Source organism: Centropristis striata, chromosome 15 (genome assembly GCF_030273125.1).
Source record: "Centropristis striata isolate RG_2023a ecotype Rhode Island chromosome 15, C.striata_1.0, whole genome shotgun sequence".
NCBI classification, from domain to species: Eukaryota; Metazoa; Chordata; class Actinopteri; order Perciformes; family Serranidae; genus Centropristis; species Centropristis striata.
The window spans coordinates 9,842,539-10,060,890 of NC_081531.1; the positions used below are offsets into that span (position 1 = coordinate 9,842,539).

A 218,352-nucleotide genomic window follows, 5' to 3' on the forward strand; every position below is an offset into this window, starting at 1 on the left:
TCTGCATGTATCAATGTTCCAGATGTTTATAATGAGCTACGTGTACATGGCTGCTGGAGTGATGCTGCACACACAAAACCGTGCTTGCCAAATTCATACACACACCTCAGGCACTCCATTTCTCATTTTTGACCCGTGAAGTTCAGTGAGCTTATCTTGAGAACATGTGACTGTGTTCATGGCTTGTATTACAGGGTTTCGGATGCACTGAATGTTATCGACTGTGAATTACACCCCACTGAGTTCTCACTCATTTATTCAGGAGGACTCGTTATGTATTCTAGTGAGAGAGCTGTGCAATTTTCCAGCAGGATTTATTGTGATGATCAAGCAAGGAATCTGTATATTTTCCATTGTTTCATAAGGCATCAAGTTATATTTCTATGCTGTGTCATTGTACACATGTATTTATGTACTGAATGTGTATATTGGTATGAGACGCACAGTTATTGTTATTTATGTATTGCAAAGTTTATATAGTACTGAATGCAAACCCATAGATGAAGTATCAAGTTGTACATGACCAATCGAGTTTACGTTAAGTGTATGAGATTGTCTGTTTGTAATGCTTGAAAGTGTCATAAATAATATGGAGAATGTGTTCCAACTGAACAAAAGAATAAACTACTTACATGCCTTTTTAATGACAGTCTCTTCTGCTTGCATGGGCACAATTCAAGCCATTTGAACCAGTGATCAAAACAGTGTTTAACCTTAGTGTCAGCCCTGCCCCCGCATCACTGCGCTGTGAAAACTGATATCAGAAAACACTCTGTTGGCTCTGTTGTTTGTCTGCTAGCTCAGACACACAGACAAGCTTCTCACTTTCCTGTCCGATTCCCCTTCGGTCAGTCAGGAGAGTCTGAGGTCTCAATCCCTTAATCCTTTTCTAATTGACTTGTCCTTGATGTTATAGGGGCTGTTTTTGGCCAGAGTTCACACACACATAGCTGAGTAGGAGATTGTTGTATTACACAGCTCACTATGGAAGACACAAAAGCGTTTTCAGAGAACATAATAAAGCAGAACATAATTTTAAGAACAATCAATTTTGTTGTTGTTCCTGCACCACAACAACTAGGAATGATCATAGTTCTTATAACACCATTTTTAGAGATGTGCTAAAGTATGACTATTTTTGAGGGGGTCATTTTTCAAAATCTCATAATATGGTGGGTTTTTTTTTGCTATTTTCGGACAAACTTTTTTACCACATGTATCAACAGACTATAATTGACCCCTTTTAAGAATTTTTAGGCATTTTCAAAATTTGACAATTTTTGACAAAAATCGACATACTATAGTATGACTTTTTTGAGGGGGTCATTTTTGGACATCACATAATATGGTGTTTTCTTACTATATATTATCTTTTTTAAACACATAAGCCGTTTTAACTGCTAACTACTAGCCAGCTGCTAAATAAGGAACATTTAACAACTTTGTCTCATCCACACCCATGTGTGTGCTGGTGTGCTAGCTGGTAGGCATGAACACCTTAAGTAATTTCCATATTCCATATTCCATATTATTCAACTGGCTGACGTGGCAAAAACAATGTTTAACTTCATGTAGTGAGGCCGAGTATAACATTTTAACAGAAGCTCTGAAGTTGGAACCAAGATGGCAAACTCTTTATAGGCAGTGCATCACATCTTCACTCCTACCTTTTACAATAAAAACCCTAAATATATTCACTGCATTACTTCTTACCAGAGGGAACTTCAATTTAATCAGAACATTAGGATAAGAGGCACAAAAAAAGCCATACTAACTTACCATTAGCCTCACACGGGTCAACTAACATTTATAGAAAATGCCCATCCCTACTAGCTAGCTAAGTCTTGTCTTGTTTTTGGCATATGGAGGTGCATTGTTTCATCTGGGTTGGGAAAACATGACACACAAACCAAACAACTTAAGTCACTTCAACATTCCTATAGACCAATTTCCTGTTGCCCAACAATGATGACATATTTTGTGGGTGGAGCCTAACTGTTGGCAGAAAGTGACAGTTCCCAGCAGTGGTAGCGGCACAGTTGGTAAATAATATGAATCATCCAGATGTTTTTCCTTATTTTTTTTCAAGGTTGAATATCAACTGACAGATTATTTTACATGAGTAAGCTAACCCTAAACAAAACTGTGAGATTTCCTGACCTGTGTTCACTGTCAGGATGAGCTAAAAAAGCACTGAATGGTTGAACATCAAGATTTATGGCTAATATGTATGTAAATGTTGCTTTAGTCGGCAGAAAGTCAAAGGGAAACATCTACTATTAACAACCGATCTATGAAAACAATAATGAAATAGAGGGAAACAGAAGAGTTTCAGGGGTAACGATGTCTTGCTGTATTCAGTATATATATATATATATATATATATATATATGTGTCCGCTGCAGCAAGCACACGGCCATGTGGTAAGCGATCTACCAGTGTGAGCCACCGGGACGCCCCTATATATATATACTTATATATATACTTATATATATATACTTTAGGCATTTTAAAATTTGACCATTTTTGACAAAAATCGATATACTACAGTATGACTTTTTTCCTGGATGATTTCAGCGGTCCAGTCCATCTGTTTAATGGCTTTCAACCATAAACGTCTCTGTCTAGCTTCAAAGGGTGTCTTTGACGAAAGTAATCGATATAAATGAACGGCAGTTTTTAAAAAAAAAATCTCTGTTCTGACATCCAACGGCACAGCCAGACATCGTTACCCCTGAAACTCGTCTGTTTTCCTGTTTACTTATCATCTTTATAGATTGCAACTGTTTTCCTCTTAGTTTTTTGCCACCAGTCTTTGCATGCAACTGCAAGTGACATAGCCGTGACGTTGACTCCCAATTGGTCTTTTGGCCACCCCAGTGACCTGTTCTCCTCAGGTATTCATCAGAGTACACACAAAAATCCAGGACACAACACATATCTTTCTTTTTCTTTCCAGCCTCATGGACAGGTGCTTTTTAAAACTTCATCTCCTTTCAAGTTACTTCATGTCCTCCTCCCCCCTTTCTTTAGCTTTCTTCCCCTTCAGTCATTAAGGAATCAAAAGGCTTTTTGTGATGGACAGGCTTAGGAAGACAGCAGCACCTCACAGAGATATGCACGGAGACCGAGAGAGAGTACCGACAAAAGCTTGAATGAAAGCCTCCCGTTCATTCCCCTGCTCAGGCCTCTATTGCTTCTTCAGTTAAGCATCAGGAGGGACTGCGGATCAAAGGGTGGATCCTTAATATCTGGCAGGGCTACCTTGGTCTTCAAGTCAGGCTTCTAGGATAGCACCCATACAGCCTCACTAACTCCTAAATCTCCCCTCAAATGCCCCATGTCCCTGGGGTTTCTGGGACAAAGGGCACCATTCTCCCTGGGAGAAACCAGAGGCATCCTCATATTGAAAGTGACCCTTCCTGAAACACACACAGCAGCCCATCAGATATCCAGCTGCAGTTAAAGTTCACTGGGCCGCTCTTTGTCCATGTGGTGTAGAGAAAAACAAACAGTGTCACCTTCACTGCCTCTCAGTGCATCTCACGCAGCCTGTTGATCGATGCTGCAACGTGTGTGTCTCTTCACAAAGCTGTCACCAACCAAGAGATATCTATGGCCCAATCAACTTTACTCTAATCCAATTGATACACCTGCTAACCTACTTATCGTGTTGCCAGTCATATATCTCACAGAGGTGTCTGCCAGCTAGGCAATCATGATGTAACGTTAGCCAGCGGTGGAGAATGATCCTGTCAGGTAATGAAGCAGCAGCTAGCCAGCAACAACAGCCCCAGCTGAAGGAAGCCATCAAAAAGAGCCATTTCCTCTTAAATTGAACTCAGGAGAGATAGACTATGAGCAGAATGTTCTTTGTACTTTAGCACACAATGACTTTCATTCAAGGAAAAGTGCAACAAAAAACAGCAAGGGGTCCATTAACTGCTAATATCTTTTTAGTAGCCAACTTATCACGGCACAGACACTGTTACAGCCATTAGCATACATTTCCCATCATTGGGGATAATATCCTGTCATTTATACACAGTGGCTGACATCAGTTTGCATCCAGTGCCGTGATGAATGCTGAGAAAGAATGTAAAGTGACTTAAAGCCTTTTGATCTCTACATCTCTAGAGCATGGCAAGTAAATCACTGGTTTAAATAGCCTTTTCTTTTTAGCCTCTTCTTTATAACAACAAGTTTCAATTGCAGGTCAGAGGTCGTCGTGGTCAAAACCAACACAACAGTCCCATAGCCAGCTTTAAAAGAGCCTTGCTAAGGGCTGATCAGCACGCTGTTCCTTTGAGGTGTTTGAGGAGCACAATGGCATCTGATTAAGAGGCGATGAGATCAGCTGCTGCAGAGGCAGATCACTGCTCCCGGTGTCGGCCAGATGAAAGTGGAGTCAGTAAAGCAGACAGACCTGGCTCTGAGGCCGGCCTGTGAGAGTCAGCTAAAGCGATAGGTTAACCACTGTAATCCCTTTTAGGAGCAGCAGCTTTTGGAAAGTGATCTGGATTAGTCTGGAATACTGTAGACAGGGATTCATGAAGGGATAAGAGAGGTCGATGCACAGATATGTAAGAAAGCCCCGTCACACTAATAGAAGAAAATCACTAGATCTAAAAAAAAAAAAATCACCTCTACAGTCAGGACGATTTCTATCAGTAATTGTGAGCACAATCGGCTCACATATGTACATTGAAAGATTTAGCAGTCGCTGTAAGATCGGTCTCAAAAGAGGTCCCTTCCTAACATAATTCCAGTGGACGTGATGGGAACAAAACTAACTGAAGCAAATATGAGTCTTCATAAGTCAATTCAAGTTGACATATAAACACACACAAACAATTTATACCTTTTGACTGTAACTTTGTAAAAATAACCTCTTGAAGCTGTCATCATGCTTGTAGCTACCAGTGGATGCATTGTCTGGTTTAGAACCAGTGTTTGCTTCAGATTTAGACAGGAAAAAGTCTTAGACACAACTTCTCATGCATGATGATATTAACGATTTATCCACCGATTTTTGTTGCAATTAACAGCCGTTTCATTTGGCACTTCTTTTCCTCAACCGTAGAACTTCCATAAGAGGCACAGACAGGATGTTTTGGTCTAAATCAAACAGAACCAAGTCCAGTCATGGCAGCATTAGTTCTCCTGGTCTTTAGGGTTTAAACTTTACATACCAGTACAACCAGTCAGCTTGAGCTCTTGAGCTTCATCTTGGGGTCGAGTTTCTATGAAAGTTTCCCCCCTCTCTCTCTTTCAACCCGTTCAGTGTCCATCTGCAAAAGTTCTTCTTCTGTATATTCCGGTTCATAAAGATATCCTCCCATATTGAACGGCATTTCATTGTCGCTGTCACAATTTCTCAATTTTATTGTCTTGTATATGTTGTCTCTTACAAAAACAAGCAACTGGATTCTGGACTGGCCAGAACAGCTGATCTGTGGCAGTGCGCGAAGCATATTAGTGTACTTATGGAAGTTCTACGGTTGAGAAAAAGTAGTAGTCGTTGGACATAAGGTTATTAAAGCGCACACATAAATGGGTATAACATTTTTAAGGTGGGCCTTTGTTCAGGTGGTTACAGTCCCCGTCTGCAGTCTGTTTCCTGCCTGGAGCCTGCATCAGGTTCTCCAAACTGGGAACGTGCAGACCATCATCTCCTGCAGGTTAAACAGTGATTGTGGGTAAGTACCTCATACAACCCCACTTAAAAAATCGGAACTATCCTCTTTAGGTTGACATTAACTTAATGATTCCCTCAACTTCATAAATATGGAAATAAACTGGATGGAACAGCATTTTTGTCAGTAGTGACACTGAAGTTCTTTTCATGAAAAGGCATTTTATTCTATTCACTCCTGACATGTTTCATGCCTTACAGTAAAAATAGTGACGCGGGAGTGTGATGTACGTGTCTCTTTTGCTCTGAGGCTAGTTTATGTGTACATATTGATAAGATGGTACCACACAGTAGAAATGAGATTAGGTTTCTTACACGCTGCCCATAGAACTATGACATACAGTGCTGGTCAAAGATATGATAAGTTTACCTCCAGTAAATTTGCTCCTTAGGCCAAACAATGTAGAATAAACAGGAGAAGCTGTTGAATATCTGTCCTCAGGGAGTTTTAATGAAAAGAAAAGGTCAAGAGTGAGGAAGCTGATATCCTTGCACTTTTGTTGTGAAAGTGACTACCTTTCGTGACCTGAGTGCAGACTTGGACAGAGGTGGCGTCAGTCAACAGGAAGAAGGCTCAGGCTGGGGTTAAAGACGGTCCCCTCTTAACAGAAACAAAGGTATCTTAAGTACCAGCGCTCACAGAAAGCTGGAGGCAAACATGGTGAAGTTGCTCTATTTTTGACAACAATGTTATTTGACTGCATTGTTCTTGGGGCACAGGGCAAGGCGCTGGGTGAGGGTTCTTGTAAAAAAGAAAATAATGTTGTGAAGCTTTAGGTTGACCTTACATTCTCGACTGAGCCAGATTTATGGCAGGCTTTCCTGAAGGACAGCTGAGGAATCAGAATTGTGATCATCAGTGTTAATACTATCAATAATCATATTGTCTAACATTTCTCTGTGAATTCTTGCAGAGATTTGAATAGAACAAAAGAATGTGTCAGAGGCCACACATATTTTGCCAACTTTGGGTCAGCTAGACACAGTACGTGCTCAAACATCCTGTCTAAACACGACACTTACCAATAGTTGGAATAGTCAAATTCCCGAATCCTCACGAGGATGTGATGATGCACATGTTCTATTATGCACCTATGACTCTAATTACAATCCATCCACCCCTCTACTGGAGCCACAAGTTTTTCTTCTGGCTGGCGGCACACCCTGTCCACCCGCACGCCTTGAGGAAGCAGCGAGCATTTTCATTTTCCATTTGCTGAATTAAATTTTATGACTCATTCTGACCAGTCACAATGACAGGGAAAGGCTGCTACCTGTTGGTACATCACAACAATCCCCTACCACCCGCCAGCCACCTCCCACCCTCGCCTGGAACTCAGCCTCATACCCACCTCCCTCTCTCCCTCCCTCCCTCCCCCGTCACACAGCCTGGCTGCTGTTTGAATGCAAATACAGCAACACTGGAAATAAAAAGGCTAAAAAGAGCTGTGCTTTGGTCCACCTTCAAACAAATGTTTGATAAAGAGGCAAAAAGAACACAGTTTGTTCTTTTCAAGAAGTAATATTTATATTTTTGAAGGAAGGAGACACAGCCAGCCAACTGCAAGCGACAGGAGACGGAAATGTCCTTGACTTAAGCTGTGTACAGCTCCCTCCACTTGGGCTCAGTACAATGAATGTAATGTGAATATACAGAACTTCAGCAATAACCTCCACAATGCTTTTTGAGTAATTTGTTTAATTCCAGGCTTACACCATTGTCAATAATGCAACATGTTTGCTATGGGACATATTACAGATTAATTATGAAGAATGCTGATGTCATTTACTGTTACAGATTTGGTTTTCTGGGATTTTTAAAGCCACTTTTAATGTGACTGAAGTAGTTGAACAGTCTCCGAGCCACCTCCAGTTTCTATCAGCCAGTACATGGAAGGTTTAGCAGTAACACATACATTAGTATGTTGAAATAATATGAAATAAATAAATGGTGTAACAGCCTACACAGGGTCTGTGAGCTGCTGTGTGCTTTGTTTTCTCTGCTCCTACGCTTTGATACTTTGTACACATGGCTCACCGCACATGGCTCTTAACATGCATTTATTTCTGTTAATATATTTTGTAAACTCATTTTGTACTGAAGCATCTATTAATGTAGCTCGCAAAATCAGGTTTTAAAAAAGCTGACAGATTACACACTTGCTTATCTGGACACACAACTACAGCCGACATTTAAGTTTATTCATCACTCTGACAAAAACACTTTAGCATTTGGAAATGTAAACTAAATATTAGTACTCATTCATATCTATGTCTGTGCATTTACATATCTGAATGGTTTACCTATAAATCAAACTATTCAGTAACTGACAATGCTTCCAAGCCAATGCCAAGCTATTTTCTACATGCTTTGTATCTACAGTACCAGCTGTTGCAATTAGTTATTAGGACATAAAGGCCATTTTTTTGCCTCCCAGAGCCTATAAAATAAAATCTTGTTTCACAAATAAGATGATTCATATAATACAGATAGACTTTTTAAAAAGTTTTTTCAGTGTGCCATCATGGAATTACCGCTGGATGTTGCTTCATTCCTCTCTTTTTTAAGTCATCATACTGTTGGGTAGTTACCCTAAGAAACTGTTCTTGTAGCTTTCACCCAGGACATTTTAAAACAGTACTCCGCAAACCATTCAGTCATGGTAAATACATATAATTGATATTACTGAAAAAATGCCAGTAATGAAAGTTAACATTTGGGTCATATGAGTGCTTAGAATCCTAGTTGAAGATATGAAGAGTAGCTATAGAGCAGAGGCAGGAGTTGTTAATTTCCTTACCAGCTAATGTGTTTTTCTGCTTGTGCACAGTGACTCAGATATTTTGAAGCAGTGCTGCCAATGTAATGAAAAGCCTGCTGCAGGTCAATGGGACACTTGTGTCACCTCTCCTCTCTGTGATAAAGTGCTCCGACCTTCCGAGAAGCTGGTGAAATTTCTTCCATATATTGTTACACCACCTCACCACCTTTCCCAGGGGGAGTCATGGCAGGATTAGAGGCTCGGTGGAGACAGGGCAAACCCTCACCTCTGACTCTTTAACAGCAGAGGAAGGAACAAGGAAATATCAAGGACTTCCCTGTCTTTTTCTTCCTGTTAGTTGGCTTTCAGCAGCTTGTCATTAGTGCCGCAGTGAGCCATTAAGACAGGGGAGAGTTTCCTCATCAGGCCTTCGTTTCACAGCTGAATGAGGTTCAGGGGCTTCTGTGTGCTGCGGCCCAGAGGTGCAGATCATATTCAACTTCTTCAATTTTATGCTGAATTAGACAAGCACTCTCGAGTTTCAAAGGGAATGCATCAGTAGGATTTGCATTGCTGAGTGTTTTTGAGGCCAAGTCAATCATCCACACACACACGCAGCAACACAGCAAGTGCACTGCATGTAGAAACGTGGCCTCACAACACAGTTGTATAGGGCTGAAATATGAGACAACAGGGCACACATGCTCTTTTATTGTTACCTATCAAATGACTTTATCACCACATATCTGTCTCTCACACTCAGACCTGCTGTCCGTCCAGCAGGCTGTTGGCAGGTGATTCCTCTGCTGTGCAGTTCAGGACACAGCGAGCCTCTCAGATATCTGCTTTAAGTTCATTCAGCCTTTTTCCTGCTGGCCCTGAAGGGGACAAGGGGCTTCTCTTTCCCTCGCTTCTGCTGACATTGTGCCGTTTTAGAATGAGAAGCAGAGAACTTTTCAAAGGCGGGCACCCCACAGGGCGAAGCTCCTCTCTCCGTGTTTCCGCACACCCCCAGCTGCATTTGTTTGTTTGTGTGTGTGATCAGCTGCAAGTGAGTGTCCTCATTCTGCCTTGAGTGATGCTGTGCGGATGACAACTTTCGTCAGCATTAGACGGCTGCGTGGCTGTTGATCAGGGGATTTCTCGCAAAATCACAAAAACGTAATAAGACATCGAGCCCTGGAGCATATCTTCCTGGTGTAAAACTGAGTGTATGTTATGCATGTGCGCTGTGGTAAGAGGAGGAAAAGTTCCTGCAGGAAGCCTTTAAAACAGTTTGTGACAAGACTCTCAGAGCAGAGAGAAGCTTTGCTTGAAATGAAGTGAGCTTGTTAGCTACCGAGCTTGTTCCATCCTGACGTATACCAGTTTCACAGTTCACATTGGAAATAAGACAAAAATAGGATACTGAGAGGATATATATGTATTTTACCATGACTTATTCAGATGATGAACCTTTCTAAAGGGACACCTTCGCTCTATCCATCCAGAAGTGGAGCTCCTTTGCACTTTCTACTGTATACTGTACATATAAACATGGATGAATGCACAGAGATACGTGCACACACAGGGCCAGACCAGGACAAACAGAGGCAAACTTACATGTAAAATTTATAAATAACTGCCATTCACCTTTTAACTGGGTAAAATTCCATTTATGGTACAATTACATAACAGGAGATTTTAAAAAATGAATGTGAATGAGACAGCTGATCTGCAGCTTTCAGTCGTTTGTCAACAGTTGTTTCCAACCTATGAACCAAAATGTCATAAATAATATAAAAGACAAAAATATGCACTTCTGCATCATGTGTAAGGATGGATCTAATAATGCATGCAATATAATTGGTATAATAAAGAAAGTGCAGTTTTCATCCTCAATGTTTTTACTTTCAGTTTTGTTTAGGTGCTGAAATTACTGTTTACTGAAAGTTAAAAAAAAGTACATTTCACACCCAAATAATTGGATGCAAGCTGGTAATGCTTTTCATTGTCATTTAATACAAACATACTTTTTCTAGTGTACATATTTCAACTGACCATTCAGTGGTTGTCCATAGAAAAGCATTTAATTTTTTCCTGAATCTGTCATATCTAATATTTTCCCACGGCTATGTTGGCATTTGTTGAAGCATGTTTGGGTTTCTCTGGTCCTGAATCAGCGGCTCTCAAAACATGAGGCCCCTATATTATTAATATTTATTATTCACACATCCTGCCGTGAATTATTCTCCTGAATGGAATGAGATTTTGTCACTAGCTGAAAATATTGGAAGTTGTTTATTTATAAAAACAGGGGCGCCACTGTGGGGACATTATTCATGTCTGATCCGCCTTGGTCCTGACCTTTAACTCAGATGATATCATCAATTGTATGATAAGCAAACAGGTCCTGTGTCAGTAGTGGAGCAGCAAACTGCGCAGCAGCCCTCTGCATCACTATCTCTGAAGAGATAACTTTGCTGACAGTGATGTAAAACAGGTCACATAGCTAGACCTGAGGCATCTTAAGCAGCTCATTAAATTTCATTTTCACTGTAGATGAAATTCCTAATTAGATGAGCTTAATTGCCTGTGAGAGGAGGGACATTTGTGTTTTCCCAATATCCCTGTTTAGATCCATTCCCACAGCAGAGGGGCGGCCAACCTGCCCTCCAGCTTCCATTTAATTTCCTTATGAGCTTCATTACACACACGCAGATTTGTGCACTTCACTGAGAAAAACACCTCCACAGTGTTAGTAGTGTTAGCAGAGCGCTCTCTGACATCAGCTGATGAAACATGGAATAATGCTGTTTGCCACCAGCTGCTAACATCCTGCAGTAACATCATCAGTAACTCCTCACTTACAAATTTCGTTTTTCCCCACTGAATTTAAGCAAGCACGGGTAACTCCACTGCTAAAAAAAACCTACACTTAACCCGACCCAAGTGGAAAACTACAGACCAGATTCACTCCTACCCTTCCTATCGGAAATACTGTAGCAAGGGTCTCCAAATTATTTTCTGAGAGCAATCTTAATGATGCCAATAAGTTTGGTTTCAACCGGAATCGCTCTACTGAGACTGCACTTCTGTCTGTAATAGAATCATTGTCACCATGATGCCGATTCTACACAGCTGTTCCTGTCCTTCCCATCAAACGACCTCGTCGTCTCAGCTCGTATCGCTGCTTGCCTGGCTGATATCTCTACATGGATGACAGAACGCCACCTCCAACTCAACCTCTCGAAGGCTACGTTTACATGATGACGGTCTGAACAGAAGAACCAAAAGTGGTGCAGCGTCTTCACTTTTTATTTAGCGTTTAGACGAGCGTTTTCAGGAGGAAATCTGCGTGCATACGGTGACGCAAAAGTGTGTGGAATTCAATTGGGTATGCATGCCAGGCGGCTAGGTGGCGCTGTGATAAACTATCACACAATGGCGCCATGTCCGCGCGCATGCGTAGAATCTTCCTTCTTCTGTTATCATCTTTGTTTATTTCCCTGTACTGGCACATGTATGTGACGTAAACGCATACGCGACATGAGCAGATCTGAGCAGAGTTTCACGCTACGGCGGAGCGTATTTAACTTTTCCACTTTGGAGGGTGGTTTCAGATTTTTGCGTTTTTAAGCCCAAAAAACGCTGTCACCTTCTAAACGAAAGGCACTTCCGATAAAATATTTGGTTGTTTTTACCCGCAAGCGTCCTCGTGTAAACGGGGCATAAGACTGAGCTTCTTGTCATCCTGTCCTGTCCCGCTATATATCAACCAATTAATATTCAGCTTGGAGCCACACAACCTGTACCCACAACTTAAGTGTCATGATTGGTGACCAACTGACCTTTAAGGTTCATATGGCGTCAATTGCCTGATCGCGACAATTTTCCCTGTACAACATCAGGAGGATTAGACCCTACCTGGCAGAGCATGCAACACAACTCCACACCATGGTAAAGTTATTTTTTTATGCTTTATAAAGCACTAATAAGGATTTCTTTATTCGATTTTCTTTTGCCCAGTTCCAGTTTGATTTGATGAAATGAAACACACTGTGAAAGGGTCAAAGTTCAAAGACGAAAACAAACAGTGCAACGTGGTAGGAAGACTTAAACTAATGAGACCATTATGAGCATGTTTAGTGAGGAAATAAATCAAGTGAGTGGTAGGGTCATTCTTTTACTGACTTACATACAAACTGACTTCTTTTTGCAACTGATGGAGTCACCACCTGCTGGCCGGAAGACAGAATGTAAAGCACTTAAGCTTTGGTCTCACTGCGATTCGAAGTTTTGGTGGCTTAACGTAACCATTGTACAGCATGAAAATGTGTTTAAAACAGCGATTGCGACGTAGAGTAAAACAATGGTCATCACATGTCAACAATGTGTTATTGCATTCTGGGTTTAGCACCGCAAAGACGATTGTGATTAGTTTAAAGAATTACAAACAATCAAGATCGTTTTTCCCCAATACCAGAATGATAATGGGCGCAGGACTCAGACCTTTTTCCAGTGCTGACACAGCACTTTAAAGATAGGTCTGGCTTTGCAAACTAATCCTCCTCTAATTTCAAAGAAACAAGTCAATTTCACACTTATCACCTCTGCATTGAATTATTTAAAAAGAGTTGACGTTTCACTCTCCCAGATCATTCTGTTCCGGACCAAAACAAAGATGCTTTTTTAAATAAATCAATTCAGAGGTGATAAATGTCTGCGGGAATTGACTTTCTTTGTTTGAAATCTTTGGGGGAACTGAATCCTCACGCCACAAAGGAGGAGTGTGTGTATTGCATGGTGTGTATCCTCCTCCAGCATGACTTGCTTTGCTTTTTTATGTAGCTCTTTAATTAATTATACAGAATGCCCCAATGGACATGCCATCCTGACCAATATCTATTCATAAAATACCTTGTAACAAATCAGATATGATGAATTATTGTAGTGGAAGAAGCCTTTGTTAGTACGGTAGTAACATTTATAACTTCAGGCTGGCATATTAAGTGAGAAGTTAACTTTCATGAATGGACTAATTACTTTCTAATAAGTCATCAAGTTATAAATATCAGTAAATGATCAATAAGGATTTGTGTATTTTCTTATAAGCCCTCAAAACTTCAGCTGTAAATGAAGGATTTATATAGTGATAAAACATTTAACTTTTAAAGTTTGCCATTTGTACTTTCCTTTGGGTAAATTAATATTTCCACCACTGCATGTTTAACACTCTATAACAGGGATGGGCAACTTAAATTCTGCAGTGGACCACAATTTTCCATGGACACTACCACAGGGCCACATATAGGACTGTGCACTTAACCAGATATGATGAAACTGCAATTTTAAATATGTTTACAGTGCAGTAACTTCACATATTTCACGCTCAAATGCATGTATAACACTATAAATAGGAATACAAAAGGTTTGAAGCAAATAAAAAATAACCACTTACTGTGATTTCTTATTTTTTTAGTGCAAGAACAGCAGACCAACATTAATTGCAAGAAGTCATTTTGTGCAGTTTTACACTGCACTTTTAAGATGTCATGCTCAAATGCATGTAGTTGTACTTCAAGTGAGGGTGGGGGCCGTATGCGGCCCCCGGGCCGCCAGTTGCCCATCCCCGCTCTATAAGTACCAAGGATCTCATGTAGCAGCTATAGGAAAATGTTCAGAATGAACCGTTAGCATTGACCTCTGACTCAGCATGACCTGCCCACATAACACCATTGTAGCCACGATCCTCAAACTATGGAGTTTGACAACATGTGAGATTTTCCATTTTCACGCTCACCCACACTTTGCCTTATTCTCATAGTGTTTGTTTGGTTGCAGACGTATGGGTGCAGGCCTGAACTCTTGACCTAAACCTCCAGGTCCCAGACGCATTGTGTGGGGAGGGACCAGGGCATGACCTGAGCTGACACAGGATGACACAGGTGATGACTCTCTATAGGAGTGCAGGGTGAGGGACAGTGACATCACAACACACCCAGCCCAGAGGGAGGATGTGAGATAGACACCCACAATCTTGTTTGTTTTCAGTTGGGGGGAAGTGGATGGGCTCAAGAACTGGAGATAAGGAAAACAATACGTCATCTACTGATCTCATATTCTTCAATTAGGTCATTTTATGTATGGGAAAGTGACACCTGACAACCAGTATCGTTTAATTAAAATTATACTAGTATGTCATTTTTTTTTACATCTGAGTAAGAGCAGGGTCAAATCTGATTAGATTTTTCAAGACTGTTTTACTTGTGGCTTAATACAACTTTGCTGATGTTACAGGCAGTTCCAGATGTTTCATCCTGGTTTGTTTATTGTGGGGGGTCCGTGCACAAGGCCACCACTTTCTCATGATAACTGCCTTTTCTCACCACTGACACTACATATTTAATGTAGACCTCCAACCTTAAACCCCATGTTGGCCTGACCACATTAAACATCCTTATGTCAGTCTACACATATAGAGCAGGTGGGAGATGTGAGTATGTGCTCCAAACATCAGCCCATAGAGTGACCTATATTGTTGCTAACATGATGTATACATGTTGTTGAGGTGAAGATAAGCGGTGACCAGCACGTTGTCTTGTCAGATAAAAACATTGTTGATTAATGTTTATCAGGCTGGGGCAGAAAAGCATGTTCAGTACTTGGCAGTAGGTTGTATTGTTTAGACTGAAATCTGTGTCAAGGACTTTTCTATGTTTTTCATATGTTTTGTCGGGATTGTACATGATCTATGATTAGCAGGATTTTTTCCTGTATGTTGGTGACATACAGTAATGTATATCCTGCTTTAAGCCAGGTTTCCATTCACATGCATCACAAGTTTAGAGATAATTTAGAGAAAATGTCAGACCTCAGGTGGCGAATCAAGAGCAGGACCGAATACTTGCATTGATTGTTTTTTATTCAGTGACAGCAAAAACAGAGTCCAGGTCCAGGCAGGCAGACACAGGCAGATAATCCAGACACGACAGGCAGATAACTTCAAAAGCCAGGCAGGATTCAAAACACAACAAAAACTTTCTTAAATATCTTCATTATAAACTTAAACTAAATTCTAGTCTCACTCACGTAGACTTCAGGCAACATAGGGAACACACTGTGACGATCTGACATACTCAACTGAAAAGACAGCGTTTAAATACTCAACTGATTGGCACAAATGAGAGACAGGTGAACAGAGAAAAAGGCGGGAAAAGAACAAAGGCAGGCCCCCAGACACATGACTAAAACACATGGCTGTTTAAACAAAAACAGAGTTCAGAACGGTCGTACTAAAAACTACACTAGTGGGAATCCTAACAGAAAATCAGCAAAAGACGACTACTGTTATGCAATTATTAGGAGTTGTTAAATTGGGATAAACAGTAGGTAGCATCAATTCTCCAGTTAGAAAACCATTACCATTGAAGAAGAAGAGTGCACAACAAGATGACGTAATCAAAAATATACATAAAAACATGTGAAATGGGCGGGCCCCACATTACGAAAATTACAACAGAGCATTATGAAAAGGGCTTTGTTGCCGGTTGTGCAAGAGTTCTGCTAACACTTAATTATCCCTGATTTGTCCATCTGAAAAATGCCATTTCAGTGTTAAAATGTTCGGAAGATATGTGGCTTGTGAAAAATGTGTTCGAAATTTTCTTTGGTGACTTGAAAGGGGCAAAAGAATTCGTCATAATCAGCTCATGCTTCCCATTGGAATGAATAGACCCAAGACCTGCTGCTAGTCTTTGTCCTCTAATGAGACAAGAATTAGCTAGCTAGCATGCCCTGCAGCCCCTAGCCCTCACTCCCTGCTAGGAGACATGCCGGGAGGAGAGTGAAGGCCATCTCCAAAGAGGCCTCTTCAGATAACGGCTGTAGCAACTCTCCTCATCTTGATTTTTTCAGCGAAGCATAAAAACCTTTATGAAATATTTTAAGACACACACAGCTATTGTTTCTGCTGAGTAATAACTTTGTGAAAGTGGTCCATTGAATTGTCTAACATTAACATACTTTGACTGCAACACGTACCAAAATATGAAAGTCAATACTTCACAATCTAGTTTTGATCATTTTGAAATAAAAATGTTTTTTTTTCTTTCATCCCAATGTTTAATCTGTGTTTTCTGAACAGTGTCACAGTTTGCCTTCGTTTCCTTCCAGTGTTTCAGATTTTTTTTATTCTTCCTGTACCGCTGTATAACCTTTGGCCAAATTTTTTACTGATTCAGACTTCTTTTGAGGTGCTGACTTGGCAAAGAAGCATTTTCTAAAAAAAACATCACTTTAACGTCTCTTTAAATATCTGTCAGGGTGTGTCGATGAGTTGGAAACCTTGACGGGGAATGCACCACTGCACACTCTGGGGGGCAGGGTGACGTCACGAAATCTGAGCATAATGAGAAATGCTCCTTGTTATTTTCCCAGAGTCAACAACTAAAGCTGTAGTGAATCCATGGCTACGTGCTTTATATTCCATCAACAGACTTGATGTGGGGACTGCATGCTGCCTGATTATAAAGCACAGGAAAATGTAGAGTTATACTTCGTGTGACAAGGCCTCACAAAGTCCCCAGTGGGAAAAGGTAGAGACACCTTGTCCACCCTGGGACAATAGGGAACAAGACTGTGGCACGTCATGGCACACAACCATTCTTAGCACACCAGGATAGGGAGGAAGAATAAGGCTGATGAGTCAGGTAGTCAGAACGTTGATCGGTGACACGTCACTTGTCACGACTCACCATTCTACAAAGCCTCTCAGCCTGCTGCAAGCTGGAGCTGACTGGTGTCCCCTGCAGGGTGCTGGCACCAACTTCTAAAAAGCAACCCCTCTGTGTTGATATGATGATAAACACTGATTAAGTCACTTGTCGTAAGCACAAGGAAAGAGCTGGGAAATCGTTTGTTGCATTGAGGCCAGGAACAATAAATGCGTGGGCTGAAGTACAGGAAGCCAACATCTGCGGAGGTGTATGAGAAAATAGGACTGCACTGAAAGTCAACTACATTATTCCAAATATAGGCATCCATAGTTTTTTTCATTGTTTATCCCTACTGTTATGTTGCGGGTCAACGTGACCCACTTCAAGATTAAAAAAATATTTTTTAAAAATACTTAAAATAATTATTTTTGGGATGAAACTTCTTCTACTTGGCTTAATTAGTGTAATCAACATATAAAATGTGCTGTGTAGATGCACACACATGCACCTTGTTCATTTTCACCTATTAACTTTTTCTGTATTTCTGATTCTAAACATTGCATAGTGTTTACTGTCACAGTGTGATGAGATGTCACTTGTGTGCTGTGGAGACTCTCTCTCTCTCTCTCACACACACACACACACACACACACCGTGTTCATATTGCTAATCTCTTATTTTGTTGTTTTGTTATTTTGTCCATTTCTGGTTCAGAAACACTGCTTTACTTTCAATACAAATCCTCTTGACTTATTTGTCTTGATTTTAAGTCAGCGGGTCAATTTGACCCGTAACAGAAGCAGTGTGTTTTGTTAATTTATCAACATCACTCCATAAAAAGAAAAAAATTCAAAATGTAAAGGTCTTTCCAATGTACATATAACGTTTTAACATGTATTTTTAAGGAAAAACTGCCGAATCATCCTAAATGATTGACAATGTAATGTACAATGTACAATGTAATGACAATGATCTGTGAGAGGTAAAGAATAATATTGCACTAAATGTGGATTCAAATGGTTAGTAATTAACTACATAATGAAATACAAACAATGTTTATTGGGATTTTTTGGTTTCTGACACTTTTGGATAATTAAACTTGCGCCAGGTCAAAGTGACCCAGGAACATTACTGCAAACATAAAAGGGTTAAGCTTAATATAATCTTAAAGAAAATGTTAGGAAATTATTTCATTTGTTATTGAAAGTTAGCCTATATAATATGATACCTCTGTATGTTAATTATGTAGCTAGAGCTAGAGCCAGGAGATGATTAGCTTAGTGTAGCATAATAACTGGTTAAGTGTGAAGCAGCTGCTCTAGCTCTGTCTAAAATTAAAATAAAATCCACCCACCAACACCTCTAAAGTCACTAACTCTTTGTATCTACTGTTTAATTTACACACAAACAGAAATGTAACAAGACTAAGAGTATACAGCCATGCTAGCAGCTTTGAGCTAAATGCTAAAGTAGACATGCCCACACTAGCAATGCTAACGGGGTGAAATATGGCATGTATAATGTTAAACACATTTATCATGTTAGTTTTGCATCATTACCATTTAGTTTTGCATTATAAACTGTCTATACTACTACTAATGCTAGCCAATAAGCACTGATGGGATTGCCATTAGTTTTGCAGGTTTCAACAAAAGTATTGGACAAATCAAATGTTTTACTTGATATTGGTACTAAATGGAAAGTCAAAGGATTACTATAGATTGTATAAAATATGGATAGTCTTTGTGACATCACCCATAGGTTTCTTTCTTTATTCCAATAATAATAGAGATATTGAAGAATTTATCCCATCAGGAAAAAAACATGGGGTACCCACTCAATTTTATTTTTTAAACCCAGATTCCAAAAGGTTGAGACATCTTAAACATAGAGACAACAGATTGCAGTCATTTCCTAATCCTTTATTACATGTATTCAAATAAAACTGTACAATGGCAGTATATTTAATGTTCAAACTGATAAACATACAACAACTTTTTGGAATTGGTTTGGAGTTGTTTATCTTCTTATTTACACTTTATAAAGCCAGAAAGATCCCATTGAGATACAAGATATCTTTTTCCAGGGAGACCAGGTATGAGCTGTATCATAAACATCACTATAAGAGGGTCATTCCCAGCATCTTAATGTGCTGACAGATGTGTCCTCTTATCTAAGGGAGAGATCTCAGTAAACACCTGCTGTCACGTGATCTCCTCAGTACTGAGACCTCATGTCTGTGGCATGCACTTGTGCGTGTGGTTTTATGTGAAATGGTCCCCCAGACATCCTCTTCTGTCTGTCTCTGTAAACGCACTCCTGCAGTGCCTGCCTCTTATTCAATATCCTCAGAAGCAGGAAGAGGAAGCTGAGTGTTCGATTGTGTTCGGGAGTCAAACACTGATCAGAACTTACCATTCCGCTGATAACAAATCATGATGTAATGAACATAAAAATAATACATGTGACAAATGGCACAACTATGATAAGTATCACTAATTTGTCTGATGTTTTTTTTTCCTTCTCAGGTCATGTTAAGGAATGTGACTAGAGAGCTTTTGATGATTAAAGACAAGGAGAGAGGGAACACTGACTTATTTGTTCAGCTGAAGACCCCACGAGACTGATCCACTCTGGAGAGCGCTGACCCACACCAGAGGCTTGGACCTCTGAACCGATCAGTACAGGCTACAAACGCACGGGAAAACAACGCAGATACTACAGCTTTTAGCCATGGCTTTAAATCTGTAAATATTCCATCAATATTTTCAAGTGAACAAACAGACAGAGAGCATTTACAGATCATGGAGAAAGCAATTCATAGTTTCTTATTAACTTGTATTGCACACAGGAGCCTCCTTGTCAATTCCGCCTGCTAGCAAACAACAGAAAAATGCCTAAAAGCTGCTGTGTGGTGGGAGGCACTGCAGGGTAATGAACCCATAACTTTTGGTTTTTATAAGCTGCCAAACTCAAAAAATGAGCTTTAAAGAACACAAACAGGATACAGACAATAAGATGTGAGGCATGAGCAGTGAGAATGGGAAAACCATGGGATCCAACATTAAACATTTTGTCCCTGTATCCAAAACCCAATGTCAGTTTTAGACTGAAGCTATGCAGTATTATGTTTGCAAATGCCCTTCAAAGCCCTCTTTAACACACATAACTGATTTTGTTAATATTTTATTTTGATTGACTGTATTTTCTTAAAACTACTTTTATGATCCGTGGTTGAGGATTTTTTTTACTGTTAAAGCCTTACAATCTTATGGCCCTGCTAATTGGCTCACCTTACCGAAACATTAATTAAATTTTTCCATTCCACTGAACTGGAGAGCGTCCTCCTCACTGCAGATGAATCGGGGGGGGGGGGGGGTCCAGTGTGGTGAGGATATAGTCTTCACTTTCTGCAGTTATTTTCACACAATTACTTGACCTTTATTTCACACCTGCAAGCTTTTACACTATCATATCCCGTCATTATGTGTGTGTTGTCAGTATGAATGCTTCCTGCAGCGCCTGCTGAATGGACACCCAGCTGCTCAGTGTCATTAAAATAAGGAAATCCTCAGAGCTGCCTTAAATAAGCACAGATCAATTGACTCCATAGCCTGATGAGTTGCATCATACACCCTGTGCTTTGTCATAACACATGCTGCTTTACACATTCACATACAAGGTTTAGTCTTAACAGAGCACATCACTCCGCAGCCACTGCTCCCTGGTGTTTTGCCACCACTCCAATGAAACTGTTGGGTTATAACCTCCACCACATGCACATCCCTCCTACAGCGCTTTAATAAGTAAAAATGCAGCATGCTCTTTTGTCTTGCCTGGGGGTGTGTTGCTTCTTCACATACATGTGAGGTGTATATTTAGAATAGTGCGTAACAGCGGGTGTTGCATGGGTGGATGTGAGTTACTTTTAACACTGGAGCCAATGAACCATGTTCAGCAAAAACAACCACACATGCATGGGCTCAGATGTGTCAGCACAGAAACACGCACAACTTCACAGAGAATAATTTACTAGCACAAACACACACTGAAACAGAGAGTGTGTTAGGGCGAAAGAGACAAACCCCCTACTCCCACCTCTCCCTGCAGAGGAAACCCCAGCGTGCAGACAAAGCTCTGCGTGATGCTGCAGCGATGTATTATTCACCATCTTAAACATGGATTCTCCTTTTCACTCCATTTACACAGTTTCACCACGTTCAGAAAGCTTCAGCGTGAACAAATGCATCAAGCAGAGCACGTGGATGTGCGTTATGTTGTGGTTGCGAGCGGGAAAATCCAGCTCACAGTGCAGGTTGAACACTTTGTACTCGATGAAATGTGTGAGCTATTTTAGCTCCTCTGCATTCGGTGAAGCAGGTGAGAGATCACTCAGCGGGGGAAGCCCTCCTCTCTTTCTCTCTTGCTCATCAGCATGCATCCTTTAATCGCTCCCACATATTCATTATTCACCTCCCACAGGCTATGAATTATTCAACGCTTGTATTTCCACATGAGAACAGTGAGAGAAGACACGAGGAATGCCCGTTCCCTGTCTTTACTCTTCTTCACCCTCCTCCCTCCAGCTCAGTCTACATCTCTGGTGCACCATTGTCACTCTGGCACTGCGAGGACAAAGACCCTCTGATTAGTGTGCATGTTCTACCCCTCAAGGCGTAATGTAATGAGTGTAAGCTGGGTTTATGATGTTTTAGAAAGCAGTAAGAAAGTAAGTAAGTAAGTAACAGTATCACATTTTAGCAGGTTGGTTCATTACGCTGTTCTCATTCTGAGTTCTTAACAATATAGAAAAGACAAATGTACTCAAATTCATAGATAACCCAAAAAATTTTCAGTCTACCTGTTTCAAATGTTACCAGCTCATTAAATGGCCCTAATCAGTTGTCTCAGCCTTGTACATATGGGTTAGAAGGTGCCTGCTCCACCTACCATTTGTTCAGAAGGTCGTTATCACAAAACATTTAAAGGCCAGTTGCAGTTTCTTTACGTTTCACTTTCAGTTTCATTATGTTTAGGCGACAAAACTATTACGTACGTTCATGTAGAAAATGTGATACTGTTAGGTTTAGGGTGTAGTAAAAAAAACATCATAGTTTGGATTAAATGCCTCACATAACTGAACCTGATATATGTCAAGATACATGAAATAAAACTGACTCATGAAGTCATTTGGTCTTGGTCCTGGGTCAAAGTCCTGTGCTTAGGTAAGCAAAGAATAATAATAATGTAATGTAATTGAGACATTTGAATACTCAATAATCAGGTTTTGGTAAAACTCAGATGAAGAATCATTTACAAAAAGAGTTCTTTCAAAGGAGCCGTACTTCTTAAGGAAGTCAAGAACTTCTTCATCCTGATCTGCAACCTGGGTTACCCCGCTAACTATTAATGCATTTGGAATCTTAATAGCAGACTTCTGTATGAAATCCATGTTGTACATTATTTCAATATTGATATTCAATATCTCCAACTCCTGGCTGGCTTACCAACTCTGTAGCCATTTTCTCAGGTATGTAATAGTCTACAGTAACAGAGTACGGTCAAATAAGTCGTCAACAATATGAGTGTGGGCCAATATCAGTAGAAACTAGATAGTTAAGAGCCATAGAATTGAATATAAATAGAGAACTTCCACACAAGGATGAATGTGTAAACAAGTGTATTTAATACACAGAATTATAGCTCACACATTCATGAAAAACAGATGTGAATAATAACAAACTAAAATAATAAAGTGCGCATATAAAAAAAATTATATACTTTTCAGTGGGTTCAGTTTTTGTTTAACCCGAAGGCCCTTGTGAATGTGTCAGTGTTTGTCCTACCACATGATGAGTGACGAAGTTGAAATCAGTCCAAAGTCAAGGTCATCACGATCTGGCTCACCCCCAGCCAACTGGACTGGGAATCTTTGAAATCTGGGATCAGTGGACGTCTGGAAATCATCCCCATTCCTCAGTGAAGTGGATATCAGCTTGCTGAAGCTTTCCACCCCTTTACCAAATCCTGACCTATAAACAAGGCCAGATCATTCTTCTCAATTACCATTTTATAATCAAATTAATTGCCACAGGCTACCATGGAAATAAAATGAGTGTGATATCCCAGTAAACCCATAATGCAATTCAAGTCTCAATTTAGTCATACAACAGTTCTTGAATTTCTTCTCCCATTTTTTTAGAACGTTGGTAACTTTGTAATCATAAATAAAATAACAAATTGCATAAAGTGCAAGTAAAGCATCAACACATTGTGTTATATTTTCACAGGAATTTAACTACAGTATTGTAACTCTGAAGCATTAAGACACTTGTGCTCGAATATTTCTCCCTGCACCGGTAACAGTGGAGAAATTGCACTAAAAATTGGCTTCCTTAGTCACCATACAACATAGTAAAATATATTTAAATTCACAGTTATACCATTTTAACAAACTCAACAACTGTATGGAAAAGAAACATTTCCGTTTATAAGAAATAGACAAACTCATCAGCTTTTGTAAAGTAAGTAGACAGTATCATGCTAGCGCTGTTGTGGCTAATGACCATATTAGCATTTGAATACAACCCTCTCACATTAGCTCTGCACAATTAGCACCTTAGCTTAGCCATATTTATTAGCGCCAGTTATCTTGAATGCTAGCCACTTGACCGCTAGCCTAGCAGGCTACGTAACCGTCGTCATGGTAACCTTACTCTCCTACATATGTCACAACAAAGTATAAATCAATATAAGCAATATCAGTTTAGGATTTGTTTGAATTATATATCATTTCTCTTACCAAGTGGATAAATGCGACCTCCAGTGCTTATGTTATGGCAGCAAAAGAACGAGGAAAAACAGGAGTTGGGATCGGTTGGGATCACTGTATTGGGGTGCATAACCGTGGAGGCTAACTGATAGCTGATTGGCCAACTCGCAGACTCATTATGATTTCCTATTGGCTCACCTGCACGTCAATTAAACCACTACAAGACAACCTACCCTTAGTTGTGACATGCATGTTCTTTCAAAATAAAAGGAATGTTTAACATAAAATATTGTAAAGTGTGTCATCTTTATACCGAAGCATATTGCATTAAATTGAAAAAAAAAAACTTTTCGGGGTGATTATTACTGTTTTAATTAGACATTTTACTAACTGAATTTCCCCTCGGGGATAAATAAAGTAATTTTTTTATTTTTATTTTGATTGATTGATTTTCAATTTTTCTGACAATTTTTTTCTGTTTTTCAGAGCTGTTTTTTCTACCTTACCGGGCCAATGAAGATGAGGCATGTAATTAGCTACACACAGAATATGAAACGCTTTGCTTGGTAGGTGGGGAAAAATTACCACGAAAAACAGAAAAATTAGTCAGAAAAACGGGGGCAAATTACTCATTAAACTAGAAAAAAATTACCCCGAGAAACAAACCTTTTTTTTTTCTTTTTTCAAATGAATGCAAACGCTTCGTTGAGCCTGGGCTACAATAATCAACAATTTAAATGTATGGTCATTCACTTCAATAGGTGCCAAACTTTTATTTTTCCCATGGGTGGCAGAAAGATCTGAATAAAGTACCCCAATGCCAATTAATTTGGGAAATTGGGAAACCAGACTATTCTCAAATGAGGTCTAGTCTGGCAACGAGCAATGGATTTCTCCGTAGAGGAGGCGTGGTTTACGATCCTCCAGAGCCGTTTATTGGACGCTATGATGTCTATCAAAGCGTCTGTTGGTAGCTCTTAGACAATCAGATCAGTTATACCAGATGACGTAGTAGAGCAACAGAGATGGATGTTTGTTGTGTGCGTGTCTGTGAGAGAGTGTTGCTTGCTGCTTTGCTTCTCCAGTTCTCACTTTCTGCAAGATTATTTATTTTCACGCTTTATTCCCCCTCATGTCATTCAGCCACACACATCCACTGATTTTATGGGCAATAAACAAGCTGCTGCGGGTCTCTCGGCGGCTGCGCTGTCCCCCGGCTCGGAGCCAGATCACCGGCGGTGACCGGCGGTCTCGGCAGTGCATCGCTAATCACCGGCGCTACCGGTGATCTCGCTCCGAGCCGGGGGGGACAGCGGTGCCGCCGAGAGACCTTTCGCCTTTCAACTTTCGCTCTTAACTGTTTAAAACACCGTCTACAGCTAAAGAGAGTTTCGCGTCTGCAGCAGCCATGTTGGATCCGGAAAACTACAAGCTTCCAAATGCCGAGTAGTACGCGTCATTGTCTTGCCGTCCCTCCCCGCTCTGTGATTGGATCCCTAAATCAGGGCTAGGAATCCTTCCTGGATTCCAGACTCCGCCGCAGTTCGAAATTAAATTAGAGCGCGCAAGGCAGTCTGGGTATACCCAGGCTAGCACTTAGCAACAATTTGGTCAACTTTTGTGGCATATATTCAATTGAAAAGTGGCCTAAGATAATATATCTTGTTTTCAAACTGTTGTTTTTGTAAATATACACTCTGAAGTCTGACTTTGATGCAATCCACTTTTATTTACATTTTTTGGAATTGGAGTTGTAATAGTATCACACAATGAAATGAAACACAACTGAGTTTGTTGTATTTCCAATAATTATATCCATATATTTTACCATAAAAAATACAATGCATTTGTAATTTTTGTAACTAATTATCTGATATTATTATTAAATTGGTCAAAATTCATCCCCAATTGACCGTTAATGTTAAATGGTTAATAAATAACATCCCTAACATAAACCTATCATATAGTAATGTAATACTAGGTTGATTAGTTTGTGGGTCAAACAACCCCTTATTCACATTACAGTTGTCCTGATAGTATCACAGAAACTAACTGCTACTAGCTGGAATAAGGCCAATCATACTTAATGCAGATCCTGCTGTACTGTAGTGTGTCTGCTTCAGCCTGCTTGTGTTGTAGTGCTGCCCTCTTTAAGGACAGCCAGGCTCTACAGTGTGGCTCTGCATATGCAAGTGGAAATTAGACTCTGTGAATGTACAAGATTACTTGCAAGCACCAGGCAGTGACTGAGTTAGATGTTAGATTAGAGTTAGTATTTCCTTCAAACCAAACCCTGATCTTTTGTCCTAACTTTAACTAAGTAGTTTTGATGTCACACTGTCAACCACGTGGGAGGTTTTAACCGGGACTCGAGTTATCCACAGAAATCTCTTTCTTTGCCAAACAACCACTTCAGGTGTTTCAAACTTGTAAAAACACGTAATGTAGTAGTTTCATGTTATAAATCTGTGTTTCTCCTATGACGTTTGGCTCACTAGGGGAGCTAACGTTTGCTCAGCTTTCACCCCAAATCTTTCATCCTGTTTAAATATACTGTTAAAATATTCTAAATAAAGTATCATAAAAATGTGGCTTGAATCTGAGCTAAAATTTAAATTCCTGACCATTACTGGTAGACAATCACACTGCTGACACATGGGCAAAGGGGATATGATGCCATTAATGAAGTGTGTCCTTGATAGCTTCCTCTAGCTTTAAAAACTTTGTAATGTAGTCACTTCAACTAAATATACAACATAGGTCTTTTTAATGTTCTAGAAATGTTCTATAGTATGCTTTTAATCAAACAATCATATTTTATAAGATATCATACAAAATGTCCATGCAGAATACAGTCATGGAAAAAATGATTAGACCATTGTTTTCTTCAATTTCTTGCTCATTTGAATGCCTGGTACAACTAAAGGTATATTTGTTTGGACAAATATAATGATAACAGCAAAAGTAGCTCATAAGAGCTAAATTAAAGAGCTGATATCTAGCCATTTTCCATGTTTGTCTTCATAATAACCAAAATCATTATCGTGAAAACCATGAAAAATGGCTAGATATTAGCTCTTAAATTAAACTCTTATGAGCTATTTTTGTTGTTATCATTATATTTGTCCAAACAAATGTACCTTTAGTTGTACCAGGCATTAAAATGAACAAGATATTAGAGAAAACAAGGGTGGTCTTATCATTTTTCCATGACTGTATGTTGGCATGTGATATGGTTCTTTAAGAAATCAGCAGTTTCCAGTCGTTTCCAATACAAACAATTCCTCATGTAGTCATCTTATTAATTATTAATGAGCTAAGTATAGCACAAAAATGTAAGCAGCAAATAGCAGAACACCTGCTTCCTGTCGCTAAAAGTGATGAGGCATCCAAATCCACAGTAAAGGTGGCTAACCTCTGCTCGGCCCCGCTCCCATGACAGCTATTACGTTTCCCTCCAGAGCTCCAGCCTCATGACCTGTGATGGCCATTAACAGGTTGCAGTGAAACAGTTAATCTTTAGCTGCTTTTGTCCCTCACCTATTCAAGTGGCGGCAAAAACAAGATTGGGAACAAACAGGATATTGGCTGGAATTGTGCTGAGATATTGGAAAAACATCGTCATCCATAACTATTCTCTGTGAAAATGAGCCTGTATCTCAGGGCCAGCTGCGATATATATACAGCCATTATATCTTCTTCACCCTGTTTGGACAGGGAGGCGATTGCGACTTGGAATTAAAATCGATCGACCGTGTGTGTGTGTGTGTGTGTGTGTGTGTGTGCCTGTGCAGCTGCGGCTCTCACACCTCACACAACATAATGGTGTCACACAGAAGCTGCTGTCATGCACCTGCAGCAATCTGCTGTTATATCATCTGCAGGATTTTTTTTTTTAATTCACAACAGAGCAATTATAGCATATAAATCCTGGGTTCTAATATAGCTATAAGGGCTGACACACTCTGACAGATGGCAACCCTGAAACCGTGTTTTGCTGCATTAGAAATCCCCAGCATCACCTCCTCAAACTCGGCATTACTGCAGAAAAGCAGCCGTGAATAGAACGTGGAGGAGAGAGCAGATCTGTGCTGAGATGGTTCTGCAGGCTCCTGATCACAGCCGGAGCTTTGGCAGTGTGAAACCTTGGCACAGAGGGAGGCGCAGCAGGACTTAAGGGATGGCTTCCTACTCTGTCATGCATGCGCCCACACAGCCAATCTGCCACTACTGTTCTCTGACTGAGCTTCCCAGGACCCTCAGTGCAGCTACACCCTTATTTGGGCTTCCTCACTTCGCCCCACACTCACAGTCTCGAAATGAGACCATGCTGCAGTTTTAGAAAGTCTTCAAAATACACGATAAACCCTCTTTCCTGGAAGAGTTATTAAAAATTCAGGATGGAAAACATGAGGGTAAGCCAGTAATTAATGAAGAGAGAATCCTAGCTTCAATGACAAAACTACGACGTAAAATGAAGCGGGACAGAGAGCTAAAAGAGAAAATAAGGGAGAAAGTCTGGCTAAAGATCTGTGCTCAGGCCTCTGCAGTCACTAATGCCAATTCGTGGAGGGAATTTCAATGGGAGATAATTAACAGATTTTTCAGAACACTGCAAATTGTGTTAGAGATTAATTCAAACCAGAGGAGTAGATGTTGGAGGGGATGTGAAGAGACCACGGCTACCCATTTGCATATATTTTGGCAATTCCCATCATTAGATAACTTTTGGAAATCAATTTTTAGCACTCTGAATAAAAGTTTTAGAAGTTAAGTTGGTAAGTGATCCCCTGATAGCTATTCTTGGGATGAAACCAGATTTAATTAGTGGAAGGAAAAGGTTGTATCTCTTAAAATATTACAATTAAGTTGGTTTAATAAATCCCCCCACCCTTGCTGAGTGGCTGACAATTCTAGGTATTAATACAAATATGTATCTTTTCAATGGGAAGATAGACTCACTAATGGAGCTAAAAAGATCTTAATAGATTAAATAAAAGATCATATACTTAGAAAGGGACTGGACCCTAATGTAGTGAGTTCTCTAAAGTGACACAACATAAATAGGAAATTTTACTTCCTAAAAAAATGAAATAATTCAGATAAATCAGTAGGCCTCTAAATTATATATATTATATTTTTCTAATAATTGACTGGATATATCAATATAATTTGAATTTTAAAAAATATATAGAACAAAAATATATTATTATTATTATTATTATTACCATTATTATTACTATCAATAATAATAATAATAATAATAATTATAATAAATATTATTAAAAGACCATGACACTTGACTATTGATACTATAAGATGCAAAATAAAAAAATAAAAAAATGTAATAATTTTAATCTGTAATGTGACTGGATGCTAGCCTCTGTCCTGCTAAATGTCTGCCATTAAAATCTTTGAAGGTCACATATTTACACACCCATTTATAATGTTCAATCGACTTAATGATCTACTTGTGATTAATATTAGAGGCAGTGCCTCATTTTATGGTCTGCCAAACAGTTATTGCATTGATATGTGCTCTGATTTATTACATGATGAGAACTTTATTCTCTCATTTGCTTTTATCGTGTATTTATTGCAGTAATTAGGTGTTGCTGAAAGTATTTCAGGTGTTGTGACACGACATGTTTGTGTTGAACTAAGGACTTTACAGCCCAGACAGAGGATGTGGAGAAAGGAAGATATCACGCAGGGAGCTGTCACCGGTTTCACCTTGTAACACATGCTCACTGGCACTACTTGTGGTTCCTCTAGCAGCAAAAAGCCCAGAGTATACTGCAATACTGCAATACTGCTCTGGGTTATAGTAGTCAGTATGGTTGGGGAAAAAGGGAATGCAAATAACAGGACTACACATTTAAAAAATAAAATGTATTCCATTCAATCACAGTTTCAGTTGGTGGATTATATTCTGCATACAGTTACTGTTTTTAAGTAGTTACTTAAGGGATTTTTTTTTTTTACTTCTGCCAAGGAGGCTGTGTTGTCAGTTCCAGTCCGGTCTTTACATCCAACCACATTAGGCCTATATTAGGCCTTCTGTATGTTTTCCCCTATATTATATATGTCATATATCACTTATGCTGTACTGTGTATATCTCTTCATATATTTAAATATATTTAGTCATTGATGTTCATACTACTTTTACATGCAACAACTTATTTAAGCTATTTAAAATGCTAAAATATATTTTTTCCAATGTGCAATATCTGTAAAATGCAAAATGCTTTCAGGAAAACAAACACAAAATATATATATTAATAATAAATGCCAAATAGCAGAAATATATGTATAGAATGTGTATAGAATGTATATATATATATTTATTTATGTATGTCTTATTTTTTATATTCTTATTCTGTCTTCTATGTGTCTGCTGTGACAACTAAATTTCCCCACTGCGGGATAAATTAAGTCATATCTTATCTTATCTTATCTTATCTTATCTCCACTCCAAAACGTCAATATAAAGATTTGTAATAAAAATTTGTAAAAAAAAATAAAAATTTGTAAATGCAGAAAATACGTCTCACATTTAAATGTTTAAACGGCACAGGCGGACGGAACGGTGGACTTTCACCCAGGAGAACGGGGTTTGTGTCCCATGTAAAAACAAAAGTAAAATTACTTTTTATGTAATTTAGGTTTTTTCACACGGTTTGTGATTCATGTTTTTTTTTTATACATAACTTCCTTGGCTCACGTCACACTCGTAACTACTTCACTTCTGGCATTTATGTACATTTATTTACTGTTTAAACTCTCTTTTATAATGCCTAACCAGTGGTTTTGTCGCCTAAATTCACCAAAACTGCAGCCAACCGCAAACCATACATGCAGGTATAATGATGTGTGTGCTATTTTTAGAACATTCCGCGATACCGTGAGCCAGGAAATGTCATTTGTCATTTGTCATTTTGACAAATGGCCCTATATGTCTATTCTGTCATTTATGATCGGTTGGTAAGTTCAGTATGTTTGTTTGTTTGTTTGTTTGTTTGTTTGTCGAGAGGGCTACAGAAAAACTACTGGCACAATTTTTTTCCTGAAACTTGATTAAAGGGTGTTGCATGAGCCAAGGAAGCACAATTCTTTTTCACTTTAATTAAGATTGTGTGATAGGGAATGGACACTCCGAGTGCTCTTCTAGTTTTTTTTTTTGTTTAATTTACTCTTCTGGTAACACTTTATTTAAAGGGGTTTGCATAAGACTGACATGACATCTTTCATTAAGATGAAGGAGGCTTTATGCATGCTTATAAATGTTGTCATTAACTGTCATTCAGCCAATTAGTTAACATTGTTTGGGATGTCATTGACAAGAACACAGGATTACTTCCTCAAACAAAGGGCCCCAACATATTCACATACATGTACATTTTGTACTTTCTGGGGGAAAAAACAAAAACAAAAGAGGATCACTTGTTCTTTAAAAAAATAATAATAATAATAATAAAAATGTTTCTTTTAACGTTTGTGGTCATGTATGTTCAAACAGGTAGTTAGGGAGTAGACAGATTATAATACTGATATATAAATACCTTAGTCAAACAATTTAAGTGTACTTATACATTATTGGGAGAAGTTTTCCCACTTTTTTATTTGTAATAATAATAATCTAATAATAATAATTATAATAAACATTATCAATACAAATTATCAAAAGACCATGACACTTACCTATTGTCACTCAAGCTGTGAAATGAAATAAAAAGATAATAGTAATAACTTTAATTTGTAATGTAATTGGATGCTAGCCTCTGTCCAGCTAAATCTTTGCCATATAAATCTTTGAAGTTACATATTTACACACCCATTTATAATGTTCAACTGACTTCAAAATCTACTTGTGACTAATATAATAATATCCTCATTTGATGGTCTGCCAAACATTTATTGCATTAATATGTGCTCTGATTTATTACATGAGAACTTTATTCTCTCATTTGCTTTTATCATATTGCAGTAGTTAGGTATTGCTGAAAGTATTTGCACCTGTAACTACTTGTGAAAAAAGTTTCTTTTAACATTTGTGATCATATATGTTCAAACAGGAAGTTAGTAAAAGTGCAACAATTTATGTGAGCAGTGCGCCTGCCAGACAATTTTGAAGGATCCCAAAACCAATCCAGCGTTTAGAATACATAACATGATTTAAGTATGTTACAAATGACATTTTAGGATATGTATTCAGTAATATCTGGTGGAATATGTTTTAAAAGTAACCCTCCCAACACTGGTGGTGTGTAAGACATAAATACATTAATTCACAATGCTATTTCCCTTCTCTCCTTTGTCTTTTTATTTCCTAAAAAGCTCACATAAACCCCCCAAACTAAATTAAAGGGATATCCTGTCTTTGAGGGAATTTATAGTAATACAAGCTCATTTGTTCAGAATCGTGCCTAGAGAATTCAGGAGCAAAGCCACATAATTCAGAGCCCTTTGCCATCAAGCAGTTAATGTTTATCCAAGCAGAGTGGACACAAAAAGAGACAGGATGCAGAGAGAACTATAGGAAACACACAAGTACATCCGCACTGCTCTGGAACCAGTTCATTAGGAGCAGACTGTCAATAACTGTGCATCACTATTATTAGACAGAAACAGACAAGACAAACACCTTAAACCACTGAGTGCCCCTAACAGAGTGTTAAGATACGATATGACTTTATTTATCCTGCAGTGGGGAAATGTAGGTGTCACAGCAGCTCAAGATGCAGACACATAGATATAAGAACAGAATAAGAATAAGAATATAAAAAATAAGACATATACATACATTCTATACACATTTTATGCATTCATATCTGCTCTTTGGCATTTATCATTAACATATATATATTATGTTGTTCGTTTTCCTGAGATTACTTTCCATTTTACAGATATTGCACATCGGAGAAAATGTACTTTAGCATGTTAAATAGGTTAAATAAGTTGTAGTATGAACATCAATGAATACATTTATTTAAATATATGCAGAGATATACACAGTATAAAAAAACCAACTGCAGTAACTACGCAAAGAGTAAAACTGCTTTAAAGTTTAATGTTTTTTAACTGGCCAGCCAAATGGGTTATAGGAAGGTAAGTGATATGACACTTATTTCTGCATGTATTGATGATGTAATTTTTATGCTAAAAAATCATGACGATTTATTTGACCTTTGAGCCCAAAAATGTAGTTACTGCACTCTGGTTTTGCTGTAAATGGATCTAATAATAATGGAAATAATGGTGTATATTTTAGACTTAATATCATAAAGTAATGTTATATTTTTGTCTTAATATATTTTTTTCTCACTTTTTTACTTGATCACTATCTAGATATTAATTTCCCTATCAAATAAACGTATAACTTCTATTATTCTTGTCTTCACTATTCAACACAATGAAGAAATGCAAGGCTACATTGTATCACAGTCAAAGTGAACTTACTGCGGTCTGCTTGGTTTTGAGTTGGAATTTGTAGTAACTGCAATTGTTATGTCATTATTATGTCATTATTTATCTGAAATAGAGCAAATTTTAAATCTAAAACTTTGTCACAAGATAAAACAGACATCAAGGAGTTCATTTTTAGTGGCAACTCAATTTTGCCCCAAAATGTAGTTACTGCAGTTAGGCTTTGTAGGGCAGTATAGTATAAGTGGTATATGACAAATATGATACAGGAAAAAACATATAGGCGTAATGTGGTTGGATGCAAACAGAGATTTAATAAATAAATGCATAAATAAATAAAGCAGTAAAGGGACCTGGTGGTACAAACAGTGCTGCATTGTGTGGTGCTGCTGTTAAACTGTTTGTAGATGGATCATGAGCTTTGTGTGGGCAGACTGATCAATGATTATGATGTTCTGCTTCACTTCATTCACAAAACTGAATAAAGGCCCCAGTGAGAACTGATATCTAATCTTGTGGATGTTATCAGAGGATATAATGTGGTTATTAACTACGTCTGCACGAAATACAGATTGCGATAAGGATTTTAGAATATCATAATATCATTGACACTGAATGTGCAGACTGCTGCACTCTGTACTTTAATCTGTACTTAACAATGGAGTCAGCAGCTAATCTTGTTGTTGAGTTTTTGGTTGAAGGCAACTTATTTTACTGACAACATTGAATGTAACTATACATTTACTCAAGTACTTTACTTCAGTATCTGAGTTGGAACAAAACGGTGCCAGTACCCAAATACTGCAGTTGCATGACATGATTATGGCATGTGTCCAGTGGTGGAAAAGGTATTCAGATGAAAGTACTGAAAACACTGTGAAATTACTCCACTACAAGTAAAAGTCCTGCATTCAAAACTTACTGAAGTAAAAGTACAAAAGTATCAGCATCAAAATGTACTAAAGTATTAAAAGTAAAAGTACTCGTTATGCAGAATGGACCCACTCAGATTGTTTTATATATTCTAAATATAATATTTATATATAATATTTGTATTGATGCTTTTATGTAAGCAGTGTTTTTTTGTTTTCCTTTTAGCCCTGTAAAGACAGGGCTCATATAATTACTAAATATAGTGTTATAAGATTTCTTTTTGAAAAGAATGTCTAATCACTTTAAAAAAAAAAAAAAAAAAGTTAAATCTCGACCTGTAAAGTAACTAAAGCTGTCAGCTAAATGTAGTGGAGTAAAAAAAATACAATATTTGCCTCATAATGTAGTGGAATAGAAGTATAAAGTTTCATTAAATGGAAATACTCAAGTAAAGTACAAGTATAGTTTACTTGAGTATTTCCGTTTTATGCCTTTTATGCCTTTTATGCCTTTCGTAGCTGGTACAACTAAAGGTACATTTATTTGGACAAATATAATGATAACAACAAAAATAGCTAATAAGAGTTTAATTTAAGAGCTGATCTCTAGACATTTTCAATGGTTTTCTTGATGATGATTTTGGTTATTATCAAGAAAACCATGGAAAATGTCTAGATATGAGCTATTTCAAAGATGAAAAGTTAACAAAAAAGCAGGAGAAAACAATGGTCTTATTTTTTTTTTTCATGACTGTATAAAATAGTAAAACATGGGCTCCATATTAATCAAGTATAACAGGAGAATCCTGCTTTTAAATGAATGCATATATTAATCTATAATAGTATAATAGTCTTAGGGGACATTTGTCTGCATTGAATACTTACTTGAATTATAATATTACCCAGAATAATAAGTAATATTTTTCTAGGCAGGAGATTTACCTGTAATTGAGTATTTTTACAGTGTGATTTTGGTGGTTTTACCTAAACAAAGGATCTGAGTCCTTCTCTAAATGTCTGTTCTTCCCCCGCTCATGTCATGATAAAATGCCTCTCTGCAAAGATTCTGGCTTTGGGGAATCGTGTCCCCCTTTATTCTCTCTGTCTCGCCCTTTATAGTTCCCCCTCCTGCTTTTCTTACTTATCAATAATGCATGGAAGAACCCCTCATTTCAAAACTGCTTTCACTGCAGACTGCTTTTTATTTTTTGCATACTAACAAATGTTTTCATTAAAAATACAGTAAGAACAGCAGGTCGACCATAAAGATAACTACTGCTCAAAAAATGACAGCATGAGATGGGATGAATGAGGCAATGTCAGGTGTAATTAGCTGTCACAGAACCTAAATGTACTAAAATAACATCATAAAGATGATAACTACAGAGTTCATCTTCGATTAACACCGTTTCCTCATAGACACCTGGAGTAGCTTTCAAATTTGACTTTTAACCAGTTGAACACATTCTTAATAAGACCGGAACAACTTTTATTCTTGTTAAACTGTTAATGTTCTGATGTTGGAGTGATACACTGCATTTTTTTAGGAGTACACTGAAGATAGTGATATCATATGAAACTAGAAGATCTAAGGAATAGTGCCAAGCACAGAGCCCAAGCATGTTAAATTACCATGTTGGGAAGTTGTTGAAAAAACGCTGCAAAGTTAGGATATTTTGGCGATTTTTTAAAGTGGTCATGTGACCTCTGACGTCATGCTATCTGATTGATGCTCTCTGTGTTCTAACAAGTCTCCTCTATACTGATAACATGCAGTTTAAGGCAAAATCCACATAGTTTTTCTCATGTAGCACTAATTTGCCATTTCTGTCTACTGTATTTGAATATTTGTGCATACTGAGGTCCCTAAACAGGTTTTGAATGACATAAACTGTGTATCAGTGGAAAGCTGAGACTGTTGTGGCTCAATGAGTCCAGTTTTCTTCATGTGTGATGATGTTAGTCATCAGTAGTAGCCAGTTCATTGCAGTGAGGGCATTTCTTGAGTCTCGACCTCAGTGTATAAAATGAGCTGCTGTGACCTCTAGGATAATCACAGCCTCATGAAACTTTACAGCCACAAACTAGAGACCTGGAGCATTCAGAGGATGTGCAGCTTTCCTAGGTTTATTGACAATAAGAGGATTTCTCAGCAGTTTGTAGAACAGAAGTGCTCATCATCCAATCGCTGAAATACAAAAATCTCCAAAATGACCAAAGTTTTTGAACCCAAATCAGAGCATGGATTCTTCTATGTTGTTCCAAAGGTCTTTATATATTAATGTTATATTCTGGAGGTTATTTCTGACCATTTTTATCCATTCTCGATATATGAATAAAATTGCATTATTGTGTGCAAATGTGTGGTATCAACTCAAATAATACTGCAAAAACTTATGGGACATAGTTGAAAATGGACTGGACTTTAGAAAGCGTACCCTTATGACCCTTTTATTCACCACAATAGGCTTCAATAAATAATTAATGAATTCATTAAGTCATTATAATTAGATGTTTTTGACCAGAACAAATTGACACACAGTGCTAATCTTCATCTTCAAAGCTTTCAGATGATGTCACCACCTCTATGATGCATGTATTGTTGACCTGCTATCTCCCCCTAAACATCCACTGCCCACAACCACCAAAAAGGTCTTTGAACAATAAGAAGTTAATAATAGAAAATAATAACAAAAGCAACTAAGTATAGATCAAATCTCTTTTTATCCCACAAACACAAAAATCCAAGTGACAGTAACTAAAATCCACATACTGTAAAGGACAGAGAGGATATTTAGACAACAAAGCGGCCTGTCTGATGGATTGACGTGTTTGCCGAAAGCTAACCCCTCCTTGCCTCGCTGCGGTCTGATGCGGGTCCGACCTCTGCCAGATTTTTATCTCAGTCAAGGTTATGACTTCTTTTGTAACCAACAGCTCCTCTGAGTTTTTTTTAGCTGCATGGCTTTGTATCAGAGAGGATGCAGAGATGGAAAATGAGAGGAACACCATCATGACTGTGATGAGTGAACACAACACTTGATTTTTCCTGTTTTTGAAAAGGTCGTTGAGGTTTTGGTTCGAGGTGGTGATTTGTTGAGAAAATCTGATAAATTCTGCTAAACTATCAGCTTCAACAGTTGATAGTTTCTCCTTATTGGGTGATGCTGTCTTTCAAATGTTGAAAAATGATTCTTATTGGAAAATAATGTGCTTTTGTATAGCAGTTTTGACAACTTTTTTGGTAAGGATCCCAAAACCAATCCACCATTTAGAATACATAACATAATTTAAGTATCTTACAAATGACATTTTAGGAAATGTATTCAGTAATATCTAGTGGAATATGTTACCTAGTAACCCTCCCAACACTGGTGGCGTGTAAGACATAAATACATTCATTCACAATGCTATTTCCCTTCTCTCCTTTGTCTTTTTATTTCCTAAAAGGCTCACACACACACACACACACCCACACACACACACACACAAACACAAACAAACAGAAGATCTGTAAAGTTCTGTAAAGGAGTGTTAAGCTGTGTTAAACCGCCAAATGTTTACTAGCTGGTTGCAGAGAACAGCTTCCCTGAAGTCATGTGGCCAGTGTGTAGCGTGATGCACCAGGGTCATGTGCAACTATTGCATCAAAGGGTTAATGCTACAACTGCATTATTAAAAATATTGTTTAACCGTTCACAGCTAAAGACAACAGTCTGATAAGCTTGAATGCTTTTTGAAGTGTACAGGTGCATCTCTATAAACTAGAATATCATAGAAAAGTTTATCTCAGTAATTCAATTCAAAAAGTGGAAATAACACATTATATAGATCCATTACACAGAATGAAACATTACAATATTACAAAAGACCTATTTTAAAATGTTTAATATGGAAATGTTGGCCTCTGAACAGTATGTCCATCTATATGACTCGATACTTGGTTGGGGCTGTTTGACTTGAACTACTGGAAATAGACTTTTACATCATATTCTAATGTATTGAGATGCACCTGTATATTTGATTTTTGCTGCAGGAATCTGTCGTACATAAGAATTTAACCTGATACGATGATTTATTTGTGAACTATTTTGCGATATGGTGAGTATTGCGATACAATATATTGCGATTTAACTGTTTAACTGCATTTTGTGTCGACAAAATTAAATTAAATCAAGAAATGTTTTGTCAAATAAGAGAAAATTCTCAGTCTGTTCATCTCACTTCAGTCTTTTTATTTCTCCACAATGAGAATCAAACCCAAAGACTGACCAACAAAGTATTCAGTCAAACTGAACTGAACTGATATCAAACATGTATGGATGACAACAACTGCAGCATTTTATCAAACTTTCAAAAACTTTAAGCTTCACTGCTCTGACTTTTTTTTTTGGAAGAATGAAACATAAAATAGCTTTGTAGCGTTATTTCGACAACTTCCCAACATGATATCCTGACTAGTCTTCTAGTTTCATATACCAGTATCTCCAATATATTCCCTAAAAGTGAGCCCTCTATGGCCTCTGAAAAAAAGGGTGAAAATACTGTTGGAACACTAAATATTAATACTTGGCGGCCATGAATCGATTACATTTTGCCACACAAAATATCGTGATACTATGCTGTATTGATTTTTCCCCACCTCTAAAAAGGTATGTTGAAGGAACATCACTGACATGGGAACCAAATGAACGGCTCCAAAAATAGATTATAAGTTCATTTATTTTTGAAACATCCCAAATGAATCGGTGGGAAAAGGACTTGAGACAGACTTCACACAGGAAATTAACACTGAACTCACCATTAACCTTCCATTAATTCCAGGCAGATGGCAGCGCTATGGGTTGTTTGGATGAGTGCGTCACTCTGTGAAGCACTTTATTACAAACCTGCCTTGTTTGTGCTTTAGAGGCACAGTATTTTTTGTACCAGATGAAAAAAAAATCTGACATTATATTCAGTTGATTTGATTGTCTCTTGGGAATAAGTTTTTCCGGCTCCAGTATGTCACTTGGTCAATGTGAAATACTTTGATTTAATAAGATAGCATGCTGCCCTACAATTAATCAGAAGAAAACTTTTTGGAGAGGAACCAGGGGGTCCTGGGGTTACAGAACATGGCCGGCATTAATCAGAAGTAAAAAGGAAGAAATACAGAGAAAGTACTGTGCCTTTCAGTCTGTAGAGTCACTCCATCTGGGGTTAAGAATTATGTGGGAAAATCAAATGTTTTGGCAAAATTTTTGGCAATCAGGGATGAGAAAGATACCTGGATAGGGAATAAACCAATGTCCCATGCAATGTAAACAAAACTGACTGTATGCATCAATCAGTGAGATCTACAGGTGCACCTCAATACATTAGAATATGATGGAAAAGTCCATTTCCAGTAGTTCAAGTCAAATAACCCCAACCAAGTGTTGACGAACATACTTTACACAGGTCAGAGTTGCACAGTCTGTTGAGCACTATTTAAAAACCTATTTATTCTCCTTGGCCTTTAGTCCCAGCTAGGCAAGAATCCTTGGCTTTTTACTTTTTAATTCTTTTATTTCCTTTTTAACTCTGTTTTTAAACTGAGTTTTTATTACTATTTTATCATTTTATTGCTTTTATTTTATTGTTGTCATTGTTTTTATTTATTACTATATTTGTGTATACTTTTTTATTGTATTTTAATAACTGTAGAGCACTTTGGTGGTTGTTTTTAAACCTGAATATGTAAATAAACTGACTTGACTTGACTTTTCGAAATTGTTTATTGTAATATTAAATGTTTTTTGAGACACTGAATTTTAGGTCTTCATTAAATGTAAACCATAATCATTATAATTAGAAGAAATTAAATAAATTAAGACGTGAAATGTTTCATTCTGTGTGTAATGGATCTATATAATGTGTTATTTCCACTTTTTGAATTGAATTACTGACATAAATATACTTTTCTATGATATTCTAATTTATTGAGATGCACCTGTATTTCATACTGTCTATGAGTGAGACTCAAGTTTTAAGTGTAAAGTTCAACAAAAATGGTCAAAAACTGATCATTTTAAACACTTCAACATAAAACCTTCAAAATTGAAAAGTTTTTGAGTACTTCCTTTGCAGTTTTTTTAATGCATTTAGCAGCTTTTTAATCATGAGAAAAGTTGTAATAATTTTGTCACATAGTTCTGACGCAAATCCCAACTGAATCATGTGGCACCTTACACTTCAAATAAACTGACAATGCAATTTACAGCGTGTAGTGCCAGTAACTCTTTATGATTCAACCATATCAGGTGACTAAGAAAACAGAAAATACTGTTAAAACAATATGCCTTTATTAACAGTTTGACAATAGAGAAATGAGGGACGTGACAAAATGTCCCAAAATTTCCTCCCAGAGGAGAGGGCAGGATATTTGAGGATGTGGTGGCGCCATTGGACACTTTTACTAAATGAATTGAAGTGATACTGTTCTGTGGCCCTCTGCAGTTTACTTTGATGTACGAGTCTCTGGCGCCATCTAGTGGCATTTACTCAAAGTTGCATCCGTGAATGATTGATTTATATCCTGTCTCGAGAAAGTACAGGTACATCTAAAAAATTTGAATATTGTGAAAAAGTTCAATATTTTTTGTCAATTATTTCAGAAAGTGAAACTCGTATATTCTATAGATTCATTACACATAGAGTGAAATATTCAAGCCTGTTTTTCTTGTAATTTTGATGATTATGGCTTAGAGATAATGAAAACACAAAACTCAGTGCCTCAGAAAATTTGAATATTAAATAAGATCAATTAAAAAAGGATATTTTAAACACAAATGTCAGGCCTCTGAAAAGTATCTTCATTTCTATACACTCAATACTTGGTTGGGCTCCTTTTGCATGAATTACTGCATTAATACTTGGTGGCATGGAGGAGATCAGCCTACAGCACCATGTTGCTTTTATAGCAGCCTTCAGCTCATCTGGTGTCTCTCACCTTCCTCTTGACAACAGCCCATAGACTCCTATGGGGTTGAGGTCAGCCCAGTTTGCTGGCCACTCCAGCCCAGTAACACCATGGTCATTGAAGCAGCTTTTGGTACCTTTGCCAGTGTGGGCAGGTGCCAAGTCCTGCTGGAAAATGAAACCAGCATCTCCAAAGAGCTTGTGGAAGCATGAAGACTCTAAAATGTCCTGCTAGATGGCTGCTATGTTGACTGTGGACTTCAGAAAACACAGTGGACCAACATCAGCAGAGGACATGGACCCAAACCACCACTGACCCAGGACTCATATTGAACTTCTTCACAATATTCTAATTTTCTGAGACACTGAGTTTTGTGTTTTCATTATCAAAATAAGCCAGAATCATCAAAATTACAAGAAAAAAAACAGGCTTGAAATATTTCACTCTATGTGTAATGAATCTATATAATGTATGAGTTTCACTTTCTGAAATAATTGACAAAAAATACTGAAGTTTTTCATGATATATATATATATATATATATATATATATATTTAGATGTACCTGTAATGTGGATTTAGAAGTAAGTAGGAGTGCATTTGCTCGCGTTATTTTTTCTGTTTGTGTCTTTTCTTTGGACGGCATTGACATTTGAGAGCTCGGACAGGGCTTTTATTTTGGTGGGGTTGGAAAAAGAGGATGCTACATTCATGATGCTTAAATTGTTATTAAACAACTTCGAGACATTAACATCAGATAAATAAATGATGAACACATGAACTCATAATATATTCATATTTGGGTCGGGCATAATAATAATAAACATTTTTACATTTAATTGGTCTTGGGCGTCCTTGTATGATATGATACGGATGGTAGAAAAAAAAACACCAATAGCGTATTCTGAATTAATGAGATAATTACCTCAGAATTCCAAATATATGTATAAATATATTTAATATAGCCTACATAAATAATGTAACTGATTGTCCATAGTAAAATGGACGCAAATTATAGAACATTTTTTATCTGTTCTTTACCTTAACGGGATATTTTTCAAGTTTTTAATACTCTATCAGCACAGGAGTGGACACATAAGAATTTCTAATACATATTATTTAAAATCATAATAATTTCCAAATTATCATTACAGGGTATAAACAGAAATACTTAAGTTTAATTTAATACCTTTTTTAAAATCAACACGACATCGATCAGTAACTAACTGTAGCTGCAAACTTTTTAACTTCAGTGTTGGCGGTAACTAATTTTAAAAGCTGTAACTGATAACTGTTTCTTTTTTTCTTTTTTTTTTTAAATACTTTTTTCAAAGTCAAATAAAGTACCTATATCACAGTTACTTGATACTTTTTGCTTTAATAGCAGCACTGATTATACACAATTATTTGCTATTTAACCCTAACTGAAGACAAAATGTTATTTCATTGTGTGTGTGTGTGTGTGTGTAATATAACTAGGGCTGTCGATTAAAATATTTAATCGCAATTAATCGCATGATTGTCCATAGTTAACTCTTGATTAACCGCAAATTATAGCACATTTGATCTGTTCTTAATGTACCTTAACAGGATCTTTTTCAAGTTTTTAATACTCTTATCAGCAACAATCCAAAAGAATGACAAATACTGTTCAGGATAACCTCAAAGGTACTGCATGCTCAAAAATGATGCTGAAAGCCAAACATGGCAAACTGAGGCCCAACAAGAAGCAGATGACTGTAATATTATTTAGTAATGCTAACACCATCCCAGCTAGCAATTTTTAGTTCTAAAAACGTTCTGAAAATATTACCAAGAATGTTTTAGTAATGTTTTCTGCGGGAAGTTTTCTTTAAGTTCCAGGATAACGTTCTCTCAAAGCATTCTTAGTAGTTTGTACTGTGTTTAGAATTAATTAAATCAAATGAACATGAACATTACCAGTGCCTATACCTCTGGATGGACTAGCTGACATTATTGATATGATCAAACCTCCATGTGGGGGGCAAGGCAGTTACACCAGCCTGATGCTTTGCTCAAAGCGGGGAACTCTAGAAAACATTTAAGCTGCTGCACCAAGGCACTTGGAGAGGGGTGGTACAGATGGAGACATGACCAGGTCTTAAAGGCAATTTCAAAATCCATTAGTACTGGAGTCGAGCAGGCTAAGAAGATCCAACCCTCAAAGTGAAACATCGCCTTTGTCCGAGTGGGAGAGCAGATTGTCTGCCACAGTAGTAGTGCCACAGTTGAGAGTACTTTGGGGGGACGGCTTGGAAGAGGAAGGAAGAGGAAGATCACAAAGTATGACGGCTTGATGGGAGTTCCTGCAAGGCGGCTAGAGAGCAAGATGCCTGCCAATAGAGTTGGGATGCAGGGGCTTTGCAGCCCAGTCTGTTCAGAGCCTTCAGCTTGCTAGGCATACAGGGAGAGAGGAGGAGAAGAGCCATCCACATGCAGCCGATGTGGCAGAGAGAGCCTCAAGATGGCTGTGGCTCAACAGGAGAGAACCATGGGGGGTATGATCCCCAATGATTTCAGGAACATCACTGAGGATGTGTCCAGAAGAATTAGCAAATATAATTACATAGTTTGGCCATGTCTTGGCTTACATTAGGCTTGTTTCCACTGAATACTTTCTGAGTACTTTTTGGAAAGCGGGTGTGTTTTGTGTTTTGGCTCCGCCCACTAGTGAGTTCTCCTCGGCCTTTGTTCCCATACAGGTACTTTTGTAGCGGCTAACCAACAGAGTTCCAATGTGACAGACTGAGGCGTCAAGCAGTGTTTGCAAACTTACTGACTTTGTTGCTATATTTAGCGACTATTCAGAGCCCTCTAGCGACTCTTTTTCAAAAAAGCGACTAGCAACAAATCTAGCGACTTTTTCTAGTGTTATTGGAGACTGTTACTCTTCTTAACGAGTAGCAGGCGTTGTCATAAAGCACTCACAAGCAGCACAGTCCTCCAGCTGGAGCTGGTAACCCCTCAGTGTCCAGTTTGCACCAGTCTGCCAATGAATCACGCATGCGCAAAATTGCCGCTCAGTAGCAGCTCAGAAAGTACCTACCCCAGGCAGGTACTTTCTGAGCCGCTACCTGAGCTGCTAACCGGTGGAGTTGGGCGGATCTTGTGCAGATCCTCTCTCGTAAGCCACGCCCATAACGGCTCACTAGAGGGAAAAATACCTAATGGAAACACGCCTATTGGCTTTGGGGAGGTAACTTAGCCAGCTTTCCTGGAGCTGGCGTAGGTTGAGGCATTTTATTAAGAATATGTATTGAAAATGTCTGACATATGTCATTTTAGCCCTTAATATGTACACTATTCTGTATTCTGAGGCCTTAAAAACATTCCAAAATAATTTTCCAAATTTTGCTTTGAGAATTTTCTTCCTCTGTTGCCATGTAACTTTGTAGGAATGTTTTATCAAACACATCCTGTATTCTGAGGACTTATTAACATCCATAAAACATTTTCAAAATGTTGCTATAAGAGTGTTCTTCACTTGTTACCAGTTAACATTGTAGGAATGTTGAATAGAACATTCTCTAATCTACATCATTTCACCAATAAAAAATAAATTAATAAATAATTAAAAAAAAAGAACATTCTCTAATCTGTTACAGACAAAATGTTTTACCTTTGTTAACGTATCACATCACAGGAACGTTCTGGACAAAACATTCTGTATTCTGAGGACTTATTAACACCCGGATAACATTTTAAAATATTGCTACGTGGGTTAATGTCTAATATCCATCCATAAAACATGTAACAAGTTCTTCACTTGTTACCAGTTAACATGGTAGGAATGATGTATAATAGAACATTCTATTTTCCGTTTCCTACAAAATGTCCCAAAAACATCCCCAGAATGTTAGACAAAGTGTTTTACTTTTGTTCACGTATCACAGAAACGTTCTGGAAAAAAAAAAAATCTGTATTCTGTTTCCTACAAAATGTCCCAAAACATTTTGAAAATGTACCTTCTTTTTTTTTTTTTACCATTTATACACACAAAAACAGCAGAAAAAATAAATAAATAATAAAACTACAAAACAGTCTATTTGCATGTAAATTAAAATAGTAATTGTTTTCATTGTAGAAAGAAAATTCACATTTTAAAAATGGTCTAGAAACATAAATGGCACACTGTGAAAGCTCCTATGATTGCACTTACATTCTTAAAATGTTCTTTGAACATTACATGAAAACGTTTTCTTCAAACCATTAACAGAACTTTTAAAGGAACATTTGCTAATATTGTGGGAACGTTCCCTGCTAGCTGGGACATGTGAAAAGGTTAATGAAACATCCTGTTTAAAACAGCTCAACACAAAATGATTGACCTCATGAATCACAACAACAGACACATTGTACAACAGGTACATTGGTCAGTTAAATAAGATGTGTGTCTAACCTCACATGGGGATAATAAATATACAGTGGCCCTGAGAGCTCACGCACTGCAACTTAGGGAAACACATGCAAATACAAAAAACACAAACAAATTGAGAAAACATCTTCATCAATTTGACAACTCAAGCACAGCATTCAGAAAATGCACTGCAAACAAGAAAAAGTGATGCAAATAGACCACAACACAACACATAAAGAACGATGCAAAGACCACAACACAACAGAAGTGTTTCCAGAGGACACTTAAAACTGATGCACATGTCTGGACACACATGTGATATTATCACTTTATTACAAGATAATGATCATTTCAATGTTATAACCTGATAATTTCACATTATAACAGGTATAAGTCTGGAAACACTTCTGTTGTGGTGTATTTGCATTGCTTTTTCTTGTATTGTGTCATGGTCTTTGGAGCGTGTTTCCTAAATACTGCGCTTGAGTTGTCAAATTGATGAAGATGTTTTCTCAATTTGCTTGTGTTTTGTACATTTGCATGTGTTTTCTTAAGTTGCAGCGCTGTGAGCTCTCAGGGCCACTGTGTTTGTTTAGCTCGTCTATTAAACCTCTGAAGTCCAGAAGATTTTGGTTCAAATTTGTCAACTTCCTACGCATTCATTTCTGTCTCTCTTTAGCATCTTTCAGTCTGTCCTTACATCACATGCATGGCTCCTTTTTCTCGACTCAAAATTTTTCATTTTATTTTAATTAACAAAGTGTAAAGCTGCCAGGAACCGAAAATACAAATAAAAGTTACAGGTGCCTATGGAAATGTAAAAAAAAAAAAACAGCAGAAAAAATAATAAATAATAAAATTACAAAACAGTCTATTTGCATGTAAATTAAAAATAGTAATAGTTTTAATTGTAGAAAGAAAATTCACATTTTAAAAATGGTCTAGAAACATAAATGGCACACTGTGAAAGCTCCTGTGATTGCACTTTCAATTGGCTTTCTCAGCTTGTCTACATATAATATATAAATAAAGTTATTACTGTAAATAAAACAAGTGTATTTTCAATAAATAGGTGGACTCCAGAGGGTTACTAGAAATCTCCGACAGGCACTGAAAGCAGCACGGGAAAGTAGCTCTGCGGTCACGTGACTCCAGACTAAGTCATGTGACTGAAGCAGTAAATGAAAACCGCGGAGCTGCTTCTGGAGTGACCACTGAACATCAGACATCATCCAGGATGGTGCTACCTGGGAGGCCCGGGCTGCTCCAGCTCTTCTGCCTGCTCGCCGTGTTTGGGTCGGTGTGTCCGCTGGACTCCGGCATGCTCTTCCCCCGGGAGTCCTCCTCCAGGGAGCGGAAGGAGCTCAACGGGCTGTGGAGCTTCAGGGCGGACCAGTCCCCAGACAGGAACCAGGGCTTCGAGAGGCAATGGTACAAAAGTCGCCTGGCAGAGGTGAGCAGGGCGGCAGATAACAAAGCAAAGCAGCTCACTATGTTTACTGACAGTGCAAGTCTTTGTTTAGTCACTTTTACCCACTGACAGTATTTTAACATACTGACAGTGAACACATCAAACTGCTTCATGGTGAAATTAGCTTCAACAGGGTACAATACAAAACATTTTAAATTTAAAAACATCATAAAAGGAACCTTTTTAACCGGTTTCTTGTCTGAATGTTGCATGTAGGAAACAGTGTACCATTGAACCAACGACCCATTGAAATGAAGGTCTTGAACAGTCTAAGTTCAGCTGAATGTTAACCAGTATCCATTTGATTAGCAAATAAATTGCATGAAACTTTCAAAAATGAAGGTTTACTCCCCTATTAGTAGGACTATACTTTTTTCCTAAAGGAAAAGGGCCAGGAAATTACTTTTTGAGTGTTTTAAGGGGCAAAATGGCAAAGCTGTTTCCTTTGGAAAAGTCTGCAAAAAAGGATTTCAATTTGACCCCTTGGAGTCGTGTGACAAATTAAAGCATTGCTATTGTTTTCCCTTTTTTTCTAAAGTATTGCATTACTCAAAAAGATGCATTGTAGAAATTTGACAGGCCAAAAATGGGTACGTTGCCTGGGCAACACCGTACCATAGAGGGTTAACTATGACTGGACTCTTTCATATACTTCTGGCTACGTTGCAGTTGGTTTTGCAATAACCCTGTTTTTCAGACCTGCTTATCATTTAGTTAACATTTCGAAATACTGTATGTGTATTGAGCTGAGGAACTAAGATGACTATTTTGTCCAAAACAAGATGAATCATCCAGACTGCGACAAACCAATGTGTAATGATAACGATCAGTTTTGCATACACGCACTGAAACAGCAAGCAGTGAATATGTCCCTTGCATTTAACCCACCCTTTACAAAACCAGTGAACACACCATACAAGCTGTAACTTGCAAATGAAACCTGAACCCGATGAAAAACCTTCAAGTCTTCAAGTATACCTTGATTGTTTGCTTTTATTCTTCCTGTAAGTCGCTTTGGATAAAAGCGTCTGTTAAATGTAAATGTAAGTCAACCGTCTATGAATCTACATATGCAATAAAACCACTGGATGCAAACGTACAGCCCCTGCAACGAAAGAAAGGAAAAAAAGCTATTTTCAAAGAAATACTGTAAGATGAGTGTTGCGTCCCCTCTTTAAAAGGATGAGGAGAGCAACACAACAACCAAAAGATATGCAGGAGTCAAAGTGGAGTGCCCTCTGGCTTTGCTTGGCATGTAACATGGAGTAATATCATCAACATCTTTAAAAAGAAAATGATATATCTGCATATATATACATATATATTTTTTTATTTTTAGCATATCATGTCCGACATAAGAACAGTTTAATTCATCTAGTAGTCTATTATTTAAAAAAAAAAAAACATAATTATCCAAGAACCCCGCCCAAGAACAGTCCAAAATAATATTTTTATATTTATTTATTTATTTATTTTCTTATTGATTTAATAATTTTATGACCCCTCATTAATCGAGTGGGGTCCTGGCTCCAAGTCTGGGTGGTTTTACTAGTGTAAATCATTGGTGTAATGATAAACAGATCCATGGTTAGAGATAAAATATTATCTTTTCATTGAAGTTTTTTTTTTTTCCGTAGACCGGCCCAGTGATTGACATGCCAGTCCCTGCCAGCTACAATGACATCACGCAGGACACCACTCTGAGAGATTTCATTGGCTGGGTGTGGTATGAGCGTGAGGTGGTGGTGCCCGCCCGCTGGATCGACGATAAAGGAACGAGAGTGGTTATCAGAGTGGGAAGTGCTCACTATAATTCCATAATGGTGAGTATCACACGGTCCTTCCACTTCCTTAGTATAATGTGCATATTAGGGAAGTTATGTTGTAATTGTCTGTTTTTTGCAGTGGGTGAACGGGGTGAAAGTGACGGAGCATGAAGGTGGCCATCTTCCTTTTGAGGCTGAGATTGGCAGTTTAATCCGCCAGGGCCCACCTCAGCCCTGCAGGATAACTATCGCCGTCAACAACACTCTGACCCCGCACACTCTTCCTCCAGGAGTCATCAGGCACATGGACGACACCACCATGTAACCTCAGTCTTTTTATGTTCACTTAAAAACCTCGAGAGCCAAATGAGAAAGGTTCCTTCTGGCAAAATGTTTTTCCCATCTGGATGAAAAAAGGGTTCAACCTTTATTTTCTTTTAAGTCGGCCACCTCGAGACTTGTGAGTCTCGAGGTGGCTGACTTAAAAGAAAATAAAGGTTGAACCATTGAGGCTGACTCGAGACTTCTTTTTTTTTACATTTTTTATTTGTATTTTGTGAGAGCATTATAATACAGTGCTTACTTAAAGACAATATACAATAGTATTTCTGCCACTCACAATCAAGGTTGACCTTTTCAAATTTCTGATTCAAATTTCTGACCAATCAAACAATAGTTCTTGGACGCCACACAGGAACAAAGTTCTGCCCAGATGATGTCTCAAGAACAGAGAAATGTGTTCTCTCTCCCAGAGCTGCAAGAGAAGCCTTTAGTCTGAGAATCTAGTTCTTCTAGTTTGATGTCGTATTTGGACATTGTGCACCTGTCAACAAGTTTTCAGATAATGAAGAAAATGTAATTGCTCAACAGGTATCCTCCAGGTTATTTTGTGCAAAGCATCTACTTTGACTTCTTCAACTATGCTGGCTTACATCGCTCCGTGCTGCTGTACACGACTCCCAAAGCTTATGTGGATGACATCACTGTGGTGACCGACTTCTTGGACAGCACTGGTAAAAAAAAAAAAAAAAAAAATCCACTAAATTACAATAAACATATTAATTTTTTAATTTTAAATCACCTTCAGCACCGAGCGATTTTCTCAGAGAGGGTTTCCCTTCATTTCAGGTATCGTCAACTACAAAATATCAGTCAAAGGTGCTGCGACAGCCAACCTGAAGGTCACTTTGATAGACAAAGATGGAAGCTGTGTGGCCTCCAACAGCTCGCCATCTGGAGTGCTCAAAGTAGCAGACGTGAAGCTGTGGTGGCCGTACCTGATGCATGAGAATCCTGCTTACCTTTACTCTTTGGAGGTAAGAAAACCTGGTTATATACATGTCTCTTTTCAGCGTCCATTATCAAAACAAGCTATTTCGTGTGTGTGTGTGTGTGTGTGTGTGTGTGTGTGTGTGTGTGTGTGTGTGTGTGTGTGTGTGTGTGTGTGTGTGTGTGTGTGTGTGTGTGTGTGTGTGTGTGTGTGTGTGTGTGTGTGTGTGTGTGTGTGTGTGTGTGTGTGTGTGTGTGTGTGTGTGTGTGTGTGTGTGTGTGGCCTGGGACGATAACAAATTTTGCTGGACGATATATTGTCCCACAAATTATTGCCGATAAACGATATTATTGTCAACATGATAATATATCATAATAATGCACACCCTTTCAAATACAATACACTTTTATTTCTCTGTTTTTTTACCATTGTAATTTTAAGAACGTTTAAATATCCTAAATAAATAAAACAAACTTTTTTTTTTTTAAAAAGGGCAGCATTTATTTTGCGATGTAGCAAACTCCACTTTCTGTGAGCGCACAGCGCTTATATTTACTTTGTCGACCAGTGTTGACTGTCGGGACGAAGGCTCTGCATCTCCAGGTGCAGTTTTTTTCCCCAGCTGGGAAAACTGGGTCGGGTGGTTCTGCTTTAGATGGGCATGCAAGTTTGTTGTGGTGGCTTTTTTTGTTGCCACCACTTTTGAACAAATTCGGCATACAGGCTCGTCCGTGTGTTGATGGGCTCACCGTTTTCATTCGGTTGGAAACCGACATATTCCCACACCGGGGCTGTGGCATTTGGCTTTGCAATCATCTTTTTTCCTCGCGTTGCTCCGCACGAGGCTCACCTGCTGCACTCTGTGTGTAGCCAATGCTAGCGGCCCAGCCTTCCCCACAGAGACAAAGAGACTGGATGACTGACAGGAGGGTTCACTCCGCTCATTCTGCTATGGAACAAAAGCCCCCAGGTGCTGAGATCGAGCACAGAGTGAATCCTCTTGTCATCCAGCCTGCTTGGAGGCAACAGACGAGGCAAACAAACACGCATGCGCATGGCGATATAGCGAGGCCGGCAAAATTATTGAGTTCATTTAATTTATCGTGCGATTAATTGATTTATTGATTATTGGCCCAGGCCTTGTGTGTGTGTGTGTGTGTGTGTGTGTGTGTGTGTGTGTGTGTGTGTTATTTTGCCTATGTATGCTAGCGATTAATTGATCATCAGTGTTATAAATAATGGAGTTTGCATTCTTCCAAACGCTAGTGGACTCTCTGCAGTGGTTTGAGATTCAGCACAGACTCTTCTATTTCCACTGTCTGTTGAAAGCAATGTTGCTGACATTTGCATTTTTAACATTTAGGTTCGCTTAACGGCAGCGGATCACAAATCTACGTATGAAGATGTGTATACTCTACCAGTCGGCATCCGAACAGTCAACGTTAGCGGCACACAGTTCCTCATCAACAACAAGCCCTTCTACTTCCATGGAGTCAATAAACACGAGGACTCTGACGTGAGTACCAGCAGAGGGAGCAAAAGCTTCACCAAAACAACACGAGCAACAGACTGCCACAGCTCAGTCACATGGATGTTTAATATCTGAAAACAAACTTGGTAGAAACTGTCCTGTTTACTTTGTGCTGTAGATTCGAGGTAAAGGCTTCGACTGGCCCCTGGTCGTCAAGGACTTTAACTTAATGAAGTGGATGGGGGCCAACTCGTTCCGCACCAGCCACTACCCCTATGCTGAGGAGATCCTGGACATGTGCGACCGCCACGGCATCGTGGTGATAGATGAGAGCCCGGGGGTGGGCATCAAAGAAATGTAAGTGTCACTGCTCACATCACTGTGACCTTTAGGAGTGTTGAGCATTCAGAGAGGAAGCAGCATGAACATCTCCTGTTAGTCACAGTGTAAGAGGACGGAGACAGGAGAGCCCATCACATAGGTCCCATGTTGTAAAAAGTGAGAGCTCCAGGTCTTTTTTTTTTGTTGATAATGAACAGGCCTAGGTGAATACTATGAAAGTATGCTCAAGAAATCACCCTGGATAAGTAAGTTATTATTCTTGCAAGTAGTGTTGAAAGTTCCTGGCTCAGTTTTAGGTCTGACACAGACTGCACTCAGTCTGCAAAACAACAACCAAAAGTGGACTGCATCAGAATAAAAGATGCATATTCCCAAAGTGTATTTCCTAATAACTGATGGTTAAGGGTAAAGTAAAAAGAGGCAATAAATTACATGACAAAACAGGTCAAAATTACAATTTGACCACTGTTTTTTTCATACAGATGATGATGACTATTAGCTTTGTCTTTTGGGCTGCTTTGAGACCTGGTAACGTGAAATGATGAGCGGAACTGGAGGCCTTTCTCGGTTAGCCTGACTTATTTTTAGTTGCTTCAGTTTCATAAAGCAAATTACCGTAAACATAGTAAAATCTAGTTTCCTAGCACAAGTTGGCATAGTAAGTTGCTTTATGGAAAAAAAAATACTGAAAATGATTTAGACTCACCAAATAAACCTGGCTTGGACGGTAAACTCACTTTCAGGAACAGGCCCCTGATGTGTTGGTCTAGTTCAGGGGTCTGCAACCTTTACAGGCAAAAGAGCCATTGTTGGCCAAAAAAAAAAAAAGTAAAAATGTTGGAACGGAGCCGTAAAACCTTATTTGGAGCCTTAAAATGAAGATAAAACAGCCTACTCAGTCTAAATTAGCCTACCAACATTACTAATAGTTCATAATGAGCATTTATTAAGATGTTTTTGTCAGAACGCAACGAGGACCCAGTTGGAAATTTGTAATCGAAAGCTAGCCTCACTAGGGAGAACTCAAAACTTGACTTGAAGTTGGCAAAATGTAGAGGTTAAGGCACCGGGTCGTGAGCTTTTGTAAGCTATGATGCATATTTTAGGTGACTAATAATGTCCTTTATAGGCTACATGTTTTTATAATTGAAGAACACAAATTGCTTTCAGCCAACACCATTAATAACTGAAAATGCAAAGAAATAACTTTCATTCTGTACAATTTTTTGTAGTCTACAGAGAGCCACTGTAAATGGCTTAAAGAGCCACATGTGGCTCCAGAGCTGCAGGTTGGCGAGCCCTGCTCTAGTTTTTTCTCTCAAGATATCAACCCGGCGTTTGCTGTATCTGTTATGTCTTGTTGATTGCAGTCAGAGTTTTGGAAACGAATCCCTGACCCATCACCTGGCTGTCATGGACGAGCTTGTACGTCGGGACAAGAACCACGCCTCTGTGGTCATGTGGTCCGTAGCCAACGAGCCGGCTTCAGAGCTGCCCCCCGCTGGAATGTATTTCAAGTGAGTACGGGTGTTTTTGTTTAAATGTGAAGCACCGAAACAAAGCCATGAGCTTTGAAATTCTGAGGTTTTTGGGGGTATTTTCAGCTTAATTTGATAGAGATATAGACAAAGGATGTTTTTCAAAGTCCCAAAACTTTTAAAGAAGTTTAAAGCCTTAAACTGTGTGTCTGTAGTACAGATACTGATTTGTTATCAAGTCACAGTCTGTCCTTTTTCTCTGATATGTAGAATGCAGTAAGAGCAGTAATAAACCTGCTCCAAACATTAAACAGCTGGAGCTCATGAGTAGCCTGAGGCAAACAGGGAAGGCAAACACTCGACATGCCCAACTACTGTACTCAGGTGGAGCTGTACGGGCTGTGTGTATGTGTGTGGGAACAAAGTGTGCACATAACTCTACTGCACGGACATGCTGTGTTGTAGGGACTACACGTAACACTGTAATCATATAGAAAGAACTTAAAAATGTAAACCTCTAAAGATGTTTTCTGTTTTTGTTTCAGGACCCTGATACAACACACCAAATCTCTGGATCCAACGCGGCCCGTCACTTTTGTTACAAACAGTAACTTTGCCAGGGACAGAGGGGTGAGTTTTAACTTGCTTCTGATCAACATCATGCCAAAGTGAAAACCTGCACAGGCACAAACGCATTATAAGTAATTTGGTTTATTCATGCATAAGTTTTGATTGTGTGGCTGTGGCTCAGTTGGTAGAACGTGGAAGGTTGGTGGTTCGATCCCTGACCAGGGCAGCCTACATGCGAAAGATACTGAACTCTAAATTGCTTCAGATGCTGCGTTCATCGATGTATGAAGTTCCTGATGGTTTGGGATAGCCTCGGCCACTAGAAAAGCTCTATATAAGTTTAGTCCATTTGTAAAAGAGTAACTTAAAACCCCCTGAAAATCTTGTTGTTTCAGGATAGGCTAATTTAAAAAAAACCCTGAAATATAGACATTCTTGGTAGATTTAGCGACTTTTCAGACCCTCTTAACGATTTATTTACTAAAGCAACTAGCGAAATTAACGACTATTCATTCAGACTATCAAGGAAAAGGCAACAAATGTATTAATGTAATATATGCGGATGCGATAAAATGCTATTGAACGCTGGCCTTATGGAACATAAGATATTAAAAATCAGCATTATAGTATCCCTCCATGTGTCTGAACATCGATGTCACCGTGGTGAGGAGGAAGTCTGTTTAATAACCAGTGCTGACACAGAGTCAGTTCATTAGATTAGTTTTAATCTTCAAGGAAGTATTTGAAAGAGCAGTGTGTTTATTGACACATTAATCTCCAGCTGTGCAACAGTTATTGAATGGCTATTACAGCTGGATCCAACTCAGAAAAGCATAGTTGAAAAAAAAAACTCCAGAGGCTGGTTTTGTTGGTTTTGTCATGACAAGTTGGAGATTTTTAGAAAACGACAACGTCTTGTACCTAGATATACTGCTAACGTAGCTACTGATGCAGGATTGCGTCATCAATGTGCGTATGATGTAATCTGGCAATTTTTGGAGCTACTTTCATTGTAATAGTGTTGGAAACACTGTCTGCAGTGACACAGCAAGTTAAACATTTTCAGAGTTCCCCTTTCAGGTCTATAACATAATGAATATTTCAGCGAAGGACCTGCTGCAGATACAGACACATCTGTGGGCAGAACGGAGAGGATGTGCAGGTGATGGTGGCGGCAGACACAACGCTTTTTCCTATTGGCCGGCTCACTTTTCTCAAAATACTCCCAAATAGGGGCAGAGGCATTTTTCTTTTTTTATTAGTCCTGTAATGATAACCCCACCACTCTCAGTCACTATCTTTCTCAGCTCGGCCTGTTCTATCAGTAGAGACTGCCCTCTGGTGGCACGTGCTGGAAGATGAAACAGACTTGAACATTTCGTCCAAGAGAGAACAGTAAAACACGTCTTTGGAGGCCGGTGTTTTAACACCAAAAAGCTGAGCTACCCTAGCTCTACCCTGTTCTCTAGCAGAACACGAGACACAACCTACGTTTCAGGGTCAGATACTGAAACTTTTTCAAATTTGTTTTTATGAGCAAATGTCAAATTTTCTTTCCTCAACAGCACTGGCATTGTTCTGGCTGACTTGTGCATCAAGAGATACAACAGTAGTATTTCAAAGCCCTTAAACATTTAATTAGAATCATGATTATTTTTCTGTAACGTTAAACAGGTATGACTAAATAGGCACCAGTCAAAGCTAAACTTTCACGAAAAGAAATGTATTTGTTTTTATTAATTCACTCAAACTGAAATACTCTACCTAATCGGGGCTGTGCTGGTGTGGTTTGTTCTGATTTGATTTACACATAATACCACAACTGTTATTAGATTTTGATTTAAATATTTCTGAAACCTGATTGGGACGTTATCTCACCTTTTGCCGATTTGGTCAAACCAGTGAGAAGAGAAAGACGGAGATGGAAATTGTAAAATACCTTTTTAGCAAGGTTATTTGTGGTGTATTTGTAATATATAACTTGTCTGCATATTCTCTAGGTGTTTTACAATGTTGTGATGCTTTTATTTTGAAAAGGTACAACCCAGTGTGAAACGGGTGCTTTTATTTTGAAAGATAGTGACAGGACATAAAAGGTAGAACGATAAAGTAAAAAAACGAATGGTAAATTAAAAAGTAGTGCTTCGTAATTCAAAAGTTGATATAAATTAACAAAAAGGCTTCTATAGTGCCTGGCTGACAGGGGCACAAAGTTTGTTAAAGTTTATTTTCTTGTGTCATGTTTATTTGTGGCCATTTAAAAAAATATATTATTATAAAAAGAGTTTATTTGTTAATGCTAATGTTTGCTATTTTCCCATCTCGTAGCTCTTACGGTGAATTCACAAGGTGGAGCTACGGTTTAAATAAATCTTGTGTCTCTCATGTGATATATCCAGAACTGTTCGGCATAAAATAGGATGTTCAGGTTGGATCAGTCATAGTTAGAAGTTGACAGAACAAATTTGTTTCACAGCTTAAAGGGCAGATACAGATGATATAATCATACAAATGATCCTGAAATAGTGTTCTACAGTTTACATAGGTTAAAGAATACTCGTGTATGCAGAAAAGAGAGTTTGCTTATACAGGCCTGAGGAGAATAAGAGTCAGAATGTGAAGGGATCATGCTGAGCTTCAGATATTGTTGACTCAGTATCAGAGTTGTTGACATGCCTCACATTCCTGTGCCCTGAGGAATATCTCAGGACATACCTCGAAGCTTACAGGTACTGATTACTTTGCAGTCCCAGACTACCTGCAGCCTCTACTCGGCCAGAGTTATTTGCCTTTAGGGTGAGGGATGTGTAGGCACTTTCTGCTGCTGCACGCTAAAAGCCGTTCCATAGTTCCTAATATTGATAAAGATGGGTCACTCTTGTGTTGACCTACAAAACACCTCGCTCCTCCTTATCGGTTCCATCTCCTCCACATTGCCACCTCCTCCCGCTCCCTCAGATCTTCCTCCTCCATCCTCCTCTCTGTACCTTCAGCCCGCCTCACCACTATGGGGAGCAGAGCCTTCAGCCGCTCTGCTCCCCAACTCTCTCACTCCCACTGGACATCAGAAATACAGACTCTCTCCCTTTATTTAAATCCAGAATAAAAACTCATCTGTTCCAATTAGCTTACTCTGTTTGATTACACTGCACTTCTTTTTTTTTTTTTTTTCTTTGGTTGAATATTTTCTGTAACCGCACCACTCTTTCTTTGTTTTGATTCCCTGTATTGTCTTGTTTAAACTACTAGTGCAGTGCCCGTAGGAAGTATGTATTTGTACATTACATGCCACACTACAACGTCTGCAACTCCATAAAACACTTACTTTTCTTACTTTTTAGACTTACAGATGAGATGAGTCAGGGTGGAAATCCAGAGTGAATTGTGTTACTGACCAGGTGTAGGCCTATCACACAATGGGGCGGAGCTCCCCTAAAAGGCGTCCGATCAGAAACACAACATGTCCTACGTAAATAATGATATTTTAAAAAATGAACTCAAAAATCTTCAAAATCGAGGATGCACACCTTCATGCCATGCACAAGCTACATATGAAATCTTAGGTCAGTCTGACTAACGGTCAGCGAGATATGCCCTAGACACACACACACACACACACACAGACGCTTCTTGCTTTCATAGATTGATTGTACAGTGTCCTTGAGTGTTGGAAAGACGCTTATAAATCCAATTTATTATTATAAATGACTGATCAAACTCAAACAAAGTTATATCTACTCTTCTGTCTCCTCTCTAGGCTCCCTATGTGGATGTAATCTGCATCAACACTTACTTTTCCTGGTACCATGATGCAGGCCACCTGGAGGTCATCCCCATCCAGCTTAACACAGAGTTTGAGAACTGGTATGGAAAGTACAAGAAACCCATCATCCAGAGCGAATATGGAGCTGACACAGTGCCAGGGCTCCACAGCGTGAGTATTCATACCAATACACACACACACACAATCTTTGAAAGGCACTAGTGTCCTCACTAGTGATGGGAATAATTAATCAATGATCGATTAATGGTTGTTACGAATTTGGTCGTTCATGTGGAATTTTTAATCAATCTGTGTGTTGTTTAATTTTAATTTTATCTATAACTGTGTATCACTGAACTGACACACGCCGATCATTCAGTTCTGCAGCCGTACGTGAATAAGACAATGAGCTGAGAATGAAGTTGGATAAAGCTACAGTTTGCAAACTGAAAGTTGCAATAACAATTATAAATCAGAGAAATACAAAAGTGTTATTTGAGCAAAACTAGCTTACTGTATCAAACCTTGCTAGCATGAATTACTAGGTTTAATTTGATCAAAAAACGTTTTTATTAAATATGCAATATGCATTACTGTGAAAACTAACCTCATGCCTTTTTCGGGGGCTAAAACATAAAACATTGAACTCCTTCACGTTATCCCGTTACAGTATGATCTCACTTGATTTAATTTTACGATCGACCGTAAGTCTCTATTCGTCCTTTCAAAATAAAAGCGCCCGTTATCAAAACAGGCTTTTGACGCTGTTTTCTCACTCTGCAGGATCCACCCATGATGTTTAGTGAGGAGTACCAGAAGGAAGTCCTGCGGGGTTACCACCAAGTGTTCGACAAGAAGGAATATGTCATTGGAGAACTCATCTGGAACTTTGCCGACTTCATGACTGAACAAGGTAACAACAACCTGTAGAACCTGAACTGCTGCTATTTCTCCCAGTTTACACACTGCCCCTGTTAGTATGCTGAGTAAATACTGCAGTTTATTTCCCTCCATGACGAGAATAATATGAGGGTTTTGTTAATGCTGTAGACAGGGTCTATAGGGGATCAAAGAAGAGGAAATCACGCTATAAAAGTGTCTTATGCTACCTATACATCAGAAGACTTTGAAAAGATTTGGAGTTTTTAGTCTCAGACTGAGATTTTAGACAGACTGTGAATCTTGCAGGGTTACTATTTACAAAACTACAACTACATTCTTTTAGCATTTTTTTCCCTACCATGCAATTTTTTTCCTCATCATGCTTTTAGTAAAAACGTACAACATGGAGGAGAAGCAGCTTTTCGCTCCAGCCGCTCTAGTGTGTGCAGTGGTTTGTGTTGAAAAAAAAAACAACAACAAAAAGAAGAGAAGAAGACGCCACAAAATGCCCCCTCACAAAGCTGAAAAAGGGATTTTGGAAATGTTCCAAATCAGACACTTTCCATGGGAATTATTGACATTTATGGGAATTACCCAGTTAATTCCCATAAATGTCAATAATAATTGGGGGTGATTTAAATTAACTGTATCACATCCAAACATAAATATAAACATTTTGTTTTGTCATAAGAAGACAGCCATGTTAAATAATACAATTAAAAAAACATGACATTTCAGCAGATTTATTTGTAAGTAGAAACTTATCAAGTTTTAATTATTTTATTGAACAATCAATTATTTCATTGAACAACAAAAACATGACCCCACCCATTCAAAAATTGAGTAAAATTACCCCAAATCCCCCAAAAGTTCCATTCAACATGTAAATCAGTTGAACATGTGAAGGAGGAATGCACAGTAAATGCAGGGGGCGTGGCCTCGATAGGGGCGTGGCTTCAGAATGGGGAGTGGACTCCAAGGGGGCGTGGTCTCAGCAGTAGCTCTGCAGTAAGCAGTGTGCTGTGTGCATGTAATTGAGGAATAGCAGATATTCAGTTGTACTTGTATGAAATCTGGTTGTTTTAGTCCAGATTATACTAAAATATATTTTCCCCCACTATATTTAAGTTCCCTGAGTGCCAACCATGAATTTAGTAAATTCACGGTTTATTTTCATAGATTCCTGTTAATGAAAATTCCTGGAATTTTGCATCCCTAATGATGAGTAGAGCTGCCATGGTTAAGTAGATTAGAAAATTAAATAATTTTACCTGATGCTGTGCAATCAGTGAAATTGTCAAACAAACCTAAAAACAACGTTTTAATATAAAGCTCCATCTCTCACATGATATTTCATGTTCACCTTCGTATTACTTGCAGCTATCTCCGCTAAAACCGCGTGTGCACCCGGTCTGAAGAATGCATCAAGTGCACACATTAAGTTATTATTATGCTATTAATATACATTTCTGGGCTCTGGTGTTCCTGTATATGAATGTATAAAAACAGCAGTTTGAGTTTGTATATGACAGAGGGCAGCAGTGATGCAAGCAGAGCAGTCCTTTTTGTTTCTGTTTCAGTGATGTTTTTCAGGTGAACCACATTGTTAAGCTTTGGTATTTTGTCAATGCTGAGGTTGAAGAGACGACTTAAATCATCTCTACAACAGTTTCACATTTCCCCCTCTTTACAGGTACATCTCTATACATTAGAATATCATAGAAAAGTCAATTTCCAGTAGTTAGTCGAATAACCCCAACCAAGTATTGAGTCATAAAGATGGAGATACTTTTCAGTGGCCAACATAAAATTGGTCTTTTGTAATATTAACATGTTTTGAGACACTGAATTTTAGGTCTTCATTAAATTTAAGCCATAATCATTATAATTAGAAGAAATTAAATACATTAAGACATGAAATGTCTTATTCTGTGTGTAATGAATCTATATAATGCGTTATTTCCACTTTTTAATTGAATTACTGACATAAACTTTTCTATGATATAGTCTAATTTATTGAGATGCACCTGTAGATATGAAAATATACATGTACAGGTTAAACATAAACAAGTCAAAGACACAGATGATCAGTAACCTGATTATATTAAAATCATACATGGATATTAATAACCAGGTTTCTTACATTCCCAAACATGTAAGAAAGTTCCTGTGTTTTCCGTCCTGCGCATGACAAGGTGCTTGTTGCTCCCTCTCGTGTCTGCAGGGATCGTACGTGTGATGGGGAACAAGAAGGGCGTTTTCACCAGGCAAAGGCAGCCCAAAGCTGGAGCATTCATCCTGAAGGAGAGGTACTGGAGACTAGCAAATGGAACAGGCAGACTACCTCCGTGGACCAAGTACCCCTGCTCGTTGTGACACCCAGTCCACAGGACCGGCTCGATCCCATGTAAACACTGTGGCTCATGGAAACATTGCTGGTCAGTTTCTTGAGACAAAGTTTAGTTAAGCACATACAGTCATAGAAAAAAATATTTATTAGACCACCCTTGTTTTCTTCAATTTCTTGTTCATTTTAATGCCTGGTAAAACTAAAGGTACATTTGTTTGGACAAATATTAAAATAAGATTAGAATTAGAATAGATTAGATTAGAATAAGGGATGATATCTAGCCATTTTCCATTGTTTTATTGATAATGATTTTGGTTATCAAGAAAACCATGGAAAATGTCTAGATATCAGCTCTTAAATTAAACTCTTAGCTAGTTTTGTTGTTATCATTATAATTGCCCAAACAAATGTACCTTTAGTTGTACCAGGCATTAAAATGAACAACATATTGAAGAAAACAAGGGTGGTCTAATCATTTTATCCATGACTGTACATTCACACTTTGAAACCATTTCAGTGTGTGCACATGATCAAACCACCATGAAATTTTGTTGTCCTATGGTCTGCAATTTCTAATATTTTTAAAGCATAAAATTTGTGATAGTGCAATCACATTTTATAATAGTAGCAATAATAATAATTATACCTCTGATATGAAGGAAGTGAAGGTGTAAAACTTTCAGTTGTTACCGGAAATGATGACACACATAAGCAAGGCAGTGACTTCCTCTGTTACCATAAAAAGATAGAGGTCAAAACCAGATCATAATCCTTCATCGGTGATCAGCTCTGACCTTTGATATGTCAGGTGATTATGAGGACACCAGTCAGAGGACGCACATCACATTACAAAGACACTGTAAAGAAAGAGAGTTTGCACACTATCTCCGCTTAATTTCATTTCCTTCATGTGTTTGGAGACATATTTTCTTAAATGAACGCATAAAATAGTTAAATAGTTTCATATAACAACAGTTTTGGAAGCTGCTGTTATTTCAGAGCATTTAGCATCAGCATAATTTGCCTTTTCTCAAGGTAAAAAGTACTTAATATGTGTACTGTTCATGTGAAATGCAATGCTGAATCTAACCACAAGTGTTTTATTTTTATATGTATATATAAATCAAGTGCAAAAAAATAAATTTTGCTATAATTAAGGCCAATAAAGACAAAACTATTGTACTCAATATGCAAATTGTATTTTTTTAAATCATTTTAAAAACCTTTGTGGTGGCGTGACTGCAATCAGACAATTATTAGCAATGACTCAGCCACATCAAACTAATAACTCTGTTACAGCTGGACAAATAATGAATATTTAGACTCAGAGTAGCTACCATAGCAGTATATCTACAGTCATGGAAAAAATTATTAGATCACCCTTGTTTTCTTCAGTTTATTTATTTAATGTCTGGTACAACTAAAAGTACATTTGTTTGGGCAAATATAATGATGATAACAAACATAGCTTAAAAAGTTTAATTTAAGATCAGATATCTCGCCATTTCCCATGGTTTTCCTGATAATGATTTTGGTTTTTGTCAAGACAACCATGGGAAATGTCTAGATATCAGCTCTTAAATTAAACTATTATCAGCTTTTTTTGTTATCATTATATTTGTCCAAACAAATGTACCTTTAGTTGTACCAGACATTAAAATTAACAAGAAACTGAAGAAAAAAAAGTGGTCTTATTTTTTCCATGACTGTATGTATTGTTCGTGTGAAATGCAACATGAATCCAACCACAAGTTTTATTTTTATATGTGTATATATAAATGAAGTGCAAGAAAATCAATTTTGCTATAATTAATGCAAATGAAGACAAAACTACTGTACTAAATATGCAAATTGTATTTTTTTAAAAGCATTCCCAACATTATTCTTATAGTTTTGTAGAGCACATTGAAGTGTACTTTACAGTTTTTGTGCTGTTTCTCAAAGTCTCTAACTGAAATCTTTAAAAAGTCAACAAGTGGTGTGTTCATCGTTGGTGGTGGCGTGACTGCAATCAGACTTTTTTTTTATTATCAGTAACTCAGCCACATCAAACAAATGACTAAGAGCTGGACAAATAAATATTTGGACTCAAGTTTAGATTTCTATCAAACACAGTAGCTACCATAGCAGTATATCTATTTACAAGATGTTGCTAAAAATCTCCAACTTGTCATGACAAAACCAGTAAAACCAGCCTCTGGAGTTTTTTTTCAACTATGCTTTTCTGAGTTGGCTCCAGCTGTAATAGCCATTCAATAACTGTTGCACAGCTGGAGATTAATGTGTCAATAAACATGCTGCCCTTTCAAATACTTCCTTGAAAGATTAAAACTAATCTAATAAACTGAATCTGTGTCAGCACTGGTTATTAAACAGACTTCTTCCTCACCATGGCGACATCGATGTTCAGACACATGAAGGGATACTATAATGCTGATTTTTAATATCTTATGTTCCATAAGGCCAGCGTTCAATAGCATTTTATTGCATCAGCATCCAATATTGTTTGCTGTTATTGAATCTGGATCGTTGAATCCCTGATTAAATCTCTAGCCTAGGTTTCATAAAAACGTTAAAATAAGATCTTGTATTTAATTTATTTTAATTATATTGAAAGAACTAGAACACAATTGGCAAATTTAGGGAAATTATTTAAACTAAATTACAACCCATTTTGTACATTGCAAAAAAGAGTAAAAAGATGAAAACAGTGTCACTTTACCAATTTTTCCACATGAAGTTAACTATGTAAATTGAGATCTGTGGCTCTGAGGGATCCATCTAAAGTAAAAATAACTTCTAAAACATCACATGTTGGTTTGGGTAATGCTTTGAAATGTCGCCATCTTGGATTTTGGAGTGGATCTGACTGAGGACACCATGCATGCCCACCTGTACCGGCAACCTGGCTGCAGTGTAGCGAGGCGCCAGGTGCAAAGTCCCTGCTAACAAACTTAGCTTCCATAATTCAGTAAACCAGAAACAATGTCATGGCTATTAAATGTACACATCACCATGGATATGAATTGCTTTAACGATATCCTGGTTAGCAAGCCTGCCTTAACCCTCCTTATGTTGTGGGTAAAATTGACCCATTTCAATGTTTAAAAAAATAAGTTTTTTCACTAAAATAAAAATGTAAAATATATATATTTTTTAAAAGTCAATCATCTAAAATATTGTATTTTATATGTAGGTCTTTCCAATGTATATAAAAAATATTTTAAATGCATTTTTTTAATAAAGGAGCAAATCATTTTCATTGAACCATGATCTGTGAGAGGTAAAGAACACCATTGCACTACATATTGATTGAAATGGTTAGTAAGGGAGCTAATAATGAAATATAAACTATTTTTATTGGGATTTTTCTGACACTTTTGGATAACTAAACATACCTCTGGTTATTGCAAGAACATAGCCTGCTTTATTGATTATTTCACTCTAAATGGGACAACAATTCCCAAAATGCACATCATGCTATATTGAGGACTTGAAAATTGTGATTGAGACCAAAAACTAACTAGGAAAATGTTTACCAACATAATAAATCAAGTAAGAAATAGGGTCATTTTCTCATAGACTTCTATACAATCTGCAATCGTTGGAGTCGCCCCCTGCTGTCCCTTAGAAAGAATGCAGTATAAGACACTTCATTTTATAGGACATAAAGACAAATTGTGCTCCAATCCTTTAATGTCACAGTAACAAAATCATTACACAGCAGCGTTCCCCTTCTACTTTAGTCTCTTACTGTATGTTTAACAGCATTTAATTGTATTCAAATAACTTAAAATGACAGGTAGTTTCAGAGGGAATGTTTTAATGGTAGATCATTTCCACATGACAATGACACAATTAAAAATGTTCTCATGTCAAACGTTTCCACAGTTTTCCCTTAAGGTAAGCTGGATTTAAACAGATTATTTTTTTGCACCCTCCTACCCTTCATGTAACACTTTTCCATGTAAGAAAATACAGCATTTTAAAACATATTTGGCAATACAGAAGCAAACCCAGTAAGTTTTCCTCCACAAAGAAATTTAATAAAACCGTTTATGCTGACACATGGATTCCTAGCCCTCCAACCCCTCAACTTTTTATTTTTTTTACTAAAATAACCCAGAATGTTAACAGTCTATACAGCTAAAGGGCGTACTTAATGATGGAAAAAAAGAACATTACAATCATGTAGAGTGTATTTTTTAGCTAACAAACATGACCTAGCTAGACAAAATAAAGATGAGAAATATATTGTGGAGTTCAGGGAGGAAAAAGGGAACGACCATTGATTTGACAGGGCATTTTGTCCGGCAATTTCTGAATGGATTGTTGCAACGATACTGGATATCAAATCTTTGGGAATTACCAATTTGATCAGATTATATGTTAAGGAAGGCAAGCAGGAGTGCCTGTTAAAGTTACCATTCTTCATTTTACAAGGCTATTACTGTTGCTCGTCTTTGGCTCAAGGCCTAGTGATCAAACAGAAGGCACTTTTGTTGGCATTGGTGATGCAACTAACATGGCAGTTATACCTCAGGGCCTAAATGAATATTCATGAGAATGCAGTAATCGCTTATTTTGACCTTCTTTTTTGACAATAAATCATCACACAACATGTGTTAACAGCCAGAGATTTCAAACTTTTGACTCAATTTCAATACCCATTTCTTTAAAGTAACTGCACACCACTAGTGTAACAGGCTTGCATATGCCTGGACGTAATGATAGGCTACCTACTCTATACTTGTCGGTTCTATGGTCGATACTCACAGGACCCATAGTTGCCACAAAAACTAGCAAGTTATGTCAGTTTGACTTGTGCAAGTGAATCCATAGGAGACTTGTCTTATATGTGAGTACACAGGCTTTCCCAGACAATGGACGAAGACAAAACAGTGTGGTTGTTAATCTTATTCTGAGTTGAGATGAAGCAGAACCTGATGTTCGCCCTACAAAGGCAATACTGTATAAGGAAGATCTTAAAGATGACTTGCTAAGAAATGATGCAAACATTTAAAATCATTCTATGGAGGACAGGATACAGTTTGCTAAAAAGGACCGTGCCATTTTTACTACCAACTCAAGGCAACGTAACAACTGCCAACCATTTTCCAAAGCAAACCACAGTGTTTCAATGAGTTTAAATGTGTTTCAAGCAGAACTCTACAGATTTTACACATCAGATTCTGTTTACAGGTAATGGGGAGATGGTTGTCACCATATGAGTAAGAAAGAAGTAGGTACAATGTTTTGACAAGTAGGAAGAATACATGGAATAAAAAAAAGATGTGCATGCTTTTGCTTGCTGCTTAGTTCTGCAACAGTTTTTAGATTTAATGTGACGTGTGATTGGCCACTGCAGCAGCTACAACTCATACAGGAGTTGACAGTTTAGCGAGAAGAGAAGTGGTAGTAGCATTTAATGCAACTTCCATTCACATGATGGGTATTGAATGAAAAAAAAAAAGGTGTCACAAGTTGTTCTCGCTTGGTGTTGGTATCACTAGGGGTGCTGGCATTGCAGATTTTTTAAACGACACCCAGCCCCACTGGTATGCAGGAAAAACATATATAACATGCATAATGCTTTGGAAAATGGGTAGCAATAACATCACACAGCCTGTGTATGATAAGAAGTTAATGGGTGCATGAACAGACAATTTCACTTTGACATTATCCTGGGGATACAAAGCATCACCTCAATTTCCATTTTCAAAGACAAGCGATGACTTCACATGTTATCACAGGAAGCACGTCTGTGAGATTACTTTCCTGGCAGTTGCTATCATCAATACATTAGCAACCTTCAATGTTTAGTCAGGGAGAACCTGAATTGTATTAAAGTGAAGGGGGCATGGAGACTAGCAGTAATGGAAACTATTAACAAACTGGTTTAACACCACAGATGAATCACATTATTACAGTTATGACGACAACTGTTCTGGATCTTTGACAGTGTGTGTGTAAGATTGTCCGGTGGCCAACATATGCTTAAAGCCAGGAGATAGTGTACCATGCATCTGGATACTTTAATCTTTAAGTTGATTCTGGATGGAAAAGAGACAACGGTCCTACTCCGTTGCCTGGTGCTGAACTGAACTGACAGTAATGTGGATTTCTATAGTAAAACCACTACCAGCTGTAGTTGCTTTTCTCTCTGTACAATGTTAGATCAACAGCTTCAGTGTCTGCAGCCGCTAAGAAAACCGTCGGTGATAGCTTTCCTACGGGAGCAGAAATCACCACAAACTCCACATATGGCTTAACATACTGTTTTGTTTTCTTACACCTTGTTACACTCCTGCCACTCATGTCTACATAAATCATGACATTGTTCCAAGTTTTGTTCACATCCTTGCAAATGAACTGTAACTCAGCTTGGCAAGATCACCGTTACTGTTCAATTGACATCAAATGTATACAGGCTGGACAGTGAACAAAAGCCAGATGAGCATTTAAAACAGCAAGATAAGAGACGCCTCTGCCACCAGGCCACTCTACACCTCAGCAGACAATCACAGTGTAGCCGCCTTTGCTACCTCATGAGACTCTATTAGGGAGGGAGAAACACTTCACTGGTATCTTAATTTACAAAACTGTGATCATAAAAATAAAGCCTTGGACCTGTGACAATAAAACAACGAGCAGAACTGGTGTTAACATGACATTACACCCCCCCACCCACACCCAAAACATAAAAAAGAAAGAAAAGAAAAGGTAATTCACCTTAACACTCCTTTAGGCACATAAGTCTTTATGGATCCCACTTGTGAGGTGGTCAGGAATGCTTTTCACACAATAACCAAAAGAAAAAACAAAAAGAGTGAGGGTGCCTTTATGCAAACTTGGTGAAAAGAACCCATAGTTCTGTTTAAAAGACTTGTGTCGGTGGCTTCAGATGAAACAATAACCACTTACAACAAAGAAATCCACACAACTCTGAACTGCATGCCTGACCAGGATTACAGGACGGAAGATGTCCCGAGCACATCTTCATCCATCAACCTCTGTGACCTTTATCGCTTTTTTGTTCCCAATTTACTGACGTTTTTCTCCTGTTTTATCGGTGGGTATTTGTCCTTAAAGGTTTGTGTCAACACTAAATCACAATCTAGCCTGGAATATTGCTCAGCAGCTATTTACAGAATTGCAAAAAAAAACAAACAATCTGACTGATCTACACACAATATCTCACATTGTCCTGTGTTTATTTTTAGTGGTCCTCTTCATAAAAGAAACGTACTACAAAGTGTAAACATGAAAAGAAACTATTCTGTATAAATGTTAATCGTTTTGCCCCCCACCCGCCCTGCCGTAGAACCTTATCTGCAAACGGTATGATAACCTAACGAGTGTTTTTCGAATTTTGGGACCCATTATTCGGCTCCGAGTATTTAGTGCAGATCTGCTGTGCAGTAATAGGACCTTTCTAACCATTTCAAGTAAACCCCTTTAATGTCCTGTTTTCTTCCACCTTGCGATCCTTTTTGTTCAAAAGAGAGCTGTCCTCCATCGTTCTGTATTGCGGCCTTCTGCCTCTGCTTGCTCGGGTTGACGTGTTTCCCCACACACACTCACACACACAGCCAGCCCCTTCCTTATGTGAGTACAATGTTAAACGAGGAAAAAAAGAAATTAAAAGAAAATCATCTTTCACTTACGAATCCTTCCGTGTTTGCAACATTGAGATGTCAGGCCCAACATTTAAGTTAAATTTCTTCATTTTTTTTGAACACACAGCAGAATAAACATTGTTTGGAAGCAAGGTCTCCTGGTGGCAAGTCAAATGTTCAGAGGTCACATTTCTTTTTTTCTTTTTGTTTGTTTATCGTATTTTTCTTGCCGTTCTCGACAGCTTAGTCCTGCTTGGCCTGCAGCTGCTGCTTCCAGGCCTCATTCAAGTAAACCAGTCGCTTGTAGTTGAGAATAAAGAGAATGAAGTTCAGCGCATATGTGGTGATGCAGATGATGCAGAAGTCCTTTAGGACAAAGTAGAGGATGTAGCCCAGGTAGAGCGAACCCACCACCGACAAGATGGATGTCGTCATGAGAATAAGGGCGGCCATTGCACTGACAGTCATTCCTAAAGCAAGAAACACAAACTAAAGCTTAGGCAAAAAAAAACAAACACAACCTTAGAACACACAAGTAACTTGATGAGTCTGCTCTTCCCCTGGAGGTTTCAGACTCAAACACTTCTCTATTTACGTAACCAGCCCCCTCGTGATGACAGTAAGTTAAACACTGCTCATATTATTCTGTTGTCACATGAGGTGCAGTCATCGTTCTAAGGCTAAGGGCCCTGTCTACACCTATACAGACACCTTTGATAACTGACATTTTCCTCCAAGTTTTGGCCTTTTGACAACATACAAACATAGTTTAAGTTCACAGATTTTTGAAAATGCCTTCTAAAGGTGCAGATTTTTCAAAACTCTGATCTGTGTGGACATGTATTAACTGGGGATGGGAATAATGAATCGATGATCGATTAATGGTCGTTAAGAATTTGGTCGATCACGTGGAATTTTTAATCGATCTGTGTATTTTTTTATTTTATCTATGACTGCGAATCAGTACTCTGAACTGAAACACGGCCGAGTGTTCAGTTCTGCAGTCGTACGTCAATAATATAATGAGATGAGAATTAAGTTGGATAAAGCTACAGTTCACAAGCTGAACGCTGCAATAACAATTATAAAACAGAGAAATACAAGACTTTTAATTTTCAGCAAAACTAGCTTACTGTATCAAACCTTGCTAGCATGAATTACTGAGTTTAATTTTATCTAAAACTTTAATCTTTACAGTTTAATCTCACTTAGTTAGTTTTATGATCGACAGGAAGTCTGTTTTCGTCTTTTCAAAATAAAAGTGTCTGTTAACAAAACAGGCTTTTGCATAGTACTGTATACATATTTTTTATTTTGCCCACATATGCATGCAGCGATTAATTCAGAGTATAAACAGAGAGTACTCTGCAACAGAGTAATTTCTCTTTTGCCTTAGCACCTTGGGCCATGGACGTGAAAGCTTTTAGATAAATATCTATAAATAATAATAAGAAGACTTGCAAGTAGCAATTAAACTACTAAAAAAATACTTAGAAACAAGTAGGCTCATTTTTTCATAGACTGCTATACAATTGGATTTCTTTTTCCTTTTTTCAGGGGAAAATTTTCATTTCACTTTAAAAAATTGTACATATACTTGTAGACAGGGCCTTAGTTTCAACAGTGTTTGTGCTTGTGATAAGTCATGAGGTCCGTAACAATCTGGCTGTTCCATACCTAAACTAATATAGCAGGTTCCTGATTTCTCTGCCTGGCAGAATATTCATCCTAACAGTTTCTGGTAGGTCTGCACATACACAAGTCACACAGACTGACAACTCTAACAGCATGAATAAACTGCATATGTGTGGGCTGGAACGGTTCATTGGGAAACCACAGAGAAGTGTTAATGTGGGTGCTTGGTTTCATATGAATGTTCAACTAGAATAAATGTTTTACATACCATCAGTTTCCAATGAGCATTAATCCTGACACAAATGAAATGCAGTAGTGGAATTAAGAAGTACATTTACTCAAGTACAATTTAAAAAGGTAGTTGTGCTTTAATTGAAATCTAATCTATTCTTATGCTGCTTTTTACTTCTGATCCACTACAATTCAGAGGCATTTAGTGTAATTTTTACTTAATTTCTTTCATTTTAAGGCTTTAATTACTAGCTACTTTGCAGATTCAGATTAGGAAACCAAAATCCCCAACTAAAGTGTGGTATGTTATTATAGATTAAACAAGACAGGAGTACAAAAAGTAATGAACATTAGTCTCACCTTTACCAGCTGCATCATCAAAGTGATACAAACATTAATGCATCTATAATTATAATCCAAAACATACGACTCTGAAATGGACCAGATCTACAGTGTGGTACTGCTACTTTTACTCAAGGGCAGAATAAGTAGGATTTTCCTCAAAACAACGTATAATATTGTACAAAAGTAGTCCCTTTAAGCCATCAAGTGTGTGGTGGCGTCTAGATCTACAGAGACTCTGCCTGTTGCCTGTATTTTCTCTTTTCTTTTTCTTTTTGTTGTGTACAGGACGTTTCTTCTGGCCATCAGCCTTCAAGAAAAAAACGTATCAAACGAGAGTGAATCTGGAGTCGGCTTTCACCTGCTGAAGAGCTTTTCAGTCAGGGGGTGAGCTCTTCTGGTGTTGTTAAGACGGTGAGAAGGGGCCGACTTTGTTGTTTTTACAAACCAGAGGACAAATCCTACTGATTCTGCCTTTAAATAAAACATCTCAGTACTTCTTACCCCTGGTGGGACATTAATACATTAACATTAATAGTGAGAAATAACCAATAACACATTCTGACAATATAAAGCATATAATACAAGCAAACAAGGAGGTGAAATAAACTTGTCAATTCACAAAGATTTTTCCATGACTCGTATGCCCAGTAACTATTAATACCTCTGGGTTTATTACACCATTGTGGGCAATGTCACAAATCAATGAGCTGGACTGCTTTATAGATGTATTTTTATTTCTATGACTTTCTCGTGAATGTGAAGCTGGATAATCCAGCAAGTTAATAATAAAAAAAATGTATATTGGTGGTTATTCTGTTTTTTGGCCATTTGCATTTTCTCAATTGATTTTCCAGAAAATGTACAATATCATGATCTTTTTTCATGTTGTGATACAAAATGACATATATTGGGGGTCTTTTATCCAAGTTGTCCACACCTATTCTCTTCTTAACATTTAATAACAATAATAGGAAAACATTAAATCACAATCATAGAAAAATATAATGGGAATAAACACAACTATGGCTATTATTTGAAGTCTAATTATAAAATCTGAGTATAAAGTTCCTTTTTTTTTTAGTCGTCCCATGCTGTATACCGTCATTAATCAGAGGTTTACCCTTGGAATACACAGATTCCTACTTACAAATATTTAACGGTTCAAGGCTATAAGAATAATTTAACTTCTGAAACTGAGTGCTCTTGCATTTAATATGGAAATCTTGACCCGCTGGAGCAGTTTGGCCTAACTGGGCAGCTATTGTGTTAATCAAACGAGTGGTAACTGCTGTGGGTAAAAGGACCTCTTGTTCTGTGGCAGCGCCAGGTGGCCAGGCAAGCCTACAGGCCTCTCGGCAGGAAAACATGTCAAACCAGCATGACTGAGTCAGCAGCACCATCAAAGTACTGAAGGGAGGAGAATGTGACTGAATGTAAGCATAATAATACAAATAAAGAAATACACTGAACTGTCAAGGCTTAATTACACCATAATAAACATAAAGGAGTAAAGCCAAATTCTTCAACAAAGCAATTAAGGTCCATTGATCACTTTGCTTATTGTTACTACACTATTATGTTATTGCTGCCGTCTTACTGGAAATTAATAAGAATTAAGTCCAAAATATGCAAACTATTGATTACAATTCAGTCATGTGAGCTTCAAAAAGTACGAGCCGCCTGTTTAACTGTATAATGACTTTTATACATGGACACTAAATATGATGTCAGTATCATGTGAGTCAAGTTTTGGCAAATATAGCAATGACAGAGGAAGGCAACGTGTTGAGTCAGCACTACTTGTCAGTGCAATGGCTCGGGAGATTTGTCACCTGAATTTATAATACCAACAGATTACTGTGAATAAAGTGACATCTTACCTAGTAGGAGCTGAAAGGCATAAAAGACAATCCCGTAGACACTGTTGGGTTGGTTCAGTGCACTGTCATTTCCAAAAATTGAGCCCAAGAGTCCAAATCCTCGACCCCACCTAAACCACATGAAAACATCAGCTTTAATTTAGGAGTGCAGAAGAAAAATGTGGCAGACTAAACAGACGGAGTCAGACTTCAATATCTTTTTCCCTCTACAGAATACACCTGCAACAATAGATTAACTAAATAATTAGTTAATTGACAGAAAAGTAATCGCACACTATTTTGATAATAAATTAATCGTTCAAGTAATTTTTTCATGCAAAAATAGCAGAAATCAGTGTTTTCAGCCTCTATAACATGGAGCTTTCCTGCTTTTCTCTGTTTAATATCATATTAAACTGAATATCTTTGAAAAAAACAGACATTTAAAGACATTGACATCAAGACAAAGACTTTGATAAACTGGGATGGCTATATTTCACTTTTTTCTGACATTTTATGGACCAAAAGTAAATGTGGATTAATCAAGAATAAAAATCAATCTAGGGCTGTAATTTTAAATTAAAAAAATTACCTAATCAGTCGCACAATTTGCAATTGCAAACATTTATTTTTAAATCTTAAGACTGTTGTTTCTAATACTGAATATTTGTCTGTAAAGGGGAGCCATCGAACCCATAGAAACAACTTTTATTCTTGAGGGGAGAGGGACTCCTGGTCATGCCAGTTTTTAGCCTAACTTTGGAGCTTCACAGATATAAAAATATGGTTGGTAGAGGTACCCTTCTAGTTTCATATGATACCAATATCTGCACTGTATCATCAAAACCGTGCCTTCATTTTTAACGCAATAAATATTTCACTTTATTTTGACGGCACTAAAATAATCATTAATTCCAGCCCTACAACAGAAGGTTACAAAACAGAAAAACGTGTCAATCACAGTTTTCAGTCTGAGGCTGCGTTTTTGAATGTCTGACTGCCGATAGTTGACGATCAATTGTCTGTTTTATCAACTAATCACTGACTGAGTAAACCTATCTGGACTTGTGAGAAGGAGGGAATAAATGCTGCAAAACAAAAAGCAATTCTTGACTGCAATGGACATTGAGTCTCACCATCAAAGCTGGTTTTTCCCACATAAAATACAACCCCTTTATTGAGTTTGTCTGATATCAAGAACTGTTTCAAGAGTGTGACATTTAATTTGTCTTGGTCACAACCACAAGTGCTGCTGAAATATTCTCACATGCCTACCTGTTAAAACCCTTCTATTGCTCACCACCAACGTAAAACGTAGGTGAGGTGAAACTGCTTGTCTTAACTTTCCTACATTATATTAGTGTGCTGATGGATTTCTTTAGAAAGCCACAACATCTAGCACAGGAAAAGATAAGATAGGTGCAGTCATTGTTGGTACAGGTTTCACTCAGTGGGAATGTTTAACTTATGCAACATGTTCAGTAAACATATTAATCCTTTTCACGCGTCTTTCTGCTCTGTAGTCCTACAAACAAATTGAGAAAGTGCATTTAATTTCTTGCAAAATGTAACAAGTCAGACATGTAAAAAGTAGTAAATGAAATCCTGCTTGGTTGGGAAGTCTTTTCATATGACTTTAAAACAGATATCCAATTAATCAATGACAAACTTCCAGAGTCCCACCATAGAAGACAGTTTAAAAGCTCAACTATACACGTATATTATTATCTATGTAGCAGCTATTTCTTATTATGTCAAGTTTTTGTGAACATTAACATTAATCCAGGACAAATGTTTTTCATGTCTTGTTTGAGGCTATAGAAGAAGCATAGAGATAAGAGGCTGGTTCAATAACTCAGACCTTTGTTTCATTTTTTGTCATTTATTCCAACCACATGCTCAACTATGCCCCAGAGTAACTGTCTGTACAACCAAAGGGGGCCACAGTCGACTTTTGAACAAAATGCTATAAAATATTTGGGAAGATTTTATGAAAACGCATGCATATCTTAGTGTACAATATGTTTAGCTGTGTTCTTTCCTTTACCACTTTGTGGAAGCTTATTCTCCTTGTGTATAATAAATTAAGTTTTTCCACATTGCAGACAGTCATGCTTTCCATTATTTCACTATGGATTTTTTTCAGCACAAAACGAAGGAACTTGCGTGAATACATTTCAGAATTTCTGGAATTATACCTATTATGATTACATGTGACAAGTAAAATTGATTGATTGATTGATTGATTCTGGATAGTGATTTAAGGCTCTATCTTAGACAGGGGCATGCATGCACAAAACAGGCAAATAAATACCAAAATACAATGAAGCTGCATCACCAAATATCGTTGTATCCACTTCACAGACCTTGATGGTATTAAAGATAAGACATTGAAATACAAACTGCTAAGATTCTTCAGTTAGAGGGGTGAAATTGTGTCTTTCATTTTACACATTCAGTCAGAACTGATGGTTCATAGCTTATTTTAGGTGATAAAGATAAGACAGACTATCTCTCATACTCAGACAGTTAATTCACTCACTCATCTTGCAAATATGTACTAGGTCCTGAACAGGTTACATTCCACCCATGCTGTGAGTATTTGTTCAAGGCCTCAAAGACTCTTATTCAATGAGATCTAATAGGTGGGGTTCACTTGAGTCATTAATGGCTGCCCACAATCAAGCTGGTACGAAATTTGGTTATATGACAGGAACTATGATCTTAATCTGTAAATGAATGTTATTCTAAATGACAGCTTGCAAACTCCTCCTAATGAGTAAACCAACTTGAATGTATTTAGCTACAGTGAGACTCTAGCTGTCTAGCTGTAGCTGAGATAATTTAGCTATCTGGTAAAGGTTTGTGATGGTTAGCAGCACTGAAACATTAACCCTCTGGAGTCCATCTATTTATTGAAAATACACTGAACATGTTTTATTTACAGTAATAACTGTATGTAATTATATATGATATGTAGACAAGCCGAGAAAGCCAGTTGAAAGTGCAATCATCGGAGCTTTCACAGTGTGCCATTCATGTTTCTAGACCATTTTTAAAATGTGAATTTTCTTTCTACAATAAAAACTATTACTATTTTTAATTTACATGCAAATAGACTGTCTTATAGTTTTATTATTTTGCTGCTGTTTTGTGTGTATAAAATGGTACATTTCCATAGACACCTGTGTCTTTTGTTTGTATTTTGGGTTCCTGGCAGCTTTATACTTTATTAATTAAAATAAAATGAAAAATCTGACTGATAGCCAAGTTTGTGTGGAGAAAAAGGAGCCATGCATTTGATCTAAGGACAGACAGAACGATGCTAAACAGAGACAGAAACGAATGCATAGAAAGTTGACAAATTTGAACCAAAATCTCCTGGACTTCAGAGGTTTAAGGTAGCTAACACTGTTACAGTCCCCTCCACTGACCTCTGGAGCAGCCCTGTGCACTGTCCCTTTAGTTGGCTAGGGAGTAACATTAGGTTTTAACCCCTTTGACTGACTGATAGCTGCCCATTGACATTAGCATGGCAGCTAATGACAGCAGCGTTAGCGTCAGCGCTAGCTACTGGGTTGAAAAGTGACCCAAAATGATCAACAATGAGCCAACCACCCACCAAAGATCATACTTTAGGTTGGCGGAATGAATGGACTCATGCTACAACATCACACATGCAACGATAACGTTAGTCTCAAAGAGCTAGCATCAACTTTTGTGCTAAAGTTGGTGTTACAGATGTGTTATCCTTCCACACGGAGTAGTTCACATCAGCAACTTATAGATTTATTGAATGTAACAATGCTGACGGCTCACTGTTGAGAGCTAACTAGCTAAGAAGTTGACAAATGGGTTGCGTTAGCTAACGGCTAGCGAAGTTAGCTTCACTGAGCTATATGGCTACTGCTGTGTTTATTAAATGATAAGCTAAAAGTTAACTTATTCCGGACAGGTTATTGAACAAACAGCCAGCTAGCAGCACTATAGCAGCTACAGTTTGCAGGTAGTTTGAGCGGTGGCGGGCAGCCGGCAGATGCTAGCTTAGCTCAGAGCATCTGACAGTTTGAAGAGCCCTTCCCTCCCTCCCAGACTGCCACAATAGCAGCAGCTTCATTGAGCTCTGTGCTGAATTCACATTACCTTGAGCTGAACACTTTGGAACAGCTGATGGAGCTGCTGACGTCGCACATGGCCTTATAACTGGGATCCCGAGCCTTTTCCCTCTCCACGTGAAAGGCATATAGAGACAAGAGTATGCCAAGCAGGCAAACGAGAAGCCGAGCTATTCTCTCCCACCGAGGGGTGGACACTCTCAGGACGGGCGCCGCCATCACTCTCTGGCCTAGCTGGAGACACGCATACATACGCAGCGGGTTCGCCGAGACAGGACTGCGACGTGGAGCAGCGTCATGACGTCAGGCAACACCGTGAGGGGCGGGCCGCTGTGTGCTGGGGAACAGAACAGTAAACATTGAACACAGCGTCCAATGCAGACACATTTCAATTGTCTATTATGCACGTAAATTGCCAGCAGGGCCGGTTATTCCTACAGGCCACCAAGGCGCCAAATTGGCAGGGGGCGCCACAAGGGGGCATACATCTTTGTTTTAACAAAATTCATTAACGAAACATTTTTTAAAAAGCATGGGCAATTTAAATTTCATTTTTATGTTTATTTTTATTGCATTTGTATGTCTACATTTTATTTATTTTCAGTCTTTGCCATTCTTAATTTGATGAAGATCTGTGTTTTCTTATTTATTTATTCGTATTTTCAATTCAGTTGTTGTTGGTAAAGTTCCAAAGTTTCTAAAAATACAAATGTTCTGAGACCATTACCTTGCTTGTAGTTCATGTATCAAATATTAGTGTACAGCATAATACAAATAACATAGTGTACCTATATCAGAATGAATACATGAAAGAATACAGTCATGGAAGGAATTATGAGACCACCCTTGTTTTCTCTAATAACTTGTTTATTTTAATGCCTGGTACAACTAAAGGTAAATTTGTTTGGACAAATACAATGAATGTTGTTATTGTATTTGTCCAAACAAATTTACCTTTAGTTGTACCATGCATTAAAATAAATAAGTTATTAGAGAAAACAATGGTGGTTATTTAATGCCTATATATATCATCATTATAGTGTTTTTTTTTCTTCTTACATGCATTCTCGATAATTGTAGTTTTCACTAACTATCTTAATCGGACAATATACAGTCATGGAAAAAAATTATTAGACCAGTCTTGTTTTCTCTAATATCTTTTTCATTTTAATGCTTGGTACAACTATCTAATTTAAGAGCTGATATCTAGCCATTTTCCATGGTTTTCTCGATAATGATTTTGGTTATTATCAAGAAATCCATGGAAAATGTCTAGATATCAGCTCTTAAATTAAACTCTTATGAGCTATTTTTGTTGTTATCATCATATTTGTCCAAACAAATGTAACGTTAGTTGGACCAGGCATTAAAATGAACAGGAAATTGAAGAAAACAATGCTCTAATAATTTTTCCATGACTGTATATACATTTTCACAACGCAGAGTGTTAAATTCTTTATCCCTATATAGTTAAGTGTAATGTGTCGTGGTTTGTGTATTCATTTCTATAAATGGATGCATAAAACATACTTCAAGAGTAACCTCACAATTTGCAATGTAAATTAAAACCATAACTTCCGTGGATGTGTATTTATTTCTATCACAAACACATTTTTAGACACAACATTGTTGTTACAGAAATGTTGACTTCCAAGAAGTCCATGGAAAATGGCTAGATATCAGCTCTTAAATTAAACTCTTATGGGCTATTTTTGTTGTTATCATGATATTTGTCCAAACAAATGTACCTTTAGTTATACCAGGCATTAGAATGAACAAGTTATTAGAGGAAACAAGGGTGGTCTAATCATTTTTTACCATAACTGTATATATATTCTAACAACGCACAGTGTAAAATTCTTTATCCCATATAGTTGAGTGTAATGTGGTCATGGTTTGTGTATTCATTTCTATAAATGGATGCATAGAGTAACCTCACAATCTGCAATGTACAAATTACAACCACAACTTCCATGGTTGTGTATTTATTTCCATATCAAAGTCACATTTCAGTTACAGCATTGTTCTTACAGACTTCCAAACAGTGGTGGCTGTCTGAGGGGCAGGGTCGAAAAAATAAATGAAGAAAGGCACCAGCTGCATGTGGTAGGGTACCAGCACGCATAAAGTTTTCTAGCTTGTATCAGCACAATTTGCCCCTGCATCTCCTCTTCTTCATTTGGAAGCAACCATAGAGGGCAATTAGTCATGTTTCCTCTATTTAAGGGCACCCTAGAGGACAATTCATCAGGTTTAAAGGCACCCTAGAGGACACAACAAACTGCCTCAGGGCTATTTAACTTAATTTCAACATAGAGCGCTGTATAATATTAGATTGGACTAAAGGCCTTAAAATGACTTCTGCACACCATCCTCATATAACAGATTAGTAACACTACTACTCTGGGTGTGCCAATCTGCCACCATTAGAGATCCACCACTGTTGGTGGATAGATAAACATCTGTCCTGATGCCAAAGCTTGGTGGTCTTGCCAAGTGAGGTGGCCATCTCAATTGTTTCCATCAGGCTAAGTTACATTAGTGACACAGGTGTTATTCATAAATATAACAGTTATAATTCAATCGCATAGGTTAATTACACAGTAACACAAGTGGAAATGAATGCATTAATTTATAATTTTATGTGTTTGTTTAAAAATAGATATTATTATTATAATCCTTTCTTCATTCGGTGATGCAGGTATGTATTGCGTCTGCATTAGAGTTTGAGTTGGCTCCATAAATAGAAAACCTTCTCACTAATATGGGAGGAGGTGACAGGAGGACAGCTGCCTCACCTGCCCCTGACTACAAGTGTTTCCAACATTAGTTTGATACAATGTTATTTATGTTGCCATACATAAAGGTACATCTCAATAAATTAGAATATGATGGATAAGTCCATTTCCAGTAGTTCAAGTCAAATAGCCCCAACCAAGTATTGAGTCATATAGATTGACATACTTTTCAGAGGCCAACGTTTCCATATTAAACATACTTTTTAAAATTGGTCTTTTGTAATATTACATTTTTTTTGGAGACACTGAATTTTAGGTCTTCATTAAATGTAAGCCATAATCCATGAACACCAATTATAATTAGAATAAATTAAATAAATTAAGATATTAAATGTTTCATTCTGTGTGTAATGGATCTATATAATGTGTTATTTCCACTTTTTGAATTGAATTACTGACATAAATATTATTTTCTATGATATTTATTGAGATGCACCTGTATACAAACAAACCTGTTCAAATATGCACAAAACAGAACAAAAAAACAAAAACACACACACAAAAAAAAAACATTCAATCCAACATGGTACATGGGAGCATAAAAAATAATAAAAAGTTAAATATACATAAACAATACAATAGCAAATACAACACAAGCACAATATAATAATTTAATAAAGCATAAAGTCCATTATCCTGAGCCAGCAGCGGCACAGCTGTGATCACGTGACTCCGTGTATATAAACACTGGGTGACTTCATCTGTTTACTCGCTCTCAGACTCGTCTGGTAGAAACTACTGCATTCCGTCTCCAAATGGCAACAGACATGGAAAGATTTGTTTCTTTTGAGGAAACATATTACGATCAATATGACTATTATAATCTGCGTGAGTACTCGTGCCATGCCTGTGGAAAAGGGAGATCCAAGCGAGAAATCGAGCTGAACACAAACCGCCATATCCCCGCAGGACACGAGAGGAAGATAGCAGAAAAATATCACAACAGCGAGGTGAAACGGAGGAACACCAAGAGCTCGTCGTCTTGATGTCTTCCTTCGATGTTTACAGGTAACAATGCGTCTTTGTAGCATGTCAAGAATGTTTATTCAGCAATCTGCCGTTGTGGAAAAATCGACCTTTTGCTTGGATATTTGCATAACCCACATGATCCTGCAGACTACACAAACAGATTACTGCCATAAATGTCAGCTGAACAACGCCTGCTATTGTGGTCACAGCTAGGTTTGTTGTAATCTAATGCTTGGAAATTCAAGTTTGCTTCGTTCCACCCATTAGATCACTGTAATAAAGCCATATAGGCTACAATAGAGCATGCATGTCAGTTTGTTTTCATTTTTGCAAGTTGTTTTCACCTATTCTGTTCGTCTCATAATAAAATCAAACCATGCTCTATTGTTTGCACAGTAGCAGTGGATTCTATTTTGATACCTTTTTTTTTTTGAAGTGGTTGTCAACAGCACAGTTTAAAAAAAAAACATGGCACCAACAATCAGAAAATTATCATCATTAATCCCACAGAAAATTAACTGACAATCATTTAGATACTTGTTTACTAATGAGTACTTTTTTATGCAAAAGAAAAAACAAATATGAGCAGTTCCCAGCATCTCAAATTTCAGATTTTTCTCCCTTTGGCTTTTAAATTGTTGTTCAGACAAAACTAACACAGGAGAATTTTATAGAGCAAATGATGCATTGAGAAAATAACTACAGATTAATATATAATGAAAATAGTTAGGATATTGTTTGTGATTACCGTTTCATTCTGATTTCCACACAGATCCGGACACAAAGATTGATTCCTGATGTTGAACAAGGTTCTCGGCCTTTCCTGACCCAGCGAATGGAGCGCTGTGACACTGGGAACATGCCCACTAATCAGTCACGAGACGGCTCTCCATTCCATACTCTGTAGCAAGACCTGCTACTCTCATGTTACAGCTGTGCAATAGTTTGTGTTGAGTTATATAGGTCAGTAGTGTGTGCTTGTGAATGCTAAATATATAGATATAGATGTATACATTTCTGCGGGTGCAGAAGATATACTGTTTTTTGATTCAATAAAAACTGTTGATAACGGAAGCTGCTTGGATTCTTTAATTTCTGTTGAGGCTTACAGCTGAATAGAAATAATTTGTATTTTAACCCTATAAAGCCAAGTGTATTATATAATATTTGATACACAAGTTTTTGAGACCTCTACATCATCAGTGTGATATTTTTTTGTCCTGAAAAACCTGATGTATACATGTGTTGAAGATAAAGAAACTGAGCAACAAATTGCACAAAAATACCAGATGTATAACAAAAATGATATGCTGGTTCCACTTGTGGATCAGTCGTTGTTGCGTGAAAACTTCATATCAGCAGATGTATGATGTTGTGTTATATCGAAAAATATATATTTTGCATGTTTGAGGAAAATGTTAAAAGGAAAGTCAAAGTCTCAATAGGATAAAATGTTAGGTTTTATATGTTTTTGGTAGTTCAAGAAAAACAAACTATGAGCAACAAATTGTACAAAAAGACCCGAGTCATAACAAAAAATATAATTTTCTGGCAGTTATTTCATGGTTTAGGCTTTATAGGGTTAATACAACAAGTTTAGTTCTGTTAAATACGCTGTATTACAGGTGTGTTATTGTTTTGTGTTTCTTTAAAAGTAGATTTTTTTCCTTATGTCCCTGACATTTGGACCAATGAGTTATTTCTCCCTCCTGTCTGTGTCCAGTGTTTTCTTGGAGGGAATGAGGGCCAGGTCAATTTCCTTTCTGGATTCCAAGTGCCATGCACATCCAGACACTAAGGTCAATGGGCAGTTATTAAAAAAATAGTCAAGGATATGATTTGCAGCCTACTGATGTGCTGTTTAGACAAGCTGCTATCATACTCAGATGACATAATATGCTGCTCACCATCTACTGATCCACCATCTGAATTCTTTCTGTAGACACTAGCCTTCCTGTTTTCCTTAGAGGGAATGAGAGCCAGATCAATTTCCCTTTTGGATTCCAAGTGACATGAACAACCGGAAACTAAGGTCAAGGGGCAGTTATTAAAAAAGACTCAAGAATATGGTTTGCAATTTAAAATGTATTATTATTATTGTTATTATTATTATTATTATTATTATTTGTGATTAACATTTTTTATTTTCCATCTTCATTGTACAACAATACAAATAAAAAAAAAGCACTACATTAAAGACATGATTTGTTAACAAATAAAAAGGTTAAGAATAATAATAGCAAACATAACTAGGACTGCAAGCAGTACTGAACGGGCCCTCGCAGTACACGCATGTCGGGGCATGTTGCCGTCGGGGTGTGTGCGTTACAGGGGCCAGTCTATACCACCCCTATGAATTTCATTGCCTTAAGTGTTATAGTGTGGCCACAGTACCAAATATGATATTAGACTGCCACCACAGTGCCACCTAGGGGCAGATCAATAAAACCATAAAGGGTTATCCTCAGGAGGGCATTGACAATAATTGTACCAAGTTTTGTATAATAATGCACAAACTATCCCTTTAATCCTCACACAGTGTCAGAAGGAGGACTCTTAACTGATATGTATAAGTTAGAAGAGGCAGGTAGCAATGGTGGAAAGTAACTATGTACATTTACTCAAGTACTGGACTTAAAGTAAAATTTTGAGGTACTTTTATGTACATTTTATGTAACTTTATACTTCTACTCCACTACATTTTGAGACATATATTGTACTTTTTACTCCTCTACATTTAGTTGACAGCTTTAGTTGCTTTTCAGGTCAAGATTTAAAATGAAAAACATGATACATTTAAAATTATTACCCATTTTTTAAAAATTAAACCACTTAAAAGTTTATTAGGTAGTTAAAATGAGCGGAGTGGAGTCATTTCACAGTGTGGTATTAGTACTTTTAGTGAAGTAAAGGATCTGAATACTTCAATTCACTTAAATTTTAATTTAATTTTATTATTTAATTTTATTTAATTTTATTTAATTTTTTAATTTTTAATTTTTAATTTAATTTTTTTTTAATTTTAATTTAATTTTTTAATTAAAATTTTTTTTAATTTTAATTTAATTTTTTAATTTTAATTTTTTAATTTTAATTTTTTAATTTTAATTTTTTAATTTTAATTTTAATTATTTAATTATTTAATTATTTTATTTTATTTTATTTTATTTTTTTATATATTTTTTTTAAATTATTTTTTTCTGCACTTCTGCGCATGCGCGGCTTTTCCGCTTCTGCGCATGCGCGGCCCTACCATGCTTCTGCGCATGTGCGGGTTTTCCAGCTTCTGCGCATGCGCCAGTTTTTCCCGCTTCTGCGCATGCGCCAGTTTTCCCGCTCCTGCGCATGCGCGGCTTTTCTGCGCTACTGCGCATGTGCGGGGATTCCCGCTTTTGCGCATGCGCAAAAGCCGCGCATGCGCAGAAGCTTAAAACCCCGCGCATGCGCAGTAGCGCAGAAAACCCCACGCATGCGCAGAAGCGGGAAAAACCCACGCATGCGCAGAAGCACGGCGGGCCGCGCATGCGCAGAAGCGAAAAAAGTGCGCATGCGCAGAAGTGCAGAAAAAAAATAAAATAAAAAAATAAAAAAATAAAAAATAAAAAATAAAAAATAAAAAATAAAAAATAAAAAATAAAAAATAAAAAATAAAAAATGTAATTAAATAATAAAATTAAATGTACAATATATGTCTCAAAATGTAGTGGAGTAGAAGTATAAAGTTACATAAAATGTACATAAAAGACTCAAAAAGTCCAGTACTTGAGTAAATGTACATAGTTACTTTCCACCATTGCTACCTGCCTCTTCTAACTTATACATCAGTTAAGAGTCCTCCTTCAGACACTGTATGAGGACACACGTGTACTGCGACGGCCCGTTCAGTACTGCTTGCAGTCCTAGTTATTATTATTATTATTTTTTATTTTATTTTTTTCTGATAAGAGCAGTTTGTGTCCTTTAGCAGAACCACAGTCTCGCAAGTACATATCTGTATTTTTTTCTTCCAGCGATACACTACATACTGCTCTGTGGGTCAAATGCTTTTATTTTGAAGGAATTATATCCCAACCGGAAGCGATAGCAATCATTTCCTGGCGTTCACACATGTTTGAGATGATCGTATAACGTTATTGACAAAGTTTGGCCTTTTATTTGTTCTCTACTCGCCAGGATGCAGTTGTGCAGTGTGTGCAGCGAACATATACCGAAATACAAATGTCCAGCCTGCAAAATAAGATAGTAAGTAACTTTAAATAATTGTCTGTAAGCCAGCTAGCCTTCAATTAGCTTCAGAGTTGTTTGGGTAAAGTAGAAATCAGTTATTTGAGAATAGATTAGTAGCCATAAAGTTGACAGTGTATTTGTTGTGGTTCTGGTATTAATTTTGTAGAACCTAACTTAAAATGTTATACAAACTACACAATAACAGCAAGTGTTAAAAGCTAAATTACGATTTAGTTACAGTGCTGTAACCTAACGTACGTTTGTAAGCAAGACACTGGTTCATTCAAACAATGAACGCATTTATTTCAATTTCATAAAAGAGAAAATATGCTAATTGTTACAGATTATATCGCTGACTTGGAGAAATGTACCTAAGTTGTATGTAAAAAACAAAGTTGGACATGAACACCACATGGGACGGCAGCCTGTAAAGGTCAAAACGATTTGCGTTTTGACATCATAAGCCAGGACTCCCACTGTTGGTAGAAATAAACTGCAAAGGTGAAAGAAGTATCATTTAAAATTATTCATCGTTGTTACTTTCATCCCCAATTAAAAAAATAATAATTCTATACTTTAGTATATATTATTATTGATTCCCTCTGATTTTTTTTGTTAGGAACACTTACTTACTTATTAATAAATGGATTTCCATATTTAAAATAATCACATTTAAACATGTTTACAGTATACATTGTGTCGCACTGTGTTACCTTGACCCAGTGTTGCACAGTGGTCATTATATAATCTCCCAGATCTATGTCTGTTTTTAATTTTATTTTTTCTCTTACAGTTGTTCACTTGGCTGTTACAAGAGGCATAAAGGTAAATGATCTTGAACTCAGTATCTGTGAGGTAGAAATGTGCTGTTTTGACCAGATGTGATTATAATTTAATTTAATTCTTTGTTGTTCAGTAGACGCTTGTCTTCCTGTTGAGCAGTCTACACCTCCTGATCCTGAAGCTAAAGTTTCTTTCAACACTGGTATGGTGTTATTTCTCTGATCATTCCTACAATATATTTCTCTGTATTATGTGCTCAAATAAGCCAGCAAGCGAGATCCGACTATGGCTCTATTAGCAGTGATGCCTAAATGATTGGAGGGCCGAGAAATATCTTTTAAATATATTACTTATAGCAGCATTTAAGTGTATAACTGTTAGATGGTTGAAACCAGTCTTCATATGACACATGGATCCAGAATGTTTGGGACCTCTATCAGATTACATATTTATTAAGGCTCCAAAAGTATATTGTTACTAAGCAGTGGAGTCCTGTTGTGTCTTTATTAATACAATAAGAATGGTTAGTCTGCCCCGTCTACTACCTTTTTTTTTTTACATAATCCACACTGTACCTCACGATGTTTAAGTCCTGCTGGTTTCCTGATTGCTTATTTGTTTGTCTGTTTGTGTATATTTGATTTAATGTATTTAATTGGAAGTGGATTTTTGTTTTTGTTTCATTTATTTGCTTGTAATCTTAATTTGGATATAATGTGTACAATTGTTGTCTACAGCTGGATAGAGAAGAGTGTATATACTGAATCGTGTCGCTAAAAAACCCAGTAAAAAATAAGTTTAAAAAATCAAATAAAAATAAGCCAGCAAGAGCACCAATCAAGTATAGCAACTGGGGGTGCGCAACATGGGGGGAAAAAAGTCAAAATTAGTGACTTTGTGTTGTTTAGTGTGTTTACTTACTACTTAATGAGAAAAGTGGGCAGTTACCATATTCAGACATATTTACAGGTGCATCTCAATAAATTAGAGTATCATAGAAAAGTTAATTTATGTCAGTAATTCAATATAGATCCATTACACACAGAATGAAACATTTCATGTCTTAATTTATTCTAATTATAATGATTATGGCTTGATGAAGACCTAAGACTCAGTGTCTCCAAAAAAATGTAATATTACAAAAGACCAATTTTAAAAAAGTATGTTTAATATGGAAATGTTGGCCTCTGAAAAGTATGTCTATCTATATGACTCAATACTTGGTTGGGGCTGTTTGACTTCAACTACTGGAAATTGACTTTTCCATAATATTCTAATGTATTGAGATGCACCTGTATATACTTCCTTTCAAATTGTCCCAATGCCCTGTGTAAAAATCACCTCCTTTATTTTCTCTGCAGAGGCGTGGACTGTTGAGGATCTTCTGCATGAAGATGACATCATTGACAAAGTGCCCCTGCAGAGGCTGCAGCTGTTAGGTATTAATCCAACAATACCTTTCATCTGCTCTCAACACTGTTGGCTGCAGCATCACACATCACATGGCCCTTGGATTTAACAACTACATTACATAAGTTTTCTGGGAAAAACAAAACTCAGTTGTGGAAAATGTAATGTTTTCTTATTTCTCCCCAGGTCAGTCAAAAGAGCTGAGAGATCTTCTTTGCAACCCCCACCTGCGACAGTTACTGCGCTCCGTTGACAGCGCAGCAAGCAAAGATGATGCGATGAAGGCTGCCATGCAGGAACCTCTGTTTGTTGAATTTGCAGATCAGTGTTTGAAAACTGTTGAAAATGAAGCTGATGGTTTGTAAAATTGTTCTGTGGATCAGATAACTTTTGATTATATTTTTGTAAAAAAAAGCCTCAGAATAAGCATGTTGTGTAGTTACTGTATTTTTTCCTGATCCAATCATCTTGTGCCTCCTCATGCTACAGTATGTATAGAATGTTTAAATAAAATTCTGAAATGTTTTTAAAACGATACAGATTCCTGAGTCGATACTAAAGGCTTTACAGTGTTAGTTACCTGTGGAATCCCTGATCACATGTTAAAGGGTTTGTTTATGCACACAGACAAATTCATACATAAAACCTGCGGTTCTCAAAGTGTGGGCGTGAGTATAATTTGAACAGACCATAAGGCACGGCTCTCACTCCCCAGCATCCTAAAGAGGAACTGGAAGTTGCACCTGTGCCTGTTGCAGTGATCAGAGTCAGACTGACTATGACAGATGAAAATGAAGAAACAAAAAAACAATGTCAGTAGGCTATCCTATGCCTGTTGACTTTTCCAGATGTGGCAGATAATCGTTTTGTAATGTTGAGTAGTATCTAGCCTGACAATAATAAGAAACATTTTGCTCTTACCTGAAGTAGGCTTAATGTAAAATAAAAGCCTTTTGAGGCCTTATAGGTGAATATATTTTATGTTATTTAATTTTTATGTATAATGTTATTTTAATTTTGTCCCCCCCCCCCCAAATCCCATCTGTGGCCATTATACCAAGTGTAAGTGAACTTGGTTTAATTTGAGGTTATTGAGTTAAAATGTAGTTACAACATGTTATTTGGGAATGTTCAGCTTGGCGTATTTCATTAGCATTGTGTTGGGGCGATGGGGGCAGGTGGGGCCTGAAAATTCCCCCTTGTCCAAAGTGGGGAATGACCAAAAAAGTTTGAGAACCACTGCATTAAACATACATTCATACACAAATTTATAACACTGACATTTATTTCTACAAAACAGCCATTTAAATCCGGACATATTTCAAGTGTACATTAATCCCTTGGTATCACTGGCAAAACAGTACATAGATGTCAAATTACAAACTTATAATGCCATTTCAGTAAATCTATAGCTGGGAAAAATGAAATGGTGAGTAAATGAAGATATGCAACAGAGCTGTCCCTGTAAAAAGCTAGAATGATAAACATCAGTGTTAGGTTACATGAATAATGTTTTGTAACGTTACTTATAGTAAAAACCTGTTTTGAATATTATAAAATATGATTAAAGTCAAATAATGCCTATAATAACATGTTTGTTCTCATGACACACTCATGTAAAAAGACTTTGGTATGTTATACAGTACTTGCATTAATGCTTTGGACTGCAGCAGATTAAAAATCCAACAAGGAAGTGTTTCAGTCAAATATTTTACAGACGTGCATATTAGATAATAACGTTTATCCAACGACGAGCAGCAATTTGAATAAACTTGGGTTCATCCTTTCCCTGTTTCACTGAAGAGATGTCTGCTTGTTCATGTGCATCTGGTGCTGTGTGTGAGCAGGTGTTAGGTTTTAATGTGCAATATGTGCTTTACATGTGCAATACTTACATAATTACTGTTTTCCCCCACTCAGCCTCAGCATAAATCACACTCAAAATAAATGTCAGATGGCATCATATCTGCATCTGACCCGTGTTTTTACACCCAAAATACATCTATAAAATCACATAAATAATCACCCTGAAATAAATACATATACTATCAGCCCATTTGTGATTTGAGTGTAGATTTTAAGGAAGGCACTCGTCAAAAGGCCCAATGCTTTGTTCAACAGTCAGATGGCAACAATTCCTCTGTTTAAAAAAGGTGCTAACTATGTGCTATGTGATTTCAGCCACAAAACATGATTCTGTTTGCCTTATCCTGCCGTGACATCATCATAATCATTACTCACACCCCATTCATTCATTCATTCATTCTTTGATTATGTCTTTTCCCAGATGTGACGGGTCAGTGGTTAGTGTTTTTGGACAGGTCGCTGACTGACTGACATAATCTTTGGCATTCTTAACAAAAGTTGGAGCAAATTGATAAATATAAAATAGCAGGTGTGTTCCCTCTGTGTCAGATTCACTGTAGAAAAACACTTTCTTACAAGAGATTGTCCTGAGTCTGTGTCCATGAAATCAGCCTGTAGTGTTCTGCAAACTCTTATAATGTCTTCTCCAGCAGGATGGCATTGAACCCCGTCACGTCACTCTTCATGTCTGGCCGCCTGTCAGCATAGAGGAGTGGAGACTGCTGACAGTGCAGCTTTACAGATCCCTGAGTAGAAAAAAAAATCTCAAATGACCATATCATCACAATAGTCATTCAAATTAGACTCCCTATAGACAAAAAATAGTGAAGAAAAAAATTCCCATTTTTGTGGGAACCCTTTGTCATCTTGTTGAGAACCACAGGTCTAAAAATCTACTCTATCGAGTTTAAAAGTTAGCATTTTTTCAGAGGAGCAATACAGTAGCACACTGATTATTACAAGATGACATTCAAATAATGGTTTACCACAGGAGGACGTATAGGCATTACTTATACTGATTATTGAATGTTTGACAATATCATGACTTTACTTAACAAGTCCAGTAAAAGACTTAATGACTAAAAATAGAATAATTACATAAATATAACATTTGTTTTCTAGAACTTGGTGGGACTTTTAAGAGAACCCTCACCTTGGGTTGAGCCCGTATGGAGGCTAGCTCCTCGGAGTACTGGTTGGTCTTCACCTTATACTCCCCTCTCCTGGAGGGCAGGTTGAGGGAGGCCATCACAGACATCATCTTCTGGAAGCCAGTGGCTGTCATAGACATGGTGATGGAGGGGGCCGAGGCCAGAGCCAGGCCCATGGGCCACCCTCGCACTGTGACAGGCTCCGGGATGGAGGACAGCTGCACGGAGCCCCGCGCCCGGATCACAGGGCTCAGGACTGGCACTTCCTCCTCCACAAGGTCCTTTGCATCATCCAGTTCTGCCTCAGCCAAGGATTTCAACAGTGTCTGCCCAAAGAACAAAACTCAATTACAGATTATCCATAACTCCGGCTATTTGTGGTCACTGGAGAGATTTAGCATTGCTCTCCTACGGTGCTGCAGGGGTCATGTATTTTTGTAGGCCAGCCTGAAAGTTATTATCAGCCTCGTGCACTTGAAAAAAGCCAACAGGATTTTTGTATTGGATTTTGGATCAGAAAATAAGCTCTGTGGCAAACAAAAGTTTATGATACTTACACATTTAGCACAATCTGCACAAAAGAGCACCACTTTGGATTTTTTAAGCGTAAATATAATCACCAAGAGATGAAAGGTAATGCCAGATTCAGATTACTTTGATATGTTTTTATTGTCGCCACCACTAGGCGGATGATGACGTTTACTGTCCTGACAACCTCTGCAGTCTCATTTAATTTGTTAGCAAACAGCTTGTTAAAGACATGCATGAGCTTCATAATCAATAGGTGGGACAGTTTTATTAATCATCCCAAGACACAAGGAAGGAAGAAAAAAAAAATCAATAATTCAATCTGATACTTTGTGCATGTTAAATCTGTGTAACCTTGTGATATTTTGTGTATTGTGTACATTTCTTGTACTGTGCATGGTACAAGTATGCAAAAACAATGTATGAGTGCATGTGTGTATGTTTAAATACATGTTTATGTCAGTATATGGTTATGCATATTGTACATACATACAGTCATGGAAAAAATGATTGTTGTTTTCTCTAATTTCTTGTTTATTTTAATGTCTGGTACAACTAAAGGTACATTTGTTTGGACAAATGTAATGATAACAACAAAAATAGCTGATAAGAGTTTAATTTAAGAGCTGATATATAGCCATTTTCACTGGTTATCTTGATAATAACAAAAAAATCATTATCACGAAAACAGCAAATAGCTCGATATCAGTTCTTATGAGCTATTTTTGTTGTTATCATTACATTTGTCCAAACAAATGTACCTTTAGTTGTACCAGGTATTAAAATGAACAAGAAATAAATAAAAAACAAGGGTAGTCTAATAATTTTTTTCCATGACTGTATACTTTATTTTCGTTTTCTGTTCCTTTTCTTGGAAATTAACACAAACAGTTTATCATCCAAGCTCTTTTTTACACTTATGTATGTTATTATGTTTTCTATGTCACTTTGTTTTATGCTGTTTGAAAAAAAAAACAAATAAAATTGATCAATGTAAAAAAAAAAAGCAATATGTATTCTTTCCAAATCTCACCCTCCACTTCCTCCAGGTGTTCTGGATGACTGCAGCTGATCTGTTCCAGCAGCGGACCTGCCTCCTGACCCGCCAGGACCGCACCGCTGCAGGAGGCAACAAACACATTCAGCATCTGACCAAGCCATTCCTTCTGCAAATTCAGTCTGTGCATTGTGGAGACACATGTTTACATGCCCTATTCAGACTGAAGTGTCAGAAGAACATCTCTTAATAACAGTTAATCAGATGAGCTGCTGTGGCAGCTTCTGTTGCTTTCACAGACATAAACAGTGTCAGCCTGCAAACACAGTGTACAGACATCCGCCTGCTGCTTCCTGTTGGCCAGACGGTCAGGTCAGAGCAGCAGACTCAGCGGGAGTGAGGCCACAGAGTTTTATGGATGGCCAGGGCATTATGAGTTTACCTGCTTGGATCACAGTAGCAGACTGCTGGCGGGCGCGGCGTCTGCGGCACCGGTACCGCAGCCAGCAGCACTGAATGGAGAAGGCACACTGAGACAAGATCTTCTTCCTCTGATCCTCCAGCAAATCTAGCTGTGAGACAATAGCCAGGTAGGTCAGTACTCAAAAAAGCACCCGAGCCTTCTGTTCTGAGTTAAACACACAAATGTCTGTGAGAGGATGGCTGTGTATATAAGTGACTGACCATCGACTGGGTGAGAAAAACTTTAGTCCTTCCGCAGTGCACCCATGAGTTGCGTTTTTCACCGTTAACTTTGTGCGAGGGGTCAGACGGCTTGTGCTGTAATACAACACTGAGGATCTTCTCCACCTCTTGCCGAAGGACGTAGTTACTGCCAGCCTCCACATCTGAGACAGAGAGGAATTTGAATTAGAGCGAAGCACTAGAGACATAATTCAAGTGTCAGCAGTACAGCACTCCAAACTGTCTAGAGATCCACTTTTCACGTATCGAAGCCCATATCTGCCAGTGTGAAAAAAAATCATTATAATGAGAAATTTCCCAAAGTAATGAGATTTCCTGAAATAATGAGCTAGTATCCTAAAAATAATGAGAAATCTTCTTAAAGCAATTTATAAGTATCTCAAAAATAATGAGTTTGTATCTTCTAAGAAAGTTCCTCATTATTTTGAGATACCAAGTCATTATTCTTCTCAGTGTCTCAGTTTTCATATATTTTTTTCTCTTAGTGGCATAAATGGACTTCCCTAGTTTAACAGTATGTCAATCAGTGAGGCTGAAACAGGGGAAGCATGAGAGCACAAATAAATCAATCAGGAACAACAGCACAGTTTCCACAGACACTCATGTGATTACTCTGAATTCAATAAATCTCTCAAACCTGATAATATTTGGCAGTATTCAGGATTAGTAAGCACGTGCCTCAAACATTCATACAAGTGAACAGCCATGCATGTGGATCTGTGGGGCTGCACTTCAGCTAAATGCTAACAACAATGTTAACATGCTTATCTTTAGCAGGTATAATGTTAACCATGTTCAAAATCTTAGTGTGTGAGCATGCTAAAATAAGCTAATATAGATTTATACAATTACAGGAAAAATACAATGGGATCTCATGGTGTGGGGGACCACCAGACTGGAGGTCTGGTCCATCTTGAAATCTTAAACATTTTTCACGCCTGCCTCCACAGTGAACGAACAAACAGAAACTAGGAACAAAATTAAATTGCAATCTAATAGTTGTTGACATATCCAGTCTGGAAAACAGACTGACATACAGACAGACCCACATTGCCAAAAGCAGCTGAACTGAGTGTGTTAAGATGAATATTTGTTCAAGCATACACTGAACAAGAAAAACAACATGCAAAGCAAGCTCTGATAGTCAGAGGAGCATGCATTTACCTGGAAGGTTCATAAGAAGTTGCAAATTTTGTTAGAAAGTCCTTTTTTATACACCAAATTGAAAGACCCCAGGAGAGTAGAGAGATCACAGTTACTAAGAGGGCTAATGAAGGGAAAGATGAATAAACCAGCAGACCTGAAGAGAGGAAATATAATCACTCTTTATCCTGTTAACGTGCCAAAATCTACCTTACACTGATCCTGCAACAAACTGTACTTACCAACACGATGACTTCCTGACTTGAAATCTGAATATTTTGCAATCAGTCCATAACGCTGCATGAAGCCTTTGAAAGGAATTCTGTACGACAGAAATGACAAGTCAAACAAAATCCAACAGTAACAAAGTATATGTATATTAATATATATTATGATTAAGAGTTTATTAAAAGGAGAAACAGGTTTACACAATGAAACTAAAAACTCCAAGTCTGCATTAAGGTTATTATAGTTAACGAAAACTAGAATTGATTTATTTGAGTTTTAAAAACAACGACAACTAACTAAAACTAACTAAAATTATAGTGAAAATTTCCTTTGTTTTCTTTCGACTGGGATGTCTACATGACTATGTGAGTCGATTGCCTTCAAAAAGTTCAGCACTTCACTTGAACCGAAATTCAAAACACCCAGAGCTGCAAGAGTTAATAACCTTATTGAGGCTCAGATGGATAAGACAAAGGAAATAAAGGCAACATTTATTGTTACCTTTTTTAATCTCGCACCCAACAAATACCCCATTACAAAAAAACACTAAAACTAATAAAAACTAAACTAAAACTAAGCATTGTCAAAAAAAATAACCCACTCTAAAAACGAATTAAAGCTAACTGATTTGAAAACAAAAATTCAGAAAGGAAACTAAATAAAAATATAAAAAAATCAAAAACTATTATAACCTTGGTCTGTGACTGACAATTGACACACAGGTTGACTTGTGTTGCACTGTACCTAGGTATGTAACAACTGAGACGTGCTGTTGTAGCAAAACTGTGACATTATAATGGTGGACTAGCAGACATGATATAGTTATGTCTATCTGTAACTGCTCTTCTGCAAATGCCCCCTTCCTTATTTCTTATACTTATTTTATTATTTATTGTTATTTTGGAGAGGTTCTTTGTCAGGGGAATGTTCTATATCTATTCTAAACAAAAAAACAATGAAAATATTTTTCACCTTATTGGAAATCCAGCAGCACTAATATGAATAGTCTCCACAATCCCACAGGCCTCCAACTGCGTGATAACCTGACAGAAGACAGGAAACAACCATTATAACATATCATGCTTGTGGAAATAGAAAGCATTGCCTCTCATGCTTGTCATAAGCCCCTTTCATAGTGCCATATAATGTCCCACTATATTGCCGAAAAGATCTGTGCCGGCTTTTCAACTTAGGGCGCTCATAGTTATCCTGCGAAGGATGATATTCGTGCCCTTTCATAGAACAGTACGGCGTCGCAGAACGAGGTGGGAGGAAACGATAGTGATGTGAAACAAAGCAGCAGCAGTGCTGTGCAGTAGCACAGTGCTAACAGGCTATCAGTTAGCTCTGTAGCAGTACAGTATGTACGTGCTGCAGCAACATGTGTTCACTTAGTGACCTCCGTTCGTTTACAACAAGCGGCGGACACTGTGCACAGTTAGCGGCGGCGACAGCAGTGAACAGTGATTGGATGACTGTCGGACCAAGTGGGAGGTGTGTGTTAGACGTCACACATGACATCAAATATTCCGCCTTGCCGGGATGTCCCATTCAGGTCCCGCTTCCAACAGTCCCACCAATTTTCCGCCTCTGTGACTACCTCTGGAGGTGGAAAATTGGTTGGATCATTTGATCCCAGCATCCCGCTTCGGGTGCATTCATAGTGGAGGCGAGACGTTACAGAGCCGTAAATGTCCCGGCATGAAACAGCACTATGAAAGGGGCTATTGTGTCACTGCTGAAGAAAAGAACATCTACCTCCTCCTTCTTGAAGGTGAGCGGCTTGCAGTCTGGGTTGGGTTTGATGCAGCGGGTGTAGTGAGGAGTTGTATTGTGGAGGATGCTCATCAGGCTCTCCAGAGAGTTCTACAGTCACACAAGAACTTCGTCAGCACCGTGACTAAACCTTCCCAGGAGGAGCTCTACAGGCCCCGACAAGCTAATAGTGGTGATAAAGGTTTTACGTCACTCCCACCTTGAACTTGGAGACCACAGTAACTTTACTGAGCCCTTTGGTAGTTTGGGTGTCAGTTTCTGTGTCAGTGAAGATCTGGTGAAGCAGGGGGTTGTCAGACTTCTGGAGCAGGTTGATGAGCTCTGGTGGCACTGGGTCCTAAAACACAGAATCCAGCATGCGGATGATGAGTGGAAGGATCTGTAGTCAACTTCCTGAACACAATTAAAACATTTTTTCCAGACATACACACCTTGTTTTTCTCCACCATCCCTTGTATCTGGTAGTTGACTTTGCCAGCGTAGTGAGCCACAGTGAAGTGTGGCTCCTTGCTGAACTTGTCCCAGCTGATGTTGGCATTATCCCCGAGCTCCTTCTCCAAACGAACCCTGAACGTTTTTGCGTCTGAGGCTCGGTTAAGACGACTCTCCTATAGGACAGGTAAAGTTCTCAACCTCCACTGACAACAGATAAACATAAAATACTGCTTGTGACCACCTCCACCCAGGTCACCACATGTTCAGCCTGCTGCCCTCTGGGAGGAGGTACAGAAGCCTAAAATGCAGAACTAGCAGTATGAAAAACAGCTTCTTTCTCTGGGCTGTCAGAGCTCTCAACGCCCACACAGGATAAATTCATTAAAATGTGCAATAAAACTGACATGCAATACAATAAATATGTGCAAGACATACTATCTACCTCGCCTAAAACTTTTGTAGCATTTTCAGTGGTCATTTTTTATTTTTATAATTATTTCTTACGTCACACCTCCTTGTTTTAGCTCAGTACATATTTTTAAATGTTTTACTCATGTTTGTTCTGTTATGATTGCTTTAACTATGCACCTTAAACAGTAATACTCAGTGTGTCCTGTTTTTTTGCTTGTTGGTGTGCAGATTATGCAAGATGTTTTCAACAATATCAATGTGATAATTCAACAAAAATAATATAGAAATAGAAATAAAAAGACTTGCATACCTCATTAAGAAGAGAAAACACACTGACGGGGCTTCCCTCTATAAGGTCCAGGCAGCTCTGGTTGTCTTGATATTTGACAAAGGACCACTGCAACCCCTCTGATACATATTCCTCCTGGGAAAAGAAGAGGTAAAAATAAATATTCAAGTACATATGAATTAATTGAATTTGCAAAGATAAATAAAAAACATTCTTTGCAGGGTTTTTACACCAGTTTGATGGATTTTTCACTTGAGTGATCAATGAAAATTGTTATGTTTAAGGAAAGGAAAAAAATTGATATCTTGTCAATACACCCAATACCAGTTTGATTGACATTACCTGCAATAAAGAAATAAATAAAATATACACAATAATATTAATGATTTAAAACAGAAAAAAATAGGATTTTTTTTTTTTAAAAAGAACCCTTCAAAAACAATTTTCATATTATACAAGGTAAGACATGTTCTTTTTACAATCCACAGACATTTCATGCAGAATGAAGAAGCCTCCTGAATGTCTGAGGCCTCCGCATCGACATAATTAGCAGAGAAACTACGGCTCTCATGAGATCTCTGCATGGAGATGGAAAACTGATAGAGATACCTGCTGAGCTTTGAGATAATGAGCCACAAAGTGCTGCTGCAGTTTCTCATTGGCGTAGTTGATACACAGCTGCTCCAGGTTATTGGTCTTGAAACACTCAAACCCGTACACATCTAAAACTCCTAGAGATCACAGAGAGGAGAGAAATGTGTGGGCTGATGAAAAGAAACTGGGAAAAATATATAAATAGTATGTATGTACAGTATGTATTCATATGCAATGAAAAAAGACGATAATGCTGTTACCTATGAAGTTACACCATGTGGATTTGTCTGCACATATGCTGTTGTTGATGAAAGTAACCAGCCATTCAAATAATCTGTTGGGAAAAAAAACAGAAACTCTTATTTTTACTTTCAGAGACACAGCCTGTAATTATAAACACATCTATCTCTCTGTTTATTGTAAACAAAAGGCCATGATGGTTACACCTTTGAGCGTATGGTGGAAAGGAGTGTTTAAGAACAACCTGGTCTCAGGTCAAAAACAAGTTCCTGCATGATCAGTCCTTCCCACATAATGTTATCACGTAGCCCTGTTGGATTATGATCAAATCCTCATTCTTACTGGGCGTAGATGACCTTGGCCAGGCAGTCTCTCCTCATGCTGCACTCTGCCTGAGAACAGGGCTTAAGCACGCTCTGTTTCCCCGCCTTCAACGTCCTCACTCTTAGACACATGTGAAGCTCCTCAGCAGGGACACACAGCAGCTCAGCAGCCTTCTGCAAGACGTCTGAAACACAGGAGAGGCAGGAGAGGAAGGCTGTTAAAGGGACAGTTCTGACTTTTATGAAGTGGGGCTGTATACAGGTTCCTGGAATTTTGCAACCCTAATGATGAGTAAAGCTGCCATGGTTCACTAGATTAGAAAATTAAATAATTTTACCTGATGCTACGCAATCATTGAAATTGTCAAACAAAGCTAAAAACATTTTAATATAAAGCTCTATCTCTCACATGATATTTCATGTTCACCTTCGTATTACTTGCAGCTATCTCAGCTAAAACCGTGTGTGCACCCGGTCTGAAGAATGCATCAAGTGCGCACATTCTTAAAATGTTATTATTATGCTATTAATATACAAATCTGGGCTCTGGTGTTCCTGTATTTGAATGTATAAAAACAGCAGTTTGAGTTTGGATATGACAGAGGGCAGCAGCGATGCAAGCAGAGCAGTGAGTCCTTTTTGTTTCCGTTTCAGTGATGTTTTTCAGGTGAACATTGCTAAGCTTTGGTATTTTGTCAATGCTGAGGTTGAAGAGACGACCTAAATCATCTCTACAACAGATTCACATTTCCCCCTCTTTACAGGTACATCTCAATATATTAGTTTGTTTGAAAAGTCCATTTCCAGTAGTTCAAGTCAAATAGCCCCAACCAAGTATTGAGTGCATATAGATGGGCAACATTTCCATATTAAACATACTTTCAAAAATTTGAATATTACAAAAGACCAATGTTAAAGACACTGAATTTTAGGTCTTCATTAAATGTAAAGCCATAATCATTATAATTAGAAGAAATTAAATAAACTAAGACATGAAATGTTTCATTCTGTGCGTAATGGATCTATATAATGTGTTATTTCCATTTTTTTTTATTAATCCAATTTTTGAATTGAATTACTGACATTAAATAAACTTTTCTATGATATTCTAATTTATTGAGATGCACCTGTAGGGAAATTATCTATGGTCAGTTTCTGTGCTGGTGCTCCTGCCTGTTTCTCCAAACTGCCATCTACTGTAGGTAATACATGATTATTTCACACAACCCCACTTCAAAGAAATGTCTTTAACTACATATTTCATATATGTTGAAAGGGAGTGGGGTTGTCATCTAATTTATTCTTTAATCCAGCTGCATGACACATGAAAGCACAATTTGTATGTATCTTTCAAAATAAATAAGAAGAATTCTCTGCCCATGCCAGTCTTAAATGTTTAAATAATGGAGATTTTTAGCACTCAATAGTTGGAAGCGATTGATAAGAGTTGATTAAATATCTTAAACAAAATCATATCCAGTACCTTTGGATTGTTCATCGAGGTTACAAGGTTGTGATTCGTCTGTTGTAGAGGAGAAATTCACATTCCCCAACTGCAGAATCCCTGCCAATATCTGTAATGTATTACAACAAACAGAGAAATTAAATTCCATGCTTACATGATTAAAACATATACACAAAATAATTATCTACTTTAGCATCCATAACAGTATCTAAACATTTAATAAATGCACTTTAAATTGTCCTTATATCTATAATCATAGTATATAAACTAGTCATTCAATATTTAGATAGAGTTTGTAAATGCTAAAGAGAGGGATCTAATTTTAAGTGTTACTGATGATGAGTGCTTTACCCTGAATATTTCTCTTTGCCTTTCTGCATGAATGCCCAGATGAACCATCGCCTCGACAGTCTCATCGAAACAATCCTCTATAAAACACAAAATGAAGACTAGTTACTAGTGGGAATCAAACAAAATGTATAGAATAAAAGACAAAAAAATGTGTCCAATAAACATGAGAAATAAAGACCAACCCTCCACTGTTTTTTCCAAATTAGGCAGCCACACAAAACGTTGGTCACGTTGCATCTTCCACTCCTTTCTCTGCTCATCTGTGGCTCCTTTCATCATCTAGAAAAACAATATGCTCTTAGCATTTACATCTTATTCACATATGAATGTGTTAATATAAAACTAAAAGACCACATATAGTTTTGTGCAGCCTCCCTTGGGCGTCACAAGCAGCATTTTTGGCTTTTTTAAAGCGATCACTTTGGATCTATGTTATTGCATATAGCATATATTTTATATGTTATCCCTGAATTTTGATGTTTCAACCTCAACTCCTATAATAAGTCTAAACTGTGTAGCCAAAATACTGACACTCAAACCCTTAATGACAAAAATGTTCCCTTTAAAAAAAAAAAAAAAAATGTTATACAGCATTTGTAGCTTTTGCTATTTTCAACCAGATCATTTGGTAGAAATGGGACATTTTTGTCATACATGGGAGTCTTTTTATATTCTGACACTTCACAAAACACCCCATCAAAATCTATTTGTTGCAAATTATCAACATATCCCAGGTAGTGAAAAAAAGTAAAAATTCACCAAAACATTTACAGGTGCATCTCAATGAATTAGAATATCATAGAAAAGTGTATTCATGTCAGTAATTTAATTCAAAAAGTAGAAATAACACATTATATAGATCCATTCCACACAGAATGAAACATTTCATGTCTTAATTTATTTAATTTCTTCTAATTATAATGATTATGTCTTACATTTAATGAAGACCTAAAAGTGTCTAAAAAAAAAGTAATATAAAAAAGACCAATTTTAAAAAGTATGTTTAATATGGAAATGTTGGCCTCTGAAAAGTATGTCCATCTTTATGACCCAATACGTGGTTGGGGCTATTTGACTTGAACTACTGGAAATGGACTTTTCCATCATATTCTAATTTATTGAGATCCCCCATACAGAACACAGAAAATATTTCTTCAGAACAACTTTTTTAAAGAATGCACAGTGGATAACTGACCTGATAAAAGATGTGGAAGTTCCTCTCACTGGCCGGTTGGCAGGACACTCTGGTCTTCTCTAACAAATATGTTTGCACAGACGCCCCCACTAACAGCTGACACCTTCATGTAAAAATAACATGTTGAACAGATTCAGCTGACAGTTCACATGTACTGATGAACAGAACAAAGTGCAGCAGGATCAGTGGTTAGTAGTTACCTGTCCAGTTGGAGCTGGATGTACTTCCCAAAGCGACTGCTGTTGTTGTTTCGCAGCGTGCAGGCATTTCCTACATGGAGGATACAGTGTTTTCATGAGTGACTGTCCACAGGTTCATTTCACATTAACAAGGCACTATTGGTGGAAGAAGTATTAAGATCTCTTGCTTAAGTAAAAGTACTAATACCACACTGTGAAATTACTCCACTACAAGTAAAAGCCCTGCATTCAAAACTTACTGAAGTAAAAGTACAAGTATCAGCATCAAAATGTACTTAAAGTATCAAAATTAAAAGTACTCGTTATGCAGAATGGACCCACTCAGATTGTTAAATATATTCTAAATACAACGAATACGAAAAAAATGTTTCTTAAATCAGCATCTCTACATCTATGGCAGCCGGTCCATTCAGTGTTGGTTGGATTGGTTGGACAACACAAGCCTCCTCATTCTACTTAATGAGACACTGATCAGCTGATCACCTGAACCAAATCTGATTTTATGAGGTAGATTATAAAAAACACTGCTGTGATAAAAGGTTGAGATTATCCCACCAATAATGATTTCTAAACTCTTTCTAAGTTAAAATATTAGTGTTGTGTTGTTTAGAAATGAATATGAACATGTTTTCTTTGCATTATTTGAGGTCTGAAAACACTGCATCTTTTTTTTGTTATTTTGACCAGTTGTCATTTTCTGACAATAAATGCTAAATGGCAATATTTTAATTTCAAATGTAATCAGCACTTTATAATAAATGAAACAAAAATGTTTATTTTACTCAAACACATACCTGTAAATAGTAAAACCAGCTTAACTGATAATTTTGCAGTGATCTCTTAATTTTTCCAGAGCTGTATATTATTAGATTATTTTTGTTGATGCATTTATGTAAGCAGTGTTGTAATTTTCTAAAGGTCTAATTTTAACTATTTTATATGCCGTTATGTTCTTTAATTAAAGGAAAATATGCATAATCACTTTCAATTAATCATGTTTTTTATGTTAAGTCTCCTGAAAAGTAACTTAAGCTGTCAGCTAAATGTAGTGGAGTAAAAAGTACAATATTTGCCTCAAAATGTAGTAAAGTAGAAGTATAAAGTTACATATGTGGAAATACTCAAGTAACAAGGTACAAGTACCTCAAAACTGTACTTAAGTACAGTACTTTAGTGAATGTACTTAGTTACTTTCCACCACTGCAAGGCACCAGCTATCAGTTATCTCACCAAAAGCCTCCATGATGGGGTTGGAGTCCAGCACCCTCCTCTCTATCCTCTCCACCGTGTCCTGACTGTTGACCACTGAGGAGGAGGCCGCCACTGTAGCGTAGTATTTCATCAGGCAGCGAGACGTCCATGTCTGTAAAGTAACAAATCACAGATCCACTAAGGATCGTTTCTGCTGATCCTGTGACCCTATTTACAGCCATAAATAATCATATGACAACTGTTATGATACGTTATACTTGTTTAGTATAAAAATGAAGAAAAAATAGCGAGAGCTGACAGAAAATGTCTGGCATTTAACTTGATACACGATTTACATTATCAATTACATACCAAAATTGTTAATGATTAACTTTATATTAATTGATGAATTAATCAAATGGTTATAGCTCTCAGCACATTTTTGTTTTTTTGGAAATTGTTCATTGTAGTTTTCTCCAGAGATCAACTGTCAGGCAGTCACTGTTCAGGCAACTATCTTCCGTATAGACACACCAAGTGATGGTTTACCTTTCCTGCACCACTCTCACCGCTGACCACCAAGGATTGGTTCACTGGCTCCAGATGGCCCTGAACGTTCCTGTAAGCTTCTTCTGCCACAATAAAGATATGTGGTTTGAACTCCTGATGGCAAACAGATACAGACTTGTTAAGATGCTGTTTATTCCAGAGTAAATGAGTTTGACTTTGAAGCTGACAAAAAGGAGGCAGACGCGGAAAGAAGGTAATGTGTTGACAACAAAATGGCATGGTTAATGTTTGCACTTTGGATAGTTGGTAAAAATCAAACATACTTTTGAAATATTGTTCATAGTTTACTTATTGATTCACTTGTGATGCCAGTTGCATTTTGAAAGTGTGCATTAGTGCATGATTTAATCCTAAAAGTCCTTTTCAACAGTCAATCCCTTACAATACACCCACCACACACCCACCATGCACCCCTATCTATCCATCCTTTTCCAAGATAATTTTAAAATGCCTTAAGAGAAATATACATATTACAGTGAGAGAAGACTTGGTAAATACCTGGGGCTGAGGAGCACAGTGATACTCCTTCATCACATCCAAAGAGTAGAGGTCTGGGATCGGCTGGAAGGGGTTGAGAGCCACCAAGGTGCAGCCAGCGTGGGTGTAAAACACCCTGACACTGTACCTGGCCTGCAGGCATTTCAGCACTAACAGAAGAAAATTCTAAATATCAATAACCCTAAAACACAGACAAGCGAATATTTTGCAAATAATGATAACCCCCCCCCCCCCCAAGGCAGGAACAAGAGATCACCAGAGAAGAGAACAGCATTAAAATGAGATATGTTTCTCCACCATAAAATTCTGAGACTATATAAAATAACATAAGCCCTGACCTCTGCTGTTAATAAGCTGGACTGTTGTGTTTTCTTCCTTGGGCTGAAACTAACACCACCTCCACCAAATATTAACTAAAATTCTAACTAGAAAAGTGCAGATCTCCGTCAGATGGTTCCCTTTCTCCTACCAAACAAGAAAGAGTTGAATCTCACTCAGCTGTCTGTCCCAATTCCCTTACAGTCAAGATGGTGGTGAAGACAACAAAAAGAGGGATTTATTCATCTCATATTGGGCCAAGCTTTATTGGATCATAACATATAGGGTATGGAATTACAACATAATCTGCAGATGCTCTGGATCAAAATGAGGGCAAACTTTCGAATGAATGTCAGATTTTGAGTCATGACACAGCCAAAATGTGGCCTGCAACAGACTATGTAAAGCTTGTTTTTAGCCCAGCTGATTGTCAGAAATGCCTTTTTCCATACTGAATGAGTTGTTGATAACTTGTAACCCCTACAAGCCAGTTAAGAGGGGTTAGAAATCAGCAGTCAATGATGGTATAAAACAATTATAAAAAATATTGAACCACCACAAACACGAGAGGTATATAAGCATAGCACAAGTCTGAAATGTGCACAAAAAATATTAGGCGGATCGTAGCATGTAAGATTAGCTGAGGGCGCACACATACGCACACACGTAACAAAATACATGATCCAGGCTTATGCCTGCGGGAGATAATGACAAACACTGATCTCTTCTTATATAATACTAATGACACTGCATTTTTATATCAAGATGAACAATGACAAGAAAAAAGACTGATGATGAAAAGAAATTGTTGCACACATCTACTTTAAGTAAAATGCTTTATATTTACCTATGGCCCTATGGTATTATTAATGTGCTGTTGTGAGTTTGTATGTGTTTGTAATTAAAGTAAATAGTGCCCTTGGTTCACTGGAGCGAAACCTGTTACCTCGCTTTGTGTACACAGCAGTGATTCAAGCATTTCTCTCTCCCTCTCTCTCTTTTTTTTTTATAACTCGCCCCTGTATTTTTAATCTGGGCATGGTTACACAATACACAGCAAATAATGCAATCCAAGGTGACACCAGTTGGAAAACACTGCCTCACACTGGCTATGTTTTTGTAAATAAAGTTGATACAAAATATGAATCACTCAGCACTCACTCACATGGAGCAGTAGAGATTTCAAAATGTATGCAATCAAATGAAGTGGAAGGGGTACTTGATTGTTGATCAGAATAACAGACTTTTGATAGGTGAAAAGACTTTGGTGCCACATAGCTGAAACGTGTGTTTGTCAAGTGATTTAGAGACTCTAGAGCTGCCCATGACATTATGTTTGTTACCTGTTGATGGGGTCACTGGGTTGACTTTGGTGAGGTCATCATAAGTGTGGAGTTGGTCTTCATCACTGAGGAAGGCCTGAACTTCTCCCTCCAGTGAATCGTTTAGAGAAGGACGAGGAGAACGGGCCTTCTGGACGAATCCTTTCACCTGCGAATGAGGCAAAACATGACGTTGTGTTTAAAATGTGGATTGATACTTTGTAAATCAAGCCAAGTAAATGCCCGTGGCTGGAAACAACAGTACATGTAAAATATATCCTTAACATTAAGTATAGAAAAGTGCAAGATGATTAAAAAAAAGTCAGGGAGAGGAGGATAATCTTTTTATGCATCATGCATTTGTTATTAATATCGATCCAGGGCACAACATAAACGTTGCTCTCCAGACATCAGAAACCAGACAGCTATGCCCAAACCTCTGATGTCATCATGGTTTCAAGTCTGATGACAAAGGCGGTATTTTTTTTTTTTTTTTTTTTTTAAATAGGATACATTCCCAAGCTCCATACTACTGCCTTATTTTTGCATGAAAAGCTAAAACTGGAAAAAAACGAAGCACTAATATTCCATCTCTATGCAATTTAATGTTCAAGTTTTTATTCCTGGCTTTGAGAGAGCTGTCAAACATCATAGAGATTACATATGTAAATCAAGTATTTATCATTACATAACACACTTTAGTAATAAAGTACATTTATAAACTAAATAAACTAATTTATTTGGTCAATTAGTTGTTTTCTGTTGTTTTACACCTCTGGTACACATACAATTTAAAGCGGTGCTTTTGCACAATTCTTGGAGTAAAAACACTGTTTTGCAGATTTTTCATTGAAATGAACTAATCGATTAGTCGACAAAGTATTTCTTTATTCGAGGACAGCCCTAATTTATTCAGAACCACTCTGGTGAATGAACGTGTCAGGTGTAATTCATTCAGTCACAATCACTTCAGACTGCCTTATCCCATCACATGGCCTGGAACTGCAGTCCGCCTGACAACTGTCATCAGTCTGAGGCACTTAATTTGTACAGACAGATTAAATCCAATGGCAGGTAGCCTACGTCTACATCCCATCTGTAAGGCCATTTTAAACCATGCAAACATTCTTAATGTCATTAATTTAATACCTAATGCTATACAATTAATAGTCAGGTACACAATACATTCACCTGACATATCTAACACATACAGTAGCCTACATGTTATAAATTGTGAAATTAAAAACAGTTAGTGGCTGAAGAATAAATGCTGTATGTATAAAAATCATACATATGTACAAGAACAATACATACGTTTGTTAACACTTGTTACAGTAACCCTCTTCCTGTCTTGATGTTCTCAAACCAAACTCCAGTCAACAGTCTGTCAGTTTGGTGAATGTAATTTTATGCCTGGTAAAAAAAAAGGTGCATTTGTTTGGACATATATAATGATAACAACAAAAATAGCTTATAAAAGTTTAATTTAAGAGCTGGTATCTAAACATTTTCCACGGTTTTCTTGATAATAACCAAAATCATTATCAAGAAAACCATGGGAAATGTCTAGATATCAGCTCTTAAATTAAACTCTTATGAGCTATTTTTGTTGTTATCATTATATTTGTCCAGACAAATGTACCAGGCATTAAAATGAACAATAAATTGAAGGAAACAAGGGTGGTCTAATATTTTTTCCATGACCATATTTGCAAAATGGCAACTCCTCCAATGTAAGGCATTATCTAAATATTCTTATCCACAAAAAATACAGAAGCCAACTTAGTAACTTAGCACATTTAAAAGGGACCCACAAAAATTTGACAATAGCCACGTTCCTCAGTGTGTGTGTGTGTGTGTGTGTGTGTGTGTGTGTGTGTGTGTGTGAAGTATGGTGGGAATACGTTGCCAAAAACAGTAAGTTTGGGCATCATTTACTGCTCGCACTGTAGGGACTATTTTTACCTGGCGCATTAAACGTTAGTGACGGTATTGTTATTCGGCTCATAAAACATTTTACAACGCGTCTGAATACGAAACAACCAATCAAATCTGAGAACCGTTAACGTAACATATTGATAAAGATATTCCAAGTCACGTTATCAAGATAACTTATCATTAACTTTTACATTTTTATGTCGTGAAGAAAAAAACCTCTAAACGACCAGTTGTCCTGACTTACCGTCCTCCCTCCATGTCGGTCTCCTTTCCAACGGTTGTCCGCAGAACTCATTGATTTAACCGTTACCTTCGTGTCCGTCTTAAAAGTCAACTGAAAACCTTAGTTAGGAACTACGCCTATATTCTATTAAAGACGAGTTAAGGTTATTCTACACTGCAGTGCCTCTGAACCTCAATATTTTCCATTACTGTTTCAAATTCCTGAAGGACAACTTCCAGCGTGTGTTCCTGCTGCCTGCCTTGACTGGCTCCAGACTCCCAAACCACCACCTTATTCCCGCCCTCTTCCTGACGCTTCACGGACCCAGCTGGCTCAGGATTACACCATAGACTGTATATAAATAAGGATTACACGGGTACGGTTTTCACACATTCAATTATTTTTAATCAATTGATATTAGGATAGATACTAAATCAGTTTTATTTGAGCGTCATAAATATGACATACTTAAAGGAAGGTTAGTCTTAATGATGTTTTGCAGATTCTTTTTGATGCTAGAAAGAAACCAAAGACACTTAAATCCCGGTTAGGTTGGAAGTTCCAAGAAATCCGAGTTGCCTATGAATGCGTCATGGGACCGAACGCGGAAGTATATGAGCTGTAATGTTACTGCAGGCATGCTGTGAAACAGGTATTTTGTGAACCTGTATTTCCAAAGCCTAACATACAAATTCATGGTAAGTACTGATACCTAGACACACAACTGCCTTGTTAACGTATACGTAAACGTCGCATTATGGGTTATAACCTAAATATGACTTAATAATAATGTCTCGTGGTGAAATTTTATCCTGTGTCCAATGTTTTTTGGTATAGATCTATTTTAAACAGTATATGGTATAAATAGCTAACGACCAAAGACTGCTTAGCTGAAATTCGGAACAACACTTGAGTAATTGATGCAACTAGGTTATACTTGTACCCATAGGCCTGTAAATTCACTGTACGTGTTGGTATATTGTCCTAAATGTCCAATGTATCTATTGAACATATTTATGTACTTATCTCTGCATAGACTCCGACAGATATGGGACTTTAATGCTGTTAGGCTGTTAGTGATTTTAGAGGGGGATAAAAGAGATCACTGATTAATAATATGGCTGCCGGTAAAGTGAATTTTAGCGCTAGAATGAACGTAGACCTTTTTTGTATGTATAGTGCACCAATTTTAAACTGATATGACTATTCAAAAATACCCAGAAGACTACTTTCTGTAATAAATAACTTTAAAAATGTATATATTTTTTTTTTTTACATTAATCTATATGACAACAGAGAAAATAAAGAATGATTTTTAAAAAATGTGCTGTATGTTTAGTATCAGTCAATTGCTGACCATTAAATAAAAAAACAGTATTCATAGCGAATACAATTTCTGAATCACCCCAAACATTGTTTTTTGCATTTTATGTAATGTGAAAAAAGTTTTTGTAACAGTGCATATCCATCAAATTACAGTCATGGAAAAATAAAAAAAATATTAGACCACCCTAGTTTTCTTCAGTTTCTTGTGAATTTTAATGCCTGACATTTTCCATGGTTTTCTTGATTATAACCAAAATCATAATCAAGAAAACCATGAAAAATGGCTAGATATCAATGCCTAAATTAAACTCTTATGAGCTATTTTTGTTGTTATTATTACATTTGTCCGAATAAATTTACCTTTAGTTGCACCAGGTATTAAAATTAACAATAAATTGATGAAAACAAGGGTGGTGTAATCATTTTTTCCATGACTGTATATGCCGATACTGATAGATACATTCATTGGGTTTGTGTCTGTATTAAAGTATTGAATTTGAATGTTTGCAGGCCATGTCTCAGAGGAACCTGAAGGAAGCGTTTGTCAGTAATCTCAACGGGACCAGTCTGCAGGAGGTGGCACTGGGCTCATTTCTGACCCCATTATGTCTCATCAACAGAGGACTGATCTTGACCCTCTACTATCAGGCCAAAGGGACTCTTCCGCTGCCACTTCCACAGATTACTCATCTGCTTCTAGACTTCAGTGTGCTTGTCCTTCCCCTCGTCCTGTCCTGCACGGTTCTGAGCAGCGTCCTTCACCAGGTCATCTTGAGCCTGACTGTCATTTCGGCTTGTGTGTTATGCTATATCTATCGTGTCAACAGTAATCGTTCTGCTCAACACCCACAGAACACCATCAGCACCTTTCTTCAGAGTCACGTTCAATTCAGCCAGGTTCCCTTTGTCACCATCTTTCGAGTGTTTGTAAATGTGAAAACAGCAATCAGCATTCTTGCTGTAGACTTTGCGGTCTTCCCAAGGCGATATGCTAAAACTGAAACCTATGGGACAGGGGTTATGGACTTTGGAGTAGGAGCGTATGTCTTCGCAAATGCCCTTGTCTGCCCAGAGGCACGGGGGAAGAACATCTCCGGGTCCAAGATGAATTATGTCACAAAGCAGCTCTTGTCTGTCTGGCCCTTGGTTGTTCTTGGTATGGGAAGGCTAATTAGCCTCAAAATGTCCAGCTACCATGAGCATGTGACAGAATATGGCGTCCATTGGAATTTTTTCTTCACCCTTGCCATCGTCAAAGTTGTGGCTACTGTGCTTTTGGCCATTCTACCAGCCAATCAGTCATGGCTAATTGCCCTCCTGATCAGTGGATCTTATCAGTTCGCTCTGGAGACGTCAGAAGGACTGAAGGCTTTTATTATCCACAACAACGACAGAGAAAAGGACTTCCTGCATGCCAACAAGGAGGGCATATTCTCTGTTGTGGGCTATGTAGCCATCTACATGGCAGGAGTTCAGGTTGGACTCTATTTGATGCAGCCAAGATCCCAAGTTAGACAGTGGCTCAAGGCACTATTTAACCTCTCATTGGGAAGTTTTGTCCTTTACACTGCATTGTACGCATGTCAGACACTGATTGAGCCTGTGTCTCGCCGCATGGCTAATTTACCTTTCTTCATCTGGAGTGTTGGTCAATCTTTGTTTTTTATGTCCTGTCTTGGTATGGCTGATATGGTTTTACTGTTTTCCAAAAGAACATCAGGTTGTCACTTTGTACCGTCGTCATGGAATTTGTATAAAAAACAATCAGATTCTGACAAAAAGACAGGTGAGCCAGAAAGACACTGTCTTATTCAAGCTGTCAGCAGGAATCAATTGTTATTTTTCTTGCTTGCAAATGTCTTGACAGGAATGACCAACTCTGTAGTGGACACGCTTAGTTGCAGCAACTCATTGTCTGTGTGTGTTATGCTCTCATACATGTTCTTGAATTGCTTTGTAATATATGTTTTACATCTATTTGGAATTACAATTAAATTCTGGTAAAATGACACTCATAAAACTGCAAGGTGTATTTTAAAGGTTTCCTTGGGACAATGAAAGGTGCTGTACACTGCATGCAGAGCATTTCTTTTTAGAGCCAGAGCAGAGATTGCCCACACAGGCTCTCATTGTCTTTCCCAATGTGACGCATATGGATGCTTATGGGGGTCCCTTGGCGTCACTTTTAACTTGTTGGGTTCTCGCATGCATGCAGATGTATCCGGGCTGGGCCAGCAACCACAAAAAAGAACAAAGCTCGTATCACAACGCATCCAGAGAGAGTTTGATTTAATTCCTTTGAAAACACTGGGAGGATGATGTATTTTAAGGAGGTGTAATGGGATACTATTGTATATATATGTCATATAAATGCATGTCTCTAAGTGTTCTTTAATTATTTGCACTTGTTTTGGGTTTTTTTTGTTCTGCTTGTGTTTTATTGAGTCATTGCTGGTTAATCTTCCATTCTGCATGTATGGGTATGCTGTACTATAGACCAACATCAGCTCACTAGGAGTTTAGGGTCAGTATGTGAGATTTTCACATTGATAACATTTAAGCTGATGCACCAGTTAAACAGCTATATAGCTTTTCTTATTTTTTAAAAAAATGTTTACTTGTCTGCTGATTCCATTACTTAAAAAATAAGGACTGGGGTTAAAAGCTGATATTCTGAATGTGTCACTATAGAAATATTACAACTTTAAAAATAAATAATTTGGAGGGAATGTTTTCCAAGTTAAAGCAAGATAATGTAATGTTTATTTGTGGGGATTTTAATATAGTTTTGTTGAACCCAAACAAGCACAAAATGATTTATGAGTTTATTGAAACAATGTACAGTATGACTCTATATCCACTGATAACCAGGCCGAGTAGGTAACAACGCACTATGAAACGTTGATTGACAATATATATAATATGGAAAATAACATTGTTAATGGAATACTATTACACATACATTAGTGACCACTTACCAATATTATCAATTTGCAGTTAAACTTGTAAAATAGAGTAAATGGATGAAGAAAATCAAATGCAAGCTTACAAGATGTGAAGAGTGAATTACTTCAACTAGACTGGAACATAGTTTACAAGGAGGAGGATGGCAATAAAGCATATGAAATCTTTTTGAGTATGTTTGTAACATTGTACAACAAATACAGTCATGGAAAAATTATTAGACCACCCTTGTTTTCTACTACAACTACATTTGTTTGGACAAATATAATGATAATAACAAAAATAGCACATAAGAGTTGATTTAAAAGCTGATATCTAGACATTTCACATGATTTTTTTTTATATAATAACCAAAGTCATTATCAAGAAAACCATGGAAAATGGCTAGATAGGCTAGTGTCTTAGTGGCTTTAGTGTCAGGGATCATTCACTCATTTGGATGTTTCTCTGTGAGGAAACCAATAACAAAGAGTACTATTTAATAACCAAATAATAACCAAAATCATTATCAGGAAAACCATGGAAAATGGCAATCAGCTCTTAAATTAAACCATCAGCTATTTTATTATTATCATTATATTTGCTGACCAAATGTGCCTTTAGTTGTACCAAGCATTAAAATAAAAAGAGAAAACAAGACTGGTTATAATGTAATATATATATATATATATATATATATATAATTATAGTTATTATTTTTAGCATCAATAATTTTAGCCAACCTGGATTTATAAAAGCTTTACTTGTCAGAATGGGTTTTCTACCAGAAACAGTCAAACATGTGCTGGTAGAATGTAAGATGTACAAAACTGAAAGAAAGAGACTCCTAGAGGATGGGAAACACAGTAACACCCTGGAAAGTCTCCTTGGAGAAAAATCATGCAAAGAAAACAAGCCCCTTTTCAAGATAATTTAGTTATGTATTTAATTATTTATAATTGTATGTAAAATGCTATTATTTACACTATTGTTTCCCCTTTTTCTCGTTAAATCATTTATGTATCTAATTTTATTATTACTTTATTTATTTTATCTTATTTTTTCATCAGTATTATTATTTTCTCTCTTTATTTTCCTGTTAATCTACTGCTCCACACTCCAGTCCAGTAGGTGGCGGTAATGCACCTGTACGTTGGTCTGCCAACTGCAAATAAAACTCAAAAGAAGAAGAAGAAAAAGAAGAAGATGGATTTTCTGTTTGTCAAACTGTGTCACTGAAGTGAACAGTTAAAACTAATTCGAATCCCCCATATTGAAAACAACATTTAGACTGTTTTATATGTATTTTATTTTTGTCTATTTATTTTTGTATTTATTTTATTGCAACTGCTCTGAATTTACAATATTGATATTATTATTATAAGTTTTACCGTCGGTTGATGTTCACCTAGCATTCTTTCTACACTTATGCAAGGTATGTACTGTGAAAAACGTGCCAGAAATGTTTATTTTTGTTATTTTCAATAAAGCATTGAAAAAAAACTGTCAGTGTTGCGCCCCCTGGAGGCCACCAGGCCACACGCCTGATGACGTCAGCGGCTACGTGCAGAGGGCAAAGGTCAAATCAGTAATGAAGACTCCGCCACCGTAGCAGCTTCACTCACTGTCGCACTTGTTTATTTCATAAGAGGAACTTTCAGAAGCGGGTATGTATATACAATGATTGCGTTTAGTCAGACATTCCTTCAAGGTGACATATTATAATTAATCTTTTTTTAACGTTAGTTGGAGAAACTGGTGAAAGTGACAGTTGCTAAGTAGCCAGTCACCCAATTTAACTTTATATTAGCCTTTATAGTATCCTAGCCTGCTAACATTAGCTTTGTAGGGCAGCGGTGCTAACTAGTAAGTTAGCCAAGTTTGCTGGCACTGACAGGGCGTAGACAAACTATACCATAACTGCAGTTTATATATTATTGTTTAAGGTATTATCAACGTCGGTATATAGGAATAACTTGAAAATATCGTGCATGGAATATATTGACCGGCTTCCTCTATTTCTTGAACTGGCAAATGAAATAAGCTAGCAGGCTAACGTGAGGCTAGCCGCCGGTTACTGCTTTATCCTGCCCAGCATAAAGGCGTTAGCGTGATTACTTCTTTCTCCATAACTTAAACAACTTTTGCCGAAATATCTACAAACTGACTTTACAACCTAATATATCATACCCCTTCCTTTATGCAAGCATTCGTTTTGCAGGTTGTTTTGCTAACTGAGCTGGTTAAATGTGGGTCAAGACCAATCTGTGTGTACTTTGTGTACTTCAGTGTTCCTGGCGTTACGTCAGATGTTCTCAACCTCAGGGAATTGTCAGAATTTTGTACACTGTTTTGTTGCCTTTTTAGCGTGTAAAATATCTTATAATGGCAAGGTGATGTTGCAGTTAGCCCGTAATGACCTGTGATAGATAAGCATTAGCTTGATGTAGCCTGTGCTGATGTCTAATGTGGTCAGTCGGTCTCTTGTGTGTCACCTGCAGGCGATCTGCACCACAGCCACACTGGAAGAAGTCATGGCACGCCTGGTAGCAGTTTGCAGGGAAGGGGAAGAGGACTACCCATTTCTTGCCAGACAGATTCCCCTATATATTGATGATACTCTCACGGTTAGTAAGCATTCTCATATATGTCAAATCAAAAATCAAAATGAAAAAAAAATACTTTATTTATCCCCGAGGGCAAATTCAGTTAGTCTGGTAGAATCTCTGTTAGAATGAGACAGCCTGTTGGCTGTAGGAGCGAAGGATCTTTTGTATCTCTCCGTCCTGAGAGAGAGGAGCCGTCCACTGCTGGGTTTTTTTGGTCCATAAAGGTTTTGTTTAGCAGATGATCCGGGTATTTCAGGATAGCCTTGAACATCTTGACAGTGCATCTCTCCACCAGCTTTTTTGACCAGTCTGTCCAACCGCCTTGCATCTCTGTGACTGATGCTGCCTCCCCAGCAGACTGCAGCATAAAGCAACACACTACCATTTCAGAGTGATAAAACATCTGCAGCATCTTACTACAGATCTTCATCTTACTACAGTCCAGAGATCTGAGTTTCCTTAAGAAAAAGAGGCGGCTCTGCCCCTTTTTGTAGAGTGTCCGTGTTTAGGGACCAGTCCAACTTATTATCCAGGTATACACCTAGATACTTATAACTTGGCACCACCTTGATGTCCACCCCACAGGTATTAACTGAGATATATGAGCAGGTGTGAAATGGCTATAATCAGCCTCTTTGGGTCATGTGTTAGCTTAACCCATAAGTTCTCCAACTGATTTAATTTCCAAAAGTAAATGTTTACTAGTGCACTGACTGTTAGAAACATTTGAAGTCCCAACCTGGGACAAAACTGTTTTGCTAACCTATCTTCTCTATTAGACAACCAAATGAAGAAAATGTAGTGTTTAGACAAATTCGTAGATTTCCATGGCTGTGTAGGGATTCAAAAAGACAAGATTTATGTAATGACACAAAGTGGGAAAACAGCAGCACCAGTAACGCCCTTCTAATCATGGGAATATTTCCAATTCCTGAATGTGTTTCCGTCCTTCAAGCTAGGTTGCAGCCTAGTGACACGACATGCGGATTGTTGCATTTAAGTCAGTACGAGAGAGACAATAAAATTAAGGTTGTTGCAAGTTATTTTTTGGGGGGGAGAGAATCCTGAGTTAGAAATTATTAATAGCTTCCAATAGCCAATCAGTATCAAATATTTTTCTTTCTTTAACAACTTGGAAGGTATTCCTGCCTGTGATTAAGTGTAGTATTGTAAACTGTGACACAAGATGTTCTAAGAGACGGTTAAGACTTGTGACAATTATCAGTATGGCTGAAATAAGTCTCTGTGACTTTCGATAATCTACATTCACTGTTGTACATTATCTCGTTGTTAGATGGTGATGGAATTTTCTGACAGCATCATGGATGTTGATGGCCAAGAAATAAACACATCTCATTGGAAACAGTTCGCTGAGGTGAGTAGATCTGATTTTCCATACGCACACACTTCTCTTCGCTAATGTAAATAATAGCAGAGCTGATAAGTGTGTGACACAGATGCATGTTTCCCGGGCCCTTTAGTATCACTCCAAGTTGAAGCAGCAGGACTTGAATATGGCCCTGACGGTGACACCAAGAGAGGTGAACGGTGCATTATCTCAGCTGGTGCCATGCGTAGGCTGCAGACGAAGTGTTGAGCGCCTCTTCTCACATTTAGTGGAATCGGGGAACCCGGCCCTGGAGCCCCTCACAGTGAAACCTACAGGCATGCTCTCTGTCACTAAACCCTGTTTAGCAGACGTAAAGAAGCTCTACACCCTCTTCTACGTCCATGGGTAAGATACCATAAAGTCCCTATTTTTTACTGAATATGAACATGTGCACTCCAATATGTGATGTCAAAAATAATGTATTTGTAGTAAACCTCTCCCCTCTTTATTATGCTCAATTAGTCCTGACTTTTGCATGTTAAGTTCTTTGAGACATAATGTGACAAGGGACTTTAAATTAATTAATTTCAAACTGTGCTCATACTGAGTTATTAGAGACTGAAATACTGTGTCATTTTCTTCTTATTTAGAGTCCGATGTAGCAAATGTAAAACTTTCAACATTGTCTTTTTTTTAACGTCTGAAAACGATACTTTCTAAAAATGTTTTTTTTTTCTTTTACAGGTCAAAGTTGAATGACATGATTGATGCCATTCCAAAAAGTAAAAAGAACAAACGCTGCCAGTTACACTCCTTAGACACACACAAACCTAAACCTTTGGGGTGAGTACTGTGACCATTGTTATCTATTTTCCCCATCAAACTGCTGAGTTGTTTCTTTTTCTAAACAACATTCAGGATGTTAGTGTTAAGAGGCTGCATTTGAAATGTGGAATAGCAACTCCAGCAGACAGGATCAGTGTGTTTAAGTAATGAAGTGGGCATACAGAGTGGCAGGTTTTAAGAATTATACTAGGCGACAGCATCATCTTTTCCTTTGGACAGGTTTTTCCCCCATCATGGAGACACAAGCCAAAAAAGACTGAACTAAGCTCTTTTTTTCAAGCCTCAAGAAGATTTCTGTTTTACACATTAGACTATATATTGCTATAATATTAGGATATTAACTTAAAAAAAAGAAGTAGTGTTTTGCCCTTATTCTGAAAAAAAAATTATATTAAGATGTTTACATGGCTAATGAAAATGATTACTATACTACTATACCTGTTAACATGCCGCCATGCATACACTTCAAAATATGGACTAGTAGAACAACTGGAACCGCTTGTTCCACTTTGCTTCGTTTCATCAAAATAGGATATTTTCAGTTTTCTGCCATGTTTGACCATGTAACAGCCGCTTTCATTCCTTCAACCACTTTTGTGAAAAGGTCGGCGCTGTGATATTTGGAATTTCCAAATACCAGTCGATATTCAAGTCATAATTTTTATAAGTAGTTGATTCAGTAGTTGCAAGTTGAAAAGACAATGTTTGTATTGTGATGGCATCACTCTAATGGTTGTGCGTTTGCTTACAGGGGAAGCTGGATGGATGTGTGGGAGCTGATGTCTCAGGAGTGCAGGGATGAGGTGGTCCTCATTGATAGTGCTTGTCTCTTGGAGACACTGGAGACATACTTGCGTAAACACAGGTAACTTTGCTAGCTCTTATTACCCTCTCTTAAATGCTATTTAGATGTTTAGAAAGAACTCAATTAACTGTGCAGTACTTTCTTGTCTGCAGGTTTTGCACTGACTGTAAGAATAAAGTGCTGAGGGCATACAACATCCTGGTGGGGGAGTTGGACTGCACTAAAGAGAAGGGGTACTGTGCTGCCTTGTATGAGGGACTATGCTGTTGCCCTCACGAACGCCACATCCACGTGTGCTGTGAGACTGACTTCATCGCTCACCTCCTTGGCCGAGCAGAGCCTGAGTTTGCAGGAGGCTACGAGTAAGTAAATGTTGAAAAAGTGAATACTACTCGGCTCACTTTTACCATTGATAAAATCTGTTTCATTAGAGTCATTTTATACACTGCCTTGTTCTTTTTAATGTATACATTTGGTTGATGATATTGCTTTTATTTTAAGACGCAGAGAGCGACATGCCAAGACCATTGACATCGCACAAGAAGAAGTCCTGACCTGTCTGGGGATTCACCTGTATGAGCGGCTGCACAGGATCTGGCAGAAACTACGAGCCGAGGAGCAGACCTGGCAGATATTGTTCCATCTGGGAATCGATGCACTACGTAAAAGTTTTGAGGTACATAACTTGTCATGACTTCGCATGTGTATAGATTACATTCAGACTGGCTTATCAGATGATGAAGGCATTATAGCTTTGTGCTAATATATGCTTATTACCATCCCTGTAGATGGCCGTGGAGAAGATGCAAGGGATCAGTCGGCTAGAGCAGTTTGTTGAGGAGCTGTCTGAGGAGGAGAGGGCCAAAGAGCTGAAGCAGGAGAAAAAGAGACAAAAACGGAAGAATCGTCGCAAAAACAAGTGTGGCTTTGAAATATCTGAACAGGAGGGAGAGGACAAGGAGAAGAATCTGGATGAGGTAATCCCCCACCAACAGTAAAGCTCTTGTACATATATAAGATGTCTGTATTTGTCTGCAGTTGCACATTTGTTTGCCTGTATTTAAGTCCGTCTAATTGGTGTGTTTCAGGGTTCTCTTGAGTCTGTAGAGAGCACTTGCCAGGTGTGTGGTAGCCATGAGGAGGAGGAGGAGGAGGCCGGATGTGATCAGAGCGTCGCTGCCAATGGAAGCATTTCCTGTAGCTGCCCAGACAACACGAAACAGGGTAAAAGACATATAGACTGTATATATTTTCCTGTGTAGTGTCCTACAACTGCACTTTATATCTTCACTTTGTAGTGCAACCTAGAATTTTTTTTAATCTTTCCTAAATCAGTTCTATCACTGTTTCAAGTTTGGCATTTTGGCCATCAGCATCTTGGCTTTTTGAAAACCAGAAGTGACCATATTTGGCCAAATGGTGGTTACCTGCTCGGCAGGGAACAAGAAGGGGCAGTTCTAACACAGACATCGCTACAAGCAGTTTAACTTGTGTTTTATATATGTTTTTCCATGTGTTTCTCCAGATTTGTCCCCCCACAGCAATGGTAGTGACTGCGGCTACTCCTCAAGTATGGAGGGCAGCGAGACCGGATCGCGAGAAGATTCTGATATTGCCTGCTCTGAGGGAATATGCAACCATGACTATGCAGGTCCGGTTTGAGCAGCTCTAAGATGCTGAGGCCTTAAAACACGAACCAGCTCAGGGTCTTTTAAACATAGAGTAAAAACTGTTTTCCTCACAGTGAGTCTCTGTCTACCTTCTGCAGGAGATGACCCAAATGTCCATCACTGTGCTGAAGACAAGGAGGACCGTATCGACAGTCGTTTGGGCTGCTGGCCACACACTGTGGAAAACACTCAATGCAAGAGTAAAAAGAAGAAAAGGAAGGGCCAGATTTTATGCAACGATCAGGTGAGGGAACAGACTGCAGAACTGACGTGCTTTAGGCAGAATATTTAAAGCTGTGTATTAATTAAAGTATGCTCATTTCCACAGGGACAAAAAGAAGAAGGCTGTATGTCAGATGGGAACACAACAGGCCACAGTCCCCCATCAGTGCACACTTGCCGAACCAAAGAAATATTTTCCTCCTTATGTGGCGATACGTTTGCCAGCATTGCACTACGGTTACCATGGAGTGTAAATCAGAATAACCTTAGCCTTGATGCGAGGTCTCCAGAGGCAAACACAAGTCTCATGGAATTTCTGGTCAGTGAAAACATAGTTTGAAAATACTCCAAAATACAGTCATGGAACAAATTGAAAAAAACATTGTTTTCTTTAATTTCTTGTTCATTTTCATGCCTGGTACAACTAAAGGTATAAAAATAGCTCATACGAGTTTACTTTAAGAGCTGATATCTAGCCATTTTCCATGGTTTTCTTTAATGATTTTCATTATTATCAAGAAAACCATGGAAAATGTCTAGATATCAGCTCTTAAATTAAACTCTTATGAACTATTTTTGTTTCATTATATTTGTCCAAACAAATGTACATTTAGTTTTACCAGGCATTTAAATTAACAATTAATTGAAGAAAACAAGGGTGGTCTAATCATTTTTTCCATGACTGTAAATCTTTCTCACAGGAGACATGTGGTCTTGTGATCATAGGACAAGCACGGTTGTCACCAGTAGCCTGTGTTCTTTATATTTAACTGCATTTCACTTTTTCCTAATAAGAAATAATTAATACACTGGTTTCATTCTGGCTCTTGTGTGACCTCCAACTCTCTGGTTGTGTTCTTCTTAATACAGGATGATTCAGAAGTGACTTCAGATGAAGAGAATTGTCTGACGCAGGATGAAATCGAGGCATTTTTAGAAAGAAACCAGTCTTTCTACAACAACCGCCACCAATACCGACAGCTCCTGAAAGAGAAGTTCACCAACTACTGCCGCGCCACTGAGCGGAGTAAGCCCGTCTGTGGGAAGTGGTTTACCACCACCAGTGTCAACTAACTGCACTAACGGCATCTTCCCCGAGGAAAAACACTCGTGACCACTGCTGCAACAGAAAAGATAAAATTCTGAAGTACATTTGGTGTCTTGTTCCGTCGTTTCTCCTTTAAATGTGATTCTTACTTTGTTGATCATCTCTTTTTCTCTCTTTTGCACTTGTACACCAACACATTTTCCATCTCATTTCTTGGCCACTTTCTCACTTGTGATTGTTCTCTTTGACCAAGCCTAGCTATTTGTTGTTGGTCTTCTGTAGGGTTGTTGGGTATGAGCACAGTGGAATCTGTAATCAAGCTTTGCAAGCTGTGACAATTAGGGATACATTTTAGGAGTCTTATTTTCTTTCTTTCTTTCTTTCTTTTTTAAAAATGTTTTTGTTTCTATTTTGTTTCTCTTTGGTGACACTTCTGTGTAGTGGTTAAGGTTGTACCATTAAATGTGTACAGAAATTCTAAATATAAAGATTTTACAGAGAATAAACATCCATTTGTAATAAGAATTTGGGTGTGATGTTAAGAGCGCAATGTGCAAAATTTACTAAATAAAGAATATTTATTAATATGCATTGAAATGTGTTTTTTTTGACCATACAATTGAATATATTTTGATTTTACGATACAGTAAATAGTAGAGCTCCTATTCTGTGAGACACTATTTCATGGCCGTTACTGTATAACACTAAAAACACAATAAGGACTGGTAGAAAGGCTAGACCTGAGTTTAGAACATTGTTAAATGAATGTCCATTGAGCAATTTCAATCATTGTTAAGGAAACCGGACATTTTTTGGGGGGGGACTTTAGGCGGTTACACAGTGATTTTTAAATTTAAGAGGCTATAGCTTTGTATTTCTGAATCAAATACTCAAAATATAGGCTTTATTATCAAACAGATTAAAGTTGATCTGTATATGAAATCCTCTGTGTAGTTTACTTTAAAGAAGGGATAGCAAGTATGTAGATTTTGCTATCTTCATGTCAATCAGAAATGTTAACATTCTCTCAGTTAAACTAATAAACCAACCAGGCAAGTGTTAAATTAAACCTAAAGGTATAGCCTATAAGTGTCGAAGTGAAAGACAACCGTGAAAATGGTTTGCTTGAATTAAAATCTTATGAGCTATTTTGTTATTATATTTGTCCAAACAAATGTGCCTTTATCATGTAGCCTCCAGCCTCCCCTCCTGTATCTCCTTCTGCATCTCTACTACTATTATCACCTGACAAAAATATATTGATGCATAACATGAACAGTGTGATAATTTGCGGTGTAACAATTATCAATTTTGATCTTACGGTTAAAGAGGAAAATGCCCCGCTCTTTAAATTGAAGTATTGTATATCTCCAAATCGGTTGGTCGGATTGACACCAAACTTGGTATACTTATTGTCAGTGCCCTCCTGAGGATAACCCTTGAAGGTTTTTATTGATCTGCCCCTAGGTGGCGCTCTGGTGGCAGTCTAATTTAATATTTGGCACTGTGCCCAGACAATAAGACTTAAGGCAATGAAATTCATTATCATTATCATTTTTTTTAGCTTTTTATCTATGTTATTTACTTTATTTGTACCCAGAGGTAGATTTTGTTTGCAGTATAGAGTCCTCATACACACACACAAAAGAGGCACATATCGCACATCATTCAACTTAAGACAGTGGGAGTTAAGAATAATTGTACCAAGTTTTGTATAATAATGCACAAACTATCCCTTTAATCCTCATACAGTGTCTGAAGGAGGACTCATAACTGATATGTATAAGTTAGAAGAGGCAGGTAGCAATGGTGGAAAGTAACTATGTACATTTACTCAAGTACTGGACTTAAAGTACAAATTTGAGGTACTTTTATGCACATTTTATGTAACTTTATACTTCTACTCCACTACATTTTGAGGCATATATTGTACTTTTTACTCCTCTACATTTAGTTGCCAGCTGCAGTTACTTTTCAGGTCAAGATTTAAAATGAAAAACATGATACATTTAAAATGATTACCCATTTTTATAAATTAAACCACTTAAAAGTTTATTAGGTAGTTTAAATGAGCGGAGTGGAGTCATTTCACAGTGTGGTATTAGTACTTTTACTGAAGTAAAGGATCTGAATACTTCTTCCACCACTGTCGTTTTTACTTCTTTACTTTTTTTTTAAACTTTTTTCTTTTTAAACTTTTTTTTAAAACTTTTTTTTAAAAACTTTTTTTTAAAACTTTATTTTTTTTTTTACTTTTTTAAAAACGTTTTTAATTTTTTTTATTATTATTTTTATTATTTATTTATTTTTATTATTTTTTTTCTGCGCTTCTGCGCATGCGCGGCGTGTCCCTGCTTCTGCGCATGCGCAGTTTTTGCGCATGCGTATTGTGTCGTAGAGCCGCGCATGCGCAGAAGTGCACAGAAACCGCGCATGCGCAGAAGCAGGGAGAAGCCACGCATGCGCAGAAGCGCGGAAAGGACGCGCATGCGCATTGCGCAGAAGGGCCGCGCATGCGCAGAAGCGCAGAAAAAATAATAAAAATAAATAAATAAAATAATAATTTAAAAAAAGTTTTAAAAAAGTTTTAAAAAAGTTTTTTAAAAAAGTCTAAAAAAAAAAAAGTTAAAAAAAAAAAAGTTTAAAAAAAGCAAAGAAGTAAAAAGGTCAGTGGTGGAAGAAGTATTCAGATCCTTTACTTCAGTAAAAGTACTAATACCACACTGTGAAATGACTCCACTCCGTTCATTTAAACTACCTAATAAACTTTTAAGTGGTTTAATTTATAAAAATAGGTAATTATTTTAAATGTATCATGTTTTTCATTTTAAATCTTGACCTGAAAAGTAACTGAAGCTGGCAACTAAATGTAGAGGAGTAAAAAGTAGCTACAATATATGCCTCAAAATGTAGTGGAGTAGAAGTATAAAGTTACATAAAATGTACAGCAGTACAGCAAGAGTACAGCAAAGTGTTAATCTGGCCCTGCTCACGCCAAAATTGTATTGTGTTATTTTTGTTTTATTCGGTAGGAGGCGGTAGATAACCACACACAGATAAGCACTCCATGCACCGGGGCTCAAAAACAAAGTGGGAGGTGATGTGAACCAAACATTTACTGACGCCAAGGCTCTTCATATTTCATCCAGAGGAGCGCATGGATCCGGGGCCAGCCACACTGTCCTGGATGCTGCACACACTAAGACAGGAGGCTGTAGCTGCCGCATCCCTCCATTTGAACATATCGTATTATAATAACACTGACAGCTTGAACTAAAAGGACAAAGGAAGAGCCCAGGAGCTGTTGTCTGGTGTAGACAGTAGGGTGGAGATGGAGCGGTGGAAAGGCAGAGTGGCCCTGGTGACCGGAGCCTCGGTGGGGATCGGAGCGGCTGTAGCCCGGGCACTGGTCCAGCAGGGCATGAGGGTTGTCGGCTGCGCCAGGAATGTCGACAAAATAGAGGTGGGCATTTAATTTGATATGATTTACAGCTGGGAAACAGTCTGTCCGACTCGTATGAGAAGCTAGCTCTGTTAGGCAACAACAAACTAGCTAACTAACGTTAACTGTTAGCTAACATTAGCTTTACAACTTTAGCTAGAAACCTTTAGCCCCAACGTTAACTCTATGGAGGCTTTGGGCTATTTTCTCCATTTCTGAATCCTTTTTATCCTGCCTGGATACACCACTTAAAATTTTTAAATGCCATGTTGGTATTTTTTTCAGCACAACCTCACCTATATGACCTAATAATAATTGATTTTTTATTCTGACTTACATTACAACATGACTAAAAAAAGACACAAAATGGCAAAAAAATGGCACAAAATGACCAAAAAAGACATTAGAAGACACACAATGGCCCATAAAAAGACACAAAATGACCCAAAAGACACAAAATGACACAAAAACGACACAAAATGACCCAAAAAAGACACAAAATGATTAAAAAAGACAATAAATTACAAAAAAAAAAAAGGCACAAAATGACTAAAAAAGGCACAAAATGACCCAAAAAAAGACACAAACAGAATAAAAAATAAAAAATGGATTAAATAGCCCAAAAAGACTCCATAGAGTTAACGGTCTGTTTGTGAAATGTAACGTTGGGTAACGCAGCCGTTTGAAATTAAGTCATGTTGACATTAGATACCGTCGAGTTTAATTAAAAGGAAAAAGTACCCTACTAATCCTAATAGTTTTGCGTACTTATGTGTGTGTAAGTTAATAACAAGTTATGTATATTAACAATGGTAATAATAAGTTATATACTACATTATTATGTGTTATGCATACATATATAAATATTATTGTTGTTATATAACTGAATATAGTAAATTAACATGGGGAGAAGGGGTGATATTTAATAAGCTTTGGCTTCTTCCCACTCTTTTTGAACACAAATAATTGTTGAGTCTTGTTGTTTCATTTTGTGTTGTTGTCTTTGATTTATTGTTGTCAGCTTGTTTTTAATTGTTCATCTTTTATTTTGTGTTCAAATAAATTCTCAATCAGAATCAGAATCAAACCATAGCTGTAGTCATTGAAAAAAAATATTAGACCCCCCTTGTTTTCTTCAGTTTATTGATAATTTTACTGCCTGGTACAAGTAAAGGTACATTTGTTTGGATAAATATAATGATAAAAAAAATAGCTGGAAAAGAGTTGAATTTAAGAGCTGATATCTAGACATTTTCCATGGTTTTCTTGATAATGATTTTGTTTATGATCAAGAAAACCATGGAAAATGTCTAGATATCAGCTCTTAAATTAAACTCTTATGAGCGGTTTTTATTATCATATTTGTCCAAACAAATGTACCTTTAGTTGTACCAGGCATTAAATGAACAAGAAATTGAAGAAAACAATGGTCTAATCATTTTTTCCATGAACGTATATCCCGACTAGCAATTGTTAGAATATTACAGTGAAATTCTATTATTAGTAGCTACACTGGATTTCTAACCTTGGAAAGTATTTTATAGCAGCAGACAGCACCACCCACCAAATAAGACAAATGCGATGCACCTAAACCAGCATCACTGCATATCCCACCATATCTGTAATCTGAAATGATTTATATTATTGGTTTAAAAAGATCACTTTCTTTTGGTTGATCTTCTCCAGTGAGGTTCACAGGTCAGGGTAAGCAGCAGCAGCAGACCTGCATTTACAGAGCTGGCAGGGATTCAGTATGTCTTTGCCAAATGACACTTCAGCAGGGAGATACCTGCCAACAGCTGACCATTATGTGGGACAGTAACTAGTGGGTCACCCTGTCATCCCTCATCTACTGCCAGTGTTACGGTAATAAAGAAACCTGCCTGTTCAGGAAATCAAATGAGGCATCAGTGGATGCCCCAAGGTCTTTAAGGTGTCCCAAGTCTTGTGGGACACTGTGACTTTAGTGTTGTCTAGATTGTATAAGAATGCCTTTTCCGATCATAGGTTTTTGCCTCAAGCAATAGGCTTTAAAAAAGGACCCAAATTTCTACCTTAATTAAACAATTAATATATTTTATTGAATGAATTAACAAAATTCCACCTCATGTTAATTTCAGTTAATTCTTCTATTGATATACCTTCCCATCTAGTCTTTGTACAACAATATTCCTTTCTGTTGTGGTTTGGAACAAACTTTATCCAGTACACATATTAGACTTTTGAGGTCAATGCACAATAAGCGGTATAAAGGAGAGCTTAAAATCACACCCGCTATGATAATAAAAGACAAGTGGTCCAATCATAATTTAAGTCCTGCTCTCATTGTGACTATGAAAGTAATTAGCGCCAGTGGTGATTAATTTTGAACTGCATGTGAATTTGTCATCCACATATTGAGCTAGTGAATTCATGGCTGTATTTAAAAAATAAATTCATTCTTGGGAGTGGGACAGATGGCTCCTCCAGGGCAGGTGTCAGAGGCCCCACCCCACTAAATATTGCCTGACAATAAGCCATAAGGCACTGCACCTTGCTTATCTTGTCAGCCAATAATTAAGCCTCACTCCACACTGTCCCAGCTTCCAGCACTGGGCGGCAAAAGGCAGACACCTCTCAGATAGGGATATGCACATCTGATACTCTGTATCGGTGTCGGCCTGGTATTGGCCAAAATTAGTGGATGAATTAGTGAAAACAAGCATAATCTGATTCAATCCATTGGCCTAAACTTTCACATAAAATGCTAATCTAAATTTTGAGTGACATGCTGTGTTGAGAGATGTGTCACCCATAAAATTAGTGAATAACTGTATGAAAAGGTTTTAACTAAGTCATGTTAAGACTGTAAGAAAATAGTGGACGTAGACACTGTGATGCCCCCATTGGTTTGTCAGTCTCAAGTATGGGATTTTGTCTGTCACCTTCTTGGTTTATGGCCGTCACTGTAGTGGGGTTTTTTTTGCAATCAGTGCATGCAAATCAGAAGCCAGCTATCTAGCTAGCTTGGTTAGCAATTGTTATTCAGATTGTACAGCCGACTCTTACGAGCGCATTTTAGTCCAACTGAACACTGAACAAGACAATTTTATGCTACCAAAGTGTTAGTTAACTGTTATGAAAACCCAGGCTGAAAGGGTAATTGTTCTAAGCCACAAAATTGCAGTGCACTGTGGTAGCTTCCTGTCAATCATAAGGTAGCATGCCCTGAAGCGTCACCTGCTTTATCATCTATTTTACAAATGGGACCTTAATGTTTTAAAGAAGAAAACAAAACAAGTCGAGGTTTCTGCTTGGTTGTGGGCTATGTATTTCTATGTATTTTAGAACATTTGTTTCTTGGTTTAAGCGTGATGTTTTTTTAAGGGCTACATTAAGTGAATCCAGTTATACAAATGTAACAGTTCAGTTTTTAGGAGGGGGAAAAGGCGGTATTGGATTAGTATTGGTATCAGCAGATACTCAAGGTCGCAGTATCAGTATGGGACATGAAAAAGTGATATCGAGCCATCCCTACTTTTAGTCAGCTAATGTGTTTTTCAGGAGAGTACTGCAGCTTAGCAGGCATGCGGCTGTCGACAATATTTTAGTGTTCATGTGCTGTGTACTTGGTGTAGAACCACACCGAAAGATTCTTATTTTTACATCAAACTTTGTAGCACCACGCAGTACTGTGGCTACCTGTTTTTGCTGCTGCAATGTTTACAGTTTGCAGTAAGACAGTTTGGCAAAAGCATTGGAGCAACATCAGTTTCCGGAACTCTGACGATAATGTTATTGCGAAAGTATGAATTACGAGCAGGTGTGTTTTCGTTTTTTTTCTTGTTTTAGAAAACATAAATTCTTTTCATATTTCACTTAGGTCTTGTTTTTCACATGCAAGCATTTTCCCCACCTTGACTACACACACACACACACACACACGCCCATACATGCATGCATGCAGTGAGTGTGAATTGTGCAATAGATAGCCTCCCTCCATTCATACTCTGGTCACATGGCCCCTTCTGTCAATAGTTGACTGCAGCAGCTTGTTTCTGCCCCTGTCTGTGACTTGTGCAAGACTAAAACAAGGTCACAACATTTAAAATCTTTATCATACTTTTAAATAACACAAACACCAGTCGGCATTAAAGAGCTGACTACACCACAGCCAGAGAAATCTTAATATTTATTATGGATTATGATACATGTATCCAAAGCTTAGATACAACTAACTAAATATTGGTCTAACTAGAGACTATTAGGTAGTGTCTCTGCCATTCTGTGACAGATTTCATCACTTGTACAAGACCTTAGAGAGTTGTCTGTGTGAGTTGAGGGACAAAGCCAGTATTGTACTCTCTCTGCAATGTAAACTGGGTTCTTGCTGTAGTTGTGCCAAACCTGGCATGCTGCGAGTGGGGGATGCAAGTGTCCATCACTAAGTAATTGTTCTTGACTTCCCTTTTGGTGTTTATTTCTTTACTTGAGGAAATAAAGTTTTTACGGTCAGTATTGTCCAGCAGGAATACTCACACTCACGGAAGACAGGTTAAACGGCAATAAAAGGGACACATTTATTCAAGTATTACAGATTTCAGTTTTTCTGCATAAACAAAACCCAGAGCAAGCGAAGTGGAGACTTGTGGCTGCTGTATTGTTTTGTTGTCTGTGGGACTATAGAGTTGGCAGTGGGGGAGCAGCGAGCTGAAGGGAGACGTGTGGTCACCATGGGCTCTGTACAGGAATGGAGACAGCAGGGACGCATCCAAGTAGCAGCAACACAGATTCTCATTAACTCCTGTGAACTCCTGTGAAACACTGTTAGACCAGGGGGAGAATCTTTTATTTTGCTGGAAGTAAATTCTCTTCACACTATGTAGTCTTTACGGTTATAAGAGGTTTAAAAGTGGCTGCAGTGCACAGGACAGTGCGTTCCAAAACTGTGCCACCGAGAGCCATATATATGGGCATTTTCATTACAACCTAGCACTTATTATATATAGCTTATATATTATATAGCAGACTTATTTCAGTGGTGAGATCACCATCAAACAGAGGAAGGATTAATGTAACTATATGCATGCTGTTCGTGAGATGTTAAGTCTGAGCTCATATCTGACTCACAGGAGGAGGAGAGAGTTACTGGTTCATTGGGTTTTTCTTTCTTTCTTAGACCTCTAAAGCACTCTGGCCCACATAGCCCATATGTTGTGTTTGTTATATCTGCTTACCTAGCAAAAGGTAACACAGGAGGAAATACACAGTCGTGGGAGTTAGGGCTGGGCGATATGGACCAAAAGTCATATCCTGATATATTTAGGCTGAATATTGATATACGATATATATCCCAATATTTTTATCTCGAATTGAGCGCAAATGTTCAGTCAAAGTCAAAGCCAAATATAACATGTCACAAGTAGTTTTATTGAAACCGCTTATTTAAGTGAACATAAATACTGTATAACAGGAGTACCTTTTTAAAAAAAAAAAAAAAAATCAAAGCTCCATAAAGTGCACATTTAAATAAAAAATATTTTAAATAGAAATAGCCTATGAAATAAAATAGGCCAATCTTTTTCTGAAATAAATATATTTATGTGAGAGAAGAATAACAAACATTACAAAATAATTTAATTTGACAAACCCTAGTAAGGGCAGTAGCCCCCGTGGCCCTTTCAGAATTTCCCCAGAGGAAATTTTCTAGTTTTAAGACTACTATTCCTTTGTTTCCGTTGATGATATTTGGCAGGGAATTCACTTAGTCTGTCAATTTTATCAGCTGATATTGACCTATCATAGAAGTATTACTGTCTATCGATATCAGCATATATGTTGTCCGATATGGATCGTTTTTTTACAGAATATATGCTGCAGAAAATTATGCTTTGGGTGATTTTAAAAATGGTGTGATTTATTTATATGTATTTAAATGATCAGCAGTTGTCGGATACTGAATATGAAGTACTGATGTTGATTTAGCTATTTTAAAAAATATGTATTTTTTATTTAAATGGACAACAATTGACTGATACTAAACATACATTACTCTTTAACTATGTGTTTTATTTGTATTTATTTTTAACAGTCAGCAATCAATTGAACATGCAGCACTGATGAGTAGTTTTTTGTTTGTTAGTGTCATTGTTTGGTTTCTCATTGTACATTTCTAGAATTGGTTGACAATGTAATACATTACATTACATGTCATTTGGCTGACGCTTTTGTCCAAAGAAACTTACAATAAGTACATTCAATACAATACTTTAAGAAAGTTACATGTTTCAGAAAGTAGCTTTCTGAGTATACTTTTGAATTAACAAATCGATATAGAAAAAGGTCTATTTTCATTCCAGCTCACTTTATTGGCCACTATATCACTAATATGTGAAATTTTCTCCTAAAATCAGGATCCATCTCAACAATCGGTAATGCACTACTACTAATTTATTTCACAAATGAAACTGTTTAATTGTAGTGAAATGTAGAAATGTTTTTGGCTTGCTGAATCTCCCCACTTTTCCAATTTAAGATGATATTTCTGCATCATGTGCAGGTCAGGGCCGGTGTAGAGGAGATTAGTGTCAGTGCTGCTGTTGCTCTGGGGGAGGAGAGGCAGAGGCTGTCACATAATCAATCAAATTCAATGGTCACATATGCATTCAATGATTCCTGGAAAGTATAGCTCATGTTGTACTGTCGCAGGCTGACTAAAAAACATCAAGACCTAATTCTTCATTCTTCACTGATCAATAAATCATGTATCTGCAATCTCTATACAGCCTATCTCTGAATGATCCTGTGTTCTAAACAGGCCTTAAAATAAAATGTGCTTCTTAAAGGGTTAGGAGAGAAGAATTACTTTTCTATCTTTTCTGCAAGAAGTCACTTTTTTTTAAACCATGGTTAAATACGGAAAGAACATCTGCTTCTATGTAATAACAGATATATATTTGTATTGTAAGTCCATTTAAAATGCTAAAGTGAGACTGACATTTCCAGGGTGCTTTGAGGCTACCAACAATAGAGGCAGCTGTCAAAATTCAAAGCTTTGGCTGCTGCAGTTTTAGATCAGATAAATTTAGCAAACACAATTTGTTGGTTTTTGGTGCTAAAGAGATTTGTGGTTGGCTTACAGAGAGACTGTGCAAGATATTGGAAAAAGATTCTGCCTCAAATATGTCCAAATACCAGTTTATATTTAGTGATTGTGAGTAGTAAAGACAACTCAAACCAGAAGCAAAAGTGAAAGTGACGTTTTTTTTTCTTCTTTCCAATCTGGCTAGGTCAGTGCTTAATCATCATTTAGTCATTTAATGTATTAACATTTGAATACATTGTTTATCTTTAGTTTCTGGTCTTGGCCTGTTATAAATGACTCAGCAATTTAGCTGAGTTATATACCTACATTATCTAATTATGTAGATGATTTAGATTATTGTAATTGTTCAAACCCAGATAAATATGTAATTGTATTCAAGATTTAATTTTGTTCAAAGTCATTTTAAAACACACAATGTCACAGGATTATACTCAGTAACAGTAACACAAGATTTTTTGCCACATATATGCATGTTTTTAAATTAATTTCATGTCATTTTGCAGCACAGTATTCCACTAGAGACCTAATTTATGACATTTAATATCAATCCAGCTACAACTCCCATGATTACTGTTACTCTACTATGTCATCAAAGTCTCTTTTTTTCTTCTTTTTGTCAGAGCTAGCTAACACACTTTTCCCACTTGGCATGTGTTTTATTAAACAGACTCCTGATTGGCTGCCCGTTAATGCAGCTCTGCACAAAGCTGTAGCCTCTACACTTTATTTTGACTAGCCTAAGCATCTTTTACTCTAAATTAAAACTCAAAGCCCTTGGCAGGTGAGCCAGGAGGTTAATTTAAGACCTTGGCTGGCCAACTTCGATTTGGTGCCCGTTCTGTAGGAGGTAAAAGGTGCTCAGTCATGCTTCAAAAACTGAGGTGACACAATAAAAATCCGTCAGTGTCTCTCTGTCTGCAAATCTGACGTTGTCTCGAACCACCCCCAGTAGGTTGTGTCTGAACAGCCCGTCCTGTTTTTTCACAGTGAATAGATTCCACTTCAGAAAGGATTTGAAATGGGTCAGGTCAGATAGCTTTACTCTCTTTGTCTCATATGCTCAGCATCACTTTGAGTTTCTATCTCTCTTTTAGTCTGTGTCCTGATTCTTCTTTTTATAGTTTTCTGCTTTTTTTTCTTAATTTTCTGTCATTTTAGTGAAATATGTGATCTACAAAGTGTAGAGTTAGTTGGTTGCTGAATTGTTTTTTCGATATTGTTAAACCCCATTTATCCTTAGTCATTTTATACAGTATGAATTGTCCAGTCATTATGTCTGAGCACTGTGCTTTTTGCTGTATCACTTGTCATCGACTGTAAGAGAAATCACAACGCTGCTGTCTTCAGCTGCACAGTTGCTGTTTTATTTCCCGTGTCAATTTTCTCCTGAGCTCATCGAGTTACCTCACAGCTTCTTCGGCTCACAAGCTTTTCTTACCCATGCAGAAAGCTTTTCCACTGACTGCATGTTTTCCACTTGAGCCGTGAGCTGACAAAGACTTATACCTAACTAATAATCCATCATGTTTCCGTTGATTCCCCAAGAGAAGCAACATTCTCACCAACACAACAAATAACAGCAATTTTCAAATAAATGAATCCTCCCAAAGCAGCAGACCACATTGTTCAGTGACTCGTGGGTAGACACAGATATAGGACATAAGGGTAGATAATGGTGATAACAAATCAGTCTTTTTCATCTCTGTTATGTTCCCAAGAGTGCAAACACTACTGACCTCAGGACATTTTCACCTTGAAGTTAGTTTTAACCTCACCTTCAGCTCACCTTCACCTATTTCAAGTTGACAGGCGTATCGGCAATCTGTCCAAGGAATGTGAGCATGCAGAAATTATCTTGATAGTGTCCCTCAAGAGCAGGTGGAATTAGATATTAAAGGCATAGTTTGGGATTTTTGAAGTGTGTTAGTATTGATAGTAATTTTGTTTAGTTTTTGTTTTGTAATTTTGTAGTAATTTGATTGATTATCCATATTCAGTGTTTTCCCTAAAGTTGATGCCGGTTGGCAGGGCTGCCCCTGACCAAATTGGGGCCCTAAGCGAAAACATTTATTTTTCTTTAGCCGAAAATACGACCAACAACTGATAAATTTACCACTGCCTTTCAACAGAGGTGAATGCATATGCAGACAAAGGTGTTAACAAGACATTTAATAAATGGTAAGGGCCGATGGAAAATGACTTTCATCTCCACACCACAGTCACATCTAGACTCTAGCTAAATGGACTGGAGGCTAGCATCTCTCCTCCTACCTCTGGAGCTGCAGCAGCAGCTGTACATGGAGGTTTAGTGCTTGCTTATGCCACAAAGTTTTACATTTTTACTCGTGCTGGACCGTTAACACCATTAACAGCGTTAACGGACATTAACGGCATTAACAGACATTAGCGGCGTTAATGGTGCAGTTAATACGGCCGAGCACTAACTTCAACAAATACCCACCTTCGAGAGAAGCACAACTTTCCTCTTGTTTTGCTTTTTCCATTGGCGCATCCTTTGTGCAAAACGGGGCCCCTATTGGATCGCGGGGCCCTACGCACTGTGCGTGTTCTGCGTGTAGGCAGGGTGGCCCTGCCGGTTGGTTTGCTTTGAGCAGCATGCAGGAGTACCAACACAGCAACTAAGTAAGGTACTGCTGTGGACGGGGCAGCAGCTAAACGTATTTTAGCCATGTTAAAGAAAAATTCAATATCAGTATAAGTGTACAGTATATTTGGAGTATTTTCACAGCTATACTTTGCTCACTTTGCTATGGGGAACGGCAGCTGTTATATCAACCTTTTCAAAACCACCAGACTCCATTGACAAAAACAGTCATGTTATCTTGCAGAACACAGGAATTACAAATAGTACTGATCAAGGCTGCGATAAGCCGGCAACTCCCATGATCTGCAACGTTTTTGTCAATGTAGTCTGGTGACTTTCAAGAGAGCTTAGATAACTGCCTCAGTTCATCCCATGTAAACTTGAACAGAGCTGTCTGGCTCCAAGGTAAAGCGGTGAAAATATTGTCATTATATAGTTAACTAAAAGTGATGTGAATTTTTTTTTTTGGTTGGCCATTTTTGTTTTAGGAGGCAAACATGTTTTGCTGCTGAGAATTAAGTTGGATAAAGCTACAGTTTGCAAACAGAAAGTTGCAATAAAATTATAAAACACACAGAAATACAAGAGTATTAATTGGAGCAAAACTAGCTTACTGTATCAAACCTTGCCAGCATGAATTACTGAGTTTAATTTGATCAAAAACTTATTTAAACACAAAACACATTTAAATATGCAAGATTACTGTGAAAACTAACTTCATGCCTCTTCGGGGGCTAAAACATTGAACTCCTTGACGTTATCTTTAGTCTCACCTCAGTCGCAACAGGAAGTCTCTTTTCATCCTTTCAAAGTAAAAGCGTCCATTATCTAAACAGGCTTTTGCATAGTACTGTATTTATATCTTTTATTTTGCTCATGTATGCATGTTTTTATACATACTGGAGTATGTGAAAAAACATAGTGATTACTCGATTAATTGATCGTTAATGTTATAGATCATCAAGTTAGCATATTTCTTCCAAACGCCCATCCCTAGACTGCAGTCTCTACTAAAATCAGTTGAGATACATCACCTCTTTGTCTGTCTATCACTAGTGAACTACTGCAGTACAGTAATACTGCAATATAGTAAAAACGCCTCAGTTAAATTGCTTCTCACTGCTTATGTCGGGAGTGATTTTAATTACTTTTACTAAATCGCTGGGGTCTCTTACAGTTAACAGTCTGATTGGTCTAGACAGCTCAATGACCCCTATGAGCCATTTTTCCTGCACCACCACTGTGCTGTCCTCTCTGTGCTTATCATCTTTCAAGGTGTAAGGCTTACTGGCATTGACATTCCCTCCCCGGGCCTCCTGCTATGATAGGTGGGGCGCTTCCTGTCCTGTCCTGCCCTGTTGAAGACTTGCTGGAAAGCTCTCCTCTTCGTGTACAGTCTGTGTGTTTATGAGGAGGCCTGATGTGCAAGTGAGAGAGACGTCCCGTAAACGCTAAGTGCAACTGTAGAAGCACGCCAGCACTTGTCGGTGAATGTATATTTGTGGCAGAGAGAGTAGAGTGTAAAACAAAGCACTTTCTGGTGAATGATTCTACAGCAAATGCACAAAGACAACTCGAGTTCACCAAGTTCAGTATTTCCAAAAATGGGGGGGTTGACGAGAAAGAATGCAAATTGGATTGTTTTCGCTTCGACAACGGCCAAATTGGATTTGTTGCTGGGTGTTTGTTTGATTTTGAAAACATTTTATGGCTACTCTAAGCTCAAATGCTGAATAGACCCAGCTCAGGCTGGCCCAGTTTGAAAGGTTTTTTATTTTGGATGCCTCAGATCAACACCGTCTCCATGAGACGCTCCTATGTCTGCGTTTGTTGTCTGCTCTGGGCTCAAGTTATCATCAACTTAGCATGCATAATGATGTGGCTCATAGCTAGCATCAGGGTCGGCCTCAAACCTGTGGTGAGAGCAAAGTTGTTGTACCGAGGGCCGGCATCAGGTGCAGGAATAATTCCCCGCATTAGATGCAGAAGGCACGTAATGCATGCTGGTTCACTAGAGGGTAGCTTCACCCCTCAGCTTGTTTCAACTACAAACAAGAGAACTGAGGAGAAATGTTTTTTATCATATGATGCCCATGTGAATATAATCAAAAGGTTGCTTTCTCTGTGTGTAGTTGATCTGGTATTGAAGTATCAGTGGCAGAAATGCCATCCATGCACTGTTCTGTCTTATTTGAAAATAAACATGTGCAGCTGTCTCTTACAGATATTTATCACTTTGTTTGGGAAAATAAAATGCCACCACACTGGTTTCACCAGTCTGTTACACAACACCTGGCTGCCTGCTCAGTCTTCAGTCTATCGAGATAAAAGCATTTTTCATTCGTGTCAGATACTCAGCTGTCTTATTATCACTCCCAGTGTTTTTTAATTAACTCACTGATTCGGGCACCCTTTGTTTAACTCTAAAACTCGGATCCCAGAAGTCTGTCAATGAGTGTAGTTACCAACAAAGAGTGTTTTTCTTATCTCTTTGTCTTGATGAGACTGTCCTGAAGGAAGTGCTATAAAACCACCCTGTCCAACCTTTAGACCTTCTGGTGGCGGCCTTTCAGTGTGTGAAGAAGAGATAATCACACAACCATCTCCTCTACCTTGCTGCAATCCTATTATACGACCTACTATCACCTTTGACCCCACACTCGGTGTGATTGTGCTAAACCTGAAAGTGCCTATTTTTATGTCACACAATAGTAGTTCAGCTGGATAATGAGTGACAGGCCTCAGCAGAATAAACTGGATGTGTTCTTGTTAGTTGTTTTCAGAAAAGAATCTGAGCTACGGTCTGTTAAATGCTCTTGTTTTTTAACTTTGTGTCATTTATTTTGAATCTTGCTAGCATAGTGTTAGCTTTCTGGATCATAGCTGTTGTGGCTTATGGGAAACAATTAGATTGTGATTGCAGAACGCATGAAAATATAGATAAATTGTCTTTATTTTATTTTCTTTGGCAAGTCACAATAGCGTAAGTGGTTTAATGGCCTTCGAGGTGTCCACAGAGGAATTAATGGACTCTGCAGAGGCAACCGTCGTCCATTAATTCCTGATAATGGAGACCGCGGCAGACATTAACGCTCATGTGGAGTAACTACTGGTGAAATTTCATGGTATCTCTGCACACAGTTTTGGCTCTGGTTCGTGGGTGGATTGTGCTTATATTTCAGTAAAAATACTTGTGAAAATAATAGCACTAATTTAGTCTTATGAGAAATCATCCGTTGGGCGTTTTTTCCCTTAAAGCTATGCCTGCATGACCCGTCCTGTGCTACTGCTGTTCTCCTGCCTTCTTATAGAGTAGAACATACTGAAATGTGAAGATATTTTGATCAGCTTTAGGTTTTGTTTTCTCTCTCTCACTCTCCTTCTGTTTCACTTTGTGGCTGCCAACCCTCCCTCTACTCCTCCCTCCTACTGCACACTTTTTGTGATCACTGGACAACAGCTTCAGTAATGAGGATGGAAATGCATCATGACAAGCAAAATAGTTTTGTGTGTCACAGGTACTTAAGAGATGGGACAGGGAGGATTAAGAGGGGAGGGGGTTTTGGCTGAGTTATGGCTGCGGTACATGTTTTGATTTGAATCCATCTTTTGTCTGTGAGACAAATCTAATTTCTCATCTCTCTCTTCTCGTGGCTCCTGCTTTGTGCTATTGATCTGGCTCACCACTTAGAGCTTGTCTGCCTTTAGCACTTTGCCATCTTTATTTTTGTCTATCTCCTTTATTCTCTAGCAAGTTGTTTTTCTGGTCCACTTCCACCAGTTCCACGTGAGTGGGTGAATGATTGATGAACATGGTGTGGGACAAAGATGTCCCTTGCATAGTAAAGCTTATATAACATCCCCCTGCAGGGGTTACTGGCCGTGAATGTGACCATGTAGGCATGTACACATGTGTCTGAGAGTGCTGCGTGGGTGTATTTACACCCATTACTGTAACATGTAAAGGCTTTATGGCCTGTTGTAACATAATTTGTCTTTTGAATTGTAAGAATTTTTATCTTTCAGTGTTGATCTTATCAAGACTGTCTGGGTAATAGCAAACATCGATTTTATTTGAGTTAGCTCTCTGTATGCATGCACAGTCTGCCATAACCACACAAGAACCTAACCATAAGAAAGTAACTGATTATACAAGTGATGAGTGTGAAAATAGGTTTATATATATATATATATATATATAAGATATATTTAATATACTTCAAATTTTTGAATGTCAAAATCACAACATGAATTCTTCATTGAGATCCTTTTTTTTTTGCATAGTTTATTGGTTTATTGGTGCTGCATTGGATTGATTTGGGTGTGTCACTTCACTTCCAGTACACCCAGCCCACAAACATTCATTCATTCATTTATTATCCTTAACCGCTTATCTTAATTTTTATTTTGTGCTATTTTTATCATTGAGATATGTTTAGTGCCTTTCTCACTCTCATTTTGTATTACTATGTCATACTTCCTCTTCCATCTATGTGTTCCTGTGTGCTGATGGCTGCCCTGCCTCTGTTTGGATCGTTAGTTGTGCACGTCGACAGGAAGTGAGCAGTTCTCACCATTTTTACAGCATGCTTGATTTAACAGCCTACATATCATCTAGGACGTCGCCGCTGTCACTTTTTGATGATCTCAGCATTAACAATAGCGATGTCAACGAATATTCCAAATTCGAATATATATTCAAAACATTTTTTTAAATGGAGATTCGATTGGGAAGATTAATATTTGACTTTGGAAAAATCACATCAGCGGCTACTTTGCGAGTGGGAGCACTGCATGACGCGTCAGTAACAGGTCACAGCGTCACTCACTGCTGAAAGAGAGACGTGACCAGGGTTGTCAGAGCCACTACAGCTCTGGCTGACGTGCCCCCTAAACTCACAACAGACACCCATTAGAGCCGTTATAACTGGACTGGCCAGCAGCCGAGAGATTTCTTAGGTTAGGCTACTTTGTAAGTCTTCTATCCAACACAATCAGGATCTAGTCTGTCCTTAGCCTACAAAATAAAGTTTGAGAAATGTCTGCATGGAGCACAGCTGCTTACAGGTGTGCAGCTTACAGTTCCTCATCACACCCGTACATGCCCAGTGTCTCCTGATTCACATATACCGGTAAAAAATAAATGTGACAGTATGAAAACATTACAAGCGAGAGAAAAAAATAGATGAGCAAAAAACATGAAATGAAAACATTGTAATAGCAGGGTTCGTATGGCTGCTTGAAATCCTTGAAAATGCTTGAATTTAAATGTTGTATTTTCAAGGTTTAAAAAGTGCTTGGATTTTGGATAAAGTGCTTGTAAATGCTTGAAATTCTTACTGTATTTCTCTTGCAATCTGACGATATCCATCTATAAACTATAGATAATCACATGTTCAATGTAAAAAATAATGAGTAGCCTATCTGAAATGAAGACCGTTCCTTCTAAAAATGTAATACCTTCGCTGTTGGTATGGTTAAGTGAAATCTCCCCCTTTTAGTATGTAAGTACTCATCTAAAACATGCAATTTACAACAGGTGTAAGATACTGGAAAAGCTTGAAAATTTACCTTGAAATCCTTGAAAATACTTGAATTTGACCACTGAAAAAGTGTACGAACCCTGAATAGTTGCTCTGACCACAGCCGGACACAGTGGTCTATAACTGCCTTTTATATGCGGCGGTCAATAATGAAGTTATTTAAAAAAAGATAATGTGCATATATTCGAATGGTTTGAACGTATGTGTTTTTTTAGAGCTGATATTCAAACGTTATTTTGGAGCAATTTTGGCAGCCCTGATTAAGAATGTTCTGCTAACAGAACCAGTTTAGAAGTTTCTATCTAGCATCTTTGAATAGTAACCTCCTGGAGTGTTGCCATGTTATTTACAACCTGCAAATCTAGAATTTCTATAAGGGCTGACTTCTCTCTTGTACCTTCTTTTGAAAACACTTCAGTAAGACATGTTGTACACAAGCAGGGATGTGAACAATGCCTGTCACAACATGATTAAACAGCAAGTATATCTCCAGCCTATCTGTGGGACAGCGTGCTGCAGTGGGTTTGACGTGGGCGTGGCCAGTGTGAGGGCTCGTACTGGCCATGGAAGTACAGCTGGTGCCAGAACTCACCCACACACAAAAACACAGAGATTCACAGCCTGAGACTTCCTCTAGTTGGACCAAGATCACAGCCCATTTGCTCTGCTGCTCCCACTTAAACCTCAGGAACACAACTAATTCTCCCGCTGTAACAAAGGGCTGGCATAGCTTCCCCTTCATGTGAACCTCCTTTCTGAATAAAGAAGGGCTTCTCGACCAGTCGGACTGCCTGTGTCCCCTCAGGGATTCAGGGGAGTGTGATAAAGTAAGATCTCCGGTCCAAAGGCAGTTCAGATACTTAACTTTAAAGGGATCAGTGCAGCTGAACAGACCAGTGATCACAGCTTCACATTTAAAGTCATGGACAAGGGGAATGATTCACCTGCAAACAACACGGGCAAAAGAGCTGCTTTAGGTCTTTACACGAGACAAGTGTTTTCAGTGTTTTAGCATTTTGACAGCTTTATTCTGGTAATGCCTTCTCTCAGGATAATCCCAGTTAAACAGCTTAGAGGAAGAGCAGGGAAATCTGCACACTCCAAGTGTGAGATAGGATACATTCACTCTATTACAAGTTTTGTTACAAAAAAGCTAAAATGATCCCTCAATCCAATTTCATCCTGATTTAAAAAAAAAAAAAAAAAAAAAAACGGGCTTCACAGATAAACTTAGTTTCCTTAAGGAGCAGCTGCAGCAGCTCCTATAATCAGCACATATGCTGTAGTACTTACTGTACATCCAGGTGTCACACATTTAACATTAGGCCTTAATCCTAAATCACATTATTCCACACTACTACTTATTGTGATTGCCTTTCATCATCATGTGTAGTTGTGCACATGCACCTTTCTGCAGCTGCTTTCTTTATTCATATACTGGCTGTAAGCTGAGCCATGAATATACAGTATACTTACCATCTTTACAACATGCAAACTTTGTCTAAAGCAAGGTTCAGTGCTCAACACCAGTGCTCCAAAAGAATGTTGTGCGCCTTGTGAAAGTCTATTAACTGTGTGCCTTGCTAGGAATGTGAAGACCAGCCCAACCCTCTCAGGTACCTGCGAGGGTTGTATCTACTGTTTTGTTTCTGTTCAGTTTGTCATTTCGCTCATTACTGACTATGCTTTTGGAGGTGAACTTCATTCACAGATAGGCATGAAAAGAAATCATGACCTTCTTATATTCAGCAAGCTTGACTGTTCAATATGTCTCCATATGTTACAAGGCTGCTCTGAATTCTGATCTGTCGTCACATGTTCAGCAGAAGTCGGTGTGTCCACAGGCCGCCAGTGCCTCGGTGTATAAATCTAGAAATAAGCTATTGCTGTTTCCTTTTGTAAGACTGAGACCAAACCAACTTGTGTTGTTTATTGTTGATAATGTCAGTGATGCTCAGCCAGGGGTACTTGTTCCCCAAAGGGGATACATGGCTATTGAATTGAATAACCTTATCTCAACCAACTCAACTAAAGAAAATAAGTTGTTGAATTAGTTAACCGGAAATAACAAAGTAACAATTAACCGTTAAAATAATTAGCTAAAAGTAAAGAGTAAACAGATGAAATAAGTAGCTTAAAGTAATGAATAAACAGTTGAAATACCTATTTAAAAGTAACAAATAACACTTGAACTAGTCAGCTAAAACTAACAGCTTAACAGTGGAAATAGTTGGCTTAAAGTAACCAAAAAACAAATTAAATGGCTAGAAGTAACTAATGCAAGGATGAAAGGGTTAGTAACCAGTAAGCACATTTAATAGCTAAAAGTAACTAATACACAAATTAAATGGTTAGCTAAAAGTAACGAATGAACAGCTTTGAGTAATATATAAATGTAACGTCCAGATTTTGCCTCAGGTGGTGATTTTATATACACTCATGGAAAAAATTATCATTGTTTTCTTCTATTTCTTGTTCATTTTAATGCCTGGTACAACTAAAAGTACATTTGTTTGGACAATAATGATAACAAAAAAAGCTCATAAGAGTTTAATTTAAGAGCTGATATCTAGACATTTTCCATGGTACAATTTGATTTTTTGTTGTTGTTGTTGTTATCATTATGTTTGTCCAAACAAATGTACCTTTAGTTGTACCAGGTATTAAAATGAACAAGTAATTAGAGATAACTAGGGAGGTCTAATATTTTTTTCCATGACTGTATGCAGACTTGACTAAATATAGATATGTATATAGATATGTGTATTTTATATTACTATTAGTGTAAAATTACCAGTTTATAATCCATTCATGAGAACATATGTGGAACATTGTCTATGGTGGGGCTCTCTATCAGGGGGCTTTGGGGCTCCATCAGACAAACATGGTTGGGAACTACTGGTATGCTAGATTACATTCAGGCTCTATTGTATGAAACCTCATGTTGATGTGTCCAGTAAAACACACAGACACCAAAATATGTCATCAAAAAGGTCGCCTTATAATAGGGCACAGTGACGTGTTAAAACTTTAATGGGTCAATTTGTCCTTCAGGGGGTCTACATGCTAGACTCTCTGAACACATCTCCCTTTTGGCTGCACAGACACTCACAAAGTGTTACAGTGCTGTGCATCATTACTGTCTACCACCAGCCCCGCCCTTATTATCACCCACGCCCCCTCCTGGCTGACTGGCACCCTGAGCGAGACATCAGGTGACTGGTGCAGCTGTGCCTGGCAGGGGGATCTGTGTCAGTTTGTATCTAACCCCACAGTGGTGGACAGCCAGCTGACCTGGTTGGAGTGTAGCCTGCTCAGCCTGCAGCAGCTGCATCATGAAGGTAGCGGCATCCCATCCGTGCAAAGCTTGCTCCTTCTCACCAAGGATCGGAATTACAATTTTGGTAGAAAGTGAAATTTCAATTACAATGCATTTTATTATCCGGTGAAATACATAGTCATAATGGAGTAGTGCTTTTGGCTGCACTGGTGCTGTCAGGTTGCTTCTTGCCCTCAACTGATATGGCATTGGTTTTATGGCTTCATATTCTCAGTGCTTTCTCTGTGTCTGAGTGGGTAGGGTGTGTATCGTGGCACTCTATCTTAATTGTAGTGCTGCAGGTTAATCATTTCTAGCTTTAACTCGCAGTGTCTCAGACCAATCAATTCATGGCCACTTGTATTGCAACTTATATGTGTTTAAATTTTTTTTTATCCTTTTAAAAAAAATCTGTGTTGTTAAATTCGGTCTGATTTGTGTTTTGCAGAAGCTGGCAGCAGAATGTCAGAGTGCCGGCTACAGTGGCACACTGATCCCTTACAAGTGTGACCTGTCCAACGAGGAGGAGATCCTGTCCATGTTCTCAGCGATCAAGACGCTACACAAGGGCGTGGACGTATGCATCAACAACGCTGGACTGGCCCACAACGAGCCGCTGCTCAGCGGGAAGACAGAGGGCTGGAGGAACATGATCGACGTGGGTGGATCACAGACACGAATATAAATGCTGAGACTGAAACAACTAGGAGAGAAATGTTGTATTTATTTATTAAGAATAGAGATGGTTAGAACTAGCACTTTACTTTTATGTTTTATTGATTTTCTGGTAGCTCAGCTCAAATGGGAAAGCAAGAAGGAGGAGCTGAAATGGTTGCCCAGTGGGAGTGGGAGTGTTTGTAGAGCTTGTGTTGTTCAAAGAACAAGAGTTAACGTAGATATGTGTGGACACATGCACACACACATGCACACACACACATGCACACGCTGATCCCCTCCCCTCACAGAGGCTGCTTCATTGGCTCTGAGGAGAAGCCCTGGCACAGCAGAGGCCCACTAATGAAAGCCAGCACTATTTCTCTTGTTTGGACCTTACATTCTGATTCATTGAGCTCTTGACCATTGGAGACCCCCGCCCGCTCTAAAGTCTCTGTCTCCAGAGTCCCGCATTCGTAACGCTCGTCCATCTGTTGTCATGGCAGCCCCACATGAATGTGTACAGCAGTGTATTTTTAGCCTGTGTTTAATCTGTACGCTGACCTTGTTTGGTCACTTCCCCCTATCTTGCCACCACGTTGGCTTTAACCTGCCGTCTATCAAAGTCACTACGGGAGCAGCTTAGAGGCCACAAGCTGGACAGGAACATCAGGTTCAGCTGGTCTAACACACTGACCCAGTGCACATCAGTCAGCTGCACCGATGAATGACTCATTCTCAATTCCTTAATATTGTAAAATCATATTGCAAAATCGTATTTAGGTTCTTCGATCAACTTACTAAGGTCTTACTTTGGCTACTTATTTGAATGTATTGCTTACATATATACAGTTAATTTATCGAAAAATACGTTGACTGAAACATAAATAAAGTTGCCATCTTCACTTCCTCTGCAGGTGAATGTCTTAGCCCTGGCTATCTGCACCCGTGAGGCATACAAGTCAATGAAGGAGAGGAATGTGGACGACGGCCACATCATCAATATTAACAGGTAAGCTATACAGACTGCCTTTGAATCTAAGGGCAAATATATGGATTTATCTAAAAATACCTCAGACAGATTGTTCAAGTGATTTTAATCTAGCAGTTGTAAAGTAAAGCCCATTGTGAGCCACACCTAGCTGCTGCTGGACCTTAGACTTATTATAATCCTCTTCTTGAATTCTGTGTTTATTAATTGATTCAACTGTCTATCTTAGGAACTGCTCTGGGCCTGTAGAGCCCATTAAGACGTATGATATTAAACCATCCATATAAACATGACTTGTGAAAAATGTTGCTGTATAAGTGAGCAAGTAGAGTAATCAGAGACTGTAAATAGTAATTGAATACTTTAATTTGGGTTTGAATTAAGGTTGAGCTCATAGACTGTATAGCTAAATGGATGGTATGTCTCCACTTTCTCCCTGTGTATGAAAATGGAGTCATCTTGCACAGTTGGAGCCAGAGTCTGCACAGGAGTGATTGGGCAGGACCTCGATACTACAACTCCAACTCAGCTGTCAATCATGATGTCACACCCCTCTTGTGACTAATTAAAACCAGACTTATGAGGGAAAAAAATGACACTTGAACAAATAGCAGCCTGATAGGAACTACCTACAATGTCAGAAAATGCACTTTGATTTTTGAGCTTGGCCCATGTCATGATTTGTTAACATGAGGGAGGCGGGGTTTATGATCTATACTTCAGCCAGCCACAAGAGGGTGATGAAAATCTTTTGGCTTCACTCGTGTGGAGCCTTCATGTCATCCACATTTATACACAGTCTATGGTAGAGCTGAGGCCTAGCTCATACAGTATTTCATTTTGTATATTATTACCTTGTATTTATATTTATATTTTTTTTTATTTGTCTCTTGCATTCTCTAATTTAGCATATTCATCTAGTTTTTAACTTTAATCTATTCTATTTTATTGTATTGGTGTTGTGCTGCTGCTGGAAGTGGAATTTCCTGAGATAACATTCCCTAGGGATTAATTAAGTTCCTATCTGTCTGTCTATCTATCTATCAATCATCATCTATCTTTCTCCTCTTCTCCCTGTTACAGTATGGGTGGGCACAGAATGGTGCCGAGTGCTGATGAGCATTTCTACTGTGCCACTAAATACGCCGTGACTGCTCTGACCGAGGGGATCCGGCAAGAGCTGCGAGAAGCAAACACCCACATCAGAGCCACAGTAAGTAAGCTCTTCATCGTCACAGTGTGCAGGTTTTTCTTTCTTACTTTACAGCATGTGCTTCCACTTTCACAACTCATTTTGTAAGCAGACCATTTCTAATGCACTGTCCTGCCCTGCAGTGTATATCTCCTGGAATAGTAGAGACTGAGTTTGCCTTCCGGCACCACAACAGTGACCCAGAGAAGGCAGCTGCAGTGTATGAGAGTATGAAAGTAAGTGTGCCCATTTCACAATATGTTACAAAAACAACCTGTTGCATCAATAACACTTCTTTTTTTTCTCTCCATTTTTCAAGTGTTTGAAAGCAGAAGACATAGCCAGTGCAGTCACATTTGTCCTCAGTGCCCCTCCTCATGTCCAGGTATCTCTTTTTCTCTCCTTTTTTTTTTACAACATGAATGCATCAGCGTTGAGTGTTGCATTGATCTCCTTTATTTGTGTCATCAGATTGGAGACGTGCAGATGAGGCCAGTAGAGCAGGTGTCATAGCAGTGAGACAGGAAGCTGCAGGAGGAGCAGACAGACAGCAACCATGGTGACTCCGTAGCGACCTCTGCTGGGCAAGGGAGGGAGGGGGTGGGGGGGTAAAACAAATCAACTACAGCTGTGTTGGATCTGCAGGGACGGACGTGGTCACAGTGGGCTGGAGCCTTGAAGAGGCTGTGCGAGGAAATGAAGGGCGTGGACTTTGTAAACCACTACAAAAATACTACTGAACGCAGCAACCTGGTATTTGTGAATTGTCGAGCCCGGTCCTGAACTGAGCTGACTCCAAACTACAGTAGGAACAAACGACAAAGGAGAGAGCTGCTGCTGTGCTATGTGGTCATCTGCACGACCATCACTTCAGAGGGAAGAGTATGCCATTGATTGCACATGTTTGTTTGTTTTTTTTGTTGTTTTTTTTGTAGATCATATGACATATCTTTTTCAAATTAAATGGAGAGAGTAATTGCTGTTTATAAGAATGACTCTTTTTTTTTTTGGTTCAATTTTTTTTATAAATATTTTAACTTTTGATCATATATAGATGTGGTCTCATACTCCTAATAATCATAGCCAATACTATGTCTGACTCACTGAAACTAACCATCAAACAGTCTGTCCATCCTGCCACCTTAACTCACCGTATGTTTTCACATTCAGTCAGTTACTCTTGTTTAGATCCATCCAGGTTTCAACCCCATATAAGGAATCTGGAAACATGGATTTCCACCTTTCTGCCTGTGTAATTTCAGTCATTCCTGCACTTTGGATTCATTTATGAGGAATTATAAGAAGGAAACACTGGCAATTTATGTAGGGGAAGAAACTTAATCCATGTCATGTATACCCTAGATATATGTACCTTTCCATGAAATTTCTCCTTCAATGAATAAATAAAAACAATTGCCCAGAAGTAAGTTATACTGTGTTATTTTCACCAGACAGACATAAATAAGACCCAAGCTGTGGACTTTGTGACAGATCTTTTTTATTATTCCTTACATGACATGACAGAGTTGCATGACCCACGTACTTATCTGTTTACTACCAGCGTCTATCATTTTTATCAGCAGTGCTCTGTTGCATTTGACCTAATAAACGAGTCAGCCACAATGAATCAGTCTGCAGTGGTTTATGTTTTTAAGAGAAGTGATTCAGCACAGAAGGATGAACTGTGAATGTAATAAAAGTGGCATTACTTAGTCAGATTTAGTACATACATTTTAGTTAATAACCTAAGTACAGTACCTGATTTTTTAACACTCATACTTGCATCAACAGACATGGCCAAAAGATGGCACCCTTAGCAAAGTCCAAATGTAGGAAATGTGCGTGAAGTCCATGAGCACCACCCCTTGTCAAGTGTTGGTCTGATATTAAACGTGCACTACGATAACAGATTTAACCAGAATCTTATCACATTAAAAATCAACAAAGTTAGCAGAAGTTCAACAATATCTCAAATTTACACCAACAAATTGAATTCAGAGGCTCACAAAATGACCATTTTTAATATATCTGCATGGTAGATATATATACAGTTGTGAAAAAAATATTAGACCACCCTTGTCTTCAATTTCTTGTTCATTTCAATGCCTGGTTCAACTAAAGGTACATTTGTTTGGACAAATATAATAATAACAACACAAATAGCTCATAAGAGTTTAATTTAAGAACTGATATCTAGACATTTTCCATGGTTTTCTTGATAATAACCAAAATCATGGAAAATGGCTAGACATCAGCTCTTAAATTAGACTCTTGTGAGTTATTTTTTATTGTTGTTTTTTCATTATATTTGTCCAAACAAATGCACCTTTAGTTGTACCAGGCATTAAATTGAATAATAAAGTGAAGAAAACAAGGGTGGTCTAATATTTTTTCCCATGATTGTAGCATCACATTTTCACAATCATATAAATAATTCCTGTTTTATACTTCTGTTTAGCTTACCAGAAGTTTGTTTAAGATTTAGAACTAATGGCAAACAATAATTGTGATTAACTTAAGCTTAATAAAAAAATGCCCTTTTGGCAGTTAGGTAAACAGGTATCACAGATCTCTCTGAATTTGAGGTTTTTCAGGTAGTTGGATGTCGGCGCTGATGACAAAAACGCCTGGACGTGCGTCTCTTCCTCCCCTCTCATAATACGGCATCTTTGACATTTCATCCAGCGCGTATGGTCTGATGGACAGCTTTAGTCTCTGTAGAAGAAAAGTAGCAATAACATTAATGCTTGATATGACCATGACATAGCAACACATGCACTACCTGCAATGTCAAATGTGTATCACCTGCATGAAGGAGCCAGGCAGCACCCACAGTGTGTGAACAGCACCCAAAGGAATCCAGATGATGGAGCCCATGGCAATAACCCAGCCGACCCCCTGAGCCCAGGGAGGGAAGACATAGTCGCCATAGCGGGCTGGTTTGAACTGGATGACGGAGAAAATCAGGATGACCTGCCACAAGAATAAGCACATATTGTTGAGTTTTTACACTTTTAGATGGAGCTTAGTTATGGTTTTGGGTACAAATCTTTTTTTGTAATGACATTTTTATTGAAGTTTAACAAACAAATATTACAGACAGGGAGGAATCCATTTATTCAATCAGGGAGCCATCAAGGCCAGGAATTCACTTCCTAAGTTGTTTTCTTTTTCTTTTTTTTCAGTAAATGAGTTGAAAAAACAGAAAAACAAACAAACAAAATAAAACAAACAACCACAGACCACCACGCTGACACCTCTCAACAGATAAGCACACCAAATCAATGACACGGCAACCATTAACCCACAGAAAACCAGTCAGTAAAAAGGCTCCAAGTGAGCATATATTGATCCAGTCTATCCAGTAGGGAGTACGTCACCCTCTCGTAGGAAGCTAACTGTGCCATTGTTGTAGTCCATTCTTCATAAGGAGGTGGCTGTTTTTTCCTCCAGTGTCTTAGTAGTATCCGTTTTTGGGTACAAACCGTAAATACAGGGTTCGTACACTTTAGCAGTGGTCAAATTTAAGCATTTTTCAAGGACTTTCAAGCTTCGACCTTATGTACTTACATACTAAAAGGGGGAGATTTCATTTAACCATACCACCAGGAATGGTATTGTACTTTTAGGAGGAACGGTCTTCATTTCAGATAGGCTACTCATTATTTTTTACATTGAACATGTGATTATCTATAGTCTATAGATGGATATAGTCAGATTGCAAGAGAAATACAGTAAAAATGTCAAGCATTTACAAGCACTTTATCCAAAATCCAAGCACTTTTAAAACCTTGTGAACACAACATTTAAATTCAAGCATTTTCAAGGATTTGCACCCGTACAAACCCTGTAAATAGAAATGAAGAAAAAAAAAGCCTGTTGACTTACAGCGATCAGCAGAGGAGCAACTATGAGCCAACAGATCCTGAAGAAGATGTTCGCTCTTTTTCCAGTCATCTCCTCCAGGTTGTCTGAGAGTCTCGTCACTCCTGCACAGGGAAAGCTACTTTATTACACCAGCCATGCCATTATTATTTACTATATTGATCTATCACCACATAAATATCCATATTACTGTATATACTATCTGATCTGCCCTGATATGAAAAATTTGTTTGCAAACATACAGTCATGGAAAAATTATTAGACCACCCATTGTTTTCTTCAATTTCTTATTCATTATAATGCCTGGTACAAATAAAGGTACATTTGTTTGGACAAATATAATGATAACAACAAAAAAATACTCATAAGAGTTTAATTTAATTTAAGAGCTGATATCTAGCCATTTTCCATGGTTTTCTTGAAAATGATTCTGGGTTATTATCAAACAATGATCCAATATTTTTTTCCATGACTATGTATCCATATTACTGTATATACTGTCCGATCTGCCCTGATATGAAACATTTGTTTACAAACGTATACTGCAGAAAAACCCCCAATGCTTACCGTGATTTAGAAACGTTAACTATTTTTTTATTTTTTTATTTATAAACATCTCTCAGTTTTCTAGAAATGTTAAATAATAATCTCAGATGTTCTTTCATAAAGTTATTCATTTACAAAAAGTAACCTTCTGAGTATCTTTGAAGAGTCATATTGACACTAAATTGGTGCAGCAGCCACATAGAAAAGGTCTGTTTTTATTCCAAAAATTATACTAGATCACTATACAGTCATGGAAAAAATTATTAGACCATTGTTTTCTTCAATTTCTTGTTCATTTTAATGCCTGGTACAACTAAATCTACATTTGTCTGGACAAATATAATGATAACAACAAAAATAGCTCATAAGAGTTTAATTTAAGAGCTGATATCTAGACATTTTCCATGGTTTTCTTGATAATGATTTAGGTTATTATCTATATTACTGTATAAACTGACCGATCTCCCCTGATATGAAAAATTTGTTTGCAAACATATTTTGCAAAAAAAAAAATGCTTGCGGTGATTTTGAAACGTTAACTATTTTTATTTTTTAAAATGTATAATCATTTCTGTTTTCATATCTAGAAATGTTAAATAATAATCTCAGATGTTCTTTCATAAAGTTATTCATTTATGAAAAGCAACCTTCTGAGTATCCTTGAAGAGTCACATTGATAATAAATTGGTGCAGCACCCACTGCTTTTATTCCAAAAATTGTACTAGATCACTATATCAAATGCCATATTGGTAATTAATAATCAGTGATTTTTCCCACTCCCAAAATGGCATCTGTCTTAAAAATACCATATCTATTGGGATCTTGTACACATAGCCTAAAAAGTGTAAGAATATGTCTACTATTGAAGTAAATTACATACAGTGGCCACTGAAAAAAGAAACCAAATTGAACATGTTGCTCACCATAACACCAACAGATGGCTACAACCTCAAAGAATGCAAGAAACATGATGGACACTATGGCAGTGTAATGATCCATGAGCTGGAACACGTAGATACCCACCTGAAAAGAGACGACCAGAGACTGGTTATACATTGGTTAAAGTCAGAGGTGGGACCAAGTCTTTTTTGGTTTTGGGGTTTTTTTCTTCACATGTAAGTCTCGAGTCCCAAGTCCTAAACTTTGAGTTTTGAGCCCTATACAAGTCAAAATGTGCTCTTCACTCAATGTACAGTCATGGAAAAAAATATTAGACCATTGTTTTATTCTATTTCTTGTTCATTTTGCAGCCTAGTACAACTAAAGGTACATTTGTTTGGAAAATATAATGATAACAACAAAAATAGATCATAAGAGTTTATTTTAGGAGCTAATATCTAGACATTTTCCATGGTTTTCTTGATGATGATTTTGGTTATTATGAAGACAACCATGGAAAATGTCTAGATATCAGCTCTTTAATTAAACTTTATGAGCTATTTTTGTTGTTGTCATTATATTTGTCCAAACAAATATAACTTACCAGGCTGCAAAATGAAGAAGAAATTGAAGAAAACAAGGGTGGTCTAATAATTTTTTCCATGACTGTAATTGCATTTCAACAACTGGTGCTAACTGGCACTCAGTAAGGTAATGTTAGCACTTCATTGTTCTCAATTGCAAATTGATTAAATGCTGTCACATTGGTTTAAACAAAGTGGATTTTTAAATAACATGCTTTTAAATTTAAGGGCTTGGGGATTTTCAAGTCGAAAAGCTCAAGTCCATGTAAAGTCCCAAGTCATTGGCGTTAAAGTCCAAGCTGAGTTGTATTTGTTTTTTTTTATTTTGTCGAGTCATGTCTTAAGTCATTACAATAGTGAGTCCACACCTCCGGTTAAAGTTGCTGCAGTTAATGACAGTGATTACCTGCATGACACAAGGAATTCCTAGAAGAAACGCTACACCACAAATAGCAAGGACAAACAGCTCCTTCCGCTTGAAAATTTGAATCAGATTTTGATAGAACTGATCCATGAGGCTGGTCACCATCACTTCAACCATCGCAAACTGGGGAAAAAAATAATTTTGAGTCATACTGTAGCTCTGTAGGAACATTATCACTGATGTGATGATGATGATTGTAATGTTTTCCCGCATGGACTACCTCACTGTCCAGGCCGAGGCAAAGCAGCATGAAGAAGAACATCACAGCCCAGAGCTGAGCCACTGGCATGTTGGCAAAGGCTTGTGGGTACACAATGTAAACCAGTCCTGGACCTAGGTTGACAAACACACAAGATGTCAGTGTAGTATTGCTGATTGAAACTAGAATGACTGCCTTGTAGCTTCCGCAAACCAGTAAAGTTGCAGTTTTCATCCATGTCTGTCCAGCTTCGTATGTAGCCATGACAGCAGATGTTTTAATGATGGATGTTGCTTACATCTCCACTCTGGCAGCACAGAAGATCTGTACAATCACCAGTTGTAACCCAAAGTGCACATTTAAGAATAGTGTCACTCATTGAGTACATGACCAAATGTCTGACCAGAGAAAACTGTTTTTGCAGAATGTTATGATGTCACAGCAGGCGGCAACCTCCGGGTCTGAGCAGGGAGGAAAACCAGGAAGTGCCTTAAGCTGCATTCTACCAAAAATTCCAGTAGGGGGCGCTAAGTTTTTTTTTTTAGGACAACACTATAGTCTCAACCGCTTGTAAGAAATGTTCTTCAAGACAATTTGATGTTAATAGTTCAAATAATGGCCCCATTTAGAAGAACATAGAAGATAAAGAATTGTATGATTTGGGGCGTGGCTACCTTTGATTGACAGGTGGCTAACAAGGCGAGCCGTCATCAGAAGAGAACAACGTGTTTTTCATTCCTTCTCATTTTATCCTATTTGTGTGAGAATTTGACAAAATCATGTCTTTTGTGAGGTCAGAGTAACAATGACAATGCCACTCTCTAAACAGAAGTTAAATAAAACCAATATCCCTGAAGCTGAAGTTATAAATTAACTTGTTTTTTTAAATTAACTTTTTATTGATTCCGTTCAGCATTGTCCCATTAGCATTTAACATCTCACACGTGTGTGTGTGTGTGTGTGTGTGTGTGTGTGTGTGTGTGTGTGTGTGTGGATGTGTGTCTAGGGCATATCTCTCTGACCGTTAGTCAGACTGACCCAAGATTTCATATGTGGCTCGCACAGGGCATGAAGATGTGCATCCTCGATTTTGAAGATTTTTGAATTCATTTTTCTAAATATCATTATTTACGTGTTACTGTTTCCGATTGGACGCCTTTTAGGGGAGCTCTGCCCCATTGTGTGATAGGCCTACACCTGGTCAGTAACACAAGTCACTCTGGATTTACACCCTGACTCATCTCATCTGTAAGTCTATTTAGCCTACCTATCTTCTGGAGTTTTAAAAATGCGCTACAAGGTTCAATTTTCCAATGATATTCTAATAGTTTCCAGCGAATATCAATGTTCAATGTGTATGTGCTGGATGGTGTGGTACCTTATGAAAAGTAAGTGTTTTATGGAGTTGCAGACGTTGTAGTGGTCTGCATTGCCACAATATATGAAACACAATAGTTATCAATCAATCTACACATTCCACAACACACCTAATAACCCTTACTCACATTATTCACATCCATCTGTTTGTGCTGCATGTAAACTTATTCCCTCCTATATCTGTGTCTGTATATATGTCTAACCATGTTGAATGATTAAGTTTCTTAAAATAACTATTTCTGTCTCTTTATATGTCAACGTACATCCATGTATTACCCAATATACACTTTGTATATTAACACTACGCAACAGTATTACACCTCATTGTATATCCAACTTTCACACACAACCTCATTTGGGAATAATTGAAAAATCTTCTTAATCTCCCACTATACGAATACATACTTCCTATGAACACTGCACTAGTGAGGTATAATAGAGGAGCACTCCCAAAAGATATGGAAATGATTGGCATTATTTTCTCCACATAGTCTCCAACATCTCGTATCAAGTTTACTTTTTTAAAACACTTTGTTCTCTTACCATCCACAGCCAGTTTGCTGACAGGCATTCCCTGCAGATAAGACATGTATCCCAAAGCAGAGAAAATGACAAAACCTGCCAGGATGCTGGTGAGGGAGTTGATGATGGCTATGGTCATGGTGTCCCTGCAGGTAAAGAAGATGTTTTTATATCCCTTTCTTACTCCCCCAGTGATTATTGTTGTTAATGCTTAACTAAGGCAGAACTGAGTGTATGAGGGTTTTGGCTTCTTACTTCAGAACGTTGTTGTTGAAGGAGTTGTAGCTGGACATGGCCAAGAGGGACCCGAAACCTATTCCGATGGAGTTAAATATCTGTGCTGCAGCATTCACCCACACCTGCAATACAGAGTGATAATCATTCACAACCACTGATCATGGATGGACCACAGGCCCAAGTGACTCACAAGTGACTCAAAATGACCATGAAGAGACATGAAACAACTACAAAGAAACACAAAACCACAGAGAGATGTTTTACCACTAAATATCCCATTAGCAATAACCACAACAACACTACTGCCACTCCTCCATATAACCACTCCAATATGAATACTCTTATAATATATACAGGTACATCTAAAAAAAATCTCATACATTATATAGATTCATTACATAGAGTGAAATATGTCAAGCCTGTTTTTCTTGTAATTTTTGACATTCTGGCTTAGAGATAATGAAAACTCATATTAGAATTTTGCGAAAAATGTGGGGCCATGTCCTCTGCTGCTGTTGGTCCACTGTGTTTTCTGAAGTCCACAGTCAACATAGCAGCCATCTAGCAGGACATTTTAGAGTCTTCATGCTTCCACAAGCTCTTTGGAGATGCTGCTTTCATTTTCCAGCAGGACTTGGCACCTGCCCACACTAGCAAAGGTACCAAAAGCTGGTTCAATGACCATGGTGTTACTGGGCTGGACTGGCCAGCAAACTCGGCTGACCTCATAGGAGTCTATGGGCTGTTGTCAAGAGGAAGGTGAGAGACACCAGATGACCTGAAGGCTGCTATAAAAGCAACATGGTGCTGTAGGCTGATCTCCTCCATGCCACCAAGTATTAATGCACTAATTCATGCAAAAGGAGCCCAAACAAGTATTGATTTATAGAAATGAAAACACTTTTCAGAAGCATGACATTTGTGTTTAAAATACCCTTTTTTATTGATCTTATGTAATATTCAAATTTTCTGAGACACTGAGTTTTGTGTTTTAATTATCTGTAAGCCAAAATCCTAAAAAATACAAAAAATACAAGCTTGAAATATTTCACTCTATGTGTAATGAATCTATATAATATATGAGTTTCACTTTATGAAATAATTGACCAAAAATATTGAACGTTTTCACGATATTCTAATTTTTTTTAGATGTACCTGTATACCAGTTTATTTCTCACCAGTGTCAGACAGAACCCGTAGCTATTTCCAATTCCTCATCTCCTCTTTTACTTCTTTCTTACCTCGACTGAGCGCAGCTTGTCCCATTCGGGCACGATGAAGAAAGTTATTCCATCTACTGCTCCGGGAAGCTGCGCGTTATTGATCAGCAGAGCAATCAGGATAACATACGGGAACAGAGCTGTGAAGTAAACCACCTGAAAACAGAGAAAAACATTGATTGTTATTCAGTGTATTCCACCTTGTCTGTGTCTAACTTTCTCCCTTTTTTCACTCACCTTGCCTGTTGATTTCACCCCCTTGAAGATGCATAAGTAAACAAGGATCCAAGCCAGAAGGAGGATGAGTAAAAGCTCCCATCGGACCACTCCTCCTTCCTCTACTCCACTAGTCTGCTCCAGCATCTTATATCTTCATAGAAGCCAAAAAACAAAATGATAGTGAGACGACTACATTCTACGTAGATTTTTTTCTTTTTGTAATAAACTAGTCATTGCAATCAGATATATTAAGGTGTCCCACTAGGCTCTATTTTGGGGACGTAAATCTTTCTGATCAATACTGGTTGCTGCGCCGTGATCATCTGACCAACACTGGTCATTGACCTTTTTTTATCTACCATAAAATGCAGATTATATTTGGTGCAGAAACCAATCTACTGCAAGAGGATGCAAATGTGTCGGTATTGTAATGCGGGAGATGAAGCAAGGACTCCAACATAGATTTGGTTTTTAGGGGTGGAAGTAACGGTCAGTTGGTTGAATAACTGTGATAAAACCACAGTACCACAGCTATTAGTAACAGTATGTCCACTTTTTCAGATAAGAAGGCTGTGTTTCTGACAAGCTTTTATTTCATTACAAGTGAGATTTTATTAGATTTGATCTCATATTTGAGAACATGTTGTACTTTCTGCTAACCTTCTATGAGTTGTACTATTCTAGAGTAAACAGAATTATTTTATATATGACAATCTGCTACGTTTGAATCCATCCCATAATAATATCAGCTACTCTAATTGCAAATCAAGGATCGCCAACAGTACCAAGTAAATAAAGCCTTCGATACTCTGAATTGAATATTAGGCCAATTGAAGAACATTTAAGCTACCATCACATTACCAGTTAGAGAAAGAGCTAAAAAACAACTGACACGTGAAAACTTGTTGCTGTGTGACTGGTGTGAAGCTCTACAAATAAAAGTTCGGCTGTGATGTGTCGGCCAATTATAGGTTTTAGTTTCACCAGCTTCCCATCAGGGGAGTAATGTAACCGAGTAGACCTGTGTAACGCACATTTTAAATGCACTAGGGCAGGAGTAGGCAAGCTGCAGCTCCGGAGCCACATGTGGCTCTTTAGGCCATCTGCAGTGGCTCCCTGTGGCTGTGAGGAAAAATGATACTAAATGAAATGGTTATTTCTTTTCATTTTAATTTTCATTGGTGTCAGCCCAAAGGAATTTGCATTCTTCATTTCTAACAATATGTTGCTAATATATGGCATTTGGGTTAACATTTTAGTCAACTAAATGTGCATCATAGCTTATGAAAGTTTATGAAAACTCTCATTTTTGCCAACTTCAAGAGTGGTTAGTTTCTCTAGCTAGACTGGCATTTCTTCAGTGTCCCGCCTCTCATTTGTACTTGGGTCCTCACTGTTCTTTTTTATATTAATAAATGCTCATTATGACCTTCAATGTAATATTGGAAGGCTGATGTAGACTCAGTAGGCTGTTATCTTCATTGCAAGGCTTAAAATAAGGTTTGCGGCTTCATCTCAACATTTTTTCTCATTTTTTGGCCAACATTGGCTCTTTTTTGGTAGAGGTTGCTGACCCCTAGGGCTAATGTTAGCTGTGGTACTGCGTTATTTAGCTAAGTTAGCAGATGCTTTGCCAGCTGTCTGTGTATTGGGATGCACACAGGGATGTAATAGGCGGCAAAATGTGATGCCTTCAATGACATCACTGTTAGAAGACACACAAGCCCATGACAACATAACTATTACTGCCCTACAAAGCCTAACAGCAGTAACTACACAAAGGGTAAAACTGAGAAAAACTGCTTTAAAGTTTTTTAAAGTTTTTAAACTGGTCAGCCAAATGGGGTGCTGGTAGGTAAGTGATATGACACCTATTTGTACATTTATTGATGATGTTTTTTTATGCTCAAAATCATGATGATATATTTGACCTTTGACCCCAAAAATGTAGTTAGTGTACTCTGGTTTTGCATTGCTGTAAAGGTTCTAATAGTAATGCATAAACAGAGTGCAGTAACTACAATATTGGTGTCTTCTTTCAGCTTTTATACTTTAATATATATATTTCAGAGTTTTTAGAGTTTAAGAACAATATTTTAAAGATTTGTGTATTTTAGACTTAATATTATAAAGTCATTTTATATTTTAGTCTTCATATAATTGTATCTCACTTGTTTCTGTATTTTGTAGTTTCTGCAATTTTTATATCACTATTTCTCTGAAATAAAGCAAAATTGAAATCTAAAACTTTGTCACAAGAAAAAAAAAGTAGAATAACAAAAAAAAGTCAAAATCACAAGAAAAAAAAGGTCAAAATTACCAGAAAAGTCTAAATCACAAGACAAAAAAGTAGATATTACCAGAAAAAAAGTCGAAATTACCAGAAAAAAAAGATTTTCAGGGAGTTCATTTTTAGTTATAACTCAGTTTTGACCAAATATGTAATTATTGCAGTTCGGCTTTGAAGGGCCGTATAGCGACAGTAACTCAGTGTGGCTGGCCATGCTTGGCTCATGACTCTTTATTAGATCTTTAGGGATAGTATTATATATAGATATTTTAATTTTACTCAGCAAGCACTGTGCAGCTGTGGCCTTCAGTGAGGTCAGTTTGGCTGACACTTCCAGCTTAAATAGTTTTAACCAAAACTCACACTCCGTTCCCCCATTTATCCACTAACTGCAGTTAAACACGTTAATGAGTAAACCAAAATGTGAGATTTCACTCCACTGTCTAAACCATGAGAAATTCACAATATCTTTATGAAAATCATAAGTGTGACATGATGGTATGTTGAAATGCTCGTCCTATATGTTTGACTTGTATAATTTCTGAAACTGCTGCAGAAAAAAGACACATTAAACCAGTGATAAAGTTCAAGGCTAAGACCACATTTCCTTAAACTCTTATCACTGATCTTTACTTCACCTGATATCCCTCATATCACTAATTCATGTTATGTTGGGTATGAAAAACAATTATTTCACCTCTGACATAAACATCAGAGTAAGAGTTGTATAAGCTTCTTATCAAAGGGATTTTGTAATCCTGCTGTAATGTAATCATTATCTAGTCTGGTTTTACAGTCCTGGGAACCAGCGCTGGTTTATCTTACATAGTGAAAAATACGGTGGCCCTGAGAGCTCACAGCGCTGCAACACATGGAAAACACATGGAAATACACAAAACACAAGAGAATTGAGAAAACATCTTCATCAATTTGACAACACAAGCGCAGCATTTAGAAAACGCGCTGCAAAGACCACAACACAACACAATAACAAAAAGAGCTGCAAATAGATCACAACACAACAGAAGTGTTTCCAGAGGACACTTAAAAGTGATGCACATGTCTGGACACACATTTGATATTATCACGTTATTTCATGATAATTATATTTTCATGTTATAACGTGACATATAGCATTAGCCTGCTAGCCCATATCAATCACATTGCAGTTAAACAAATCAAATAAATCAATGATACACATTTTAGTTGGTCTCTCATCATGGAACCAAGTTGGTCTTGGTCTTGCTGGCCTGATCGTTATAACATTGAGATTATCATTATCTTAAAATAATGTGTTAATATCACAAGTGTGCCCAGACCTGTGCATCACTTTAAAGTGTCCTCTGGAAACACTTCTGTTGTGTTGTGGTCTATTTGCAGAGCTTTTTCTTATTGTGTTGTGGTCTTTGCAGCACGTTTTCTAAATGCTGCACTTGAGTTGTCAAATTGATGAAGATCTTTTCTCAATGTGCTTGTGTTTTGTGTATTTGCATGTGTTTTCTTATGCTGCAGCGCTGTGAGCTCTCAGGGCCACCGTAGGGGGAAACCTACTTGAAGAACTCCTGGCTTGCTGTGGACGAGTAGCTGCTGTTGGTGGCATGACTGGTACAGTTTGGTGTGTTCCAGGTGTTGTTACAGTCCTTCCAGGGTAGCGGTGACTGGAAGGAGCTGAAGAGGTAATACAGGGCCCAGGTGATGACGACATTGTAGTAGGTGCACATGATGAAGGCTATGGCCACTGATGCTATGCCCACTCCTGAGGACAGACAATAATAATGTCAGTGTTTCAGTCTAGACACCTTTCAGTGACTACAAATATTCCTTCGTGTGACAGAGTACCTTTTAGCAGTGGGCAGACGTTAGCCAGAGCGTGGACAGGCCCTCTCCTCATGTACTGACCCAGAGTCAGCTCCATGTAGAGCAGGGGGATCCCCAACACCACCAGCATTAGCAGATATGGCACCAGAAAGGCACCTGACAGGAAGTGAGGGCAAGTCAACTGTCACTTACTGACCCAGTTTGTCCCAGGTTTACAGAATCATCTAATATTTAACTTTTGCCAAAGTCATCGTGCTCCTGCATTACCCTATCTTGTGTCAATTATAAAGTCAGAGGAGATATAGCTCTATAAAAAAATTAACCTTTTTATCTTACTTCCAGCTGCACAACTGATTAAGTGACAATGATGTGAAAGAAATCCCAACCCTGCAGAGTTTTCAAATAAAATTTACGAGTTTTCAAATAAAAATTCCAAATAATGATATATGAATGTAAATATGTATATGCATGAAGTTTGTTATAGTTTGCATTTATTTCATGATATGATTTTTATTCATCATTAATTATTTGCACAAGTATTTCACAACCAAGCTATGCCTATTTTTGTTATCATTGTGCTTTTCATTTCACATTTATTAATGTGTAAATATGAAACAAGCACACACACACGCACACACACACACACACACACACACACACACATATATATATATATATATATATATTGTATAAGGCACCTGACAGGAAGTGAGGAAGTCAACTGTCACTCACTGACCCAGTTTGTTCCAGAGTTTTAGTATCATCTAATATTTTGCTGAAGTCATCCTGCTCTGGCATTTTCCTTCTATATCTTCAGTCATTTGTAAAGTCGTATGAGGTATGCCTCCGTAAAATTGTATGTATTCTAAGGTTTCTTTCAAGTGTACATGCTGAATTTTGGGTCCGTGGCAGATGATCTCCATCATTAATTATATACATCAACATTATTTCCTTTCCACAAAGTATTTTAAAGAATTTTTATATTTCACTACCTGGCTAGGCCTTTTATTGTTCTTTATTATGCTTTTTATTTTATATAATTTATTGGCTATATATTATACATTGTGTATTATTCAAAATAATAAAAAATCCACATTTTCTTTAGTCTGAAAGTAAACCTCTTTTTCTCGATATGTGTGAGTTTGGATGCTCTGAAATTAATTTCAATTAGTGGCATAAAAAATTATGTCAAATTATTCCAAGGGACATACATTAGGCGGTCCTTGGCTGGGGGGAAAAAAGGAAAATGTGTGGCATAAAGTAAATCTCCTCGATTTATCTGTAAGGCTTTAGAGGTAATAAAGACTGAGTTATATTACATCATGTTGGTTTCTTTTTTGTGACAAAGTAAATGTTTAGGATAGGACTGTTGCACTTCTTGTATTGCAATGAATGAGTAAGCACTCTGAATATGCAACAAGAAGGTTGATAACAGTAACTTCATAGGTTCTGGGCCTCGGGCCAGAGCCTGGTAGACCCTTTCATGGATCCACCCATTATTCTTACATGAAATGCACAACAATGTAAATTCAGGACAATTTGTCAACATGATTAGATTAGCATCATCACAGGACAACGTGTCTGCAGTAAGACTCACTAACAGCACAGTTTGTTAAGCTTTGGACCCAGTTATGAGACCTGTTTATATATGCACAGTATATAAGTACAGAGAGTCATCTGGTTTCATTATTCTGTGTCAGCCTTGTATCTCACCTCCTCCACTCCTGTAGCAGAGATAAGGGAACCTCCAAACGTTTCCCAGACCCACAGCACAGCCGATGCCGGCCAGGGTGAACTCTATCTGCCGGCTCCACGTTGGTCTGTTGAACTGTTGCTCCATGTCTGCTCCCCCTGCCACCACTGTCGCTCCTCTGGGCCCAGTCTCCATGAGCAGTTTGCTGGAATTTAAGTGACTCTGGGTGATATAACCTTCTAGCTTTATTATCCGTAATGATTAGCTTAGCAGAGACACTACAGCATGCAGCAGCTCCCAGGCTCCCAGAAAGGGAAATGTGTCATCAGGTGCCATAAACTTATCAGATATCATTCATGAAATAAACATGACATTTTATTTGATGTTTTTGTAATTTATTGTTTTTACACTTTTCAAGTTAGATGTGAGAAGGCTTTCTTTTCTTTATTCTAACTTTATTGTTTTTAATCCATTTTAGTGAGGGTGGAAATTCTCAACTTTGCATTGACAATACATGCAATAAAAATAGAATTATATATATATATATATATATATATATATATATATATATATATATATATATATATATATATATATATATATATATATATAGCTCGTCAAAAAAAGAAGAAATTAGAATTACTTTTATTATTATTATTACTTTTAATAGTAAACATTACATTACATTACATGTCATTTAGCTGACGGTTTTGTCCAAATCGACTTACAATAAGTGCATTCAACCTGAAGGCCTTAGACCACAGGAATCAAGTAAGTACATAACTTTAAGAGCTAACTGTCATCGCTACAGGAGTGCTATATGTTAAAGAAGAAAAGAATAAAAAAGAAGAAGAAGAAGAGGAGCATTTTTTTTAAATATATATGTTAGCATAACATAAACATACTACTATACTACTATAATAAACATATTATAACATTTTGTTAGCTCTGCTTCTGTACCTGATGATTTTACAACAAAGATAAATAAAGACAAAAAGAGACAGAGCTATCTCTCATGTCTTTTATGACGAGCTGTTACACATGTGCAATATGCCACACATGAAATTTGTGTTATAAGTAACACGTGCCGTAACAGATCCCAGGGTTCATCGCTGTCAAACAAACCACATGCCTATAGCTATAACTTTTACGACATGCAGAGATATGGATCACGGCTCTTTAAATGTGTAACCATGAACAAGTGAAAGCACACAGCAGCTTTTTTGAAGAGCCTTTAGTTGGATATCAATTGATTTCCTTTGTGGCCCAAGATCACTCATGGGAGATCAATTTGTTTATCATGTTGACATTTTAGAGGAAATGTTTACAATATTTGGCAAATGGGGAAATAAACATTATTAGTGGAACGCTCTAAAAATAAAAATTATACAAACAACTCACAGCATCAGTCATCCATCAAAAGGAAGCCAGATGACCAGATATAAGGAATACAATATTTTATGCAGGCAACAGTATCAATATCACTACGTATATATATAAATATCTCTCTCTCTCTCTCTCTCTCTCTCTCTCTCTCTCTCTCTATATATATATATATATATATATATATAGAGAGAGAGAGAGAGAGAGAGAGAGAGAGAGAGATGGATAGATAGATAGATAGATAGATAGATGGATAGATAGATAGATAGATAGATAGATAGATAGATAAATAGATAGACACACACACACACACACACACACTGTGATTTCTTGGGTGAACGCTTTCCAGACAAAATTTACCGGGTCACATAAAGGCTGGCCTAAAACTAATATGAAGAATCCCCTAAGGCAGCAGCAGAGAGGCGTATACACACACGCACACACACACACACACACACAGTCTTGTTGCCACTGCCAAACTCAGAATAAAGGATCATGATGCAACAAGAAATATGGAGTATGGCGCAGGGTTAAGACAACAAGTTCTTAGGGAAAAATATTTCTATTATTATTTCTCTATTCGAAGGTGCTCATTATTATACAGGGAAACAAAGGCCATCATTGACATGGTGTGTCATAACTGTGTGACTGTGTAACAACTAGCCCCATGTTACAACACTTTGGGTCTGTGGGCCACCTGCTGGATAAAGAAGACACATCAGATTACTGCTTGGCACCTGGGAGGGTGGGGTTTGAATAACAGTCAGTGCACTCCTATTTAATGATATACTCCAGTGTAAGGGAAAACTCATTTTGAAGAGAAGAAGTTTGGACACTGCCCATGGCTTAGATTTGTTGCGTCTAAACAAGTGTCCTTAATCTTCCCTCTATGGTACAGTGTTGTCCTCAGGCAACATAGCCATTTTTGGCCTGTCAAATTTCTGCAATACATGTTTTTGAGTGAAGCATTACTTTAAAAAAGAGGGAAGAGTATGGGAACCACTAGCAATGTTTTAATTTGTCACCTCATCTCCATGAGGCCATATTGAAACACTATTTTGCAGACTTTTCCAAAGGAAACAGCTTTGCCATTTTGCGCCACAAAAAATCACTCAAAACGTAATTTCCTGGCCCTTTTCCACCTGGAAAAAAAAATATTCCTACTGATAGGTGAGTAAGCCTTCATTTTTGATAGTTTCATACACTTAGACTGTTCAAGACATTCATTTCAATGGGTTGTTTGTTCAATGGTAAAATGTAGCCTACAGGCAAAATTCAGACAAGAAACCGGTTTAAAAAGTTCCTTTTATAATGTTTTTAAATTTAAAATGTTATGTATTGTACCCTGTTGAAGCTACCGAATCTTTTACACATGTTTATTAAATAAATTATGTTAAAATTAATTTAAAAAACTGTCTTTTTCAAGTATGCACCATTATGGTACAATATTGCCTACAGGCAACAAACCCCAAAAATAAAAAAAAAATAAAAAAGTAGAAGAAGGAATTCTAAAATTTCTTCAGAATATGTTCATTTAGTCTATTTTAAGACAGAAAACACTCACAACATTTTTTTTCTAACTGGCATCATAATGCGTACCATAGAAGGTTAATATTTCTGTTCTTAAGGACCCTCAGCCCACCCTATCAGGGCCTTAGCCCAAAGCTCCTGCCCTGACAAAGTCGTGTTTGTGAATGCAGCTTTGAGGTATATTGTGACAACCTTGCCCAAGGCTGTGTTGTGGGATATTTACATGCTGGTTGTAAAGGGGCAGTATGGGCTGTTGTCCAGGTCTCTCCTTTTTGTATTGTAGCAGAAGCACTCACACATCTATCAGACACATGGAAAACATGACATCATCATTACAGAGTAGATGATAAAACTATATGCACTAACAAATGCTAAATCATAAAGTCAGTGAAGCTTAGACAACCAGAAAAAAAGATATATTGGCATGTGAGGATGTTCGCATCATCAATATGACCCTTATGAAACATTAAAGACAAAAACCTATTATGCGTCACCTCACAAATTAACCTGACAACGAATGGTTTGGGTTATAGTGGAAAATGTTTGCCACCAGCCACAAGTAAGCTGTTATCAAATGTCATCTGACTGCTGAAAGGTTAAACCAGTACAGTGACTCAGCCAAGGTCAGTGTTCAAATTCCCTGAAAAGTAGTCATACAGGTCTTTCTGATGTTGACTTGTGTTAATAAAGGCCAGGCTCTGCTGGAGGGCAGCATGTGCCACACCCTTCCTGCAGTATATCCCATCACATCTTTTGGCAATGAAGGTTAAAGATTGTGATTGTGCATATAAACTACTGTAAATGTGCTAATTTGATAATGAGATACTCAGGACAAATAATGATTTATATATCCATGCTTTCACTCAGTCCTAGAAATTTAGAAATAGGAGAAACAAAGGTGAGTTTCACACACATGTTTAATCTGCATTAGACGATACAGAGATGCTTGGTATCATTCACATGATCATAGATTGAAGATTATTCAATCTATGATCATGTGAATGATACCAAACCAAAGGACGTCATTTGATCAGGTGACTAAACACGCGCCTCTGTGAGGAAAATTACAGTGATTGTTGTTTAGGTTACTTTCTTGAGCGGTCCCATTTAAAGAACCACGCCTATTTTATTATTATGGTATCCCTCTCTGGTGGAGGAGGGGCAGAGTAGAGGGGAGGGGTCGCGGATTATATGGGTCAAGCGGCACTAAACCAAGAACAGAAGTATGGCAGTATAACCTTCAAAATAAAATTCAAAACGACTTCTTAAAGGCAAACTATACATGGTACAAACGGATGTTAACGAACGTTGGCTTTATTCTGAAAGTCTAAAGCGGAAGCGTTATGTCGTTTAACGGTTTGTTTTACTCACACTTCGCTAGACTCTGGTTGCGAAAAAAATAATCGATTATTGTGAGTTGGTGGTGGAAAAAAACGGGAAAACCGTATTTATAAGTGAAATTAGTTTTGTAAACGTCGATTAGGCTTGGATACACGCTTTTTTCTGTCGGTAAAATGGGAAACTGCCACACCGTTGGACCGAACGAGGCCCTTGTGGTTTCAGGTAACGTTGACGCTGTTTGGACGATGTGTGCCTCCATGGAGGGCTTACTGCTTATAAAGGAACACTGGGGAATCATTAAAACACTTCTCTAACGTCTTATTCGACGTGTGACGTCAAATTAGAATGTTAGAATGTTAGAATGTATTAAACAGTATTAAACAGGAGATAACATTTAAGCATGTAACAAACAACATCACGCTAAACCTTCCTGTACTAGGGCGGGTTATAGGTCCTCACCACCCCCAAACGAAAAAACACGTTTTCCTCTTAAGGTTAAGGTTTCGTGTACTTTTAGTATATTTTATGTATCTTTTGGTTTCGTGTTATCCGCCATATCGTACCAGCGTTTCTCCTTTAGACTGTTCTCAGACTACATCCACCTGTTTAATGCTAATGTTCCCCTAAATTGTCTTGTCTTTGCTGTAAGTCGTACTCAAGTGTTTTCTTCTGCATTTTAGTGGTCAGTGCATTAAGCAAGGTTTGTTAAGGTCCCGCATACATTCTTGTTTTTGTGCAGCGGTTTCCCATGAAACTGCTTTTACTTTGGCATTTTGTTGTGAAACATGCAGTGATTTTAGGACACGATGTTTGAAAGCTGGGCTATGTTTATTTTATGTATTTTTGTCTTGAAGACTGGTGAGTGTGAATGGTAGCTCTCTGTCGCAGAGGAAATACGGGTGAATAAATTAAATTACACGTTGATAAACGCCCCTGGTTCCACACAGCGTAACCTGTTGTCTCTCAGACCTAAACCAAGTTACACAAAAGAGACGTTTCTTAATCTCAGGGGCCCCTCATATAAAAGCACAGAGTACGGGCCCCCCTTGCGTGTCAGAGCTTTGGGTCCCACAGACAAGCATTGGATTGTCGTTTATTCTAAATTATCTGCAATGTTTACGGAAACGATCAGCCAAGGGTTAAATCACAACACTCGTTCACTAATTTCTATGTTGTCGAGTTATAATCAAATCACTTTATCACATTCATTTTCATTGATTTCATTGATTTGATCTCAGACTTTTTGGAATAAAAAGTCTTTTTGATCTCAGACTTTTTGGAATAAAAAGTCTTTTTTTTTTAGTTTATAAATGTGATTTGGCAGTGTACAGTGCATAAAATAATTCCAGCAGCTTTCAGTAACGGGGTACGATAAGTGTGGTTTGCCTATCTAACCTACTTTTGATGAACGAAAAACAAAAATAGCTTTGGGATTTTCCATTGTGAAGAAACTTTTAAGAGCGTGTCAGTTGCCACATGGGGAAACATAGATTTGGAGCAGAGGTGAGTGGGTGTGACTTGCACATCCTCATGCCAGGAATTATTCCATGAATGTGAAAAGAAATGACTGTGTTTCTTTATGAGGCTGGGTGCCAAAGCATGATTTCCTTTTTCTGGCCAAAGGCAAAAATAATGCTGCCTTATCTGTTGTGAATAAAGGCTTTCATTACTGAAGACCAACACCCTGCATCAAGGAAACTGAAGTCGATGACAGGCTCGTGTATATTCTCATTCATTCACATGCAGCCCTCTCCCTCTCCACTGAGGAGTGATTACAGTCAGGAATCTCAGATATGCTGGGGAGCTGACTGGGGACACTGGTTATTATGGTGTGTTGCTCCAATCCTTTGTATAGGTCCTCAGCCTGTTACCACTTTAGTTGGCAATGGCATTTGGCTGTAGTCAGATGGGTTTAAATAGTAAAAGTCTGTCCTGCCCACATTCCTTCATTAAAGCAACACATCTAATCTGTATGAATTAGATTATGTTGTGACAGAGCATGTCCAAAAATATATATCATCACGAAAGACATTCTGCTTGTGGCCTTTGGTTCAAGAATGCAAAATTGAAATTAAGAGATGATTAAGCACCACATGTTACCGTTTGTAGGATATTGCATTTTTGAGGCAAGAGTGAAGGAAATCTGGCAACGTAAAGACTTGCAAGACAGACAAGCTCAGTAGATTGAGAGTGTTGCTCTGAATCTGTTTCCTGCTCTGCACACAATATAAAGCTACCGTTTTCCTGTGGGATATTGTTCAGTCATACTAGGAGAATGCACCGTTTGTATCGTGTGAAAAATGTGAAATGACCACTGTGTCAGAGTGGGATTTTTCTTTCTAGATGTTAAATTGTATTTTATGACCCTAAAAATAAGTACTTTTAATAGTAAACCGGTTGATTAAGATGTTAAAACACATTCACAGTGTGATGTGGGTCATTTATCTGGCTGCAATGTTTGGTTGTTGGGGGAGTATGTGTCAGTAAAGATAGTCCAGCTACTCCCCCCTCCTCTTTCCGTCAGTTAACGTGTGACAGCTGGGAATGTCACACTAAACACTGCAGATTAAATGATCAGACTGAGGCCAGTGACTGGAACTAACTGGGTATTTCCACCGGAGCACGTCTCCACAGCGTTTTTGCTGCGTCTGTCAATTCACACCGGGGGCGCGTTACTGCAGCGTCACGTCAGCGTCGCGTACAGCAGCAGCACGTCTCCACATCGTTTTTGCTGCGTCTGTCAATTCACACCGGGCGCGTTACAGCAGCAGCACGTCAGTTTAGCGAGCCGTCCGTATACACGCGAGATAACGAGATCACGCGATAATCCTGACCATACGGGAGACCGCAAGATCCCGTGATAAACTTTAAACTCTATTTATACAGTCTATGGATAAACTGTGTGTATAAAGTAAACAACAACAACAAAAAACAACTTACTTTGCTTCTCTGAGGCGAAAGATATGTTGATCTGACCATCTATCCTTATAAAAACAATATGTTATGTCATAAATGATTGTATGATGTTCCACTTCAACAATCTTGTCGTCCGTGTCGCCGATCCTCTGAGACCCTTTGATTGATTGATTGATTGCTGATCTGGTGCCCCGGTCATAACATAATGTTGATGTGAAGTAGTTTTAGCCTGCATGAACTGCGTATTGTGTTTTATTTTGAAAGGGGCGGAAGGGTTTTACGCTGATTCTGAGTCGGACTTCCTGTCTGGTGCGATCTGCTCTGTTGAGATTCACGCGATTTGGCAGCGTCTCGCAGAGAAATAGAAGTCCTACCGCTCGCGTAGAGACGCTGACGTGACGCTGCTGTAACGTAGCGCGCCCGGTGGAAATGCTCTCATTGATTAGAGTGTTACCTATTTGCAACGGCATACGCGACGTTGACGTGACGCTGCAGTAACGCGCCCGGTGGAAATCAGGCTTAATACTGTATGTGTGATGCCTAACTTTCTTTGGAAATGTCTCACATTCAATAACAAACTATCGTTGCTATAATTTTTACAGCGCTGAGATTTTGAAATAGGATGTTTGTGTAGCGGTCTGCATTGAGTTAAAGGTATGATGCATATCTTTTTTTGCAGTGACCTATTTTATATATTTTGTGGAGTTGTGAACATTATCCCAAATGTTTCCAACAATTTTCCAACACAGAAATCCATCATTTTAATCAAAGTAACAATCTGTTTCATTTGTTTGCCTGTCAATGGCGTCATATCGCCTTTGTTGAAGTTGTGGTTGTTCGCCAGAAGTTGTCATGAATTGACTTTTTATCCAGTTTTTAGCCATATTTTTCCAATATCCTTTTAAAAACTTGGTTGTTTCTCAGTATATATTGTAACCAAATGAATGATTTTAGGGTTTGTGCGTCTGGGTGTTAAGCTGAGAAAATGTTAGCCGCAGCCCATTTATTTTTAGCATGAAAGCTTTATTCAGGTTTTTTTAATTGGTTTTAATCAGAGGGCCCATTTGTTTTGGACAGAATGAGAATTTTATTGAAGATGACAATCACTGAAGGAATCCCAACAGGGAGAAGTTGACTAAAGTGACAACAATGGTGGAGAAGACAAAAAAATTCCATGATCCCACACCAAACTCTATCTTTTGTTGTTTTTTTATGATTGAGAGAGCCATAGTGGCAAAATTTTTTTACATAATTCTTACTGTTTTACTGTCCCTTAAAACACGTACTTATAGTTTAGTGTGTGGAAAGAACGGTTTGTTTCAGATGTTCATTTGCTCATAGAGCATCGTCAGGACAGTATGAGTTGGATAAAGAACAATTTACAGTATATTAAGAGCACACAGGTGTTATACATCTTGCCTGCCCTTGAGAAAAGAAAGTCTAGCTGTTGTTACACTGCAGATCACAACAACGTACCAGCCTAACATCCAACCTAACATCAAATCAAAAGATTGAAAATGGCACCGGAAAGCAGAGAGGATGTGCAAGCTCCCTGTGTAACAGGAGCAAACACTGTGGGCGCTGTGGTTGGAAGACGAATCATCAACATGATCATCCTCCAAAGCAAGCACTTGTAGAATAATAAAACTGGGTCACTGAACACAGAACTTTCTCAGTACCTCTGTGTTATCTTTTCTTTGAAGCCAAAATGCTGCTACAGTATAGACCCACACTATGTGTTTAATGTTTTTATAAAATGTATTCTTTCCAGTGAACTGTATGAATTCAAGTGTACTCTTAGCTGGGATTACACCTCTATCTGGCAGTGGAAACAAGTTGTGAAAAAAGCATAGACATAATGATCTCCTTTCATTTCAAATTGGTAAGCAAACAGTTCTTATCACAAAATACCGCTAATAGGCATTTTAGAATCAAATTTTGATGTAATTCTGTACTTTTTTTGTTTACTACAGCTAAGCAGGTTATGTTTTCAGTTCAAGAGTGAAGACATTAGATTATGAGCTGATCTGAATAATGGGGTGGAAATATTTATTATTTCCCCCTTTAATTGACATAGCAAAATGGGTAGGGATGGACAACATTAAGATTTTATTTATGGCAGTTATCGATTCTGATTCTACTTATTGATACTTAAAAAAAAGACATGAAAAGAGGTAAAAGGTTCAACAGTTACTTGTAAAGGGACAGCTTCGTCATCATTAGGGGACAGTTAGAAATTTAAAAGTGCCAGCTTTGTCAGGAGGATGAATTATTGTTACATAAATACCAATAGCAGTTTTTATTGTCTAAAAGCCTATGGATATTGCAGCATTGACGTAGTCTGGTACCAATTTACCAGTACCCGTTCTTGATTCCCATCTCTAGAGATAGAACATGGCCAGAACAGAGGTCTCTGCTCTCCGACTCCACTTCTAATTTCTGACTGTTCTTAATTAAGTTTACTACAATTATATCTCTGTGTTGATTGTCTCCATTTTATCTGTGTTGTTTCAAAGGTGGCTGCTGTGGCTCGGATCAAAAGACGTATGTTGTTGGAGGCTGGTCTTGGGCCTGGTGGCTCATCTCCGACATCCAGAGGTAAGACTTTTCTGCTCCGGCTCCAAATCAAAGCAAATGCTTAAATGTCATTTAGAGCCATTCTGTCTTTCTATGGCTCAGTGCTCACAGACTCATCCAGGAAGCTTTTTAGAGCAGGGTATCTGCAGGTCCACACAACAGGTGTTTGTTAGTGTTTTGGTGACTTTCTGACCTTTCTTCTAATACCCTCACTAGGCCAGAATTTTCATTGGGTGAAACAAGGATGAAAAGCAAAATGTATTTAATGTATTTAACACTTAATGTATGTATTTAATGACATACTGTGACCATTATGTCATTAAATTTAGGTTGTTGCACTTGGTGACCTGGGCGCTGTAGTTTATTTCAAGTCAGTCTCATGTACATTGTCCTTGTTCTAAAAATATTCTCTAGTACACCAAATGCATTAATCCATGGCTGAAAATAGTGCCCATCCAGCATTCACAGCATTTTGACATTTCATAGAGGTGATAGATACAGTAATAAAGTAATAAATGAAGTAATAATGTCAATATATAAATTGTATGTATGCAGATACCCTGAAAAATGTATTAGCCATTCTTCAGTCCACTGAAGAATAAAGTTATTTATGGTAAAGTGAGGCCTCAATATTAAAACCTAATGTTTACTAAACGTGTAAACATAGCGGCTCACCACTGTCAGCGGCTTGTTAATGGTGCTCCAACAAACCAGCTTCCCAGAAAACACTGGAAAGATAAACAGATGGTACATAATGGCGGGGTCAGGAAAAGTTGCAACCATAATATTTACAAAACTCTTCCATGTAGTGTGTTAAACTCCCACACTGACATTTAGGCAAAAAAGTTCAGATACTGAAAATAATTTCCGCGTGATATTCATTTTACAGTAAACAAATGGACTTAGTGTTTTCGTTTCTCAGCCAGAGCTTAACACCAAACAAACAAAATTTAAGCCAACTCTAGTCCTAATCACAAGACAAAACCCTCATTGATGTAATATTTAGGGTTTGCATGTGTCCTTGTTTCTACTTTGCTAACCTGCTTTGCTTTGTCTGGTGTCGGTCTCAACCTGTCTCAGCCCCACTGTGTCTCCGTCAGGTTCCATTTCCCCTTAAGTGCTGCTCTTTGTCGTTAGTTGCTAGGAAATGTAATGGTAAACCTCGACAATAAAATGAGGTTGATGCATGGCTGGATTTATAAATCCCCATCTAGAGAGCAGCTATCCCAGGAATCCTCTCTCGCCTATTTTTATTCCTCATTTTGGTCATTCATGTACAGTTTGGTCAACATTTCACATGCTGTCTTTGATGATAAAACCTGGAGAGAGTGGCGGCCACTTGAGCTAAAAGCCCTGTGTGCATAAGGGCAGCCTTCTAAAGATGGTGGGAGGCTGTGTGTCTTCCCGCTCGTGATGCAGTAATCATGTTAATGTCCAGGCCTGTGACTCATTGATCCAATTCTGCTGGAAAGAAGCAGGAGGTGGAGCTTTTAACCAGAGAGTCTCCTCTTGCTGCAATCAGCCTCCCATGTCTTTGCCTCTGACAACGAGTCTGAGTCAGTATTTATTGTAAAAGAACAGCTCCGGCTGCTTTTTTTAATCAACTCTGAAACATAATCTGACTTATACAGTCGAGCCAGATCAGTATTGGAGTGGAGGATGAGGATTGTTTGTAGAAGACATTCTTGTGTAATCTCCACACAAATGTAATCTTGGAGAGGCGCTTGGTTCAAGAATCCTTTCAACACTGGATTTTGCTCTTTGTCCTAGTTTATTTTAACATTTATTAACCGACAGAGACAAGAGAAGCTGTGTTGTAGCTGTGACGATCCTGGTTTCGTAAGAGGTGTCAGCAGCAACACATACATGCAATGGTCTTCAGGGCTAAAACCAGCAAAACAGGAGGTCCGGTTGTGTCTCCCCCCTCCTTCCCCCCTATTCCCTCTTTCTCTTGACCTTGGTTACTGACATTCCTAACAGCTGTTGTCCAACTTACTGTTTTGCCTCTGCTATTCCCGCCTGCCTGCCTGCCTGCGTAGAATGTCTCTGGAGGTTATGACCATCCTCTGTCGCTGTGAGAATATCGAAACTTCGGAGGGTGTTCCCCTGGATGTGACAGGGGTGGCTCAGGTAATGCATTTCAGAAAACCAAAAAAAAAGAAAAAACAAAGCAGTGGCTGGTGCTCAGGACCAAAGGAAGACTCAGGAAATGGTTCAACTAACAAGCTAACATTGTCTATGTTTCTTTGCTTTTCTCATCATGGCTTTTTTCTTCTGCAGTGGAGAGGAGACGGTCACTTCGTCACTAAAGCCGAACTCTGAGTCACCTTTGGCAACGGGGTCAATAAATGAAGGCTATAGTAATTGCAAAAAAATTGAATAATAATTTGATTTGAATAAATCTGCATTTGAAAATAATTGCGACAAAAATCAAAATCCTACAAAGTCTGAATTGTGGATAGCATCTCATTTTGCTCCGTTGTTAGTGGTCTGGAGTCCTTGGGTGAATGGTTTCACTTTGTCCTGTTTTTTTCCTTGTGTTCTGGCCCTTCCCTTCATTTGCTTTCCCTTCGAACATGTCAATTTTTATTTTTTATTTTTTTTCACATTCTTCAACAGGATAACGCTTGAGATTATGACCCTGCAGCCCAAGTGTGAGGATGTAGAGACAGCGGAGGGTGTAGCTATTACTGTCACTGGGGTGGCTCAGGTAAATCACCACACTTTCCTGGGAATGCCAGTTCAGACTCCACTAACCCACACATTTCCCAACCCCAACCCCACACTCTTTTTTTTCTGGCATCACCACATGGTCACAGCAGAGGTGGTATTTCATACAGAGGGCTTAAGTTAAAATGCACACCTGCGTTTTGGATTAGGGCACTAAATTAGATGTACATACAGAAATGTTCTCTGCATGATGCCCCCTCATATCTGGGCAGAACACCTAGTTAAGCCTGTATTCAGACTGACATGAGCACTGAGTCAAAAGAATGCAGCCTCCTCATTCATTTTACAGAACTGGTACAATTCATTTGGCAGTCTGTATCTGATTAGCATTTAAGCTGGACTTTCTGGTTCGTATTTCATCATCACTCTGGTACCAGTAGCAGCAAACCTTACCACTGTAGCTCTTTGCATTTTGATGACGGTGTTATTATCAGTCTGAATCTGGTCCTACTGTGAAAGGAGTCGTAGTCTGTGTAGAGCTTGATGTATATTTTAATGTGTCTGTTTTTGGTTGTTTGTGCAGTGCCAAATGAAGAGGTTAGGTTGAGGTTTTGGAGAGAAAATCCACCTTAAAAGCCAACCTTCTATATAGAGGTGCATCTCAATACATTAGATTATGATGGAAAAGTCCATTTCCAGTAGTTCAAGTCAAATAACCTGAACCAAGTATTGAGTGCATATAGATGGACATACTTTTCAGAGGCCAACATTTCCATATTAAACATACTTTTTATAATTGGTCTTTTGTAATATTCAAATTTTTTGAGACACTGAATTTTAGGTCTTCATTAAATGTAAGCCATAATCATTATAATTAGAAGAAAGTAAATACATTAAGACATGAAAGGTTTCATTCTGTGTGTAATGGATCTAAATGTGTTATTTCCACTTTTTGAATTGAATTACTGACATAAATAAACTTTTTTATGATATTCTAATTTATTTAGATGCACCTGTATAGAGTCCAGTAAAACAAAAACCAACAACAAATGCATTCCCCTAACAACATGGACTACACCAAAACTGACGTGCCCCTCTTGAAAAATGGATACAGCACATGTCAGGGTGACTGTAGCTACGGTGATGAAAACAGTGACTGGTCAGGTTTCTGATGCTGTTGGAGATGTTGGATGTTAAGAAACATAAGGCAAGTTGAATAGAGGCTTAGTAATTTGCTGTTGTGCAGTAACAAACGAAGCACAGCTATCTCCACAGCAAACACTCTCTATCACAGTAAATGAAAGAGGGTAAACACGGTGACTGTGTTGGAATAGTGTCCTAATTCAGTAATGAGACAAAGTGAACCTTTCCACTGCCGCTTGCTTTAACAAAGTGAATAAATATTATACTGTGGGGAGTATGATTAAAAAATTCACATGACGCAAGCTGATCATGTGCAGTACATTAGTCTAGTTTCACAGCTTCTGTGGTTTATAAATGCCAACGTTGTAGAAGTACAAAACCACTGTGACCGCTATCTGTATCAAATATCTATGCTAATACTGCTGTCACTTTAGTCCATTATGAATCTATTATACATACTATACTATGCATCTCAATAAATTAGAATATAATGAAAAGTATTGAGTGCATATAGATGGACAAACTTTTCAGAGGCCAACAATTCCATATTAAACATACTTTTTAAAATTGGTCTTTTGAAAAAATATTTTTTTATTTGAGACACTGAATTTTAGGTTTTCATTAAATGTAAGCCATAATTATTATAATTAGCAGAAATTAAATAAATCAAGTCATAAAATGCTTCACTCTGTGTGTAATTGATCTATATAATGTATATAATGTTATTTCCACTTTTTGAATTGAATTACTCACATAAATAAACTTTTCCATGATATTCTAATTTATTGAGATGCACCTGTAGGTGTCTTTTAGAAACAACAACAAAAGTAAATACTTTTTTGTAACGGTGGATTTTCTCACGAAGAACACTATGTCCTGCATTTCTGTTCGCAAACGATATTGTGCTCATATTCATTTCCCCTTTTTTTTTTTTTTGTCTGCATGCCAGGATTTGTCTTTGTCTTTGAAAGAAGATGCCTCGTTATCAGTTCTGTATTTTGACCACAGTCATGGCAATGTTCCTCTCCTCTGTGTTTTCAAACATGCATGCTGACAATGAGCTCACTGTTGGGCCGAACAGCCCTTCGCTCTCACACAGTTCACTTCACAGAGAGGCTCATCATGCCCCTGTTTGATTGGTCCAACCTACACCAAAGCCTTTGTGGACTATGTGTCCCATGGCAACAGGAGTAGTGTGTCTTTGTTAGATTAAAGAGACACACATGTTTAGACTAAGGGGGAAGCACCCAGAAGAAGTCATGTAAAGGAAACCAGAGCAGAATGTTAATCTGGGATATTGTTTTAAATTGCCCAGTGGATATCAATCACACTCTTCCATTTTAATCACATTATGCAACGTGATTTCACACGGAGCATTTCTGTCTACTTTTAACAGCCTCCTGGTTCAAGACCCAACTTGTCTATCACCTATTTAAAGAAAACAAACAACTTTGGCCTTTAAGGAACAACAGGAGTTGAGGATTTTGAAGATTAAATGCAATTCTTTTTTTCCTATCACATTTCCTGTACTTGTGCTTCTCAGTTTTGTATCTTGAAGGAGCTGTGGGTTTAGAGGCTAAAAGGAAGGGTGGTGTCACGAGGGGTATGGGGGTTGGGGGGGGGGTGGGGGGTTAGGAGTTAAGTGCAAGAGATTACCATTGCACACTTTATTCCAGTGTTGGCCGCGGCACGGCTCCCCCTGCTGTCTGTTTGAGATGGCCTGTGTGTGGTTGTGTGGCTGGCTTGCAGCCTTTTCCATTTTCAGACATGTGTTTCCTTGGAATGACGTCCATCTCCCCTGACTTTGTGTTGCCATCATTCCTGGTATGAGTGCATGTTGCAAAATAAAAACCATGTGCAGACCTCTCGCCTAAGGACCCAGCTCACTCTCTCTTTTCTTACAGCTCCAGTGGAGTACAATATCACCCAAAATCTTCTCTCTTAAACCATTTTTTTCCTGACTGTATAAGTGACCTCTCTTATTGTCAGTGAATGCCCTTGTGTTTATCTTGTAAACCTCAGGTCATTGCCATTTTCCTTTTTATTTAATTTTATTGTAAATTATCCCTCTGATGATTTTTCCTTCATTTATTTCTGTCAGCTGCAAGTAATACTGTTTTATTGTTTTTTTGACCTCGCAACAGGAACATACAGTAGATTTCTTAATTGGGATGTTCATCAGATCACTGTGAATTTAGTCTAGATGTTGGGGTTTTCTTCAGTGTAATTAGCATCTGAAAGTAGAACACCATTAGCAGGGAATATTTCCTTGGGCACCATAATGTTTTGGAGTAGCAATTTCATTATAAGTAAACACTTTGCTTGTCATCATGAGCTCAGAAGGAACATGTTTATGGTCAAAATTGTCTGGATCTTCTGCTATCAATCCCAGATGTAAAGCATCTAATAGCTGGGCATGGTTTTCCATCAAGGCCACACATTAGATCATTATCTGGCTGTACTATTAAAGTCCAGGCACACTTACAGGGTGCCTACACTTACTATGTTATGGTAATTTAAATGACATAAGGACAGAACTGATGCTCTGTACAGGCATAGCTAGTATAGTGTGTTGAAAATATGACAATGAAAAAACATTTGGATAGAATTTTGCACATGGTTTTACTTTTTTAGAAATGTAAAGAAACAAGAACTGTTTTTACAATTATTTAATTATTTATTTATTATCTGGCCATATAGAATAAGCTCCATGTCAGTATTACTCTTTATAGTCCTTTTTCATGTATAAATGAAATGTATCCATGAATTGTATTAGTTCATCACCAGTCAGTCAAATCAATAGCAAGGATTCATGACCATAGGTTTGATGCACTACAAAAAACAATTAAAAACAGCCCAGGCTTTATGCATCCAGCCCACTAATGCATTGCAGAATTTGCCAGATCTTTTTTTTTTTAAAACACTTATTTGTTCTTTGATTTCCCATTCTGAATGTTATGCTTCCTTTTATATATTTTTTATACATAACTGATGGTGTAAAAGTCAAACCAATGTGTGGTAACTGATCAGAGAGCAGATGACTGTTTGATAATGCCACAAAAGTGAATGTGTGTCATGTTTACATGTGTGCCACACCCATGTGTGCCTGTATTTGTATTTGTGCTCGAGTTTGTGGATGTGTGTTCAGCTGACCATCTTTGTGCACGTTGGCACCAGGTGAAGGTGATGACAGAAAATGAACTGCTGGGTTACGCCTGCGAACAGTTTCTGGGGAAGTCAGTCACGGAGATAAAGAGTGTCATCCTGCAGACTCTGGAAGGTCACCTGCGTGCCATCCTCGGTGGGTAGTCTCTCCAAACTGCATTATTATTGTCTTTGTTTATATTCTAAGAAAGAACGGAGGGATTAAGTGAGACACAGACATGATGGCCCCACCATTATTGTTCATAAAATGTAGATGTATTTATTTATTTTGTAAACATATTTGAGGCACACCAGCAAGTTTTTTGTGCTACCAAAGATTGTAAATGGCTGTTATTATGAGTATTCTGGTTCCAATTGCCAAAGCATGTTTGGTATGAGATAAGAACCTTACCACGACTTGGACTGAGTCCCAGTGGAAAGCAGCTTCACTAGTGGTGTTTGTGAAGTAAAATGTGCCAAAAGTCAAGAGGCAGGTTGAGTTGTTGACTCAACTCTCCCCAGTTAATTTCCATTCAGGTGAAATGTAGTTGATGTAAAATGGAAATGTGTGTCACAGGTTTGTGATATTACTGTGCAAATATCAGCATGCACAACAACACAATGATCCAGTGGCAAACAAGAACAAGGAAAGGTCGATTAGATCAAAGTAAACACAAAGAGACAGAATGACACAGAAGACATTATATTAAGCAAAATAGCAGGTGCTGCTTCTGTTGATTCAAATAAATGTTGCAGACACATAATGTATAACTTCCTCTGTGTCAAAGGAGCAGGTGTCTCACACATGAAGTGTAAAAGCTGCCATTTACTGTGTGTTATATTAGTTGATGGTTAAGGATGTGTGTATCTCACAATGTCACAGATATTTTGACCATGACGCTCTCCTGACATATTTTCTCAATTTTAGTGAGCGTGCTATGTGAAGTTTTCAGAAAATCCTTGTTATTAGTGAGACTGGTGACTGTTGAATAATATATTATTTATATTTATAATAATGATAATACATTTTATTTATGGCCGCCTTTCACATCAATCTAGGTCACTTTAAAAACACAGCAAAAAACATTGGATAAAAACAAGATTAAATAAACAGCAGTCAACATACTTTTGGTAATGATGATGGCTTACATTTAATGAAGACCTAGAATTAAGTGTCTCATAAAGTAAAATATTGCAATAGGCCAATTTTAAAAAGTATGTTTCATATGGAAATGTTGGCTGAAAAGTATGTCTATCTATATGACTCAATACTTTGTTTGGGCTGTTTGGCTTGAACTACTGGAAATTGACTTTTCCATCATATTCTAATGTATTGAGATGCACCTGTATACGTACAGACATATACAGATGTTGGCCAATGTCAGTTCTAGGCAAACTATATTTATGTAAGTTAAGCCAAAGCATTCTGTCAATGTGCAAATTATGTCTATTAGTAACGGTATGAACAGAAAGGCACTAAACACGATTTCCTTCTTTTCAGGCACCCTAACCGTTGAGCAGATTTACCAAGACAGAGACAAATTTGCTACTCTGGTGCGAGAGGTAGCAGCGCCTGATGTGGGCCGCATGGGCATCGAGATCCTCAGCTTCACCATCAAGGTGAGAGACATCATTCTGCATTTATCTTTTTTAAACATCTGTTTCCGATATGAATTAGAGTACTTGAATTACTTAAACATTATTTAATTTCTGTACTTCCATATTTATTCATCCTATTGACAGGATGTATATGATAAAGTGGAGTACCTGAGCTCGTTGGGCAAAACTCAGACCGCTGCTGTACAGAGGGATGCAGACATCGGAGTGGCAGAGGCAGAGAGAGACGCTGGCATCAGGGTAAGAGGAAATTATCACTAAAACATAACAGAAAAAACATCCGTTCCCTAATAGCCATCAGGAAACCAACAAACTGCTCCCAATCCATCTGGCTGTCATTATCTTTGGTCTTTTACAGGAAGCTGAATGTAAGAAAGAAATGATGGATGTCAAGTTCTTAGCCGACACAAAAATGGCCGACTCCAAACGAGAGCTGGAAATGCAGAAAGCTTCCTTCAACCAGGAAGTGAACACAAAGGTACAGTTTAGAAAAAAAAATGTTGAGGTCAATATTATCACAGTCAAACATGAGAGTAAAATACATAAATGAAACCTCCCCTGTGTTTCTAGAAAGCAGAGGCTCAGCTGGCGTATGAGCTGCAGGCGGCCAAAGAGCAGCAGAAGATCCGTTTGGAGGAGATCGAGATCGAGGTGGTGCAGAGGAAGAAGCAGATTGATATTGAGGGGAAGGAGATCGACCGTACTGACAAGGAGCTCGTCGCCACCGTGAAGAGACCCGCAGAGGCTGAGGCCTACAAGATGCAGCAGCTGGCTGAGGGGCGGAAGTGAGTACTCCCCCAATGATTCATCATCATTTAAGTCTTTATACTTCTTATTTTATACTATGTTTTAACAGCTTTGTGATTTTATTCTCAGTGTCCTTATTTCTCCTTAGTTGTTGACGTTTACAGTCATGGGAAAAAATATTAGACCATTATTTTCTTCAATTGCTTGTTCATTTTAATGCCTGGTACAACTAAAGGTACATTTGTTTGGACAAATATAATGATAACAACAAAAATATCTCATAAGACTTTAATCTAAGAGCTGATATCCAGCCATTTTACATGATTTTCTTGATAATGATTTTGGTTATTATCAAGAAAACCATGGAAAATCAGCTCTTAAATCAAACTCTTATGAGCCATTTTTGTTGTTATCATTATATTTGTCCAAATAAATGTACCTTTAGTTGTACCAGGCATTAAAATAAAAAGAAATTGAAGAAAACAATGGTATAATAATTTTTTCCACGACTGTATATAGCCCCAATTCCTGAAACAGTAGCAGCAACAACTAATACTGGATAGACTGGATGTAATCTTAGATCCAAATGTGTCGTAATTCAAGATGTTTACTAGTTAGAGATTCATTGTTTGAATTGATTGACACACTATCAAGGAAATAAGTCCCATAAAGCTACAGCATCATCAAATTGTCAGCCACTCTAAAACCCATGAAAATCATTTTAAAGGTCCCTTTTTATTAAAAGTGAGATTTCAATGCCTTTTTTAAAATAATAATCAGTTAAGGTTAATAATACATACTGTTGAAGTATCGAACACTCAATTCACAGAGAAATGCACACAACATGTATCCAGGCACTGTGCCTTTAAGCGAGCTGTCAGGACTTGTGTAAGGTTGTGATGTCACAACAATGTCGCAACTACAGTGGCATGTCACTGATTTCCAGGCTACAGTGAACGCTTAAAGACACAGAGCGTGCAGATGCAGAAGACCCAGAAACGCTAACCAATAGAAGCAAACTGGGCTTTTTTGCAGAGAGGGTTGCTAAAACGGAGAGTGTGATGCTGTTAAAGCACAATAATAACAGTAGTCACACTACATAACTTTATTTTCAACGCAAATACGCTTATTTTGTTGCCTGCAAGTCAAGCTTATATTCATGAATTATTTATGAACAGTACACTAAACAGGCGCTGTGATGCTTCTCCTCAGGATAAAGACGGTGCTGGAGGCGCAGGCAGAAGCCGATAAGATCCGCCTCATTGGTGAAGCAGAGGCCTCCTCTATCGAAGCGGTGGGGAAAGCAGAGGCTGAGAAGATGAGGCTGAAAGCTGAAGCCTACCAGCAGTACGGCGAGGCTGCCAAGACAGCTCTGGTCCTGGAGGCTCTGCCCCTGGTCTGTACTATTCATTTATACACCACTGGTTCAAAAAATAATTCACCATCATTTGGGAATTTGGGTTACTGGTCTGAAGCCATCTGTGTGTTCTTTAAGCAGCTTTTTTCCCATGAATGTTAAAAATTAAACACATTCTGTAAAAATATAATCACAGGCAGTTCATTGGAAATGGAACTATTTTGTTATTCTGAAGTTAGTAAATATAATGATAATGTAATGATATAATGATAAATTGTTTCCCCGTGACACGTTTCAATACTTGCAGTCATGGAAAAAATATTAGACCACCATTGTTTTCTTCTATTTTTTGTTCATTTTAATACCTGGTACATCTAAAGGTGTATTTGTTTGGGCAAATATTATGATAACAACAAAAATAGCTCATAAGAGTTTAATTTAAGAGCTGATATCTAGACATTTTCCATAGTTTTCTTGCTTATAACCAAAATCATTATCAAAAAAATCATGGAAAATGTCTAGATATCAGCTCCTAAACAAAACTCTTATGAGCTATTTTTGTTATCATTATATTTGTCCAAACAAATGTACCTTTAGTTGTACCAGGCATTAAAATGAACAAGAAATTGAAGAAAACAAGGGTGGTCTAATATTTTTTTCCATGACTGTATAATGTTTCTGCCATCATGGCTCCTCCTGTAGTGCATTTCCTTGTGTTTCCTGAACCCGTCTGGCAGGTTTAGTCGTGGCTCATTAAAAATGAACACACCTTCCCGCCTTACAGATGCTTCAAGTACTCACATTTAAGGAAATACTATTCCCCTACAATTTGTCAACATGGTGTAAGGTTAAAGCATTACACTGATCCATACACTAGTCAGGGCTATCTATCACAGACTGATAACTTTGGTCTTGTGAGGAGAACAAAGTTGTTGTTTTTTCTGCATATATATGTTCATGTAATTTCCTGTCATGTATACTGCCCTACAAAGCCTATAACTGCAGTAACTACATTTTTGGTTGAAATTGAGTTATAACTAAAAAATTAACTCCTTGATGTCTGTTTTTCTTAAGACAAAGATTAAGATTTCAATTTTGCTTTATTTCAGAGAAATAATTATGTAAAAATTGCAGTTACTACAAAATCCAACTCAAAACCAGAGCAGACTGCGATACAGTGTTGCCTTGTATTTCTTCATTGTGTTTAAAAGTGAAGACAAGAATAATAGAAATTATAAGTTTAAGGGAAATTATTATCTAGACAGTGATTAAGTAAAAAAGTGAGATCAAATTATATTAAGACTAAAATATAACATTACTTTATAATATTAAGTCTAAAATACACAAATCGTTGAATAGAGTTTTTTAAACACTTTTAAATATATATAACAAAATAAATTTTGAAGATGTTAATTCACTGAAAACAAAATATAAAAGCTGACAGAAGACAACAACATTGTAGTTACTGCACTCTGTTTTGCATTACTATTAGAACATTTTACAGCAATGCAAGAACTTGGTGAACAAACTACATTTTTGGGGTCAATGGTCAAGTAATTTACATTATCACATAAAAATAAGTGTCATACCACTTACCTACCTATAACCATTTGGCTTGCAAGTTAAAAAAACATTTAAATAACATCAAAGCAGTTTTTCTCAGTTTTACCCTTTGCCTAGTTACTGCAGTTAGGCTTTGTGGGGCAGTAAAGATGGTATGAGAAGTGTTTTGTCAGTGAAATAACCAACAATGCTCTCTTGTGTTATGTCAGATTGCCGGTAAGGTGGCTGCACCGCTGGCCAAGACCAATGAGATTGTGATCCTGAGTGGAGAAGGCAGCCGCGTGACTGGAGAGGTGACCCGTCTATTAGCTGAACTCCCCGTGTCCGTCAACGCCCTCACTGGGGTGGATCTGTCTAAGGTGAGAGTACCACTCTTCTCCACAAGACTTCATACATTTCATCAGATCTTTGTGTTTAACTGTATGCTTGGGTTATGATTGCTGGTTCTCTCCAAAGCAGCTCATACTTTTGTTGATCCATATATGTTAGAAATGAGATTTTCAGTGGAATAAAACCATATCATTAGAACAGCTGTCCAGAGGGCATTTAATAGAGCAGGAACACCCACCACCAACACGCAACAGTTCTCCATCTTGGCAAACTGTAGCCTCCATCTTCAGGGACTTCTGCAACAAAACAGCACAAGAATACAGTTCAGTTTAACAGAGCAGCCTTGGATGCCACAATGAGAATTTTACCACCCACATATGAACAAAGTTTAATAGTAAAAACTGAAAACCTTGCTGTGTAAATAGGCAACACAGTCATCATAACAACTTAAAGGTGATATCAGTGCTGTTTTCAGCTTGTTCAGCCGCCCCCGAGTGGTTTAAAATTTCTGGTAATGCAGTGAGAAAGAGAAAGCAGGAACAATGTGTTGTAATAACCCATTTTCCTTTTTTTCAAACCATTTCTTTTCATCACTTGTAATCCCATCTAAACCAAATTCTTTACATTCAGCATGAAGTTGAAGTAATTCTGTTGTCATTTGATGCAGTAGTGACGCTATGATTAACAGTTGTAAAGTTTAACCTAAAGTCTAAAATAAGTTGATGTCACCATGACTACCACTGAATCCTCGAGTTTGGCTGTTGCTATCTTTTGGTGCCAGAAGTGACCAAATTTGGACAAGAGAGTAGAGCAGGGGAGGCTACACGGGTTACAAGTCTGAAGAGGCAAGGTACTGTTAGCATAGCAAATGCTAAATTACCAAAGGCTAGTACTGGGTAGCAAGATGCATCCGTTGTCGAAAAATGACCCCCTCAAAATAAAGTCATACCATAGTATTTAGATTTTTTGGGGGGAAAATGCCTAAAATGCTTAAAATTGGTCAATTATACTCTGTGGATATATATTAGAGCATAATATGACCCAAAAAACACCATATTGTGGAATGTCCAAAAACGGGAAAAAAGTCATATTATAGCATGTTGATTTTTCTCAAAAATTGTCAAATTTCAAAATGCTTAAAATGCATCAATTATACTCCGTTGATACATGTGGTAGAACAGTTTGTCCAAAAATAGCGAAAAAACACCATATTATGAGATGTCGAAAAAATGACCCGCTCGAAAAAAGTCATGGTAAAATGGTCAAATTTTGAAATGCCTAAAAATGCTTAAAATGGGTCGAATATAGTCTGTTGATACATATTAGAGTATAATATGACCAGAAATGACAGAAAAACACAATATTATGGGATGTCCAAAAACTGAGAAAAAAGGTCATAATTTAGCAAATCGATTATTAGACAGAACTCACTTTTCAGGCCCAGAGGTTGCTACTTGGTTTTAATGTGTTATCCGAATTTAATATACAACACGTGTCAGAATGATTCTGCTAAATTTGATAGCATTCTGTCTACAGTCAGCATCACAGGAATATGATACTTTTAAATGGTCCTAACTCAAAATAACTGACCATTTAAATTTTCTTCCAAAATGCCCAGCAGTAAGCTCTTGTGGTCTCATATTTCATTCCAAACTGTAAAATGTTGTAATGGAGAAATATGCTGTATAGCTGTAGCTTCTGATTACGTGACAACATGCTGTTTTGTACTCTGTGTAAGGATGAAAGCAGCTGTAACTCCTGTCCTCTGTCCCACAGATGCCTATGCTGCAGAAGATGATGAGCCCGCAGTGCCAAACAGCCAACTGATGAATCAGGCCAGAGACTTACTCTGAATCTGTCAACATTTATCTGCCTCAAGCATTGAGAGTTTGTTTGTCCTCTGACCCCTTATGCAACTGCCTTTGACCAGAAACACTTGACACCAACCAAGTTTTTTTTGTTTTTTTTTTAATATTTTTAAGAGGTGTTTAATTTTTACTAAAGGAAAAAAAAGCTGGGGCCTTTCTTCTACAGGACCAGCCTATATATATCTTCTGTTGTTTTTAGTTTAAATTTTAAGACACACTGATTCTCATCACACTGCACTAGTTAGCCAGAATTATATGCTGACCTGTTTTTGAATGTTGGCCCACTTTGATTGTGGGGGTGTGAAGGAAAAAAACACCTCAGTCTTCAATAGTAGGTGCTGGAAAGAGTCCAAAACATTACGGCCAAATCTGAATCTGATTCTCTTTTCTGCTTGAAGTTTGGAGTGAACCACTTGCCTGTCGGGTGTTATGACATGTATTCACCTTGGGAGCAGAGTGTCCCAGCTTCTACCTCCGAGCCCAGTTAGTAGACTGGTCCCAGTGTGGAATGGGTCAGCTTTTATTTGCTTTTAATCTCTTAATTCTTAGTTAACTCCAAGAGAAATTGATGGAATACACTTCAGGCTCACCAAATCTTTAATTCACTGTGATTGTAAAACTTTTTACAAAATCAGTAAGATTGGAATCACACTTGCATGATAATTCTTACCTCGCAGTAAACCATCATATTGTCTCCTCGTTCTGATGTGCAGTGCCTGTTCACCACTCAAGTGCCCAAACCTTAGGACAGTGGTTTGGCTTTGGTTGGATTAATGTCAGAGTATATCACTGTGTTGATAGATAATGTTTTCATATTGTTCATTGTTCTCATCATATTTGCTTCTACTAACAACAGTGTTTACTCTCCACTTTTGTCACGTGTTTGGACAAATATAGGCAGATATAGACGCTAAGCAAACGCATAACACAAAGCCATACTTAGAGAAGATTAGCCTTAAAAGATACCTGCCACTCAACATTTCTTTATTACCCAAGTAGCACGTGGTAGACGTTCAGGGTCGGAGCTTTAATTCCCGTTGTTACTCCTTCCTTAGTTCTCCTTCTGCTCAGATGTGACAATGTGTTTCTCCAATGTTTTTCATAGATGTTTTGTAACTGAGTAACCTCTGCAGGTTGAACATTGTGTTGCTTATCTGACCACAACCAGTCTGTGATGACAAAGCAGGATTTTAGTGTCGGATTCAGTTGGAAAGTTGGAAAAAGAACGTGATCAGGTTGTAAACATTGTATGTGTTTGTGGTCTTCAGCTCAGTAAATGTAAGCTTGAGCAATGACCAATGGCTTTCCCTGCTGCTGCATACAAATCTAATGTAATCAAATGTCAGTTACACTTCCTATGAAGCCCATGTGATGCATTATAAACATACTTGTAGCAGTTGCATAATAATCTGCTTATAGAAAGTTACAGTTATAAGCACTCATAGTTACACTTTATAACAATAATCATAGCACAGTGAAAGCATTTTATGATTTACAAGGATGTATTATATATATTTTTTGTCTATAATGCATTATAAACATATTTATGATGCATTATAGGATCAGCCAACCCCACAGTGATTATACAAATATTGTAATGTGTTGCCACGACCACTATTCTGAAGAATTATGATACGTGACAAAAAGGGTTGTCTAATCATTTTTTCCATGACTGTATGCATGCTTGTAACAATAATTCTACAGTTCTATGAGCAGATTTAAATACATTATAAGTATGTTTGTATGTGAAATTACAGACATAGGCTTCATAGAAAGCATCACCAGTTGTTCTTGTTGCTCTTGTTGCTTCAGGTCAATCTTTTTTTTTTTTTTTTTTTATTAACATTTTTATTATTATACTACATAAGATGGACACAATACAACAACAAACAACCACAGTAAAATAGATCAGACATAACAAACCACAACAAACACCACAAGACACACATACACACACACACACGCATATACAAAATCAGGTCAGTCTGATTAAAACATGTAGTCTGTTACAATCATTTAAGTGTCGGAAAGCCTGATGACAAATGTCCAAAGTGAAGGTTGAGTCGTGGCGTGAGAACCAGTTTGAGCCTCTAGATGGCAGGATCGTCACAGGATTTAACCCATATTGAGTTCTCTTCTTCATACTGAATGAGCCTTTTTTTTTATTTACAAGTTTTGCCTCTGTTTTATTTCCCCTCGTGAATTATAATTAACCACTTCACAGAATCTGTGAGCGTTGTGAAGTTATTCTAGTCTCGTCATTTTCTTTTATTTCCTGTGAATAAACATGACACGTGTGGCTTGTTTGGTCTGAGCAAATTCCATCTTGTTTCTGAATTCCTCCAAGTTCAAATGTGTTTCTGTCACCTGTAAATGTTGATTAAAATGCTGCCTGGCTTGCCGCAGATACAATAATTTTATTAGCCTATTGATGTGTAATATTCCTTACCGTCATTTGAAATGGCCAGTATTTTTTAACAAGTGGTTTAGGAACATGTGATATCAGTCACTAACCATTGAAACCTGACAAAGATCACATTAAAAGTGTGAGAATTCTCTGCAGAAAGACAAATGTTATTTTTAAATCTGCTGCACGACAGATGATTGACAGTTTTGGATCTCATTAGGTGAGAAAAACTGCCCTCCCATTGTAGTTTCTAAAGACATTTAACGGTTTAAAATGTGGCATGTTTTTTACATATCTGAGATGAATCAACTGTTATTGTTGTTTCACGGCTGGGCAAAGGTTAAAGCATCTAAAAATGGGTAAATCATCATATTATACAATGTAATGCTCCTTTTACTTAGAAAAGTAAAGTTTGTTTCAGGACACAGTGCCTTTGTTAAATAATAAACAGGTCATTCACACTTAAATGTGCAGTTTGTTGACACTTTGGCATCTGGATGAAATATTCTATCATATATTTACTGTAAAAAAATAATAACTTGCTTGTAGAAAATGTTATACATATATACAGTTCAGCTGTAAGTTTTTCCTCTTTCTACTTTTTCTGTTTTATGCAATTTCTAACATTCTGCACTGCAAATGTACAAAGGAACACATATAAATATCTAGTTAAATATAAATGTAGCATTTAACAGCTTTTCTTTTGGAATCTGGACCTCTTGGGATTTTTTCTGTCATACGTTTGGCCATTATACTGTGTGTCAGTTGTTGATTTACATTGTCTAATCAGAAAGTGGCATTTTAGAGGAGAATGTGGTTAAAGACCAAACACTATAGACCTACGCCTTAACTCTTTGTCTTCATCTGAAACACATCCATCTGTCGTCTGTCTTGGAAATAATCTGTAATCTCTTTTCAAATGATATTGTGATTTATCTATCTCATGTTACACTGGCCTTTGGAAAACTGATCCAGCATGGCATTTCAAGCACGTGTTCATGTTACTCTGTGTTGTGTGCCGCCCTATAATAAATGTTATACCACTTCCTGTTGGCCTCGCTGTCTGTCTGTTACAGAGTAGATGAAAGGTTTTGGGAGATCAAGTACACATGTAAAGTAATGGAAAAAAAAATTAGAATCCCATTGTTTTTTTCCTTTTTTTGCTCATTTTTAATGCCTGGTACAACTAAAGGTACATTTGTTTGAAAAAATATGACAACAACAAAAATAGCTCATAAGAGTTTAATTTAAGAGCTGATATCTAGACATTTCCCATGGTTTTCTTGATAATGATTTTGGTTATTATCATGGAAAATCAGCTCTTAAATCAAACTCTTATGAGCTATTTATGTTGTTATCATTATTTTTGTCCAAACAAATGTAGCTTTAGTTGTATCAGGCATTAAAATGAACAAGAAGTTGAAGAAAACAATGGTCTATTTTTATTCCATGACTGTATATAACCCCAGTTCCTGGAACAGGAGCAGCAACAACTAATACTGGATAGACTGGATGTTATGTTAGATCCAAATGTGTCGTAATTCAAGATGTTTACCCGTTAGAGATTCATTGTTTGAATTGATTGACACACTATCAAGGAAATAGGTCCCATAAAGCTTCAGTATCATGAAATTGTCAGCCACTCTAAAACCCATTAAAATCAGTTTAAAGGTCCCTTATTATTAAAAGATGATAATGATTTTGGTTATTATCAAGAAAACCATGGAAAATGTCTAGATATCAACTCTTAAATTAAACTCTTATGAGCTATTTTTGTTGTTATTATATTTGTCCAAACAAATGTACACTTAGTTGTACCAGGCATGTAGGGTGGTCTAGTATTTTTTTTCATGTACATCCTTACTGTCAGAGGTCAGGATGCTGGTAAGAGAACCATGGCAAAAATGAAAATGTTTTACATACGTGAGTATGATTATTATTATTATAAAAACAGTATTATTATAACAGTTGTCATGCAGGGCTTGGGTATGTATGGACATATTTACTGTTGTGCCTTACAACTATACATACATTATGTGCATACAGGTGCATCTCAATTAGAATATGATGGAAAAGTCTATTTCCAGTAATTCAAGTCAAATAGCCCCAACCAAGTATTGAGTCATATAGATGGACATACTTTTCAGAGGCAAACATTTCCAAATTAAACATACTTTTTAAAGTTGGTCTTTTGTAATATTCAAATTTTTTGAGACACTGAATTTTAGGTCTTCATTGGATGTAAGCCATAATAATTATAATTAGAAGAAAATAAATATTATAATATTATGACATATAATTATGACATGAAATGTTTCATTCTGTGTGTAATGGATCTATATCATGTGTTATTTCCACTCTTTGAATTGAATTACTGACATGAATAAACTTTTCTACGATATTCTAATTTATTGAGATGCACCTGTATATGTTTAGTGTGTCATGTGACTGTTTCACAAACTATTTCTATCAGCATTTCATTAGGATTGCTATCAATGAGTCACATGCAACAACCATTCATACAAACACATTCCATCTCAAGTGATTTAGGAGAACTTGCCCCATTTCAACTTTTTTCTCCTCATATTTTGAATTTTCTTTTGGGCACAAACCCAATTTATGATAGGGTAGATTTTTTTTACTTATGAATTGTGTATTTCATTACTTTGGAGATGTTTTGAATTTGAAATACTTTATAAATTGTAAATTATTAAGTATGCCAAACATATGTCACAATTCGACTACAAAGATTATACCACAATATTTGTTCTAATTGGTCTAAATCGGGGAGGCAACCTGCGGCTCTGGAGCCACATGAGGCTCTTCAGGCCATCTGCAGTGGCTCCCTGTGGCTGGGACAAAAAAATTATACGAAATGAAATTTCTTTTCTTTTTCTTTGCATTTTTAATATCCATTGATTGTTGGTGTAGGCCCAAAGCAAGTTGTATTCTTCAGTTATAAAAATGTGTTGCTTATATTCGGCATTACATTTTATGATATTTTTTACATTTTAGTCGACTAAAATGTGCACCATAGCTTAAGAAAGTCTACGGCTCGGCATCTTAACCTCTAAATATTGCCAACATCAAGTCTAGTTTTTAGTTTCCCTTCGATTCCAAATCTCCTGAGATATTTCTTCAGTGTTCAGCCTTTTATTTGCTTTTGGGTCCTGGCCGCATTCTGACAAAAATCATACTAATAAATGCTCATTATGACCTATTCATATTTCTGGTAGGGTAATTTAGACTCAGTAGGCTGTTTCATTTTCATTGAAAGGCTCATAGTAATGTTTGCGGCTCCATTACGATATTTTTCTCTCTTTTTGGCCAACAATGGCTCTTTAGTTAGTAAAGGTTGCCGAGCCCTGCTCTAAAGTCTTTATTGGGTAGAACATAGATACTTTTGGGAAATATCTATCAGTACAACCTTGAAATTAGATTCAATCAAATGAAAACACACTTTTATCCAAAGTGAAAGTCAGGATCATTTGAAAATAGGGGGAAAATAAATAAATAAAATTAGAATATCATGGAAAAGTCTCGTATTGAGTCAAGTATTGAGTGCATATAGAAGGACATACTTTTCAGAGGCCAACATTTCCATATTAAACATCTATTTAAACGTGGTCTTTTGATAATTAGAAAAATTTTATTAATTAAGACATGAAATGTTTCATTCTGTGTGTAATGGATCTATATATAATGTGTTATTTCCACTTTTTGAATTGAATTACTGACATAAATAAACTTTTCTTTGATATTCTAATTTATCCAGATGCATCTGTATGTGCTTATCTTTGATACTCAACTTATGAGTTCATAGAGACCAAATACATGATTGTGTTGCAGTCGTTTCTGAGATCCAGCTGTATTTTTTCCCCTACTATAATTAGTCTTTGGACACATGGGACTACTGTTGATGGGTTAAAGCTGCTAATGTGTGCAAAATGTGGTTATTAACAGGATTGTTCATTAGTGCTCTGGTGTTTCATATTGCTTTGCTTCTGAATAGTGGATGATATTATTTTTTATTGTAACACATTTGACTGCTTCCTGTTCTCCTGCATGATTTATGTTCTATCTTGAGAGTGCTGACTTTGATGCTATTGTTGTCATTTTGGCGTCTGACTGAGCTATGTTTGTATTCTTTAATCTGTCACTTCATTAGTTGTACAGCATCTTGCCAAGTGACTGCAGTGGAAAATTAAGTCACTGGCACGTTTACAGAAGTGCTGATTAATGTGGTGTTCTGTATAAATAAAGAAAATTAAATTACAGGAAAGACTTTGGTGTCAGTCTGTTTTTATGTGAAGGTGGTGTGTCTTTCATGTCCCCCAGCAGCTGATGTGGACAGCTGACAGAGACACAGAGACAACCTGCAGAGGGCAGTCATCTCCAACACCCAAAAACTGCTGCAGCCAACTCCAGCACTAGGACTTTTTATTCAAATTTCAAATTTTGGACATTAAAAAAATTGTGTTTTTCTGTTATCTCTGGAAAAGCCACCCTACTATAAGCATCAACAGACTATATAATAAGACCATTTTGAAAGTATCAGGGCATTTAAAAATGTTATGATTTTTTTCATATGACTTTTTTTCAAATTTTGGACATCTCAAAATATGGTGTTTTTTTAAATTTATTAGTCTATAATAAGACCATTTTGAGCGTATCAGGGCATTTACATTTTTTTAATTATTTTTTCACATAAAATTTCGACATTTTGATATATTTTTCGACTTATTTTTTCAAAATTTTGAGATTTTTAAATGATGGTGTTTTATTGTAATTTATTGAAAAACTATACTACTACATGTAGTAATTCATAGGGGTGGTATAGACTGGCCCCTGTAACGCACACACCCCGACGGCAGCATGCCCAGACACGTGTGTACTGCGAGGGCCCGTTCAGTACTGCTTGCAGTCCTAGTTTAATATTGATTTTGGTTAAGATTCCAGACTCCCAAAGCTTTTATCTTCACATCCAAACTGTTACTATAAATGCCATGTATGCAGTCATGGAAAAATTTCTTGGTCATTTCAGCTGATATCTAGCCATTGTCCATGGTTTTCTTGATAATAACCAAAATTATTATCAAGAAAACCATGGAAAATGTCTAGATATCAGCTCTTAAATTAAACTCTTATCAGCTATTTTTGTTGTTATCATTATATTTGCCCAAACAAATGTACCTTTAGTTGTACCAGGCATTAAAATTAACAAGAAATTGAAAAAAAGAAGTGGTCTAATATTTTTTTCCATGACTGTATATGCTGCACACATTATACACATTTCACTTACAAATAAAATAATTCACACAAACAATCACCTGAAACATCCACCGACAACAAACATGGATAAGCAGCTGGAGTTCATGTTGGAGTTAGAAGTTTGAAACAGAGTCTATCACAGTATGACACTTAGTAAGGCACTTGAAACCCTGGCCGTCTACACTGATTCTCCAAATCCATGATTCAATTTCAGTTCAAATGTTCGTTGTCTTTGTTTTTCTTCATAAATATGATATCTCAGGAACACCTTGAGGAGATTTCTTCAAATTTGGCACAAACTCAAAATTTGGTCAAAGGTCACTGTTAGCTCAAAACATAATTATTTTTTAGCCATAACTGAATAAAAGATTTTATATTCAAATGTCAAAGGTCAACTTCACTGGGACATCATGGCCATTATTCAACAGAAGGGGAGATATGTGGTCAGATACTTACACTAATTTTAAAACTGTGCTGATTATATATATCTTCTGAGCTGCAGGGTTAAGGTTTGTGTGTTCAGCATCCACAGTTCAGAATTTGTAGCTTTGTATTTATGGAGACATACACTGCCTATAAAAAGTATTAACCCCTCTTGGATGTTTCACCCTTTTCTTGCTTCTACACATGAAATCATGGTCAATTTAATGTGGCTTTTTTGACAAGAATTTGCAACAAAAAAAAATCATCTTTAATATCAAGTGAAAACAGATTTTAACAAAAGAATGTCAATGAATTAAACAGTAATACATTATATAAAAAATAATAATCACCAGTCATGGAAAAAATTATTTGACCACCCTTTTTCTTTAATTTATTGTTCATTTTAATGCCTGGAACAACTAAAGGTACATTTGTTTGGACAAATATAATGATAACAACAAAAATAGCTGATACGAGTTTAATTTAAGAGCTGATATCTAGACATTTTCCGTGGTTTTCTTGATAATGATTTTGGTTTGTATCAAGAAAACCATGGAAAATGGCTATGGAAGGAGTATGGACCTTGTTTAAATCTGCCTCGAGCTGGCCATTGGCCAGATAAGGACAAAGCTTGGAACACGTGGTAGAGACACGAGGGACACTACATGATGTAATGGCATTAAGGTGGCATTTTTAAAGAAAAAACAAGAGAAAGCTTTTCTCCCCTTCATCTAACAGCTTAATCAACTCCCATCAAGCCTCCCCTTGATAACTTTGAATAAAACTGTTGCTTCCTCCCTTTTCGTCTCTACATGTGGTGAAGAATGAGAAACTTATCTCTGGATGCAAATGTGAATGTGTAGAAAGTGTGTTAGCAGATAAAGAGCTGCAGTGAAACCAAACCACCCAGATAGTCCCGCCTCCATCTTTATCTGCGTCTACAGCAGGACCTCTCACACCCCTAAACCGGCTCCCACACCCTAACTAGGGAGTGCGTTACCATGGTAACGACCATGTCCCAACCTAACTCAGAAATTACTGTTGCAGTTCATAAAGCAGCATCCATAAACAAAGACATGGTAATATTAATAATTACAGTCCCTCTGTAGGTTTACACTAACTGTGATGAATGAAGTTGACCTTAAAGTGGTGGTGTAGTGCTGAAGACGTGAGAATACTCTGAATATTTCTGTGTTAATGATCTGGTGTTGCAGCAGGTACATTTATCAGTGAAAAGACACTTTCTTAAAAACCTAAAACAAGTGGCCACATTGTGTTTTTTTTTGTGTAAATCCAGAGTTCTGGGCAGAAGGTGAAAGAGCAAAGTCTTATTTTCTTCTCAAAGACAGTATCATAGAGTCATGGAAAAAATATATTAGACCACCCTTGTTAATTTTAATGCCTGGTACAACTAAAGGTACATTAATGATAAATATGATGATGTTAAATATAATGATGATGATGTTAAATATAATGATAACAACAAAAATAGCTCATAAGAGTTTAATTTAAGAGCTGATATCTAGACATTTTCCATGGTTTTCTTGATAATAGCCAAAATCATGGAAAATGTCTAGATATAGCTACCTTCAGAAAGTTTGAATGCTGCTTACATAAATGCATGACAAATAATAATACAATAATATATTTGGAAGATATAAAACAATCTGAGTGTGTGCATAATAATACTTCAAGTACATTTTGATGCTGATACTTTTGTACTTTTACTTCAGTAAGTTTTAAATGCAGGACTTTTGCTTGTAGTGGAGTAATTTCACAGTGGTATTAAATTTAAAGTGATTAGCCATTTTCCGTGGTTTTCTTGAAAATAATCAAAACCATTATCAAGAAAACCATGGAATATATATATATATATATATATATATATATATATATATATCCTTTATTTAAGGTAAAAGCCTCATTGAGATTTTTTTTTCTAAGAGAGACCTGGCCAACATTTAAACACATTTATCATAAACAATTAAATATATAAATTCAGCCATCACAACATCACAACACTGAGTGAGCCTCAGTAGACGACTTAAATGGAGCAGTCAAACTGACCAAGGGAAGCAATTTCTTTGTCCTTTAAAACCGTTTTGAATTCACTGATTGTGATCAGTTCAGTTTCAAGTCTAATTTCAAGTTTAAATTAAACTGTTATGAGCTATTTTTGTTGTTATCATTATATTTGTCCAAACAAATGTACCTTTAGTTGTACCAGGCATTAAAATGAACAATAAATTGAAGAAAAGAAAGGTGGTCTAATCATTTTCCCATGACTGTAAAAGGACAAACTGTCAGTCTATTATAAAAGGGACAAACTGTCAGAGATTAAAGACAAACTACACAGTTATCACAGTCCAGGCATAATTTGATGCTGTGAATTTGACGTGTGGTGTCAGTGTGACATATCTCATAAAAAAAAAAAAAAAACAGAGCCGAGCTCTCCATATCCTGGAATCTAGCTGAGCGCATGAAAAAGACTTTAATAAGTCAGATAACATGACATCAGATGACACATCGCAGCATTAAATCCCAATCCATGAAACCATTGCGCATAAATCCAAGAGCTATGAGATTCAGAGGACTTTAGATGTATTAGCACATTGTGAGATAAAGCTCCAGGCTTTTTTATGGATGATGAAGAAACTCTGTTTTGGCTCACTGCTGGCTGCTTTTAATTAGAAATGTTTGACCAAGAAAGGTCAAACAACTCACAAGTAAACTGCTTAAAGTGGTTCGGAATTGAAGAATATTTGGGGGAATGTGAGAAATGTTAAGTTCTTCTAGGAAAGTATTTATATTGCTGCTGATAAGTCAAACTGATTCATGTGTAAAGATCAAGTCTAGCAAGAAATGGAACGGAAAATGATGCACTTTAAAGGTGAGAGATGTCAGTTAAAACAAGTTACTTTTTAAACACACACACACACACACACACAGTTTAGATAGAGAACTCAAAGTTATAGTTGTCTTTTTGTGTTTTTTTTTTCTTTTTATGAATGAAAGAATCATTAAAATTGATTAGTGATACAACTGTTAAGGGAAAAGTAAAGTAAAATATTATTTTTCAGCTAATAGAGATGGCTATTTTAATAAGAAAACTACAGCGTTTGCACAACTTTCAAAGATTAAAACTCTTTTTAAGCACTTTCAAGGGACTTGAACCAAAATATTCCAGACTCCCAAAGCTTTTATCTTCACATCTAAACTGTTACTATAAATGCCATGTATACAGTCATGGAAAAAAAATATATTCAACCACTTTTTTTCTTAAATTTCTTGGTAATTTCAGCTGAAATCTAGCCATTTTCCATGGTTTTCTGGATAATAACCAAAAGTATTATCCAGAAAACCATGTTCAATGTCTAGATATCAGCTCTTAAATTGAACTCTTATGAGATATTTTTGTTGTCATTATATTTGTCTAAACAAATGTACCTTTAGTTGTACCAGGCATTAAAATGAACAAGCAATTGAAGAAAACAAGGCTGTTCTAATATTTCTTTCCATGACTGTATTTGTTGTACAATGTTACAAATATACTCAAAAAGATTTCATATGCTTTATTGCCACCATCCTCCTTGTAAACTATGTTCCAGTCTAGTTGAAGTAATTCAGTATTCACATCTTAAATCCCATCACAAGAACTTTAAGAAAACAATGGTATCATATTGTTTTCCATGACTGTATGTGTGTATACATAGCAAATATATAAAAATTGGCATCCATGTGTAATTTTTCTGCAAAGTCCAGTCGGGTGTAAAAAGGGTGTGGGCAATCATTCGACCAGAGGAGATCAGGTCAGGACCAGATAAGAAAAAGTTCACCCTGTGCTGTCTGGTCCACCCCAGATGTCATCACAGTATGTTAATGAGCTGGGGCCTTTAAGTGTCGGAGCCCAGCATGCAGACCAGTTAGAGCTCCAGACGTGGACACAGTGAAGACAAAAAACAAGGACGATGCCACAGAGGATCCAAAAAGGTGAGTATGACACACAGAGAGGAGGTGGCTGACTGAGAGAACCTGGTGCAGGATTAAGGAGGTTTTTAAACATTGTTTTATTCATATTTTCTTCAGACTGGCATTTGCATACACCTCTTTCTTAAAAATAGCATCTTTACCATATGATTAACATTTTCATTGGTTGACCTTCACTGCTCGCATCACTAATGAGCCGTCTACCTTTGCCTTGCAGATTACAAACACGTCATAAAACTCGCTGCTAACGGTTCTATCTTGTGCACTGGACAGGATATCATCTTATACTGTAAGTTTAATAAAGAGACACTACAGTATAGATGATGTACTATCCAGGGTTTCATTCCCCCACCGGCACTATCAGCACCTAACTGACTGCACACGCTACAGAGGAGGGCCGTCAAACCGTTACCATTACTGAGTTTCAGTAATGGTAAGGGTTATATGGCCCTCGCTCAATATCATCTGGACAGCAGGATGAAGAAAGCTGATTGCTGTGTTGTACATGAAGAGGACATTTATTTATATGTTTCTGTACACATACTTGTGAATAAAATAAAGCTTGTGGCTCCAAATCAATCAAGTGCCTCGTTATTTTTTGGTAGAAACACGTTTAAATCTGGGTTCAGCATCCTAAATATGTTGTATTGAAAGGATGTTTTAATGTGCTGGCTAACGTACAGGAGCTATAATATTTTCAAGGAGCAGTTGGCTTGTCTAAGTGGTGATCTCTGCTGCGCAGCCGGCTTATCTAATCACTGGGAAGCAGCCGCTGCAGAGAGCAGGGAGAGCTGGAGGGGCTGACACAGCTTCTGTGAGACATTCAAGGCCTCTCCCTCCCTCCTGTCGCCCTCGCTGCAGGCCACTAGCTGGTTATTCATCAAGATGCCCCGGATAGAGTAACCGTCGAGTTAACTCACAGGCAGCAGGAATGAATCCAATCACCATTATCTGACCCATTTTAGCATCAGGTTAGTGCTCCATTTTGCCATCCATTAGGGAGACAATTCCGCCCTCGGGGGCAGAGCCGGGCTTTATGAGAGCCAAAAAAGCAGAGGGAGGAGGAGAGAGAAGAAAAAAAGGGGGAAGAAAGCAGCGGAACAAAAAGTGATAGTCGCAGGGATGGATGGCCACACTTCAAAGGCAGTGAAGAAGGCTAAAGTGATGTGGGAGTGGAGGGAACAGGGGTGGATGGTACATCAGGGACATTTGAGTGAACATGACTGTGCAGGTCCCGCTAGGCGCGAGGCGCCCGCCAAGTAAAAAGCTCTGAGAGCCAAAGATAAACCATCGGCCTTTTCACAGCTCGCCAAACCTGCTCAGCCATGAACACACTGTCAAACTTGTGTCAAAACATCCATTTGATGACAGTCTGTGTCATGTTTGTTGCCGAAAATATATCTCTGCTCAATAACTGCCAATAATTATATTTTGCTGCTTGTGTAAGCTGCTTTTAATGGATATATTTTCTGCACTTCTGCACCAATTTAGATGCGTCACATTTCTTTACAGTTGGGGCACACTTTACATAATAACAGCAGGTAGCACCTCCACATAAAACTCTTTAATAATGTCTTATGAGACTGCATGAAAGGAGGCTGCTGATGCACACTTTAAACAGGTCCGTCTCTGGGACTGTGGCTATGTGCTACCACACAGCTCCACGCCGCTCTTTCTCTCTGTTTGACTCTTCAGATCTGTCCTTTGCAGAGAAAAATACAAAAAGAGTCATCCTAAATCCAGCAGGATCTGTTTCCGCCTCTTCCCTGTAAAATTTCCTTCCATCCTGTTCACTTCCTGAACTTAACTGCCAGCCTCAGTTTCACGTCTTTCAGGAAGAGGCAGCTCAGTTCCTCGCCCACCTCTTGGGCTATCCGCGTCACCCTCTGACCGCCCGCGCCTATCACAATTCCCTGTGGACACAAGAAGACGGCAACATCAGGCACCAGTGAATAGACGGGGTCATGGGTTATGCTGTGTGTATTGGAGTTATGCAGGTTTACATATAACAAAAATCTGAACCTAAAAAGAACTTGGCAAAGATTAAAACACTTAAGTAAAAGATGCTTTGTCCACTGTGCATTTTCTTATGTTGAAAATGAATTAATCAAGAATGTAATTTAAGATGTAGTCATAGCTACATACCAGGAACTTTTCTTAAAGAAGATGACATTCAACCTGTGAGTTCTACCGTATCAACATTTCTGTGTATCTCATTCCTGTGTTGAATGTAAAAGTGGAGGATTGGTCCGAGCCTCGGAGGTCGCCGGCCTTGAAACGTTTCAGCAGCACGGATGTAGCCTTAAATATTCTCTTCCATCAAATATGTATGGTTAAGAAAGGCTGCTCAAATATTTACAAGTTAAAAATACAAGGAAAAAAAGGAATGTGGAGGTATGTGGAAATGGACAATAGTATATGTGAAGCCATCAGAGAGGCGACAGGTGGAGGAAAGATTTCACTTCCTCCAGACAAGAGCCCAGCATCTTAAACCAACTGCCAGCAGAAGCAGTTTTAATAAACAATAAATCATTTTAGTTCATTTTATAACTTAATTTAAGGAAATAAATAAATTAGAGTTGTTCCGATACCAGTATCGGAAATTGCTCCGATACTGCCAAAAATTCTGGCATCGGAATCGGCGAGTACTGGAGTCCAGGCACCGATCAGATCTCACGTAATTTATTAAATTAGTAATCTATTTACTGGTTCGCTCCGTTAAGCTAATATTGTGGCTGCACTTTAATTTAAATATATTCCTAGATGTATTTATTGAAGTTGCTGTTGCACTACTGTTTTTTTATACTGTTTTATTTTAAAAATAAATGGCTTGAATCTGCTGTATTTATTCATGTTTTACAAAGGGTTTAACCTGAGCCAGGCCTTACCACAATGATAATCATATCACAGTCATGCAGGTGTTGCATGATATTTTTTTAGAACATACTGGTATTGGATCGGTACCCACAGCACAAGTATCGGAATCGGTATCGGGAGGGGAAAAATGGTATCGGAACATCTCTAAAATAAATAGTAAAGTTCATATTTGTAGAATTAATACAGAAGCCTAAAATGCAGAACTAGCAGGATGAAAATCAGCTTCTTTCCCTGGGCCGTCCAAACTATCAACACCCACACAGGATAAATTAATTAAAATGTGCAATGGACATGTGCAATACAATTAATATGTGCAAGACATACTATCTACCTCGCCTAAAACTTTTGTAGCATTTTCAGTAGTTATTTATTTTTATACTTATTTGTTACATCACATGTCCATGTTCTTGTTTCTGTCCTTGTTTAGCTCGGTATTTTTAAATGTTTTACTCATGTTGCTGTTGTTGTGTTATGATTGTCTGAACTATGCACCTGATGCAGTGGCACTTTCAGATTTTGTTGTGTAGTTGCCTATATAATGACAATAAAGGCTATTTGATTTGATTTGAAAAGAGATGTTAATAGAGTAATAGAGTTTTGTTTATTTCCTGATGGTGCAGAGTTTCCATGAAGGTTTATTTTGATCCCCTCAATGCGGCCAATGGGGTAAAGTGTTTTATATCTTTGTTGTATAATGTCGTTATTACTGTTTTAATAATGTTCACATGATAGGTGCATGCTTGCCATTGTAGCGCATATTTTACTCACTCAAGCTGCGAGCATTTAATTTATGCATCGTGTATGTATTATTGTAATTGTTATGAGAATGCAGTCTCCATTTGCAAACATTTGTGATGCAAAATGGGTCGTTCAAAAGGACTCAGTGACTTAAAGCGTGGTACTGTGATAGGATGCTACCTCTGCAATAAGACAGTTTGGGAAATTTTATCCATGTTGTATATTGCACGGTCAACTTTAAGTGATATTATTAGAAAGTGGAATCATTTAGAAACAAAAGCAACTCAGCCACAAAGTAGAAGACCACGTAAAATCACAGAGCGGGGTCAACGGTTGCTAAGGCTCATGGTGTGTAAAAGTCATGGTTTTGATAAAATGTTTAGGGGCTGTCCATGTAGTGTTTCTGTTATCCAGAACAGCAGAACTTTCAACCATTGCCCCCAGAGGTAAATCACTGTCAGACCAATACCAGATGGTTAAACTAACCCAAGACTTTAATGAAGCAGACGGATAAACAGTATTTTTTATAACATCTCAAAAATCCATTAATGAATGAAGGGCACTTACCACGTGAGCATCTTTCTTGGTATAAATTTTCACAGAAATATCGAGGTCATCGTTTTCTCCATGTTGCCAGAGTTCAATAGACTGAAACAGAAACATTTACATATTAACAATGTACTCACTTTTACAAAAGTTAAAGTTTAGGTTCAGTGTGCGCCACGAGACATCAGCTGTTGGCTTAGAGCAGTGAACACAACTACAGTGCCTTGCAAAAGTATTCATACCCCTTGGAATTTTCACCCTTTTGTTGCTTTTACACATTAAATCAAGGTCGATATAATTTGGCCTTTTTAAAAAGAATTTGCAAAAAAAACCTCTTTAATATCAAAGTGAAAACAGATTTTTACAAAATAATTTCAATTAATTAAAAATCTATAAGGTAAAATAAATTAGTGCATAAGTATTCATACCCTTTAAAGTAACTGAACTAATCAACAGAGTTCCAGCTAGTTGATGCAGCAGAGTCTCAGTTAGTGTAATGGAGATCAGCTGAGTACAGTTGATGTGTGTCAAGTGATTATAGTATTAAAAAACATGTGTCTGGGAGGTCCAGTCTCTGGTTCATCACTATTCCTGCTTCAATAGTACCATGAATACAAAAGAACACTCCTAGTAACTCAGAGAAAAGATCATTGTAAAGTATAAGTCAGGAGATGGCTACAAAAAAAAAAATTAAACTCATTGGACATCACAAAGAGTTCAGTTAAACCATCATTAAGAAATGGAAGCAGTATGTCACTTGTTTAAATCTGCCTAGAGATGGCCGTCCTCACAATCTGAGTGACCTGACAAGAAGAAGACTGGTCCTGCAGCCTTCCAGGACCTGCTGCTGAGGAGTATCCTCAGAGCATGATGCTGCCACCACCATGCTTCACGCTGGAGATGATGCGTTTGTGGTGATGTGCAGTGGTTGGTGTTCGCCAAACATAGTGTCTAGTCCTCCAAAAAGGTCAGTTTTTGTCTCATCAGACCGTAGAACCTTCTTCCAATTGACCCTGGAGTCTCCCACATGCATTTGGGTGAATTCCAGGTGAGATTTGATGAGCTTTTTTTCTCTCCCGCACATCTCCGACTGGTGAAGAACCAGGCAACAGTTGTTGTATGTGCAGTCTCTCCTATCTGAGCAGAGTGGTCCTAGGTGTCTTGGTGACCAACCTCTCCAGTCTTCTTTTTGTCAGGTCACTCAGATTGTGAGGACGGCCATCTCTAGGCAGATTTAAACAAGGTCCATACTGCTTCCATTTCTTAATGATGGTTTAACTGAACTCTGTGGGATGTCCAGTAAGTTTTTTTTTTTTTGTAGTCATCTCCTGACTTCCACTGTTCAATGATCTTTTCTCTGAGTTGCTAGGAGTGTTCTTTTGTCTTCATGTTGCAATTGTAGGAGGAATAGTGATGAACCAGAGACTGGACCTCCCAGACACATGTTTTTTATACTATAATCACTTGACACACATCAACTGTACTCAGCTGATCTCCATTTCACTAACTGAGACACTGCTGCATCAATTAGCTGGAACTCTAGTCTACTAGTTCAGTTACTTTAAAGGGTATGAATACTTATGCAATCATTTATTTTACCTTATAGATTTTTAATTCATTTATACTATTTTGTAAAAATCTGTTTTCACTTTGATATTAAAGAGGTTTTTTTTGCAAATTATTTTTTAAAAAGGCCAAATTATATCCACCATGATTTCATGTGTAAAAGCAACAAAAGGGTGAAACATCCAAGGGGTATGAATACTTTTGCAAGCCACTGTACGTTTCCCAGAATCCTTTAGAGATGGCATTCAAGATGTCTTCCAGATGAGCTTAACTGGGACATCTAATAACCCTTTTCCCTTTTCCAAGTTTTTTAAACTGGAACCTCAGGATTTGTGGAACCTCTATGCTATCTTGCAAACCAGCTTGTGTTTCGAATGTAGGATGTGTCATTAGAGGCTCATTGCACAACTGAAGTTACTAGTCCTTCCTTCCTGCTGTAGTCATGCAGCAGGAAGTCATCATGCCTCCAACTGATGACTGACTCTACACCTGTGGATGCAGGAATTTTACAGTAGTAGTAAATACAGAACAGCATGATAAACCACCTGCACATTTTTGTGTGAGAGTTACTTGTTTTAATTTAACTTGTGAATTTTAATATAGGTAGAGGCCCTGTATAAGCCCTTTTGGGTTTCTTGACGCTACCTTGCACCTTCATTTTGTTGTTATCTCATTATCCTTGTCTTTTGTCTTATTTGCGCAAAATAAAAAAACTTCAAAGAGCTATTAAAATTATGCCAGAATGGGAACTAGAGTATATCAAAATGGCTCTCCAGGGTGCATATAGTTTTAATAAACAATAAATAATTTAGTTCATTTATATAACTTCATTCAAGGAAATAAATAAATAGTAAAGTTCATATTTGTAGAATTAATACAGAAGCCTAAAATGCAGAACTAGCAGGATGAAAATCAGCTTCTTTCCCTGGGCCGTCCAAACTATCAACCCCCACACAGGATAAATTCATTAAAATGTGCAATGGACATTTAAATTGTGCAAGACATACTATCTACCTCTCCTAAAACTTTTGTAGCATTTTCAGTCATTTATTTATTTTTATACTTATTTAAAATTATGCCAGAATGGGAACTGGAGTATATCAAAATGGCTCTCCAGGGTGCATAGGAACAGCAGGTGGAGGTGGAGGCCAAAAGCTGCATCACAGCTCATGTCAGCATGTTAAGTGAAAGTGAATGTGAGAGGCTTTATATAAGCCACAGAGTGAGTGCAGTGAGATGTGATGGGTGCAGTCAGTTAGCTGTCAGCTTATCATCACGTGTGACTCCTGCAGAACTGGTTCACCTGTGTCATTGAATAGGGCACTTCCTGCTGCAGGTACTCCAGCAGCTTCTCTCTGATGAGGTTGGTGCAGACTACCTCTGGACTCTGGTCTGTCAGGACCTCGCTGTGGTACTGCCACGATCCTGGCTTGGCCGCAACCATAAAGTAGCTCTACAACGAGATTAAAAGCAGTTATTGTCATCTGATAAAAATAAAACTGACTGATGTGATATTGCACATTAATACTGACTTTTATTTTTCTAGCAAACCTGAAAAATACTACAAACTATAAATACATCTTACATGTGCTAAGGTACTGTCTTTTAAATCATATGCATGGGGAAAAAAGCTTGCTGCTTGCACATAATATCATTTTGGTTTGGTGTTAATTTGGTTTACCAGTGGGGTAACTATTTTAGGTAATTATTCACTAGGCCTGTCAGGATAACACATTTTTTTGGACGATATATTTTCCCAGAAATGATCACGATAAATGATAGTATCGTTATATCGATGTCGTTTTAGTTTCATAACGATATTAGAGCATAATAGGTATATCCTTTTCCACAGCAATTCATTTTTAAATCTCAAGACTATTAAACACTGGAACTGAAATGTTGAAAAGCAATATTAAAATATCCTAGATAAATAAAACATAAATAAATAAACAACAACCAAAACAAATAAAATAGACTTTCAGGCCCTGTTGACAATAAATTGCACTGAATATCATTATGTATTATATTATGTTATTATTAAAATAACATATAAACAGCTGGAGTGGCTGCTTGGGAAATATAGGGGGTTTTTTTTGGCAATTCATACTGCCTATCAAACATTTGCAACATTACTTTAAACACAACACAAAAAAGCACAAAAAGTCAGGCATGTAAACAACAATATACTGAGTCCCGAAAAAAACGATTGTGTCCATTTTTATACAACAAACGATAAGTCGATATAGTAACTATAGTGACAGGCCTATTATTCACCTTCTCTTCTATTTTTTTAGTTTAAGTAGGATTCATTTATCTCTCATTATAAAGGGTATAATAATAGAAGGATTTATGAAACAGACATGCATCCTGTTCATATTGTCTACCTTCAGCGTCTGTGCGTCCTCTCTGTCCAAAGAGTTGATCATGAAGACGTCTTTGAAGTGAGCCCAGCCCAGCTGCCTCCTCCGCTGATCTTTGCTCAGCTCAGAGTTTGGGTCTGCGCTGCTATCAGCGTTCACCTCGTCCTCGTCATGTGATGACTCTGAATCCCTCTTTGGTCTCTGACCCCATCCAGACTTGATCTTCGGCCTGCACTGCAACCTGTGTCCGTTCACCACTCCACATGTCAACACTGCTGTGACGTCCAGCAGCCTTTGCTTAGCCTTAACGCGGTCCACCTGAGACACAGAGGGACATCAGTGAAGACATCTGGTAAATCTCTGACCTCTGAACACCCTACACACCAGTCCCTACTTTGAGATCCTCAGGCAGAGGTCTCCTGACTGTTCCAACTTTGTAAAGCACTTTGTAACATGTGTTTTAAAAAGTGCTCTATAAATAAAGATTCATATTTTTATATTATATAGATGACATGCAAAAGTGGTGTAAATCTCTACACCCAAACTGGAGATGTAATTGAAAAAGTGTCATCATTTAGGTATCTGGGTTTTTGGCTGGATGAGTCTCATAAAACTCACATAGAGAACCTTGTAAAAAAGCTGAAACCTCAGTTAGGATTTTATTATTGAAATAAGGCTTGCTTCACTACGTTAACCCGGAAAAAAACTTGTACAGGCTACCTTCTTAAGAGTACTTGATTATGGGGATGTTCTCTATATTTATGATACGTCTTGTACTCTCCACACTACAAACCTAGTGTCCCTGGGAAAATTTAAAGCAATTCAAATGGTCCATGTAACTGAAAATTGCACTTGTTTTACCTGAGTTGGATTCAGTACTTTCATGTATGTATAATGTGTGTATTGCCTTTTTTTCTTTATTGCTGTTTTTATTATATGTTGTCATGTTTTGTCACTGTCATTTTAACCTGTAACTGGCACCCAATCTTGGCCAGGTCTCCCTCGAAAAAGAGATTTCAATCTCAAGGGACTTCCTGGTAAAATAAAGGTAAAATAAAATGAAAAATGTGAGCATTTCTTTCAGTGTTTTGAGAAATGTCTCAAAGTCTGGTGATATTCTATATTTTCTACATTGTTCTGGTATCATTCTGGGGAAGAATACCTTATTGAGGACCAGGATTGCAGGGGTGTCACTGTGCTGGGTCAGGCATTTAAGCACCTCGGGGTCCAGCCTGCCGCACATCCATCTGTCCGACGCGTCCACCAAGACCACAACTGGGAATTGACACATGAAACTCAGCGCTATATTTCACTCTTAACATTAAATATGTTACACATGAGCAAATCAAAAGGAAAACTGCAGCTCGGGTTAAGCTCGTGAGAAGATTTATATCATACTTAGATCAGCTTCTTTCACTGTGTTCCAGGGATCCTCGAGCAAAGTATTCTCCAGCTGGTGTCTGTGGAAACAGAGGGTCCATTCATAGATGACACTTACATTACATTACATTAAGCCATTTAGCAGACGCTTTTATCCAAAGCAACTTACGGAAAAGGGAAACAATCAAGGTATAGTGTGATAAGAGGCGTTAGTGCAGCAATAAGCGCTAGTGAAGATTCTTTTTCAACGTGCAATATATTTATTAACACTGCATAGCATCATATCTTCTTCTGGCAAATTGAATTGAAGACTGTGCACCTTACCTCCCTTTCTTGTTTACATTATATTGTATATATTTTTCTTTACATTTACTTGCCTATGTATGTTTATGTTTATATTGTATATTTTTTATATTTTTTTTCTGTCGCACTGCTTTTTGGAGTCATTTCTCAAATCTCATTGTACATGTGAATAGTTACAATAAAGGCATTCTATTCTATTCTTTAAGGAGTAGAGTTGTGGTGTGGTGCTAGGAGAGAAGGTCCTCTCTGAAGAGCTAGGTCTTCAGGAGGTTTTTAAAGGTAGAGAGGGACGCCCCTGCTCTGGTAGGAACTGGTAGTGTGTTCCACCAACGGGGAATAACGAACGCAAAGAGTTTGGATTGCCTTGGACGAACGGGTGGCAGAGCCAGGCGCCGTTCATTGGAAGAGCGCAGTGGTCATGAGGTAGCATTTGCCTGAATCAGGGTGTTCAGGTAGGTGGTCTCTCCTTCCATGTTGATGTCTCGACTGTTTGGACTTGCCTCGTCAGTCTGTTGTCAACGTTGCGTCACTAGGCGTGTTTCCATTAGGTACTTTTCCCTCCAGTAAGCCGCTATGGATGTGGCTTGGGAGAGGATCCGCCCAAATTCACCGGTTAACAGCTCAGGTAGCGGCGATATCACGCATGTTTGATTCATTTTCAAACTGGTGCAAACTGGACACTGAGTGGTTAACATCTCCTGCTCTGCTGACTGCAGCTGGGAGAGACCGCTGTGGGAGGACTGTGCTGCTTGTGAGTGCTTTGGGACAACGCTACTCGTTAAGAAGAGTAACGATTCTCCAATAACACCAGAAAAAGTCCCTGGATTTTACGCTAGTTGCTTTTTTGAAAAAGAGTAGCTTGAGGGCTCTGAATAGTCGCTAAATATAGCAACAAAGTCGCTAAGTTTGCTTGCCGCGTCTGTCTGTTGTCACATTCGACCTCCGTTGGTTAGACGCTACAAAAGTACCTGTATGGGAACAGAGGCCGAGGGCAACTAACTAGTGGGCGGAGCCAAAACACTCCGCCTCTACAAAACGTACTCAGTGGAAACACACCTAATGCAGAAAATGACAAAAAAAAGAAAGATACCTTGTGACCTTTGCTGCAGTAGTGAAACCAGGAGTGTCCAGTAAAATCTACAAGAAATACACATATAAATTAATATTTGTTTTTTGAATGATTTTACATAATTAGAAGAGAAGAGAGTTCTTACTATCTGAGTGTCGTCCTCTGTTAGGACACCGAGGGCTCGGCACCGCGTAGTGTGGACCTTCTTAGACACAGCGAACACCTTTAAGACATAAATACTGGATTTACAAAGTGACCTCCACCTCCCCCCTCCTCCTCCTCCTCCTCCTCCCCCCTCCTACCTTCTCCTCCTCCTGCCCCCTTCTTCCTTGTTCTCCTCCTCCTCCCCCACCTCCTTCCTCCTCCCTCCTGCTCCTCCCCTTCCTCCCTCCTCCCCCTACTCCTCCTCCTCGTCCGTCCTCCTTCCTCCTCCTATTTCTCCTCTTACTCATCCTCCTCCTCCTACCGCCTCCCTCCCTCCCTTCTCCTCCTCGTCATTCCTCCCTCCCTCCTCCGTCACTTTTGCTCCTCCTTCTGCCTCCTCCTCGCTCTTACTCCTCCCTCCTCGGCATTACAAAGTGACCTCCTCCTCCTCCTATCGTTCTCCTCCCTCCTCATCCTTTCTTTGTCCTCCACCCCCCTCCCCCACCTCCTCTTTCCTCCTGCCCCCCCCCCCCCCCCCTTCCCCTCCTCCTCCTATTTCTCCTCTTACTCGTCGTCGTCCTCCTCCATCCCTTCCTTCTCTTCCTCCTCCTTCTGCCTCCTCCTCACTCCTACTCCTCCCTCCTCCTTGGCTTTACAAAGTGACCTCCTCCTCCTCCCTCTCCCCTCCCTCCTCCTCCCTCTTCCTCCTCCCTCCTCCTCAGTAAGACACGACTTTAAACTTTACAGTTTTAAAAAGAGAGACACTGAAGGAGTTCACCTTCCTGCCGAGGATCTGATTGGACAGAGTCGACTTCCCAGCGTTTGGCGCTCCCATTACGGCCACTTTTAAAACCTTTGGGTTTTCAGGCTGATCTGGATGTCTCATTAACAAAGATACTTGTTCCACTGAAAACACATAAACAAAATGAACCATTAAGAAAGACAATAAAAGATGAGAACATGAGATTGGTGGCAGGATGACATCAGCAGAATGTATAAATCTGTCTGGGCCAGAGTGTCAGATGATGAGCTGAGGGATGTAAATCTCCGAGGCTCTGCTCTGATTACCGATGTCCGAAGGCACGGAGGCTGGAAAGCGGTATGAACTGCTGTTTTCCTCCAGTGGGTTGCCTTTCGTCAGTCTGTTGAGTAATGTGTGTGATGTAATAAAGCAAGCAGGAGTGAAGATAAATCCGTTCCTCCCTCCTCGGCTGCAGGCAGCATTTCCTGTAAAGACATCAACATCTCCATCACTTGGCTGCCAGCAGGGCTGAGAGGTGACTGATTAATTAATGCTTACTTGGATTTAATATGACACAGTTTATTAATTTAGATGGTCCTCATCCTAAACGCATTCATACAATTCATCACAGAACACAAAAATGATGTGCCTTGATGAAAGTCTGCTTATAACTCAAGAGGCATAATATTTTTTTTGTTTTGTTAATTTTTGTTTGTAATCAGCATCAACAGTACAGCTGAAACATTTAGTCAATTAGCAGATTGACTTTTATTTTGATACCCGATTAATTAAGTAATATATCAACAAGATATGTCTGTTTATTTTCCTGATTTGATAAACTCCTCCTCCTCCTCCTACGTCCCCCTGCTCCTCCTTCACCCGCATCGTCCTCCTCGTCCTCCTCTCTTCATCCTCCTACGTTCTCCTCCTCCATCCTCCTCTCATCCTCCTCCTGCTACTCCTCCCTTCTCCTCCTCCTCTCCTCCTTCTACCTTCTTCTCCTCCTACCTCCTCCTCCTCCCCTGCATCTCCTCCCCCCCTCCTCCTCCTCCCCCCTGCTCCTTCCTCATTCTCTCCTCCCCCTCCTCCTTCTTCTTCGTTCTCCTCCCCCCTCCTCGTGCTTCTCCTTCCACCTCCTTCCTTCTCCTTCCTAACTTAATATTAATTAAGTAATATATCAAAAAGATATGTATGTATCTACATTTTCCTGGTTTGATTTACTCTATTTTTTATTATTATAAGTTAAATAAAGGATAAATATCACTAAGGTTTGGTGTCTTCAAGCTATTTAAAACATAATTTCCTTATTGATTGATAAGTTGGAAAGAAATCACTGTAGATTACTCCATAATGAAAATATGTGGCCTTAGTTCAAACAAATGCAGGGATGTGATGTAGGATGATCAACTCTGACACAGTTTGGCCAGCATGTGCACCTGACAAATCTTTGAACATCCATTTTCACATATTTTTTAAAACATATAAAAACACCCTAGCTTATTTCATCAAAAGAGCATCTTTATAATCATTATATTTGTCCAAAGAAATGTACCTTTAGTTGTACCAGGCCTTAAAATGAACAAGATATTGAAGAAAATAAGGGTGGTCTAATCATTTTTTTCCATGACTGTATGTATTCTAAATATATTATTAGATTGTTTGTATTGATGCATTTATATAAGCAGTGTTTCAAAGATAGGACTCATTTTGACTATGTAATATAAGTCTACTGTTATGAGGTTTAAAATATCTAATCACTTCAATTTTATCATGGTTTTTATGTTAAATCTTGACTTGAAAAGTAGCTAAACTTGTCAGTTAAATGTAGTGGAGTAAAAAGTACAATATTTGCTGTATATAAGTACATTACTTGTGTAAATATACTTATACAGGTGCATCTCAATAAATTAGAATATCATAGAAAAGTATAACACATTATATAGATCCATTACACACAGAATGAAACTTTTCATGTCTTAATTTATTCTAATTATAATGATTATGGCTTAATGAAGACCTAAAATTCAGTGTCTCAACAAAAAATGTAATATTACAAAACACCAATTTTAAAAGTATGTTTAATACGGAAATGTTGTCCTCTGAAAAGTATGTCCATCTATATGACTCAATACTTGGTTGGGGCTATTTGACTTAAACTACTGGAAATTGACTTTTACATCATATTCTAATTTATTGAGATGCACCTGTATATCATCTCAGATCACACAGACGATTCTAGTGTAAGTTAAAAGCAGTATAACATTTTATTCACGTGTTAGCTGACAGCCAGGAGAGCAAAGACGTGTCCTGATTTATTTTGTCTCGCTGCTCCTCCCTCTGAACCTCAGCGGACCACTGAGCTCAGCTTGTATATACCTGTACCCCATGTTTTACTAGTTAGTAGCCTAATATATTACCTTGTGGTGAAATAATAACTAAATGAGCATTATAAACACCTCTAGGACTACTGACCCGCTGTGAGGATCCATGACGCACTTTCCTGTCGAGCAGCCCCGGCTACCGGTCTGGAGAGGACGGAGGAGTCTCTGACGAGCCGAGCACACAGTCTGAGCGCCATGGAGCTTTATAACAGCTTTATAACAGCCGCTGCTGTGATTTATAATATATTACTGTAGTTGTCCTTTCAGAGGTGAGTCGCTTGTTTACGTTCACGTTGCCTACAGGGTGAAACCATGTTGCTTTGACCAAAGAGAAACGACTTCCGCTATGAAGAGCGTCCTCACAGAGGAGTGGGCGGAAGCTGCAGCGCCCCCTGGCGACCAATGTGTCAGCTACATGTCCATTAATGGTGCAGGAGCCGAGGCCTTCTGTCAGAAACACCCAGTGGGTCTAAGACAGCGATGGGCAACTTCAATGCTGGAGGGGGCCACAATTTTTCATGGACACTACCACAGGGCCACATATAGGACAATGCACTCAACCAGATATGATGAAAGTGTAATTTTAAATATGTTTACAGTGCAGTAACTTACCATATTCCATGTTCAAATGCATGTTTAACAGTATAAATAGGAATACAAAAGGTTTGAAGCAAATACAAAATAACCACTTACTTATGGAGTAGAAGTATAAAGTTATATCAAATACTTAAGTAAATACTTAAGTAAAGTACAAGTACCTCAAAATTGTACGTACATACACTTCTTGAGTAAATGTACTTAGTTACTTTCCACCATTGGTATTCAGATCCCTTTCTTGTGTAAAAGTACTAATAACACACTGTGAAATTACTCCACTACAAGTAAAAATGCTGCATTCAAAATTTAGTCAAGTAAAAGTACAAAAGTATCAGCAGCAAAAGTAAAATAATTATTATGCAGTATGGACCCACTCAGATTGTCTTATATAGTCATGAAAATATTAGACCATCCTTGTTTTGTTCACTTTATTGTTCATTTTAATACAGGTACATTTGTTTGGACAAATATACATGATATGTTATGTTTACAAGCAGAAGTATAAAGTATGTCAAAATTATACTTAAGTACAGTACTTGAGCAAATATAATTATTTGCATTCCACCACAAAATATAACTCACATTAGTCTAAGGTTTTAAAGTGAAAAACTAATTTGAGCACAGACCCTTGGTTAAATTTTGGTTAATAGGAGGACAGATTATTACATCTCCTGTTTGACATAATTTGACTTATATTTACCCATATTTCTATATTCCAAGAATCAAGTTATTTAAAAGAGACTGCACCAGTAGAATAAGCTTCAGTTGCTCTATCAAAAATGACGGATCAGAGACTCAGTGGCCACAAAATAATTGCATAAGAGCAAAATACTGAGGACAGAAATAATGAGGGCTAAGAAATGAGACAGAAGACTGAACTGGTTTGGACATTTATATAATAAATACATGTTTATTTTGTACATTAATTTGTAAAATAACAAAATAAAATGTGTTTTATGTGTAATTTTGCAGAAAACCCTTGTGTAACTCCCAGTAGACGTCTGGGGCCCCGGTGTGGGAACCACCTGTCTACAGCCAGCAGGATATTCACAGGCTAAAATCAGCCGAGGGCAATTCCAAATCAGCTCATCACAATGCACAAACACATCTGCCGACATGAGCAACTCATAGTTTAAAATGGATGACAGCGCTCAAAGGATCTTTTGGCTGGGGTGATATTCTCTAGATTACTTTGTGAGGGATGGCGCCCCCATAACCACAAATCAGATTGCACTGCGCGGACTTTTTCTTTGTCCCTTGAGCACACAGAACAGAGCTTATCCCCCGAGGGTGCTCAAAGCACAGTTGTGACAATGTTGTTGAGGATATATTGAACATCAGCCACGCTCAAAGCAATACGGCAACCTGAGGAAAACACTGCACGCTCCCACACCCTGCAGCTCTTCAGTTCTAATTCACAATGACAAGCTGATATAATGACGTCTGTAAGGTTAATCATCAGACTAAAAGGACACAGTTTGCATATTGATTGATTACTGTAACATGTTGTTTTCATTGTGTATGGCAAAGCCAGGCAGACCAGATGTCTCCCCATAGTCCATCAAACACGCCGGCTGTTTGTTAGTCCTCGAGGACTTGCTCGGGGCGGAACAAACACCTCCACTGGGGAGGATGATGAAGGATATCAGGTAGCTCACAATCTGTCATCATCTAACTCTAAAAGCTCGGCAGCAATGGAAGGGCAACAAAAATGGAGCTTTTAGCAGACACTTACTGTCGAATTCCAATTGAACCAGAAACCAAAAGGATATTTGAGGATCAGTAATGTTTGAACTTTCTCTCTATCTCTCTCCCTCCCACTCTCCCTCTCAAATTCATTCAAGGCCTTTTCTCCCTCCGGGCTTTCCTCACATGGCCATTTCACGTGGGAGTGTATCAGAGTTCTTTCTATGACTGCATTAACTTTGGCCTTCAGAAAGAGCTCTCTCCCTCTCTCTAAAAAAAAAAAAAGACAAAAAGGCTTCGCCTGCAGACCATTTAATCATAAGCTGAGGCCCACTTTGCCATTTGAAGTGCACTTGCCAATGAGATTCAGCATGGCGTGATGGAAAACCTCCCTCTGCTGCTGCAACTCACTGTGCCGTTGATTCCTAATCAATCTTGTTTTCTGTAATTCTAACAGAACACTTTGTATTGATAGGGAATAGGTCAAATCTCCCTGAATATGCAGAATTTTTATGCAGGTGATGTCAGACTTTTTGCCACATCAGCCTGCTCACTGGGTGCCTCTCTTGTTGATTCGTTATTAACACTAGCTGCAGGGGCGGACTGAGGCTGTCTGAGGGGCAGGGCAAAAAAATAAAAAGGGCACCACTGCACATAGAGGTTTAGTATTTATCACCCTATATGGCACTGCAACTTTCTTAATGTTAAGGCCATCTTAGATGACACTTTATCATATTATCTACACTGGTAAGACAGCCTGGGGTGCACTTCATCACAGTTTTCTCCATTTAAGGGCACCCTTCTGGGCACAAATTCACGTTTCCCCCACTGGAAAGGCACCCTGGGAAACAATTTTTCAAGCTTTCTCAACTGGAAAGGCAACCTGGAGTGCACTTCATCCCGTTTTCTCCATTTAAGGCCACCCTTCTGGGCATTTCTTCACGTTTTCTCTACTTCATCACATTTCCCCCACTGGAAAGGCACCCTGGGCAACATTTTTTTATCAAGCTTTCTCAATTGAAAGGGCACCCTAATTTACAGGCAGCTGAGAGAACACTTATCACATTTCTCCACTAGCAATGCACCCTGGGGGCACTTCCTCACATTTTCTCCAATTCAGGACAACCTCGTGGGCACGTTTTCACTTTTTCTCTACTAACAGGGCATCCTAGAGTGCACTTCATCGCTTTTCCCCCCGCTGGAAAGGGAGACACTTTTTTTTTTTCAAGCTTTCTCAACTGGAAGGGCATCCTAGAGATCACTTCATCATATTATCTTCACTGGAAAGGCAACCTGAAGTGCACTTCATCACGTTTTCTCCATTCAAGGGCACCCTTCTGGGCATTTCTTCACATTTTCTCTACTTCATCACATTTTCCCCACTGGAAAGGCACCCTGGGAAACATTTTTATCAAGCTTTCTCAACTGGATGGGCACCCTCATTTACAGGCAGCTGAGAGAACACTTCATCACATTTCTCCACTAGAAATGCACCCTGGGGGGCACTTCATCACGTTTTCTTCATCTAAGGGCACCCTTCTGGGCATGTCTCCACGTTTTCTCTACTAGAAGGGCATCCTAGAGGGCACTTCATCATGTTTCACTCCCTGGAAAGGCACCCTGGGAGACACTTTTTCAAGCTTTCTCAACTGGAAGGGCATCCTAGAGGGCACGTTATTATTTTTTCTCTATTTACTGGCACCTTAGAAGACATTTCATCATGTTTTCTCCACTACAAGGGCATCCTAGAAGGCACTTTTTTATAAAAACAATGGGGCACCAAAGGGCCTGCCCCTCCCCTGACTCCACCAGGGATTAAGTATGCAATAACTGGCTGCTCAGAAAGATCTGGCTGCTTATGAGGAATAACAAAGTCCACAGAATAATAAGCACGAGCCATGGGGCATGTTAACAGGGAGCAGAGGTGGTAGAGAACAATCTGTCAGTGCGTCGGAGCATCCATCACTCCATCACCGCTGATTGCAGTGAGAGGCGTGATGCTGCACAGCTGGCTGAGTGTCTATAAAACAGCAGCTCCTGAACTTTTTCATGCTGAGGACTCCAACGCAGATAAGCTATTTGTAAAGGATCCCACAGATTAATGAGTGGATGGATAAATTTGCACACTTGATAAATGAGAAAGCAGCCAGATTTAACTGTTGGGTCTTATGCGATGCCCTGAAGGTCCTCCAAGGTCCCTCGATTCAGCAATCACTGCTCCATACGTCCTTGCTCGGCTGCTTTTTTTAAAAGAGTTGATTTAGCTCCCAAACTACCCATATAGGTCACACTGATGCTCTGATTGTACAATCTCTTGCTCAGTGGGGGAGATAAAGGGGGAAAAAAAACTTTTATTCATTCTAGACTTGCAATCGATGGGACTTGTCTGTGAAGTGGATCAATAATGCCTCTCTTTGAAATCATCAATCACGTCAGCGGTGAATTTAAAAAGCGTAATTAGGAACAGCGTTCTTAAACATCCTGTATTGACGTCTTCTTTGGTATGGAGAAAGACACCATTCTGCATCATTAACTTTGTATTATTGCGTGATGGAGCCTGCTGCTGCTACTTCCCCACCTGCTGAACTCAGAGCGCTGTGTGTGATTGGGCTTTCAGACCAAATTCTCCCCTCTTTCACTTGCTGATGAGGGAAGTGAAGCTTGCAGGCCTAAATTGGCTTGAGTATTGTAATAAGCCCGGTCCATACCAGAAGCTAGTCCTCTGAGTTATCCTTCACAGATATGTTTGTGCAGTTGAACGTGTGTAATTTTGTTTCTAATCATCTTATTTGATTACTTTTGTGCAGGTTCTAACCTGACATGACATTACTTGGCTGCGAGCACACATTCTGTAGCATTCCCATAACTTGCCACAATGTTCTGTGTTGTCCATCTGTCTCTCTCTGGTAATAAAATGGTATCAATACTGTGGAGAGGGCAGGTGGGTGGTTGTAATGGAGTAATTTATTTTAGTTGTCACAGAAATATAAGTGTTTGATTAGGGAGCTATACACATCAGGCTGCACAAATAGAACCTTTCATCAAATCACAAAGCATGTGACACTATTGACCGCAGAGTCTTCTCGCTGGGTTTTATCTTCCACAACAAGATTCATAATACAATATGTGAAGAGCACAATGATGCAAAATGCAAGGGTCATACAGCTCAAGGCAAAGCTTGTGTCAGTGCACCAGATGATTATTATATTGGGTCCAAAGCATGAACAAAAGCTATATTTTTGAAGGTAAAAGGAAGAGGTTGATGCAAGGAACAATCATTGTCATTGAATGAGTGAATGTATTAGAAATTTGCAATCAGATTCAGTTGTGGAGTAGGTATTCAGGTCCTAACAGTACCAGAATGCTCTCCTTTACAAGTACAAGACCTGTATTCAATTCCATCTAAATGCATGGAAGTATCTAAACTAGAGGTTGCCTAATAATACAATAATAATATTATTGTACAATAATATTATTGTTCTATTACTATTATTTGTGCATTGAGCAGCATTGTAATGTCATAAATGGCTGAAGTGGTGCCAGCTTTAACTACTCTTTAACCTGTGGTCAAGTTTATTCAAATAATCAAATAATAATGCGTCAAATTTTATAAACAGACCACATATTTTCATATGATAGTGTCCATAGCTGTCAAATCAATCAAATGGAGTAAAAGCATAAGCATAAAGTAGTTTAAGGATTTCAAAATTGTACAAAGGTAGGCCTAAAATATATTTTCTGTAAATATGTTTAGTTACTTTCTAACACTGGTCACATTACATGTAAACCTCGGCATTAAATTATCATTATTACTACTTATCTGCATTTTAAAAAAGGAATGAATTTTAAGAAACTCTACCAACAGAGCTTTTTAAAGGGACAGTTAGTTTGAATTGAATAGTTCTATATTCAAATTAGATTGTTCTGGTGTGAATGCCAGTCGTTGGCAATATCAGCTGTAGAGATGTCTGCCTTTTTTCCAATATAATACAACTGGATGCCCTTTTTGGTGCTGAGTGCCACAGATCAGGTGCCATCTAGTTCCAATATACAGTCATAGAAATTTTTTTAGAACATTGTTTTCTTCAATGTCATTTTGATACCTGGTACAGCTAAAGGTACATTTGTTTGGACAAATATAATGATAACAACAAAAATAGCTATTGAGAGTTTAATTTAAGAGCTGTTTTCCATGATTTTCTTGATAATAACCAGAATCATCACCAAGAAAACCATGGAAAATGGTTAGATATCAGTTCTTAATTTAAACTCTTATGAGCTATTTTGAAGAAAACAAGGGTGGTCTAGTATTTTTTTTTCCATGATTGTCGTTCCTATATATCTCCAACACTTTAAATAGTAAATAGCACAAAAGGTAAGAGGATTTTTTATTTTATTTTATTTTATTTTATTTGGGGGTGAACTGTCCCTTTAAGCAACCTCGATGACAAACAATATATTACAAGATAAGATAAGATATAACTTTATTTTTCCCACAGTGGGGAAAATTAGTTGTCACAGCAGCTCAAGATACAGACACATAGATATAAGAACAGAATAAGAATATAAAAAATAAGACATATACATACATTATATACACATTACATACATACATTTCTGCTATTTGGCATTATTATTAATATATATTATTGTGTATAAAACTGTGTTTTCCTGAGATTACTTTGCATTTTACAGATATTGCACATTGGTAAAAAATATATTTTAGCATGTTAGATAAGTTAAATAAGTTGTTGCATGTAGTAGTATGGACTTGAATGAATACATATATTTAAAAAATAGTTTTACATGTAATTTTATATTATACAGCTGTTACAATTGGTTAACATTTTATTTCACAAATTTCACCTTCCACTTGTCAAACGTCCTTCTGGAGCCCTTTGGAGTCCACAAAAGCACTGACACATTACTTCTTCATTATATCATGGCATAATAACGAAGAAACTTCTAGCCCTGACCTCGAGTTCCCTCTAAAGTTCTGGCTTCAAACTCACTTATTTACAGTAATAACTTTATTTATATATCATATGTAGACAAGCTGAGAACGCCAGTTAAAGTGCAATCATAGGGGCTTTCACAGTGTGCCATTTATATTTCTAGACCGTTTTTAAATTGTGAATTTTCTTTCTACAATGAAAACTATTACTATTTTTAATTTACATGCAAATAGACTGTCTTATAGTTTTATTATTTATTTATTTTTCTGTTGTTTTTGTGAGTATAAATTGTAAAAAAAAAAAAATAAATAAATAAAAAAATAAAACGTACATTTCCATAGAAACCTGTATCTTTT

General features: G+C 37.8%; 10 protein-coding genes across 13 annotated transcripts; 6 read left to right on the plus strand and 4 right to left on the minus strand.

The window, feature by feature from the left end:
* Nucleotides 1-46,721: 46,721 nt before the first annotated feature.
* gusb (glucuronidase, beta) lies at nucleotides 46,722-63,234 on the plus strand. The gene is made up of 12 exons (XM_059352015.1): nucleotides 46,722-46,997; nucleotides 48,653-48,838; nucleotides 48,921-49,102; nucleotides 49,652-49,794; nucleotides 49,910-50,097; nucleotides 51,415-51,567; nucleotides 51,701-51,879; nucleotides 53,235-53,381; nucleotides 53,888-53,972; nucleotides 57,670-57,846; nucleotides 58,459-58,588; nucleotides 60,782-63,234. The coding sequence occupies exons 1-12, from the start codon at nucleotides 46,782-46,784 to the stop codon at nucleotides 60,931-60,933; spliced, it is 1,938 nt and encodes a 645-aa protein (XP_059207998.1). The 5' UTR covers nucleotides 46,722-46,781; the 3' UTR covers nucleotides 60,934-63,234.
* Nucleotides 63,235-64,713: 1,479 nt separating this feature from the next.
* On the minus strand, nucleotides 64,714-76,963 carry vkorc1l1 (vitamin K epoxide reductase complex, subunit 1-like 1). The gene is made up of 3 exons (XM_059351460.1): nucleotides 76,740-76,963; nucleotides 72,618-72,727; nucleotides 64,714-68,996 (listed from the first exon to the last, which is right to left on the minus strand). The coding sequence occupies exons 1-3, from the start codon at nucleotides 76,961-76,963 to the stop codon at nucleotides 68,770-68,772; spliced, it is 561 nt and encodes a 186-aa protein (XP_059207443.1). The 3' UTR covers nucleotides 64,714-68,769.
* A 7,585-nt stretch (nucleotides 76,964-84,548) lies between these two features.
* On the plus strand, nucleotides 84,549-87,433 carry znhit3 (zinc finger, HIT-type containing 3). 2 transcript variants are annotated; one of them, XM_059351788.1, is made up of 5 exons: nucleotides 84,549-84,720; nucleotides 85,499-85,530; nucleotides 85,625-85,690; nucleotides 86,850-86,927; nucleotides 87,085-87,433. In XM_059351788.1, the coding sequence occupies exons 1-5, from the start codon at nucleotides 84,653-84,655 to the stop codon at nucleotides 87,261-87,263; spliced, it is 423 nt and encodes a 140-aa protein (XP_059207771.1). In that variant the 5' UTR covers nucleotides 84,549-84,652; the 3' UTR covers nucleotides 87,264-87,433. The 2 variants fall into 2 exon arrangements, with proteins under 2 accessions (XP_059207771.1, XP_059207770.1); XM_059351787.1 differs by having other exon boundaries at nucleotides 84,551-84,720; nucleotides 85,622-85,690.
* Nucleotides 87,434-88,166: 733 nt separating this feature from the next.
* LOC131987134 (unconventional myosin-XIX) lies at nucleotides 88,167-107,103 on the minus strand. The gene is made up of 24 exons (XM_059352297.1): nucleotides 106,877-107,103; nucleotides 104,716-104,863; nucleotides 103,055-103,203; nucleotides 102,536-102,649; nucleotides 102,026-102,158; nucleotides 100,796-100,865; nucleotides 100,596-100,698; nucleotides 99,583-99,679; nucleotides 99,401-99,477; nucleotides 99,068-99,158; nucleotides 97,604-97,769; nucleotides 97,282-97,355; nucleotides 97,037-97,158; nucleotides 96,449-96,562; nucleotides 95,724-95,900; nucleotides 95,492-95,629; nucleotides 95,275-95,382; nucleotides 94,489-94,559; nucleotides 93,531-93,610; nucleotides 92,125-92,288; nucleotides 91,883-92,012; nucleotides 91,477-91,562; nucleotides 89,918-90,241; nucleotides 88,167-89,510 (listed from the first exon to the last, which is right to left on the minus strand). Exons 1-24 carry the CDS (start codon nucleotides 106,925-106,927, stop codon nucleotides 89,397-89,399), a joined length of 2,901 nt encoding a protein of 966 aa, XP_059208280.1. The 5' UTR covers nucleotides 106,928-107,103; the 3' UTR covers nucleotides 88,167-89,396.
* A 323-nt stretch (nucleotides 107,104-107,426) lies between these two features.
* On the plus strand, nucleotides 107,427-110,555 carry pigw (phosphatidylinositol glycan anchor biosynthesis, class W). Its single transcript, XM_059351686.1, has 2 exons — nucleotides 107,427-107,553; nucleotides 108,692-110,555. The coding sequence occupies exons 1-2, from the start codon at nucleotides 107,551-107,553 to the stop codon at nucleotides 110,183-110,185; spliced, it is 1,497 nt and encodes a 498-aa protein (XP_059207669.1). The 5' UTR covers nucleotides 107,427-107,550; the 3' UTR covers nucleotides 110,186-110,555.
* A 1,770-nt stretch (nucleotides 110,556-112,325) lies between these two features.
* On the plus strand, nucleotides 112,326-120,076 carry ggnbp2 (gametogenetin binding protein 2). 2 transcript variants are annotated; one of them, XM_059352400.1, is made up of 14 exons: nucleotides 112,326-112,559; nucleotides 113,626-113,751; nucleotides 115,028-115,108; nucleotides 115,215-115,468; nucleotides 115,808-115,906; nucleotides 116,661-116,774; nucleotides 116,867-117,076; nucleotides 117,216-117,390; nucleotides 117,503-117,691; nucleotides 117,803-117,938; nucleotides 118,240-118,365; nucleotides 118,483-118,628; nucleotides 118,713-118,925; nucleotides 119,477-120,076. In XM_059352400.1, the coding sequence occupies exons 2-14, from the start codon at nucleotides 113,659-113,661 to the stop codon at nucleotides 119,678-119,680; spliced, it is 2,040 nt and encodes a 679-aa protein (XP_059208383.1). In that variant the 5' UTR covers nucleotides 112,326-112,559; nucleotides 113,626-113,658; the 3' UTR covers nucleotides 119,681-120,076. The 2 variants fall into 2 exon arrangements, with proteins under 2 accessions (XP_059208383.1, XP_059208382.1); XM_059352399.1 differs by lacking the exon at nucleotides 112,326-112,559 and adding an exon at nucleotides 112,670-112,791.
* Nucleotides 120,077-122,750: 2,674 nt separating this feature from the next.
* On the plus strand, nucleotides 122,751-145,907 carry dhrs11a (dehydrogenase/reductase 11a). The gene is made up of 7 exons (XM_059351980.1): nucleotides 122,751-123,117; nucleotides 142,096-142,305; nucleotides 143,219-143,313; nucleotides 144,376-144,505; nucleotides 144,628-144,720; nucleotides 144,804-144,869; nucleotides 144,956-145,907. Exons 1-7 carry the CDS (start codon nucleotides 122,986-122,988, stop codon nucleotides 144,995-144,997), a joined length of 768 nt encoding a protein of 255 aa, XP_059207963.1. The 5' UTR covers nucleotides 122,751-122,985; the 3' UTR covers nucleotides 144,998-145,907.
* A 972-nt stretch (nucleotides 145,908-146,879) lies between these two features.
* si:ch211-283g2.1 (sodium- and chloride-dependent GABA transporter ine) lies at nucleotides 146,880-160,524 on the minus strand. The gene is made up of 13 exons (XM_059351846.1): nucleotides 160,399-160,524; nucleotides 158,707-158,841; nucleotides 158,419-158,623; nucleotides 154,596-154,728; nucleotides 154,380-154,514; nucleotides 153,157-153,260; nucleotides 152,923-153,047; nucleotides 151,024-151,136; nucleotides 150,786-150,926; nucleotides 149,840-149,939; nucleotides 148,373-148,473; nucleotides 147,290-147,457; nucleotides 146,880-147,199 (listed from the first exon to the last, which is right to left on the minus strand). Exons 2-13 carry the CDS (start codon nucleotides 158,813-158,815, stop codon nucleotides 147,047-147,049), a joined length of 1,587 nt encoding a protein of 528 aa, XP_059207829.1. The 5' UTR covers nucleotides 158,816-158,841; nucleotides 160,399-160,524; the 3' UTR covers nucleotides 146,880-147,046.
* A 4,115-nt stretch (nucleotides 160,525-164,639) lies between these two features.
* On the plus strand, nucleotides 164,640-188,019 carry LOC131986287 (flotillin-2a-like). 2 transcript variants are annotated; one of them, XM_059351167.1, is made up of 11 exons: nucleotides 164,640-164,854; nucleotides 170,065-170,146; nucleotides 172,165-172,255; nucleotides 177,116-177,239; nucleotides 178,584-178,702; nucleotides 178,826-178,939; nucleotides 179,058-179,177; nucleotides 179,270-179,484; nucleotides 180,659-180,842; nucleotides 182,576-182,725; nucleotides 184,473-188,019. In XM_059351167.1, exons 1-11 carry the CDS (start codon nucleotides 164,806-164,808, stop codon nucleotides 184,521-184,523), a joined length of 1,299 nt encoding a protein of 432 aa, XP_059207150.1. In that variant the 5' UTR covers nucleotides 164,640-164,805; the 3' UTR covers nucleotides 184,524-188,019. The 2 variants fall into 2 exon arrangements, with proteins under 2 accessions (XP_059207150.1, XP_059207149.1); XM_059351166.1 differs by lacking the exon at nucleotides 172,165-172,255 and adding an exon at nucleotides 172,745-172,835.
* An 8,694-nt stretch (nucleotides 188,020-196,713) lies between these two features.
* eral1 (Era-like 12S mitochondrial rRNA chaperone 1) lies at nucleotides 196,714-211,114 on the minus strand. The gene is made up of 11 exons (XM_059352224.1): nucleotides 210,850-211,114; nucleotides 208,704-208,862; nucleotides 208,414-208,541; nucleotides 207,637-207,714; nucleotides 207,513-207,559; nucleotides 206,138-206,199; nucleotides 205,902-206,014; nucleotides 204,764-205,057; nucleotides 203,683-203,832; nucleotides 200,835-200,915; nucleotides 196,714-198,565 (listed from the first exon to the last, which is right to left on the minus strand). The coding sequence occupies exons 1-11, from the start codon at nucleotides 210,953-210,955 to the stop codon at nucleotides 198,443-198,445; spliced, it is 1,341 nt and encodes a 446-aa protein (XP_059208207.1). The 5' UTR covers nucleotides 210,956-211,114; the 3' UTR covers nucleotides 196,714-198,442.
* Nucleotides 211,115-218,352: the final 7,238 nt, after the last annotated feature.

Coding starts and splice junctions, on each gene's coding strand:
- znhit3 (XM_059351787.1), top strand. CDS start 84,653: ATGCAGTTGTGCAGTGTGTGCAGCGAACATATACCGAAATACAAATGT. Junction 85,531..85,621: donor CTGTTACAAGAGGCATAAAG/GTAAATGATCTT, acceptor TTTGTTGTTCAG/TAGACGCTTGTCTTCCTGTT. Junction 86,928..87,084: donor GCAGAGGCTGCAGCTGTTAG/GTATTAATCCAA, acceptor ATTTCTCCCCAG/GTCAGTCAAAAGAGCTGAGA.
- si:ch211-283g2.1 (XM_059351846.1), bottom strand. CDS start 158,815: ATGCTGGTGGTGTTGGGGATCCCCCTGCTCTACATGGAGCTGACTCTG. Junction 154,729..158,418: donor GCAAGCCAGGAGTTCTTCAA/GTAGGTTTCCCC, acceptor GCTTCTATGAAG/ATATAAGATGCTGGAGCAGA. Junction 147,458..148,372: donor TTGCTCCTCTGCTGATCGCT/GTAAGTCAACAG, acceptor TTCTTGTGGCAG/GTCATCCTGATTTTCTCCGT.
- LOC131986287 (XM_059351167.1), top strand. CDS start 164,806: ATGGGAAACTGCCACACCGTTGGACCGAACGAGGCCCTTGTGGTTTCA. Junction 170,147..172,164: donor CTCATCTCCGACATCCAGAG/GTAAGACTTTTC, acceptor CTGCCTGCGTAG/AATGTCTCTGGAGGTTATGA. Junction 178,703..178,825: donor TCCTCAGCTTCACCATCAAG/GTGAGAGACATC, acceptor TCCTATTGACAG/GATGTATATGATAAAGTGGA.
- dhrs11a (XM_059351980.1), top strand. CDS start 122,986: ATGGAGCGGTGGAAAGGCAGAGTGGCCCTGGTGACCGGAGCCTCGGTG. Junction 144,721..144,803: donor CAGTGTATGAGAGTATGAAA/GTAAGTGTGCCC, acceptor CCATTTTTCAAG/TGTTTGAAAGCAGAAGACAT. Junction 144,870..144,955: donor GTGCCCCTCCTCATGTCCAG/GTATCTCTTTTT, acceptor TTGTGTCATCAG/ATTGGAGACGTGCAGATGAG.
- ggnbp2 (XM_059352400.1), top strand. CDS start 113,659: ATGGCACGCCTGGTAGCAGTTTGCAGGGAAGGGGAAGAGGACTACCCA. Junction 116,775..116,866: donor ACATACTTGCGTAAACACAG/GTAACTTTGCTA, acceptor TCTTGTCTGCAG/GTTTTGCACTGACTGTAAGA. Junction 117,939..118,239: donor CCCAGACAACACGAAACAGG/GTAAAAGACATA, acceptor GTGTTTCTCCAG/ATTTGTCCCCCCACAGCAAT.
- LOC131987134 (XM_059352297.1), bottom strand. CDS start 106,927: ATGAGTTCTGCGGACAACCGTTGGAAAGGAGACCGACATGGAGGGAGG. Junction 104,864..106,876: donor ACCGACATGGAGGGAGGACG/GTAAGTCAGGAC, acceptor CCTCATTCGCAG/GTGAAAGGATTCGTCCAGAA. Junction 102,159..102,535: donor GTGAGAGTGGTGCAGGAAAG/GTAAACCATCAC, acceptor GTTACTTTACAG/ACATGGACGTCTCGCTGCCT.
- vkorc1l1 (XM_059351460.1), bottom strand. CDS start 76,963: ATGTATGCGTGTCTCCAGCTAGGCCAGAGAGTGATGGCGGCGCCCGTC. Junction 72,728..76,739: donor TCCAAAGTGTTCAGCTCAAG/GTAATGTGAATT, acceptor CATGTGGTTTAG/GTGGGGTCGAGGATTTGGAC. Junction 68,997..72,617: donor TGCCTTTCAGCTCCTACTAG/GTAAGATGTCAC, acceptor TTCTTGCTTTAG/GAATGACTGTCAGTGCAATG.
- gusb (XM_059352015.1), top strand. CDS start 46,782: ATGGTGCTACCTGGGAGGCCCGGGCTGCTCCAGCTCTTCTGCCTGCTC. Junction 53,973..57,669: donor ACTTTGCCAGGGACAGAGGG/GTGAGTTTTAAC, acceptor TCTCCTCTCTAG/GCTCCCTATGTGGATGTAAT. Junction 58,589..60,781: donor CGACTTCATGACTGAACAAG/GTAACAACAACC, acceptor TCGTGTCTGCAG/GGATCGTACGTGTGATGGGG.
- eral1 (XM_059352224.1), bottom strand. CDS start 210,955: ATGGCGCTCAGACTGTGTGCTCGGCTCGTCAGAGACTCCTCCGTCCTC. Junction 208,542..208,703: donor CTCCGTGCCTTCGGACATCG/GTAATCAGAGCA, acceptor ATGTGTTTTCAG/TGGAACAAGTATCTTTGTTA. Junction 206,200..207,512: donor ACTGCAGCAAAGGTCACAAG/GTATCTTTCTTT, acceptor CTGTTTCCACAG/ACACCAGCTGGAGAATACTT.